Below are 288358 nucleotides of genomic sequence, written 5' to 3'. Positions count from 1 at the left end.
GCATTGTTTTTTCTTAAATGAAAGTGCTAGAATTTGGATAAATAAATATATTATAGATTCTGTAAAGATTCATGAACTTTAAATAGCAAAAAGAATTCTCAGCTAGGACTGATGGCTGTAATCCTGGCTAATTAGGAGGCTCAGGCTGAAGGATCACAAGTTTAAAGCCAATCTAGGTTACAGTGTGGGTTCAAAGTGACTCTAGGCAATGTGATGAGACTCGGCTTCAAAAATAAAAAAAAAAAAAATAAAGAGAGGGCTATGGATAAGGCTTTATGGTATAATACTTGCATATGACTCTATGTTCATCACAAGTTCTGTGAAAACTAATTAAAAAAACAGTAAAAAAGACATTTGACTGATGTCATAATAGAGTATTGACACAAGAATCATGAAATAGTGAAACTGAAAAATTTCATAGAAATGGTCAAACAATATATGGATGTTCAAAATATAACTATAGTTGAAACCGTATTTAAAACTATAAAGTAGTCAAGAAAGAAATTGGAGAAGATAATTGAAGATCGAAAGACTTTCTATGTTCATAGATAACCAAAATAAATATTGTTTAAAAGGCTATATTATTAAAAGTAATATAGCGGAGATGGAAAAATGGCTCAGTGGATAAAATCAGTGACTTCTCTTTCAGAGGACCTGGGTTAAATTCCCAGAATCCACATGATATGATCATTCACAACTGTGTGTAACTGCAGTTCCAGGGGACCCAGCATCATCTTCTGCTTTATGGGCACCAGGTATGCTCATGGTACACACACACACACACACGCACACACATATATATATACATATATATATATATGTATACATATATATATATGTATATATATATATATATTCAGGCAAAACATCTGTTCATATAAAATGTAAAATAAATGTTTTTAAAATGATACATAAATTTAATTAAATGCCCATCAAATTCCAGTGATATTCTTCATAGGAGTAGAAAGAACAACCATTAAATTATATGAAAACACAAAAGACTTTGAATGCCAAAGTAAGCCTAAGCAAGAAGATCAAGTGAAAGCATCACAATATTTAATTTCACCAGACTCCAGACCAATAGGAAAAGACAGCCCCATGTGGTACCAGCACATAGATTAATCATGTGCAGCAATGGAATAGTATAGAGGACCTAGAAATAAACTCATTCAATACAAATGTCGTATTCAATGAAGGTGAAGAGAGACAGTTTCCTTAATAAGTAGTGCTATGAAAAGTGGGTACTCCATGTAGAAGCCTAAAACTAGATCCTTATTTCTCACCCTCTACCAAAAAAAAAAAAAGAAAAGAAAAAAAAAAAACCTAAAATGGGTTGAAGAAGGCCTTAATGAAAGGTGCTGAAACTTGAAATCAATAGAAGAAAACAGGGGAAACACTGTTAGAAATAATACCTGATGGTTCATTTTCAGAGTACCCGAGACAGCTTAGGGCCAGCTACAAATGAACACAAAACACTAGGCCCCTATTACCATCTGCTAATGGAGCTATTCCTTTCCTACATCAAAGTAGATGTTCAGGGTAGAAAAGTACTGGTGCAAGGTCATGTCTATGATAAGTTTAAAACAATGTAAAATGTAGAGATGATCCCACACATGGGATTTTTTTTTGAGAAAACTTAAGATCTAGACGATATATGAGTATATCTTCCTGATTATCAAAAAAGGAGGTGAAGAGTCATGTGTCCAGTTTTTATATATTCTTCTCTGCACTCAATGAGACGTCTGCCAATCTAGGCTGACACTTAGATTTGCAGTGCTGTAAATAAAATTGCTTCATTTTCACTTCTCTTGGTCTCCAGTATTCTTATTAAAAGTGAGGACCATCAATTCTCCCTCTGAACATAGAAATTAATTTTCTCTAGAGGACTCTAAATAGCTCAGGGAATAAAAATAAGTTTTGATTAATGGGACTGGATCAAATTAAAAGGCTTAATTAGAGAAACAACAACCAACAGAGTGAAGAGACAGCCTACTAAATGGGAAAAAGTCTCTGCCAAATATTCATCTGACAAATGATTAGTATCTAGAATATATAAAGAATTCAAAAAGTTGAATAACAGAAACACACATTGCCCAGTCCAATCAACAATGGTCAGTGAAATGCAGACATTTCTTAAATGATGAAGTTTAAATGGCCAATAAGTAGTTGAAAATATGCTCACAATCTTTAGTCACCAGTGAAGCAGGAATGAAAATTACATCCTCTCATAGTAATAATGGCTTCCATCAGGAACAGAATCAACAAATCAACAAATCCAAAAATTATTTCAGAGGTGGTAGTAAGGACCCATTATGAAATACTTGAGCCACTTTGAAAGTCAGCATGGAAGTTCATTAAAAAATAAAAGTAGAAAATATGATCCAACTAGTCAAGTTCGATATAGATACCCCAAAGAATAAAAATCAGCTTACTATGGAGATATTTGCACATTTGTGTTCATTGTGAAACTAGTCACAATAGTCGATTTATGGGATCAGCCTGGGTGCCCACCCAGAGACGAATGGATAAAGAATAATGTGATATGTGCATGCATCAGTTATAAAAATTTCATAAGTTATATGATTTGTAGGAAAAATATGGCATTAGAGATAACCACTTTTCTTGAAGTAAGTCAGTCTCACAGGGACAAACATAGCATAATTTCTTTCATTGGTGGAAGTGAGAAGGGGAAAACGGCCTGAAATGAAAAGTGAAAGTAGTAAAAAGGGAGAAAGGAAGAGAAATTGAGATGAGGGAGGGGGTACAGAGAAAGAACAGCAGAAGTCAAGGGCAATGGCTCAAGTTTATAATCCTCTCACTCAGGTAGCAGAGGCAGGAGCATCAGGAGTTCAAAGTCATCCTTAGCTACATAGTTCAAAGACAGTATGAGCTACAGAAGATCTTGTCTCATCAAAGAGGAACTGAACATAATCAAAGTACATCATATGCATGTACAGAAGTATCATAATGAAATATCTTTGTAAAATTAATATACAGTGAGGCATAATATAGCATTGTGAAATTGACTATGTGTCTACCATTAGCCAATGATTATCCATTAGAAATATTAAAAAAGTTAACTTCCATGTAAGATGGTTCAAAAACGAGTTTAAATTTACAATGCTTTGTGTATATTAGAAGAAATATAATGAAGCATATTGCATTCACTAGGTAGAATAATAGGAGAACAATCGTGCAATGTGTTGTTTAAGAAATACAGTGTGGGAAATTGTAGTTTACAGTATTTTCAAATGAATGTTTCTAGGAGAAAAGTCAAGCAAGACTTACTGAAGGCTCTATGGAGAAGAATGGCATGGTCATCCCAGAGTACAAATGCATGCGTAGGGAGGATACACCTGGAAGGTGATAGAGACAAGACAGCAGAAGACATTGCTGCTGGCAGTGAGGATTAGCAAGTGGCCGGTGTGATGAACTCTGAGAGGCTTAGCGAAGTGTGAAGAAGGTCTTCATGTAAGAAATCAGATGACTGCATTAGAACATTGAAATTGATGACCAAAGAGCAGTTAGACCTAAAGATGAACATCAGATGCAGTGCTTCTTCTCTTGGTGATAGGGCCTTGAACACATTCAATTCTCAAGGCTCAGGGGTCTTCACCCAAGATGATGGGATCCATATTTCAGGACTCTGTAAGATTTAAATGAAATGATGTTTCTAGAATAAACACTGTAATGTGGTAGGTGCTCAAAAATTGTTTGTTTCTCTTAAAAATAATGTGAAACTTCAGGCACAGACAATTTGTGTATTTTCACATTTAATGTGTGTGTGTGTGTGTGTGTGTGTGTGTGTGTGTGTGTGTGTGTGTGTGTGTGTGTTCATATGGAGCTCATATGTCCTAAGGACAACTGACTCTTGGGAGTCAGTTCTCTCCTTCCATCATATGGGTCCTAAGGATTGAACTCAGGTCAACAGGCTTGGCAGCAAGCTTCTTTATTTCCCGAGCCATCTTGCCCGTCTGATTTATGTTTTAATAACATACAAAAACAAGTTATACTTTGGCATAACCATCAGTAATTTCCCTTCTCACTCCATTTTATTACACACACACACACACACACACACTCACTCACCTAAGTCTCGAGATGGCTAGTGAAAGCAATTTAAATCCTAATTCCAAGCAAGGACTGAATAAAAAATATGTGAATGATGAGCAAATGAAGCATTATAAAACTCAAGTTTGAATATAGTCATTCAGAACTTTATATTGCTTTTTCAAGTTTGAAAATGACAACTTTAATAGTTGAGAAACTTCAGACAAATTGTTTTGTGATTAAAATAATACCATATTTCAAGGTTTGATTGCTGTCTTAAACATAATAGTAACATTTGTTTTTTGCATTGGGTCATTTTCTGAAAAGTCTCAGAGTTTTAGTAAAATTTGTATTTGAGCAATTTGCAGAGACTTCCAATAAGAAAACAAATGAGTGTAACATTGTTTTAAGAAAAAAAAATGTAATACCTGACATGTTCTAGAGATAAGAAGTACTTCTACAACACTCACATTCTTAGTCTGTATCATTGTAACCCCACATATTACATCACTATGTAACAGCAGATACACCCTGTGTGGAAGAGTAGTCATGAGAAAGCACTGGTCTGTCTCTTTATTCATACCCACGGTCACTATTGGAAGAGGACAGGCCATAGCACACACAGCAGATGCTTCCTTGTAGTGATTTGTACCACCTGCCTTTTTTCTGCATTTGATTATCATCTAGTCTGTGAGGGCTTTGTTCATACTGAACATGTGACATACCCTACATGTGTTATACAAACTCTATATATGGAGTTCTCACAAGCAAACATGCCAGGTGGAGCCTGTGGCTCTTTTTGGCAAATATGAAATATTTGTCTGCACCGAATAAGGATTTGTGACAGGCATTTCTGTGGAGATTTATAGTCAGCTAAGCTCTAAAACTTCCTTTCTTTGTGTTCTAGGATGACAGGTACAGATTCTGGGCTTTTGGTAGCGAGCAGGCAGGGAATTCATAAATAGAGAATCTGCCATGAACCATCACCCATACATTTACCTCTATCGGCTGCATCTGTAAGTTGTTATGACCAATAGTCGTCAGATGGGACACTGAGAATTAGAGGCTTCAAAGTGAGCTGGGATTTGAGTTCAGGGTTAAAGACTCCAGACTTTATTCAATCCATTTCAATCAACTGCTTTGCACTACACTGGTGGAGTGGAAAGGATGAGGTGGCTGGAGCCAGCTCTGGGTCTATGCCTGGTCTGTGTAAGAGGATCTGCTTCTGAAAGGAACATTTACAATGCTGAGTGTACTTTGTGAGAATCATGTGAATTACCACAGTAAATAAAAAAATAGAGGGATGGTTGATATACAAATTGTAAATGTAATGCTACCAGTGCATTTTAGTGTGACTCAAGCAAACAATAGGGTGGCCATAGATAATGAACAATGTGGTGGTAATGTGTTCCCCAAAATATTGTGCACCCTAATAAACTTATCTGGGGTCAGAGAACAGAACAGCCACTAGATACAGAGGCTAGAAAATGGTGGCATTCATGCCTTTAATCTTAGCATTACAGAGGCAGAAAACCGTCTGGATCTCTGTGAGGTCAAGGCCACATTAGAAACAGCCAGGCATGGTGACACATGCCTTTAATCCCAAGAAGTGAGCCTTTAATCCTAGGGAGTGATGGCAGAAAGCAGAAAGGTATATAAGGCGTGAAAACTAGGAACTAGGCTGGTTAAGCATTCAGGCTTTTGAGAAGCAGGTCAGCTGAGACCCATTCAGATGAGGACACAGAGGCTTCTAGTCTGAGGAAACAGGATCAGCTGAGGAACTGGTGAGGTGAGGTACCTTTGGCTTGTTCTGCTTCTCTGATCTTCCAGCATTCACCCCAATAACTGGCCTCAGATTTTATTTTATTAATAAATACCTCTAAGATTCATGCTACAGAACAGTGTATTTTTTTAAAAAAATTAGATGAGGTTTGGGTATTTTACCATGAAGAAATAATAAAGAGTTTAAGAAATGTATGTTTGCCTTGATTTGAATGTTATGTATTGAATGAATATATTCTTTGTAATTGCATACTACTACCTGGATATCTACAGATTTGGGTTGCATATATCAGTTAAAGAATAAATTTAGCGAGAGACATAAGATAGAACCAAATGTGACTGGCATTAAAAAAATTAGTCAATGAAATGATTCCTAATGATATTATGCTATACTCATAGATTGTTGCCTGGCCCAATGCCATTAAAGAGGCTTCACCCAGCAACACATGGAAACAGATACAGACCCCCATAGCCAAACCTTAGATGGACCTTGGAGAATCCTGTGGAAGAGGAGGAAGAAGGATAAAAGCAGAGGGTCCAAGGATACCACAAGAAACCACAGAATCCACTAACCTGGGCTCATAGGGTCTCACAGAAACCAAACTGCCAACCAAAGAGCTTGAATGGGACTGACCTAGGCACTCTGCACATATGTCTGTGTGCAGTTTGCTCTTCTTGTGGGTCTCCTAACAGTGGAAGCAGGGGCTGTCTTTGACTCTGTTACCTGCTCTTGATAACCTTTCCTCCTACTGGGTTGCCTCATCCTGTCTCAATAGGAGAGGAGGTGCCTAGTCTTACTACAGTTTAATATATCATGGCTGGCTGCTGTTCATGAGATGCCTGCCCTTTTCTGAAGAGAAAGGAGGAGAAGTGGATTGGGTGGGTTGGGGAAGAGAGGACATTTGGGGGGGGGTGGGCTTGGAAGAGAGGAGGGAGGGAGGAGAAATTGTGATCAGGCTGGGAAAAAATTAATTAACTAAAAAAAATTTTAAAAAGAATAAATTTAAATAAAAATGTCATTGAGAAAAAAGTTTCTGTAAGCCCTTTAAAATTTATGAAGATGGGTGCTTAATGTGAATGATATTCCATGTGTTTCATCTAAAAATTATTCTAAAATTTAATTTCTAGTTACAGTTCTGCTAGTTGTCTGTAAAATAGGAAATTTATGTAATGACTGAGACTTAGAATGGTGGGCAGTGTGCCATATGAACTCTCACTGCTCAGGGATTTGAGTGGTCTAATGCTCATATTATCCACAACAACTGAATCTAGATTGACTTGAATGTCCACACAAATAACATGCTACTTGATTTCCTTTGTTTTTCAATTGTACAAGGAGACTGCAGCATCCATGTAGACATTTGGTCTTTACCATCTGAATCAGGGTTATGTAGTTATCATTGTCATGGCTACCTGTTACCAGGCAATAGAGACATAGAGGCCAGAATTAGAGGGGATTTGCAGTTGTCTCACTGGACCCACAGTTTTGATCATGACTCTATCCTGAGTGCCACCACAGTTTCAGGAGTGTCAGACTTTAGTCCAACTGTGTTTGAGTTTCTGACAGGTGAAACCACAGTTCCCAGAGTCCTGTCCCCTTTCAAATCTCACATTATAGGAAAGTTCAGAGGAGTTGGGTCAGGGCTGAAGAGACACCTCAGTGGTTAGGAGTCCTTACTGGTCTTGCAAAGAATCTGAGTTTAGTTCCCAGTACCCAGTCAGGTTGCTTAAGACTACCTGTAATTCTAGTTTTATGGGATTAGGCAACCTCTCTGACCTCCACAAGCCTCACATGCCTAACTCCATATACAAACACATAAAAACACAGACATACACACAAACAAATGAACACACACAAGCAAATGTGCATACATAAAAAAGACATATTTTAAAAACATGAATTGAATTTCCTTGGTTTTTTTCCCCCTTCACTTGAGGAGGCAAAGCATGTGTAAGCTAAAAGGCAAAACAAAACAAACCCCAAAACATGTTGTCCTCTTCACTACATGTCTGCATCTTTGCCATAGAGGACACGGGAACCAAGCTTGAGAAGAAATAGCTAGTATTTTGGACATTGGAGTCAGGCTGGAATTGGAATCACTTTATTTGGATGCTACTGAGGTATCTGCAGAGAATCATTTGCCTAGAACACAGTTGCATGGGTTTTGTTGCTGCTGTTCTTATTCTCCAGGTAAGAGCCATGGGATGTTGGACATAAACAGCCTGTATCTCTGTAAAAAGACAGGTATCAGGCCAAGGCCACCAAATCTGAGTCAAACTCACAGGCTCAGCTATGAGAGGTCCATGGGTTCACAGTGTAGTGTAGGAAATATAGGCTTTGTATCAACCAGTCCTTCCAGAACTGGCAAAGACTTTATAAATATACTCATGAAGAAGTTATTCTCTGTGCTCCTCACACCCTATTTATGCCACAAAAGCTCTTCCAGGTGTTGAGACTTCAGAACCAAGAGAAAGTTGCAGGAATGAAGATGGACAGGTAGCCATGGGAGAAGAGCATGGGGATGAGGAGGATGGAGCACATCTGTCATTTAGCTCCATCTCCCTTTCAGGTGTGTGGTAATGTTGTACTTGGCTTATATAGCCAGCCAAGATTAGGGGGTCTAATGGCATAGGGACGCCACCATTATTTGTCACTGTGTCCCTTTGAATGAAATGTAATCTTGCTAAAAGAAATTTATTTTAGTAGTGCCCATATGAGAAACAGGGAAAGGGACTGGGTAGAGATGGAAACAGGGCTGTAGCTGCCTCTCTGGGTCACTGGCTTGGGACAAGCCACTTGACTTTTCTAGGCTCTGGCTTCCTCATTTGAAGTGACATCTCTGAACAAAATGAGTCCCAAGGATCCATCCAGTCCTACTACCTATGAACCTGTGAATGTGAGCACTGAGGGTCCTCAGTGGTTTAGGGACTGTGAGTGCAGCTGAGGAGCAGTGATAAGAAGGTTTTCTTACAGGTTCCTTCAGATGATGAAACACCGTGAGATCCCAGCAGGCACAGTAGTATGTGGCCTCATCTGCTGTGATAACGTTGTTGATTATCAGGTAAAAGGTACCGTCATTCTTCTCATCTGTTTCCAAGCGGGAGTTGGGCTTGTCTTGCTTGTAAGCCTTGGCTGAGCCATAGAAGATTCGTTTCAGGGGCTCCCCTTCTTTCAGTTGGTACCAGTGCACGATGGTGTTCTGAAGGGGGACTCCAGAGAGCTTGCAGCTTATGTGCACCGTCTTGTTTGGTCTTCGGGTAAAGGACAGCTGATCCTGAGATATCCAGGAGTCTCCATCTGAAAAGTGATGGAGAGAAATCAGACATTTTCAAATCATTGTTATTCCCAGTTGGCTCAGCACACAAAAATAATAAAAGGGGAAAAGGAATGAAGTCAACTTACAAACCCAAGCGAAAAACAGAAGGAAAACCCAGGGGACTGGCATTTCCAGGGGCAGCTGGACTGGACACCAGAGACAGTGACTGGGACCTGAGCTACAGTGGATAAAGACACAGCCCTAGCTCTGTTGAAAAGGGCTGGGGGAGGAGGGCAAGGCTTGTTTCTGAGCTGATGAAGGTCCTGCCCAGTGAGCTGTGTCATTTTTCACGTTCCTGCTGCAAAGGATCTCTCAGGTACCAGAAGTCATCAGAACATCTGTTACAGCAGCAGTATTACATTTCCCATTGGGAACCATTCCCCCAAACTCCTCCCCTGTTGTCCTTAAGTATTATTCCAGTGACACCTCTCCTTGACATCTTTTTCACTCCCTAGGTTTTAAACTATTTTCCTTTTTTTTTTTTTGTAAATACTTTGGATAACTATGAATAATCTTGCGGGCATGGAAGAAAAGTAGTAGTGAACGAAATTCTCCAGTCTTACATGTATGCACAATTGATACACTAGTAGTCTGTTTTGACTTGATAACTTTATATTAACAAGCAGTGTAATGGAAAACAGCAAGCTGTGATCTTCTATTGTGAATGAAGTCCTCTGAAGGAAAAACAAATTTCTTTAACCCATTCATAATTAACCTTTCAGAATTTCAGCTCTGCCTTAATTTTGTTGGGAGAACAAGAAAGATGTGCTTTGCTGAGTTGGGGAATATTCTCACTTGAGCTGCAATAGCTCATTGAGGTGGTTGTGCTGTATTGTGAAAAGACTGAGATTGGATGATCACAATGCTGGAAAAGTTCACATGAGACTTCAGGAAGTCCTCAGTGTCCTGTGCTCTTATTGCTGTGGCTTTGAGTTGAGAAATGCCGCTTACTCTCCTCAGTGAGTGACTGAGTAGGAAGGGGAATCCAGGCCTCTCTCTTTCAAAAGGCTTTGGACTGTCCATCATTTATTCACTTGCTCCTTCTCAAAGTCCACAAGCTTTCTTGAGCACTGCACGTTGGCCTCCTTCCTGGGAAGCTTGCCTTAGGGAAGTAGAAACCATCACAGACACTGATGAAAGGTGGCTCAGGGATGGGATGAGAAGAGATTATGGGGTTCTAGTGAAGGAGACACTGCATTCCACCCTTGGGCTCGTGGTGATGAGATCAAACTCAGGACAACTGATGGAAGCAGATGCAGAGATCCACAGCCACGCACTGGGCTGAGCTCAGGGAGTCTGGTTGAAGAGAGGGAGGAGGGATTATATAAGTAAAGTGGGGTCAAGATCATGACAGGGAAATCCGCTGAGACAGACAATCCGAGTTCGTGGGAACTCAAGGACTCTAGACCGACAGCTAGGGAGCCTGCATGGGACAGACTTAGGCCCTCTGCATGTGGGTGACATGTGTGTAACTTGGTCTGTTTGTGGGGCCCTAACAGTGGGACCAGGATCTGTTCCTGGCGCATGAGCTGGCTCTTAGGAAACTATTCCCTATGATGGGATGCCTGTCTCAACCTTGATGCAGTGGGAGGAGCTTAGTCTTGCCTTATCTTGATAGGCCGTGCATTGTTGACACCCATGGGAGGCCTTACCCTTTCTGAGGAGTGGAGTCTGGGTGTAGAAAGGAGGGAGGGAACGGAACGAGAGGAGGGAGGGGAAACTGTGGTTGGTATGTAAAATAAGTTTTAAAAAATTAATTAAAAGAAAAAGTAAAAGGAATGCTCAGTAATCTTGGTCATATCTCTCTGGGAGTGGTGAGGAGGTAATTAAGTACACAGGTGGGATCAGCCTGGATGGCTTCTATTCAGTCACAGTGGTCTAGTCCCCGAGGGAGGTGCAAGGGGAGGCACGTGTGTCTATACAGATGAGCCTCCCTTGGAGGGTTTTTGTTTGTGAACATTGCAGCATATTGATAGAGTGTATCCCAGCATGCACAGTAATATGTCCCCGTGTCCTCTTCTGTCACTTGGTATATTCTGAGAATTGAAGACAACTCACTCTGCCATCTCTTTGCCTCATATCTTCCTGCACTAAACCCTTTGTCATAGACAACATTTTCTTCTGAAGAAATATATAGCATTCTTTTTAGAGGCTGGCCTGGCTTCTGTTGGTACCAGTGTATATATGTATTAGGTATCAAAATACTTGTTTTGATTTGGCATTCAAGAAGTGCTGTATTTCCTTTTTTCTTGATGATATATGACATCAGATGTGAAGTAGGAATGCTTCCTCCTGTATCTGAAAGATAACAAAAGCTAAAACTTTCAAAACTTTTCAAAATTGTGAATTTTGAATTTCCTTAAGATAATACACATTTGGTGTTCAAGTCCAATTCAAATCAGCATCTGGGTTTTGTGCTCCATCCCCCACCTCCCTCCCAATGTGTGCCTTGAGGGATTTAGGATCATTCAGGAATTTGTCAGTTTAATTTGAACAGCTATGTGAATGTCCTACTTGTGAATGTGGTGTGACCCAGCTGTCCCTGTTTTCTGTATCCTCCAGTCCCAAGAGTGGAGGATATCTTACTCACAAATTCCGAGGGAGGCCAGTGTGAAGATTAGCAGCGGGAGCCACATTCTGCAGCCTTTGTCCTGAAGGGGCACTGAACACTAAGGCTACACAGGCCCAGAACAAAAGAGACTGGTGCAGGAAGAGGAAGTGGCATTCTGGAGACTGAAAAGGGGGACTCGGTGTTTCATCAAGATTTCCTGTGGAAATTGGTTTACCGAACTTAGCTTATTAACAGACTTCTCAATTGTCCCTCTGAAAGATGTTTATCAAACTGTCAATTTAGAGAAACTATTTCTTGTCCTGTGAGCATGCCTCAATTGTACATATCAATGGAGTGTGGAAACACCACACATGCATGGTGTGCACTCTCTACCCTCTCAAGCCCTGAGAATCATGATTTCAGTTTGGGGTTGACACTTTTAACTTGCGCGTATGAGAGAGAACTTTTGGTTCTTTTTCTGGTCAGAAATGATTGTCTTGCTGAAAGATTAACCTTCTTTGTTAGGTTACTCCTAAGATACAGACGGACTTAGTGATGAGTGCAAGGGAGACAGACAAGGAGGAAAGAGAACAGAGAAGAAAGGGAGAAAGAAAGCAGAAACAGAAAAGGAGGAGGAGGTGGAGAACAGAGGGGAGGGGAGGAGGCGGGAGGGAAAAGGAGGGGAGGGGAGGGAAGGGAGAACTGCAGTCTCCTTCCAGTGTGCTTCCTGGGGAGCGTTCATTGCTCATTATCACCCTGCATCTGGCAGTTTTGAGTACAGGTCTCCTAGGTAACCTAGACAAAGGAAATGCCTTTCTAATTCTACTTTTGAATGTTTCCATTAAGTGGGCGTGTTAGAGCTGCTGTCTCCCTGGACTAAAGATAACCTTGAAGAAGGCCTATTATTCCCTGTTACAACGAGTACATGTTTGATAGTGATCATTTAAAAGCACAAAAAGAGAAGATAGTGTACTCCTCTGGGCAGCATAGTGACACAATCAGGTTCATATGCATAAGTCCAGAGACCGCCATGTAAAATTATCTAATCCTACCACTCCTCAGAAAAAAAAAATATGAAACCTGAGCAAGGGACCTGAGCTGGCTCTAACACATTTTCTGTCTGGAAATGTTAGGAGTTTGCCTTGTCAGGGAGTGTAGTTGTGGGTCCAGAGCTTCCTCCTAGGAAACTAGGGATGCAAGGAGGTGATGACAATAGAAATATCATTTCTACTCCCCCTTCCCTGATTCTTGCTGTTTTTTCATTAGCACTGTGAAGCTTAATTTAAGAGAACAAGCATTTTGTGCTCAAAGCAAAAATTAATCTTGTTTCTGCGTAACAAAGTAGCTACTGAAAATTTGCACTAATTTTCTAATGCATTTTATAAAGGAAGTGAAAAATGCATCTATGTGGGTAGCAAACTCCATTGTACATGCATTGGTTAGAAAGCTACTGTGCATTTGGCTACAGAGAAACCAAGTAGCAATCCACTATATCTATCAAGGAATCAGAGTCACCAGAGCGGCTCCTGGATACAAATGGAGTGAGATTCTAGTTATCCTGGGCTGTGGGTGCATCCCTTGAAGAGCCTGGCACCTAGACCTCAGTGGCTCAGATTGTAAGTATACCAAAGGGGCCCAGATTCTTGGGAAATGAGAGTCAGACTCAGTAACCCTAGACCAAAACTTGATTGTTATTTTGCAACCCCAACACAGTTCTTGGAATCACATGCTGCTGATGCCAATGGCTCGGGATATGAATCAAAATGATCACAATTACATTTTTTTGATATGCAATATCACCAACATGATCAGCTCCCATTAGTAGACAATAGGTACATTCAGACCTACATACTTGTAAAAATTTTGTGTATTATTTGAGACAATACTTGCAACAGGTTGTACGAGTTAATTTTATGATAATCCATTTGAAGTTAAGAGAATGGGTCAAAGACAGGTGAAGTAATTTAACCAAAGCTGAAAAACTGCTATGGGAAGGTTGGAAGTATAACAAAAGTTCACTACGGGAACAATGACAAACAGAGAAACATAAATTAAAATAACCATATGTGTCATCCATCAGTCATCACTCACTGTAGCAGGGGACAAATCTATTGTATCTATTTACTTATTTATTTCTAGACAGGCTTGATGCATTCAAAGTGCTGGGATTATAGGTTTGGAAGCCATCATGCCTGGTTTATGTAGTGCTGAGGGGGTGGGAATCCAGGGTCTTGCACAGGGTCTACTAACTGAGTTATAGACTCAGCTGGAGCAAATATATTTTAAAAATAGCCAAGTAATAACTACCTTGGGCTTTGTGAGCATCAGTTACAATTAGGCATCTTGGCTACTCACTGCAACTTCATCTTTAGCATATAAGTAAGTGGAAGCTGTATCTTAATCAACCTTTATAAGCACAGACACAGTCTATGGCTCTTCTGCAGTTCAGTGACTGTCATCCTATAATATTCGTATCATTTTACCCTGTTTTGGTTTTGTCCTTAGAACTATAGAGTAGTAACATGAATGAGTGTGAAAACATAAATAGAAAAAAAGCTCCATGCAAAAAAGTGTATCATGCATATGATTATAGTATATAAATAATTTATCATCAAATGCACATATCAACATGTTGAATCTATTATACATACCTAACAGTTTATGTAACATAAGCTTTCTCTTGGCCTGGGTAAAGTTTATGACAGCACCAGGAATGTTCTTAAATCATCTATTTTTTTTACAATCATTTTCTAAATTTGGGAAATTTCCTTTCTATTTAATCATTTTTGTTAATAAATATTTCCCTTTATCTCAAAGCTTATAATATAAATAGTCTCTGTAGCCAACATAGTCCTAGCAAATATGTCAGAGCCTTTTTAATTCAAGACACAAGACTCCAATGACTTTTCCTAGTAGGCCTCTAGACAAAAGCTGGGGAGCCCCTGATGTCACAAGGTTAAGACTTTTATGAATTTTTGGCATCTTTGTGTCCTATATCTAGCAGTATCCATTCTAACTGGGTGTTTTAAACTACTAGGCAGTGGTAGCTAGAATTGGGATAGAGGCAGAAAGAAGGGACTGCAAGAGAGATGTGGTCAGTCTGCCCTTTCACATGAGGCTAGCCTACGTGTATACACACGCTAGCCCAAGTGCTTGTTCCCTTTTTCCTTTCTCTTAACCCCCTGCGGTACCTTCCTTCTACTACACAATATAGTGAATGTTTTCCATTTTACTGACAATTCTTCGAAGACTGTGTTTGATGGTTACATGTTGTTTTGTCACTTTAGACCCACAGATAAGGTAATACTTTCTCTCTTCTGCATCACTTTAGCATCCATCAACTTTCCATCCCAGGAGTCTATTCAAAAGTTGAGGCTGTGAGACTTTCCACTGTTCTTTTGAGAATCAAGTGAAGCCATCTGTATCAAGGGCTTAACTCAGAGATTATCAGAAGCTTAATTGTGGGAGTCTGTTAGAATCTAGCTCTGATCTGTCGAAGGGTTCTTGGGTGGAGGAGAGAGGAGTGAGGAAATACTAGATAAAAAAGACAGAAGGAGACAATAAGAAAGACAGTATAGCTTCGGGAGGGCCCTGGATCAATACCCAGTTACCTCGAGGTTCATTCCAAAGGGCTTTTTGTACAATGCCAAAAGGCAAGACAAAAGACCTACCACCAAGATCAAAGCACAATATACAGCCAAGTGTAGCCCTTTCAAAACACCTGGTAAATACTCCCATGGTCTAATCATCCCATTGTACAGCCCTGCTGTGTAAAGCAAGCTCAGATTCTTTGGGCTCCTATACTAAATTTCACCCCTTTGTCCACTTATTTCTAGAAGGGTTCTTATTCTTAAACTGTTTGTCCTTTCCATAGTCTTACCATTGTGTCTGTGCACACATTAGACAAGAGGCAATACCTGCTGAGATTTGGGCACTCTGTTTGGTCCCATTGAAGACCAGCATGTTCAGAAGCCATCATGTACAGGGTTGGCACCAGGGTACTGAGTCTGTCCTTGGGAGGTACTGAGAGCACCCAAGTGTCCCCTCATTCAATTGTCAGTGACATCTTTACTTAATAGGCCAACCTGATCCTTAGAGGGGAGAAATGGATCACAGACATACTACAGGTATTCCAGAGACTGTAGGTAAACTGCATGAATGACTAGTGTACTGTGAGATACTATATTATTAAATTCATCAGTATATAAATATTCTACCCTGTCTCGAAAAACCAAAAAAAAAAAATTCTATAGGGAGATTTTTTTTCTCATTAGACTTTAAAAAGGTGGAATGGAAATTTTTATGTTTACATTTAATTTTGTATCACCATCTTTTAAATGTTCCCAATTATCAAACCAGAAGTGATAAAATAAACATGTAATAATTGTCAATAATTAATTTTTGCTTTTCCAATTTATGAGTGATTATTTATTCTCTGTTGGTGCAAGGAGCAGGGAATCTTTTCCTTTTGAAGTGAGTGAAGTTCTTATGTGGTGTCTTTATTATTTATTACAGAACTCTAAAGTATTGAGTTGAAGTGCTTTCCTGGAACAGATCTTGCTTTGTCCCAGCCTTGGTCCTGAGTTGCATTGAGCTGCATTGCACATCCAGGATTCTACTTTGTTGTCATATCTGGAAGTAGATGATTGTCTCTTATAGCCATAATGGTCACTAAATTTTTTCAGGAAGACCTTAGGATACTGACAGTGGGCATCCAATTATTACATTTGCCAGACTTTCCAACCTCTGAAAGCCTCTGATGCAGATGATTAAAATTGGGAAGCAACCATAACATGAAGTATCTTGAAATAGTTACACCCCTCTTTTGACACATAACTCTGCTTTGCTTTCCTTATAAACTCAGTTATAGGGAACTTCTGCACAGTTAAAAAAGAACTAAATTATGCAGTGAGCCTACCATCCCATATCGAATGGTTCCCAGATGTTCTCAGTTAGTAAGAATCAGTGTTCAGCCAGTCTTCGATTGCAATACAGTCCCTGGAACTTCACCTTGACAGGAGAATCCACACTGCTGCATGGAAAGCCGTGCAAGTACTGTGAGGAGGCAAGGCTCAGGTGGTGCTCCCAGCTGAACAGCAGGTGGCTGTCTATGCTGAAGAGGATGTGGGTTGGAACACATGGCAGGGGGATGGTTCTTGTGTAGACTATTTTGGAAGCTCAAATGCCGTGCTTTAGCCATAGGAACAGTAGTAGATAGCTTCGTCATCTTCCTCCAAGGAATATATTGTCAATGTTGATGTGGAAGCACTAGAATTTTTACTTGCCTCCATTTTCTTGTGCTTCTCATCTAAGAGAATATGGGTAGGAGTTGCGATGACGTATAATAGAAACTCTAAACCTTGATTTGGTTTCTGCCGGTACCAGTGTATGGCTACACTTTTAAAGCTGTTGATGGAAGCCTTGCAGGATATTTGGACACTCTTATCTGTTGTTCTGGAAATTGATATTTCTGGTTGCTCCAACTTCCCAAGTCCAACTGTAAGTAAAGAAGAAAAATTCCCATGAGTAACTGGCAAGTGAAGAAACAGCAATCCAGACGGACTTCATCCTCTACTGGGAAAGGGCAGTGGCAACTCACAAGTCAAGAGACATGAGAAAACGACTACTTTCAGGAATGGATTCCCATCTGCCAGGCCGGCTTCCCAGGGAAGGTGTAAAGGAAGGCAGACTTGTGAGCCAGAGTTCTTCATGGTCTGCTGTAGTTCTGAATGGCTCTGGGTTTCCTGGCCCACACAAGCTGGCCAGATTAGCATGTAAGTTGTAGCTGTTCTTCTAGGGGTGGGAGGCAGTGTGGGTGCAGCCTTCTTATCTGTTCCGTCTTCCATTGCTTACTGCAGAGATGTTGCTTGGAGCTACAAAGACATACTTGCTATGCTCTCTTTCCATGTTTACCTATCTGTGATTTGCCGTGCGTTCAGACCTGGGGGAAGAAAAAACATCAGAAAAAAAAAAAAAAACAACCTTACCTTATTTATCCAACAACAACAAATCAGGCTTTGAAATGTTTTACTGACTTTACTTAATAGGCCAAATGCATAAGCACTGGATACTTTATAGGTTCTTTTTAATCAACTGGATTTCACTAAACAAATTGTGAGCCAGCGAAATCGTTTTATTTATACTCTTGATCCCTTTAAGAATTAATCAGACAACAGTTATTGGGGAATATGAGACAAACCTGCTGTGAAAATTAGTTTCTGTACTCTCTGGGCAATGGAACTTTCCATGAGCAGATGTCAGGGGCAATAGTGTTTTTAAATCTGTCTTAAGTTAAATATGTGATGAGAACTTTAACAATTTAGTATCTAAGAGCCATTGCGGACTTGTTTTTTGTCTGTTTTCTTATATTATTAAAACAGCTTTTCTGATAGCCTTGCAAGGTTGGTGTTATGAGCATCTCTATTTGACAAATAAAATCATTCAAATAGTTTGAACTTCTTGTACTTATTTTGTATTCACTAACAGAAAAAAGGCTGCTGGGTATCACTGACATTTATGTATGTATGCACAATATTTTAAGTGGGATGTGCATAACTAACTTTAATTTCCCTCCCAATTTTCCCATTGTGTGTAATAGTTCCAGTCTTTATATCTATGTGAACATCATTTTTAAGAATCTATGGCAATTAAATGTCCTCCTATAGCGCACAACCTTGTAGAAAACTAGCTGAGGTAATTAAGCTTTCTGGATCATGACTTCTACCTGTTCACCTTGCCTACACATAGGTTTTTGAAATGGTAGAAAATTTATAAAATCGTGCTACACAAAGGCACTGAATTAAATGCTCAGATATGTATGCCCTGCTCATCCTAAGTCTTCACTGTTGTCATTAACTATTATCAAATAACAAAATAATAATATCTCATTTAAGAACAAGTAAAATTGAGAAATGTACACAGAAGAAATTAAAAAACCCATTTCTTTGTAAATAATTACTCTTAAAAAATTGGGAAATATATTTCCTTTTCTAAAATGTCAAGAAAAATTTTGTATTGTTCAGAGATTATTAATCACTGTATGAAAATTTCATTATATTCCATATTGTATTTTTAAATCTTACTAATGAATATACAGACATTCATTCCAAAGGCTGTATAATATTCTTTGCATGTAGATCCTAACTAGAGATAGAGGAAAAATAGATGAATCACATGTTTATTCTACTTCCTATGTTTGCCTACCTCAAAAATCCCTCTCTATTCCCTCAAATTAACCAGCAGATCATGGATCCTTGACAGAGTGAAGAGCAAGAATGAACATGTTGATGTAATTTTGAAGATTAATTAAGTTGAAAAATAGATACAGATGTTTTCTGTACCTTCTTGTTAGAATACCTTTATTTCTAGAAGATTACTACAAGTGCTATTGTTGAAAATAAAAAAAAATAAGGATACTGAAATGTTTTATATGAAAAAAAACTGAGAATTTATTGGCATATTACTTACTTGACAAAATCACATAATTACTTGTCCTGAGCATTGCTTCAACAAACAGTGATATGATTCATCAAGTAATGTTACATTGTGGTATGTCTCCTCTATGGAATGGAAATAATTAATTGATTCTTTTATGTCTCCTGAGATGAAACAACTTAGTAACATCCCAAAAGAGCCTTGTGAGCTGAGTATCTATCCTGATTTACCAGGGGCCCTTGCCTGGATAAATGCCTCAACCATTTAGTATTTCACTTGTTTTCTGAGCTGATACAGTTGGTGAGAAAAGAATAGTAGGTGTAGCTTAAAGGAAATAGTATATATGGTGATATATTGTGTACCCCAATATATTGTGTACCCTAATAAACTTATCTGGGGATCATAGGACAGAGCCAACCACTAGACATAGAGGCCAGACAGTGGTGTCACACACCCTTAATCCTATCACTTGGGAGGCAGAGATCTGTCTGGATCACTGTGAGTTCAAGGCCACACTGAGAGAGTCGGGCAGTGGTGGCACGTGCCTTTAATCCCAGCACTTGAGATCTCATGCCTTTGCTATGAAGTATTTGAGAAGTATTTGTGGCTTGCTCTGTTTCTCTGATCTTTCAGTTTTCACCCCAATATCTGGCTCCAAGTTTTTTATTAATAAGACCTTTTAAGATTCGTGTTACAAGTATATGCAAAGGATTGAGAGCACGCATAGAGAACTCACATATGAGATTAACTATTGTCTCACCAGCTCCCTCTTGTCCTTTACAAGCATCCAATGCTGTGGGCTCGTCTAATGGCCAAAGTGGGCCCAGTTGGTTTTTGATGTCAGCATCCTGAACATTTTCCCTGCCCCAGCTCCCAGTTAAGGATTCTTCTTCCATCTTAATGTACTGCAGATATCTCAGCACTCACTTTCAGAATGGCAATCCTTCCACCTCTTAGTGTGGACTCATGGTTTAGTTCAGAAAACAGAATTTCTTATCTTTGCTTATTCATTAGGCTTCAATTGCCTAAGCCTTAATTTCTTCAATGGTACAACAGACCAAAAGTAGTTATGCATCTCTAGGTGGTCTGACTATATCGATCTGTTGATTGAGTTGGATTCTAAGCAGATAGACTATGTGTTGTAAAATGTGACAGCTGGTGGGAGCTGAAAACATGTGCATTGCCCTATGTTCCTTCTCAGCACCTCCACTAGGAGCCAACATTTTCGGAAGCCCATGGCAACTGAAACACTGGACCTTGCTTTCTCCCTGAGATAGACAATTTTAAAACATTTAATGTCTAAACCAGGTCAACAGGAAACGATGCTGACCCAGAAAGTTGGGGCCACAGTTCCTGGCATCTGTGGGGCACAGTCGATAGCCATCAGACTCCTTTTCTGGTTTCCCCTGATAGAAGTGCTGCAGGTGGGGGCTGAGGGTGAGCAGGGCTCGGGGCTGGATTGGGTTGCTCCATGTTAGGAAGGAAGTGGTTGCAGACATGCTGAGGGTGTGTGTGCTCATTGCTATGACTCTAATCACGGCAGCTTCCCAGGGCCAGCATGTCATCATGTCTTGTTTTTCCATGAAATTTGTGTGAAGGACCAAAGAAGGGGGGAAGTGTTTTATATGCCTCACATTTGTTGCACTTTACCTGTAACTGACCTCAGATCATGTTTTTCCTCCTGAGGAGATATCAGATCCTCAAAAACCTCATTTGGAGTTTTTCAGTGCCCAAGTATATATGAAAATCTGTATGTGTATAACTGCAGAGGAAATATATGCCTCCTTTCTGCAGTGGAATACATTCACTTCGTTCACTTGTATTCAATTTCTACTTCAAACACAAGAACAACATTATGAGAAATACAAAAATTACAAAAACAATCAATATCACTTAAAAGTCTCCCTCAAACAGTCTCAGGAATAGAGGAACAACCTCACAGATTGAAGAGGAAGTGAATACTTGTAGCTGTAACATCCTACCTATCTGGGCTCGGTGTCTAAACCTTAGACTTACACTCCCTAAGGAGAAGCATGGGGAATCAAGGTTCTTGGAGCAGAGGGTGTCAAACCAGGATGAAGGACAGGAGTTGTATCCTGCAGTGTTTAGGAAGAAAACAGGCACACCTAGAGCAGCCAGTCCCAAGAATCAGGTTTGCCCAGTTCTGTATGACACCAAAACAATCATCCTATTTATTGAGACAAATGTCACAAAATTTGGTACCTTGTTGGCTCTCATCAACATTATTATTTTATTGATTTCAATGATTTCCAAACCTTTGGGACATGGCTTTCTTAGCCCAGAGTTTCTTGGCCTGGTACTATCAACATCTGGGGTGTGGTCATTGGTCCTGAGGTATGAGGAGAGAGCTGTGCTATGAACTACAGAATGTTCAGCTGAGTTGTAGCCTCTACCCAGCGGATGACAGAATGACTCCACCACGTTGTGACAACAAAATGTCTACAAACATTGTCAGTGTTTCCTAGAGTAGAAGACTTTGAGCTGAAAATCATTGTTTTAGCCACATGTTTAGGAAGAGGTACACGCTAACATAATTGTCATGAGATCTTAGCTGAGATGGGAACAAAATGACACTCCTAATGAACAACAAGCATGTAAATTTTCCCTGTCACCATCAGCATCCTTTAATCTTTCTACCACCTCTTTCTTTTAGAGGAGTTTGCACAATAACTCTCACTTAGCATATAGCACTGATGTTTGGGGAGCCTTAAAAACTAAAGTTCAGGAAAACTGAATGCATAATAAGTCTTTCTACAGTTCGATGTGACTTGGGAGAGTACATTAATTTTAATTTTTTTTTACCATACAATGAGTAAAAAAAAAAAAAAGAGCTGGGCGGGTGGTGGCACACGCCTTTAATCCCAGCACTCGGGAGGCAGAGGCAGGCGGATCTCTATGAGTTCTAGGCCAGCCTGGACTACAGAGGGAGATCCAGGAAAGGTGCAAAACTACACAGAGAAACCCTGTCTCGAGAAAAAAGAAAAAGAAAATACTCTATTTCAGCACAAAGTGTTTATAGTATAGAAGGATTTGAGGGTTAGTTTATTCATTCATGTTTCACTCTGCAATCAAAGCAATAAAGTTTTCAGTTTAAACTGGGCTCAAGTATCAGTTATCAAGTGGCATGAAAGTCTCAATCTGTTAATTCCAAAACATCTATAAAATTGAGACAATGAGAACAATAATGGATATCTTTTATTTTTAATAATATTTTAATTAGGATTAAAAGACAGAGTGCTCAGAGCCAAGGCTGACACCCAGCATCAGAAGACAGTAGCTATTATCACTGCATTCCTAGGTGGAGGTTTGTTGCATTCTTTCCTCCCCTAGAGAACTGATTCTCTTAAAAGAACACTGTTCATTCAATTTTGTGTGCCAAAATTCATTTTCAGGGCTGTCATAGAAATCTTCTTATTTTTAATTTTGCTTTGGTTAACTAAAATAAATAATAAGAATCAAGTCAACCCACAGGATGCAAATTTTGTTGCATCTCTTTTCAGAGTGTAGGTATGGATTTCTGGCAACTGCAACTTTTATATGCTAAAAACTGAAATCAATGAAACTTGAGTAGAATAGTAATCATCAGAATGCAAATCGAACAGTGAAAGAGTGGGTCCAAAATATCTAGAAGGTGCATTAATTCTAAAGGAGCAACGTCTCCCAAGGCAACAGTAGGTAAATGTAGCAGGCCCTGTTCTTGTGGTCAAGAGCTGGGTATTCTTCTACCATGCACTCACTTACTGTTGTAAAGAACATGAAGGGATGAGGTATAGCTCAGTGGTAGAGCACTTGTCTAGAGTGCATGAGCCCTGGGTTTGTCCCCCAGAACACACACACACACACACACACACACACACACACACACACACACACACACACCAAGAATGCAGCTTTGGGTTTCCATAGTATTGTTTCATGGAGCATTATAAATACTTAAACTTATATATCTTTAAAAAATATGGAACTTGCAAATTGGTCAGCAGTAAAAGACCTCGCTCTTAAGCCTAGCAACCAGTTTGGTGGAAGAAGAGAGCTGACTTCCCCAAGCTGTCCTCCAGCCTCCACAAGCACAACACGGCATGCACTCACCTTTCCCCATGAAACAAATTACCCAAAGCCTGTGATCCTGAGTGCTATAAGAAAGCAGAGTGAGAAGCTGGGTGGTGGTAGCACTGGTAGTACTCGCTTTAATCCCAACACCCAGGAGGCAGTGGCAAGTGGATCTCTGAGTTCAAGGTCAGCCCCATTTACAGAGTGAGTTCCAGGACAGCCAAGGCTGCACAGAGAAACCCTGTCTTTAAGGGAAAAAAAAAAAGCAGACTGAGTAAACTATGGAGAACAAACCAGTAAGCAGCAAAGCAGCAAAGCAGCGCACTTCCCTGTTTGAGTTCTTGCCCTGATTTCCTTTGATGGTAGACTATGATCTGACAGATGTAAACTAGAACAAACTCTTTCATTTGCAAGTTTCTTTTGGCCTTGCTATTTTATAACAGCAATAGAAACCCTAAAATAACCATATATGGAATACAATTAGTATTCCTAAGTGAACTGGGCAAGGGTGTTGGGTAGAGTACACATATGCTCATGCAATGACTGGCAGCTCTTTATACCAATAGTAAATGATACTTAAGACTATGAAATGAAAACCCATTTTGTTTAATAATCATGAAATCATCATCAGATTCCCAACAAATCTTGTAATCTCCTTAATTATATATTAATTAATTTTATATCCTTATGTATGACTTAGTGTGGCATCCATTCTCCTTTTCCTGTGTGTTTTTCAATTCAATTATGTACTATTCATTATGTGATCATTCAACTTGATCTTTAGTTTTATTTATTGAGGAAAAAACAGTAATTTGATGGGTATTACAGGTATTGGCTTGGTGTGTCAAAATGTAGGTTGGCTTTGAGAGGAGCTTTAGATTTATTTATTTAAAACAGAACAGATCTGTCTCTGGGATGAATTTCAGTTTGTGTGTCAAATAAAGTTTATGGGAGGCCATTGGGAGAGATTGAATTCTGGTTCCATGGGACCAACATGCTAACCTGAAATGAAGGTTCTGTGTCTCCAAAGCAAATCCAAGCTGTTTACTTTTCCAGGAACAAAGGAGAGAACTAGTAGCCAAAGAAATAAGCCAGCTTTCCAACAATCCCTAAAGATAATAACAGCAGCAAGGGAACCCACAAGAGAATTAGTCCACTTGAGATGCCCCAGAAACCAGCGTCCTCTACTTTAACCCAAGCAACAATGGTGGCCAGATGTTGACAGTCTTCTCTGAGAACTGTGCTGTCTACTGTAAAGCCCACTCTGCTATTCAAATGTCAACATCCATGTCCTCTCCAGCAGAGCTCCCAGCTGTTTTGTAGACTGGAAACTTTTGTTCCTGGGCCCCTAAAAGAAGCCAATTCTATCTTTGAAATTCAGTGTGTTCAAGTTGTGTTGAGTAGACAAAATAGTTGGAATATTTACATGTATTTTCCTGTACTATCATCCCACAAACAATATTATGGATGCTATGGTAATGGAAAAATCAGTTTGTTCAAAAGATAACAAATGTACATCAGCATGAAGTCTTCAGAAAGCCCAAAGTTGTTATTCTACCATTTTTCACAATATAGGGAATGAAAAGAATTTTGTTCTGTGTCACAATCACATATGCGGATCAACTTAAGTAGCATTCCCAAAATGCTCTCCTATGTAAATATGTTGTGACAAATATCAGTCCTAAGCAAACTTCTAAATCCTAGACTGCCAACTGGATGGGTCTCCAACAGTCCCTAAGAGAGCTGGAAGCATTATATTTTCAGTCAAGGGTTCTTGGTCAAAGATTAGAGATGGTAGTTTGGTCTGTAGAAATGTCCAATGGTACTGTTAGGGACCAGCGTAGAGCTGACCAGAGGGAAATGGGATGGATACAAGGTGAAGATAAGGCATGGCACCCCGAATTTCCTTTTCAGAGTAGAGAAGGTGAGAGGGGAGCTGGTCTGTCTTGTGCACTAGGAACAGCTGCAAGCTAATGTTTCAGTACAGATAAGGGCAAGGCTGAATCATTGTGCCAACCCAGCTGGCACAGTAATACACACCAGAATCGGATTCTTCCACATTCCGAAGTACAAATTTGTAAGTCTTGTCTGTGCCTTCATAAACATGGTACTTCTCTGAACTGAGTTCAGCATCTACCACAGTTTTGGAACTGACGAAGTTATAGTAGAGAAGGTACCGTGGGGCCTTCCCCTCCTGGAATTGGTACCAGTGGATATAATTGTTTGTTTTTTGAATATCACAAGTGATTATAACAGAGGATCCCATCGGCCTGGTGATTGACATTATTCTTTCTTCCAAGTTGGAGGATGTTTGTCCGCCTACAGTGATAACAGCGACAGAGTGAAAATAGGAAGTCACCAGCATGGCTTCCCACTAAAAAACCATGAAATCTCATAAACATCTATGCCATATACTTACCAACAGACAAGAAAGCTAGAAGTAGGGCCAGAACCCCCAGCATGCCTTCTGCTCTGTGGACTGGGAAAGGCTAGGTGCCACAAGAACCCCTCTTAGACACGGATCCCTAAAATTGCGATTCAAAGCTGGTCTTGCTGACTGAGTCACAAGAGCTCTTTCAGAATCAACCAGCTGTCCAATGAGAAGGGGTGGGTGTCTGCGAGCCGCTGTGCCTCTCTGCTCCTGTGTGTTCATTTAGCACCCTCTAGAGGTGACTGAGAGCAGGTACAATTCAAAGAAATTAGTAACATGGAGAGAAAAGAACCAGAGCAGGCTCAGTACAGACACATTGGGAGACAGATTTCTGGATGAAATTGCCTGCTCCACTGTGCAAAATTCCTGAAACTCAGACCCTCCATATGTGAATATTGCTGTGATCTTGTTCTGAGAAAAGTCATCTTTGTAACACACGAGTAGACTTTGAAGCAACCACGAACAGCAAATCTGATAAGGCTTGAATCTGGTATGTTAAAAAGAAACTAGAATCACTTATGATAGAAAGGTCCAGCATTGGCACAAGAAACCCCAAGACCAAGTCCTCAGCACAAAGATTTATTTACCCCAGAAGACAAAAGGCAGGAAATAAGAGACAAAGACAGGCCACAGAGGACAAAGGAGAAGGCGAAAGGAACCCTGGAGAGGGGGAAGGGATGTTTGTTCTGGAGGGCTGCCTCCTGATAGGGAGGAGACAGACATGGCCTACAGGCAAATGGCAGTTTATAGAGGTAAAAGTGGACACCCCATGTTAGGTTGAGGTGTTTAATTTTGATTGGACCGGTTAATTAGGGCAGTCGCAAGGGGACTTTTGATTGCTGGACTTGAATACTTTGATAGCTAGACCTTGGTAGTCAGTCTCTGGAGGAAAAGGTGGCCAAATAAGGGAATAGGCCACTATAGCTAGTTTAGGATATAATCTAACAGTTTTTTTGTTTTTTTGGTTGGTTTTTTGTTTGTTTGTTTGCTTGGTTTTTTTTGTTTGTTTTGTTTTGTTTTTTGAGACAAGAGTTTCTCCACATAGTTTTGGTGCCTGTCCTGGATCTGATGCTGTAGACCAGGCTGACCTTAACTCACAGAGATCCGCCTGGCTCTGCCTCCCAAGTGCTGGGATTAAAGGTGCACACCACTGCCGCCCGGCTAATCTAACAGTTTTCAGCAAGGCAGAGGGGATGGGGGAAAGGCAAGGCCTGCCAGAACCATGTTTGTCAGGCTCAGGCCTGCCAGAATCCCTTCAATGATGGCTACATCTGACCCTCTGTTAATCCCACTGATCGAAAAAAAGACCACTACCACAGTTTAAAGTCAAATTTGAAGCAAACTTTAATTAAATGCTAGCCACGTGGATGGGCTCTGGCCTGGTCCCTTCCAGGTTCCTAGGAAATGGCCCAGAATCAAGAATGGCAAGGGCTTAAGAAGGAAAACCCATAATTCATTGCATTTCCCATTAGGTGCATGTTATGCCCAGATCATGGGGACCCCCAAAAGACCACCACGGAGACCAAATCCCACATGTAAAAGCAAAGAGTCTGCATTTCAAGCTCTGAGCTTGGTCCCTCTGTCTAACACAGTGGTGAGAGCAGAGAGCCTTGAGCTCAGGCAGGGTAGGGTTTTTATCATGGCAGAGGTTGGGGGAAGGGGTTTCCAGAGCTCAGGACACTGATTGGCTGACAATTGTCTAGGAGTATCTGTAAAACAAAAAAATAGCCGTGTGCTAAACTCAAGGACATCTGGCCACTGAAAAGGAAAAATCAGTAGCCATCTTGAGAGATGCCCCCCCCCCGCCCCCGCCCCAAAGGTATTTGCTGACCAGCAGTTTTAGAAGTTGAACTTAAGGTTGGGACAATAAATCTAGGTATCCTGGACTTGGCAAAACAAGATGTGGGGAGTAATGGACTCAACTGACCAGAAGTTGAACTCAGAGGAAAGTAGGACTGGAACAATAAATCTGAATGTATATACCCTGGGTTCAACAAAAGCAGGACATAGGGAGTAAAAATGTATGTCTCTAAGATACCCTGAATCCTATTAGCCATCAGTAACCTCTTGCCTATAGTTCAGCCAGTAACTTCAAAGAACTACCTCACCCCTAGCCCCCTCATCCAATCCCAAGCTGCATGTAAACTTTTCCTATATAAACCCCTTAAAGTGAGTGCTCGGGTCGTTCTCCTCCACCCACTGTGTTGGATGTTGGATGGCAGATCAAGCTTGTTTTGTTAATAAAAACCTCTGTGTGCTTGCATGGGATAATGGCTCTGTGGTGGTCTTGCTTGGGGGTCTTGTGACCTGGGCACAACAACCACCTTATCTAAAGGTTGGAATGTTTGGGATGTTAGGTACTTCCTCATCCCTGGGTGGATCCCTTGGTGGTGTCAGCTTAAGGCTTTTCGTGGATCTAAGTGTTGCCTGCCAGTAAGCCTGTCACAGAAGCTGTGTCTGGGCCCCTAAGCCTGTCATGGCTGCTATGTGGTCATGCTGTTTTGGGGACCCTCCATGGTGCAATCAGGGGCAAACATATCTGGACTATTTCCTGCCTGTGAACGTCCCGCCCACATGTGATCAAGTACATCCGGTGCAGATGGGTCAAACAAATGTGTTTAGGGGAGTGAGAACATGTGGCTCTTATGCCCAGATTGTGGGGACCCCCAAAAGACGACCATGGAGACCGAATCCCGCATGTAAAAGCAAAGAGCCTTTATTCTCTTCAAGCTCTGAGCTTGGTCCCTCTGTCTGTCCGACACAGTGATGAGAGCAGAGAGCCCTGAGCTCAGGTGGGGCAGAGTTTTAAATCATAGCAGAGGTTGGGGGGAGGGGATTTCCAGGGCTCAGGACCCTGATTGACTGACAATTGTCTAGGGGTATCTGTAAAACAAAAACAGGTGTGTGCTAGACTCAGGGACATCTGGCCACCTTATCTAATGGTTGGGATGTTTGGGATGTCAGCTACTTCCTCATCCCTGGGTGGATCCCTGGGTGGTGTCAGCTTAAGGCTTTTCCTGGATCTGGGTGTTGCCTACCAGTAAGCCCGTCACAGAAGCTGTATCTAGACCCCTAAACCTGTCATGGCAGCTGTGTGGTCACGCTGTTTTGGGGCCCCTCCACATGGCTTGTTATCTCTCATAAACAATAACCTCCAGCACTTCATGAACTATCTGTCCTTGGGCAAGGGGTTTCCAGATCAGAGGCATTTTTGTTTTGTGGGCCTCTTAGGCATAGTAATTAAAACTTAAAATATAACTTTGGCTCTCACACCTTCCCAAAGGAATAGGGGTGTGTGTGTGTGTGTGTGTGTGTGTGTGTGTGTGTGTGTGTGTGTGTGTGTGTGCATAAATTAACTTGTTAAAAACCTTCATGCTGGGCATGATGGGTATGACAGTAATCCTACTTCCAAGAAGTCTGATACAGGTGTTTTGCAAGCTGGAAACCAGCTTGGGCTACATAATAAATTCAAGGTCAGTCTACGAAACCTCGCAAGACACTGTCTCAAAATAAAATGTGAAAGGACAGTTAGGGATATATCTCAGTGGTAGAGCATGTACCTGATATATATACAAGGCCCTGGAATTAAACACCAATACTGACAAAAATAAATAAACAAACCAACAAATAAATAAATAAACAAACAAATAAATAAAAGACTTACGGAGCCAGAGATATGGCTCAGTGGTTAAGAGCGCTTCCTACTCCTGCAGAAGAACCAGGCTCAATTTTCCACATCTACATCAATGCTCACAACTATTTATAACTCCAGTTACAGGGGATATCATGCAGGCTCTTGTACATATATGCTGCACATGTGCACACTCACACACACAAACATAAAATAAATAATTATTTTTGTCTAATGAATGACATTCTTTTTTTATATTAACATAACTTTTATTGATTCTTTGGGAATTTCACATCATACACCCCAATCCCACTCCTTTCCCAGTCCTCCCATGTCTGCCTTCCACCCTTGTAGCTCCCTCCAAAAAGAAAATTTAAAAAAAAAGAGAGAAAAATGATAAAAGAAAGAAAGAAAAAACATTTTGTTCCTCCTTTCCGGCCTCTCCATCACATATTCACTTGTCATAGTGGCCTTGGGAGCGCTATGTGTCACACAGGATTCTTTTGCCCAAAAGCTTTACTTGAAAGTGTTCGTTGTATAGTGTGCTGTTGGTCAGGTTCAGGGCTCCTGGCTCCTGGTATACCATCAATTCTGGACCCTCACTGAAACTTCTCTCTGGTATCTGTTGCCCTAAGTCATGGAGATCCTGCAGCTATGGTTCCACAGGATGAGTCCCTTCAGGTACTCTAGCAGGTCATAGATTGAGTAGATATTGGGGTGGGCCAATTCAAATCCCTGGATGTGGACCTGGGTGGTATCTGAGTTGGTCAGTCTTGGCCTGCACTGGGACAACCCTACCCCCACCCCCTCAGGTGAGGATCAGGCGCAGCTCTCCCTTGCCCATGCCACTGGGGCCAGTTCTTTTGCATGAATGACCAGGGGTGGGACCAGCTCTTCCACGTGCAGGGCCTGCTCTCCCATTGCAGTGGCCAGTGAGGGGGAGGGCAGTTTTCCCAGGGCCATCGATGATTGCCAGGCCAGCTCTCCTGTGCCCATGGCACTGGGGCCAATTCTCCCAGGGGGGACAGGACCAGCTTTCTAGTGCTCAGGACACTGGACCAGCTCTCCCATGGCCCCCAGTGGTAACATGGGCCACCGACATTATCACAGACCCTGTGGTAGGACCATGGACCCAGACATGGCCCTTGGCTGCAGCTCAGGCACAGATGTCACCATGGCAGCACAGGCCACTCAGATTAGTATGGCCCCAGTGGCAGCATGGCCCCTGGACATTAATGGTGGGGGCCCAGACCATGGGCATCCATATGGCCTCCAGTGGTATCGCAACCTCGGACAGGCCACGGATTCAGGCCCTCGGCAGTAGCAAGCCGGGACATCAATGCCCCCAGGTGGCAGTGTAGGACACCCATGTCAGCCTGTTCCTCACTGCCACCGCATCTTCAGTTCCTCTTCTCTCCAGGGCGCAGGAACTGCTCTGCTCCACCTTCTCTACCATTTCTCCACCACATACCTGCTCATTGTAGTGGTATCCACTCACAGGGCTGCTGGGCACTGGGCGGGCTGGTGATAAATGAATATTTTTAAAGGCTTGTGATTAAATGTAGGACAATGTCTATCCCGGTCACCTTTTGGCCTCTATTAAGTAATTCACTTTCCGGTATAATGAAAGCTAGGCAGACAGAAAGCTTGTGGTCAGTTGTTTTGTCTCTGGCCTTCACGTCCAAAGTGCAAGTATGTGAAGCTGCCTTAGAAGCTGTTCTGAAATCAGAGGCCTTGACTGGGGGTGGGAATGCATACATAGGATAACATTGCAGGTTCTCACAAGCTCTACTGTCCTGTAGGTTGGAAGGCCCTTACTAGGATAGAAGGCTCAGAATTAAAACTAAGGAAGAAGAAAATTGCTATCAACCAGAGTGGAAAGGATATTCTTTAAAAAAAAAAAAAAGTCAGAAAAGGAACTCATTCCACCAGAACCATACAAACAACAGCAATGGAGAAAGGGTAATACCAGAGAGTTATAATAGAAATATCCACAGAACACAATGGACAACCCATAAAGGTATTCACGTGTACATGTGGGGGTGGGGCATTCAGATCAGCAAGGAAAGGAACTACCGCTCATTCATTCACTGTTCTTTTGTGGAATATTGTATAAACATATACAAAAAATATTTAAGTGTAATAAAGTCAAAAGCAGAAAGCATTAGAATTTTGCATTGACAAGTTTCACATACGTTACAAAATAGGCCTTTTCTATTGCTAATATCAAAAACAAAATTCTCTGGTATATAGGATTCATAGAATAAATAAGTGAATAACTAAATAAAGGTCAGATGTCTAAAACAAAGAAAAAAGCAGAATTTGTAAAGAAGAATATTAGATTTTATTAAAAGTAATGTTATAATTTCTATCCAAGGGTGGTAAAAAGAATCATTAAAGGTAAGTCTTTAAACCCATTGATAAGGGATAGCTCTGAAATAAAGGATAAATACACAGACCAGTGAACCATGAACATACCACACAAGAACTGGAAAGGAATACAAAAAGTCAATTCAGTAGAGAAGAAATATGTGTGATCAACAAACTATTAAATAATGTTGGATGTCATCAGAGACACAAAACTTCCAAATGACCTAACAATTCTCACTTCATGTAGCATGCTAGACTCAAAATCAGAGACACTCCTGCCTCTGTCTCCCAAGTGCTGGGATTGAAGGTATTTGCTACCATACCTGGCTTCCTCAACAGGACTTTGTAGTGATTAAATGAATTAATATACAAGAAGTGTTCAGCACATTTACTACTAGAAGTCTCCATATTTGTCATTCATTATTGTGGTGATATTGTGTTCCCCAAAATATTGTGCACCCTAATAAACTTATCTGGGGTCAGAGACAGAACAGCCACTAGATACAAAGGCTGAAAAATGGTGGCACTCACACCTTTAATCCTAGCATTTCAGAGGTAGAAATCCCTCTGGATCTCTGTGAGTTCAAGGCCACTTTGGAAACAGCCAGACATGGTAACACACCCCTTTAATCCCAAGAAGTGAGCCTTTAATCCCAGGGAGTGATGGCAAAAACAGAAAGATATATAAGGCGTGAAGACCAGAAACTAGAAGTATTTGGCTAGTTAGTTAAGTGTTTGGCTGGTTAAACTTTTAGGCTTTTGAGCAGCAGTTCAGTTGAAACCCATTCTGGATGAGGACTGAGAGGCTTCCAGTCTGAGGAAACAGGATCAGCTGAGGAACTGGTGAGGTGTGGTGGCTGTGGCCTGTTTTGTCTCTCTGATCTTTCAGTGTTCACCCCAATACCTGACTCAGGTTTGATTTTATTAATAAGACCTTTTAAGATTCCTGATACACATTATTATTGCCACCACTGCTGTAGTTACCCTTATATAAAAACCTCAAATGTACCAGTAATTCAAACCTAAATACTAAATGAATATCCCCAAAAGAGAAAGATGACAGTTGACATCTGGAATAATGAAATTCGATTCTTCTCTCTCACTCTGCATAAAAATCAACTCCAAATAGATCAATGACCTCAATATAAAACCTGAAATATAGGAACTTAAGAGTTAAAAAGTAGAGAATACATTTCAAGATGTAGATGCAGGTAAAGACTTCTTGATGTTAATTGAGTGAAGAGATAACCTACACAATGGAGAAGTCATTTGCCAGCTACACGTCTGACAGAGGATTTACAACTAGAATATATGAAGAACTAAAAAAGTTCATGAAAAATGTGGAGTTATTAAGAAAGACATTGAATAGTAGTACCCAGCTTGGGTGGGTAATGCTGTTCTTAGAAGTTATATTCAATTCAACTGAGTGTTACAGGGTACAGTTGAAAATCCTTGAAAAGAGGTGTGTGATACCTCTCTGTGTGTTGTTGATCAGGAAGTCCACAAAAGCCCCCAGACAGTATAGGACACTGCCATTGTTCTTGCTTATTCACCATAGATAGATGGGGACATGCTATTTCTGAAGACATCACATACTTTGGTTGCAGAACATAGAGGAATCAATCTATAGCCAACCACAAAATCTTCGTCTCTGCTGGTTAGTTCGTATACAGTAGTGCCTGAATGATCCACATACATTGCTATGGAAGAATTGTCGTCAATGGTTGTATTTGTTACTTTTACACTGCTGTGATGAAACAGCACGACCAAGGCAGTTTACAGAATAAAGAGTTTATCTGGGCTTACTGTCCCAGCAGGGTGCCAATGATGGAATAATGAAACTCTGGAGCCTGAAGCTCAGAACTTCCCTCTTGAACCTCGAACAAGAAGCAGAGAGAATGGAAATGGCATGGAGCTTTGAACTTCAAAGCCTGCCACCAATGACGTACTTCCTTCAGCAAGTCTCACCTTTTAAACTTACTCAAACTGTTCTACCAACTGGAGACCAAATATTCAAATGCCTGGGACTATGAAGGATATCTCATTCAAATCCCTGCATTGCACTCCCTGACCCCCATAGTCCTGTGCCCATATATAATGCAAAATCCATTTACTGCAAATTCAAAAGTCCCCATAGCCTTTTACAATCTCAATACTGCTTAAAAGTTTAAAGTCCAAAGTCTCCTCTGAGACTAGAGGCAATCTTAACTACAATCCTCTTTAAAAACAACAACTATTACTACAACCAGCATACTTCCAACATACAGTGGCACCGAGTATACAATTTCCATTCCAAATGGAAGCAATATGGGCATAATGGGGAAATACTGTGTTGCTGAAGTTTTCCTGTGTCCCACTCAGTCCATAGCTGCTCAGATCCAAGTAAACACACAGAGGCTTATATTAATTAAAACTGCTCAGCCATTAGCTCAGGCTAACTACTGACTAGCTCTTACACTTAAACTCAGCCCATTTCTGTTAATCTATATGTTGCCACGTGTTCCATGGCTTTACCTGTGTGTCGTTACATGCTGCTTCCTGGACGGCAGGTTGGAGTCTCCTCCTCAGCCTTCCTCTTCCCAGCATTCTCCTTTTCTACTTATCCCACCAATACTTCCTGCCTGGCTACTGACCAATCAGCATTTTATTTATCAGCCTATCAGAGCAACATATTTTCCCAGCATACAGAAAGACATTCCCATCAATGCTGTATCAAAGTAACACATAAGGGCAAATACCAAATGATGTAATTTCATGTCATGTCAGAGGGCTTAAATGGTTCTGATTCTCTAGGTTTACTGCGTGCAATATACTCTCTCTAAAGCTGCTTCTATTCTCTGTATGCAGCTTGTCTTGGCAGATATCCCACAGCTCTGGCATGTCCAGCATCTTGGGGTCTCCAACACAATTCAGGCTTTTATTCCAAAGCTTCACACAATGACCTCTCAGACGCTCTGTGAAGGAACTCCCTTGCCATGTATTGCCTGACCTCAGCAGATCTCTGAAAACACAGGACCTTTTAACTCATGCATCCTTCATTCATGGATACTAGTGTGGTACAGATACTCACCCCCTTAAACCACATTTGCAGCAATTTTTGTTTATTGTTGCTTTTAGGAGCTGGAAAGTCTTTAGGCCTTTTCCTTTTACAAGTTGGAAACTTATCTGAGTGTGTCTTGCCCTGAGAGCACTCTTTTCTTTATTCCAGTACTGACTGGGTTTTCCTTAATGGCCCTAATCTCCTTAGCATTTGCAGCCTTTCTTGTATCATAAGCCTTGACTGAAACATTAATCTTGTCTCTGCAAACTGTACACTTTGTGTATTTCTTTCTGTTCCAGGTTCTCTTCTCATTGTAGACCCTCTTAAGAGTGATTGATAACATGTGCAGAGTCAATACTAAACTGTCTTGAAATATCCTCTGCAAAAGGAATTAGTCCATTACTTTTAAATTCAGACTCGGGTAAGTTCTTAGGACACGGGTTGAAAACAGTCATTTTTTTAAACCAAAATATTATACCAACATTTTCTAGCCCAGTAACTAATATTGTTCCCCTCTAAAATCTCTTGAGCTGGGTCTCCACAGTGCATATAACACTCAGCACTAATGTCTTCTAAATTCCGACTAAGATGGCCTGTAAACTCCATTTACAGGGTTCAAGTGCTTTTCTAGCCCAAAGTTCCAAAGTCTTCCACATTCCTCTAAATCAATTGCATGGTCAAGTTTGTCACAGCAATAGCCTACTCTCTGGTGCTAACTTATGCATTATTTACTTTTCTAATGACTACTGCAGTAGTACTGTAAACCTGGTCAAAAGTCCTGGGTTAGGGAGATCATAGGCCCTGGCAGGGAATTGCTAAATGGACATGGTGTCAAATTGTCATCCACGTACTTATATTTATATCCATAGATTAGTGCTACTCTCTGTTTGCAGTGGGTGATAATTAATACAGATGTAGAACTTATCAAAGTGATGAGAATAAATGCCATTTGAGTGCATAGACATAAACAGGATGTTGATATCACTCCTTCCAAGGCTTATAGAAGTGCTACAAGAGGAGGGTAAGAGTCAGGCAGGAGAGAGTACTGTGAAATGTGGTTTTCTGCACATGACATGATCGTTGCATTCATACATTCAAGACACTGTGATTTCCTGCCCAAGATCTATACTAGGTGGGCCCAGAACTACTCTATCTCAGTATGGTTAGGCAAGTAGCTCATGTGATCCATGACTCAGGAGTAGCTATTGGCATTTAGGTTAATGGGGGAGTACAGATCATGGTTGTTTTTTTTTTTTTTTTTTTTTTGGTTTTTCAAGACAGGGTTTCTCTGTGTAGCTTTGCATCTTTCCTGGAACTCACTTGGTAGCCCAGGCTGGCCTCGAACTCACAGAGATCCGCCTGCCTCTGCCTCCTGAGTGCTGGGATTAAAGGCATGCACCACCACCGCCCGGCCAGATCATGTTCTTAAATGACGTATGTAGCTAGAAGTTTTTCTGTGTCCCACCTGGTCCGTAGCTGCTCAGACCCAAGTAAACACACAGAGGCTTATATTAATTAAAACTGCTCAGCCATTAGCTCGGGCTTACTACTGACTGGCTCTTACACTTAAACTCAGCCTATTTCTATTAATCTATATGCTGCCAAGACTTCCATGGCTTACCTATGTTCCATTACAGATGTAACTATTGTTAAATTACCCATGTTCTAGTCAATAACCCTCAACTCACACTTATGCAAGAAGCCCTAGTGAAACTCATTGTGTCACAAACAAAACAAAAGGACAGAAATAGAAGGGAGACTTCTGAGATGAAGGAGGACTTGAGCGCCAATAGGAGCAGCTACAGGAAAGGGTGATGGGTTGGAAAAATGAGTTCATATATTATATACATGTATAAGACGTTTTAAAAACAGACTTTCTCAACAATGAGACATATCTGTACAGTTTACCACCAACTCTGGGTCTGGAGCCATGTGTACCATCAACTATCAGAAGCAGTTCTATCAAAGCAGTGTGTAGCCCAGAAAACTCTCTCTCTCTCTCTCTCTCTCTCTCTCTCTCTCTCTCTCTCTCTCTCTCTCTCTCTCTCTCTCTGTTAACTAGCAAAGGCTAAATCCGCCACCCAGCAGCATAATATGCTTCTTGTAGATGCCTTATTCCAGTCATACTGCTGGTCAAACGAACACGCCAGGAACCCGCCAACTTGAGAGAGACAACTAGGAAGCTGTTTTTAGTGGTGTTTTGAATTGTTTATTAAATATTCTCAGGTTTAAGGTGGAGACTTGAGCCATTGGGCACCATTTGTAGCTGGAGTTTTCTCTCCTAGTCCTGCCAAGCCCCAGCAGTCTGACAGCCCACTTATAAAATATACACACAGATGCTTATATTATTTAAACTGTTTGGCCTAATGGCTCAGGCTTCTTGTTAACTGTTCTTATATCTCAAATTAACCCATTTCTATTAATCTATACTTTACCACATGACTCATGGCTCATTGGTACCTTACATCTTCCTTGTCATGGCAGTGGCTGGCAGTGTCTCCCCCTGCGTTCCTGTTCTCTCAATTCTTCTCTCTGTTCGTCCCACCTATACTTCCTGCCTGGCCACTGGCCAATCAGTGTTTTATTTATCAATTAATCATCCACAGCACATGTCTGCTCCTGGCAGCACCTATTTACTTCAAAGAGGAAGATGGGCATCGAAGACACTCTTCTTCTTGGTAAAATAGTCATTTGGGCAAGAAACTGCTCTTGCCTGGACTGCTGATAATATGTTATATAAGCTGGACAAGCAGGACCACTGAACTTTGCAGGACAAAATGGTCCTGTAGGTTCCTGCTTTGGAGAAGAAACTGCCAGGCATTCTACAGGACACAGAGAGAAGTGATTGAGAAACTCTAGGCCTATAGACTGAAGAAGGATGCCCCACCATTGCAGAGGAACTTTGGATGACTGTTCAGGCAGGCAGCTGTCTCTGTCATTTCCAGAATTTTTGGAAGTTGCTTACATTTTAAATGCCATATCCTGTAGGTCCTTGAAGTGTTTGAGGATTACCTACCTAATTGAATTATATCTATGTATACCTAGAAAACTTAACGTGACTATAAGTTTGACTATCTATATCATATCCCCCTTTCTTCTTTTATTAATAGTTTGTAACTTACAACCTAAATAAAAGCAAACATCTATAATCCATTTTTGGGGAATGTGGGTGTAGTGTTCTAGGCTACTTCCTGCTGACAGGGGGCACTGGTAGTCTTATGGGGATCTTGAGAAAATTAAGAATAATGATCAAGTCCTGACTGGAGTAGTCTGAATGTACCAAGTTCTGCTGACTCCCCATGGGAGGCCTTACCTTGCCTGAGGAGAGAATGGGAGGTGGGTTGGGGGGCAGGAGAAGGGAAGAGAGGGGGATCTATGATTGGTATGTAAAATGAATAAAAAAATTCTTAATTAAATAATAAGTCTGTGTATATACATATAAATACATAGTTTAAATGAAATTCTCTCATCTAGGCTGACAGTGCTCCATCCAAAAGCTAAATACAATGTAAGGAAAACTTCAATACCAGATAGTCATCTTTGGAAATGTACATATAGGTAGCAATGTACAGATTGAGTACGTTACATTTAAAAATATATGTATATACATAACAATTAATGAAAAAAGAGGTGGAGAATTTGAAAGAGAAAAAGGTAGGGGCATATGGGAGGGTTTGGAAAGAGGAAATGGAAGGGAAAATAAATTAAAAATGCAAATATGAAATACAATGTTTAGTGAAAATATGTGAAATATAATTTAAATTAATTTTCTATTTTTATCTATCTACTCGGGTGAGGGAATAGAAAGCAATAACACTTCTTCAGTCATGTTCATTTCTAGCATTTACATTGCCATATTTAAAAATTATTTCTCAGTAAAACTCCTAGGGCAAAACCAGAAACAGGTGACCCCAAAAACTGGGACACCAGTATATAAGACAAAACTAGGGCATTTAGTCACCTGAAGTCGAAGAAGCCATCAGACCGTTGAGATCATGTCAAAGGCATGGATGCCAATTACATTGGCATATACTGTCCTTCTCATCAACTGCCTTCCTTATATCATCCAGAGTCTTCAGATTCAAGATTTATTCCAGGTTGGTGTAAAATGAATCATAGCTTGGGGCTGTGAATTTTAAATCATTACAACTAGGCTCAAGCACATCTTTATTAAAATAAGAACCATTACCATCAATGCATTTTTTCCAATGAGAAATGAAACAAATATGTTTATTCCTTTACTGTAAAACTCTGTCCTTTAGAACTGATAAACTTGTGGAAAACATTTCCTTCATCCTGCTGGTTATGGAAACCTTTTCTCTCCTCTCTCTTCCCCTGTTGCCAATGAATTGGAGGCTGTAAGTCTGGCCAGTTCCTCCTGATAGGTCCTAATTTGCCAAATAGATATACTTCTGCTTTTCCTAGTAATTTTACAGCTCACATATCAACAGACCTGAATCATTATCTTGATAGAATTGTAAAAGTAAACATTGCCTTGAAGAGCAGGTTATAGTAAACACATTAATTTTCCATTTCAGCCTCTATGCTACCTAGCAATGATATAGAAATTAGTCTATTTACTGTGAATTATTATACTTATTGCATTCCCGTGGTTTCATGACCTGTAAGTAGGTGTCTGATCTCCTTGCATTATATTTTGGGCACAGTGAGGTGGATCATTAATGTTTGTAGCTAGTTCCTGGGACCACATACATCAGGATTCAGAGTACTCATCACAAAGTCTAAAACATCACAGACATTTATTTAGTATTATGTTCAGTGGGAAGTCATCATAGTATAATTTTTTGGAGATTATCATAATCAGTGAAACTAAATTATGAATTATCTACAAGATTTAAAGAGAACTGACATTAACAGACCTTCCATATTGCCAGCCTGGGCTGGATCATGGGCAGGAACAGAGACTAACAAACCATTACTGACCTAAGAGACTGAATCAGGAGTTGATAGTGGAGGAGACAGAAGAGGAGGTAGACAGAGGGATCCTAGCTCATGTCTACACCTGTGTAGTTCTTAGTGCCTGCTGGTTCTCAGGCTGCAGTAGCAACTCCTGCCAGTGTGGGCAGTCTGGGCCAGACACCATGTCCAGGGAAGCTCAGTGTCTCCTGGAAACTTTAGCCAAAGCTCCACTTCCTGGGCACTGGATCCATATGTGCACAAGGATGTCAGGGAGCCATCAGTTCTGATCAAACACTGCCTCAGGCTACAAGGCTGTCACACTACACAGTCAGGCTGTGGGGCTCACCCGGAAAGGACAGCCAATAGTGTGATCCACATACAGTGCATGGGGGACAGGGACCTCTCAGGATGGAAAATCTGCAAGGACACTTTAGAGAGCTTAACTGAAAAGCTAAAACTCTTCGAACAGAGTTGCTTTGGAAAACACAGAATGACCAATCAAGTCCAGGCGCTGCCACTTAGAAGAGTGTGTCCTCAGGAAAGTCACCATCATGAGCGATAACTTTTCCCTTTTGCACACGATGTCCTGGGGACTGAGTCAGCTTATTGGTGTTAAAATAAATAGGTTAGTTTTAGGGACAATTTAAAATTTTACAACCTTTTAATCCTTATAATAATCCTTCAAGGGAGATTAAAAACTGCATTTGACAGATGGGAGAATTGGAATTTAGGAAGCCTTACCTGCTCAAGGTCACTTAAGACCCCAAAAGACTTGGACTAAATACAAGCCCAGCAAATTTCCAAGCAGAAGCCACTGTCATTTAACATATAAAGAATTTGGTATAGACAGAACTTCCACCCTGAACTAGACAGTATAAAGAAATAATGTGAAGACATTTTCAGAAATTAAAAAAAAATGCTCAGATGTCACTAAAGAACACAGGGTATTCTCAAATCATTTAGTCAATTTTAGAAGCTGATTAAAGTGGTGACATTCCCCCCAACATTTCAGTAGTTAATGGCATTTTTTGATGAACTAATTCTTGGTCCACTAAATGATAACAGACACTCTTCAGGACTTATCTACTATTTCCTAGCAAGATTAGAGTTGGTGTTACCTGCTGTAATTTTTCTGAAGTTCAGGCTTAGGGTGTTTAAGGAACTAACTCATTGATGCCATGTATCTCTCAAGGAGCACACGGAGAGTTTGAAAAGGGCGCTGGGGAGATGACTTGGGGGTAAAGCACTTGGCATACATGTGTGAGGACCTGAGTTTGAATCCCAGTACCCCAGTAATGCTGGGTGTAGCACATACTTTATCTGTAACCACAGTGTTAGCAGAGCAAGATGGAAGCAGAGGTAGAATCTCCAGAAACTCAGAGGTAAGCTAGCCTGGTAATTGTGGAGGAGAACGACAAAGGGACTTTGTTTCTAACAAAGTGGAAGGATCAACATCCAAGGTTGTCCACTAACTTGCCACACACTTGGGCAAGAGTTTGTCTACACCCCCCCACACACACACACAAACATGCACACACATACAAACATATCACATACATACCACACACACACAAACATGCACACATATACAAACACACATACATATCACACACACACACACCAAAACAAAATAAAAAATTAAAAATAATTAAAAAGAACTTGAAGGAGCCACTCAGTCTCCTGAGCCTGTTTCCTGAGTAAACTACTTGGTTGTTTATGATTCAGAATTAATTACCTTTGCCACATTTCAAAGTAAGAAAACATGGTAGTGATCTATTTTTTTCTAAGTTTTTGAATGTGTGCTTCCTGCTTAAAAGACAGTGTTTGATTGCTTTATTTATTTACACTGGTTTCTGGCACCCTCTCCTGGCCATAGTTGGTATAGCATTACACTGTGTTCCTATATTGAGGCTCCAGTAAAGGGTAAGTTCTAACAGCAGACAGGATCAATCTCTCCCCTGGTGCACACCATGGCTTAGTTCAGAGAACCTCCTTTGCATACTCTCTATTTTCCAAACTTCAAAGGTGAGAGAAGTGGCTGATGGTTTTTACTTCTAGCTTAAAATTTTGTGACTCTGGGTTGGATAGATGGTCCAATACTAAAATAGGTGTGATAAGATGAAAAAGGGAAGAGTTTATCATTTCAATTTTGATTCAACAATAATGTATATTGCTTTTATTCTCTTGACTAGACACTGAGTAGGATTGTTAAGAAAACCACATGGGCTTTCTCTCTCCTCCAATCCATCAAGATGCCCAAAGAAAAGAAGGCCAAGGGGAAGAAGATGACCCCGACCCTTGGCATTGTGAAAAAACAGGAGGCCACAAAGGTGATGAATCCTTTGCTTGAGAAAAAGCATAAGAAGTTGGGCATTGGGCAGGACATCCATCCCAAAAGAGATCTCACTCGCTTCCTCAAATGGCCCCACTATATCAGGCCGCAGGGGCAAAGGGTCATTCTCCATAAGTGGCTCAAAGCACCTCCTGCCATTAACCAGTTCCCCCAGCCCTGGACCTGCAAACAGCTACCCAACTGCTTAAGTTTGCCCACAGCTACAGGCCAGAGACAAAGCAGGAGCAGTAAGACCTGGGCCCATGCTGAGAAGAAAGCTGCTGGCAAAGGGGATGTCCCACCTAAGAGACCATCTGTCCTCCGAGCAGGGTCAATACAGCACCACCTTGGTGAGAAACAAGAAGGCTGAGCTGGTGGTGATTGCCCACGATATAGACCTCATTGAGCTGGTGGTCTTCCTGCCTGTCCTATGTCAAAGATGGGGTCCCCTACTGCATCGTCAAGGGAAAGGCCAGGCTGGGGCGGCTGGTCCACAGGAAGACATGCACCACTGTTGCCTTCACACAGGTTAACTTGGAAGACAAGGGTGCCCTAGCTAAGCTGGTGGAAGCTATTAGGACCAATTACAATGACAGATACAAGATTTGCCGCCCCTGGGGAGGCAATGTACTGAGTCCTAAATCTGCATTGCCAAGCTGGAAGAAGCGAAGACCAAAGAACTCTCCACTAAACCAAGTTAAATGTATATTGCTACATTTTCTGTGCATAAAAATAATTACAAAATTAAAACAAAAAGAAAAGCAAAGAAAACCACATAGGATATGTAGTGTCTGAATAGCTGGTGGTTTAGATACCTAGACTGGTCACTACTGAAGGTGAGCAACCCTAGCAGACTTGTTTTAGACTATTAGGATGGTGTGGTGATATATTGCATACCCTACTAAAGCTTGCCTTGAGGATCAGAGGGCAGAAATAGCCACTAGATCAGACATAGAGGCCAGACAGTGGTGGTACACATCCTTAATCCTATCATTCGGTAGCAGAGATCTGTCTGGATCTCTGTGAGTTCAAGGTCACACTGGAAACAGAGCCAGGCAGTGGTGGCACACACCTTTAATCCCAGTACTAGGAATCACACACGCCTTTAATCACAGGAAGTGATGTCTGGGCAGAGAAATGTATATAAGGTGTGAAGAAACAGGAACTCACTCGGTAGAGGTAAGAACTAGTGGCTGACTGTTCAGCTTTCACCTTGATATCTGACTCTGTTTTTTTTTTATTATTATTATTATAAGACCTTTTAAGATTCATGTTACAGGGTGGCAATGCTCAGAATCGCCCGGGAAAGGATGGGAATCTGAGTTATGCAGAGCTAACTCACATGCTTGTATACACACACTTGAACCCACACACCACACACATAGACAACTGAAGCACACAGCAGAAGGTGAGTTGTGCTGAATCTTACTGGTGTTTGGTTCTAGCCTGTCTAGAAACTGAAAAGAAGACCCCTCAGTCAAACAGTAGAACTGGCTTGGAATATTCAGAACAGGCCATTTGTTGGCATCATCCCATTTGGATTCAACCTTGTTTAACATTTTAAATGTTTTAATGTTTGAGTTCTAAGAACCAGCAAGACTGTCAACTGCAACTCACTGCAACCTGTAACTGGAGGACACAATGATCGTCTATGATAGGGATGCTAAAGACAGGCTCTTATCTTTTCTCTCATGTTCATGCGACTGAGCTACTAAAGACTCCAATCAGTGCCCAAATCCAGTGTCCTTTATTGTCCTCATTCCAGGACAATACTTCAGTCATCTCAGAAAAGAGGTGTGACAAATTCTCGAGATGAGTGTCCAGTGGTCAGAGCCACCTAAATGATCTTTGACAGCTAGTTATACAGCTTTTCCCAAAGAAAGGGGGGAAACTGCAACTGAAGACTATGGGTTATCTAAGTCTCAAGGCTTGATGACCAGGCATGATGGGGTATACCTGTAGGCCCGGCTACTTAGGAGGCTGAGGTATGAGGATGGCAAGTCCAAGATCTGCCTAGCGTCTATGCTGAGTCTTTCAGGAGCAACTTAAGATTCCCTCAAAATAAAAGTAATTTAAAATGTGGCTGGGATGTATCTCAGTGGTAGCGTGCTTGCCTCTCATGCCTGAGTCCAATTCCCATTATTGAAAAAGAATGAAAATTGTTTAAACATGAGTTTTTGAATGGGCTATCCAGAAATGAATAACATACCTTGTGGAGTTGCTGGTGCTGCTTTTGGCCTTAGACCTCCTGTTTTTCTTGCATTTCTGAATGGTGGCGTGTTGTCGTTACTGATCCATGCCAGTCTCGTGGCGTATTTTACGTCTCGGTTAGCCGTTGCGCTTGTCTTCTCTCCATTCCCATCTCTTCCTGTGCACCTCATCTAACACATTTGCTGCATGTTCCTGGAGTGGCCATTATCTGTGCAAATGGCCCAGCGCTTTGTAATTGTGCATTTTACCTACTTGTGTGGCACACTCTTCCCTCTTGAGTCAGGAGGTGCTCGTACTCCTGGTGTATACACCTCCTGGTTTGGTGCTCCGATCTGTTTCCCTTGCTCCACAGCTGGCTTCGCTGAGTACTATTCACGCAGCTTCCTAGGGCTAGGGTCTTTGCTGTCACTGCCCATGCTGTAACCTTCATGGGCCCCCTTTCTGGGAACTCAGTCCTAGGGTTGCTGGTCAAGGGGAACACACACATGCCCTTGTGCACACACGTGCACACACACACACACACACACACACACACACACACACACACACACACACTTTCACAAAGTACTGCCAGTGGGTGGTGGTAGAAATCTTTAATTTTTGCCAGTATGTACTAAGCAAGCTTTCCTTAGTTACCAGATGCTGATCTGATCATTAGGAAACTGGCATGTGCCCATCCAAGTCTCCTTCAAAATCCTGGCTATTCACATCCTTTATGTATAGCAAAAAGGAAGTGCCACAGCACAGGGTTAGAGTAGGAGGTAGTCCTCTGAGGTTACACATATCCGGGTGTTGCTGTTTACTGACTATGTGGCCTTGCTCAAAATTTCCTATTTATAATGAATGATATTAATGATTACATCATAGTTTTGAGAGGATCGAGTGATTTCAAACACAGAACGTTTAGAGAGCCTGGCAAAACAAAACATTATATTCAGTACTCATGCCAATTAATCAAAAATATATACATGAAGAAATATAAGCAAGAAGCCATTAATATAAATTATTCTAAGGGTAATTCTCAGAATTCCTTCTCGGATGCGTGGTTTGTGTGTTATCTGTCAACCCTTTGTGAGTCTCAGCTGTAACAAGTGTACCAAGCTGCTTTGCCATCTGGATCACTTCATTAAATGAAGCTTTCTAGTCAAACCCTTTCAGTTATTTTGACCATACACTTGGTAGGCTTTGGAGTTTTATCTAATATTGCTCTCCAGTGTGACAGAATTACTTTATATTTCTCTTATATTTAATTTCAGATATCCTAGAATGCTGCTCCTGGGATGTTTCTGTACTTTCCTGAACAAATTGATTGGCAATGCCTTCTGTTTACTCACTCAGCACACTCACATTTGAACACCGGGGGGGGGGGGGGGAGTGGAGAATATGAAGCTGCGGTAAACAGCATATCAGTCAGTGTGGGAGACAAAAGGCTGAAAATATTCATGCACATTCTCCACTCAGTAAGAAGTTTAAGTGGGCAAAAGCATAGGATTGAACAGGTGGAGAGAGAGCCCTTTACTTCAGAGTGAGACATGAGCTGTGTTCTGGGGTGTCAGGGAAAAGAGTTCAGGCAAACAGAAAAGGGGGCATTCCAGAGAGATTGCAACGTGGTGAGCAAAGGTGTAGCATGTATTGTTTTAGGGGATACAGGGTGAGGCAGTGAGGAGACTCATATGAGGGAAGCAGAGGGAAAATACTGGTGAGGATGGGGGTCTTTGAAGGCCAAGCAGTGACACTGAGATACCAATGTCACACAGTATCCAGAAGATACTCACTGCTGTCCCATGGGAATGAGAAGCAATGGTGGAGGGGGGTGCTAGTGTGCCGGCATTAGTTAGTGTTCTGTATATAAAGTGTGCCGGCATTAGTTAGTGTTCTGTATATAAAGTGTGCCGGCATTAGTTAGTGGTCTGTATATAAAGTGTGCCGGCATTAGTTAGTATTCTGCCTATAAAGCGAATTGAGAAGAGGGGCAAACTGGGAGGGCAGCAGGGACAAAATCACCTCTAGCTGTGAGGACATGACTACAGGATCAGGTAACAGAAAGTACAGGATGGCGTGACATTTGGGAGGGCAGAGATGACAGGATGTATGTGCTCTTGAGGAAATGAAGCACAGAGGAAGCTCCAAATTGTGAGAAAAGGTGGGAGTCTCATAGAGTAACTGTACAAAAGTTATAGACGGCAACTCAGGCTTAGAAGGAGCTTGACACCTGTTGAATGACCATGCAAATATGTGGAGTTAGAAGCAACAGCAGGACCCTCTCTCCAGAGGAAAGTCCTTAGACAGCAGGGCTACAAACTGAAGGGTATTGCTATCTCCCATTTAGGGCCCCATTCCCAGTCCCCTCAAAGAGAAGGTAAATAAGCACAGAAAACCAGAAAGGGAACATCAGAGAGAGGTAGGACAAGCGGAGTTTGTGTCCTGGACTCTTAGGGGGAGGGTGGAAATGTCTGATGGTATCCGATGCCACAGAAATCACATGGTGGTCAGAAATGGTGAAGATAAGGCAATGTGAGGGTTCTATAATATTTATTGATGGGGAGAGGGTACACTGGTATCATCCCTGTGGCAAAGTACTTACAGACAAGATGCTCCCACATTCAACTGAACTTACATAATTTTATGATGTACAAGGATATATTTCTCAAGAGCTAAATACAAACATATCCATAGATGCTGCAGGGAGGCAAAAATAAGCTCACAATTCCACTTGACGTTCAAGCATTGGACAACCTGAGTGTTTGACCTGAGATCGTAAGGGTCTGGGGGCTATTTGGGTTTTAGGAAACTAATACAGAGTTTAAGTTTCCTTTGTAAAAAGGTTTAGGATCATTCTCTCAGTTTGCATAGATTTACGAGTTGTGTCACAATTATCTTTTAATCCATAAAAGTCATTAAGCTATCTTGAAAAAGTATAACCAATGGCTCAAAATATTTGAGTAGACTATTTATTTTTTTTCATGCATTTGAATGTTTGATGCTTTTGAACTTGCTCAGCCCCTTGCTTTGTGCTAGGATAAAGAGAGTTGGTCTTAGTCAGATCCTTCTCAGGCTAATGTTGTTGGTTAAGAAAATCTCAAATCAAGGCTGAGTCAGGAAAAAGAGCGTCTCCGGGTTGAACAAAACCATACGGCTCTCAGTTGTCTAACTTTGCCAAGAGACTGTCATTGTCTTCTCCATGAAGCTATGAAATGTCTATTTACTTGAGGCCCAAAAAGAGGTAACAGTCTAGGAAGACAATAGTCACTACCACATGAGAAACAACCTGATATGCCCTCCTCCAAAGTCTGGCACGCAGCGCTTATGAGGATTTTCTTTTAGCTCTGAGTAAAAATCAGAAGGTAGGTTTCAGTTGAGATGCTCAGAAAACACTAGTCGAGTACTAGGACGGTCACTTTGATGACTGGTGTATCTCTAAATCATCACGGTACCCAGTCACATAGTCTGTGTGGAATAAAGGGCTGAACCTTAGGCATCATCAAATTCTTCATTTCATTCTCATGTGTTTGGAGTTTCCCCGAGGTGTTTTCTTTAATGGACCATCTGAACAGGGTGTGGAATCATGATGAGATTTTTCGAATGACCCAATCCAAGACTTCTGTGTGTTTTAATAGGGCATTCAGAACAACGAATCTTCACACTCTACCCAACAGATACCATCATCATGGTTTTCTTGTTGACTCAAAGCTTCCCTAGCTTTGACAGATAGAATCTTGTTGGTAGTGTTATAGCAGCACACAGGGCAGGGAGCTTTTCCTGTCCAGAGGAACAGTTTAACCTGAGATGCCATTGGAAGTTTAAAACAGCAAAGGATGTTGTAGTTATCCACACCACACAGGTTAATGGAGTAAAGTTCTAGCATGGAGCCAGGTTGGTATCCATGTCATGATAACCACAGGCTTTCTCTATCTGATTCTTTTTTTTTTTTTTTTTTTGGTTTTTCGAGACAGGGTTTCTCTGGGTAGCTTTGCGCCTTTCCTGGAGCTCACTTGGTAGCCCAGGCTGGCCTCGAACTCAGAGAGATCCGCCTGGCTCTGCCTCCCGAGTGCTGGGATTAAAGGCGTGAGCCACCACCGCCCGGCTCTCTATCTGATTCTTAAAGATGTGAAAATTTGCATGCCATTGGGTTTGAAAGAGGAGGTAAAAGATCAAGTTGCTCAGACATAGCTTCCTGCATCCTGGCCATGTGGGTGGGATAAGATATAGGTATAAACTCACCAATACATAATCAAATGATATGCACAGGATGGGTTCACCATAGTGGTAGACATGGAAGCTCCTGAAACTGCTACCAACTCCCTAGAAAGCTCACTAGGAACAAAGAATGTTCACTCTTTGTAAGAGCAGTTTCTGTAGCCTGGGACTAGTGCAATGTCTCCCACTCATCCCTTTTCAGGATGTTGGGAATTCTTAGATCTTGTCAGTTCCTGAAACAGTCTGAATACTTGCATTTAGTATTTCAAAAATAAAAAGTAATTTAAATAAGGATTAAACAATTAAAAGCATGTTGTTTTGGATGAGCATAGTAGGGTCACTTAGGAAGTTCAAGGCAAAATTTATCTGAGCCACATCCTGTTATGTTATGTCCTGTGTCAGATCACAGTGGAATTTCAGAGTAACTACTTCTAAGGATGTGGCAACCAGCTTTTCTCAGTTTAATACGCGCTATTATTAATGCTATCTGGAGAAATGGGGATGCAGATATATTGCCTAGCATTTGCAACGGTCAGAGTTTAACACCAAACACAGCAAACAACAACAAAACCAAAGCAAAGAATGCAACCCCCTGTTTGTCCCATCACTTTTCAACACCCCCTACGCTCTCATGTCAGAAGTGATTTCCTTTAGAAGGTTCATCTTGCTGCACTTTGCTTGACTAATTCCCTGAAAAGCTGCTGGTCAGTGGCATTTTACGTTCTTGCACCAGACTAGCATTCAAAATGACTAAGCCTCCTTGTAAAGGATCTCTTGAGAAAACAATGGGTCAATAGAAATTTCCCTATTAACACTTAAAAAAAAAAACCCAATAAAACCCAGTTATCTATCAGGAGAATTTGAAGCATAAAAAAAAGAAATACATTCATGCATATTCTTGATCAGTGTATATTGTATACAGAGCTCTATTAGTAGAAATTTCTCAAAATGAAATGTGTTTGTATGATGAATTCACTTCTAGCTACAATGGCTCCATGAGTTGACTTTTCTATTCCGTCTGATCTAGTTTTTTTATGTACTTACAAACATAAAAAATGCCAGAAAGAAAAGTGACCAAAAATGAAGCTGTCGTGAGGCTGATTATGAGTCATACGGTTGCCAGTGATTCACAGGCTGAGTGTCCACAGCCAGCGATAGAGGGGGTCTCCCCACAGCTGTTATTTGTGCTCTAGTAATTGCTGGTTCCCAGGAAGCACTGAGTGACCAGCAATGACTGGGATGGAGGGATGGTGAAGTAAGGCAGGACCATGGAGCACAACCCAGAGATGTGGAACAAGCACATGTCTGCACAAATAACAACTCCTATCCAAATTGTTTCAAGTAACATGTCCAACTGGAACAAGACTTCAGAAAGAAAAAACAGCCATGAAAAAGAATCAGTGTAACTTGGAGATTACCAAAGGTTTATTTGGAATGACACAGCACTGAGAACATAACTGTTACAGATGGTTTGTGATACAGCATACATCACCTCTTTCATTTTAGAATGATCTGTGAAGATGAGTTGCATAAATATAACGTGGAAGTATATAGGAGCTTTTGTAAATAGGTTCTTTTGCCCCCTCATCCAATCAATCGCATAAAGGCAGAAGTGAAGACTGCATAGTTGCTGGTCCAGGTCTAATTTTTATCTGGCCTCAGCAGCTGAGCAGCTACACAACCAGGCCCTGCTCTCTCCAAAGGGGCAGCAGCATGGACGTGCTATCTGTTAATATCATCCTGAAAACATCACACAACACACAGAGACACTGTCAGCTGTTTTGGCAATGGGATGAGTGGTTTTGCCTTGAGGCAAAACTGCAGCTGTAATGCCAGACGGAATAAGAGCAATGCGTGTATCAATGACACTTGAGAGGCGGAGAGCTACAGTGGAAGGGGGAGGAGTCAGCTATGCATATGTGGCCATCTGCATACACATAGGTCCAGCAGGCATGGGGATTAGCTTGTGGGACTGTATGTCCATACATATATGGAGAGCAGTGACTGGAAAAGACTGTTAAGAACGTTTGCAGCTGTTTAGTTTGAAACACAGTAAACTTGAAAGGGAAAGCGAGCAAGTGCTCACGTGGGGCAAGGGAGTAAGATGATGTCTCACTACAGGATAACTCATCACAACTGCAAGGCAGCCACTCGACATCACAACTTGATGCAAAGAAGTCAGAGTCTGGTCTGGAGAAAGCTACTTTAGACTTGGGGGAGGGGAATCAAGTACCAGTGTCCACAGTTAGACGAAGCACACATAGACCTCTATTGAACACAGGGAACAAAATAAGGACTTGTTCCTTAATTTGCTATTTCCCCCTCTTCTTACGGTTTTTGCATACATGCTCTATTGATCTGTCTTCCCAAGTCTCATCTGGCACCAGTCTGTCAATCATTATGAGGGTAGTAGCAAAAGTGAACTCCTCCGCATTTCATGAAGGTTTAAAACCCAGTCATGTGACTCTTTTGCAACATCTGCAGCCCTACTCCAGGCGCCTGGTGAAGTTCTCCGGAAAGAGGCCTTTGTAAGTGGCCAGGTCTCTGTACTGCAGCCAGTCTGACTCCTTCACCCCCACCAACCAGCCTGCGTCCTGCAAGACAAGAACAGGGTTTCAGAGAACAGAAAACTCCTGGGCACAGCCATAGTGCTGAGAACTTTCCTAACAACCCGTCCATGCAGCCACATGACACAACACTTCTATAAAACACTGTAAAATTTTGAAACTGACAAAAATAATGAATAAAAAAATTCAATTTAAGTTATGTATTATTGTACATAGTTCACTTAATGTTAATTTTAACATTATAATTTTAAGTTATAGGTTGTTAAGGAAAAGGAATTTCACATGAAAACACTGAGTACAAGGAACACAACCAATTGTCTTGTGTGGTTCACAGTGGACTAAGGATTGAGAAAATAATCCTTGGTGCCAAATAGAGTCAAACATTCTAAAGTTGTTAGGTTCAAATACAATGCTGACATGGCCATGACGTTGGGTGTTACATCCTGAGCCACTTCCTTACAGGGAAGAATAGCCCCACAGCTCACACCACGTAGCCCCAACAAAGCACCTGCACAGGGCTCATCACCACTGAGTGCTGACCTAGTACTGCCTGATACTGCTGTCACTGCTCTCGTTGTGCCTGGTGCTTCACGTTCGTGTGGATTGCAGGGAAATCGGATGCTGTGTTATTTCTGCTGGAGATACATGCTCTTTCTAAGTGAGCCTTGTTTCACTCCTAGGTGCTATCATGTAAATAAAGACATTTCGCTGGATAGCCACCTACAGAATGGGTGACAATTGCAACAACTGTGGATTGCAAGCGGCTCCCTGCCCTTGGCCTCCAGAGAGAAAGGAACATGGAAGGATCCATCTACACAGACAGCACTGGGAATCTTTATTATGTTAACCAAGGCAGGGAAGAGAGCCCACTTACAATGAGGAATGGCCAGATTTAATCTGAATCAATCCTCCATGAAGCTCAAGAACATCTGATAAGAAGAGGTCTCAAAAATTAAATAAACTGTTGGATATATTCCCTTTGATACCATCTGAGACTATAAATTGATGCTCCTATATAGACAAGAAATATAAGCACTTAGACAGGCCAATTTTTGAAGAGAGGAAAAAAAACCTACAAAAATAACAGAGGAAAAAAATTGCCCCAATAAACTGACTGATAATATTCTTGTTGATGAAGAAAGGTGCCCTCCTTAAAATTATGGTGTCACATATGTGAAGGACAAAGTTATACCTAAAGTAAGAGATGATAACTAAACGTTTTCAAGCCTCTAGTATGCACATGAAAGATCAGTTCCCCTCCCACATGTCCTTATTGGATTTTATTTACAGTGAGCCAAAACCTAATGAGGCCAAATAGAGCTAGGCATTTTTAAATTGTTTCAATAGAGAACAAAAAGATAAGAAGCAACATCCACAAAACCATAATGAAGATATATCAGAACACATTACTCTGAAATACAACTTTAACTGTAATGTGATGGATATTAGGCAGTATAAATCTTTAGCTGAGGAAAATTAGATTTTTAACTGCTGAAAATGCATGGTAGAGAAGAATTTCCAGTTTTGGTTATGGTGGACAGTTTGTGTTGGATAAGTGCTTTTGCATAGAGTAAGTACTCAGATAACTATGCATATGTGTGTGAATATATGGATCTATATATAGCCAACTGTTGTAAAGTATAATTATAAAATATAAGAAGTTTATATATAGTGAAGTGGCTATAGATCATGTGCAGAGCTAGCTGAAGGCACTAAGAGCGACAAAAAGCAAGCAGAGCATAGAGAATATTTAACCCTTGAATGTAGAGAATCGCTGGGGGTGAGAACAGGTTAATGCAGCCTTTTCCCAAGGACTGTCCTCAATCTGTGTGCTGCAGGGTGGTAGAATGTGAGGTCACAAGAGCAGCTTTATACTAATGGGCAGGGAAGCTCTTGGAAGAGGAAGTCCTCAAGGACCCAGAGACACTTTCCTTAAGTCCTAGGCTGCATCTCTAAATGGGAGGTCAAGAACTACGGGAAAAACAACAGCAAAATGGCTGAGAACTGCAGAGAGAGTTTTAGCACTGTCAGTAAAGGGGGAGTTTGGAGTCTAAATCCTGAGTGGGGCTGGAGAGTTGGCTCAGGAGTTAAGAGTGTGAACACTTGCAAGTGCCAGAGTTCAGTTCCAAGCACCCAAGTTTGGTTCTTAGAATTCACATCTCACCACTCAGAACCACCTGCAACTCCAACCTTGGGCATCTGACACCCAGACTTCCTAGGCACCTACCTCATGCGCACATATCCCCACACAATGACATATGCATACATAAAGTTCGAAATAAAAAGAAGTCCTGAGAAATAATGCTTACCAAGTTAGGAAAGTGAATAAGACACCACACTACAGGTTTTCTATAGATAGCTACCCTAAAAATGCCTTATGTTTGAGAGGTAGGAATACTGTCCTAGGGCTAAGAATTGATGAAAAGTTTATAGGTACACATTTGAAGAAAATACAAAACAGTCTTCAACACATTTAGGTTAATAAGTTGGTAATTTAAGTGCCTGTTGGAATGAAAATAAAACAGCCTCCAGATATAGAAAAAAGAATCCAGCTCTCTGCAATGTACTGTACACTTATTGTGTCTAGTGTCAATAAAAATGTTATCAGATGCAAGGACAAAATCAGTAAAATATGCCCCACAGACAAAAGGCAATGGATATGCTCTGGTGTCATACAACTTTTTAATTATCAGTTAAAAATACTAAATTGATGATTATAAATTTGTTCAAGTATCTAATTTTGAAGACAGTGATTATGAGACAATATGTGGGGAATTTTAACAAGAAAACAGAAACTAAATAAAAGGACCGGACAGAAATGGTAGAACTGTGTAGTGTGATGCTGGAATCGGGATAGCCACTACATAGACCTAACAAACACAGAGCAGCAAGAGAGATTCCTCTAAAGTCCCCAACCTGATCACCATAGTGAAATATAAATCGATTAAAAGAGAACAGACTGTTAGGTATCAGCCTTGAACATAATATAATTAGAAATTCAGAAACAGAGAAAAAAAAGGTTGGGGAAAAAAGTAAAGAAATAGTACCTGATAGTTTTCCCTATAAAATAAAATAAAATAAAATAAAATAAAATAAAATAAAATAAAATGCTATGAGTCAAATAAGCAAACTGAATCTCAAGTATGACAACACACAGACACACACACACACACAAACACACACACAGACACACAGACACACACACACACACACACACACACACACACAGCATATTATAGTCCAGCATATTATAGTCAAACTCATCAGTTTGACTAAGAATATCCAAAATTTTTCTGGAAAGTTAACATTGTTTATGGATAAGTCATACTAACCAAACAACAGCTGAGTTCTAATTATAAACAATGGAGACTAAAAAACAACATCTTGAAGAGCTGAGAGAGAAAAAAAGTCATCTCAGAGTTCTTTCCCTAGTGAGAAATCTTTTGAAATAAATAAAATGAAGACATGTTCACAGGATTTGCTGTTATCATATCAGCATTACAAGAACTGTTGAAGAAAGAAAAAATAACCAGAAAGAAATGAGGACACTCATATTTATAGAAAGAGTAAATATGCCTGTATTCTTACTTTTTAAAAAAGATAAATTACAGTTTGTGCAAAATGCATAAATTTATATAAAAGGTGTGAAGTATAATTTCAATTGTCAACTTGATGGGATTAATGCCCAGGGTATTAATATGACACACCACTGATTGTGCCCATGAGAACTGTTTTTTTCCAAAGATAAATGACTGAATGGAGAGTACCCACATTGAATATGAGTGGCACAATCCTATGGACTGGGCTTCTAGAGAAAAGAAAAAGAAGAGAAAACTGGATCAAGCTGGGATTATCCTCATTCTGCTTTTTGTTCTTATGAGCTATGAGGAGGTAAGAAAGCCCAGTTCCACGGGGTGGGGGTGGGGTGGTGGCACACGCCTTTAATCCCAGCATTCAGGAGGCACAGGCAGGTGGATATCTGTGAGTTCGAGGCCAGCCTGGGCTACCAAGTGAGTCCCAGGAAAGGCACAAAGCTACACAGAGAAACCCTGTCTCGAAAAACCAAAAAATAAATAAATAAATAAATAAATAAATAAAAAAAATAAACCAAAAAAAAAAAAAGAAAGAAAGAAAGAAAGAAAGGAAGGAAGAAAGCCTAGTTCCATATTCCCACCAAAAACAGAGCTGCCTGCCACCATGCCTTCTCTGCCACAATGGACACAGTCTCCCCAAACCATGACCCCAAATAAGCCATCCTCCCTTAAGATGTATGTTGTCTGATACTTGGTCATGGAGATGAGGAAACTAACATGGGAGATGAATGCCGTGGGGTGGGCTTCTGACTGTGGCTACCTGGCCATGTGGTTTGCAGGCATTTGGAACTGTTTTTTTGGGAGAACTGTAGAAGAATTTGGATCCTGGGCGAGAAAAGACCTCGAATGCTGTACACACAGCCTAATGGGCTAGTCTGGTGGGATTTTGGAAAATCAGAATGCTGACAGAGTACAGAAGGTGAAGAATGACTGTGCCCAAGAGGCTGGAGTAAGGAACAAGGACTCTACCAGAGGTCACTCGTGTTTTATTCTGCCAAAGAACAAGGCTGTTTGGCCTGTGCCCTGAAAGTCTGAGTGATATTGCACTAAAAACTACAAGTTAATGGCCTAAGCTGTTTGGCAGAGGACATTTCAAGGCAGCATAACATCCAGACTGGTGTATGGTAATAACCCAAGGTTAATGCATCAGCTTTGATTTACAGTGTAAAAGAACAAAAAGATGTAGAAAATGTGTAGTTTAAGGCAAAGAGCTTGAGCCAGTTATGGTTATAAACATAACTGATAAGGCAAAGTAACTATGGCTGTTAAAAAAGATTTGTACCACTAATGTAAAACTTAGAACTTTGTACTGGGAAAGTAGGAAAGCCATAAGACTCCAGCCACCAAAGAAGCCGGCTTGTAAACATGCAAACTTATTTGAATTTTTTCCATTTGAAATAGAATAATTGGATGAAGACATCATCCTGGGCATCCTGACTGAGTAGGACCACATAGTGAAGTGGTTTCCCAGGTTCAGCCTTGAAGGGACAAAGAAGTAAGAGTGGTTGTGGTCCAAGGAAGCCAAGTTAAATGAGCAGGAGAATTTTGCTTTTTCTATGGGGTACTAATTTTTTTCCCAAACATACAATATACAAATGTTACAGGGTCCTGGAGGTTTATGCCAAGGTTCCAAGAAGCCTCTGAGTCTAACCATGTGTAGCAGAGTCAATTTTCTGCCTGGATCTCTAAGAGAGCAGTGCACAAAGCTGTGAAGGTGAAGCCCAAGCTGCAATGCCCCATGAGAGACTGGAAAGGCCTAGACTGCCAAGAAAAGCTTCATTCACTTAGTGAAGCCGACCCAAGAGAGAGAGAGGACACAGTGTTGAAGAAAGCAGTGCTGCTGGAGGTGGGGAAGCCAAGCCTACTGGAGCACAGAAAAAATGCCACAGGCCCAGATGCTGCACATGGGCATTTGGGGTTGAGTCTGCTGGGATTCTGCCTGCCTTTCATCCAGTATTCCTTTGCTCTTCTCCCATTCCTTCCTTCTCGGGATATTTACACTGTGCCATTATATACTGGATGAATATAGTAGGGTGGTTTTCCTCCCTTCTTTCCTTTCCTTTCCTTTCCTTTCCTTTCCTTTCCTTTCCTTTCCTTTCCTTTCCTTTCCTTTCCTTTCCTTTCCTTTCCTTTCCTTTCCTTTCCTTTTTTCCCTCTTCCTCTTCTCCCTCCCCCTCTGCTCTGCTCCCCTTGCCTCCCCTCCCTCCATTCCTGCCTCTCTTTCTTTCTTTCTTTCTTTCTTTCTTTCTTTCTTTCTTTCTTTCTTTCTTTCTTTCTTTCTTTCTTCTCTCTCTCTTTCTTTTGTCCTGATTTTATAGGCCTCACAGTTAGAGACTGTCAAAGTCTCAGCTCAGACACTGAACTTAGACTTTTGAGCAATGTTAGAATGTTAAGACTTTGGAAATGTTGGAGATGGACTAAATGCATTTGCATTATGAGGTAAAGGGGGTCAAGAGTGAAATGTTATCTTTTGCAATAATGTGTTTGGTTATCAAGTTGACACCAGAAAGGCTTGTTATGGTTACTTTCCAGTGTTAACTTGATTAAATTAATAAATGCCTAGAGCATTTCATAAGGCATGCCTTGGGACTTTTCTATGAGTGCTTTACTAGTGAGGGTTAACTGAAAGGAGAAAACCTGACCCATATACATAAAGCCCTGCTCCAATGTGTCGTGATCTAAACTAAGCAAGAAGGAAAAGAGAAATCCAGCTAAGTTCTAGCATGCCCCTTTCTTTGCTCTTCAATTGTCAAAAGGTGAGGAGATAAGGAGGCCCATGTGTACATTCCACTACCATGGAGGCACATGCTGTCAGACTTTCTCCACCATCCATGGTGAACTTCAATTCTCAGTGATGGATTATCATGGATATTCTCTCACACTATAAGAGGCAACCACTTCTGAAAGGGATGTTTAGTTCATGCAATGTGTCAGCATTTCCTGAAACCTGATGTTACAAGTACAGCATCCCTAGCAAGAAATCTTGAGATAAGAAAAGGTCATCTCATCCAGTTGTACAGAAAGGAACAGTGAATGGCAACATAAATGGGTGTCCTGAAAATCTAGTTGATGGAGTGCCGAGCGTGCAAGTCCTTAAGGCCTTTTCAGAGTTGCTTTACAGCATCTTAGGAAACAGAGATGCTGCAGGAAATCACTTGTCCAACTGGCCCTCAAAAAAAAAAAAAAACAAAAACAAAAACAAAACAACAACAACAACAGTGTGGCCTGATGCACCTTCCAGTCTTATACATTACCTGGTCAGCTTCTGAGTCTGAGGGGACCACGAGCACCACATCACCCCTTTGCAGGTTAAGTTCATCAGAATTCGCTGCCTCGAAATCATGCAGGGTTTCCACCTGCAAAACAATTGAGACGATTGGTTAATTTTAGAAAGAAGCTGAGTGTGGTGGCTCTACCTGTAAGCCCAGCACCCAGGAGTCTGAGGCAGGACTATAGCCATGACTTTAAAGGCAGCCTGGGATACCCAGTGTGCTTGAGACCAGCAATGGCTATGGGTTACACAGTGAGACCATGCCACAAAGTAAAGAGAACGAGTAAAAGAAAAGAAAGGAAGGAAGGGAAGGGTAATGCCATATTTCCTGATAAGATTGTGCAGACACAGCTAGAAGCTTTCTCCAAGGACATCAAGGATGAAGATCCATATTGTAATCCTGCTATGGATGAGCTATGGTCTGCGGTAGAGGTTTATTTGTGTGTGGGGGAGACTTGGTCCCCGAAGGGTGGTGAGAGGCATGGGAAACAGTAAGATAGGGAATGTAGTAGGAGGCCACTAGGGTGATGCTCTCAAAGGAATTAGTGGATTTCTCATAGGATCCTGGTTATTCTGCAAGATTATGAGATGGTGAGAGTTTCCATGCTCTAGCTTCCTGTGTCATCATGTGATCTTTCTTCTCACATGATAGTGTCTGCCATGGAGCCAGGGCAGAGCCACTGCCACTGGTCACTGGTGTTCTTTGAACTTCCCATTGCGAGCTGAATAAACCATTTTTCTTCTGAAGACCTAGAATCCAGTGTTACTATAATAACATAAAACAGGCTAATACAAACCCAAAGGGAAAAAGAAAGCTTCAAAACATTTTTGGGAATACTACTTTCCATTTAATTAATACCCTTACTTCTCACTGACTTGTATGAGGCAATCATGTCTATTTTATTAATTCAATGTACTATGCAGTAGCTGAAAGTACTATATTAAATTTTAACTTGTTAATTTTTTTTAGATATTTTAGATTTTAATTTTGTTAGATTTGTTATGTTTTGTTAGATATTTAATCATACTTAATTATCATTTAGTGAGTTAGATCTTATCACTGATGATTGTTTAGGTTGAGCTAAATATGTCAAGCTAAAGAATTGTCTTGCAAAATAATGAAAATCCAGGCGAACTACTACTTGAGTGTTATATAAGAATTACTCTTTAATTAAACAAATGGCTTTTTTTTTTTTTTTTTTTGGTTTTTCGAGACAGGGTTTCTCTGTGTAGTTTTGCGCCTTTCCTGGAGCTCACTTGGTAGCCCAGGCTGGCCTCGAACTCACAGCGATCCGCCTGGCTCTGCCTCCCGAGTGCTGGGATTAAAGGCGTGCGCCACCACCGCCCGGCTAACAAATGGCTTTTTAAAAATAAATTTTTACCCATTTCTATCCAACCACCTTATGCCACAGCAGCCTGCTCTTCCTTTACACTTTTAAAAACATTTTTAAAATTTATATTATGGAAAAAGATAAAGTCTAACACATTGAATACCCATTTCTCAGCTTGAAGGATTATATAGTCCTGGCCAGTTTTATTTCTCCCATAGTGGTTCTTTATAAACACCTGCACACTCAAGATGAAACAGCCTGCCTTTAAAATAAGGATTTCATGTGTAAAACAAAAATTATTAGAGCTAGAACTGACTATTATCCAAAGATTAATTTCTGCAATGAGAACTGATGTCCAGAGAGGGACTGAGATGTTGGCTTTCGGTCACACTGTAGTGACTGGCTAAGCTAAAGATGGGTCACTTATGCCCCAGCCTTGCCTGGCACAAATTTCCTGGACTTTACATGCATTTCTTGAACAAATAACCAGGTTTCTAGCTGTAACTTTAACCCATATGTTCAATTATTTTGCCCCACATTAATCCATTCATAAATCTATTATACCTGTACCCATTTTAGTGGCAAGGTGGCAGTTTCCTTCTAAAAAAGGGACAGAGAGAATGGACAGAGATATTCAACCCCATTCTTATGAACACAAACAAATCACATATATATTTTTTTTTAAAAGAAAACAGGTACCCAGGCCTGGTGGTCTGCATCTATCACCCAGCTATCAGGGAAGCTAATGCAGAGGATCACAAGGTGAATCTTTCTATGGAACTTAGCAAGACCCTGTCTCAAAATGAAAAAGTACAAAGCAAGTAGCTCAGTGCTTGCTTGGCATGCACAAAGCTCCGAGTTTGCTCTCGGTATGAAAAACAAAGGGCCAGCCAAAAACAAGAGCTGCATTTTGAAATACAGTATCAAATTATACAATGCTTACGATTTCAATCAGATTCTTCTGGGGTCATTATCTGCACCAACACTCGGCTGTAAGTGGGGTTACTAGGCAATCACTGTTGTGTTGTTTGTTTGACTGGTAAGGAGCCTTTAGTTTATGATGGCTTCTGGCTGGAAAAATTTTCTTCCCAGGAATGGAGGCTTATTTGTCTCGTCCTTTTCACAGAAGGCCCTTAGTGACTTTAGACACTTGTTTTTGGACTATTGGTTGGCTCCTGGCTCTGGGCTTGGACTGAATGGCTCTGTTTCCTACCTGTTTGGCAGCTCCTTATGGAACATACTGGAGTACAGTTGACTTCAAAGGCCTGGTCTGAACCCTGCTGGACAGACTCAGCTCCCCTGGAGGAGGCCAGGAAGGTGTTATTATCTCACTCACTACCCCAGGGCAGGCCATGTGCACTTTAACTATTTTATTTTGAAATATGAGAGGCATTACTGTAGCTCTTGCCCAAAGTGTGGACATGCTGCCATTTTCCCAGGGGAGGTCAGGGTGAAAGGAAGCAGATCTGAGAAAGAAATACAATGCAAATAGCACACTGAAAAAACTAGAAAGTGGTGCAAAGGGGACTTGAAGAAAGACCCTGAAGTGACAATATAAAGACCTTGTAGAGAAAGCCAGGAGGCACTTCCTGAGCAGCATCCTCTGCAGACACTGAGGAATCCACAGCACCTGATGGTGCAGCCTGAGAATCCAGAGGCGTGGCCTCTGCAGCCTGTTCCTGTGGGGTGTTACCAGCCTCGGTGGCCTCTCTTGTTTCGGCACCTACAGTGATTTCATGGTGTTCTCCTTCCCCTTCATGATTGGAGGCTGGCTCGATGACAACAGAAGGGATGACCTTCTCCTGGTGGAGAGAAGTGAATAATGTCATGCCCTGGAAAACAACAGGCACATCTGCTTGAAGGCCAATGTCTTCTCCCAGCCACCCACACTTTCCCTATCCCACTAATCTGCAGTTCCAAGACCACTGAGTTTGCAGAATTTGGGCCCATGCCTTACATTTGTCCTGAGTTCCTCATTGTCTCTCCTGAGTACTAAAGCTTTAGTGGGATGCCTATATAGATCCTTAAACAGCCGCACTGCCTGGAAAATGGGGGACTTATATGAGCAATCCAGAGTGGTAAGAGGCTGAAAGGGGAGAGGGTCTGTCCTGAGGGGGCTGGAGGCTATCTCAAAAAGAAAATACAAGGGAAGGCTCGACGCTGCTCTCACACTTTGCAATGGCTGTTCATAATTGCCCAAGTCATGGGGCTTGGGATGTGTTGTGGTTGATCACTGCATTGGGGCAGAAAGAGCTAGGGCCAACTCTAACTCCTTGGGTGTGCTCATCTGACTCTTTCCTTAAAAAGTGGGCTTGGCTTTGGTGAAAGGAGCCTGGTGGGGAATCTGAGATACTCTAGTAATAGTAAACATGAAACACTGATGATTGTAACTCAACCTCCCGACTCATACTGAGTTCCTACCAAGCACTGGGCTAAGCCTTTGGGGGGCATCTCTCACTCGAACAGCCTTGTCATCTTCCCACACTCGTCCTTCCTCTCTCCACTGAGCTTTCTCATCATCTGTGCTTCATTTCTTCCCTCTCTCATGATTGCAGCTTCCTTTCCCCTTCCTGTGCTGTATCCATCAGGCATAGGAAGTCCATCCACACAGAGAGAGCTACCACCCAGGCCAGCAGACAAGAGCTCACTAGTCAGCCCTCTCCTCAGGAGTCCCTGGGGAAACCCTTACCTGAGGAGCAGCCCCTTCGGTCTCCGCTGGTGGAGGGCTCTCACTGCTGGCAACCTCAGCGCTTTCAGCGTCGATTTTGGCTCCCTCGAGACTTTCTCCTTCGGCAGCAGGGAGGGCCGCCTTCTCTGCCTCTGCTTCTTCCGCGGAGACTCCTTCGGTTGGCACTGTAGTTCCCACAGTCTCGTCGGCATCAGCTCCAGGAGGGATCTACAAGGTAGAGAGCAGTTACTATGCCTGTGTCTCCAGAGCCTCCACAAGGTCTGAGCACCACTCCATCGTTCTTCTCCAACTGCTAAGGCCATCCGCACTGAGTTGCTTTGCCATGGACAGAATCCCAGGAGTCAGGGGCCACAGAAGCTTTTGCTGTGATCAGAGCTCACTCTTCCCAGAGCATCCAGTGATATGGACTCTGCATCCCTTGGATTCCCCTTCAGTCAAGTATGGTGGATAGCACTGGAAGAGGTGACCTATGCCATTCTTTAGAGGCTATTGGTAGAGAGTGGGTGGATCTCTCTCTACAGGCTATTCTTTTTGTTTGATGAAAGCAGACATCAGAGAATTAAGCTTTAGGGAATACCTAAGTTGTAACACTGAAGGGACCTGGGTTCCTGTGAGACCTGGCTCATGGAGGAGGACCACAGGAGGATAGCATTCCATCTCACAGTGAGAATCAGAACGGCTGCTCTCCACATCTGTGTGAAGAAGGCTTCATGGCTGAGTCACATTCAGGGAAAAGGAGTGATGGTTGGGGTTTCCTCCAAAAAGAATGTTAAGAGGATGAGGGGAAATAGCTTTGAAATCCAATATGCATCAGCAATATGCAAATATCCATGGAGCCATCTGCTGGCTAAAAAAACATCACAATCAGACTTGGAGTCTTTACCAAGGGAAGCAAAATCCAGTGAAGTTTTCAGCAGTACCTAAAACATGAGATGATGAAATAAAGGAAGTAGCATCATAGGTTCTAAATTTGCACAAAGTGGTTTAGAGTCTAACCTTTTAATAGGATTCTAATAATCAGCATGGTACACCGGATTTGACAAAGTGGAATAAAGAAGACTATTGAGAAACAATGTTGAGATTGATGATATGTGGTATACCCAGGACACATTCCAAACACCGATGTTGCTTTCTAATGGGTTAGCATCAGCCGGTGCTCTCCTTTACTGGATTAGTTCTGTGCTGTTCTCTGGATTGTTAGGGAAGCCATACTCTGGCAAGCATTAGCTCTCCAACCCTGACTTCTGAAGTGGGCAATGGAGAGCAGCTCTCTGTGGGCATCACAAATGGCATATGGGAATGTGGCCTCATATAGACACTCAACATGGCATTCTCCAAGAACTCTCCTCTGCCTCAAAGTCATACCCACTGTATTACTTATAATAACCTCCTATGAAGGACATTTTCTAAATATCATAATTTTACTTTGGGGATAAAAGACAGCTGTATCATTTGATACATGATCAAATGTTACTCATATTCATAGAAATTTCTATGTCTGTGGTGATATATTGTGTAACCTAATAAACTTTGCCTGAAGATCAGAGAACAGAACAAGCCACTAGATTAAACATACAGGCAAGGCAGTGGTGGCACACACCTTTAATCTTAGCACTTGGGAGGCAGAGATCTGTCTGGATCTCTGTGAGTTCAAAGCCACCCTGAACTACATGAGATTGACTCAGTCTAGGAAAGAAACAAAGCCAGGCAGTGGTGGCACACATCTTTAATCCTAATACTTGGGAGTCACAAGCCTTTAATCCCAGCACTTGAGATCTTATACCTTTGCTTGGGAAACACACATGCCTTTAATCCCAGGAAGTGATGGCTGGGCAGAGAAAGGTATATAAGGTGACAGGAACTAGAGGGTTTTTCAGGCCGAGGAGTTGGTGAGGTAAGAGGTGGTGGCTGAGGCTTGTTGCATTGTCTCTCTGATCTTTAGGCAAAGTTTATTAGGGTACACAATATATCACCACATAGGTCTCATATGAGAATCTCCTATTATGAGAATTTGATTCTTCACAGAAAATGGACAATCGTGCAAATACAATTGCTTGTCTTTATTTCTTTTATTTTTACTCTGTCATTAAAGTACATGGATTCAGAAAAGTGATCCTCTTGTGTAAATTGTAGCCAATACTTAATTGAAATGAATTTTAAATGTTGGCGAATATTGAAATGAGTTAAAAGTTATATGGAGATTTGTGTTTTGGTGAATGACTGAAAATTCCAACAAAAATAAATTAAAAATTTAAGAGAATTGCATCTCTTGCTTTAAGTAAACAATGATCTTTTTGTAAATGTTATTGTCACTGTTGTCAAAAGAAGTATAATTAGCAATAACTTAGGAAGGCATCTTAATCCCCAGAACAATAACAAACAATTACTCGTTGATTTGTTGTTGGTAAAAATCATCAATTTTGGCTGGGATAGAGCTCAGGGGTATAGTGCTTCCAGCTGAGGCTCTAGTTTCAATGCCAGGTATTGTAATAAAAAGAAAAGAGGGGAGAGAGGAAATAGGCTTTCACTAGGGCACTAAAGACCTAGCAGGTTTTCTTCCATATTGGGAGTCATTGATAAAAATAATATGAATATAGTGACTCACAGGCTCAAATGCAGAAGGCAAACTGTTTAGTTATAATTTCACTATTTTTGCTTTCCATATATCTGGACAAAAGTCACACCTTGAACAACACAATGACTTCAATAGCTTTGAACAAGATGGACTCTATATACATGCAGACAGAATGGCAAATCAGCCTGCACACACACACACACACACACACACACACACACACACACACACACACACACTACAGTGCATATCATTAGGAATTGGTACTGCCTTAAGTGAATTAATTAATGTTACTTCCTTAGAAGAAAACATATTAATTTTCTATGGCATATTGATGGTATTACCAAGAGTAAATTTGTGTTGTTTTTTAAGCATTGTTTTATTTTGTTTTACTTATGTGTATGTGTAATTGTGTCTCCATGTGCACAAACATGCAGGTTTCTGTGGAGTTCAGAAGAGGGCATCAGGTATCCTGGAGCTGGAATTACAGGTGGTTAGAGATACCCAAGTGGGTGCTGGAAATGAAACTGGGGTCTTGTGGATAAACAGCAAGCACTCTTAACCACTTAGCCATCTCTCCAGCAACACCAAAGGTAATTTTAAAACTCAGTTGATGCAAACAGAATCATTAGCTTATAAACGATTGTTTTCTGTATGACTGTCTGCGGGCTCTATCATATTCTACTGTCACAAGGTAGACATGTCATAGTTTTTCTTTGGCTAAGTGATTTGAACAGGCATTGTTGACTGAGTCTGCTTGTTCAAACACTGCTGTGACAACAGCCGCCAGCAGGTGGAGACCAGGGACACGGTTTAACTGTTCTGTATTTCCTGATCCTCAGAGGCAAGCACCCAGCTTCAGGGCCTCAGCAATTCACATCATCTCTGCCACATGAAAGGAACCTAACAAGTAGGAAAGGGACGATAAGAATGATGGCAAAGAACTGTCACCCAAACATTGGAATGAACAATGCTGGGAAAGGATGCTAAGGAAACTAACATTTTGGTTCCCAAGGATAAAGACATTCAGAATGACCTACTTATTCATGTTTATATGATGCATGTAAGAGTCAGTTGCAACATATTTTCATACAGTTTTTTTCAGACTTCTTGTGGAGATGTCATATTGCTGTTTTTGATAATGTCTTTTGCCCTCTTCATAATGGTCAGTTACTGGCTGGGAGTACATGCTACAATGTGTGTGGAAGCTCTGTGCTCTTCTAGTGACTTCTGACCTTGTTTTGAGAAGAGTAAGTCTAAAGAAGGACTTGCTGGTATTTACTTGCAGAACTCTTAAAGCTTTGAATTAAAATTTTAACAATATATTTAGATGTTCTCGTCATTAGTTTTGCTCTTGTGTGATGTTTTATTAGTATAAATTCACTGTACATAGTGATGGGTTTCATAGACATTTCCATTCAGGTATATGATTACTTGGACCATATTTGCATATTTGCCTTCCTAGTCTCCTCCCATATCCTTGATTTCTCTTTCTTTTCCAAATAGTCATACTTCTTTATTGTATATCTACAAATGACTATATATATTGCACAAACAACCCCCCCACACACACACCCTTGAGAAAAAAAAATGCAGTCTATCTTCCTGATTGTGATTTTTTGTGATCTACCCCCAAAGATGACTTCAGTTATAAAACTTCAATCCAACATGCTATGCCTCCTGCTGAGTCTGTAAATTCCTGTCCGCCCCCTTCTTGAGGATCAGCAATGGTCCAGGAGTTGGATTATGCCTTTCGGCCTTCCAGTCTGTTACCTTTACTATGCTTTCCCTCTGTGCTGGGAGGCCCTTGGTACCTGCTTATCATTAACCACTTCTCTACACAGTTGTGCTTGGTCTTTCCTACTTGGTACCCAAATCTTGATTCCAGTATGGCATTTTCCTTACATTCTCACTCACTTTTCACCTGACTTACATTGACTCCTTTCCTCTCATCAATGGCATCTTGGAATTCACTGTGAGAAGACAGTTTAAAATTTTTCTCCCCATATTTTGAAGAATGTTTTTGCAATCTGCTCTCTAAAATGAAACTTTATCTCATAAGCAATCCTTTCCCTCCTCTGCACTGCTTTATGTGCCCTATGCTGCTTTCAAACTATTTCTGTCTTGTTTAGTTACTTCAAATTAGGGGATGGCTCAGTGGTTCTCATATGTTAGAAACATTTTCTTTGTTCCATTTTGCATGCCATCTGGGGACATTCAGATGCCGCTTTCCGGTCAACATCTGGGAGAGATTGTCTCAGATTGCTTTGTTTTGTCAACTTGACATCATCTAGTCTTACCTGGAAAGGAGGAACTGCAATTGTGAAAGTGTCTCCATCAGATTGGTTCATAGGCAAGCCTGTGAGGCAGTTTCTTGATTAATGACAGATTCAAGAGTGCCCAGCCCACTCTATGTTGTGGTTCCAGATTATATAAGAAATCAGGCTGAGCAAGTCATCGGAAGCAAGCCAGTAAACAGCACTCCTCTGTGGCCTCTATTTTATTTCCTGCTTCCAGGTTCCTGTCCTCATTGAGTTCCTGCCTTGGCTTCCCTCAGTGATGGACTGTGATTGGAATATGTAAGTCAAATGAACCCTTTCTTCCCCAGGTTGCTTTTTATGGTGTTTATCACAGCAGCAGTGATTTATCAAAGTAGTGATTTATCAAGCTGTTACACACGATCACCTACTTTGAATCTCCCAAATGTGTGTCAGAGGTTTGCAAGCATGACCCCACAGCACATTGCCAAGGCATGGGTACTGTAGAAAGGCACTGCCACACACAATCATCAGCTGCTTTGTGGGCTTAGCTGTGACTTCTATTCCCTCTATGCTTTCCTTTATAGAACAGCTTCCTAGTCTTAGCTGAAATTTCTAGAATGTAGCACTGTAGGGACTTTGATACTTTTTGTCAAAATTCTCTTATCTTTAGTACGGAGGATTGTGATAGAAGAACTGATAAAAAGCTAAATTTTTTTTGTAACTTTTTAGTGTTTTCAGTTTTCTCATTCCATCCTCACTTATGCTGTTAATTTATTTATGTTATTTCTGGCATAAATGACATTCACGATAAGTGAAGACTATAAGAAGAATATATTACAGATTTGGGCTAAATGACACATTTTAATAACTACAGGACAGTTTATATTGGAGTCAGAATATGGTAATAATATTTCTGAAGTTTGTTTTGTAAAGACAATTGACTGAAAGATCACTGTGCTCTAGGCTTTTCAGTTGCTCCTGATTCTAAAGAATAATAATTCTGATGCACAGATGGGCTGTTCCTGTCAAATTATTTTTATATGTCCATCCTGGGTAAGAAACTTGCGTTTACTGTGAATCCATCAGTATCCAGGTACCATCATAGAAGTTTTATATTTATTGCATATTATTCTCTCAACATCTCTATTATAGCTTATTTCCATTTCCTAGAAGTTAACTAAGATAAAGAGAGTGAAAGTAACCTGCTCAACCAGCAAACAAGATTTGGAATGGTCTGTCCAAAAATTTTTTTTTATCATACCAATCTGTATCCAAGAAGGCAAACATCTAAATTAGGGAGTTTCATAGCAATCCTGAGAACCTGAGCACCAACTACAGACACTGTGGTGCTAGCTCTCAAACCAGCCATATTTGAAGAGGATTCTAAGTATGCTTTCAAGTAGCTGATATGTATCCTTATGCTCTTGGAATTCCACTCTTTAAGTAACTTTTTCCTGCTTCCTCTGCTATTTTGGAACAAGCAAAGACATGGCACAGTGTCTCCTAATCAATAGCAAATTTTGTAACAAACAGAAATCAAGAAGAGGTTAGTTGATGTCCTAGTTAGTTTTAATATGTCAACTTGACACAACTTAGAGGAAAACCATACTTGAGGAATTGCCTAGATTCCTAGGCTGGCCTGTTGACAAGTCTGTGGAGGCGCTGTCTTGATTGTAGGAGGGATGAGTCTACTTTGAGCAGCACCATTCCCTAAACAGGTGTCCTAGACTGCAAAACAAAGGTAGCTAAGCATAAGGTTGAACAAGCAAGACAACAAGCAGTGTTCTATGGTGGTATTTTATTTGTACTGAAATGTGATTTTAATTGTATGTTAATAAATAAAGTTGCCCAGGGGTCAGAGCTATTAGCAAGCCATAGGAAAGCAGGGTGGTGGTGGCATACGTTTATCATCCCAGCACTTGGTAGGCAGAGCTCGGTAAGTCTCTGTGTGTTCAGGGATACAGCCAGCATTGGAGACATACGCCTTTAAGACCAGGAGGGCTGTACTTACAGGCAATGATGAGGCAGTCACGTGTTTGGGTTTACAACCAATGAGAAGGCAGAACAGAAAGACTATATAAAGACAAACACACAGGAAGTAGGTCTTTTTTTGGAGACGTCTCTTGGCTAGTGGCAGCAGGTGGCTAAGGCTCTTAGCTGTGATCTCTTTGCTTTCTTTTTTGCATTGGTTTTGTGTTTCTTATTTAATAAGATGGTTGGTTACATCTACAGTGTTCCTTCATGTTTTCTGCCTCAAGTTTCTGCCTTTAATTCCTATTCTGACTTCCCTCAATGAGAAACTGTGATATGGAAATACAAGTCAAATAAATCCTTTTCTTCCTTAAGTTGCTTTAGTTATGGTATTTGTCATAGCAGTAGAACAAAACTAGAACAGTTAGGTAGAACTTTTCTACATTGTTTTTGACAATTATCTTCTAGATTTCAGTGTTTGGAAAGTTATGTACAGAATGGGAAAGTACAAAAGGCCTATTACTCTTTGCCTGGATTTCTGCATTGCAGTAAAAACAGGAACGTTTAGGACTAGGGCACTAGTCACAGTTCCATTCACCAGCCAAGGACTAATGCCATTCAAAAGGTGAGAGGTCCCTGAAGCTCTGTTCTCACTTTCCAAATGAGGAAAGGAGATGGAGAGAAAGGAGTGCTGGAGACAGGGCTGGAGGTGGACTATTCATTCATTCCCGCTTGGAGCTGGCTGTGTAATATCACTGAGGAAAGTGGTAAAGCAACAGAAGGAATGGAAGCCCCAACCACAGACCATCACTGCCTTTTCCTGACTGTCCCTAAATGAGGCTCTAAACAGAGTTCATGATGTGCTGAAAATCCTGGTGCTTTTATGAATTTTTAAATTCATTTAAATTTGAAAGGATTAAAATTAAGAACTAAATATTTTCTTCAGGATCTATTTTAAAGAGAAAGTCAAGAGTCAGGTCTACAAGAGACCATGATAGCCCCATAGAGAAGATTCTGGTACTTTGATATAGGATGGCAGTTGGTACTCCTCTTCACATAAATGATGTCTAAAACACTGCCCACCACAGCATCCCTCTAGCTAGACCACAGGAGAATGCTGTCCTTGGAAGTCCACATCCTACGGGCATTTCTTTCAAAGTGGTACCTAGCACTGAAAATCTGACTCACACATTCATGCATTTACTTCCAAAGAGAGTTACAGGAGTCTGTCCCCTCACCCCTATTACCCCCTCCCCACCGCCCCATCTCTGTCTCAGCTCTCAGGCTGCTGTCCTAGTCTTTCTTGCAGCCCCATCAGAACCCTAAGCAGCTAGGTTCTAGTTCAACTCAGCCAATTGCAGCACTGTTGCCATGGCAAACAACTGTTAAAATTAGCTCCACATCTTTGAAAATCATCTTCTGCAGAGACGCCAAAATTAATGAATTTTTGTTGTTGTTAATTTGGCTCTAAGCGCAGGGCACAGTATCTTGTAAGGATACAGTTTGGCATTAAAAGTTTCAATTAGTGATTTATTTGCAAAATAACTAGAAAAAGGCATAGCTTTTGAAGCAATGTAAATATTGTATACTGTGCTTGTTCAGAAATGAGGACATGAGCAAGCAGTGAGTGGAAAGCAATCATAGCAGGTGCCAAGTTTGTAAGAGTTTTACTTAATTTTATTTAACAGTGTTTGGTACTGAATCCTAAGCTTCAGCCATGAAAAATAAAAGCTCCATAATACTCAGTCATAACTCCAGCCCTGAGATTGTTTTAAAATGATATCTTTTCAAATCAGGCATGGTGGCATGTGCCTGCAATCCCAGCATTTATGGGGTTGAGGCAGGAGTACAGCTCGAGCTACATAAGCAAGTGACAAGCCAACCTACACACCGAGACTCTGACGCTAAACATCCACAACCAAACAAGAGCTGCAGAATGCCTCCTGTGTGGGCCTTGGATCAGGTTGACAGAATTGGAGGAAAGGTGCCAGGCACAGCCGGAGACCAGATGAAGACTGGGCTGAAAATCACTTGAATAGTCTCATGGTCTACGGGCAAGTATCCCAGTCCCGACCATGTACATGTCTCAGAGTAGCCTGAGGCTTGACAGATGGCAGTGTGTGTGGCCTGAAACTGGAGGAGAAGGCAGCTGAGCATCACACTGGGAAGACGCGCAGGCAGCCCTCTAACCTCATGGCTTTGGAACAGCGGTGGCACCAACTGAGTGAACTGCTCTGTGTCGATCTGTCACCCCAACTGCCTAGTAAACACAGGCTAGAAATAGCCATAAACACGACTGCTTCACCACACTGCGGGGATTCGGAAGCCCTTACATTTTAAAGCGTTCAGCTGTAGATTTTTAAGTGCAGAAGAACTTTAAAATTTATCAGGTGCAACTCCTTGAGATGAGAAGCAGGCACAGAGGGCAGATTCACTTCCAACACCAGCTTCCTTTAGCCGAGGAGCTCATTCTGTGCAATCTCATTTTAGGGTATTGCTGCTACATCCCCTCTGACAACTGCTTTACAGCCAAAGTAGTGGAAAAGGACACACGCTGCCTTTGGGAAGCTCAAGACTGAGGCTGAACAAGAGCTGCTGTTTGATTTGATTTTTCAGCTAGACCCCAGGGACATCTCTCAAGTCTAAGAACTAATTGTGGCAAGTCCTGACATTAACAGAGATTTCAGCCTACCTGGACCCTAATGTCCTTCACTTTTCTTCACTAAAAAGAAAAAAAAAGTGGAGGCTATCACAGAAAGACACAAGCGGCAGGAAGACAATGCCAAAGCAGCCTCCTCCATAGACCAAGAACTACAGGTAATTAGTGGCAGCGGAGAGAGGGAGAAAGCCTCTCCCTGAGATGAGTCCTTTTCGTTACTCGATATAAAGCGGTCAGCTCATCAATACATTTGGGAGTGACAGGAAGTTCACACAAGCAACAGACACTTCTAGAAGGGGTTCAGCTAGCTAAACACACTTCTTTTTTTTTATAGTACATAGTCCCACTCCGAATCTTCAAATGGGCAATAAGAAAGTTATCTTAAATTGTTTTTAAATTTTTGTTTAAATATTTAATTAGTCTTAATTTATGTGTATGAGTATTTTGCCTGCATGCATGTGTGCCTGGTGCCTGTGGAAGCCAGAAAAGGGTGATAGAGTCCCTGGAACTAGCCACTATGTGTGTACCATGAACCGCACCCAGGTCCTCTGCAAGAATAGCAAATACTGCTGACCACTGAGCCTCCTCAGCCCCAGTTTTCTTAATTTAGTCTTAATTGGTATTATCTATTACTATCATACCCTACATTTGGTTTTTCGCTTTATTAATAAATTGTTGAGTTGATAGGTAACCTATGCTTTTCTCAGTAAAGTAACCATAGGAACTAATAACATTTACTATAACCTTCATTTATATAGTATGTAGTCCAGAAAATAGCATTATGGCAAGGAGGAAATTGATTTTCTATTTGTGTATGTTCTGTGAAGGCCATAGTAAACAATAAAATTCTTGCAAGACATTTCTCCAACCCTGTATACATTCATGGGCATTTTACTGTCTATGAGCTTGCTGAATATTGGCATTTATCCCTGTTTGCGATGTGGGTCTTCCTCATGGCTGTGTGCATCAGGGTGAGAACAAGTATCTAAGTAGTCAGGTGGATCTCCAACCCAGGACAAAGTGTATCCTTAAGGTCCCCCATAGAATCAAGACCTACACAGACTGGAGTTTGAAAAAGTATTTGTAAAGAAGTAATCTCTATAGTCTAAAGCAATCTTTATAGTCTAAACCCAAACCATAAATAACCAGTAAACATATGGCAGACAAGCATAGAAGATAGGTTAGTGACCACGGGCACCCAATTGATTTTGAGTTATGCAACCTCTCCCCCATCTGTAATAATGCACTTGACAGCCTAGTTCCCTCACCTGCACATACTCTGTATAATCATTTCTCTCCAAACAACGCACCAAAACTTCAGAACCTTCCTAACCTCCCAGATGCATGGGACAACAGGTGTTTCCATTTCTGAACAATGATCTAAGTTTCCTCACCCCCGGGAACAATCATATCATACAGTTACTATTCAAGTGAATTCCAAATATATCTGCGTATGAAGAGTAGAAGGGCCAATCCAGCTGGAACTAGTTTTGCTGCATATGTAGTAAGGCAACACTGTGTCCTCCTTTAGGGATCATCTTATGCCTATGCATACTTGGCCATGCATATGATTAAAATCAGATATACCATGGAAAAGGACAGGCATAGCAGAGAAATTATGACATAACCTAATTTATCAATCAGATTGAGAACCACTCAAATTATGCCCTTTAGTAGCCAGCTCCTCCTTCTCTTGTACTCTATAAGAAGAAGCATAATTGGGATCCTTGAGTATATTCCCTCATGTGGCCCGCTGTCAATCTAGTCAGTGTATCTTTCTTTAATCTGCATTATCACTTTGCCCCCAATAAATTTATCTTGTTTCTTTTGCAGGTCTGCACGAGACCTCATTTTCTACTCTTTTAGATAAGAGGCCAAGAACTTGGAAACGCTGTCTATACCCAACTTCTAGTAACATGCAGATATGACCAACAAAGTTATCCTTACATTTAATCTTGGGCAATTTGATCCCCAATTACAGCACATTTACAGCTGTCTTGGATAGAACATAGAAACAGGTCTGACCGTCTTCACATTTTGCAGTCTATTGACAGAAGGAGTGCATCAGAAAGAATTGAGGCACAGGTTTTTGGAGAGCCACACCTATGACTACATGGCACTTTCCTTCATCTATAAGTTCAGTTCTTTGGTATAATCTCAATAACAACAACAATAATAATAGTAATAATAATAATATTGTCAGGGAACTGAGTTTTTACTATGAAAGTAGAGAAGCATCTTTGATCTTGGGAACCATGGCAGACAAGGGGATCCTTTAGCCCAGCTGAAGCCTGGACAGGAAGTGGCACAGAGGATCATTGGAGAAGCTAGAAGGAAGCAGCAGAGGGATGGAGGGGACAGGGCATGGGCTCACCACTGCTTCCTCCTTTGGCTCCTCCATCTCCAGTCCAAGGTCCAGCCCGGCAGCAGGTGCAGCAGTGGCGGCAGGAGGCTCCTCTGCTTGGGGCTCCATGGATAGAGCCTGTTCAGTTTCAGCCTTCAGTCATTTGTGGGTAAGAAGGAAAGAGAAAGTTTCAACATGTGAATAGGCAACACTGCAGAATACTGGAGAATCCAGAGTCTCATCATCATTCAAAGCAGGCACTGGTTTTATTAAATCCATTCTAGAAAAATAAATTCTCTCATTTGGTGTTGTAGGTCTTGCAGAACTGAAGAATGGAAGAGTGGGATTGTGTTAAGCTTCTTTGGAACTGTTTCCTTTAAAGTCAGGCAAAGACCTACCACTATTCACCTGTGTGAATCGTTTCTTCATGTCTCTATGGCCTGGGTAAGAGAGCCTGAAATGATTCTTCTGTTGTGTGGAGAAGGAGAGACAGAGACAGAGACAGACACAGAGAGAATATCTCTAGAAGGTCCACCATTTGCCAGGTAGAAGGAGTCAAGAAGAGCCTACAGGGTCCATAGTTCTGTGATCTTTCAGTGTATGGGTATATATTACACTGAAAATGAAGGGATCGTTCCAGTATGCAAATGAAAAGGTATTTCTTTAACTTAGTGGATCACTTCCAAAGATGGGAGAGCAGGCTCAGCAACCTGGCTGTGCCGTAAACTACAGAACTTTTATTGTTTTGTCTGAGGTTCTGGTTCAGTCCCTTCTTTTGCTCTACCTCCAAAAAAATCTGTAGAAATCAATTTATTTCATATAACAAACTAATTCCTTAAAGAATAATAGGACAGCCTTCTCCATGGTCTCAATTAGACCCTTTAACCCAGTGGTTCCCAACCTTCGTAATGCTGCAACCCAGTTAATTCCTCATACTGTGGTGACATCCATAATTGTAATTTTGTTACTGTTAAGAATCGTCATGTAAATATCTGATATGCAGGATATCTGTTATGTGACTCCCAAAGGGGTCATGATCCACAGGTTGAGAAACCTTAAGTTGTGAGGGCAAAGTGAGATGCTGTTTTCTTCATGAGACTGCTACATATTATCATCCTCGAACACCTGTTGCATGCTGAATCAGGTTTCTGGCATTTCTTAACTCAAAACCTGCTTTTCCTGTATACTTAATTAATTTAGCACACACAATGAATTTTACAGAAAAGTACTGGAGAAACTGTTCTAAAACAATGATTCAGTGCTGGGGAAACAGCAAATTAATTTTCTTTTTTTAATATTAAAGTTCCTAAATCTTTTTTAAAGATGTATTTATTTTTATTATATGTGCATTGGTGTTTTGTATGCATGTATGTCTGTGCAAGGGAGTTGGATCCCCTGGAACTGGAGTTTCAGACAGTTCTGGGCTGCCATGTGAGTGCTGGGAATTGAACCTGGGTCCTCTGGAAGAGCAGCTAGTGCTCTTAACCACTGAGCAATCTCTCCAGCTCCCAGAAAAACTAATTTTCTTATGGTCTCCACCAAGTCACTCACTTTGACCACAACCTAGTATTTTAAAAGGGTATAATAAAGTTAAAAGACACTTTTGTAGATAAGTGTGCAAAGATTTAAAATTTTATAGGGTTTTACAACCTTTATGATGCTCTTCCCTGGCCAGCTGAGTCTGCTTTGGAGGAAGTCTGAAGCTGAAGAGGAGCCAAGAGATGGTTTGATACACAACTCATGTAAAAACACCAAGGATACTGTGCATTTAAAAAAATACAAAGATAACTGAAAATACACAACAATGTTTGGATCATTGGTTTGGATTTCTAGATGTCTGGAGAAATTCTGAAGCATTATTTAAATAACAACAATGAGAGTAGCCTTATACATGAGTCTAACTTTATATCCATATTAAAATAAAAAAGTACAACTATTGTATGGAATGAAACAGACATTAGATTAGCATTTTCCCACAAGCTACACATGTTCAAACTACTGAGTTCTAATAACTGTGTCTTTGACCTAAGTTCTCGGGGACAAATTCAACTCACTAGTAATGAGCAAGTATGAAACACACTCGCATATACTCACTACTTGAATTAGACTTATAGGTAGGTCACTCTTCTATTCCTCTGAAATATGAAATTATAAATATTTTCTTATAATATACCAAAGAAGCTCATTTGTGAGCAAAATCATGTGAAAAAAATCTGAAGCCCTATTATGTAAATTGGGCTCTATTTCCACTGTTTTTATTGTTGTTCCTACAAGGTAGCTGCCTTGACAGATGTTGTTAATGGACTGAAAACATGCTGTACCTATTTTTTGAGCACTAGAAAGGATTCTTTCTTCAGAATGAAGCTGGCTATGTAGTCTTGGAACACATATTCTGAAACCCTTCTCTGATGAGATTAGCCCAGGTCATTACAGAGGCAGAAATGGGCTGGGAGAGCCAAGAGTCTATTCAAAAGCCAATATGATATTTGCCTTCGAGTACTGTTCATTTCAGGCTTAGAAGAGCTATTTAATATGGACTGGAAAGGACTTGAGGGCAACTAAGAAACAAGGTCTGAAGACTCAAAATGGTTTTCACCTGGTACATAGTGGTGTTCTGTGGGCCATGAGACATGAACTAGGAGATAAACAGCTGAATGCCAGCTTCAAACCCTTTGCTCAGCGCAGTCAAAGAATTCAATGTTGGGGCTTCTGCAGCTCCTGAAATGCTTCATACTAACAACTTACTGATAGTTATAGATTACGGTTACTGTGCATGGTGTTGTCTACTGCCTTGTAGCAAGAATTTAGTAGCATTTGCAATTCTGAGCATGCCAAGTTGCATTCCTCAGCAGAGAAGAAGTGTGATGTCTGCTCACAAGAATGTATGTGGAGAGAATTGGAGGGAAATCCCAGCAGTCTTGGCACAACTAACAATGGAGTGTGTAGAGATAGTCAGGGTACTGAAAGGTCATGGTTCTGAGCTTGGACTTTGTGTATTGATACAGTGGCTATGAATTTAATCATGACCCAATAGTCTCTCCTTTATTTCTGCATTTCTGAGTTTTCCTAACTGTTCACAACTGAAAATTAAAAACCTCACCATCCAAGTTCTATCATCAAGGCTGAGAATGACCAATAAACATAAAGATTGAGTTTCTCTGTTTTTGTTATTAATACCACATACTTGAAGAAAACAAAACCCCAAAACTTTGTCTTCCACTTGGTTGTGCAAAAAGCACCAAGTTATGATGGTCCATTAATAAGATAGCAAACTATTACCAAAATTAACTTTTAGACAAGTTTCTAAGAATTCTATACTAAAAGCAAAAATACTATGCAAAGAAAAATTTATTTTATGTGAATTCAATTCCAAATTTCTAATGTGAAAGCTGGTAGCTAAGACAATTACAGAGTATTCCTATAGAAAAACCATAGCAATGTTAATAGCCTCTTCAGTCCTCAGCAGGGTAAACACACAGTGACATCTCTCAAGGTCATTTCAATCAGCTTGATTAGGAAGCTGCTGAATGGCTTCCCATGATAACTGCAACTTCCATCTTCTAAAAACCTCCTCTATTCCCCTGGGCAACTCTTTCTCTTTCCTACTCATTCCCATAGGTTGCTCTCATCATCAACTGGCCTATAAATGCTAGAACTTATAAAACGTAGAGATGAGATGAGAAATTAGTAGCTCTAAGTTCAAGGAAAAGGCAATGATCTATTAGTTGAAGCATAAATTCTTGGGACAAACTCATTTTCAATCCCATAGCTTAAGCTCTAGTCACATAGAGACCTGTGACTTTGATGGATTCACTGTGTTCCACTGAGGACCATTAAGTATCACAAGAAGCTGGTTTCTGCTTGTGTCGCTGTGCCAGCAGTAAACAAGTTCAAAGTCTGATTTTACAGATGATTTTCTTTCTGTTTTTCTGAAAAGAGGGAGCTGCAGAAATAATATTCTGTATATTAAAACTCCAGAGAAGCTAGTATGACCAACTAACTTTCAAATATCCCGTGATAACTATTAAGTTATCTATACAGTCACATCAACTTACCAAGCCACCTACCATATTCTGATCTGCCTGCATGGTGAATAAGGAAGTGTCCTGGGGCTAAAAAGAGGGAGAAAAATTTTAAAGGCTTTCTAAACAAATAACCATCAGTTGTATCAATAAATACATTTGAATGTTTTTGAAAGTCCCCCTTTAAGTCCTTTAAAATATACCAAATAAGTGTTAGCATGAGTTATTCTAAACACAAATCTGTGCTGGCAGAACACATCCAGGAATTATCACTTTCTTGGACAGAGTTGGAGTGTGGATCCTGATCTTCACATGGCTCTTCTGGAGAATCACTGAAGGTATGGCTGTATATGTTGTGGCTCACTATGACATTTTAGAAAGAGCTCTTAAAAATCATCGTCTCTAATATCCATCATCTTAGTAAAAATAATCTTACCTCATCTTTTCAAATAGCCAAGTCTAGAGGATCTTTCAGATTGGAATTACTTCCAATGATTAGTAGAAATATTGGTATAGCATTATGGAGCACTTAGCATGTGCTGGGTCTGGGGTTAAGGGCACTGCAGGCTGGCTCATTCCCTCACAACAATGCCACAATGCTGTCTCCAGTACTCAAGTTGTAAGTAGTGAGATCGAATTTTGTACTAATGCTCTTAATCATTTTGCGGGATTGGTTACACAAAACTCACACAGCGATGAGTTCATGTAAGGAAACAGATTCTCTTTACCTGGGTGAAGCCATTAAATGAACCTCCAGAAGCCTAAAGGAAATGGAAAACACGTGTGATTTTTTTCCCCAAAACTTTCACAGGACGAGTGAATACCCATTAGACAAGCTTGAGAGTAATGACTACCACACACAAATGTAAAAATAATACAACAGCTTGCTTTGCTTGAAAGTGCTTAGGAACTACAGAAAGCCATGCTGTATTATCATAAATAGGCTGACAAAAAAGTGAAAGATCAGCTTTACAATTGTCACTGGCACATGGTTAAGTGTTCGCCAACACTGACTTTCTCGATAATGAGAAAATGATTCTAGGCAAGAATCATCGAGTTAATATCTCTTTTAAGTCATTTATATGCATCATATTAATGAACAGCAACTAAGGTTCTATAATTTTAATGGGCCTGGATAGAAACATTTCATGTCTTTTCATGGGAGTGGAATCACTTTAGCAACATTAAGTAAGTCTATGTTGCTCATGATTTAGCACATTTTAGTGTCCAAGCAGTTAAAAAAAAAAAAAAAAGGAAAAAGAGAAAGGAAGAACAACTCAGAAAGTGGAATGGTAAGAAAGACTCCATTAATTCCCAGCACAATCATTATGTAGTTTTTGTTTGTTTGTTTGTTTTTTGTTGCTTTTTTGTCAACCTGTTTGTGTTTGGTTTATATAGGTTTCAAGAGGTACATCTGTCAAGGAGATCAATGATGGAGAATGAAGTTGGTGAGAGACATAAGGAAAAAGAGCACCTAAGGAAGTCTGGCTAGTCTAGGCTACATTCTAGGGCAAATACCTCATCCGTATCAGCCTCTATTTCTTGGTACAACAATCCATATCTCTGGTTAGCAATTTCATCTTCAGATAAATCTGAGTTGTTGATGTCATTGTCTCGGGGACTATCAGGACTCTCCATGATAGTGTTCCAGGAGGTTCCCTGAACCAGTGGTCTAGTAGTCTCCTGGCTTTGATCTAAGCCACTAGCCCTGGCATGTTTACCACATGTATCTGCTGGTAAGTCCACCTCCAGTCCTTTCTTACTTTCTACTAAATGTCCCCTGCATTTATGTAAACCTTCTATATCTCTGATAGGCCAGTGGCTATTAGGTTCCTGCCAGTTGGCAAATCCATTTCCTTGGCCATCTGGAATACCAGAGACTCCCACTATATCTGCATCATTTATTACTGAATTCAAGCTTGACTGCCAGATTTGACCTGGATCTGTTCCCCAAGAATCTGCCTTTATAGTTCTTGGCAATTTAATGGCATGACTACAGTTTTCAGGCACTGTACTTGCAGAACCCTCTGTTAATGAATCTTTTCCCTTATATGAACACTGCCCTTTTCTACTTGCAAGAGTTCCCAGAGAACAGTTAGGGTCAATTTTAGACTCAACTGCCACTGAATATTTGGTTGATAAAACAACAGACTGACTCTTATGTCCATCAGCTCCTTGAGCACTGACTGCAATGCTACATTGAATTTCTTCTATACCTGCACCTCCCTGTGCTGGATGGCACTTTGTAGAATGGTTGTGAGGGTCTGTTGAATGTTTCCCTCTCTCTTTTCTAGCTAACTCCCATTCCTCAATGCTCAAATCTTTAATAATAAACACAGGGTCTGTCTCGAGAGGTAGATTACAGATCCCTGCATGATTGGCAGGTATAGCTTCAAAACCTTCTATATTTTTATGATGATTGATTATTACTTGAATCTTATCAGACAACCCATGGGTTCTGTCACCAAGTTTATCTGCCACATATACTCTTTCCACGTCTTTTCCTAATAGAGCAGCTTTCTCAAAATAATTTTCATGGGTTTTTAGTCTTTCCTCACATCTCACTCTTAGATCTTTCCTACTTCCCTCTTCACACCTATTGAAGGTCTCCTGGCCTTGTTCTGCTGGTGTTTTGAGATGATGTAGTGTTCTGTTTCCTAGACTGTCACATACTTTTTCCTCAAATCCCTCAGTATCTTCTAGTGCCGTGGTATCAATAGCTTCAGTGTCTACCTTTTGATTTGTGTCCACACATTCCCACATAGGATCTTCTACCTTCTGTTTCTGCTTTATTTCTCCATCTGATATTTTAGCTTCTTCATGACCTTTTTTGAGCAGGTCAACTTTTCCCATGGCTGGCTTCTCTGAGTCAAGTACTGCATATGGCTGGTCCATCTCCATGCACGTAGTAATAGCAACTCCAGCCCAGGCCAAAGGCTCTGAGGACAGCTGATCATTTCTAGCTGGAGGGGCTGACCCCAGGGCATCCTCACCCTGTTCAGCTACAGTAGAACAGTCAGCAGAAGAAAGCATTTCAGCGCATAATCTCATGTCTTGCTCTGCTTCAGAGAGACAGACAATGTCTTCTCGAGACCCACTTGGGGTCATCTCCTGGCTCACACTGTCTGTCCTAGCATGAGGGCCCCAAGTAAATGCATCTATAGTTTCAGATCTTTGAATCTCTTCAGCCAACCCACTGTCAGGAGTTTCCTCTATGATGAGGTTACACATAGAAAGACTTTTTGAAGAGTCAGTCTTTAAAGTATGTAGAAAAGCAAAAGGGGGAAAAAGATGAAATAGACCATGAAATATTTGATGAGAAACATACAGCTCTTCAGTAGTGTAGTACCAGTTAAATAAAATCAGAAAGTATTTGAGTTAATTGGCTTAAAGTCAAGTCTAGGACTAGCAATGCCATGGAGAAAAGTCATTCTACTAAAACAAAATGCCATATGTATAATGATATTAGATATCTTTAAAATCTATAATATTATGAAAATCAACCTACCGGTTGTACCAAATCAGTGCTTGTCTGTAAGGGGGGAATGGGGGAAGAAAAAATAAAGAATGAGAAGCATTTTACTGGTTGAAGTCTCATACTATCCAAGGACAACATTCTTGTGAATGCTGTAGCTTTTACTGTACAAGAATGAAATTATACCACTTGTTTTGTTATAGGAATGATTTGGTTCTAAAATGTATTCAAGACAATCGTGGAAGAGGCACAAATGAAACAGAGAGCCTATGTCATTTTCTAGCATCAGTGAGAGTGTTTTGTGGCTAGTTCACAATTTCTACCTTATGGAACCATGAAAAGAAAATGCTTATCCAATGAATATGCAAGTCTGAGAACACCAGGATACTATCAAGAAGAGAGATCAAGAAATTACACCGCATCATATACCCTGTAAGAGCATCGGAACAAAATGTCAAACTCATTCTTCACTAGGGTCTATCTTTGAGGTATGTACTGGATGGAGAATGAATTCATATTAACCACATGACTACCATGTGTATTCTCTTGACAGTCTTCCCTCAACCTAGAAGCCATTTTCTGCCCACAAGAAAAATATCCTGTAAATTAGACCGGACTAAGAATTATGAGAAGTATGTCTAGAAAGCCACTATTTCATATATTTTTATTATGACTACTATTCCTAGCAAGTCTGTCCTTTGAAGCAATGAAAAGATCATTCTAGAAGGTACCTTTGTCCCACCACACTCCGTTTTAGAGAGGTAAGAAAATGTGTTATAGTTCTAATTAAAGTTATGAAATTTTAGGATAATCAAGATTAATATTATTTCCATAATCAACAATACAAGTAACACAAAGTTGAAGTTAGAAATCTAGTATCCTGTGTATCAACCCACCTCCCCCCTTTTGTAAGTACACAAGTAAAACTAATTCCATGTAAAAGGTACTGACTCGGTCATGTGTGGCTTCAATCAATGTTTTTAGCTGTGATCTTGGTCTCTTTCAAGGATCATAAAAAGGGGAATATGAACTCTAGGGAAGAGGATATTCATCCTTTTAATTTTAGGGAGCAAGTAGAAATATCACTTCTCAAGAGTGTGTCCATAAATAATAAACACATCTATTGAATGTGTCTGGTGCAGTTTACTAAAGTCAAGTAGAATTCTGAAGTAGAATACACACCAGAGTTTTACAGACTAAGACCCTGTTCTAAGGAACATCAAGCTTCACATCATCAATCTCCTAATTTTGCAATGCTGATAAACATCTCAAAGCTCTGGTCATCTTTCTCTCTCCTGAGTCTAAATTCTGAATACTCAACCTTGCACATCAGGTTTATAAAAATAACACCATAATAATGCCACCTTTTGCTTATGTCTATTACATACTGGGCTAAATATCATACACATATTTTTTTAAATCCTCTCACAACACTCTGAGGTAGGTATCATTACCTTTATTTTATAGACGACTAGCTGAGGCTTAGAGAATTTTAGAAATTGATGAAATTTACAAGATTATAAGTACTAGGGTCTGAACTCAAATTCATGCTTGTCTAGCTCAAATTTTCCAAATGTTTCAACCAAACTTAATTGAATATAATGATAAAAAATACCTCCCATCACCTCCCATTTTCTCATCCACACTCTGTGTTTTGATTCTATTTAAGAGTATCACATGTGCATGCCTTCCACTATGACAGCTCTTTCGGTCATAGGTACCCACAGGAAGGCACTAAGAGCACTATGCCATTGTCTTGATCACTACCAGTTCAGTAATGTGGACTACTGACACACATTTCTCTATTAGGTTCTTTGGGTGTGGGAAATGCTCAAAACTTTCAGGTATTTTTCTAGAGGAATACATTATCATTACGTGTATGGGTTTTCTTTTTCTCACAAGTGAAAAAGTATATTGAGGCTTCCAAATTTTTATAGGTCAAAGTATGTGAAATTAATTCTCAGATGCCTTACCGTCCATAAGTCCCAGGGCAATGTCTAAAAGCAAACAAAGAAAAACATTATGAGTAAAAGTCCATATAGTTAGTGATAAATATAATAAAGAGGCCAGGAAGAGTCGTGATGTCACAAACACTTGTAAGCATTTAGAGCAGCACTCTTCGCTAGCCCCATTTTTGATGATAGAAACATTCCATTTCTGTTACCTGTTTTGCTGGACACCTGTCACATGAGGCTATTGGGAACTTGAATTATGATAGTCTAACTGAACCAAAATTTAAATTTTATGTATCTTTCCTTAATTTTGAGTTTATCCACATATAGACACCCTGAGAACAGTGGTGATCTAATCAATCTGCCTTTGCTTTCATAGGAGCTTGCTTGGTACCGAAGGTTTATAATGAGCATGGTACTTCAATATACCCACATCATTAAAGCAAAAATGTTCCAACTTAAACTAAGGGTTATCATATTATTAAGGAAATGCAGACTTTAATCCTTAACTAATGTGCTTGCCTCTTCCTTCTATCTCAAGAATATATATTATGACCAGTTTGATGGCAACCAAGACCTTGAATATGCTCCAATACACTGGGTTAGAGAACACACAGATTAATTGGCAATCATGCACATTAGTAGGTACCCATTAAAACATATTAATGATATGCCTGATGTGCACTCACTACTGATGTTTTCATTATAAAGTCTGCTGATGGTGAAGGAATCCAGATGGTTAGAACCACTTGCACTGAGGGTGAGGACAGTGGGAGAGACCTTCCTTTCTTCCAAAGACTGAGAATTGCTAAAGCCACAGTGCTTATGCCTTTGTGACTTAGGCTGCATTCACCCACTTGTTTGGATGCACTAAAGGTACACAGAAAACTAGGAAGACATTTGTTTTAAATGAGTTTCCAGAGGCTACAGTTGCCTTATACAGATTCTGTGCCATAGAAAGTCAGGTCCTGTGGTGCTGACTAATGTTCCCTACACAGTCTGGCCCCATTCCAACTTCATCTCTGTGCAGCTTGGATAGTCTTTTGATTAGCCCTGATCAGAGAACAGTGAAGACAAGAGAGAAGGGCTCCTTTGAACACCGCACTTATTTGTATCTGTAGATGCCTTTATATCTGTTAGGCATTTCCTGACTATCCTGGTGGTTCCTCTCTTTGTAGCCCCTTGACAAAAACAGATAGTAAAAGCGATATAATACAAGTCTCTGCACAGTTCGGACAACAGCAGTGTTTTCTCCAAAGGAAGAAGCAATGCTAAACATTCTGTATATCACTCCTCCAGATCCTGAAAGGATATGCTAGCTTGTGTGAGCACTGCAGAGATCGGGAGACAAATTGTTCCTTGGCATCTAGAGTATCAGCTGACAACAGAGCCTCAATGGTAGGGGAAGGAGGTGACTTTGAGTGAAGGAAAAGGGCATCTCACAACCTTACAGCCTCTTGGTGTCTCCTTCAACCTGACATTCTCCTTAGAGGAGAGAGGCAAATGTACAGGCTGGGCGGGGGGGGGGGGGGCGCACTCCTTTAGGTGACTCCTGGGGACACCCAAAAGCCAGAATTGTTTCCTGCCTGGCAGGAAGGAAGGTCACAGGGACACAGAGCCTGCCCTTTTTGCAGTAATTTATGCACACTGTGAATGTCCTAGAAGACTTTAGAGACAGCCTCTAATAGAGGCTCTTTATTTACAAAGTACCTGAAGGCTAGTTGTATTTGTCTCATATAATTCCTTACCCCGTGGCACATTAGTGTATTACTTCTCCCATTTACAACAAACCGTCCTTCAGAAGCCAAGTCAGCTTAGCAAAGCAGAGATTAGCCAGAAGACTGTGTACACTGAGCATTTGCACTCCTCAGGAGTCAGCTATAATGATTCAAGTCATCACGACTAGCTAATTAAGTCAGTTCTTAATTCCCAATTGAATTTCATAATACATTTTAGTTTTAATTTGCAGTATATTCTAGAATCTTGGACTTTCTCGAAGTCAAATGTGAGTGCTCTCCTACCCCCGACACACACACTTAATGTCAGTAGTGCTGATTTGTGTTTGTTTTGAGACAGTGTAACCTAGACTGGCTTTGCAGTTTCAATCCTCCTATAGCATCCTCCCAAGGAGTGAGATGGCAGGTATGTACCACCACATTTCATTGTTTCATCAACTTTTGTGTTGACTTCCTTCCATAAGAGTTGACAATTATACACTAACCCCTCCAGAAGTATCATCAGTACATCTACAGGCACACATACCCAATGCCAGTATCTTTCTGACAGAGATTCTTATCACAATAACTACTGGAAGGGGAGAGATGAGGAAGTCATGGGCAAGAAGAAGCACAAGAAACAAGGCATTCCACATCTATCCATGATCAGGAACCAGGGCAGGGTTCTGAAAGATGGACATGAGTGCAGCTTCAAGTTCAGACTGCAAACACATTTCAGTGGAGGAGGGTCTGGTGGTTATTCAAATAAACTTTGACTTGCAAAGTATGAGAAAGGAAGTAGTGAAAATAGAAAACTGAAAGAGCGTTCTTAGGGAAGATACGAGGAGTATTATCCTCATATCAGAATCCACTCTTGTTTGAGAGAAGTGAGGCACTAATAACTACCCTGTGAGACATGATTCTGAGGCAAACAGCCCAGTGGCAAGAGAAGGCTAATGGCACAGAGAAATAGAAAACATTTGGTGCTAATAAAGTCATATTTCTATACCTTACAAATAGGAAATATTTTTTTCAGCAAAGAAAAATAGATAATGATCAGTTGAAAGACACAGGGATCACCAGTTAACTAGGCATAATTATTAAGGTTTATCATTCCTTAACATCCCACACTCACTTTATACCTGAGACATGGGTGAGTGGGTTGCTGTAGCAGAACCTGCAGGAGCCACATCAGGCTTGAAAGGGTCAAAGTCCAGATCCAGCAAAGTCTCCTCCTTCTTCACCTCCAGGACTTCATTCTGTTAAGACAGATGGATCAGAGTTCATGGAATGGGCCAGGTGGAATGTCTCACTGAGATGCCCCTAGCCATGTCAATGCTTCGTCCAATGCAGTGATAAAGTCTAGCCATGCATAACCCGTGTCTCTGGAACATGCCCCAGGCTCATTTTCCCATCAAGGGGAGATATCAGAATGCCACACAGGTAAAAGGAATATCCTTTTTGGTTATCTCAAACAATGCATGCAAATCAGAAAATTACACAGTTGGAAAAATTACAAATGACTATGAAAACAAAAAAATGTGCTGAGACTTGAACTCATGTAGTATAACTCATTGCTGTGGTATACCTCTATGATGCTAAAACAGAGGAGGGAACCGATGGATGCTGCTGAGCATCTCACCTCCCTCATCCCCGCTGAGGTTCCCATGTGTGGACTGAATATGAAATGTGCCCCAGATGCTCAAGTGTGTGAACTCTTGGTTCCCCTATGCTGACACTTTTTTGGGACAATTATGGGAACTTTATGTGGAAGTGTTAAAGAGGTTCTGAGGTTTTATAGCCTGCCCTCTTCCTTTCTCCCTCTCCTTCCTAACTGTGGACTCAATGTGACCAGCCGTCTTGTGTTCCTGCTGCCATCCCTCCCTATCACGACAGATTGTCTCTCAAACCATGAGCTGAAATGTACCCTTGACTTCTGTTGCTTCTCATCAGAAATTAATACCCCCTTCCCTAATTGAGTTATCACATGATCCATCCCACCGTGTGTGTGTGTGTGTGTGTGTGTGTGTGTGTGTGTGTGTGTGTGTAAGAATGGTAAAGGGGAGAGAAGACAGAGAGTGCTGTGCCAGACAGTATTTGCGACAAAATGACCCCTCCCCGCTGCATATTTTTTACTTGGAAGGCAAATAAGCAGCTAAGACACAGAACGAAAGTCCTACTGTCACACTCGAAGACTATATTAAGCATTGGCATCTTCATGGGTGGCAACCGGACAGAGGAAAATAGCATGGACTTGAAGTTGGGTAAACCTGGGCTCAAGCTACACAGTAAAGGGCAAAACTGAGACAAGGTCTCCATAACTATACCACAGTGACAGGAATTGGGGGCAGTTTCAGACAGCCAAATAACATGTTTTTGATATTTGGTATGTTTCATTTTTGAACATTTTGTTGTGTAGAAACTGAAAGGTCACATCAATGGGTAATATGTTACATAAAGTTGAAGTGTTTGTGAAAAGGTTTTGAAGAATGGGAATGGGAATCGTTTTCATTACTGGTCAAAGAAACAAACTTCAAAATTCAGAAATGCATGAACAGCTGGGAGGGTGTAATGATAATACTTTAACGTCCTACATTTGTGTACAGGAGAGCTGCTTGTATACCACTCTGTGGGCCCCTTTTTAAATGAATAATGCATTCTTATTATCTAGGTTAAAACTATATTTACTAAGCTATTTTTAATATTTAGGGATAGATTTTATCATATTATTGTATATTATTTTAAAATATATTTTCAGTTAAATAAAAACTTATTACATTTATTTACTTCAGCTATGTGTCCCTTTTGTTATGTTTTTTGGTGATGTCCATTCATTGTATGGAGTGAAGACTTTCAGAAACTTCTTTTGACTCAAGCATACTTTGACCATATTTACCCCACATGCCTTAATCTTTCTTCCCTCTCCTCCTAGTCCCTTTCTTTTCTTAGACAAATTTGCTTCTTTCATGTTATATAATATACGTATTATATAGCGTCCCTATTGCTTCTTTTCATGACATATAAATATATATGTCCAATATATATCTCATATGTATCATATATTTGTTCCAATATTGGTCTTTAGCTTTCTATTTTTTCAGTATGATTATTCTTCATATGCTTTTACAATTTCATAGACATTACTCTTTCCAAAACACTTCTTTTGTTAATAATTTAAATATTAAAACTGATTACCATGTCCTTTGGAAAGTGGGGACACGTAGTTGGAAGGGGGAAATGGTAGGTGGGGTCTGGGAGGAGTTGAAGATGGAATGTTGGAGATGGCTGTCATCAAAATATACTACATAAATGTATGAAGAGGAATAAATAATATATATTTTTTAATTCTAACAATGCCCCATATAGAATTTTGGATAGTATTTGCCTAAAAAAGTATACAGTTTCCAACACAGCAAATAAATTTTTAGAAAAAAAGAGGTAACACAAAGCAAGCTCTTTGCATCCACTGAACGCAAAGTTGTTAATCAAATCCAGAAACCAAGATAACGGGAGAGTTAGGCAGCATGTGGAAAGCAGCTCTGAATCATCATCATGGAGAGTTAAAGCAGGGAATGTCTGTCACTGCCTATTAAACCCAGAACTGTGTGAGAATGTGCTAACGCAGTGAATGAAAGACCCTTACTTAACTCTTAGATCTCTTCCTCCTCCTCCCCCTCGCCCGATTCTCTTCCTCCTAGTCATCCTCCCCTTTGTCCTCTTCCCATTCATCATCCTTCACTTTCTCATCTATTCTCATCACCTCTCCTTTTTCTCATCTTTATTTACAATGTTTTCCTGAACAGATTTTGGGATTTCAATCATACTTTATGGATTATAGAATTGAGGCTGCTGGGGAGGAAAAGTTATCAACAGTCACAAACTGTAAATCCTGTGAACTACAAAATGACAACAGTGATCTGGCAAGAGATGCTTAGTGGCATAATAGTAGCACTGCTATCTTGGGGTAACCAACAGCTGTTTGGTTGTACTAAGTCCCACTGAATAGTAGGGAAGCCGTGTGTAGGTACATGAAGCAAACCTAGCTAAGAATTCATAGCTAGAGAGGTCATAAACTCTAGAGGAGGACCTATTACTACCAATTTGTTAAATGTATCCAATTGCCTTCTAACTACTAGTCCTCATACCCATATATTAGTGCAACTCTTATCAAAGGATCTTATTTTGAGAGTGTGTAGGGTTATTTCAAAGAACCTCAATCGATTGAAATGCAAAGAGTAAGTAACTGCCAAGTGCCCAACCTCAAAGGTGACATCTATAACAGAACTCCTTCAGCAAAAGCTCAGGGAACATTCTAAAAGAGGGGACAGAAAGAGCACAGGGGCCAGAGAACTGGGAAGACTGCTACAAAGTAGTGCTTTCTGGACAGGGCAGGGATGCTGAACCCATGAACTCTCAACAGCTATGAATACTGCACAAGACTGTACCAGCCAACATTCCCTTGAAGGTGAGAAAGGGGCTCACAGGGTTTCATCCCTAGATGAAGAGCTCCAGGGAGTCAATAACTGCTGAGGAGGAGAGAGTCAGTTTTCTTCAGGCAGGAGCTCCCTGGGAGGTTGCCCCTGCCACAGGGCTTAGGCCTGTATCTGTGCACATAGAGGCAACACTACTTACGTATAACACAGAAGAAGAAGAAGAAGAAGAAGAAGAAGAAGAAGAAGAAGAAGAAGAAGAAGAGGAGGAGGAGGAGGAGGAGGAGGAGGAGGAGGAGGAGGAGGAGGAGGAGGAGGAGGAGGAGGAAGAAGAAGAAGAAGAAGAAGAAGAAGAAGAAGAAGAAGAAGAAGAAGAAGAAGAGAAGATGAATTTGAGTGGTGAATGGGGGAATGAATATGGGAGGAATTGTGCGGTTGGATCTGATCAATGTATGAAGTTCTCAAGAAGTGTGCTGGGCAGGTGATAGTCTAAGAAGTTGGCATGTGGCCATATTATACCATGTTAATGCACTTCAATGCAGTCTGTGACAATGGCATTATTGTGTCCTTTACAAGAGTGACTGTTCTCCAAACTGCATTTTACCTGCATCATTTAATATAATCCATATTTAAAAAGCTGAAAGAGAATGGCGTCATGTGCTTGCTTGGAGGTAAGAGAATTGATTGAACAAGGCCATTCATTGTTCTGGGTTTTCCAGGTGCACTGCAAATGAGAGGCAGGACTGTAGTCGCATCTCATTGACCCCAGTGCCTCTCCAGACAGCTGCTGGAACTCTGTATCATTCATGTCTTTCAAGCACAGACCACAAAGGTCCCCTGAGGAATTCCCAAGATTGCATTACAATATTGGACCACAGAACATGGACTTTATTTGACCCTTGAGCCTAATGAGTCACTTTAGAGAAGCTTGGATGAAAACAGAAAGATCAAAGATGAATTAATTCAGCTTCTTTGAACTTCATTTTTATTATGAATAAAATGGATGTAATATGACCTAGTAGAACTCTTGTGAGTAGCAAAGACAATAAATGGACTGTGTTTAATGTATAGAACATATGAACAATGGAAGCTGATATTATTACTATTAATGATATAGTATCTGTGACTACATAAAATCACTGTAATTATTCATAATAGGCATTTGACTACCTGCAAGTATGTCCTGTTTTTTCAGGCTCAAATTATATCAGTTTTACTGTTTTAATTCCAAAGGTCATTTCTGAAGGCACTCGCTTCATATAAGATTTTGATAGAACTATAAAAACAACATAACCAGATTGCCACCAGAATGCTGCTCATATTGGCATTTGAAGTATTCGAATTATTATGAAGAAACAGAGAACCTTATAAAACATAAAAATACTACTCTGTGAAATCTGCATTGAACAGCATGTGTAACAGTGAATTTTTACAAGCTTTTTGCCCTAGGACTAATACAAGCATGGCTGCTTTGTCATTTCCATTCAACATTATGATAGAAGCCAATGAAATAAAGCAAGATAAAGAAGGGCATGGTATCTAAGTTAGAAGGAAGGAAGAATTAAACTGTATTTATTCACAGAAAGCTATGGTGCATACAGAAAAGGCAGTGGAATTCATAAAACACTGCAGGAACTAGTAATTGAGTTTTCATGGCTGCAGGATATAGCATTAATATATAAAAATCAATTGGATTTACAATATAATATTAATAACCACAAAGTGAAATTTTAAAGTATGATTTATAATAGTACTAATGTATGAAATACTTAGGAATACATCAAGCAAAGAACGTCAATATCCGTATATTGCAAACTATAAAAGAAGGTATAGTGAAACCAGAAAAAAACCTTAAAGAGAAAATTTATGGGTTTAAAAAAAATCAGAATTTATAGGTGTCATTAACCTATACACTTAGTACCAACCAGTAACTATACTTAGGTTCAACAGTGTGACTCCAACACCTAAAATGTATGTCTAACTGACATTTGAGAGTATCACCTTCTTTGGCGTAGTGTACTGACAATCATACACGTGTACTCACTATATACATTTTATTGGAAGTTTCTTAGTGCATGTGTAGGCCAATACTCAGTAGCATGTACATTTTACATCTATGCACCATACTGTATGATAACACACAGTACACTCACCATAGAAAAGAACCACCAGGAGGGAAGGTTAGATTTGCCATAACACACCTTCATGTTTGCAGTCATCCTGCTGCTTATCAGGATGAGATCAAGTCAAACTGACATGAGATTATCTTGATATATTTGCAGTAAAATATTCAACAGATTACAAAAACAATAAAAAGCTGTAAAAATTTCAAAACTATATTTTATTTCACTATTTAAAGAGAAAAAAATGATATAGTAACAATTACTAAAAATATTACTTTTGGGAAACTGAATTATACTTTCTAATTTTTATCTTGTGCTTTGTTTTATTTTATAAATTTTTTATGTTAATTATATGTCTTTTTTAGCATATATAAGCCTTCAAAAATCATATGAGGTAATGGATAATGCAATTTATAGCTACAGCTACAGTGAATTTAGATATAAAGCAGATATTTCCAAACTAAACCCCATAACTTCACAGGTGCACACACATGCATATACACAATGTGGAGTCATAATGAATGACTTTTAGTAAGACATAACCAATGACTTTTTTAGTAAGACAGACCAATGAGGGCATTGGCATTACTTCTTCTAGAGATTGTTTCCTTCTTCTGTTCTTTCAACACATTCTAAGAATGTTTACTATATCCCAAGCATTGCTTGCCTCCAGAACTTCTTAATGAAGCAAGGAGCTCAAAAGGGAAGTTTAAGGCAGAGAAGAAAAAGTTTTTAGGAACAAGGCCAAATAAGAGTTCTTTTTCATAAAATATCAATACCTTTCACTTAACAAAACAATCGATAATTTCTAAAAATGAGCAAAGCTGTAGCATTCCATCAATGCATATGAGGAAGCAGTGGCTGAGGAAATCTAACTTCAAGACTGGAAATGTGTTAGGAGAATGTTGCAGATGTATAACAGTTAACTTGAACATTGGCATTAACTACAGTGTACTGACAGGATTGGAATAGTTTATATTCACAATATTAGAATGAAGCAAATTTCACTCATTGAAAATGATCTTGCCAAGTGCCTTCCCCACAACATTTATTACAGATTTAAAAGAATAATATAACTCAGGTCCTTCTTTTCCTAGAAACTGATGCACCATCCTCCTTCTATTACCACATTCCCTCACGTTCCTACACACACGTGCCCCACCACCACCCCCGTAATGTCCTAGGAAGTTGACCCAGAGTAAACTCAATATTCTAAAGAACTGATTGCCTAGTTATTTTGTTTTTGTTTTCTCAGAATGACTAGGAAGTCATTCTGAGCTCAGCACATCATGGTTTTTATGCAGTGCCTTCATCTGTGATGTCACTGAGTGTAAAAGCCAGCAGTGATTGAGGGGAAAAGGAAGATAGATGGCTTCTTTGCTTAGAGTGAGCTTCTGTTATGACGAGTGGATTGACAGAAAGCTATACTGGTTGTGTGAAGAGGCCTCAGTATGGGAACTGGTCCTATGTTAGGAAGGTGGCTGCTGAGTCAATTACCCCCTCTGACTAACATAACATTTAACTTATGGAGCCGGGCGGTGGTGGCGCACGCCTTTAATCCCAGCACTCGGGAGGCAGAAGCAGGCGGATCTCTGTGAGTTCGAGGCCAGCCTGGGCTACCAAGTGAGTTCCAGGAAAGGCGCAAAGCTACACAAGAGAAACCCTGTCTCGAAAAACCAAACAAAAACAAACAAACATTTAACTTATGGAATCCCATGAATCTTGACAATAGAATATTACTGACACATTTCAAGTAATTAAACACTGTATATGAAAAAAAATAATTGTCCTGAGTCAAGATCCTTAGGAAAGATCTGCTGGCAGATGAGGGTGGATTTAAAGTCAAGTCCCCAAGGTAAACTAGAAAGCAGTTTAAATCGTTTTCTGAAGATAAAGGAGAGAAAGAGAGGGCTAGAATCCTATTTCTCAAGAACAAGCTGGGGGACCATTAGAGAAGGTAGCATAAAAAAAGGCCAATTGGGGCTTTTGTTGTAGTACTTCTAAGAACCTTGTGCATGGAACTATAAAAAAAAGAGAAACTAGATGCAGATCCCTCTATTCTTTTTGTTTGTTTGTTTATTTTTTGTTTTTGAGACAGTGTTTCTCTGTGTCTTTTTTGGTGTTTGTACTGGATCTCACTCTGTAGACCAGGCTGGCCTTGAACTCACAGAGATCTGCCTGGCTCTGCCTCCTGAGAACTGGTATTAAAGGTATGCACCAGTGCTGCCTGGCAGCCTTCTAGTTTTATATGACCCCACCTGAGTCCTTCTTTTCATACCATGTGATGAGATTAGTGCTTCTCAAGAACACACATTGCCATTCTATTCATCATAGCCACAAATACTGGTACAATAGTGGCATGGCACACATATTATAGAAGCAACCAACCACTTTTTTGTTTTTATTGGACTTAAGGCCTGCTCCATGAGATGGAACTTGTCTTGATGCTGCTGAAGTGGCCAAGAATCTGAGACTAGTTCATGGGCCTTATGGGGGAAAGCTTACTACTATTATTCTGCTAACAAAATACAAAAATAAAATGACTACTAATGACATTTTGCTATATCCATTGATCAGTGTCTCACTTCATCATAGAATCTTTCTCCTGCAGTAGATGACAATTAACACAGACCCACAACTGGGTAATGAGCAGAGAATGAGAGACTTTGGAGCACTCAACCTTAAATAAGATGTCTTTATTAAACAACTCCTCAATTCTCAGGCATCTCTCTATGAGGAAGAGGATTGACAAAGCCAGATTGTAAAAGCCAGAGGTGGTCAGAGATGACTTCACAAAATCAGTATCTTCTGGACACAATGAGACTTATACACAACAACTCACAGAAACTGTGACAGCATACACAGGATGGTTTAAAACAGATAAAGTCTCAGCACTGAGAAGAGGATGAAGAGTCAAAATCATCTCTAACTAAGAAGCTATTTATATTTGATGCCTACTGGGAAAGGGAAAATGAGTTTTTCTAATGGAGTATCACTGGGTATATCAACAACTCTATTGCATGGCCCATGCTCATGAGTAGTTGACAATACAAAACAAATTCCATGTTTTGTATTTGGGTGTAGGGGTGAACAGTGGCTTTTTGTTTCTTTTTTTGTCTTATTGGTTTTTGTTTGTTTGTTTTGATTTTTGTTGAGATGTGTTACATGCTACAAGAGGAAAAAAGTAATCATCCATCCACCTAGCTGTGAACCCTGAAATCTGTAATAACAACCTGTCTGGCAAGATATGCCCACTGGTATAATAGTGGCATGAATATCTTGGGGGCAATTAATCATTTTCTGACTGGATTTAAGGCCTGCTCTGTAAGTTAAAAACCCATTCCTGGTGCCACTATTGGGCCAAGAGCCTCAGGACAGACAGGTTAGAGAGACTATGGGAAGATCTACTACTATTATTCCACTAAATGGATATAGATTAAACCAAATCCTAATGACCTATTGCTATATCCACAGATTAAGGCATCTTTCAGCCCTCATCAGAGATATTTCTTTTTGTAGTAGATGACAGTTAACATAGAGACCTACAACTGGTTAAAATACACAGAATTAGGAACTGACCATAGAATACTGAACTCTAAGTGATGCATCTATATCACCACTCGCCCCCACCCCTTTTTTCCAATGGGGATCATTGGGAAGAAGTGACCAGACAGATTATAGTAGTCAGAGATGATGGGTGACTACAAGGAAACTCTTTTCTGGACACAACAGGGCAATTTCACATACAAACTCACAATAGGTGTGACAGCATACAAAAGACCTGTACAAGCTCAAGCCAGACAAATTTCAGCACGGAGAGGGTATATGTGCATAAAGTCCCATGCCTGGTTGAGAAGCTACTAGTAATTGTTAGCTTCAGCTTCGGGTACAGGGAGAGTCAATTTTCTTTAAGGATGTGATATATGGGTAGATCGACCACACTTTAGTGGAAGGCCACACACCCAAGGATATATGAGCAGCACAAATTGGACCAGGAGGAGGAGGAGGAGGGGTAAGAGGAGGAGGAGAAGGAGGAAGAGGAGGAGGAGGAGGAAGAGGAGGAGGAGAAGGAAGAGGAGGAGGAAGAGGAGGAGAAGAAGAAGAAAAGAGGAGGAGGAGGAGGAGGAGGAGGAGGAGGAGGAAGGAGGAGGAGGAGGAGGAGGAGGAGGAGGAGGAGGAGGAGGAGGAGAAGAAGAAGAAGAAGAAGAAGAAGAAGAAGAAGAAGAAGAAGAAGAAGAAGAAGAAGTTGTCACAGAGTTGGGTGGGCAGGGAAGGGTGTGGTGTGGATCTGGGAGTAATTAGAAAAGGGGTGAATTATTTCCAAAATATATATTATGAAATCCTCAAAAAATTAATAAAAAAATTAAAACATAATAAAGGATTCACACACAGGATTGCTTTTTACTGTTTAAGTTCTTGGGAGGGAAGGTTAGGAAAGGATGAGCTGTCCTTTAGCAGTTTATTTTTGTGAGCAAAACAATTAGGAAAGCAGGAAAACATTTCAGTCTAACATTCCATAGTGTCCTTCTGAGTAAGGAAAAAGCCTTTCCCATAGAAAATTCTGAGCTATAGTTAAGGTTTAGGCCATTAGAGGGCTCTGCAGGCTTGGTGGATTTCTGTTCTCCATCCCAAGGACACAGTTGGGAAAGTATTGCTGCTGAGACAATTTTTTCCCATCAGACAGAATAGATTTTTGCTTCTTACATTTGCAGCATCTGGCCAGGATGAACACAAGTGTTTTTCTTTCCCATTAAGTGCATGATAAAAATAGCCATCTGCAGCCATAAACTATCTTCTAAATGTAGGATGACTCACTTAGCAAAAATCCAAAACAACACTGAAAAGAATCATTCTTTATTAATGTAGGGGGAAATCTTCTAAGATAATTTTCAGCTTTCTAGTTTTCAATACTTCAATTTTCATCAAGAATTGCTATCTCTCCTCTATTATTCATCCATCTGTGCACTACCAAAAACATTATTACCCAGATTATATAATCCATTAGCTTATAATATATGCCCTGATATACAGTCCCTTCAATGCATATCATATTGTAAGCTCATAACATGTACAAGTCCAAAAATCCAAATGGAACATTTGAAGACGGCCTGTTTTAAGTGGGGCAGTTATGAATGGGCAGTCATCACACAGCCTTGGCTTGGTGGACAGCTCCATGGACACAATCAGTTAATTCACTGCAGTAGTCAGCTCAGCATCACTGATTTGGACCTTGATGACCTCCAACTGATCAAAACAGCATCTCTCAGAGTGAGGTCCCAAGACTAGCAACTGCTGGTTGTGTTAAAGTGACCCATAATGCTGCTTTCAGCCACAGGAGGACAAGCAACTGAGGAAGCTGTTAAAACACTGCAGAAAAGGCAGTTTCTATTTGAAATAAAACTAGATTTTTTTTCCCCACCTAAAAACCCAAAATGACAAACCGAAATAAAATCCCATTTCACGTCCCTGCACATCTTGATGTGAAACCAGGGGCCATTTAGTGAAGGGAAACATTGGTTTTCATACTCTGTGATCCAGCTACTGGAGCCAGGGTGCCTCTCAGACAAAAGAAAACAAAAACAAAAACCAGAAGCCCTCTTCTTTCTCCCTCTTAAATTAAAAGAAAACAGGTTAAATAGAGTGTCTCCTACCCCTAAAAGACTGCCTTACTTCTCTGGTGGGTAGTAATTTCGAAATCAACTGAGGCTTCCATCCTGAAGGACTCCTTCTCCCTTCCCCCAACCAACCCTATTTCCCATCTCTTTCACTCAGCAATACTAGCAAGAGTTAATGCTTCCAGAAGTACTTAAGGACTCTCTGGGCATCTGTAATTTTCAAAAGTGCCTTGATTCTTCCTCTCCCCACCATGAGGGTCCTTGTCAAGGAGCCAGAAAACTTCAAATAAAAACACTTAAAAAGAAAGAACACTTCTGAACTCATCTTTACTTCTGAACTACTCTGTGTGTTACCTTCTTGCCATATAAGTAGCCTCATCTCCTAGACAGGGATGTCCTCAGCTAAGTACACAGGCTTCTAGAGGACTGAAGTCCCTACTTGTGATGGAATTGAGAGGATGCTATGGGTGGACACAGGGAAAAGCAATTGAGCAAGTACAAGTCACCCTAAAATATACGCAGTGCAATTGTTAATGTTGAAAAACAGAAAATGTCTCTGGCTAGTAGGAAATGTGTGGGCTGATGCAATCTGGAAATTAACATGTAGCTAAGAGTCAGAGATTGGTCCATCCAGCTGATAGGATAGTGAGGGTCAATGCTTTTGTAAAGACAATATTGTAACCAGTGAGCTGAAGTTGCAATGTTAGGGCTGCATAGCAACACAACCTGATTTTTTCAAATGTGAAACTGACCAATCCTCAAGGGAGTGAGGACTGAAAGAAAACAGGCCAGAGTGTGTGCATGGTTATGTCACAATGGTAGGATGACAGCAACTCTTCTTCATTTTATACCTTTCAATGTACCCTGCAATAAATAATATTCTACTCATTAACTGTTAGAAGATTCAAATTCTATACATTGTATATCTAATAATCCTTTGTTTACACAAAGCAATAAAGCAAACCCAAGTGACAAAACTTTATTAGTGGCTCAAATATCTGCTACTTTCTCTGCAACTGACCTGAAAGTCCCTCCCATCACAGTACTTTAATAGACATGGCAGCTGCCCTGAGCACTCACCTGGGAAGGTGTTGTCACATTGATTTCTGGAACAAAATTGTCTTCAAAGAAATTGATGATGTTCTCCTGCTGCAGTTCCTTTGTTGGGGTGACTTTAGGCAGAGGTGGGACAGGAGGCCCTTTCCTTGTCTAGGAAGCATCAAATGCAAACATGGTAGCCAAAGACATTGTCGGTAACATCTTTAAGCAAGGGTCACATGAGCATAGCTATGTGAGCAGACTGACTTCTGAATGAAACTGAGCTGTCCTTAGGTGTAAGCCTACTTGATTCAAGTCAAGAAAGCTGTGCTTGGGTGGCTCTCTGAACACTGATGAGCAATAGCCTAATTGGAAGAAGTCAGGTCATAAGAGTCCATGCATCCCAACTGGAACACTGCCCAGGGCACAGGACCTATGATGTCACACAGAGGCCATACATTCTCTCACCTCAACTACAAAGATTTCTCTTGTCAGCAGAAAATTGGAATTTGAAAACAAAAATTAAGCCAGTTGTTTTCTTTGCTTTTGCTTTGTTTTGTTTTGTTTTGTTTTGTTTTTTTTCCCAATTGAATCAACGAGACCAATCAGAGGCAGCTTCCATTTGGCTTTGCACTCCAGGATTTTGAGATGAGAACCTTGGAATCCATTATGCAAAGCTTATACTGGACTATGGACGTTAAATGTCCCTACAGATATACTTTTTTCACTCAAAGTAGGGAAATCAAAAGTGATATTTTTTCTCTTTAGTTCCCTTTGCCTGGTCCTCACAGGTTCTTTTAACTTGTTCCAGGCTTTTACTAAGGGGCCACACCCACGTGTAACAGCATATGGGTGATGAAATACCAAACATTACTGCAGTCCTGGGCAGTCCTTGACCCCAGTGTAGCCTCCGGCAATGAAAAGGAGGTTCAGGAAGAATGTAGAATGAATGGAACTAGGAAGTTGTGATTTTGTTTTTCAAGGCTAATAATTGAAATCAGGGCATGGAGCAAGCCAGGCAAGTGTTCCATCACTGAATAGATCCCCAGCCTCTGAAAGGCAGGATCTAAGAGAAAGTAAGATGAGTACATTCCTGCCCAAAAGGCTGGGGATGGGCAAGAAAGTCCAAAGGATCAAACTCTGAGTTTAGGGGGGAAAAAACCAAAAATCAAATAGAAAAACAGATTGATTCCATAGTGGTAGTAATAATGTCTACTGTCTCGTACCTTAGTCTTGCCACAGAAACCTTTTCTAAAGCCTGGTCACCATAGGATGATCCCAGAGAAAAATCACTTTCCCATGAGTTCTACCATGACCCCGGTATACACTTCCTACCTGTGACGGTGACCTGGGTCGCACTGGGGCAGGAGACGCAGGCGCTAGTGTGTGGTTGGGACTGGCTGTTGGACTGGGCAGGGGCGAAGGTTCCTCTGGGGGTGACGGTGTCTTTGCAATGCGAAGTGGACCTGAATCGCTGGACGGACACAGAGGGTTGAGCAAGAGGTCCTCTGAGAAGCAGGACTCCTGTGACCCAAGATTCTTTATCCCAGAGAAATCCTGAAGCTTAATATCACTGTTTTTTGATTCTCCATTTCCAGGCTAATTCTAGTTATGAGTTAGTAACAGATGCTGATAACTGACACCACTTATTGTTCCCTATGAACCAGAATCCAGCCATGTAGGATCTCTTTTCTTCACAGCAGCCATGCAATATTGACCCCACTTTAGATATGTAGGAGGTAGAGAGTAAGTTAAAATCAAACAAAGAAAGACACTCAGGGTTCTACTACATTTGCATTTAGATCTTAGTGCAAATGTCTTATTCTCTCCACATGCCAAACAAGCTTCAAAGATTTCCCAACATAAGATGTAGTAATAAAACCAACTTCACTTTTGACATACAGAAGAATCATGTCATGCCACATCCATAGAAAATTACCCAGAAAACTGTCACTTTCATTTTCAAAGGCATCTCAGGAGAGTGTTAATAAATCTTTTGTGGGAGAGCTTTCTGATTACATTTGAGGAAGACACCAATTCCTTCTTTCTATGCTTTATCAGACAATGACTAACTCAGACACTTTGCCAACAGACCACATGACAGGTGAGATTCCACAACTTCCCAAGAAGCCACCGTGTTCTAGGCACCTTGCCAGGTGCTTGGGAACAGCTTAACATGATGACTCAGATGGCAACCGGGACACATCCTACTCTCTAAGAACTTCTAAAGACAAAAGCCAGAAGGAACAGAGTCTGTGACCTAAATAAGAGTACAAATGCAGCAGCATGGTCTACACATTTAAGAGCTAAGGGAGCCAGGATCTTCAGAGAGGAGACACTACATCAGTGGTTCTCAACCTTCCTAATGCTGCGACCCTTTAATACAGTTCTTCACATTGTGGTGACCTCCAACCATAAAATTATTTCATTGCTACTTCATAACTGCAATTTTGTTACTGTCACGAATTGTAATGTAAATAGCTGATATGCAGGATATCTGATAGGTGACCCCCAAAGAGGTTGCACCCCACAGGTTGAGAACCGCTGCTCTACATGATTGGGCCTCTGGGCCAGCAATCATGACCTCTGACTGGAAACAGTCCCGGTCTATGCTCTAGTCTAGAGATTTCCCACAGAGCTAACTCACCACCTTGCTCTGCAGAGGAATGTAAAAAATAAAAAGAAAGTAAGAATAAGAAGAAAGAAGAACAAAAAAGAGGAAGAGACATTTGTTGAGTAGCCATGACCCTATTTCTTGCTTTAGCTGATTTGAAACTGGTATTTTCAAATGCATCTGTTGTTTTCATTTCCATGTGAGGAAGCCATTCTTACTTTCTTAATTTATTTTACTTTTACAATCCAAAAGTCATTTTGATACTCAAGCAATATTGGAGCCATAATTCTGTCCCTTTCCTGGCTTCTTCTAGGCCATGGTAACCATAGCAGGGGCTACAGTGATGGCCACTCTCGGGAGCAGTAAGTGATCAAAACAGCAGTCATCACACACTGACATATGGAGAAGTTAGGGCTGCATATGTCTATGAATGATTCTACAAGTACATTCCTATGAATGTTTACAATGACTGACATAAAAATCACAAGTGTAGAATCTTGGAACTGAACATGACCTAAGAAACCATTTCATTTCATAGCACCCCACTTCTTCTGTAGATATTTTTTAAATGAGCTCTTTAACGACAGAAGTCGCTGGGCTTCAACAAGGGAAACAAAGCAAATTAACCCCAGAGGCATATAACTGAAACCTAAAGGGCTTCTGGCTGCCAGTTCAAGATTTGCTAAGCACGGGTGGGATACAAGAGACTTCACAATCAAAAGAGAAAGTGGGCATGCAATCAAACCAAGGTAAACAGCTAAGATGTGCCACTGGGCCCTTAGTCTATGGCTGACATACTAACAGCAACATATAATGGAGTCATAACATAGCCAGTTTGTGTGGTAAATGCCAAAGCAGAGGTAGAGGGTGGAGAGGACTCTTCTACTTCTTTCCTTTCTTCAATGGATAAGAATCAGCATGAAGCTATGGAGTCTTTGAATTTTTTCTATTCTAGATAAAGTAACAAGTAGAAATGATCACTACCCCATACTATTGCTCTCAGGTCTCATGTAAATCAGAGAGGCAGCTACTTTCTATGTCTACTGTGACCAGTAGCATATTAAGGCAACTGAAGGCCAGAAGGAAGTATAAACCCCCAAATATAAGGTTGGAATCACTCTCCAGGTGGGAAGGCCCCCTTTAGACTTTTACAAGGTAAATGAAACAGTATAATGTGGTCTCCAGACTCCGGAAAAGCCAACACACAGCACATCACTGGCTCGTGGAACACAACGCGCTCTGAGGAACAGTGGCCTACCTGGGAGCTCCTTGAATGCTGAAGGCCTTGTCAGCGTGCTGATCACCAAGTTTCGTCATCACTTCATAGAGCTTGTGGCAAAGCTAAGGGAACAGAGGCCTATTAGCTACAGGACATGCGAGTGCCCACTCATACTATTCTCCCTAAGAAAGAAATTGTTTAATGAGAAGCTACAATTATTCTAAGAATTAGACTGGTCTCAGGGCACTTGAAATTCTGTATACCAAATTTAAAAGTTGCAGCTAAGCTGAAATAAACCAAACACTAAAACAATCAAATATGTATTCATTAGAATATAAAGCAGAAGAGGAAAACTGATTGTTTTAATTCTATTCGAAGTATTCCTATGACTGTCCTGATGAACAACAAAAATAATAGTAACCAACAGGGCTGATGCTTTTCTGAATATTTTGAGACTGATTTTTCATCAGTTTAGAACATCACTTGAAATTCCAGCTTCAACCAACAGAAGAGGAAAACAAGATGGTGAGGCGATGACAAATCCTTTGAAGGATGTAGAGAGCTGTGTGTTTACTGCTGACCAAAAGCAGGATGAATAGTTCAGAGCAGTAACAAAGCACTGCTCCAGGAGCCATGTAGGAGGGTGAATTAGTCAGTGATCTGGGCCATACCCTATGCTTTCCTTACATTGCCTTCCCTAAGGGAAACAGTCACCATTACTCACCACTGCGATTTCCTTGTGAAACTTGGCCTCAAGGCTGGAGACATTTTTAAAAGTATTGACATAAAAGCCGATTCGTCTGCCGTGGGGAAACAGAAATAAAGGAGAGACCAGTTAGCAAAAAATGGATTTTAATGGCAATGAAATATGTTAAGACTCTTTCCTATACATGATTTTGAACAACATTGGATTTAATAACATCTTAGAGTGAGCCTAAGTTTTTGTAGCTATTGAGCACACAAGCTGCCCATTGGCAACATCTCAAACACATTTGTAAAGGGAAGTTTTGGGAAGGGTGCTGGGACATGAGGCAAATCCCATCTGTCTTCATCTGAGTTCCCTAAGAGTAAGCGCAAAAGCCAAATGGAGATTTAGCCCGTCATCCCAGGATAAATTCCAAATGAAGAGTATCTGGACTCTATTTTGCTTAATTCTTTTTAACTCATCTGAGTAACAATAACTTTAATTTAATTCATTTTATTGTTTCAATGACATTCCCCCAAATAACTAGTGTCCCAAATGTTTAATTAGATCTGAACTCTCAATAAAACGGAAAACTAAGTAAAGATTTTGACAGACAAAAGGAAACTTAATGATCTTCTCTTGCTTAAGCTGAACCTTGCAGTGTGTAGGAATGGGAAGAAATGGAGAAACCATGAGGGTCGATGGAGCCAGGACCATTGAGGTGCTTTTATTTTTCCTTTACTTGATGCTTACAACAATCCCCTGGGATAGTTATTCTCATATATTAGAAAAAGTAAATGAAGATTAGTTGTTCAATGTCATGCAATTCACGGGAAAAGAAAATGAGTAGTAAAACCCCCAAAGAAGAAAATGTAATAGAAAATCATAGACTGTTTTATATTTTTTATAACAATAACTTGCTATTTCAGTATCAGCAAATTCTGCTTAAAATAGATGTTTTTGAATTTTAGCTAAAACAAAAACTTGGAGCCAAATTTAAGAACTCTGAAATGAAGTGATAAGTAAATAGTAAATCTGTACCATCATTGTACCTTAAATCCCTGCCACAGTATATTTATTTCCTATACCCACAGTTACCATGTGACCCCGACTTCACATATTTTTCTTGTAGCTGACTTCAAACCCCATATTTTACATATCCATGCATGCAGATGGTTCTTTGTATCCACGGTTCTGTATACTGTGGTTCAACCATCCATGGATCAAAACCATCAGAAAACAGAGGGCATCTGCCCTGAACTCAGACTGTATTCTTTCTCCGTTTCCTTTTCTGAACCATTTACGACAGCTATTTGCATAATGTTGTCGTGTTATTAAGTCTTATAAGTAATCTAGAGATGATTGCAAGTGCACAGGTGAATGTGAAAGCAGGTTATCCACAGATACTACACTATTTTATGTAAAAGGCTTCAGCAGCCATGGAGTTTTGCTTCCCCTGGGGATTCTGGGAACCAATTCTCCACAGATACAGGGGACAAATATATGTATTTGCACATGTCCATATACTTATACATATAGGAATATAGTAATAAAAACCCTGGTGTAGTGTGTTTAGGGAATAGTAAGGACTCAGATCAGAGACTAACAGTAAGAGGCAGATGGATGTCAAAGGCAGAGGCCCTTGCCAGGCTATGAGTCACAGTATTTACAGACCAGAAGAAGCATGTAGATGTACTTTGAGATAGGGGAGAGGACATACATAATTGGTACTTGAATTTGAGGAGACAAGGTCATATATAGTTATGAGGGAAAGGAGAGACAATGTGGGCTCCCTGACAATGTTCTACAGGGGAAACCACTCACTGTAGTGTTTTCAGAGAAATGTTTCTGGAAGATCAAAGGGGAATGTATAATCCCTTTTCTTAGACTGTAATCAATCCTTTCTTTGTTTAATTACTCAGCAAAACCTACCCAACTCTGGGTACATCCATAGTGGTGGGCACAAATGGTACTAAGGGTCTTAATTAGTGAGAATCTGCACCAATTATACTTAACTTATAAAAGCAAAGTATAAACCTACATGGGAATGGCAAGATGCCACAGTAGTTCATATGTGAATAAATATCAAAAACAAATTGATATGGGCACAAACAGCTAAAGGATCCCAGCTGCAAACATCTGCTTAAGCAAGGACACACATAAGCTGGACAGGAAGATGGGTAGTTACTTGTTTTCTGCTTTGATAGAACACCATGACCAGGACAACAATCTGTTAATTTGGACTTACAATTCGAGAGTAATAAGAATCCATAATGGTCAGGAGAGCATGGCAGCAGCAGTGGGAATCTGAGACCACATCTTAAGTAGCAATCATGAAGCAGAGAAACTGACTGTAAGGTGATGCCTTAAGCTCTCATAGGCCATCCCTGATGACACACGTCCTCTAGCAAGGCCTCACCACTTAAACCTCCACAAACAGCACCACCAACAGTGACCAAGTGCTCAAATGCTGAACACTATAGGGGGCATTTTTCATTCAAACCATGACAATGAATACTGTTTTGAGTCTCCTTTTTTTTTTTTGTAATGATTAAATTCCAAAGAAAATCAATAAAGGAAAGTTTATCCCTGGCTCACCATTTCCATGCATTTCATATATGCAAATTCTAGTGAAAAGTTTGGATAAGGAAGCTTTGATATTCCCGTGTCAAACTGTTTCTATTGGCTGAGCCATTTTCCTTCTTACCTTTGAATATCACCTTATATAACTTACATAAATTTAATAGTGAAAACATGGCATCCTTCAAGTTTAAATTTTTGAATAGTTAGAGACAAAATTTTTGGTCATGTACCTATTTGCCCATTGTTATCACCTATGCATATTTTGGGCATATTTCTTAGTGTGCTTTTACTATCCGTTGGTAAGGGCTGTTACATTTAATATATTAAATCACTAATCCAATTGCCATAAAAGAAAAGCTAATATGTACTTGTGATACTCAGTCTGAAATGTTCAACTTGACAGAGTTTAGAAGCAGTTGGGAGACAAGCCTCTGGGTATGATTGTGGGGTATTATCCAGATTGTGTTAAATGAGGTGAGAAGACCTGCCCACTGTGAGTGGCACCATTCCCTAAGCAGGAGATCATGAACTGTGTAAGAGTGGAGAGAATAAGCTGAGGACTAGCATGCATGCAGTTATTGCTGTCTTCTGTAGGATGTGGATGTGACCGGCTCCCTCAACTTCTGCTGCTGTGAATTCACTGCCACAGTGGGCTGTAATCTAGATCTGTGAGCCACATTAACCCTTTTCCCTTAAGTGGATGTTGTCATGGTACTTTATTATAGTAATAGGAACTAAGACACTACATGATTGTATTTAATTTTTATTTCTCTGTCATGGCATATGTTATATTAGTTTTTATACAGAGAAACAAATACAGGAAGAAATACTGTATTTTAAATAAATAAGCATGTAAACTTTTACAATACTTTGTTTGATTTTAGAATTTAGAAGTTAAGTAGCATGTGACAATTAGAAAATATGGTCACAGGGGTGGTGGTACAATTTATCATATGTAAGCTTTCGGCAATATATAAAATCAGAGACTGTTTCCAAAAGGGGCCTTGGACTTGGTCACAGTTGCAGTCTTGGCCCCTGGTATGGCACCTAGAGTGAGTGAACAACAAATGAATGAATGAATTAATGAATAGACAAATGGAAAAGCCATTGGAAGGGTACATTCTGACGCCTTGACTTATGAACAGCAGTGAAATACATATTTACATTTATGGAGCGTCAGACGCTGGGTGCTGATATTTTCTCTATTTTCTCGAAAGGCTCATTTCACAAGATTTTTATTAATAAGAGATCCTGAGATGTTACCAGTCCTCCCAAAAGGTCTGTTTTATGGTATCACCATGATGCTTTTGATTAGTTGTCAAAATCTTTTTTTTAATTCAGCCATCTTGATGACATCACTATCAACACAGCATCACAGAGATTTTTTTTCTCATAAATGATGGAAATATTTGGAAGCAGAGCAGATGGTGTGTGCAAGCCCATATACTGTTCCCTCTAAAATGCACCAAGAGAATTCTGCACGTCAGGTGGAGGATGCTACTGCTTCCCCTGTGCTTCTACCACCTCACCTGCCATGGAGAAGGGATGGAGCTAGGAGTCTTCCACATTTCCCCAGATGCTGAACCAAATCACACTCCTGCTGCTAAATATTTAGCCTCTTCACATCCAAGCTGCAACCCCATCCCGTCCACTCTGCATTAGGACAAGTCTCATGGTTACTACACCCATGGTACTATCTACCTAAAAAGCAAGTACACATAGCGTGGCCCAGACATCTTATTTATGCCATTTCTTCCACATCTATGCCAGATCCACAGTCTTGGCATCATTCTCATGGCTCCAGTTGTGAACTTGAGCAACCCAAGGTCTCACATCTAACCTATTTTTTTCCAGGCAAAAATCCCCCATTACATTTTCAAGCACCTGTGTCCCTATTTTTGAAACTTATGTAAGATTATTATCTCTCTCTAGTTTTTCATAAACTTTTTTATTCAATTTTTTTTCAAACGACCTATTTTGATCATGTTTTCTTCTTCCCCAGTGCCTCTGAGATCCTCTCCACCACCCTGCCTGCCCAACCTTAAATTATTTCTCACTCTTTCTAAAACAAACAAAAACAAAAGCAAAACACATGCATTTAAAACCCCCACAAAACAACAAAAACAGAAACCAAAATGAAACAAGCAAAAGACCAATAAGACAAAAACAAAAATGTCCAAATAAAACAAAAAGTCTACAAGAATACCATTGAGTTTGTTTTGTGTTTCCCAACTACTTCTGGGCCGAAGCCCTGCCTTTAAGTGTGATGTGTAACCAGCAAGAATCCCCTGGAGAAAACTAACTTTCTTTTTTGTCAGCAGGTATCAGTTACAGATAGCTTCTTGGTTAAGGGTGGGATCCTGTGTCCACTTTCCCTTCTTAGTGATGGGATTGTCTGTCTTGAGCCTGTGCAGGTCCTGCGCATGCTACCATAGTCTCTGTGAGTTTATATGTGCATCCGTCATGTTGTGTCTAGAAGATGCTCTTTCCTTGGAGTCATCCATTGTAGTAGGAATCTTAAAAGTTCTTATTAATAAAATCAAACCTGAGGCGAGTTATTGGGGTCCATGCTGGTAGATCAGAGAGACAGAACAAGCCACAGTTATCTCACCTTGCCGGATCCTCAGCTGGTCTTGTCTCCTCAGACTGGAGGCCTCTGAGTCCTCATCCGGAATGCATCTCAGCTGAATTACTGCTCAAAAGCCTGAAGCTTAACCAGGCCAAATGCTTAACCAGCCAAAATGCTTCTAGTTTCTGGTCCTCACGCCTTATATATATCTTTCTGCTTTCTACCACCACTCCCTGGGATTAAAGCCTGGCTTTCTGGGATTAAAGGTGTGTGTCACCATGCTTGGCTATTTCCAATGTGGCCTTGAACTCACAGAGATCCAGAGGGATTTCTATCTCTGGAATGCCAGGATTAAAGGTGTGGGTGCCACCATTTTCTAGCCTTTGTATTTAGTGGCTATCTGTTCTCTGACCCCAGATAAATTTATTAGAGTACACAATATTTTGGGGAACACAATACCACCACAATCCATCACTTCTGGCTTTTACAATATGTATGCCTCTTCTTCCACACAGATACTTGAGACTTAAGGGGAGGAAGACTTTGATGAAGATATTCCATTTATGACTGGGTACACCCTGCACATGAAATCACTGTTTCTTTATTCCAGGCAACAGAGTCCACTGGAGTCCAGCCCTTTTCAAGCCAGAACCATGTAAAACAGTCCCTAGCCCTGTCTGAATAGTCCTATCAACACCCCCATACAGTTCCTATCCGCCACTCACCCACACATTCTCAGGCCAGATATCCGCCTGTTGCCACTGGCACTGTGATCTTTTCAAAGTGACAAGAGTTAATTTTCAAACGTCTACCTTGTTCTATCAACTCTCTGTATTTGTTGCATGATTCCTCATGCTCATCCTAAAATCAAGATTTTTCAAACCAGAGATGTCTACTCTGCTGTTCCCTCATGTCTGATGGAGTCATCAGTGCCTGCCATGGAGCCTCTGAGCCCTCTCTGGAAGTTCGGCAAAGGTGAAATATTATTAGTCCTCCTGTACTTGATCTTCCTATTATAATGGGCATTGCTGGAACACATTCATCACTGGAGTGATCTCCATTCACAGTTTCTTGGGGTTCTACTTTCTTTCAGGGCCCTGATAGAGCTATGATTATTTCCTCTCACGTTTTCCTTCAGGGCTTCCTGATACTATGCATAGCTTCAAATTGCCCCTCAGGCATCTGGGCATATATCACCCATAGTGTTTCCTATCCTCCTTTTTGAGCCCCAGACACTGTTACCTTAATAGACTTCCTAATGATTCTTCAAACACAGCACACATAAGGTGGAACTCAGCGTGTTCCCAAACCTTCATTTTCATTATGTACTAAGTCTTTGAGAAAAGTCTTCCCTCATCTCTGAAGTTACACTGGTCAACCAGAATGTCAGTCTCTATTATGTTTTCTTTGTCTGACATTTTACTTTTTGTTTCCTTTTGTCCTTCAGTGCAGGCTGTAAGAAAATAAAACCTTCAGTATAAGATCTGTAACATCTCAAAGAAGCTAGACATCCAGTGGGTGGCTAATAAATATTTGATAAATAAGTGAATCTAACCTCTTAGCCTTTGTCCATAATTCCCTCCTTAGCATTCACCTTCCAATCAACCTCATGCCACATTAAATTAATTAAACTTTCAAGAACTGGAACTGGAGAGATGTCTTAGCAGTTAAGAGCAAAATTGCTCTTCCAGAGGATCTGAGTTTAGTTCCCAGCACTCAGATGGCAGCTGACAACCATCCTTAACTTTCCAGTTCCAGGGGACTTGACACCCTTGTCTGGCTTTCATGGCTACCAGACACATGTGTTACTTAGAAATACGTGTAAGCAAAATACCCATACACATAAAAAAAATCAAAATTAAAAGAATTTCCAAGAACTAAAAGTCTACAATATCCATGCCCTTATTTGTGCACTCATCAGCTTAGAATAGTTGTTCACCAAATACTGACTTTAAAAAATTCAGTTTGAGCATTCCCTACAGCGTCCTCCTTCATTATAGTGATACTTAATAATCATCTCCTATAAATCACAAGTTTGGTCAAAATATAAATATAGGTCAGGAGGTAGAATACTTGTGTAGTATGAATGAGACTCTAAATTTAACTTCCCCTGAATAAATAATAAATAATAAATAATACAATCTTTTACAACCTGTATGTTCCTCTATGTAGTAGATTATTTGTGGTGATATATTGTGTAACCTAATAAAATTTACCTGAAGATCAGAGAACAGAACAAGCCACTAGATAAACATACAGGCCAGATAGTGGTGACACAAACCTTTAATCCTAGCACTCGGGAGGCAGAGATCCGTCTGGATCTCCGTGAGTTCAAAACTACCCTGGAATGAGATTGACTCAGCCTAGGGGAAAAACAGAGCCATGCAGTAGTAGCACATACCTTTAATCCCAATAGTTGGGAGTCACATGACTTTAATCCCAGCACTTGGGAATTCATGCCTTTGCTCCCAGTACTTGGGAGGCACACACGCCTTTAATCCCAGCACTAAGAAGGAAGTAATATGGCTGGGCAGAGAAAGGTATATTAGGCGTGAGGAGACAGGAACTAGAACCTTTTTGGCTGAAGTTTTTCAGTTGGAGAGCTTTCAGCTGAGGACTCAGAGGTATTCAGTCAGAGGATTCGTGGAGTTGGTGAGGTGAGACATGGCAGTGGCTTGTTCTGTTGTCTCTCTGATCTTTTAGTATTTACCGTAATATCTAGCTCTGGGTTTTTATTAAAAGACTGTTTAGATTTCATGTTGCAATTATTTCTTTCAATGTATGCTGTGGATATCACTCTGTATAAATAAACACTGATTGGCCAGTAGCCAGACAGGAGGTATAAGCGGGACTAACAGAGAGGAGAATTGAGGGAACAGGAAGGCAGAGGGAGAGATTGCTGGAGCCGCCACCAGGACAAGGAAGATGTAAGTTACCGGTAAGCCACGAGCCACGTGACAAAGTATAGATTAATAGAAATGGGCTAAATATAAGAGTAAGAGCTAAACAATGATAGGCCTGAGCTAAAGGCCAAGCAGTTTAAATAATGTAAGAGTCTGTGTGTTTATTTTATAAGTGGGCTCCGGGACTGGCAGGACTTGGTGGGAGCTGGAGAGAAATTCTCTAGCTACAAATGTATGTGTATGTGTCTGTGTGCATGCATATGTATGCATATGTGTGCATTTGTGCATGTGTGTGTGTGTATGTGTGCATTTGTGCATGTGTATATGGTAACCAGAAGAGGACTCCTCACCTCACTTTTTCAAACAAGGTCTCTCACTGAACCTGCAGCTCACCAATTGACCTGATTGGTAGCTGGTGAGCTCCAGCGATCCATCTGTCTCTGGTCCTCATGCTGGGTTATAGTGCATGCCACTACACCCAGCTCTATTTGTCAGTAGGGGTCTGACACCAGATTCTCAAGCTTGCATGGCAAGCACTTCACTGATGGAGCCATCTCCCCAGGCCTCACTTCTCCTCTTTATTCATCCACATTTTGAAACAATTTCTTACATGGAAGCAATGGACAATAAAAGAACAAAAGAAGCGAAGAACAAACTAAAGACAGGCAGCGAGCTTAATACCATCTACCTTTTAGATCCAAAGATGCCAACAGAGTGAAGAGAAAGAATGGAAAAGGGTGGTGAGAAAGGTGCCATGGACAGATGGAGCAACAGAGGCTTGGAGCAGGTATCAGACAAACATTTATTAAGAGAAATTGCAGGGGACACTTTGTAGCTCCATGCGGTGGTGTACCCCTGCCATCTCCCCTGCAACCTCAGCACTTGGGAGGTGAAATCAAGAGGATCAGGAATTCAAGGTAACCCTTTGCTACAAATCAAGTTGAAAGCCAGCCTGGACTGCACGAGACCCTGTCTCAAAGCAAGCAAACAAAAACATAGGACGTTTTATAAGGATAATATCCTTCATAATATGCACATCCAAAAAAAGAGCAAAATATATTTTTTAAAAGCTGACAGAACTGAAGAAGATAATGGGCCTGAAAACAGTGGGTGTCAATAACTCAGCTTCAGTGATAAATAGAATAATTAGGCAGAAGACAGAGAAGAGAGGACCCAATGAACACCACAGCACAACTAGACACATTGGATAATTTCTGGATGCCTAAGATGAGTTTGATGCAAGAACTCAAGCATTTATCACTGAAGACATGTTCACTGCTGCATGGCCAATCCTGTGCATTTCCCCATAGGAGACACCGAAGATTAAAAGTCCTGACTTCAATTTCAGGGTTGAGCAATGTAAATGGGAAAAGAACTATGTACTTATAAAAAATCATGACGGTGTGCAATTTCAGTTAAAGAGAGCCTCGGATAAAAGCAGCGGGAAATTAAGCCTACATGTGTGTTTAATTTCTTCAGGGCCACCAGCTATTTGGAAGGTAAGGGAGGAGATTGACTAAAAGTAATACGGCATGACAAGCTGAGTTCTGTCTGAGGGGCTGGTGGCATGGAACTGCTGAGAACTGAGGAACGTAAGGTATCACTGCTTCTGGTACCTTTCTGATTCTAAGACTGAGTAGTAAATAAACCACATAAATCTCACTCGATGCCATGAGAATTGTTGAATGCCTGTAAATAAGAACAGCATTTGGTGTCTGAAATATGGATATAGCCCAGGTTAAAAGTTCAAAGAATCAGATGATGAGATGAAGTCCTAGAATAAGGGAAATCCAACCAAGAGCAGGAGGGGTCTTACTGTAAATCTTAAGATTAGGGGAATTCTCATAGTAAGAGTTTGAGTCTCCACTTGAGAAACATCAGGGTCTAAATAGCTGCCAGGCACATATGGCCATTAATTAAAATGAGATAGAACAAAATAAATATAAAATTCCATTTTTCAGTCTCCCCAACCATATCCCAAGTATTCAGCATCTATATGTGACAAGTGGCTTCCATATTGGAAAGCATAGGTACAGACCTTCTCCCAGACAGCACAGAAGCATTCCAGACAAGAAAGATGACATAGGGAAGCCACGCCTCTTGAACTGTTAAAGGGGGCATGTGCAAACTGGAGCAGAAGCATGTTTACCTTGACCATAATGATGGTAACTCTTCTTGTAAGTCAACGTTGAACTCTTCAAACACTTTCTGAGCTTTCTGAAACTCCTCTTCTGCCTAGAAATGATACACAAAGTGTTTACACACAAGGGAAGCCACTCCTATACACACAGCATCACTTGGTATCAAACAGGAATAGCCTTATGCTATCCTGAGAAGACTTTGAGGAGAGATGTTTGTTGAAATCCAAACTATTTTGTAATTAAATATGAAAAATGAAGATTCACAAGAAAGCCAATGGTATTCTCCCAACCTTGGTCTGATTTGTTGATTCTACAGAAACACCATAAAGCCTATAAAGATCTCTGTTGTGGATACTGCTCATGAATGCTCCTACAGAAAAGTCCAAGCCTCATGGAAGGTATAAATCATTACCAGATGTACTTTCAAAATAGACTTGCAATTTGCTATAGAACACACTACAGAGAAAATATTCCACCACTATATACAAAGGCAGTGATCCACAGGCTGGAATTCCATGGCATAACCTTGCCAGATTGCTTCAATTTGGGTATGTGGGAAAGAAAGGTAACATGATGAAGTACTCTATAAAGTCTAGCCTCTGTGAGGCCTTGCATGAAAGGTAGCTGCTATCACATGTGCTTGGGAACTGATGGGTAATTCATGCAGGATCTGCTCAGGGTGGATGTATAGAAGGAAAGGAGAGAGGAAAAGACTTGAAAGTTGGTAAGGGTATATAAGCAAGTTATTACCAAACTGTGGAGGTCTTATATGTCATGCTAGAGTGTTAGATCTTTTTTTTCTTTAATGGGAGCCACTAAGAGAGGTAACCAGTAGGAAACCCGATCTAGAGATGCCATGTTGGAAGATGATTTGGCAATGGTGTATGATAGAACAGACAAACCAAGACTGGAATCCAAGAGAATGGTGGAGAGCTGGCATCTGTAATGCTGATATACACGATTGTGGTGGCTGAAATGAGATGATCCCCATAGTCTTAGGCATTTGAATACTGGGTCCCCAGTTGGTAAAGATGTTTGAAAGGCTTGGGAGGTATACCCATGATGGAGGGAGCATGTCATTGGGGGCAGGTTTTGAGAGCTTAAAGACTTGCACAATTTTGACTTTGATCTCTCTGCTTTCTGCTTGTGATTTAAAGTGTGAGCTCCCAGATTCCTGATCTAATTGCCATGCCTGCCTACTGTCATACTTCCCTATTGTGATGTGATGGATGCATATCCCTCAGAAACCCAAACCCTAAATAAATCTTTCTTCTACAAGTTGCCTAGGCATGGTGTTTTATCACAGCATTAAAAAAAAGTAACAATAATAATGATAAGAGCTACTTAAATGAATCTTATCCAAGAAATTAATGTTATACAAAAGTAGTTCCTGTCTTTCTTTTCAAATGGGAGTTTTGTCTGAGAATTCCATGGTTGGCTTCCCACCTGATTCTATATTTTAGAAGTGTTCATGGACCATAACAAGCACAGAAATTCTCCTTTGTTTCTTTGATCTTGCAACACTACAAGGGGCTCAAATTTATTCTGGTCAAAAATGTGTCAGTAATTGTCACTCATGGATATTGCTTATAATCACGTGAAAAAAACTTATTTTAATTAAAGTGGCTTAGAAAAGTATGATGTAGTTGGAACCCTGTCCTGATTGCAGTCTTCCTTTAAAAAGGAAATATCTAACTTTTAAAAACAAGGCTGCTACATGCCTTAAGGTGTGGAGAGTGATGTCGCCTAATGGATCCATCCCTACCTTGGAGATCCGACTCTCATCCTTCCGTTTGGAACTCTGCAGAGCCTCCAAGTGATGGCGAGCACTGTCATAGTCCACGAGCTTCCTGCTGCGCTTAGCGATGCGATTCTGCCAACATGGAAAACACATGTACTGAAGGAGAGGTGGTCACAGAGTCTCTGACTGCCAAAAGTCAAAGGTCAAATGCTTTCTAAAGCCTCTAAAAACTTTAAAAGAACTGCTGCATTTACGTATGTATGTGCCTGAGTGAGTACAGTTAAGGAACAATCTACAGGAGTCTGTTCTCTCCTTCTACTGTGTGGCTTTCTGGGATTGAACTCAGGTGGGTCATCAGGCTTAGTGGCAAGTACCCCTACCTGCTGAGCCACCTCCTGGCATGGAAGGTGAGGGTTTTAACAGAAGATATGGGTGAGCGGGAATATGAGTAGGAAAAAAAGACCGCTAAAAATCAGAACGAAGTTTCTAGACCTTTGTGCGATAAAGGGTGTCCCTTCTAAAAATAATGAGGCCAACATGAGCAACTAAAGGCATATGTTTCTAACAAAGAGTAGGAGAATCCCAGAGTTGCCTTAGGGCAGCAGGCAAAGCTGGACTCTATTAGCGTCTACGCTCACAATATGCTTGCAGTCTGAAGACAGGAGAAAACTACCTTAGATTATGTTTTATGAGTGTAACAGCATACTAACTGCAGTTTCCTAAGACAGCTTTGCTTTCTCAGAAATATTTTTCCAGTCTATCACTGTCCTTTGAGTATTAGAATGTCTAGAGCTATCACTTTGGAAATGCTGGTGTCCAGTATACAGGGAAACTACTTGTGTGCTAGCTCATACCCATGGCCACCTCATTAAAGAATTTCCACAAGCTTGCTCCTGAAATCCTATGGAGTACAGCAACCTTGACAACACAAAAAAACTCCAGCCTCATGACCGAGTTTTTGATCAGGGCTGAACTTTGCTCAACCAGGGCCATCTTCATTTGCACCACCCCTACTTGCATAGGGATCATATAGCTAGAAATTGTGTGCACAATAACCCACATTAAGCTCCTGGTGTTGTATAGCAGCCACTGTGGACTCTTCTCCCTCATATGGAACAAGTTACTTTGCAGGAAGCTGCCCATAAAGAAACTCAACCTATGCGAAAGGGAATTTTCCAGGATGGAGACCTCCATTGCTCAAGGCCCTCTGCTTCAAGTTGAGCTCTGCTGACTTCCTAGCCTGCTGCCCTCTTACTGTGTTCTCTATGAACTAGTCTCCCTATTCTTGACTAATGAGTGAATTTAGTCATTGCTTGCTACTGTAACAGCCAGTCCACTATAATAAGTTATCCATGTTGAAACCTAAAGAGGTAAACAGAATTGAAAAAGAGAACTGGGACAGGGGCAATAGCTCAGTGCATTCCTAGCACCCATAGCTTATTTGGAGAAACCACACCCATCTTCAGAAATGTATAAAGAGAGACTCCTAATTCTGCTACATGGGCTTCAGATTCCTCTCTTCACATACCCTGCCATGTTGTCTGTTATTTCGTGTCTGGAGTCTCCTTAGAGCCCCACCATGCTGTTGTCTATTTGTCTTTCTATCCATGCTGTTAATAGCTCCTTTAGTAGTCCTTACTCGCTAAAAATGTCTGTGACCCTCTTGAACCCCATCTGAGACCTTTCAATAACTATTTGTGTGTGTGTATTGGTATGCACATGTATATATTTACATGTGCTCGCAGGTATGTGCAGGTGCACACATGTATGTGGAGGCCAGAGGTTAGAATCAGGTATCATCTTCCATTGTTCTCCACCTTAATTTTTGAGACAGGGTCTCTCACTGGATCTAGAGCTCACAGATTTAGTTGCTAGCCATCTAGGATTTCAGGTATCTGCTGCCTTATTCAGTTTCTTACTTGAGCATTGGGGATCCAAATTCAGACTCTCATGTTTGCACAACAAGACTTCACTGGTCCATCTTCCCAGCTGCTCAATCACTATTATCTCTAAAATTCTGTATGCAATGGAGATAACTATATTGTCTTGTAAGCTGCTAAATCTCTGATTTGTTTAGTGATTCTCTTTATAATTTTTTAGATGTCCATCGTAGTAATCTTGGTTGGATCTAGAATCAATTAAACTCGATTGGATCTGGGATCAATTAAAAAAATAAGCTTCTGGTCCTGCCTGTAAGAAAATTTTTTTTTTCATCAGGTTATTTAAAGTTACAAAACCCAGGCCAAACATGGCCTGCATCTTTTGGGGACAGCTCAGATAAAAGGAGGTGTTATGATATATGTACACGGGGGACCCCTCAGCTGGCCAGACCAGGGAGTCCCACGTGTGAGGGAAAACATGCTGGCATGTTGGGCAGATGCAGCAGCAGGCAGGCGAGACACACCATGCAGACATGGCATCCGCAGTGATGGTGGACATTCATTCATGGACATTCATACACAAACCCGGCACTGCATCCATGCAGAAAGAGTTTGTTATAATATAGAGATAAAGAAACAGAAAGACAAAAAGGAGAGAGAAGAAGAGAAGAGAGGAGGAGAGAAGTGGAGGTGTGTATATCTTATGGAGGGGAGGAAGGGAAGGGAGGAAGAGAGAGAGAGGAAGGGGAAGGTTTTTTATTTTATAATTTAATTGAATTTTACATATCAGCCACAGATTCCCCTGTTCCTCCCTCCTCGCGCCCTTCCCCCAGCCCACCCCCCATTCCCATCTCCTTCAAGGCAAGGACTCTCCTGGGAACTCAGCTCAGCCTGGTATATTCAGTTGAGGCAGGTCCAGTCCCCTCCTCCCTTAAACTGGACATGAGGGGAGGGTAATGAAGGGCAAGGGTTGAGGGAAAGAGAGCTCAGGGGAGTGGGAGATGTCAGCTGGATCAAGAACAGAGAGGGAGAACAAGGAAAAAGAGACCATGATAAATGGGGAAGGGTTTTAAATCCTTAAAATGAGGCTTTTATGTCAGGACTCAGGAAGGTGCCAAGTGGCGGAATTTCAAGGGGCCTGTCAGAATATTAACAGGAGGTACAAGGAGAAAAGTTTTGTTCTTTACCTGCTTACCTTCACATTGTGTTGGCATCTTCATCTACCCTGTTTATTTTCTGACCAGTTAGCCTACTCTGTTGCTGCAATCACTGCTGCCCTTTATTGCTAACATCAGAACTCAGTTTCTTTGGCCTTGGGACATAGACTGGGGACCAGTGGCTCCCTAGGAATTTCCCAGGCCTTCTGTGACAGACTGGGACTGCCCAGGCATCCAGATTTGTGGTATCTTAGCCTCTCCAGTATGAAGACAGCAGTTGGTAGAAAACCCAAAGCATGTCATGTACAGCAATCTAACCAATGCTCCATTAACATATATTTGTTCTCTCTGTTCTGCTTCTCTATAGAATTCTGACAAATACAATCTCCTCTGTTGATATTCTCGTACCAAAGGGGAGCAGACAATCTCACTTCTTTCAATTAGGAAGACTGTGTATTTAACAGGAACCTCAGAAGGCTTTACATAAAGGTGAACTTATAAGAGAGAAAGATACAGAAAAGCATCCACCCTAAAACCTGAGAGAAAAAACATAAATGACCTGGAGAAATGAGTTTCCAGCAAGAGCAAATCAACAGGGGCTGTGTCCATCTGAGATGCAGCAATAGACTCTAGCCTGAGACCTTTCTTCCCAGGCCTCTCATTACTTAAACTCGGTGCTATGTCCTGCCTGCCACTTCTCCATCATGAAATCAGATCATCCAGGAAAAGCCACAGTCCAGCAACAGGGACAACTAAAAACTGAGCTTCAAGATGTAAATTTACATTAACCTTATATTAGCTGAATATCCTCTAACTTTAGCTTTTTTGTTTATTTGTTTGTTTGCTTGCTTGCTTTGATTTTCCCAGAAAGGGTTTCTCTGTATACCCCTGGCTGTCCTAGAACTTGCTCTGTAGACTAGGTGGCCTTGAACTCAGAGATCTTCCTGTCTCTGCCTCTGCCTCTGCCTCTGCCTCTGCCTTCTGAGTGCTGGGATTAAAGGCATGCACTACCACCTAGCCCTAATTTTAGCTCTTATTTGTATTCCACCTAGGTATTTCTTTCAAGATTGAGTTGGGAGCAGAGAGAGAGGGAGAGGAAGACACACACACACACACACACACACACACACACACACACAGAGACAGAGACAGAGACAGAGACAGACAGACAGAGAGAGACAGAGACAGACAGACAGACATAGAGAGACAGAGAGATAGAATTCTCTGCTGAAGCTCTGGCAGGGAAAGTGATATCCTAAGACAGAGTCTGTGCCCCTCCCCTTCAGTTGTCAAACTATTGAGACAATGGACTCCAAAGAATAAAAATTTCCCCCAAATCCCATGCTTGAGGAGGGACAACTAAAGCCACAGGAGGAACTGGTTTTTGGGGAAGAGATTTCACACAGTTCCAGCATCTTACCCCACAGTTCAATGAGCTTAAATATACTTCCTGGGTTTTGTGTCACAAGGTTTTTACCACCACTTCAGAAAAGACTGAAGCCTGTCTACTTTTTACAGGGATGGCCAAACTGTACATGAATCCATTTTCTTTTGTCAATTTCAGCTGCTCCCTCGTTTGTTTTAAAACACAGGGAAACTGGGCATCAGGTTTATGAACCTAAGTGCTCAGTAACCAAAGTACAGATCTGAGAAACCTATAAGGGAAAAATACTGACCTGTGGACACCCAGGCCAGTCATTGTCAGACAATTTAAAATCAATAATAATGAAAAACATAGGCAGAGAAAAGTAACTGAACATGAACAAAACACAATAATGTATATGTATGAAAATGAGAGAATGGAACTCATTCTTTTGTATGCTAAGATAAAATGTAATTTAAAAACAGCGAAAGTATAATATGACTGTAAAAACTACAGCAAACTAAACTTTAGAAACCATACAAGTCACAAAATAGTAGACTAGATGTAAAGTACTTAAATTATGAAAAAGAAACCTCTCAAGTCAGACTATACCCAGTAAAAACAACTTCCGGAAATGAAGGTGGAGGAAAATCAATTTCAGACAAACCAAAATAGGGAGTTCATAATATAATAGCATATGTATTCAGCATAATACTTTTAACATCATAAACGGAACTGCATGATGCAGGGAGTCATATAAAGGGCAAACATCAAGGCAAATATATACAACTGCCTTTATTTTGAATTGTATGAAGGCATCACTACCCATTCAACCCAACAAAAACAACAGCAAAGCAGAAGCGATGTCTTATGGAGCTTATGACACATGCAGAGGGAAATACCAATAAATCATAGCACAAATGGAGAGGGCTGGAGTAGTACATCACGAGCCTTGAAGATGATGTGCTAAGTAGTATAAACTGTGTGGAGTTAAGGACAGTTGAAAGGTATATTTATAAATGTGCAATAATCACTAAAGTGTTTAGTTAAAGAGGTGGAACCAAAAGGCCTGTAAGGTAAAATACATGGGATTCTGAGATCCAGACTTAGATTCCGACTTAATTAGCCTGAGAGAAGATTTGGCAGTCATGCATTACAGGTCTCTGCAACTGTCTAGTTGTGCCCAGCTGGTCTAAAAATAAACACCATTTTATGGGAAGACATCTGAAAACCTTTGAAATTGGATATACTAACAAGAGGGGACACGATGTTAATAATATATTTAGGGTTTTACATAATACAGTAACCACTAAAGAATCAGTATGGATATGGTAAGGGTTATTTCCATTTCACTAATAGAGAATTTGGAGTTGCATGAGATTAACCTGTAACTTGCCTAGAACTATTCCTCATGTCTGAACCTAACAGGAATTAAATCAGAAATCCACTCTACCGCCCGACACCAGGAGTAGACGAGGCAAGAGAAGCAACACTCAAACAGGAAGCTGATTCTCAGGTGTGTGAGCGCAAGGTGAGCAGCTGCCGAAGACTGCCTTCTTCCAATTTGCACCTTCTGAGCTCTCTCCCGCCTGACTTCCTGTCAAGCCTACCCTGTTCCTGGGGCTCTGTTAATGCTTCTTCCAGTGTCTCCACAGACTCCACTAATTATTCCTGCCACTCAGCACAACTTCTCCACAGCCTGCCGACACTGGTGACAGGCAGGTTCAGAAGGTCATTCAAACTGAGCAGCTTCGGATCTTAATTTTCATTCCAATGATATTTTTCTGTTTTTACTGCTTCCAAATGGCAATGAAATGCTTCAAGACCCATACACAGTGGCTTTAAGATAGCCACTGAGCAGCCCAGGCATGGTAGAGTGAATCCCTTCTACAGGACCAATGGACCTCTTGGGCCAGAAAGGTGACGAAGCTCACCGTTTTTAACAAGCACTGACTCTTTCCTTCTTAGGGGCAGAAGCTTGGGTATCATTCAGCATCCCCAGAGCTCTTCCACACAGATGCGCCTCTGCCCTAGGGACATCTTTAATATCTTCCAAATAGCAAATATTGAGCTATTGAAGATTGAATTGGTCTTTGAAAAGAGCTGAAATGCAGTTACTACCATGCTTTGGAATGAGGTGGAAGAGTCCACTGGTAATTTGGTTTTGTTCAAAAACATAAGTGAAGTGAATCTTGTGAGACATTTCCCTGTGTGACTGACAAGGCTCTCACAGAGGGTAGCTTACTAGGGCAGAAGTGAATATTTTAAGATCTGTCACTCATTCGACACATACGGTTTTGTGCTGGAACAACAAATCAATCTAATTTCCTTTCCTGTATGACACTTTGGGAGTTTGAAGCAATAAATACATTAATTAATTAAAGAAAGCTTCATAAGAACAGAGTTACCTCAGATTAACTTTTTCATACAACACAATTCTAATTAGGTACCCAATAGGTACCTTAATTAAATAAGTCAATTTAATAGTAATAAATGTTAAGCAATAATAAATTTAATTAAAATTTCTCAAAATTCCTCACTGCCCTAAATTTCTGTAGTTTAGAAAATAACTTGTTACACTTTTAAAAATTCTCTAACAACCCCAATTTGGAATTCATTTTGGCACACTGAAGTCAATATATACTTAGTCGCTCATTCATGACTGCCAACTTAGAATCTAAACTACATTTTATAATAATTGTTCACAGCTGTAATCCTGCCTGGGTTGGTGACATGTGGGCTTTTATTATAATGTTGATTTTTAGATGCCAGCGCTACACAATGGGAACCATAACACAGAGTGCCCTGCCAGTCACAGCTCAAATGTCAAACATCATCCTCATGAATGGCACTTCACAGTTCTCTGTGATAGGCTCCAGTAAATGGGAATTTGCCTGAGGTTTTAAATGCACACGGCCTGTTGATTTCAATGGGAGTCAAGGAAGTCAGTTTTGTTCTGTGCTTTGGAACCTTTCCACTTAGTTAATCTTACTCATAGTGCTCCTTTCCATCAATAACCCCTTCATTACGTATTCACCAACCCTCATTTTATGACCTTAGGGAGTCTGCTCCTACTTCTAAGTTGCACTCATTGAGTATATGTAAAATTTAAATCCATTTTCACACACAGAAAAAAAAAACAATTAAATATACCTATTATCCCCACTCCAAATTATCTCTTTCCTGAGATATCCACGATATTCCCTTGATTATTTGTCATGCTGCACAGTTTTCCAATCCTCTGCCTTGGCTGATAATTGTGTCAATGTAGCTTGAGAGTTAAGGCTAAAGGGAGAAGAGACTGATTCAGCCTCTTTACATGACACATGTAACGTGCATTAAAGGGAGAAGAGACTGATTCAGCTTCTTTACATGACACATGTAAACCTTAACATGCATTTGGCTTCAGCGTAGTATGAAGAAGCTCTTAATCCTGCTATTCCCAAACCCCCACATATGCTGCAACTGAAGGATCACACTTGGGTGTGAATTCAATGATGAGCCTCAAGAAAGAGGCTCCTTAGGTAACAGTTCCACTGGATGTTATATCATGTTGATTTCAAATAAGGAAATGAGCAGCCAGTATAATCGATTGTGATTTTGTTTCAACCCTGTAATTCTGTGCATGTTTGTTTTGTAATTATATACTTTTAGGAAACATAGGCAATAAAATAACTGCCTCTGGGTAATATTGAACTTGATATTTTCCTTTTGAACGTCAGGTGCCTTTCAGTTGTCTACTTACCCAGTGAACCGCGGCCTTACTTAGTTAAGTCACACACTACAATAACACAATAGAACCGGAGAAGCTGCAAGCTGATTTAAGTTTTCAGGTAGGAGAATACTGTCTTCTTTATCCTCTTCTAACTTTCTAACTTTTAGATCCTGATTTCATGGAGATTAAACTATCAGGCAATAGAGGTAATATCAGAAGATGAAGGAATAAAACCTGGTTTCTGTTTCTTCCCTGGATACCCTGATTCAAACTACAAATCAATTCTCTGCTGGAAAACAGAAGTTAGTTGAAAAGCTTTTACCTACGCAGCAAGTTCAAAGAAAAGCCTTAGTTGAAAGATGCTCAACAAGTGTGTGGCCACTTGAAGTAGTTCCACAGCCTGGCACAGCCCAGGGTGTGTGGCTGCCATGCCTTCACCCCCAGCTCTTACCCGAGTAGAGAGTCTCAGAGCTCCTATGTGACAATGGACTTTTAAGTGGTATTCCTAGACTGGCCTTGTCTTGAAAAAGTATTGGGATACTAACTACTCAACACACTGAGGAGCCAGGTCGATCTTGGATGACACTTGAATCTTGAACAGAATTGGACACCATTGCTGTTTCTCTGAGTTCAATGCAAACAAAACTTCTTGAAAGTCCAGACTCCTTCTCCTTCAGAAGGAAAATGTTCAACAAGTGTGCAATGGTCTCACTTTCACAAAGACTGCCTATGGAACTGGCTTTGGTCTCAGCACTGATGGGACCCAGCTCTTTCTAGATAATTGGAGATTTCAAAGAGCAGATGGATTGGGTGGAAGATATTGTTCCATTGGAAGCTCCACCTCAGCCCCCCTTCTCCCTCTCCAAACTCTGCCCCTTTCAGAAAGCCCACCAATCGATGGCTCCTCCCCATGAGCTGCTCAAGACCATGCCTACAGGGTATTTAAGCTCCAGTCCATAGACCTGCCATGGGATTTCTCTTCCTTTCTTCCCCAGAGATCATCCAGGAATGGTCTGGTCTTATTAATTCAGCTTGATTTGGCTTATTGCATCAGTGGACAAACCTATTACTGGGGATTCAAAATACTTATCAGATATGTGCATAAAATGTATTCAGTATTGATAGTGTGAAATCTAATGTGGAGCTTCACAGCTTCCATTTAAAATGCCAGTTTTTATGTATTTAAGTACATGAAGTTGTATAGACTCTGGGTCTGGCTAATTTGGGTATGTAGTATTTTTATTTACTTGCAAGGGTTTTTATAATGTTTATTTTTAAAAGAACAGGAAGTGGGCTGTACTACAGAGAGACTGACTCAAAATCTGACTAAGATGACTATGAGGGTCTGGCCAAGAGGAAACCATCAACATGAGCACATCAAAAATCAAAGACAGAGTGGGGATAAGAAACTCTCTAGAACCAAGGATGACATGAAATAAAGTAGGCACATTAGTGTGTATAGTATAGTTCCCAGCATGCCTGAAAGCAACACCATTGAGCTTCTAACATTTCCCAGACCTCTGGTCATTGCCTTGCCTGGAGGTGCTATATTTCTCAATAAACATTGTGTGTCCCTCATCAAATCCCTTATTCTGAAACATAAGAACCAGGAAATTCTAGTCGCTGCCTTCTAGACTCCAATGGCTGCTGACAGGTGACTATGTCTAATTTGCAGAAACCAGCACCAAAACTCAAAGCAAATGAAAACATAGGGAAGAAATCACTGGTCATTATGTTAACATTGGGAATCTATCATTCAGATTTGTTTACTTGACACATAGCCACCCAGAAGAATATGATTGGAGAGATCCAATTAAGTTCTTGCCCAGTACTCCAGAAAGCCGCAACTGTTCTTTCCATTTTAGCCAGTTCTTATTCATACCCTGTGGGAGCAGAAAATCTAGCTCTTGACCTGCATTCTGTTTTAGTGAAGCTGCTTCATTTCACTGTGCAGACAAGGCCAGGGCATTTCTTACAGGAAGTTTTCTGATATTTGTTTACAACTATAGAGAAGGTTGGATCACAGTGGATTTGTGCAAGAAAATGCTCCAGAGGCCCACGGGTACTGGTTCATAGCCTCCTCACACTACTAGGAAGTCAACGTGCCCTGACTCCATCTTGAACACAGAAGCAAAAGGGCTAATGCTGCATGTCTGTTGCACATCCTAAGGCAAATACACCTAAAATACGGGAAAAAATACCCAGGTACACTGTCACCGTGTGTAAAATTAACAATAAATAGTGAGATATCAGATTTCTCTTCACATTTATAGTTAGTTAAGTTTCTCTATTCTCTGTGACCATTTATTCTAATGAAAATCACCCCACAAAGTTTGAATATCATTGGATTTTTTTGTACATTTGGCTTCTGATCTAAAGTATCTACAGGCTTGAAAAGACTTTAGCAAAGAAAGAAACACTGAAGCGTTCACTAAGAGAGACACTTTGATTTCTGTGGCTGGATTTTATTTCATGATAATAGGAATAGAATAAAAACCTACGCTTGACTAAAGGAAAAGTTACAAATGTCTTTCATTTCAGTTTGAGAACTTTTAATTCTCCTCTGTTGCCCTGGTTTCAAGAACTACATGAGACCATTCAATTATTTCCTTCACACACAGAGAGTGAAATACCTTTATGTCAGGAAATTGGCCCAGGTAGGTGTCCAGTGTCAGCAAGGACCCATCCACTAGTTTTTGATGGAAATCTTCCCACAGCACATCACATTTCTAAAAGAGAAATAGACTGTGACTCAGTAATCTCAGACACATTTCACTAAACTTCTAAAATATCTAAAACCACAAAACTTGGGAAGCAATACTTCCTGAGATATGAGAAGATGCAGTATGAGCTAATTAGGATGCCAATGTTCAGGCAGTCTGTTGTAGTTAACAACACAAGCTAAGAGCATGGCTTGTTTAAAATCCATATCTGATTCTGAATTACTAAAGAGTGGAGATGTTTTAACAGGTTCCCAGGTCCCAGTGGATGGACAGTGGAGCTAAAAGATTGAGAAGAACTCCTGTGAGACAGTGAATTTATCTGCAGCATTGATCAAATTAGATCCAACCCAGACAGAAAAAAAACAACAAAACATGGCTGAAACCTCATTTATAGAATGAAAAATCTGTCAAACTGGGATACTTTTTACCAGTTATGAGGTTTCCAGCGGATTGGAAAAAAAAAGAAAAAGAAAAAGATGTCTGGTATTTGTTAACCTAACATGCCATGTCTGAACTGTCACTTCCAAATTTATGTGAGCAGTAAATCTTTTTCTTTAAACTTTCTTTTTATTTATTCTTTGTGTCTTAAACATCATGCATTTTGATCCCATTCATTTACTTGTCCCTTTGCATCTGCCCTCTGCCCTTGCAACACCCTCCCCGAATAAAATAAAATTTAAGAGAAAAAAAGAAGAAAAATCTCATCATGGAAGCTGCAGTGTGACACAGTGAGTTATGCAGCAAACCCTTTTGTCCATACATCTTTCCTTCCAAGTGTACATTGCAAAGAGTCACTGGTCTGGTTCAATATTTCTTGTGAATATCAATGCCGGGCCCTCACTGGGACTCTTCTTGGATATCCTGCTGTTGCCCTGTGTCATGGAGATCCTGCAGCTTTAGGTCTACAGGACCAGACTGGTCCCTTCACATGCACCCTCAGATCACAGAAGGAGTGGATGTTGGGGTGGACCAACTCATAAACCTAGTTCTGAGCCTGAGTAGTTGCAGGGTTGGTCAGTCTCCCAGATCTCCCCTGTCCTCACCACCAGCGTTGCCCTGACTCGTTCACCCCTTGCAGCAATAAGCAAGGGACAGGGCCAGTTCTGCTTTCACACCCTCAAGGTTGGCTCTCACACACCTGGACCATCAGGGCCAGCTCTTCTGTGTTGCCCAGGCAAGGCACAGGGCCCACTTTCCTGAGTACTACAGCTGGTAAGGGGGCAGGTCCACCACAGGCGGCAGGGGTAGCGGAGGAGGGTACATTCCCCTCACCATCAATGAGTGGTAATTCTTGATCTTGTTAAAAAACAAATTTACAGCTGGATACAATGCTTCATACCTATAATCCTTGAACTTGGGAAATAGAGATGAGAAGATCAAGGCTAGCCTCAGCTGCACAGTAAGTTTGAATCCAGTTTAGGCTACATGAGATCATTTCCAAAACAAACAAATGAAGCTTGATTTGCATTTTGTTCCCTTTTTAGCACATCAAAAACTAATCCTAGTTATTATAATGCCCAACTGAAGAATCTTATGCAAATAAAGTAATTTAAATCCACTGAATGAAAAGGGCTCATCATTGGTGGTGAGTAGATACTCTGAACATGTGATGATCAGTTGCTCTGTTATCCAAAGGATGAGGTTTGCACATGGAACTGAGGGTCCAAATATCCTGGAATCCACAGGGACCCCTGTAGTATTGTAGCCATTTCATTAAAGAATCAGTGTCAATATTGGCATTGCCACAGACAAAATGGAATCATGTAATGTTTGAAGGATAAGAATACACTTGTCTCATCCACTTCTCCTTCACAGGGCCATCTATGTGTCCCTCCTAGGGTCTTTCCCTGTTAGCTAGCCTCTCTGGAGTTGTGGGTTGCAGTCTGACCATCCCTTCCCTCACATTTAGTATCCACTTATGAGTGAGTACATACTATGTTTGTCCTTCTGAGTCTGGGTAACCTCACTCAAGATGATATTTTCTAGTTCTATCCATTTGCCTGCAAAATTCATGATATCATTGTTTTTTACTGCTGAGTAGTACTCTATAGTGTATATGTGCCATATTTTCTTTGTACATTCTTCAGTTGAGGGGCATCTAGGTTGTTTCCAGGGTCTTGCTATTATGAATAATGCTGCTATGAACATAGTTTCATGAGTGGACTGGGTGTGGGGGGTGGCAGAGGGCAAGGAGTGAGGGATGAGAACATAGGGAAATCGGAGGGTCAAGCTGGAACAGAGAGAGAGTGGGAGGGCAGGGAGGAAGATACCATGATAGATGAGGACATCATGGGAATAAAAGAGGCAGGGTGCTGGGGAGGCTCTCAGGAATCCACAAGGTTGACCTCACCTTGGTCTGCTGGCAGTGGTCCAGAGGGTGCCCAGACCGGTCTACTCTGGTGACCAGCCTAGCAAATAACCTAGCTGTCATCATAGAGCCTTTGTCCAGTGACTGATGGAGGCAGATACAGAGATTCATGGTCAGGCACCAGGCTGAGCTCCAGGAATCCAATTGATGAGAGAGAGGAGAGATAGATACTGCAGGCAAGGGACGTCGAGATCATGATGGGAGGATATGCAGAGATGACCAGCCACACTAGTGGAAGCCCATGAACTGTGGACTGGTGGCTATGGAGCCCCCATGGGAGTGGACTAGGCCCTCTGGATATAGAAGATGACTGTTTGGCTCGAACTGTTTGGGGGGTACCCAGGCAGGGGGATCAGGATCTGTCTCTGGTCTATGGGCAGGCTTCTGGAATTCGGTGCCTGTGATGTGACACCTTGCACAGTCTTGGTGCAGTGGGAAGGGCCTTAGACCTGCCTAGGCTCAGTGTGCTGGGCTCTGCTGACTCCCCATGGGAGACCTCGATTTGGGGGAAGTAGGGATAGAGGGTGGCTTGGGAAAGAGGGCTGGGAGGGTGAGTGGAGGGAGGAGGGGGGAATCTGTGGATACTATGTGGAGTGATAGAAAATTTCTTAATAAAGAAAAATGAAAAAAAAAAACCAGCTAGCTCAAAGCCTAAGCCATTAGGCCAAACAGTTTTAAAAAAATACACTTTTCCATTATTCTTTGAATTTTCCGTGTTCACGATGAGTTTTGAGAATATATTATTAGTCATAAATGTACAAAGTGAGATAAGCATTTAACAACATGCTGTTGAAATATGGTGTTTTTATACTGAAAAAGTAAGATGATATAAACACTTGATAATTGCATTAGAAAATGGTGTGTGGGAAGAGTTTTGCCAAATCCACATCCTGAAAGATTTTAGAAGATGGAGTATATCCAACAGCATCATTTCTCATGGATAGATGCACTCTTATTTCAGTTCTAATGAGATCACAAAGGTCAACATCAGGGTGTCAGCACTGTCAGGCAGCAGGCGGAGACTCTCTGTGAATTGCTTTTCCAAGGCTGTAAAAATGTGCAGCTCATAGAATTGACTGTCCCCTGGGCTTTGGCTCTGTCATCTAACTTGGATCTCCTGTTCCTAGAGGAACTATATTGACTCATCTAAAGTGACAATAAGACAAACAATTGCTCTTCGTTTCAATAGAGAACTTGTAGGGAAGACAGTAGTCTGTCTTCAGTGACCACAATATCAGTGACCACAACATCAATGACCACAACATCAGCGACCACAACATCAGTGACCACAACATGCTCTGGACACTGACTAGGGTTCCTGAACACAAAGACTTCAAATGTGTTTTCAGTTAGTACAATTATTATTTCCATCTTGTACATGGGAATGAATCCCATGAAGACAAAGGAACTACCTGAGGTCACACAACCATTCTGGCTGGCCAACTTTCCACAGAGTAGTGACACCCACTTGCTCACTTCCTGCAGGCCAGGCAACCCAGAGCTATAGTCTTCAGGTATGAGGGTATTTCTAAGTCCAAAGATGCCATGATGTTCAGTTGATCTTAGTGAATGGACTAACAGTGCTATGGAGGATGGGCAGTCTTCTGAGCTTTTGCTTCTGCATTCCAAGAGGGTTGGTTAATAGGGAGACAGGAATGAAAGGGTGAACTACATCATAAAAACCACACCTATAAAAAGGCTCCCCCAAAAACATCGTTACAACCTATGTTATGTAATGGAAAAGTGCTGTGGATATCGCTCTATATAAATAAAACACTGATGGCCAGTGACCAGAAAGGAAGTATAGGCGGGACAAGGAGAGAGGAGAATTGGGGAAACAGGAAGAAGGGAGGAGAGACACTGCAGCCACCGCCAGGACAAGCAACATGTAAAGACGCCGGTAAGCCACAAGCGACGTGGCAAGGTATAGATTTATAAAAATGGGTTAATTTAAGATATAAGAACAGTTAGCAAGAAGCCTGCCATGGCCATACAGTTTATAAGTAATATAAGCATCTGAGTGATTATTTTATACGTGGATTGTGGGACTGTGGGGCTTGGTGGAACCTGGAGAGAAGCCCTCCAGCAACAGAAAAGAGCTATTGTTAGTTTGAAGAAAAGCAATCTTTAAGCCAAACCTTCTCAAAAGTTTTGGAATTGTTTTTGGAATCAGCTTCCCCTCACACTACAAGTGGGAGATGACTTAGGCAGTAGAACTCCAGGCTGCTTTCTGAGTATCTAGCCTTGCTTTGTGATTACTGCCCTGAAGTGGGGAAGGGAGGTGGGAGGAGCAGTGGAAGCCTTCTGGAAGCCACTCTAGGACTCCTGTGAGCTGCCACCCAGCTCTTACCTCACCAACCATCTTCACATCTTCCCGTCCATACCAGTCTGGCTCGTAGACTTCATGAAGTGACTCGGTGAGCTTCATTGAGGCCTCCTGCATGCCTGGCATTGGAGAGAAACAGTTCCTGTTACATGGAATGGGGAAGGCACTGCTCTCTTCTCCCCCGCTTTGACAAGTGACACAGAAACAGCGGTGAAGGCACACCACACCCCCTCTGTGCTCGAGAGTCTCTGGTTCTGTAGTCTTTCTCACAGGACACCTTTTCAGTTACTTACACCATGGTAGCAAAACACTGGGTCTCAGAAGAAGTCAACACTGTCATATTCTAAGAACTGCAACAACAATGTGCTCTAGTCACTTATTAAAGGGAGTCTAACAACAAATATCTAGAACACCAAAATAATAGACAAAGCTGCAAAATTCTAAAAGCAAAATTAAGCCTGAGTCACTGTGTAAAAAAATACTTTCAAAGCAAGTACAAACAATATAAATAGGACTTTAATATGTATCAGTTGAAAGTGGTTACTTGATTTAAACAGTAAAATTCTTGAAAGTCATTACAATTCAAGCAGTACTTAAGTTTAAAAAGACAAGTAAAAATGTGTTTTCGCAATATCTCTCAAAACTATATTCATAGTTTTTTTTTTTTTTTTTTTTTTTTTTTTTTTTTTGGTTTTTTCGAGACAGGGTTTCTCTGTGTAGCTTTGCGCCTTTCCTGGAACTCACTTGGTAGCCCAGGCTGGCCTCGAACTCACAAAGATCCGCCTGGCTCTGCCTCCCGAGTGCTGGGATTAAAGGCGTGCGCCACCACGCCCGGCTTTATATTCATAGTTTTGAATATTTGAATAAAACCTTTCAGAAAGCTTTGACTTCATGGGCCTATGGGTTTAAATTTTCTTTACATATCAGTAGGTTACAAACATGCACTTATTAATAATAGTAACAATGTGGAGTGTCTATGAGCAGTGAGGGTATAGAGCATCTCCAGGGCTTTGCAGTCACCACCCCCTTACTTCCTCCTGACACGGCCAGACCCAGCAAAGCATGGAGGATATGGTGCAAATGCTGGGTCCACATGGAGGTGGCTCATGAATGACCAGAATTATAGGCAAACAATTGCTGGAAGACCCCACCTGGCCAAGTTGGTGTCTAAGCTTTTGTCACTAAGGGGTTAACAAAGGAAAGCAGGGAAAACAATGCAGTGAAGCAAAAATTGAAACCATTTGCAAATTGAAAATAGCCACATGATTGCTGGACAGATGGTAATCAGTTCTGGGTTCACCAAGAAGCATAAAAGGACAAAATAAAAGAGGTCTGAGATGACAGTGTATATCCCAGAAAAGTGTGTGAAAGCCAGCACACAATTTGACATGTAAGCCTATGTTTTCTCTGTCTCCCTGACAATTATACATAGGCAATGGTCCTCACACCCTTGAGGTTTGGTGTGCCTCAAGCCACATGAGGTGAGAAAGCCTGTAAAGAAGAGTGCACTACTGAGCGTGGCTGGAGATGTCCTTGACAATGAGGTGCGAAGCCCATGTGGCTGAAGAGACTTGCACGAACATCTGGACCAAAGGCAGGGAGAGTTAGTGAAGACTGAATCCTCTGTGGAACCAGGTGAACCACAGTCATACAAGCATAGACAAGGCAGAGGTGACACAGAACCTGTGCCCACCCCTACATTCAAGCAAGTAAAGACATCAACCATGATAAGGTCACCACTGAGGTGACAACTATATCATATGTCATATTCACCCCAACCCAGATACACGCAAACTTGCACAAGAAACATGCTCCACCATTTCATGACAAACACTAGTTACTGGTTGTTGTGCTTCTATAATCCAAATGACAAATGCTTCTGGGAATTTCTTTAAATGTTTTTCTGAGTCTGAAGAAAATTATAAATAGCTATGGAAACAGGTTCTGGATAAGCTGGGGATGGCACTGCCAGCCAAATGACCTTTGTGGTGTAAAATGAAACTGACCTCACTCAAAACAAAGTTTTGTAAGGTTTTACTCATCTGCTAAAAGCACAATGTTACAGTAATGCTTCTATCAGACCAAAGTGACTGTCCATTAGTGTGCGTATACACAGGGAATTTGGAAGATGCCATTTTAACATAGAAATGGGTTCCAAGAAGTTGACTCCGTAGGAAGCAGGTGGACTGTAGTTGCAATTTTCTTTGGGCCACCAACCAGCTTCTCAAATAAAGACAACATATAAGACATTATTATGAATGTGCAGCCTTAGTTTAGGCTTGTCCTGCTAGCTCTTTTAACTTAATTTAACCTGTTTCTATTCATCTTCATTTCGCCTTGGGACCTTTTACCTTCATTCTGTATGTCCTACTTCCTGCTACCTCTGTGTCTGACTGGCTGGCCCCTGGCATTTCCCTGCCCTCTCCTTTTCTTTCTTCTTTCTGGAGCCTAAATCCCTCCTCTTACTTAATCCCCCTGCCCAGGAGTTCTGCCTATACTTCCTCCCTCCATTCAACTTTTTATTAGATCAATCAAGTGCCTTAGACAAGGTAAAACAGCAACACATCTTTACATAATTAAACAAATGTAACACATCTTTGCATAGTTAAATATTCCTCAACAATGGACTGAGACCCAAAATAACAAGGGTGAGCCTTCCTTTTGAGGGGCACAAAGACTTTCAGGCATTTTAACAACTGAGGGTTTTTCTATTTGAATTCGTCTCCCAAAGTTTACGTTTTAGAAATTTAGTCCCCGGTATAGCACTGTTGGGAGGTGGGGGCTTTAAGCAGGAATTGTCAGGAGGTTCTGTGCTCAAGAATGGATTGATGGTGCTATTGAACAAGTAGGCTCATTATCAAGAGGGTGGGGACTTCTAAAGGATGAGTTTGTCATTTCTCTCTCCCTTGCCCAGGGAATGCTTCTGCAGTGGTGTGGTGTGGCAGAGAAACTTTCCAGAGGTGGAATTTTGATCTTGAACTTCTCCGACTCCAGATGAGCCATTCAGTTTCTATTCATTATAAATTACCCAATAGCACAAAACGAAACTAAACCCAAGAACTCACTCTGATGGCAGAATATAATACAAGAAAAGAACAAACAGCTAAAATCTAGTTTCTTTACATGTAATTTGTTAACCTCAGAGCAGAGTTCATGCTGAAAGCTACTATTGGCAGTTAATATCTAATACATGATATTTTATAAGATTAGTAATGGACAAGTTTTTCTAGCAACTACAGACCACCACATATAGGGAGAATATTCAGTTCCTATTGGATAGGAGCCTCTATTCAAAATTTTGGACTTTCTCCAAAACATTTAATAAGATGGATTTCCATTTAATGACAACTTCATGATCTTGTTTTTATCCTCTAAGAGTAGAAGTAGAGCGCACACCTTTAATCTCAGCACTCAGGAGGTAGAGCCAGGTGGATCTCTGTGAGTTTGAGGCAAGCCTGGTCTACACAGTGAGATCCAGGACAGACACCAAAACTACACGGATAAACACTGTCTCAAAAACACCCCCCCCCCCAAAAAAAAAAAGACTAGCAGTAGAGATTGCACTCCAGTGAGTACTCTTTGCTTTCATAGCCTCAGGGTATAAATTTTAGTTAAAAATAATATAGCCAACCACTCCAACAAGCCTGTAAAATATTGTCAATGGAGTCACACTATGTGGGGTGACAGTGCTCCCTGAAAGAGCCACAGATCACCTAATAGAAACCCTAATTCCAGGCAAAGAAACCTCCCTTCTTATTGTTGGTCAGGGGTACTCAAGACTCTCAAAACAATGTAGGCTGTTGCCATGATCCTCGTTGCCTCCCGGAACTTGAAGGTAAAATCCTATTTCTGAAGACATACCACACATATCAGACATGGGACTTGGAAGAATAGAGCTGGAACTAACCTGGAAGCCTCCTTCCAGAGGATTAGCTCTCATAGTATTAGAAACACCAAGCAAGCTGTCAAGGCAGAAAAGAAACCAATAGTCTCCCCAAATGGAAAGCCTACAAACCACAGCAATGATAAGCATGAGAAGATTGTTCCAAGGGTACGATAGTAGCACTTTCATCTGAGGGGTTACCAACTGCTATCTCGTCAGACTCAAGGCTGTTCAACTGGAGGGAATTCATGCTTGGTACTATAAACCTAGCAAATTACTGCTGGTTCGAGGAGTAATGGACTCTAGAGGAGAGATTACCTACTATTGCCAATTTTCTAAATCAGTATAGTTTCTAACTATATTCTAAAGACTTAGCCTTACAACCATGATGAAGCGTAGCTTTTATCCCTCATCAAAGAAGCTAATTTTAGGTAGTAGACAGAGCACCACAGATGGCCAAAATGCAGAGAATAAATAGCCACAGTGAATCAAACTCCAATTGGCATATCTACAACACAACTTCTATGCCTAAGGTTCAATGAATATCACAGGAGAGAGGCAGAAAGATTATATGAGTCAGAGTCAGGGCTCTAGTTTTGAGACAGTGCCTGTGAATGCAGACAGTGGCTCAATGCTTCTCCTAAAATTGCTGCAGCTTCCAGAATCCCCTGGGGCTAAATCTCGTTCCTTTGTGTTGTTGTTATGATCTTATGTGCATTGCAGTACTATCAATTATCCAATGTATTCTGTGAAAACAGAAATTGGCCTCTAGTGAAATGTTCCACAATGTGGAACTTCAACGCATAGTGAAATGTCTTCACAATGCCAATTATGATCTACTTAATGCCTGCACACTCTTTGTGTTTAAGTGTGTTTCCCAACCCAAAATGTATTCCAAGGAACATGACTTATTCATCATGACACTGAGAAGAAAAGCCATCTGGGATATACTGCTTACATCACAGCAGCTCTGAAGAACACAGTACCAGAATGCAGCTCCAAGAAGCACTCTGAGAAGCTCACTAGGCATCTGCATAAACATTTATCCTAACTTTCTTTGGCCAAAGTAATTTCAACACAGAACACTCTTTGTGGAATATAACTAGCTAATACCAACCAATCATCAGGAACCAAGGAGGAGCAAGCTCATATTATCCCTTCTCCTTCAGAGAGATGTGCTCACCAGAAGCAGCAGGCAGGTGCTGCTTTCCTGCACCACCCAGTTTCTCACTGGAACTAATGCCTCACTTAAGGGGGTCCCTTCCTAGATCATATTAAAGAAAAGAATTACGACAGTCTTTTCCTGCAGCATCCTCTATACTAATGAGGTAAAAGAGACCAACTTACATAGAACCATATAGAACAGTGGCTCTCAACATATGGTTTATGACCCCTTTGGGGTCTAAAGATTCTTTCACGGGGGTCACCTAAGACCATCAGAAAACACAGTTATTCACATTAAGATTCATAATAGTAGCAAAACTACAGCTATGAAGTAGTGATGAAAAAAGTTTTATGGTTGGGAGTCACCACAACATGAGGAACTGTATTAAAAGGTTGCAGCATGAGGGAGCTTGAGAACCACTGGTATAGAAGGAAAGCTTATTCATTCAACAGATATATCCACACCAAAATGTTAGTTCACATGGAGAAAAGCTCCAATCTTGGAATAACATGACTTTCTGTGTTCATATCTTAAGTTGATCACGATAATAAATATCTAGAGAAATTTATATTTTCTGATGGAATTGTTGCAAACAGTACTTGAAGTTAATTTCGAAGCAGTTTTTTGATGAGCTTTATGAATCTGCAGGACTAAACTCCTGGCATTACATGTTGGAAAATGTAAAATAGAGTTAATGGCATTTATCAAATATCTGTTGGAAGACAATAAACAAGTAAGATGCCTAGGGTGTAGAGCACATAGTGCAGCGCACAGAAAGTGCTCTCGAAGAAGTAAGAGTAGGAGGGTCAGAGACATGACTCATCGGGGAAAGACTCTTGCCACCAACCTAATGGCCTTAGGTTGATCCCTGGAACCCACATGGTAGAAGGAGAGAACCAACTCCACCAAGTTTTCCTCTGATTTACACACACACACACACACACACACACACACACACACACACACACACGTGAAAGTTTGGCATAGATGATCTAAAAACCAGTGAAACTGATGCTCAGTGTTAGTCATGAAGTTCAACAGCCCTGTCAGAAAGCAGATAAAACCAAAGGCTTAGAGAACATAAAACCAGACAGGGTACCATGTAGGTGGTCTACTAAGCATGGTCCTGGGACTAAACTCAGGTGTTTCATTTATGTCATTGACAAAATACATACAGTGAGAGGGCTTAAGCGAGTCGAGTCTATGAGTATTGTACCTTGGGACCTCACTCTCCCAGAAGGGAAGCCAGCTACAGCTCTGCTTCAGTGAAGTCTCCCATTCACTCTGTCTAACAAGCCTTCCTAGAAACCCCTGGCGTGTGGGTGGCATCTATTTTTAGTTTGCGGCAGAAGGGCAGATGTATATTTGTCCTTGCATATTCTGATTATCATTTCAGTGGAAATTGGAAGTGGGTGGAACGACACACCTGTGTTCAAGTATGCTGCTTGCCAGAAAGCCAAGTGGTGCTCTCATTAACACTCACTTCCCGTCTCTTACAAATTCCAAGAACAACCTGTGCTTAGAAACAGGCAGTAAACAACACACATACACATTACCTTTGATTGCTGCTAAATATCCTCGGAGTTCTCGCTGAAGTCTGGTACCCTCTGCCTGAAAAACACACAAGTACAGAGATTCTAAACATCTTGTCTATATTTTGCATGCAAATATGAAGAAGTGATAAGATTCAGTTATCATTGCCAGAACTTGTTACTGAAAAAATATATATGTGTAAGCACACTCTGAACAAGTTGATATGCCCATTAGCCTCAATTTTTATACAGGTGTTATCCAGAGTTAAAAAAGACAAAAAAGATTTTGCTAACAGTAAAAAGTTGGGCCCAGCAGACAGACCCCCTATGTACTTAAGAATCATCAGTAAATGACTACTATATACTCTCTGTTTCTTTTAATTTTGACACCTGGGAATAGCAATATAACTTTTATCTTTTCTATTCAGAATAGTAGCTGGCTTTGGTAAATCAGTCTAGTACCCTGTGAAAAGGCAAGTGCTGATGCAAAATATAGATTTGGGATATTTTATTATTGCTGATCTATCATAATTCTTTTAATAAGAGCAGTACTTCCAGCTTTAATAACATCAGAATTGGCTATAGGAATGTGAGAGGAAGTGCCATGCACTACTAAGCTGGAAGTCATCATACAGCCTTGACCTGTCTTTCCTTTGCCTTGTGTCCCACAGTGTTCCAGATGGAGGCTGCCTGTTTGTCCTGGATCCCAGGGTGACAGAAACATACAATACAGCTCATTTTTGCATTTCCAAAAGTAAAAACCATTTCTGTAGAAAGCCATGGAGATTGTGTGACCTCAGTGGAATGTAGGCCAAACTGCCCAATTAAATGAGTCGGTAAACACTGAGAATGCTGACCAGTAGCGAAGGCAAAAATACAACAAAAGATCCAATGGAGTTTCTGAGTGGATAAGCATTATTGGAATTTGCAGTAACATTCAGAAAAGAAAACAAACTGGAAATGTTAAGGACAAAGCAGATGGTTAGAAGATAATAGAAACTTGAACAATGGAAAGAGATGGGATGTGCTGTGAGGGAAATCAGGTTTCACATCAGAGATTAGGAGATGTAGAGGGAATCAAATCTGAATTGAGACATTTGATGTTCCTGGACTGATTTGAACCCAAAGCAGCCTGAAGCTGAAAGTTCTAAAAGGTACAGTTTAGGATGATTTGGGTTCCTCAGTGTCACACTTCTCAAACCAAGTAAGTGGAGAATCCGGGCTGCATCAGTGGCTTCTGTAGGGCACATATGGAAGAATGGCACACACAGCCATTAGGCCAGAACCTCACAGATGTCTCAGGCTTTCAGATGCCAGCTCTGCTGTTGGTGGTGGTTCTTTGGAACAGCCCAGGATCATAGAGATGAGGGCACCCTCACTTCACACCAAGACAGATACTTTACCCTCAGCATCTCATGCAAACAGCATGCAGAGCCCACTGTAAGAATGGCGGCCATGAGTCACCAGGATTGTTCAGAGTATCTGGAAATAGCAAAAGAGCAGCAGGAAAGAGCATTCATCTCTCGAACACTCATGAAACAGAGTATGTCAGATGAGTCCACAATTAAGCCACTGCCTTTGCTTTCAAAACAAGAAAAAAATTTAAATTATTCATGCTCCTCTCCATACACTGGATTTATCTTCCCAACAGGAAACAATAATGTTATTTTTTAATGAAATGAGATTCTCAGAAGAGATTTGTTTTTAATGTAACAGTGAGGAAAAGTTCAGGCTGTACAACACTAGCTTAAATAGATGAGTTTAATTTAAGCAGAAAATCGAGGCTAATTTAAATTACTTTCTTCTTTCTCAGTTATTAACATGTTTAATTTTCCCCATAAGGTCATGTAAATCTTTCAGTAACAACCACATAGAGCTCCATCTAAAATTCCGCCGGATAAAAGGCTTTGCAGAAAAATTCTTCATCTACTACATGCTATGGAGTAGGTTCTTCTGCATGTTGAAATCTCCCTACATCGTTACTGCAGGTGAACCATAGATAATTACAATTAATAGATTCCTCATCCATATGCATCCATCCTCATTTTATATTCATCTATAATATATGCCAAGATACCTGTAGGTGTGTGGTCTATCAGAATTATTTAATGTTTCTAAAACCTGGCTGTTAGCGGCTTCTAAATGGAAAAGCATAGAGTCATAGCCCCTCTCCTGGGATCCTGTCCTGTTCTGTAATGGTCTAGCTGGTGGCTGTCCTTCCCCGCTCCCTTTGTCTGTCTACTGTTCTCCTTTAACACAGTGACACCTTTGCAGCACTGACATGCTGCTCTTCTGGAAAATGCTTTCCCTTGGTTTGTTTCCAATGACCCTGTTTTTCTGGTTTTTGTTTTCTCCATTCATTTCTAATGATTTCTTCACTTTCTCTAATGCCCCGCCCCCTGCCCGCTTCTCCACAGAGCCCAGATCTCAACACAAGTTCTCTTTGATTTAAGTTGAAAAACTCTTATCCCACTGCTCAGAATCTGAAGCCATTCTAAATTCCTCTGAGGACTACCATTTCAATAACTCAACTATGAATTTTGTATTTATTCTCTGTATGTAGAAACTACATTTAAATCACCACATCTGTAGGACTACATGCCTATACTTTTCTCGACTATTTTTTTAATGTAATTCTCCACAAAATGGTATTAAGATTCTTTTCACAGTCTCTCTAGGGCTCATGGCAACAGTAGAGCAAAGGAATCTATTACAATTAAGTCATCTGAATTTCTTGGGAATGCTCTTCTTTGGACAAGACCCAAGAAAGATCTGCCACCTACAAACTCCCTTGTTCTGCCAAACATGTTAGTATTGCAACATAGCTCCAATGTTGGTCAGAAATTTTGTTGTTTTTTTTTAATTGAATCATTTTTAGTTTGTCAGGAACTGCCTGATATTTCTCAAGCTCGGCTGCACACACACCCCCCCTCCCAGATTGCACTTTCCCACACACAGTCTAAGGGAGTTATACCCCTTTTTCTTCCATATTTAAGTTCTCTCACTCATTCTCCCCATGGAGTTTCACACTCTTCCAGCACAGGGAAGAAGAAGGCACCCTCTCACGTTGCCTACTTCTCAGAAAATAGAAAATCTCCTAGACAACATGCGAAGGTTTCATCATGATGGTTTCAATAATTAGCAGGCACACACAAAGTTCATATGGATTAAAAGCTCTCTGCACAGGTTTGAGAATCTATGCCTGATCCTTTCTCCTGTGTGCAGATCTCATCAACACACCCTCTAAGGGTCAGATTTAAGTTAGAAATCAAATTGTCAGAGAAACACTGCAGTCAACACACCAGCAATGACTATTTCAAATACCTTTGTTAGTACAAGGAAGTCACATTTCACGCTTAATTCAATGTGTTTCAAGTTGCTTTTCACCATGTTGGCTCAGAGTAATAAAAGTTCATTAATTATTTGCATATCTGTCAGGGAGTGCAGCACAGTGTGGAGTGAGTGTGGTACCCAAACAACCAAGGCTTCAAAACAACTCCATTCGCAAGAGTCTTCAGAACCTTGGACAGCTGCCACTGTCCAGGAAGTACCTAACAAGCAAGGAAAAATGCCACTGAATTAAATGTCATTCTATACTCTGGTAGTGACAGGCGGGCTTTCTATGAAGTGAGAGGATGATAGGAGGTGCCATGACCTTTGTCAGACTTCTAGGTCTTTGACTTCAGAACCAGGTCTCCATTAAGGTGTAATAAATAGCATTTGAAAAGTAACATTGAAGAATTAAAAATACATGAAGGATTAACCATAGTAAATACTTATACCCCAAGCTGCAAGAGTCAATAAAGAACAATTTTACTAGCTGATTTTCATTTAAATTATTTCTTTTCAGAAAAAGAAGACACGATTTAGGTATTAAGTTGATAAGATTATGAACAAAAATGCAAAGAATTATGATTCCTTAGGATGTCAGTTAGTCCTAGATCATTTTGGGAACTATTTTTATATAACATCCTGTGCATGATACCCTGGTCAGGGGATGTGAATCATTTATCCCTTTCTGACCTAAGAAAACTAGACCCAACAGATGTTATTAATAAGGGTATTCAGGTCTGAAAATTACCTTAGGTGACAGGGCTTTAATATCTATTTAAAAATACTAACTGTTGAATCATCTTAGTAAATATGGCAAATGCAATAACTGACTTAAATTGTCAGGTAACTTTTGCTACAAAAACACCTCTTTCTAAGCAGATACTCCATAAGGACAAGGCCATGTTCCACTGGAACACCAAGAATGTGAAGTCCAAGAGCAAGAAACTGGATGAGCATGAGTTGGGTATCTCTCAGGCCCTGCACAAGATAAAAATGAACTCAGATCTCAAGGTGTAGCTCTGAGAACTCAATCTGACCTTGGCTGAGGAAAATGAAGTTTGTGGTGGTTGGAAAAGTTATCATAATATTTGTACCTGTTCTTCAGCAGAAATCATTCCAGAAAGTTTAAGTATAGCTAGTGTGTGAACTGGGGAAAAAAATAATTGGGAAGCATGTGGTCTTCATCGTTCAGAGGAGGATTTTGCCTAAGCCAGCTCAAGAAAGCCATGCAAAAAGGAAACCAAAGCCCCCCTGAATCATCCCCTGGGCTGTAGTGCTTGGTGCCATCCTTGAGGACTTGGTTTGTGCAAGCAAAATTGTGGGTGGGAGTATCCGAGTGAAACTGGAGGGCAGCTGGCTCTAAAGGCTCATTTGGACAGAGTGACTGAAACACTGTGGAGCACAAGGTCAAATCAGTTCGTGGCATGTACAAGAAGCTCATTAGCAAGTGTGTTAATTTTGAATTCCCAGAATTTCAGTTGTGAAGAAATGACTAAATAAAATGTCATTCATAGTACTATATGTGATATATAACGTGTGTATACATGTAATATATCACATATATTTATATTACACATATAGAAAATAGTTTCCATTAAGCCACCTCTCTAATTAAGAAGTTGTGAACTGACACTTAGAAAAAGGCCTTTGTATGAAGCCCACAGTAATAACAGATACATGAAACTTGAACCTGAGAAGACAGAACTTCACAACGTGATTTCAGAAAATTAAACCCTACCATCTCATCCATGAGAATAGGCCTACATGAATTCTCATCATTAACCTTATTATTTTTGCCCTTTGCTGGCATTTCTCTTTTGGTTAAAAGTCATACATCAAAATTAGAATTGGCTAAGATTTATAAGAGTTCGGGAAAGTTAATTCAATCATAAAAGCAATGTTAATAAAATGTGCTTACCCTTTTTTTAGACTTAAATGAAATTACATAATCAAGGAATTGAGACTTAATGAGTCCTTAATCAGTACCAAGACTATTAGAAAGTTAATGAGTAATGATAGATGAATCCACGTGTGATCAAATACTCTAGGCTACTGAATACTATAAGCACCCACAGGGAGCTAGGACAAGTTTGAGTGCGGCTAAATTGTAAGGCAGTATTTTAAAGGTAAAAGAGGTGGTGCATCTCTGACACATTGCTCTCATATCACGTTGAGCATTATATGGCAACACGCCATCATAAAGAACTATAGTCTAGAGGGTGTAGAGATGGCTCAGTGCTTAAGAGTACTAGCTGCTCTTCCAGAGGACCCAGGTTCAATTCCCAGCACCCACATGGCAGTTCACAACTCTCTGTAAGTGCAGTTCCAGGAGATCTGACACCCTTTTCTGGCCTCTGCAGGCACCAGGCACTCACGCGATACACAGACAATCATACAGGCAAAACATCCACGCATATAAAACAAAAATAAATTTTAAAAAATCATGCCCAATATGTGGTCATGGATGCTGAGAGAGGGAGAATCAGTTTCCTTCAGGGACATGCTCCCACATAGGTTGTCATATCCCAAGTGCTCATCCCTGTACGCATATACATGAGCAATGTTAAAATGACTCAGTGTTGGCATACATATACATCCACACATGCTTATATGGGTAACAGTAATAATTAGAGAAGAGATATGAATTTGGGAGGAAACTCAACAGGACCCTCACCCTAACAATAGCTCTCCTGATATCTTCTTGTTCTGTGTCCTTTCTGTCCATGTGGGAGACAGCTCTACCTACCATATTCTTCCATGAATAAATTGAACAGACTTGAAAGCTGTATAAAAACAACGGCTGTGTCAAGGTAAGGAATGCATTAATGAGGGGGAAGAATGTACCTTGTCTGTCATTACTCCAGTCACAACAGAACATCTAAAATGCTCCTGAAGCTGCCACTTACAGTCTAAATTGTAAGCTATCTTCCCAGGGTTTCTATTAAAAAAAATCATAGCATGGGGCCCCAACCAACAGAAATGTAGTTCCTCACAGGTCACCAGATCTGGATGCCGGAAGCTGAAGCTATCACAAGTTTTGTTTCTCTTTGGCTTAGAAGGAGCCCCCCTCAGTGCATCCTCACAATGTACATGTACTCTGGCAGCCTCTGCCTCTTCTCATAATAGCACTGGCCATATTGGGATAGGACTCACCTACATGCCCTCATTTAATCTAATCTATAACTATAAAGATATTAACCCCAAATACAGGCACATTCCTAGGTCCTGATGATTTGCACTCAACATAGGGATTTGAGGAAACCAAACCAGTTCTTGACTGAACAATGTCCTCAATGGATGCCATTAAAATGGAAATGTAATTACAAAGTCTGACATTGCTGGGTCCTTCCTTTATTACAGGAACTGTCCCAAATGTCACAGCTTTGCTATTTCCCAACAACTCCATGAGTCTGCCATGCAGTGTTAGAGTCCTAGAAATGGAGGTTTTTTTTTTTCCTTTTAGAAATGGGAAACTGGGCAGAGAAGCAGCAAACTTGCCCCAAATACCATCTATCTAGTAGTCAGAAATTCATTGTATGACTTGAGGTGGACTGGGCTATTCAAGCCCCATGTGTGCCCGAGTGCTGAGCTGTAGCTCTCTCTCAGTTCTGTACTACAGGTTGTGAAGAAATGGGTGATGGCAATGAAGGATGAGACCACCCAGGAAGAGTCCGTGGTTGATCAATGAGGAAAATGCTAACCAAGGCCACCATTCCTTGTGTTCTCATATAACCCTCCATTATAACTCAAGATGCCAAAATTGATTACGTGTTTTTGTCAAAAGCTCATACTTCCACAGAGTTTACTTGATGTAATTTGTACAGCATCATGACAAGGTGCTTTGATTGCATTGCCTGGCTTTAAGATGTGAGCTCTGGTCCACAGGTTTCACAGCTGGCTAGGACTGTCAGCTGCCTCCCTGCTTTGGAAATTTGCACAGTGCGTTTGGGAACCATGAATGCTAGTCCTCATAGGGAAGACATTCAGGTCCAGTTTCAGTTCAGTGGTAAACCAGCATCCTCCCCCCAAACAATCTGGACATTTGTTTTTGAACCCACAGATAAAAGTACCCTTCACCCTCAATAAGGAGACTTCTCTTTTCAACAGATGGAGACCACTACATTAAACAATAACCAATCAAAGTGCAGAGTTGTGGAGACCCTTCCCAATGGATACATCTATGAAACAATCCCACACCTAAGGCTCAGGGAACATTTCTTATGGAGGGAGGAGGGGGACGAGAGATTACAAGAGCCAAAAGATTAGGGAGTTCGCAGTAAGATTGTGCCTTCTAGTAAGGTCAGGAGCTTCACACACAAAGTCCCAACAATATGGCTGCCCAAATGTGAGCCGAACAAGCACAATACCAAAGGAAATGCCAAAGTAGATGGAGAAAAGCTCTGGAAGTTTCAACTTTACACGAAGAACTACAGCAACCAAGGAAGACTGAGAGTGGGAGAAATAGTCTTCTCCAGGGAAGAGAACTCCCACCACTTATCCAATACCAAATGGACAGGCCTGAAGACAAACATGCAAGCAACATTATACAGACTGAGCAGGCTATATCTATGGGTATATATATATATATATATATATATATATATATATATATATATATATATATATAGTGTGTGTGTGTGTGTGTGTGCAATAACGGTTGTAAAAGAGGCTATAAACTTGAAAAAGATTAAGGAGGAGTATATGGGAAGGTGTGGAGGGAGGAATGGAAGGGAGAAATATTGTAATTATATTATAATTTTAAACATTTTTAAAGTATAAATACATAAATAAATGATTTCTGTCCTTCTAGTCATACAACCTTGAGCAAGTCACTTAGGCTGTTTAATTCTATCCTGCAAAATGCAGGTATCACAGGACTTACTTCCTTGAGCAACAACAAAGGCTATGCAGTGAGGTCCACAAAAGTCTCAGCAGAATGTGCTGGGCATGTTTAATGAGCTCAGTGTGCGCTATATGTCCCGATGACTACTCTAGTCAGTACTTTTCAAATGCTCAACTATTCCAAGAGTGAATGCTTCATAAATGCTGAATGGAATTAAAATGGTTCAGTGGGTAACAGTATGAATCCAGCAAGCCTGCCAACCCAAGTTTGACCCCTGGAATCTAAGTAGACACAGTGGCACACATCCAGAATCCCAGCACTCCTATGTTGAGATTGGAGGGCAGGATGGGAGAATTACCTGGAAGCTTGCACGCCAAATACCCCAAAGTTCAAAGCTTAGCAACAGACCTAGTCTCAGCAACATGGAAGGCAAAAAAACAAATTTTAAGTTGTCCTCTGACTGCCATACACATGTTGTAGCCATGGACCTCCCTTCCATAATTAATAAGTAAATGAACTAAATTCTGTTCCATGCCATGATGCAGAAGGATACCTTCACAAAGAACATCCCAAACTTCCCAAACAACCTCCTTGGGAATTTATCAAGCATCCTGGTTTTTCATTTGTACTTCTAAGTATCAAAAACACAGACAAGTTATTCAGAAAGTTTTTTATGGTTTTAAATATTGCAGTAATAAAGAATAAAGGGGCACACAGGAGCAATTTATGCAGGTGTGCAGGAAACGTATAACAATAGATATGGGAGACATTAAGCTGATCTGAAAATTTACTGACTGAGGAAACTAGAAAGCATGAATATTAACAGCAGAAAAATAATTAACCTAATTCCCAAAATGCAAGTTTTATAACATATCTTTCATTTCCTCACATATACAGCAAAATGATAATTGTAGGTCACTATGTAAATCAAGTAGATATTGTACTTACAGTTTATAATTGGCAAAGCTCTTCTTGAAGAACATTTCAAAAACAAACACCTTCATCTTTTGTTTGTGGTAGTCCAGTGGGGCTTGGAAACTTAAAAATCACAAGCTTCCTTCGAAGACTCATAATCAGGTATGGGTTCAGCATATTCAGATATGTATTCAATTAAGGAGACATTCTATCTCCTGTTTCTGTGGAAAATCAGACTATGATTCCATCACAGGATGGCTCTGCTCTTTAGGAGCACAAGTCAAATGTGTGACTCAATTTAGAAGCCAGAGTAGAATGTGATTAACATTTTTTAAAGACCCCTACCTGATGCTCGTTGGGAACTTCATGAACTCTTCATTGTATCTATTGCATATAGGAACTTATGTTGACTAGCATCTAGTACGCAGCCCTACACTTAAACACACGCCAGGCTCCAGGTTTCAGACAATTGCCATAAGAGATTCCTGGCAAGGCATCTCTTATTTAGAATGTTACTTCAATGGCACGGTCAACAATGGGATTACAGGATGACTTCAGTCCAAATGAAACAATGGAATAGCTGTTAATCTGAAACCAACTACAGCTTATTTATGTAGATTTACAACCATCTCAGATGGTTGTTCCCCAGGAATCCATGAGAAACATGCCTAATTCTCTGCAGGCCACACCAGCATGACACAATCCCTAGGCTGGGATCATTTAGAAAAAAAGCTTCCCAACTAGGTAATTGGACGTTTCTCTCAGGTGGAAGTGTAATCAGTCTCCTAATGGATATTGAAGAATGAGAAACCAAACCTTCTTCACATGCCATGGTTGATATGGGTAGGTAAAAGATAATCAAAGATAAGTAACAGACAAAAGAAGTCTTTAGAGAATAACACAAAGCACCTCTTCCAGGAACAATCTCTTTAACTGGGAACAAGCACCACAGGAAATAGTACCAGCAATGATGTTAGAAATGTCTTTAGTCTCACAGACTGAAATTCATTTTAGTTCATTTTAAAGCCTTTGATTTATATAGGATGGAATGTGGTGGGGGCATACGGTTGCTAATAAGAGTAGACACATATAAGTAAGGAGGTTGAAGATGGTCAGGTTATCTAACAAATATGACCAGCTTCTTTCCTCATATGGCACCATAGACAGCAACTGTAGCATGGGTATGAAGTAGGCCAAATCACCCATTTCTATACATTTCCATTCTCTGCTCCCTCTCATAGGAGCCAATGTTGTTGACAACCTTGATGAGTTACAACTTTTTAAGGACTTTAAATAAAGATGATATAAACAAAATACACATACACATTATAAAACAAACCACTGTGTCCTGCTAGGGAACTCATGTCCCACCTGCCTCTCCAAGCCCTTTCCAACACTTCTTCAGACCTGGAGCCCAACTCAAGCCACTAAGTCCATCCACCCCTGAAGAGACAGTGTTCACTCAGAACTCAATGAGCAATTTATTTTGCTATGACTATTAATTATATAATAAACACATCTCAAACAATTAAACAAAGATTCACAGAAAGTATCTCATGGCATTTAGTGTATTATTTGTCCTTTCAGTAATATCTCATATTCTCACTGAGCTTAGAAACACCAGCTGGGAATTACTGCTATCAAAAGAAGGTACAGAAATCATTTATTTTCCTAAGAATATTAATTATGGTTAGAGTTTCTTCAGCAAACTGAAGAAACTATAAGGGAAAAATTGTATCACGAGGGAGGAAGCGAGTAACATTGTTTAAAGACTCTGTTTCTTCTGATTTTTGCTTTAAATATGTCAAAAGAAAGATTTCTGTAAACTAAAGCAAAGCTTAACCAAAGCAAGAGTAATAGCAGGTGGCCCAGTGCCTTATGCTCTGAAGACTCGATGATTATGTGCTCTCAGGTGTGAATGCATTTGATGGGCATTTACCTACATGGAAGTTATTCTCTACCTACTACCTGAGATGAGCTGTACAGCTCCTCCTCAAGCCAATTACCATACCTATGTATGCCAGCCCACCCTCTCCTCCCACCTGGGTGCAGAACTGCTGATCTTCCTTATGATGAATCAACCCACTCTTCTTTGGGAATACATGCATTCTGTTATCATCTGTGTTTGTCATCTTAAACAATATTTTCTTTGCTCTACTTTATTCCTCTGCTGTAGTCTTACCTTGTAGACTATAGTTCTGCTAAGAAACAGAACTTGAGAACTGATCTCTTCAAGCCTCCCAGCACCGTGCACACTGCTAGATCTGTTCCTCACTCACTTGCATTTCCATAGCTCTTGAATTTTTCAAGCAGACAACATAATTTACGTATTTATTGCATTCTGATATGTTGTGAGATGTAAAGATCTTTAATAGCAGTGACTTTATCTGTTTTCTTCTTAAAGTTTCCTAATGGCCTAGCTCAGCTCCTGGTACATAAAAGCAGCCAATAAATAGCAAATGGATGCTTCAGTACTTGCCCACGCCTGTTCTAAATATGCTTCCACATAATATCACCTCTCAAACAACCTACAAATGACCTTGGCAGTTGACATTAGAGTAAATTGGCTAAAATGTTGTAACCTTTTGTGGACTAAGTTGTTGCTCAATACTATAGAGTTTCTACTGAAACTATAGTGAAGCATCCTGCAGGAACCTTCCAGAGGTGCAGACAGATGCTGGTCTACTTACAGCAGAACATATTACAACTGAGTTTTTACTTTAATAGACATCAAGTATAAATTCAGGCAACAGCATTCACAATTGTCTCAGAAGTAATTTGCTGATATCAATTAAGCATGCAGATACTTCATAATAAAGTGTTTTTCTTTCAGAAACAAATAGGCTTCCTCTGGAACACAAAGTATGCTTTCATTAATAATTTTATTTATCTTGAGAATTTCATATATATATATGAATATATATTGAAATGTGATCATATCTACATGTCATTTATTTCTTCTTTTTAACATCCCCCATGACCTCCAACACTTTTCTCTCAAAACTACATTATCTTCTTCTTTTATTTTTGTTGATAATCCATGAAGTCAAAAAAAAAAAAAAGTTACCAATATGTTCATGTGGCATTGGTATATATGTGGGAGGGTATCAGCCAGAGTACAGGAAACCTACCAGTTGCTACATACTCAAAAAGGAATAATTCACAATCCCTCAGCCAATTACCAACTGCCACCAGCTGCTCAGTAAGGAGGGGGCCCTGGAGAGTACTTCAGCCATTTATGCTAGAATTGGGGCTGGTTTTATCTTGTGTAAGCAACCACAGCTGACATGAGGCTCATGAGTTCCATAGTTATGGTCTGACACTGAGACAGCATCTCACACACAGTGCTCCTCCCCATCTTACGTTCTATCTCATTTACCACATGTTTCCTGAGTGGTGGTATTGAGGGTGATTAATGCTAATAGCTAATTTTCAGCTGAACATTCAGTCTTTCATTTTCAACACTGACACAAATTATGTATCTCTGCATTAACCACTGCCTACCCAATGCATTTTTTGTTTTGTTTTGTTTGTTTGTTTGAGACAAGGTTTCTCTGTGTAACATTCTTGCTGTCTTGGAACTCACTTTGTAGACCAGGCTGGCCTTGAACTCACTGAGATCTGCCTCCTTCTGCCTCCCAAGTGTTGGGTTTAAAGGCTTCTGCCACCACTGTCTGGCACATTTTTTTTCTTTAATGCTAGAAAGTAAAGGATGAAACTGGAACTCAAAGATAAGAGAAACATTCTGCTGCATAAGTAAAATGATTTACACCATGTATATAAAAGTATGTAAGACTCCCAAAGAGAGAAAACAGTATGTGCCAGCAGATCTTTATGGCAGCCCTGGATGTAAAGTAGCTCAGGTCACAGCTGAGCCCAAACCATGTAGGCATCCCTCAATGGGTATTTTGCTGCCAAAAATGAGGATGAAGGAAGAAAAAAGTTAGTTACAATAAAGAGAGGAACTGATGGCGATTGGGAGAGGAGGGACATAATGTGGAAAGCAAGAAACACGCGCTCCAAGGAGGCAAGTAAAAAAGGGAATCCCTTATTAAACACCTGGCATGTTACAGCGGCCACCGAGTTGTTCTTTAAATGACTAAGGCAGGAAGTCTTTCTTTAGTTATATGGCCACCTAGCAGACATCAATACACAGAAAAATAGCTGCCACTCAAGAAAGTGGAAAACATAATGTATTAGTGAAGTAAACAGAAGATCACACACTGAACGGACTGGGAAACATCAGGTCAACTGTAGCTTAAGAACAGACCTTTTTTTAAAAAGTAGGATTTCAATGTGAACATGGAGGGTCAGGCAAGAACGGGTAGTCACAAGGGATCAGGTGCACTGAAGGATGTAAAAAGAACTCGGAGGCAAGTGCTCTAGTCTCCAAGGGACCCCTCCAGACACACTGACCACAAACTATTCACCTCTCCAACTTTCCTCACTTAATTACAGTAGAATGACTTGACTCAAATATGCCTCCTTATCCTGATCCCGAAAGAAAAAAGGCATTTGCTTGGCTGGTAGGCTGCTGAGTTCTGCCAAGTATTAGAAGCAGAAACAGGATTAAATCTCTGGGCTTGGCCAAAGAAAGGTTTAGTGTTCTGAATATAAGAGGAAGCCCAAATTTAATTCTAATGACAATTAATTTCTGTCTAACAGAGCAGGAGTCTAAATGAAGACAAGACCAAACAAGTAAGATTTGTTCCAAGTCACATAGGTGGACACACAGAGGAAAAGTCAGGGGAACAACACAAGACAAGAGGTTAGATATTTTCTGTTTCAAATGTATGCAGGTAATAAGGCATATTTTTTAAATACAGAGAAATTTCTGGTAGAGAGGTTTGTGAGAAAGTGCAAAGTGAGTAGAACACATTCTTGCACATGTCAATCCTTTCCCACATGTCCTTAGAGGAAAGGAAACGCCATCACCCCCCAGAGTTTCACATCATTTTCTGGAACCACAGACTACTTGTTCTCTGCGGGAGATGCTCCATGGCCATAACTTTCTGAAGAAGCTTTTCTTATATATTCTTTGCAGAAATGTCACCATAGTCAGCGCACTGTTAGAAACCCTGGTGGGTCTTTGTCTTGCAATCAACCTTCCTTTCCTTCCACTTAAAACAGCCTTCCCAGTTGCACAAAGGGCACAAAGATAAGACTGATCCAGTATAAACCCGTGAGTTGCTAAAGGTTGTCAACCAAGGGGTTGAAACCTAGACATCAATGTCTTTTGTCATATGCTTGTAGCTTCCTGCTAAGTAAACATCATGGATTTGGTGGCATGCCCTTTCAAATCTGTTGACTACTGTGATTTGACAGAGCTCTGCTATACAATATTTACACAACTTAGATATTTTATTTTCTGCATCCCATGGCGTAAGCAAATGATTTCTTTTTCTCAATATGACCTGGAATAATGCTTACTGAGGTAATGTACTCCAAGTAGACAACAGAAGAAAAATCATGTTCTATAAATAAATACCCTGTAATTTGAGGCCTGAGTGAGCCCTCATCCCAGCACTGAGGATGCTACTCTGATTTCTCTCACTGGTCATGATGGAACAGGGGTAATTAGAGTCAACTCCTGCATGCTGTGGAATCTAGTGCTTCATTTCTCTTGACAATTTTCTACAAAAAAAACAAAAACAAAAAAGAGCGTGACTGGTTATAAATGAGCTGCCTTGGATCTTTAGGGTCACTGTATGAGGCAGACACAAAGACATCTCAAGCAGAGATCTCACTCCTAAAAACCAAGAACAACATTTCATCCTGTTAGGCAGTGGTTCTCAACATGTGGGTCATGACCTCCCTGACAAACTTCCATCTCCAAAAATATTTACAATACAGTTCATAACACTAGCAAAATTACAATTATGGAGCAGCAACAAAAATAATTTTATAGTTGGAGGTCACCACAACATGAGGATTGTATTAAAGGGTCATAGCATTAGGAAGATTAAGAACCACTGCAGGATAAATAGAAACAAACCGTGCATTTACACTAATTGTCTAACTCTTAAAGTATAAAAGTAGACTACCCTCATCACAGTAGTTCAAGGACATGTCACCAAATCCATGATGTTCATCTAATAGCATACCACAAGTGTGTGAAGAAGTGAATTATGACCTTCATGCTCAGTTCATACCAGATTAACTGACTTTTTAAGATATTAATAATATTTATAATTCAATATAACTGCATATATAATAGGGCTTTTAAGTTCAATATAGTGTAGCCATGGGTCAACTTCATACCACAGGTACTTTTTAATAATCTTCATTATAAAATTCAATAATTTGATATTAATAGCCAAGGTATTTCCCTGATTTAAAGCCAGCATTAGCAGAATGAAGACACTGTACCAGGCAAGGGGGACTCTCAGCTGGTGAGTTCATTAGCTAGGGGTTTATGGCCAGTAGTTCTTGAAAGTGGTAGGAAAGAAAAGGAACAATGATATGAGTCAGCCCCCAGCTAGATCATGGGGTACTACTCTCCATTCCCACACAGGGGAAGGAGAGATGTAACTTGTGTCAGGAAAACTATTACAAAAAGAAAGTTGTACAAATAAATATTTGTGTAGGAATTACTGAGTAACAAGTGTCTCAACGCCACACAAATATGGGAGGGAAGAAGGCTCAAATGTATCAAGAGATACTGGATTGTATCACAGTTTCAGATTGAGCTAAAGTGTTCCCTCTTGTTTTCTACCAGTTTATAAAACTGATATTAATTCTACTTTAAGTATCTTGAGTCTCCAGCAAAACAACATGGGCTTGGAAATTTCCTTATCAAACTTTAAATCACAAATTCACTTTCTCTAATGTTTATATTCGATTGCTTATCCCATCTTAGTAGTTTATAGCTGTGGAGGAATTGGTCCACTGTGGTTGTTAAATGATTAAATACAGAGTTGATTGCAATATCCCCTTGCTATATTTTAACTGGCTACAGTTTAAAATGAGACCATTTCATTTCTCAGACTGGTGATTTGTGTCTTTTGTTGTTACTCTTGCCTAGAGTTTATCAATTCTATTGATTTTTGTTTCAAAGAACCAGCTTTTTTGTTTCATATATCTTCTCACTGCTTTCTTATTTTCAGGATCATCGATTTATGTTCTTAGTCTTGCTTGCTCAGGTTTATTTTGCACTTCTTCTAATTTCTTGAGGTAAGAACTAGATTAATGATTTGTGATCATTTCTTGCTTCTAGTGTGTGCATTTAATCTTCTAAGTTTTCCTTCTAGCGGGTTCCAGCTACTTTCAGAGAAAATGCTTTCATCTTTAAGGTTTTACAATGTATCAGATTCCCCCAAACACTTCATTTTACTCCAATAACCTAAATCTAGAGTACTAATGCTAACTAAAATTTCCCTTTCTAAACCATAGAACCTATAAAGACCTTCATGCAATTCATTCCCACTAAAATGTAAGCACAAGTACATCCTACTTTAGCAGGATATGCAGCTTCTGCTGTCATGGCAACCTCAAGGCCTTGAGAGCACTATCTCAGCACTTGGTGTCATGTGCATTACAGACAAGTCCTTTCTGCTCGTTAGATCCTATGTATACACAGATCAGCCAAAGCATGATCAACAAACTCGTCCCATATGTCAAGATGCTAAAGCTAGTCACTGCCCATAGTGTTAGAAGGGTGAGGGACTAACCAGAGAAGGCAGCAGAAAACACTGTATGAGTAATGCATCAGTTGTGTGAATGTATAGGTCCTGCATGTACTGTCCCTGGACCAGTATCATTGACGTTACTTAGGAGCATGTCAGAAATGCAGACTCTTAAGGCTGGCCCCAGACTTATGAAAACTGAAACTCTGGGATTCAGCCAAGAGATCTATGTTATGTTAAAACCTTCCAGGTGGTTCTGAAGAAGCTAAATTCTGACTGACACTGCTCTGGTAAGCATACAGCTCAACAAATGAGACGCTTATTCCAACTCCAGAAGGTTTCATGACCAGAAAGGAAGATTTGTTGTCTAACTGTGATTCACAAGGCTGTGATTTAGAACCAGATCATTATGCAGAACAGACCAGATGGGCTCTTGTTTAATCAAGGGAGTGGCTAGTTCAGAAAAAAAGTCATTGTTCATATTCAATGAAAGGTGAATGAATGCACAAACATGTATACATTATGGTTGCTTATTGTTAGAAAACTCCTCCAAAGGTATGTGCTAAGCCTACCTATTTAGCCAAACTTCCAGCATTTCAGAACAAAAGTGCAATTTACCCTAATAAAATGGTAAGTTTCAATTCATATGTCAGCACAGAGGGCAATATACTTTTTATTTATGTGCTTTTAAAATATACTTTCTAATTTTGGGGGGTGGGGAGTGAGACAGGGTTTCTCTGTGTAGCTCTCACTGTTCCAGAACTAGCTTTATAGACCAGGCTGGCCTCAAATTCCCAGAGGTCTGCCTGCTTCTGCCTCCCAAGTACTGGGATTAGAAGCATGTACCACCACCACCTGACTATATATGATGGTAATTTTTTTATTAAATCATTGATATACACCCAAGTTTCTTGAATACATCATAAAAGTGTCTTCAATGATACGCATAATAAACATCTCTTTCATCTCTGAACTGAAAACATACCCCATTCAGGAGGTTTCCCTTCTACTTAATCTCTTAAGAAATAGCCTCACAAACAGGTTTGCTCTCCTAATCTAGGTGTTTACCAATACAGTCAAGTATCAGCAAGCATGTGTTCATTCAGAGCAAGACTTCAGGTCCTGTGGAGGTCAAAGGGTGAGTGGTGAAGCAGGGAAGCCAGAAGCTGCCAGGGTAGCCTAGTAAACGGAGTCTCTGGATATGCAATTGCAGCAGAAAAGGATGGCAAGGTCCTAGGATATTTTCTTCTTCTTGGTGTGTACAGGTTGAGCATTTCGAATCAGAACATTTAAAATCCGAAAGACTCTGAAATGGAAACCTTTATAAAGTTTTGAATTTAGAAGTATTTCAGACTTTGGAATTTCAGATAAATGATTTTAAACAAGTAAAATCTATACAGATATTCCCACATTTATGAGTCTCCAAGATCTGAAACACATCTGATCCTAAGCATTTGCACCAAAAGCAGGCACCCTGAAGAGTGTCTGAGAAGGAAGCAGGAACCACCCCTGCTGTGGCCCTTCACAGAGGCAATGGAGATAGTGAATCAGAGTTCTCTCTTTCAGGGTTTGAAACACTGCTGTTGGATCTGACCTGGATAAGTGTGCTCACATCAGCTATTACCAAGATGTGATCCTGATAGGTGCTGACGTGGGTCCAGCCAGCCCACCAGTTCCTTCATTATCCTAGCAAACTTGCCAAAGGTGAGCTTATTAGCAGGAAGGGTGAGTTTATTAGGCAGGAAAAAGAAAAGGCATGGTCCCTCCTCCCACCAAGGATTTTTTGCCACTTAGTAAGGGGTCCACCAGCAGGCAGCTAGGTTAGCTGAAAATAATTGGTGCTCACACAAATTAATTTTGCTACTTGTTAGAAACGCTAATAAAAGAGAAAAGTCAGGAAAAGGGAAACAACCTCTGGTGAGGGAGGATTAACATGAGATTGTGTTGCTTCCTGCTGGATTAGTTCTCATCATGGAAAATTCCCAATTCTTCTTAGAGTTCATTGATTCCATTTGCTCTTCTACCCTCATTTCTCCATTCCTCTTTAGCCTAATTAAGCAGTTTGGAATCTGGGCCACAAAAACTGTACTTGGAGTCCAACAGACCAATGGGCCCATGCATACAGATCTTTCAGGGAGTCTGTCTCAAACAAATCATCTTTCAGAAAAAGAGACGAGATTAAAGCAAAAAAAAAAAAATGTGGGGCTGGAATAAATTAAATCTAAGCTCCAAACCAGGGACAAAGGACAGACCTCATACAACCTTTATTCCAACAAAGACTAGCAGGGCACATGCCAGCAACTATGAGGATGCTTATTTTACAAAATAAAATTTTAAAACATTTATTGTCACATGACTATTATATACAAATAAAAATTTAGTTCATTGTATACTGTCAATCACATCATTAGTGATTGAAAAACACATATTTGTTCGAAAAGCACGAACTCTCAGTTGTCTAATTTTAGACAGACATTCATCTGCTGTGGATATGGTTCTCTATAAATAAAACACTGATTGGCCAGTGGCCAGGCAGGAAGTAGGCGGGACAAGGAGAGGAGAATTCTGGGAAGTGGAAGGCTGAGTGAAGGAGACAATGCCAGCCATCGCCATGACAAGCAGCATGTGAAGATGCCGGTAAGCCACGGGCCATGTGGCAAGGTATAGATTTATAGAAATGGATTAATATAAGATATAAGAATAGTTAGCAAGATGCCTGCTATGGCCATATAGTTTGTAAATAATATAAGCGTCTATGTGTTTATTTTATAATTGGTCTGTCGGACTGCCGGGGCTTGGCGGGACCAGGAGAGAAGCTCTCCAGCTACATTCATCTGAGATTCTGTCTTTGGATAACAAGTCACCATGCTACAACATTAAGAATACTAGACTTTGTAGAGGTAACTGTTGTCTTGGTGGGTCATTATTATTATGTTAGTATTTGTTCAGGAATACCACACCTTTTCCAGCACATGCATCAGATGTGAACTGGTCACTCTGTTAGTCAGATTTTCTTTTCTTTCTTTCTGTTTTTTTTTTTTTTTTTTTTTTTAACCACTGTGATAATGCTTGAGAGGGAAAAGAAATTAAATAAGGATTTAGGCTCACTGTTTCAATGGTTTCAGTACATAGTGCCTGGCTCTAGCATTTCTAGACCATGGTGAGGCAGAATGGCAAAGCAGAAGCAGGCAGAGAAACAAAGTTGCTTACTTCATGGAGACCGGAAAACAGAGAAGAGTGACAGAACAATAAAGGCTTACTTCTCTCTTTATTCACTTTAGGCCTCCTGTCTATTTGCTAGTATCACTCCATTCAGGAGGTTTCCCTTCTACTTAATCTCTTAAGAAATAGCCTCACAAACAGGTTTGCTCTCCTAATCTAGGTGTTTACCAATCCAGTCAAGTTTACAATTAAGATTGACCATTGCAATTACCAATACAGTTTAAAGGTAAAAAGGATCTTGTTCTCTATAAAATCTTGTTGTCTTTAAAGCAAAATTTCTTCAGTCTTCAACTATGGTTCTTAATGTGGAGCATTTTTTCTGTTGAAAATAACTATGGGGCCTGACAGACGGCTCAGTGGTTAAGAGCACTGGCTGCTCTTCCAAAGGACCTGGTTTCAATTCCCCGCACATACATGGCAGCTTACAAGTGTCTGTAACTCCAAGATCTGACACTTTCATACAGACATATATGCATGCAAAACACCAATGCACATAAAATAAAAATAAACTTTTTTTTTTTAAAAAGAAAATAACTAACCACCTCTCTTTACCCCTCTCTCTTGTCCTTCTTAGTCTCTGCCTCTAACACACAGGGACCCTCTGCCTCCATTCTGTGATAAAGGCTGTAAACCAAGTTTTTCTGATTCCAATGGGAAACTTTAAGAAAAACATGTAGAAACATAATGTTTTGGTGTAAAAATGTTTTCAAAATGAAACCGAATGGGATTCTCAAAGACTTAAGAAACTAAATGTCCCCTGTCAAGCCTCCATGCTTCATTGTTATAAAGTAGAATTCCTTCTTCCCATTTTACCAACTTTTTGAGTTTTATCCAGATTTTTCAATCCGTAATTATTATCAGGAGAGCCAATGTACAAGCCTTCAAGGGTGGCTGTCAGCCAGTTGCCCACCACATTTAAAAGAGTATTCAGTGACAAGAACTGCAGTAGAACAGGGCAGTGGTGGCACATGCCTTTAAGCTCAGCACTTGGGAGGTAGAGGCAGGCAGATCTCTGAGTTCAAGGCTAGCCTGGTTTACAGAGTGAGTCCCAGGACAGCCAGGGTCGCACAGAGAAGCCCTGTCTTGAAAATCAAAAACAAAGACAAAAACAAATAAACAAAAGAGAATGGAAGTAGAATACCCTGAAGCGATCCCGAGACTTTTCTCCAAGGGCACCGACCATATATCTGATGTAACTGGTAATGTAACAAAGTACACTTTTCTCTAGTACTTTAGATAGAAAAAAAACAACCAAAAACCATTTCTGACCTGGTCCAGTTTAAAGACAAAAGAGTCCACAAGATGGACAATTTTAATTATAGTTGGAAAATGCAGAGTGCCACTTAGACATGAATGCATTATAGTCCAGGACAGTTTCTCAGCTAGGATTCTGGGAAACTTAAAAATGCCACAAAAGTGATAGACAGAAAATCCAATGCAAACAGCTAATCGGATCCACAGTGAGTCAATAGACAAGAAGATTGGGTTTAGTCCTCAAGAAGGGAAAGCTCTAAGATAGAGTCACTTCTTCAGTCTAAATCCAGTCTCCAAAAGCAGACAGAGGGTTGTCTGGAAGAGTAACAGCAGGGGAATTGGCTGCTTTCCTTGTGGAGTGCAGTCCAAGCTCAGGAGATGTGGGAGAATGGTGCAAAGGAAAAACAGATGTTGATACATAGAATCTGCTGTCCTGGGACACAATAGGCACAATTTATCCAGTAGGCCCAGACCTACCATATCTGTTAGAATCTCTTTTCTATGTTTATTAATCCCATTCATGTTAATAGTCAGCAATGTGTAAATATACCTTTCCTCCTACTACTTCTGTTCTTCTCTATGATAACTAATCTTGGTTGTCAACTTGACTGCATCTGGAATCAACTGAAACACAGTCTACTGGGCATTCCTGTGAGGGATTTTCTTGATCAAACTCAGCCTCAACATGGCTCATATCATATGGTGGCAGCCCAAGTCGAAGGACATGGAAGAAGGAAGCTTTGTTTTTTCCTGCTTGTCCTCTCACAGTCATGGTCATCTATCCCTGTGCTGGGACAGTTCTTCAGTGATATGAAAGCCAACTTCTTTGGGATGTATACTAAAGACCATCAGCTCTCTGACCAATATTCTCAGATCTGGAAGAGTCCAGGTCTTCTGTGTCATATTGGGACTGGTGAGACAACCAGCCTGCCAGACTGAACAACTGCTAGATTCCCAACCTCTCCAGTGTGAGACAGGCATTGTTAGACCACCCACACTGTATCCTGTGAGCCCATCTAACAAATCTCCTCTTCTATTAGTTCTCTTCCTTTAGAGAACCCTGACTAACATGTTCTCCAACTTCCTCCTCTTTCTTACTTCTTAAATAGAACAAGATCCTCATGGTTTATGTAAGTTGAGTTCCTATCTGCACACACCAATACTTAGTTCTGGAATATAATTGCCAACATTCAGGAATATATTTTAATGAAGATTAGTCTACATGGCTCTATGGCTGTTGAGTTTTATAACCTGTCTTAGCAAGTAAAAGAAAGAGTATGTCTCATGTAGAAGAGAAACAATAGAAACCCTCATGTAACTGGGAATAAAGAACCTCTAGGACCAGGGATCTTTATATAGGACAAAGCTGACCAAATAACTTGCAATGATCTTCCATTGTTGATTATCACTCCCTGGTTTAAGATTGCCTGTGGACACAGTTTCTCTACAGACATGCTCATCTGGACCTTGGCCCCATGTACAAGCCAATTTTCCATTTGTCTACTGTCTTCGTCTTCTTCCCATCTCCTCTCTACTATCAGAACAATATTTGAGCCAGTTATTCAAGCCTTGTGGAATAGAACAGGCCTTTGAAAAAGTAGTTTATTTATTTACTTATGTGTCTGTTAAACAACAAATGTCCACTACAGGAACAAATATCACACACTGTTATTGACCTAACTTTTTACATTATCTCCTATGAAGAGTCTTACTAGACACTGTTTCTTTAATTATACACTCTATGAAATTTTAGTGGCATAGATATGTCATGTATTCATGAATGTAATACATGTCTATTTGTGCTTTAGGCATTAAGAGTTAGGTTCTCTTTTACCCACTAGGACTAAATTTTAACCTTTTGGAAAGATGTAATATCTGTCAAAAATGCATGATCTTTTCTTGGTGTTTGGGAAGGGTCGCGTACACCTGTGTGTGTGGTGTGTGGTGTGGTGGTGGTGGTGGTGGTGGTGGTGGTGGTGGTGGTGGTGTGTGTGTGTGTGTGTGTGTAGACAGAGGGCAACCTAAGGTATCATCCTCAGAAATACCATTGCATTCTCTGAGACAGGTCTCTCTTTGACCTAAAGCTCACCATAGACTGGGCAGACAACAAACCCCAGGGATTCTCATGTCCATGTCTCCCTTACCCTGGGATTATATGTGTGCACCATCATGCATTTTTATATGTGTGATAAAAATAAGACTCCCATCCTCTTGCTTGTGAGGTAAGCACTTAGCTGATTGAGCCATCTCCCCAGCCCAAGAATGCATGGTCTTAGAGTATGAACTAACTGAAATCATTTGATTGACATCTGTAATACCTTTCTAGGATTCTGTGGAATACCAAAATACCATCTTTCCATTAGCTTAGTCATTTCATTGCAAAGGCCCAGAGTAGCGAAACATAATATCCTGAAGCTATACTCCAAACTTGCTTCCACAAAATATAGAAATATCGAGTATCATCCTCAAGCTGTGTTAGTCCACTTTCTATTGCAAGCAACCCAGGATAACAGACTAAGCACAGTGTAAAGACCTGAGATGTATTTTAGCTTGTAGTTCTTGGGTAGACTGGTAATGACAGGCTTACTGGCAGAGATCTGAGGCAGCTCGGAGTCACATGGCAAGAATCAGAACACATGTATCTCTGGTCTCTATTCCTCTTCCTATAAAGCCAACCAGAAAGCTTTTTCCTAATCCTAACCACTTCTGAAAGGCCTTGCCTCTAAACGTCATAGTAGATTAAATTGGGACCTTAAGACTTCATGGTAGGGATTAACTTCCAACACATGAGCTTTGAGAGTGATCCAAACCATACTAAACATGAAAACACAAACAGTTCTCCCTGCTGCAGAAACGTAAGAGTTGGACTCACCTCTTGCCTTTTGAAGTTCTGGACATATTCTTCAAACTGCTCATCTTTTGTTTCATCAGCTTTTCCCAGCTTCTGGAGGACCTAGTTTGTGAATGAAACAAAATGATTTGATTTAATGGTGTTTCTAGAGTAGGACCACACACTTGTTCAACAGGAACTACTGCCATTCTCTAAGGGGTCTGAACAGACTCCACCCTCAACACTGCTAGCTTTTCTACTCTGGAAGTGTTGTGCTTGGTGAGTTTGGAGCTGAATAGACTTGAAATTTAATCACAGATCCATCGCCCACAGGCTGTGTGATTTTGAGCAAGGACCATGCGCTATTGCATTTGTTTGCTTACATATGAATGAATTCCTCTAGAAGTCTACGCATAACATTAAGGCTGAAGCTAAGCTCTACTTGTCATTTTGTCCCCAGAAGCTGGCAAAATGCATGATGCATAATGGGTGCCCAGCTATGTATTAATGAAGCAAAGCTATATGACTGAAGTGTGCATTCTAGGAACGGCATTCACCTCTCCTGACCCTGTTCTAATATCCCCCTCAATTCAATAAACATTCAAAGTGGTCATGGGTATACAATTATTGTACAATCCCATGCTAATCATTGGCTACACAGAAATATAAAACAAATAAATCAGGTTGCAGCATTTATCCTAAAAACATCTGATATTCTGGTAGAATATGTGAGGTAGGTTAACAAAAACAAAGCAGAGTCAATGTATTATAAGCAATACAAGGATGTTATAGAGTATTATAATAATATCCTTTGGAGCTGAAGGCTTCAGAGACTACTCTGTGAAGGTCGTTTTTAACCTGTTGTTAGGAATTCCAACTGACAGGAATTCATTGTCCTTAGATCTTAGGATTTTCGAACACTGACTTGTTCAAGAACATGGAAACTCTATGAGCATTGTCATCTAGAAATTCACCTTGTGACTGCCTGTGGCATTATCAAACATCACTAAAAAACTCTACTACAGAGATCCACATCCATCAAAACATGCAGAATCAATGACTGTAAAGGAGCTCAGCTTCAGTTGAGAGTCTTACTACTGTGTGTTTGTTATTATTATTTCAGAGAAAGAGAAAAGCAACAGAAGTCACACTTGCAATAGAAGCAAACTTGAATAACTAAGGAATCCTCAGACTGTCATCTTCCCCTGTATTTTCTTTCTAAATTTCATAGTTTTAAGACAGAAGATTTTGGCTTTACAGTTGCTTTATTCATTTTTGTCTCATCATTAAAAAAATATTTTAGAGAAAATTCTACCAAATTATCTATGGCTACTCAGACACAGACACAGACACACACACACACACAGACACACACACACACACACAGAGAGAGAGAGAGAGAGAGAGAGAGAGAGAGAGAGAGAGAGAGAGAGAGAGATGTACAGACATGCACACACCTAAAGGTGACTAGGGAAGGCAGCTGGCACGTACCACACAGCTTTCCCCTAGCTCTAAAAGTCCGTAGACCCAACCCTTTTCAGACACTCTGTATCAGAGGACTTGCTAGGTTCAGTTAACTCCTCAGATGTTGACAGCAGCATGCAGATGCTACTAGTCCCTTCTGAGCAAGAGGAGCTGTCACATTCTCAGTTCTACAACCTGCTAGAGCAGAGAATAGGTACTTCTGTCCTGAGTGTAAAAAAAGAACACTAAAAATATGCATTACACACCTCTGTGAACCTGAAATTGCAGAAGGTAATTGACCTTTACTCTCATACTCAAGATAATCTTATGTGGCACCTATTTTATCCATATGACATTGGATGAACTAGGACCACATAGCTAGGTAAGTGGCCTCCTGGAAACTTTTAGGAAGACCATCTTTCTACAGTCCAGTATTCTGTCACCCCCTGTATGGTCTTTTCCTTCTCAAATATCAAATATCAAATCTAATATTCTTCTTTTCATGGACAAAATATATTAAGGCCTCTGGACTCTAAAAAACATATGTCTTATGAGCTACATGACCACAATAGTGGGAAGATCATGGATGGAATCCTACTTGAAGCTCTTCACTGAAATTTTAAATCATGGCTCCTTGTATTTCATGTTTTAAGAATAATATGATATAAATGAGATGAGGTCAGAAAACAACCATGAAACAGCTCCTACATGTAAAAAGCACTTTCAACTTGACAGTGTCATTGAGAAAAACAGTACCCAGAACTCTGAGCTGCAGTGGTCCTGTATCTTAGTGCTGGCTACCTTTGGTAGCAGCATCCACAGAGGAGAGCAAGGAAGAGTGGCAGGGAAGCTAACCTTTACCAGGAACGTTTCACCTAATGGTCACATTGGGACCTGGTGCATTCTATTTCAATTGACCCTGGAAACAGCCTAGTCATCCTTGAGCTGAAGACGAGTAGACTGAGACTTACAGAAAACGATGCCTGTGCAAAATCACTTCCTTTGTAAGTGGCATATCCCATTCCCTATGGTGCCTTTCCCACAAAGATAGTATCACCCCAAGGCTTTGACATTGTAAAATGGAGACTTAGAATACCAATCCTGAAATATCAATGCCAAACTTCAGATTTAATGTGCTCCCAAGAAGTGGTCTCCATAGCAGGTGTTGAATTATTTGCCTTTTTTTTAATGCCTCTCAGTAGAACCCCCCCCATAGATCCCTAATTCATCATGAACCAAATCCGAGTTTCTTGTGATGGGTGGCAAAGATGCAATGCCCCCTGACATTGTGGACAGAAGAAGGAATGTTCAACAGGATGCCATGTTGCAATGACTCAGAAATCCTGACTTTCTGCCACATTGGGACTTATGAATCTACATGTGACCTTAGAACAGTTAGTAAATTCATAATTTGGGCACAAACAGAAATACATTTGCCATCTATAATGTTTTTCTTTTATTGAAAGTAGTTTATTTTCTCATACAGTATATCTGGAGAGAGGTTTCTTCTGGCTCTACTCTTCCCAGTTCCCTCCTCCTTCCCCCTTCCATCCAGATCTACCGTACCCTTTCTGTCTCTCATTAAAAAACAAGCTGGCTTCTAACATATCAGAATAGGACAATACAAACATATAGAAGTAAAAGAACCCAAGAAAAGGCACAAGAAACAGATATAGATGCAGAGACCCACTCATTCCCACTCATTTGCATACTCACAAATATCAATAAAGAAAAACTGGAAGCCCTAATATATACATAAATTGCATAAAGGGATGGATATATATATATATATATATATATATATATATATATATATATATATAAATAAAAAAATTTAAAACCCTGATACAACATTATGTGGCAAGGAGCCTCCAAAGATGCTGTTGAGTTCATTTTCACTGGCCATCTACTGCTGGGCATGCTGTCAACCCTTATGAGTAGTTTTTTTCCTCAGTGAGAGTCCCCTGGAGAAAACTAAATGTTCATTTGCAGGTACTTATCAATTGAAGATAACTTCTGGGTTAGGGTTGGAGTCATATGCCATATATAATTTAAGATCTAGCTGTAATTTTATATCTCCAAAGTTTCTTTAATCAACACTTCATTCCCACATTGACACTTTCCAGCACCTTCAATCTACAAAATTCTCTTTCCTATCTTATAATCATGAAGCTTCCTAAATCCTCCATGATGCTTTCCTAGTTCCAGTGGGATTATGACCATTAACTCTTTCCCCCTTACCATAGTAACAAAAGTGCACTATGGGCTTCTGGTTATTTCCATAACAACTAATCATTTAATTAAGCTTTACTGTGTTTCAGGCTGTTTTCCAAAGACTTAAATGGGTTAACCCATTTAATGTTAATGACAAGTTTGTAGGTGAGGAGACTGAACAATGAGAAGGCACAAAACCAGCCATTGTAGGAGTAGGTTCTTATTTAAGAGAATACTCTCATGCTATTGACCCTTGCTCTGAAAGTGTTCATTCACTGGATTTCATTTTCATGTTCTACCCATGTTCTACGTTCTGCTTGGCTTATTTTTCCAAGATCAGGTCTTTTTTTCTTTTGGTTTTATGAGACAGGGTTTCTCTGTGTAGCTTTGCGCCTTTCCTGGAACTCACTTGGTAGCCCAGGCTGGCCTCAAACTCGCAAAGATCCACCTGCCTCTGCCTCCTGAGTGCTGGGATTAAAGAATCAAGTCTTAATGGCCCATGTGCTATTAAGTGCTCCACAGACTTCTCAATGGTAGTGTGTCACTAAGACAATCACGAAAAATGCAGTAATTAATAACCAATTTTCATTATGTAGTTTAGTTCTGTGTCTGTCCTGATTGGTTTTTGTCAACTTGACACAAACCTAGACATATTTGGGAAGAGAGAATTTTAATTGAGAAGATGTGTCCAGAAGGTTGGCCTATAGTAAGTCTATTACAGGCACTTTCTTAATTAGTGATTTATGTGGAAGGGCCAAACTCACTGTAGTTGATATTATCCTTGGGCTGTTGTTTCTGGTTATACAAGAACATTTGCATTTAGAACTTTAACTTCATCCCTATTGACACTTTACTATTTGAAACATAGAATTTTAATTGTTAATCTTTGCTGTTGTTTTTGAAATGGCAAATAACAGCTGCAAAGTTCAGCATGTACTTTCTTTCAGTGAGATCCTGCATCATTCCCCCAGGGATGCTCTCATTCTCCCTGGCTCACTAAGCCCAGAAGTTCCAATTTTAAAAGAAGAAATAAAACGTCAAATGGAGAAGCAGAGCAAGAACATGGTAAGTTAGAGTGTCTCATGGTAAGCCCTCTTTCCAGGTCCTCTCCAGCAGTGATCTCCTGGGACTGAGCTGCAAACATTGTCCCAATGGCAGGGTTCCTGTGTTCTTTACTAGAGAAATTATTTCTGCCTAAAGTGGCCAAGCACATTACCTGAGGATTTAGAACTCTGGTTTAAATGCTTTCTTCATAGCATAAAGAGAAATTCTAATCAAGTTTTATATTCCCAAAGTGGAAGGCAAATTCACTACTGGCTGTAGCTGTGGTTGGGGAATAGCAGCTCTGTTTAATATTTTAAATTAGAAATGGGGCAATAAGTTGGCAGCTCACAGGGAAAAAAAAACAACGTGGCATTTGAAGTCAGAGAGAAAAAAAATCACACTCTTCCTTTTACCATGGAAATGGCTTCTGCTAATTAAGGGAAAAGATCAAAATCAAAGCAAGGTTCAGTTATGCTGATGTCTGACCCCCAAGCAGCAACACCAGTCTTGTGATTCAGAAGTGGAGAAATTGATAAGGGCAAACGATGCGGACTGCAAAGAAGTTCAAAAGGAAGGCCGTGGGGGGATGTCAAGTACATGTGTTTGTGCCTGGCTTGATACTATGACCAGAACTATGTATTCTTAAAAAGAACTTGGAAGAATTGACCCCTGGGACACCTTAGAGAAATGTGTACAGTGGATGAGGATGAAGACTAGACAAACTTCCTATCCTGGTGACCCATGCTTCCTTTTCAGTAGACTCTAAATGTCAATGGGAGAAACTACACAATTACATTATTGTTCTTTGAATGATATACCTTCTCTTTGCACTTTGAATCTTCACCAAAAAAGTGCATAGTATTATGTCAACATTATCTACTGTTGAGATAGCCAAAGCTTGTTCAGCACAGGACACAGAGTAATGGGGTAATGGGCTTCCCACATTGCCCTACACCAGATGACTCACTAATTACTCTATCCATAGCTGCATCAGCCATTTCCTCACTTATAGTGCATGGAAGTGTTCACTCAAATAGTACAATATACAAAGGTAATAGCATCCCCACCGCTTCTCCCATCTCTTTCTGTTGGGCACGTGCTGTGCTGTTTCTCAGAGTTCAGAGTGCTGTTCCTTTTACCACTTTCTAGATGTATTTTGGGACCTGGACAGTAGCCTTAGTACAATGATCCTCCAGCTTCTTTCAAGTATTTAAATCAATCCTTGTGATGTTTCCCCAGAGAAGAATGAGAAAGATCACTGAAAATACATCTTTAGTATGGTTCATGTTCCCTCGAAGGTCCCCATATGCCTTCAGGCTCATATTCTTGGGGAGAACAGTTTTGTACAATTACAGCATCCATTCTTTGCTCAGGTGTAGTTCAATGGTATGATAATCACCACATCATCAAAACTCCTCCACCTGGTATGACCCTTCCTAATAATTCTGGGAGACACCTTTGGAAATAGTTAAGACAAGGAATGTTCTCAGCAATCTGTCTCACTTTAGTAGCCTTCAAATGTAAAAGTCTGAGAAAAATATGTATTAGAACTTACAAGTCTAGCATGAATAGGCTAATACTCACAGAGCAAAGGAAAATAAAATGAGAAATAGAGAAGAGAGAAACTCAGGGGCCTAAAAGGGAAGCAGAGGTAAGTGACTGGAAGTTGTAGAAATCATACGTGGCAGGGTAAGCACCAGCCAATGTAGCTTTCCAACCATGGCTTTCTAATCAGGTATCAAATTCAGAATTTTGCTCTCATCTATCCTGAGTCCTTTGAAGTTTAGAATATCTAGTTTCCTGACATAACAGAGGAAAGGAAAATACCTTAGTGGAAAAAGATAGCTTGATACTGATCTTGAAAAGATGCCTGGATTTTAAGCCTATCCTCTTCCTGTAGCCCAGTTACTTTTCTGTTGCTGTAATAAAATACCATGACCAAAAACAACTTAGAAGGAAGAGTTTATTTTGGCTTACAGTGCCAGACAGATAAGAGTCCATCATGGTGGGGAGGCATGGCAGCAGGCAGGAACAGTGGCCGGAGCAGGAAGCTGAGAGATCACACCTTCAACCACAAACTGGAGGTGCAGAAAACAAACTAGAAGTGAAATGAGGCTCTATGCTTTGAAAGTGACCCTAGTGCCTTGCACCTCCTAGACCTCCCCAAACAGCCATGGATAGGACCAGGAATTTGGATGCCTAAGCCCATGGGGGCATTTTTCATTCGAACCACCACACCCTTGGCTGAGTTTTTTTTTTTTTTCTTAGAAACTACTTTTCTATGAAACTTGATACTTCCAAGTATCAATGCAAGGGTGTAATGTATAACAGTCTACAGTGAAAGTTTGCGAATCATCTCCTGAGGCTGAGAGAAGCATCACATCTTCCTTGATTAGCAGACCTCTTCAACAGCACTGTCATGTGTCAAGTCTATACAGGATAACCCAATGGCCCTAAATGAACCTTCACGTTATTTCGCCAGGGGAAACAATTCTTCCATGTACCATTAGCCAGATGTCAGAGATGTCTTATGTCTACTGAACTTGTAGCAATGTTCTCTGTAGCAAAGCTGCTGGTAAAAAGAACATATCCAGCCCTGAAATCCAGGATGGCTCCCCACTTGGCAATGCAACACAGAGGAGCTCTGTGCCTGGTTGCATCTTACAGATGCACTGGGTCAGTTCTATGGTGTCAGTTACCTTCCTCACCCAGACAGATCATCAGTATGAAAACCCTGACCTGCTTCACATGTTTGAGGGAAGGCAGGACAGAAAGTCCAGACAAGCCTTTCGAAGGCATCAGCTGTGAGCAGTAAGTTGTCTGCGTGAGAGAGGGCTGCTCATTCTGTGAGTAGGAAACAGATGGAAGAAGCCTCTGGAAAAGGGAGAACATGTTCTTGCTATCTTCCTCTTGTGAAAGTGCTCCATTGACTTCACTACTCTAATGTATTAGTTATCATATATGGAAACCTTAACTGTTTCAGAGTTCTGAATGCCTTAGTTTGAACAGTCACTTAATCCTCCCCATAGTCTAGTGAGTTGGGTTACTTTGACTGGCCCCTTTTATTGATAAGGCCATTGGAGTGTATTACAGCTCTGGGGAGACTGGAAACACTGAGAAAGTGACAGCCATGCAGCTAATGTGTAATAGCCTAGATTCAAAATAGACAGTTTAATGACATAGTCAGCTCCTGACCACTAGGCACTAACACTCTGAAGGCTGCAGCAGAGAAGGAAACACAGGCTGCTAGTCATACTTCTTCTGGCAATTCAGTATTTTCCCTCTACTTTATATTCCACCCACATCCATAATGCTCATATAACAATGTTTAATCCATAGTCTTCTTAAATGGAAGTCATTTCATATCAGCTCCATCCAAATAGATTATTATTTTAGCCCAGATATACTATGGGAAGGGAAGCAAGTTAAACAAAAAATATATTCTCTTCATTCTTACTTGGAGATAACTTCCAATTAGCCCCTGTTAGTAACAGGATGTGCTGGTTGGTTTTATGTTAACTTGACACAAACTAGAGTCATTTTGGAATAAAGAACCACAATTGAGAAAATGTCTCTACTGGGTTGGCCTGTGGGCAAGCATTTTCTTGATTGAAGATTAATGTCAAAGATCCCTCATTGTGGGTGGTGCCACCCCTGGGGAGGTGGTCCTAAGTACTATAAGAAAGCAGGCTGAACAAGCCATTGAGAGCAAGTCGGTAAGTAGCACCCCTCCATGGCCTCTGCAACAGCTTCTGCCACCAGGTTCCTGCTCTGTTTGGGGTCCTGTTCTGACTCCCCTCAGTGACTGACTGTGATGTGAAACTGTGAGTTGAGAATAAACCCTTCCCTCCCCAAGGTGCTTTTGCTCATGGTGCTTTATCACAGCAGCAGCAGAAACACTAAGTAAGACACAGGCCCAGGAAGACATCACTTCCTTGTGCCAACATTATAGATCAGGACACAAAGGGTAACTTATGAGTGCAGCAGAAAGTGTTCCTGGAGAAACACTAAAGACAACTTTACGTCATACGTGCTATCAAATCAAGACAAAACCCACCCCACTAGGGCAATCTAGTTTTTACTAGATTACAAAGCTGTAATCTCCCAGGAGCATGATGCAAAGCTTTGGCTCACCAAGCCACCAGGATGCCCACAGGCAGAGCCTTCTCATTACACCTGACCCACCTGTTCTGGCAGACAGAACCAAAGAACCCTGCTTGCTATGACACATTTGTGAGCTCCTTACACCCTAAAATCTTTGCCTCAGACCATATTTTCAGTGAAGAATTCCCCTTTCCTCTCATCGCGCTAGAAGGTTTATGCAGTCAAAAGTTTGCACTATTTAGAAATCATAGGGAAGATTTCTGGAAGTTTTATATCTTTGGGGGAGGTTATTTGGTTTTGTTTGCATAGTGGAGCTTTTTGTATTTGTTTATTGTGTGTGTGGGGGGGGTGAGAGGTGTTTGTGTCTCACTCTGTAACTAAAGCTAGCTTGCAACTCACTGAATAGCACAGGCTGGCCTTAGAATTCATGGCAATCTCCCTGCTTCAGTGTCCTGAGTTCTGGGATTCCAGGTCAGAGCTATCATGCCTGTCTTCGCATTTACCAAGAGTCTTATTTTGCTGTCTAAGAGGGGAATTAAAAGGCTATGGTGAACAAAGTCAGGGAAGACTGGAATCAATCAGCTATTTTAGAGTTTTACAATGATATTTTAAACTAAAATTTACTAATAGGTTACAGTGAATATCCTCTTTTGACTCTAGGATGATTTCTCTTCTTCTGTGTGCCCACAGCAGCCAGGAGCACAGGAGAGCAGGACTACTTGCCCTCTCTGCATCTCAAGGGTGTTGTACGTTGTTATGTTGTATATTATGTAAGGCTGGGATGTGCTGTGCAGCATTGCTTCTGAGTTACTGGGTTCTTTCTGGAACAGGGTTTCTTATAGTGTTTCATGAAATATAAAGGAATCTGCATTAAAACATTTTTCCAGGGGAAGGTATCAAGAAGCATAAAATATTATATGTTCTTTTGTGGAAACAAAAAGATACTGCAAAAAGTTTTCAGAAGAGAGATTCAAAATGCTTATAAAATTTTTAAATGAACATGTGTCAGTAAAATTTTTTTTTCACTGATTAATGAGAGAAATGAAGAATTTGCAATTGATTTCTAGACATTAAAGAACCCACATCTGTAAGCGATAGGGAATGATGAAGTAAATTTACACAGATGGGGAATAAGCATGGATGTAATTAATTGTCTCCTACCTGACATAATTCATAAGCCTTTCATAATGCTGCCTGTACCACAAGCATGGAGGCTGCATGATGCCCTGTTGTAAGCCAGCTTGTCTAGCATGATGAACATCTTACAAGGTTCTAATCCTACAGAGCACAATTTCTTCTATCTATATAGCCCATAAACTCTTATCTCCCCTAAAAGAGCCAGTGCAGAACTTTCCTGATGCCAGAACCTCCAAATAGCTTATAAAGTTATTCTTTACATTCACATTAGCTTTCATCAAAGAAAATAATCACATTTTTAAAATAAAAGAATTAAAGCTGAATCAGAGAAGCAGGTTGGGGTTGAGTAACTCAGGTCTACACTATGTGAGCATGTGAACTCTGATTGTGAAGATTTTTTTTTTTTAAAGAGAAAAATCGACATTTTATTTCCAGATTGCTGAAACAGCCAATGTCTCCCATGGGAATGGATGCATGACACAAGGCACCATATCAGACTGTCAGAGCGCACTGGTCACAGTCGCACAATGCACATCCCAGACCAGATGGACAAGGCTCTTCATCTTTCTATAGAGATTTTCTTTTCTTTTTCTTTTTTCACCTGTGATTAGGTATAATAATACTGAGAGTGGACATCTGAAGATCAAATGCTGAAACACATGGGAAAAATTTATTTCAGTACTTAACAATCAGTACTCCAAAACATGGGTTATTAGAATTATTGACACTCTAACAGAGAGAATCCTAAACAATGCTATTTGGTGAAGACAGACGTAAAAGAGCAAGCACATCCACACAGTTTGGTGTGGACAGTTTGACTCCAGAAGGAGGAGTGGAAATGTGGCCTGAGTGGGCATCCTATCTGGGGACTGCTTTTAGGAGACACAGTCTTCAGGAGACAGGGTAGCGCTGCAGCAGAGTGTGGGCCTTTACCTGATAAGTTTATTTTAATTGTGTGTGTGTGTGTGTGTGTGTGTGTGTGTGTGTGTGTGTGTATCCACCTAGTTCAAAATAGGGTGTTGGATGCCCTAGAGCTAGAGTTGTTGTTGGTCGTGAGCTGTCTGACAGAGGTGCTAAGAACTGAACTTGGGTCCTTTGCATGAGTATTTTCTGCTTTTAACCATGGAGTCATCCCTCCAGCCCTTTATATGGATTTCTAGAATTAGAAGTCCATATGCCTACATTTAGCTTGGATTTAAGAAAGGAAAACAAATCAAACAAACAGAAGCTATAACACAAAACCTGCCAGTATTCTTGAGACAACAAACTATATTATATTCTGTAGACTCTGGGTGTCGGCCCCTACAACCGTTGTCTGTGGTAATCTTGGAAGGAACGTCCACTGGCTGTCACATCCTATGTAGACTCTAGCAGGTACTTCTGTGGCATGTTATCTCCACTTCCTGCTCCAGATACATATTCGTTATCACTAGGAAGCCAAGTTCTAAGGACTGAACCCTTCCCTGGACTTCTACTTTCTGACTGAGTCAACAATTGGAAGGGGCATGCAAGAGAATGAAGGAAGGAGGGAAATGTGGTTGGTTCTCCTGGCTCACTCCCAGCTAGTAACAACACCTGAAGGTTCACATTTCTTCCTTCCAGGCATCCCAACACTCCCCTCTGCTCCCTCCAAGCTTTGTGAATGGTACCGTCCTTACTAAGTGACCTCCATTATAGATGGCTTCAGCATTCTTTACTAATTTCCCTTAATCACCAAATCCACAGCAAACTCTGGAATAGAACTTGATCCTCCTGATCCTAGTTTAAGATTGTACACTGTGCCTGCCAACTCTGAGGAAAAGGGGTCAAAACAGCTCAATATACTTCTAAAGGTTAGAGAGGAGGACAGTAGTCATACTGACTAGCAAGGGGTGGGGGGATGATGAAAAGCTGGATAAGGTGCCCCAAATACAATAGCTAGGAAGAACTATTTCAGTGTTCTGTAGCACTGTGAGGAAATGAATAAGTAATCATATACTTCTAAATAATTAGAAATGTCCGAACATTCCTAACACATATAAATGACAAAGCCTTAAAGGGAAGGAAATGTTAATTACCCCAAATTTAATCATTATATAATGTAAACATGTATGGAATTACCCCACTAATATATAAAAAAAAAGTTAAGAATAAAAGCACCATTGTTATGTCACAGCATAGAAGTGATCTTAAAAGAAGGCAGCACAATCCACCAAGCCAGAAAACATTGTGCACACTAAGCAAGTCTGAGCATTCTAATACCTGCCAGCTGAGACACTTTGCAGGACTATAAACTCTGAGGCTGATAATAGATGCTTATGACTAAAGACCATTTAATGTGATGTTCCCACCCTCCAATTCAGGGCAGAGATGATGCTTCCTCTTGTGATGCCTTCAAAACTTACATCACAGTTTACACAAAGGTTTCATTGACATTGTTCAGATGTTGATTTCTCTTTTTTGATAATTCAGGGCAATCAGAACAATAATACCACCACATTCTTGTAAAGAATCTAATAAGTTCACTCTAAAATATATGTCCAAAGGTAAAAAATACAGACTATCCAAAGCTATTTTTTAAAAAGAAACAGAATGAAGAAAGATGCTACATCCTATTCCCAAGCCATTGGAAGTCAAGAATACAGAATAGAAATCATAAAGGATGATCCTATCAGAAAAGTGATGTCATTCAGAACCTTTTAACACCTTGCAAGTCCCAAGCACAGGAAATCACAACAAAGAACAAAGTTCAGCAACCCGATTGCACGTCCATGGGGAAATCAAAGTGCACAAACAGGTCATTGCTAAGAGCAGAGGATAGATGATAGAAATCAAAAGAGAAAACTTAAGGGCTTGACCATATTTCTGGGACAAAGTATCTCCCCAGATGGTATTCTCCAGAGATGGTGGCTCAGAGTCACCAAATACACTGACTCCACACCTCATGGGATGAAATAACAAAGTACTACTTCTTTGCCTTTGGTTTAGACAAACTTGTTGTTTAAAGTATTGGTTCTTTTTCTCAAAATTCATGCATTTCTGTTAAAACCATAACTTACAATAACTAACTTCTGATTAGTCAGAAAATTGAGAATATTGAAATCTCATTCGTGTAACATCAGGGTGAACGCAAAGAAGCAAGCCTTTCAAATCTTATCACCTAGTAGGATGCCTAACTGTCAAGCTGTCAAAATCCATAATCACTTTGGAAATAGCTCTGGATGTGCCCATGGGGCAAGATCTTCATTAAGTTCATTGATGTGGGAAGCTCCATCTTAACTGGAGTGGAACCCTTATCTGGCTCATATCCCAGACTGAGTGGAGAAAGGGAGATGAACATCAGCACAGTGTACCTTCATTCTTCTCTGTTCCTGATTGTGCATGGCATGTTTGGTCAGCTGCTTCAAGTTTCCGCAACCTTGACTTATCCACTTTGATTGACAACTTGAACTGTGAGCCAAAACAAACTTTCTCTGCTTAGCTTGCTTTTGGCAGGCATTTTATCTTATCAGTATGGAAAAAAACAAAAACAACAACAACAACAACAACAAAAAAAAACACCACACAGCTTTTCCATTAATGGATTAGTCTTCTTGGTGAATGTGTTACTGCATTTTTTATTTGATGAGTCCTTTCATCCTTTTATCTTTTCTCCTCTAATGCCACTCACACAAACCAATAGCATCTGCTGCTCTCGACAGCTCACTGTAAATGAATAATCTAGTACCATTCATCCCAAGTGGATTTTTTTATTAAGAAAAAATTTTATTTATTTTACACACCAATCAAAGATCCCCCTCTTCCCTCTTCTCACCCCTCCAACCTCCCCCTCCCAACCCAGCCCCCATTCCCTCCTGCAAGAAGGTAAGACCTCCCATGGGGAGGTATATTTAGTAGAGGCAGGTCCAAGCTCCTCCCCCTGCCTCAAGGTTCTGCAAGGTGTCCCATCATAGGTGGTGGGCTCCAAAAATCCTGCTAATGCACCAGGGATGGATTCTGATCCTACTGCCAGGGGGCCCCTTAAGCAGATCAAGCTACACAACTGTCTCACTATACAGAGGGCCTTAATATGTAAATACAGGCTGAAGCTTCAAAAGTGAGATGCAGAATGTATTGTTTTGGTCTATTTTAGAGCATCTTGGAAGACTGGTGACTGGCAAATGCACTTGGTGGACGTCCTGTGCCACAGACTCAGACCTGGACCCAGAGAATCCTTGTAATTCTGAAGCAGAACTTCTAGGCAGGCTGCCACCAAGATTCACAGGCAGCTTTCAGGTACAGTGTATATTTATAGATCATTTTGATGAGGTCAAAGATTGCTCCCATTTGTCAGATATGGGCATAAATGTATTCCCAAGTAGTCATTGTCTTAATTAAAATGGCCAGTTTGAACCACATCCTCAGGCAAGAGGAGCTAATAATTAGATGTCTTGCTTTGGCCAGGTACCATCTTTCTCTCTTAGGGTAAGTCACGAAGGCCCATTGAGTCTGCTATCCTTATCTGCTTGCCAGTCCATATCTCATGCAGGGTCTTGATACTCACCTGCTCCTATGTTCCTGCCCCATGCTATGTCCCCTATTATTCCTTCCAGGTGAAGTTCAAATAACTGGAATTCATACATCGGCATCATTAACTTCTGTATGTGAATAATTCAGCGTAAACCAGATTCAGATAAGGGGGTGAGAACTTTAGAGAAGCTTTAGATCCCAGCTCTTCCCAGAGTAACAGGTTTCTCACCTCTTTCACTGTTCTTTTACCATAAAGGTGACAATGAAATAATTTAATAAGACCAACTGAGTAGAATGGGTACACTGAGAGCTTGGAAGGAAAAAGATCTAACCCTCTACCAGGCTCCAATCCCCTCTGTCCTGTCACTATGTCCTGGAGGCTAATTCAGTGCCGTTTTCCCTCCCGAGACATGGTTTTAACTTCTGCTAGGCCAGTGGAGACAGGCAGATACTGAATGACTCAGCCATCTCCAGCCCTTCACAACTGTCTAGAGACACCTCCTTTGCTCTGATAAAGTACTATACCATCTCAGTCCCTATTTCTGTGCCCCATTGTGAGCCTAAGCTTAGTGTAGAACATATAATTTCAGTTTTAAAATGTATATGCAAATACATTTTATATATTTGAAGAATATGGTTTTTCAGAGAAGGTTGGAGAGGTTCTAGCATGCCACTCAAATACACACTGAGTAGTGTGCAGCTTAAGTGCATATTTAATTGTCTACAAGTTCTGAAGCTCCAGTTGAAAAACAAGCTTGCCATCCAGGAAGGGCAAAAAACTCTCAACTCAGTCTAAAGTCCTTAAAACTGTCTTCTTGGCCTTTCAGAAAAGCTGACAGGGTCTTTGGTGCTTCCAGCCTTTGATTTCTATAAGATTCCCAAATTTGAGCTGATTTAAATATGAGCATGGTGATGTTTACAGAAAGACACTCTGGGAGGAATGTGAGCCACATGCTCAAAGACTCTTCCTTCAGCTCCACAAACTGGAACAGTATTTAAAAGCTGGACCACAGTTGAGAGTGTTGAGCATCATAACAAGATTATAATCAGATAGCTTTTGTCCTTCAAGCACCACTAACCTCTGCCTCCAAAAGGACTCTTTATAACATGCTGGAGGCTTCAGTAACCTTCAGATCTAGCCTGAGCTCTTTTTTTTTTTTTTTTTTGATGTATCACAATCCATTATCTATATCTTTAATTCACCCACCTGGCTGGAATTGGCTTCCTGAGAGAAGGAGATGCACAAACTGCATGCCAAACATTGTCATCCACCACATTTAAGCCCTAGACTTGTGTTAACAATGACTTCTGATGGCCTCCAATATTCAGTAAATAACAGAGTAAATCTGAGACTGCAGTAGTTCCAAGGGCATCCTAGGCTTTCATGTGTCTCAATGTACAAGTCTCATGGGAATTCACAGTCACTGTGTATAAAAACTTAAAAATAAATAAATGGACATTGATGTGAGTGCATAATTTGAGTCCGTCTTTCTGGGGTAAGATTTGGAAGCATCACTCAAAATGCTTAAAAATGTCTACATTCATTGTCCCAGCAGTTTTACCTCTATGAATACATTCAGAAATTAATCAAAGATATCTTTACAAGAATGCTTATTTTAATTTATGTATGGAGACAAACTAAATACTCTAAAATGGGGATTGCTGACATTTCTATTTAACTCATGGTAAGGGAGAAATAAAAAAACACTTGCATCCTAAATTTTCAAAAAAAATATAATTAGCATTATTTTCAAGAAAATGTGGCAAGAAAGTTGGGAATTACAGGCCAATGAGAATGGTATGAAAAGCTCTACCTGAAGGACAGCTTTCTCTGTTTGGAAAGCTGGCTTGAAAGAGCTGACCATAGATAAGGCTAACCCAGGCTGGAGAGCACCCTAGAATACCCATAGTCTCTTTTCTCCATCCTAACCTAAGGCTGGCATTCTAGAGAATTACATTTTCAGAGTCGTGATGAATGAAAACATTATCTGTTCTCAGAAGGCAAGCACAAGAAAAATTGCCCCTTTTGACCTTGCTCCTGGGGAAACAGAATGAAACCCATTCCTGGAAGTAGAAAACAGTCTGGCTTCACTGTATGTAATGTGATTGCACTGCCCTACCATCTGTGTGGTCAACAGGCAAGCCTCAAGCTAAGCACTTCATTTTACGCAATGCTGAGGGATGGTGCCTCAGGTCCTGGACTTAGCAAACACATATCAGTAATCTTCTAAAACGGGGAGGCATTCATTTGTATTTCATTGTAGGGAAAAGTTATAACTCTAAGAAAATTATAAAGATATAGAAAAGATAGGTGATAGATGGTAAGTATTTAGATGGATGATGGGTTAGATAGATAACAGACAGATAGACAGACAAATCGATCTTTGGACCTGAAGCCTGTGAAGCAAATATATTACCAAAAGCTCTAAACAGCAGGAATGAATTACAGGATTTCCCATTGTTCTCACAATTTTAGTATTTTCCAAATGCTCTAAAATGTATATATGCTTTAGAAATTATGCAAGAAGTTATTAGACAAAACTTAACCTTTAAAAATATGCCTGGTCTATAGGAAAACATTTTTTGTAATTCCTGGCATGGTTTGGCTCCCATAATGTAAATACTAACAGAAGCACAGATGTGAGCTTTGCATAGCTTTTACTTCTATTATTGTTAGATGCCTGTTGGGTACCAGAACCCATAAGGCAGAAGTACAATTACAGATGAATACAAACCAGTCTTGATCTCAGGAATGCATAGCTTGGGCAAGGATCCCAAAACATAGCAAGTGCAAAGCCCACCTCTGACTGTTGGGTTCACACCAGGCATAGGGCAACACCTGAGGGAGTACCTCACCCAGCCTTGGCTAACAGTCAAGGAAGGACTTCTGCACGGAATGAGTCAGAGCCTTTTTGTGAAAGCATAGGAGTGACTTGGAGGCAGGGGGGATGAAAAAGAGTACTTCAGGTAAAGGAGAAGCACCTTGCCCCCATCTGCATACAGTCCTTCATTCTCTATTCTTTCCTGTGTCAACACAATATTATCAATGCAGTGGTTTCCTCAGTTACCGTGTCTTGATTTTATTAAAAATTTGGTTAACTAGACAGCTTCGTGCTAGTAAACAATCAGTGCTCACATATTTACGGAGTAAAGGAATGAAAGACAAAGAGACAAGAAATAGAAGCATTAGCTCAGAAGACTTGTTTCCTGAGTGCTGGTCACCAGATGAGATGGGAAGGAGATACAGATTAAGAATAGAATACCCAAACAATGAACACCCCTTGAAGAGAGGTTACACTCAGTATGGAAAAGCAGCATAAAGGGATGTGATACAAGAAAGATGGGGAGACTGAGATAGCAGGCAAGGGAGAGAAAGACAGGCTGAATCTGTCAAGAAGACATACCATGCCTGACAGCATACATGTTAAGATCGATTAGCCTGAGATATTTCTAAAATTTCCTGCCACTACTCACAATAGGCAACAAAGTCAGTTTCTGTATACTTTCACAAATAAATGACTAGTGGTAGTGTAGAAGGACCTACACAATGAGCTTTAATCAGTTGTGAAGAAGAAAAAAATTGTGACACTGGCAGGGAAAAGGGTGAACTATGATATCCTCATGCTGTGTCATATAATACCATGTACTTACTCTCAAATGTATGATCACTCTATAAGAAAAAAAAAAGATAGGCTGAATCAAGATGCACAAACAGGCCCATCCTTTTATGCTACAACTTCTTAACTCACCTGCAATTCTGCAAAGAAACACAGCTGTAGTAGGTATTACTGTAGCTGTACTTGATATGCTAAGCTCTGCTTTAAGATCCTGCAGAGAGCTCAAGGCTCGAAAGGAATCCAAGGCGTCAATACATACTAAGACTTTTCTATCTGCAGGGGTTATGGAAAAGACACTCACACACTCTCTTGATGGTTTCCTTCTTTATTATCCTATTCTTCTCTTTTCTTCTACAGCTTATATACCCCATCAAAATCTTTCAGGCAATACAGGAATCAGAATGTGGTTACATTTCATTTTTCAAGTGAATGATTACAATGAACACTCATAAAAAATATCTTTCTTATCTCCCTTTGATTAAACATTTTACATATTACAAATGAAAAACAAATTATCCCAAGAGCCCACATACATTCACATCAGCTAGCAACAATTGGGCTGCTTTGTATTTTTGACCCTACCCTAATGAATGTATAACTCAGCTTGTCCTTGTAAACTTTAGATTGCTTTCTGAGAGTTTTCATCTTAAAACTATTATCAAAACATATGATCTAATCTGAAGTTATTTTAAGGCTTTGTTTCACCTATGATGCACACCTAAAACTGTGACAGCATCGTTCAGCATTAAGATTAAAGGAATTTGAGCCAGCCTGGCTCCTGGGGACTCAATTGTTTTCTTTAATCATTAACTTGATCTGTGATCTAATGCAGCTCCTTAGGTGAAACTCATAGGCCTTAGCTATGTAACATCTCCTTGAATTTATTTTTATTCATAAAAACTCTGCATAAACCATTATTATTATTATTATTATTATTATTAATTAATTAAGCAGTACAGCTTAGGGAGAAATTATCTTCATGACAATCCACATATAAAAATGTCTAGGAGAATGGGATGTTTCCATGAGATAAACGCACTAAATTTCAGGTAGTGGGGATCTCCCCACACCCGTTCATACCATGTCAGATACCAGATTACATGAGGTGAGGTGAATATTGATGAAGAACAAAAATGTAAATCTAATTTTTAGGTTAGAGAACAAGATACCGGCTTCTGCAGAGTTCACACTCTTTCCCTAATGGAATGGTGAGCCAGGGATCTAGGCAATGAGCTCAGTCAGCTTTCACTGACAATAGACTCACACACCCAGTTAGGTTCCAGATTGTGTCATACAGAAACTCATGGAGTCCACTATATTTTGCTAACAAATGAGGGTCTCCAGTTTCAACAATTATACTTACTGAAATTTAAAATATGATTTGTTTCACTTAAGTCACACAGACAATCAAGAAGCTAGGTACCATCACACCCAGTTCACAGATGAGGAAGCAAAGGCATATGGGTGTTGGTAAATAGGAAGTAGAGCTCAATCTGGAAACCCATGTCCATGCTCTTAGCAATTTCCTGCTCTGTGGTATTGAGCTTATGGATTACTCAGGTCAGCACTGGGACACCTGTGGCACCTGCAACACAGAATGTTGGCTAGGGGAATTTAACACCACCCTGCCTAAGTTACTGTGAGTCTGTTTGAAGTACAAGGACAATAAGACAAAGGGTGTAACCAAAGATATCTTTGTTTCACCTAGAATTCTGTAAGCCAGAATCTTGTGAATACAAAATAAAAACGACTACAAAAATTCTTCTTGTCCTGTATGCATAGTGCTTTTCTATGTGACCATGAAAATGTGAAGTTCCTCCCTTGAAGAGTTGAAGACTATTTCTGTATCCTTTCAATTTGAATTTTTGCCCTGTGATTTGCTGCATTTGGAGCATGTAGGAAGTGACAGGAAAAATAAGATTTGAAAAGGCCTTACTCAAAAGCATGTTTTCTTTAACTTGAGAATCTAACTCCCCACCCAGACAAACTTAAGATAGTCTGCTGGGTGATGCAACACTTACAGCAAAGTCACTTCCCTGCTTTAGGTGACACAAATCAACCACTGGTCTAGTCAATGTGGCCATCCCACAGCAACCTTCCCTAACAGAAGCACCTCAGATCCCAAGAATTCCTCAGTTGACCTATGGAATTGAGAAATGAAAAATGTTCATTGTTTTCAGCCCCTAAGTTTTAGGGTGGGTCTTTATACCACAAGCTAACTGGCACAGAATTCAGAGAGCATTACCTGACACCTTTGAAGTGCTATCAATAGTGTGACATGACTGTGTCCACCTCAATCCCAGCCACACATCTCTGTAGCATGTCCTCTTTATGAGAACCTGCCATGCCTGGAAGCAGAGGCCTGGAATTGCAGCTCTTGTGCATAAGACAGGAGGATCACAGATCCAAGGCATGCCTGGGCTGCAAAGTGAGTTCAAGGCTGACCTAGACAACTTAGTGAGCCCCTGTTTCAAATAAAAAGCCAAGAGAAATAGGGATATATTTCAGAGGTTGAACACCTGTATAGCATGCATCATGCTGTAGGTTCAATCCCCAGTATTGGAAATGGGTGGCAGGGGCAGTTAAAAAGAGAGAGAATATGATTTTTTAACCAATCATGCATAAAGAAATAGAAAGACAAACCTACAGAGTTGTGTGACTGGCGTGCGGGTCACAAAAAGGAAGAGTAGATTTCCTTCTGACTAAGATGAAGGGAGGCACTAAGCATTGGATGTGTGTATCCCTCCAAAATTCCAAGTTGAAACCTAATCCTCAGTTCTGTGGCATTAGGAGGTGGAGAGAGAAAACTAGGTTTAGATGAAGTCCTGCTGGTGGAGATTCCACAGCAAAATCAGCTCCCTATAGGAAAGGGACAGTAGAGCATCTACCCTATGCCATATAAGGACAGAGCAAGGAGGCAGCCACATGCAAACCAGGAGAAGCCTCCACACCAGACTTAGAATCTACCAGGGCCTTATCCCGGATGCACAAGAAATAAATATTTGTTGTTTTACCACACCTTCTGGATTAAAACAACAAATTGGAATTTTGTTTTATCTGTTCAAGCTAAGACAGAAAGTTCCCCCCAAGAGGTAGGCTTTGTGGTGAGAAGCCAGTAGAAATAAGAGAGGTGAGTGAGGTGGATGATGCTGAGGTGAGAAAAGAAAGGAGGGAGGGAGGGTCATCTCATGGTGGGGAAGGTGGGTGTAGACAGAGAAGTGAAGGAAATCATGAAGACAACCATGGAGCAATCTCTCTGGGCAGAAGAGAAGAGCTCGCCTGTTTAATCCTCTTAAGCAGGAGAATGTGGAAATGTTTTCAATCCTTTCCAAGAAGCCCCGGTGTTCAAAGAGAAAGTCATTACAGATTGTCAGGCTGTGCCAGTCAACTGCTTGATGAGTAAGGTTGCGCTAATTGCTCTGTGGTTTCTTTTCCCAATTAAAGTAATTAATTTTAAAGCAGATCTTAAATTGGGTGACATCAATTATAATAATATAATAGCATCAAGATGGAACCCCGAGTTCATGCATAAACTTGATCACCTACTGGCAGGGCAGAGATGGGAGAGGGACCAACTGGTCTCTAACATCGTGAAACTAGCAGACGCAAGGCAAGAGACAAGCACTCCTAACCAGTGAGGTGATGTTAAGACTCTGAACTGCTGAGACAACATTGGGGTGACTATAAGAGAGGGAGGAGAAGAGGAAAGTGGATGGAAGAAAACAGGAGTAGCATCAGTCATCTATGATGTCCAAAGACAAGAATTCTGCAGTCAAAGGATGAACTAAGAAGCCAAACGTGCAATGGAGCATGCCTCCAAACTTCTAAGGGAGCAGGTTTAGATTGACACAGAATTTAGATGCATTAGTCTCGGTTCCCTTTACTTTACCCTTATGAATGAATGAATGAATGAATGAATGAATGAATGAATGAATGAATGAATGAATGAATGGTGGAAGAATGATTAAAGTACATGGCTCACCAGGAACACACATCAATATTCTAAAAGAACCAGCCAATCTCTGCTTAGGGGTAGTATCTTTCTAAATCAATACTTTTCATTCATTTATTTCAATCATTGTTCTCAAGGAGCATTTGAATGACATACATATTTTTAATTGGAAAACTATTTGAAAATAATTTAATAATTTAATACTTTCTATATTGGTCTCAGAGGCACCTAGAGATCCCAAAACAACACAGGCTATTGCCACTGTCCTTGCTTGCCCACCATAACTAGATGACGTTATCACTCCCTTGCTGACAAACTATTAGGTGTGGTTGCCAATACTTTACAATGATAAAATAATGCTCCAGGAATATTCCTCATAGCAATTTTGTGGTAGCTTTTGTATATTGTAATAAATTTCCATCATTTAAATGTCAGCATGCAATGGAGGCAAAATATCACCCAAAGTTATTAAGTGTGAAATCAGAAGCATTGAGCAGAGCTCAAAGGCTTTCTAGCTCATACCTATTCTACCATCTGCATCTCTGGGGTATCACTGGGGATTAAGGAATGGAACCCCTATAATTCCTTGGGGACCATATAGACTGTGGCCTAACACCCAGGAGAAAAAGCTTTTGTATCCTTTATTCGATACTCTTGGCAGCAGAAATACTTTGATTTCAATTGCTTTTTCCATTGTAAAATATTTGCATATGCACAATATGATGTCTTGAGGCTAATACCTAAATATGACAATAAAATTTACTTATGTTTCGTATATAATTGATGCACACAGCACAAAAGTGATTTGTATATTTTTCATAATTTTGTGCACAGAACATATTATAGAATTTTCCACTTCTTGTGCCATATATTAGCTCAAAAACATTTGAATTAGTAATATTTCATACTTAAGAGTTTTGGAGTAAGGGGGGTTCAATCTATAAACTAGGAAAAGCAAAGCTATGAACGAAAAGCAACTGTGAAGCCTGGAGTATCTGAAAGTTGAGTCACATGGACTCAGATGGGAACAGACCCCAGGTGAGAAGGGTTTGGAGTGTGTAGACTAGATTACAGGTCTTCAGACCTGAAAATGATGAGGGATTGGCCAGACCTCGGTGCCATCGTTAATAATTGAGAGCATCACAAAGCTGGCAGGCCCTTTCAGAAGCTAGGAGAATGGAAACTTGGTTACCTAATAGAAGCTGACACTGAGCCTCCCTCTCCATGGGAGCTGTCTCCTTTCCAATACTCACTATGTCGCCTGCCAAGTCACCCCCTCTGAAGTGAGGATGGTTATTTGAGAGTAGGGATGATAAAGAAACCCTAACACCCTAAGAACATAAGTTTTAACCATAAGAGTATATTATGGGCGATAAGCCTTTTCTCCCTGTGATGAATTTGTTCTGGTAAATGATGGTTTGAAAACACCATTTAGTTGATTTACCATGATTTTATTTAGAGCTTCAATCCATGTTAGCCTTTTGTTCATGGGCTGTGCCCTTTAGCCTGGGAAACAAGAGCATTATGTTGTTAGAGTCATCACACCAAAGCACTTCAGCTTGGGTTAACAGGCAGAAACTCATTTTCTATCAGCCTTGCTGGTTAAAGTGCAGGTCCAGGTACTGCCAGATTTTCTCTTCAGGGTTCTCTCTCATTGGCTTCCAGGTAGCTCCTCCTTGTTGCCTCTTCACACACCTTTGTGTGTGTTTCTGTGTCCTAATCTCTTCTTGTAAGGTCATCAGTCAGAATGGATGAGGACACTCCCCAGTGGCCATGTTTGTTTTCTCTTTTAAAACTCACTCCATTTTTTTTTTATTGTTTGAGAATTCCATACGCGCGTTGAATGTGTTTTGATCAAATCCATTCCACTTTCTTTCTCCTGCATTGCTTCCCTTCCCCTCTCCCATGACTTTTTCTTTCCAAGTTCATGTGCTCATTTTTGTTGTTTAAGTCCACTAAATCCACTTGGTGCTGCCTGAATGTTGCATGGGCAGCCTCTCAGTGGCTACATCCCTGAAGGAAATTGACTCTCCTTTCCACAGTATTCCTCAGTTATCAACAGCTCTTCAGGCAGGGAAGGGGACTTTGTGAGGTTCTCCTCCATTGATTCTGGGATTTTGGCTGGCTTGATCTTGGGCAGGTCTTACATGGGTGGTCATAACCACTGAGAGTTCATGTGTTCAAGTGGTGCTATCATGTCCAGAAAACAGTGCTGCTACAAAGATTCACCACTTCTGTCTCTAATAACCTTTCTGCCCCCTGTTCTGAGAAGATTCCTGAGCCTTAGTGGAGAGGGAATATGATATAGATGTCTTATTTAGAGCTGAGCACTCCATGGCCTCAGACTCAAAGATCTGCCTGCCTCTGCCTTCCAAGTGCTGGGATCAAAGGTGTGTGCTGCTGCCGCGGCTGCTGCCACCACCATGCCACCAGCAAGGCCCAAACTTTAAGAAAACAATATTGAAGAAAAATTAAAAAATTTTTAATTAAAAATTAAAAAATATACTGTCAGTTAAAAAATATACTGTCTTTCTGTATTTGGGGATACTTGTTGGCTTTTAAAAATGTCTAACTGGGGACCAGCTAGGTGACTTGGCAGGGCAAGGCACTGCTGCAGGAGACTGACCACCTGGGGTCAGTCACAGGACCCCATGAAAGGTGGAAGGAGAGAGCCAAAGCTCCAAAGTTGTCCTCTGACTGCTACATGCACACTGTGGCATGCACATGGTCTTATTCTCTGTGTCTTGACTTGTGGAGCATCTCTGTATTAATTGCCATCTGCTATAAAAAGAAGTTTCTCTATTGAGGGTTAACAGACACAATAATGTATACATATAAAGATAAGACCTTAGCAGGGAGTTCATTACCAGGCCAATTTAGCAGAATAAGAGTAGAAGTTTCTCCCCTAAGGGTCTACGACCTCATTAGAGGTCCTGATTTTTGATCCAGTCAACAATGCCAAGCACGGGTCCCATTTTGTGGAGATGATTTTAACTCAACTTAGGAAGTGGTTGGTTACACCATAACATTTGTGCCACTCTTGCACGAGTGGGCAAATCTCCCTGGGCCAGTTTTATGGTAGTTAGTGGGGTTCGCCACTAAGTAATATTATTGTTTTTTTCCTCCTCCGGTATCATTGCACATACCTGAAATATCCAAGGGGCAGGGAATCTATGGATGTCACTGACAAACAGCTCTGAGAGAGGTAAATCATACTTGGCACTGGGGTCTTATTGGATAGCCTATGGTATCTGGGAAAGGCATTTTTGTCTCCTGCCATCCCCCTGATATAGGATAATTTCATTTAAACTTCTTTTATATATGCATATGTGTATGTTTTAAGAAGCTTCTACAGTAGTAGGTCATGCCAAACATAGGATTTTCAAAGGTTTTGAGTATGAGTTATTTTTTCCCATACTCCCTCTTCTACCCTACCCTCTCATCTCACACCCCATTTAACTTTTTACGTTCCATTATTCCCCTGTCCCTGCTCATACCACCTGAGTTCTACCCCCTTCTCTTGAAATCTACCATATGGTCTCTTAATAGGTTTACAATTTCTATAGGTACTGTAATTTAGAGGCATATGTCTAAAATACAGATCAGGGTCTACCCTTGTGGCCATATTTGTTTTCTCTTTAAATTTTTTTACTCTCATACACAGTATTGGGTTTCATTGCATTATTTTCAAATAAAATTTGGTTTTGTTGATTATCTCCCTTACCCTTCTCCCTGATCTTCCTGATCCCAACCCACCTTGTACCCTCCCACCTTCTCCCCATAACTTCCTTGCTTTGTCCTCTTCGCCTTTCTCAACATGTCTGCCCCTCCTTTCTCATTTCAGAGTCTGTATCCGCACTCATTCTATAGCTGTATTTTAACTATCCCCACCTCTGTAACGAATCCTGCTACATTCTGAGGCACTGGGGACTAGGGACTCAGCATATGAATTTTGGAGACACAATTTAGCCTGTAGTGGAGATAGGGATGGAACCAAAGGAGGCAGAGAGTTGAGAGTTTGAAGTCCTTCTTTCCTACAGCACATCTTTCTTTTCCAACAATCCACTATCTGTGTTCATTTCCCCATCTCTATCAGTTTATTCAAAAAAATTGTTTATAAAACAAAATGCTAATAGGCCCAAAACTGTGAAACACAAGGTCAAAGCAACATTTATGAAATTACCACTTTCTATTTTAAAGTCTTACATGGAAGCATTTGAGTCCCAGGGTTCACATGAGCACATCAGCACGAACAAGACCCATCTCCTTTCACAGAAAATGTTTTTATCTAAGCTCTCTTCCTACATTTCCCCCATTTCTCTCTGCTTGTCTTTTGTGGGCATTGCTGTTGCCACTGCTTGCCTGAGCTCTAAATCTTGCTTGCTTGCTTGCTTGCTTGCTTGCTTGCTTGCTTGCTTATTATTTGATTCTGGATCTTGTTGGCTTTTGTAGCACGTTCTTGTTACAAAATAAAATTTTACATTTACTATATTTAAAAATTAAAACAAACAAACAAAAAAAGAAAACCCTGATTCTGTTGTGAAAAGCACAATGAGACAAACTAAAATGCTGCCCAGCTAGGAAGGGGATCAACCCTCTTTGAAGCTCATTAGCTTTTTAAAATGTATACAAATAGAATTATTATAGCAATGCATTGTTATTTGTAAGCCTTCATACCCTCCAAGGGCATCTTCTGACACAGAAACAGTGGTTCTCAGATAAGTGACACTAACAGAGCTGCCAACTGCCAGAAATAGGTACATGCTGTATGCAGTGTACTATACTGTTATCTCAAATCGGCAATAATTGGAGTGTTTTATAAAGAAAGAAATGGAATCTTGTGTTCCCACCATCCTGGATTTTAGTGGACCAAAGCTGGAAGTGGCCTACACTTTATTCTGTAAGCAAGTCTTTAATTCATCCTTCTTGCCTTCACATTCCTCTGTGTGCCCTTCTGCATATCCTAGAGTCCATTCTTTCTCTCCGACTTCCCTCCTGGGCGTGGAGTCTTCCTCAGACTTCTGAGTTTACTGTCATAGCCGTTGTTCTTACCTGCTCTCAATATTAATGCTGTAAACATTGTAGGAGAAATGAAGCTTTTTGTGTTTGCCTGGTAATGCCCTCTGTGCTTTTCAATATTATCTTATATTACTACCAAAACTGTAATTGTTAAATAAGGATGTGATTAAGATATGTAATTTTAGATTTTCAGGTAAGTATATTAACTTGAGTTAAAATTAGTATTGTTGTATTTCTAAAATATATCATTTAATGTATAATCAATATAGGAATTATTGGTGAAACATTTACATTCTTTTTGATATTCAGTTTTCCAAGCCCAGTGTATATTTATATTTATATTTATAGCACATCTTGATTCAACTAACCATACTCCGTGTGTTCAATAGACACACAGAGCTAGTGGTTGCCACTCTGAAAACGCAGCTCTAGACATTAGGTGCTAAAGATGCTGTCATGAAGTTAGACAAAACTTCTACTTAGGAGGTCCCAAGGTTACACAACAGAGACGTAATGAGGCTCAAATCCAGATATACAAAGTTTAAGTATTCAGCTAGTATATTGTCATTCTTTTTGATAAATTAATTAATTTTTATGTGTATATGTGTGCTTGCATAAAATTAGGTGAACCACTTATGCAAAAGAGGACAGAAGATGGCATCAGATCCCCTGTAATAGATGTTTGTGAAATATCATGTGGGTACTAGAAACTGAACTAATACTCTGTAAGAGCAGTAAGTGCTCTTAATCACTGGACCATCTCTCCAGCCTACTTAGAGATACATCTTTTAGCATTTCACATCATTTAAAAACCCAAGGTTTATCTATTTTGACTTAGCTATAATCTGCATAATATTAACATCAGAAAATAACTTGTGCTACCTAAGATAATAATCTAAAAAACAAAGTGACTGTGGATGAGGTTCTTACCATCATGCTTTCAAAGATGGGTTCCTAAAACCAGTGAACTGGTAACTGAAGCATGAAGAATATCTGGTCATTTATACACAGATAAGATATTTATTTAAAGTTGCATGCTCTTCAGGAATTAGCAGTGTTGGCTAATAGTTCCATGTAAGTGCTGTATATGTACCATGCATATTACATTCATGAGATTATCCATTTCTAACTAAAGAAAAATAAATACCACCTCACACTATTTATATAAAGGATGAAACCATTTGATGAAAGATCTTGCCATCAGTCCAGGAAAAAATAGTCAGTAACATACAAGCAAATGTGCCTGGAGCAGAACTGTTTCCATTTGCTAATAAATCAGTACAGCTTATAAAAAATATGGCAAATTTGAGAAACTATATTTGTGAAGGGTTTAGAATCAGAAAATAAAAACAAAACAAAAAACTGAGTTCAAGGCTTTGTCAGATAGGGAAGGACAGAGCAATGGCTAAAGACTCTGAGCAGCACTCTGGGGAGGCTGATCAGGCACAGATGGGAATAGGGAATTCGCACAGCTAGATCTTTTGAAGTATTATTTATATGTTCTCTGTTTATTAATTCAGAGATGGGAGCAATTTTCATGAACAAGAAAACCAAAATGTTCCAATTATGTCAAATTTGTCAGGTCACAAGTTTCTTGGAAATAAATTACTGAAACAAATGAATTAGGTTTCTTCAATCTAAATGGTAATTCTCCATGACAGCACAGATTTACATCTGCTGCTCAACGCAAGAGGACATTCAAGCAGCCAGCCTGGAATTTGCCATATGAATGCTGAAAATTAGAGGCCTGAGACTCCAAGCCTATAGCTGGGCTCAATTTCAATTCCTAAGCAATCCTCTGGGAAGAAAGAATGCCCCCAAATACAACAGAAACTGCAACTTTAAAGTGTTGGATCCTGCACTGCCATCTGAAGGCATGCCAACCTTCAAGCGGCACCTTCATTTCATCTTGTTAAGTTATAAGATGATACATTGCCATCAAGAATCCAGATGGAACAGCATGGTGATATTTTATTTGTGCTGAAATGTGATTTTATTTGTATGTTAATAAATAAAGTTTGCCTGGAGATCAGAGGTCATAGTGAGCCATAAACAGAAGTCAGGCAGTGGTAGCCCATGCCCTTAATCTGATCACATGGCAGGCAGAGTCTCTGTGTGGTCAAGGACACAGCCAAGCGTGGTGACACAAACCTTTAATCCCAGTTCCAACCATAGAGACCTGGAGGTTTGTATAGACAGGTAGTGACAAGGAAGTCATGTGCTGGGGTTTAGAGCCAATGAGAAGGCAGAACAGAAAGGCAATAAAAAGACAAGTCAGACAGGAAGAAACTCTCTCTCAGGGGAACTACTGCTGGTGGTAAGCTAAGCTACTGCTGGTGGCTCTTACTCTGGTCTCTGGCTTTAACTCTGTATTTGGCTCTGTGTTTCTTATTTAATAAGACTGTTTAGAAATTCCTCTACAGATCAGGGAAAAGAAACAGAACCATTGTGAAAGTGTACAGCATAGGTGTTGGAGAGGTCTAGAAGCAACCGGAAATAGTGAGAAATGCCAAAGATTCACAAACATGGAAAACAAGCTCCTCTATGACTGGATGGAGTGAAAGTCAGGATCCCTGGTCAGTTGACAGAAGATGGAGCCCAAAGAAAGATGCCCATGGGAAACTGCTCTGCAAACAGCCACCCAAAGAGAAGCACCCTTGTTTCTCCCTTCCACCCACCCTGCAGGCTCCTAGGGGTCCCCTCTTGTTAGCTAATCCCAGCTGAAGACAACGGACACAGTCTGGGATATGAAGTTGCAAAGTCTAGGTCCTCGTTCAACATATAGGGCAGAGAAGAATAAAGGCAGTGGTTGAGGACAAGAAGGCGCAGGATGAACACCACAGCACCTGTCTTCACTCCAAGAACTCACTTCCTGGCAGCTTGCTTTGGTGTGATGCTAACAACCCAGACCAAGAGAATGAAATGCATCATGCTTAGCTTTATAGACAAAGTGGCATCAAAATGTTCCTCATTAGACAGACTATTCCCTTGTTTGGTGGGAGATGGTGCTGGAGACTGAACCTAGGGCCTTGCATATACTGGGAAACTGCTCTACCATGAAGCTGCATATTTCCAGATCTCTCCCTTTTTACTTTTTATTTTCAGACAAAGTCTTACTACATTGCCCAAGCTGGCCCCGAACTTGCTCTGTAGCTCAAGCTGGTCTCAATTTTATAATCCTGATTGGCTTTAATTACAGGATTTGCAACTAGGTTTACCAGGTTATACCTTTCTTTGGAGACTTAGAAAATTTTCTTCTGTTCAAAGTACAGAAACTCTTTGTCATCCCTTATATAGGAGGAATACATAACTGCTTTGATCAGTGGATTGTGCAATCACTTTGGCTTGCCACATTCCATGCTCAAACATAGCTGGACTATACCTCAGCTATGGCCCTCTATTTCTTATTTGCTGGTATGCCCTTTGCATCACTTAAACCTGACTTAACTAGTTCTTGGAATACCTATGTAAGAAATACATACATATATACACACACCTATACACTATCACAAGTAGTATGCATGTATCAGTTTGAGTAGAGGCTAATAACAACTATAAAATAACATAAATTCAACACATGAGTTTTACTATCATATAAAGTTAGTTCAAAGTCTAATAACTCTACATGTGTCAGATAGGTTACAGCTATTTATTGTTTTCGATTTATTTTGTAATATTATAAATATTTATACTTTGTCTTACTGACTTACACAAAGTAGACTTTTAATGTTTATGTAATCAAATTGGTAAGTCTTTTATGATTTCGTGCACTGATTTCATATGCAGGGCGAGTTGGCCACTCTGAAGAGCAAATAAATAATAATTTATATTTCTTCATAATATTTTATGGTTTCACCAAATTAAAAAATAAATACTTCAAGGTACAACAATACTAACAGCAAATAGCCATAAGGAACTTGCTTTGTACCAGTTACTCTCTTAAATAAGTTCTAAATAGTAACTAATACAATAACTCATTCACCTGTCACAAGTATCCAAGGTAGCAGCCACAAATGCTATCTCCATTTTATACAAAAGAAAATAAAGCCCTGCAGAGACTAATAAACTCAATCAAACCACAGAGCTAGCAAGCAGCAGAAATGGCATTTGAATCTGGTGTTTGGATTCTTCATGTTCAAACAGCCCCAAACCTTACCTTGATTGGATTTTGATTGTAAATTAAAGCAAAAAGCCGAAGTGTTAATTTGTGAGTCGTGAACAAACTAGTTAACAACCTTACTGACTCATCCTTATTTCACACAGTCAATGATTTGACCTTTATTGCTTGCATGTCTTATTTTTCCTGGCATCTCATAGGTGTGAGATGACAAAGACGAAGTAGAGCTGTGATATCCCCATCACACACTGCAAATACAGTAACTGAGAAAACCAGGATGGTGAAGCAAAATCCCAAACAGGAGGCTTTGGGCCTGTGCCATCTGGATGGGGGCCCAAGAAGTAGCCTCTCCTCTGTCCCACTGAAGCACAGGACCCTCAACACAGATGAACACTCACAAGAACACTGACATTTCAGCTATATTATTCCTCTCCTTGAGATTTCCCAAATTACAAGATTAAGGAAACTGAGCTGTGATTCACAACTGCAGCTGATTCTCACATAGTCTTTGCCACTTGGGATTTAAAAAGCAGCTGGACTGGCAGCGACGGCATAACCCCACTCTGAAGCACTTACAGGATAAAAGAAATAGTCAAAATGGGTTCCAAGGTTACCTTCATGCTATGGGTCTCTGGGTGAGCTTCTTTATTCTATTTTTGTTATGCTTTCCAAATGTGTCACTTGTTATTACACAAGTAAGAATCGGGATTAAAATAGTTAACAGAACAGAACACATAAATGTTCTTAAATTCCTGTTCCCTGTTCACATCCTTTATCTGTGACAATACATTCAACCTCGTTCCTGGTAGAACCTCTACTGGCCACTGAGGCTGAAGGAGTGAGAGATGTTTAGTCTTAGCTATGAAGCCCGACTTTTCATTTAAACAGAAAATACATAGTCATGGGCATTTGTGTAGCCAGACATTGAGTTCTAATGTGATTAGAACTGTTCAAAATGGAAACTGGACATATAATGCCAATGTTAGGATTTAAAGGGCAGTCTTCAAAGGCCAACCAGATGCTGCCAATCTTGCCTGTATCTGGTCCACTTCTCTGTTCTAATAAGGCACTCACATTGCATGAAAGCTCACCAAAAGAACTGGTTGCTCTGCCAATTCCCCAAAATTACATGAGAATACTTTGTCAACAGTATCCCTTGGTCCCTTCCAACTCAACATTGTGGCTTTGATTGTCATCCCTAATTAACCCTCTTAAAAGTCACTTTCCCTATTAACACATACTGTAAGTGTCTAGGCTAGATTGCTACTTGGGTTTCTGGACCTGTAGAATGGTGGTGTTGTGTAAGAACAGGAGTAAAATTAGGAGCTAAAACCTACCTTCACAACAAGCTTTTCAACTGGCCATCTAGTGCTAGAGAACCCCAATATTCTGAAGGAAAAATCTAACAAAAATCATTAACAACCATCAAACAATAAAGCTCCCTAATATTGAGCTCTGCAACTCACATCTGTAATTTCTCTTTATTGGATCCTTTAATTCATCTCCCCAGAGAAGAACTAATTCCTTCTTCGCATGACAGCCCTTCAAATGTTCAATTTAATATCCTCAGATATTGAATTATGGCAATTTTCCTTATAATGTTTTGCTGTTCTGCCTTTGTAACTTTTTCCTGTTTTCATACTTATCCACCTGAGAATAGCTAGAGCAAACCATTTGAGGCCTTCCAGGAAGCCATTCAGAGTGCAAATCAGATGCCCAGACAGCTGTCTACTTTATCAAGTTGATAAAGTCAGGGTACTAAAGACAAAAGTAGAGAGGGTGGAGAGTTGTGAATTATTCTTTTCCACTTTTAATTCTTTAAAACAAAGCCTAAGAAAATAGAACACAACCCTCAGGTCCAGTACTCTTTATCTTATCTAACACAAGGAATATGTATGCTGAACATACGGGTACAAGTGTAGACTCTGCCCTGAAACTGTTGTATGCCTTTGGGCGTGACATTTCTTAGCATTGCCTTATGTCTGAAAGATATAATTATAGTGGATATAATTATGCTATGTACCTGGCAGTTTTATTTTAAGAAATGTGATGCATCAACACATCTAAGGCCTTGGTATAGTCCAGGAAATAGCAGTGGTTACTCTTATTCCTTAAAGAACACTTATGTGGAATCCAGCCATATACCTCATTTTTGTTTCCTATAATACAGAACAGCTCTCATTCCATATACTACAGATCAACGCTACAGAATGGGAGAGAACTTTAAACACATATGTGGTGTATATATAGGTGGGGCCTTCTGCTTTCAGCATAAAATATTATAAAATGTTAATGTTTTAAAATGTTATTAATGAATTCACAATCAAAACTAATTTTATAAACTCAAAAGTAATAAGGAAAATAAGCCACACATGCATGCCATAGCAGGTCAAGACCTGTAGGTTTCCAAACTGCATACATAGTAAGCAAATCCTCTCTCTCTCTCTCTCTCTCTCTCTCTCTCTCTCTCTCTCTCTCTCTCTCTCTCTCTCTCTCTCTCTCTCTCTCTTCTCTCCCCGGCTTTCCTCTCCTGTCCAGGTCTGGCCCTGTCAGGTCCAGGATTTCATAGCACTCTACTCTCCTCCACATGTAGATGCTGAGAAATTAAATACACAGGAAATAATAATCCCCTATGTGCAAAGTAACACATTTACCTTCTAATTATATGCTTCATTCTATTATAAACTTAATTAGAATAACTCAACCCCAAAGAATTCTGGGATATTAAGTTCCCTTATGGCAAGAATATCACTTTTTAAATTTGAGAGCCAGTACTTAACACAACAGTCACACATGAGGAAAGGAGGTGGGGGGGGGGAAGGGGGAAGAAAGAAAGGAAAGCAAGAAGAAGAAAGGAAGGGAAACTGAGAGAAGGGAAAAATGGATGGATGGATGAAAGATAATGCCAGTGCAGCCTCTTGAGAACCAGCCCTTTAGTCTTTGCTTGGCAAATGCCAAGTTCTTAACATTGAAGAGAAGCACAACTATGTTTGTTATGAGTGACAACAGACACAACTACATTGTCTTTGGCATAGATGGATGAAGATCAGTTGTGGGCACTGCTGCTTGGAACTCTAGAGGCCCCACATCCTCTCAGGAGATGCCTTTCAGGTAGTCCTCAACTCCTTCAAGGAGAGAAACATACATAGCAACCACAAGACCGAAGAAGAGCAGGTAGAACCCAAGCTGCCCTTAGTCATTAAAGCATGCTGAGCTGGCTGCCAATAAAGAAAGCAAGAGGAGCTTGTTTCTCCACCCGCTTCCTAAAAGGCAGGCACTCAGGCACATGTGAGGATGAGTAGATAGGACCGCCAGGTTCACCAAGTAATAATTCATGCAATATGTGGGGGCATTTATGTGAACACACATTCAAAGAATTTTAGTTCATGTAAGTTTGATATTTACATTATTAGATTCTGAGTGAAAATGCATTTAAATATTTATTAAATAACTTTAAAATTAAAACATCTACATGTCATCACACGATTAATACTTTATGATAGTTTGTGGCTTTGAGCTTTTACATTTAAAATCTCTTTGCTGCTGGGATTCTTAGAAGACAGATGGGATGTCTACTTTCTGTGTTCAATCTGTTGAGACATCTTGTGTGCAGACTATAGAGAACCACACTGTACACTTGTAGGAGGAGGATGAGTGTAACAAAGCGAATAACATCCTACTATCATCACGCCGCCCTCTCAAAGCCCCAGAAATGGCCTGTGAGTTCCTGGAGCAGATTTGAGAGCAGTGCTCTACATCAATTAAGGGACAAGTGAAATGACCAGGGAAAACCTAGCCAATGTGAAAGGTATATTCGTATTCTCAGTTTCTTTCCACCATCAACCCAGCATCATTCCCCATGGTGATGTTTCACAGGGTGCAGAACACACAGCATTGGGAATACAGAAGCACCCACACTTAGACACAGCTTGGGGCTGCATCGAGATATCTTTCTATTAGAAGGTGGACTCTTGGCCAGGCAGTGGTGGCACACAGCTTTAATGCCAGCCCTTGGAAGGCAGAGGCAGGCAGATCTCTGAGTTCAAAGCCAGTCTGGTCTACAGAGTGAGTTTTAGCACAGCCAGAGCTACACAGAAACTCTTGTCTTGAAAAACCTAAAAAAAAGGAGGAAGCTAATCTAACAAACATGGCTTGACTCTATACTTGTTCTCTTTTATTTACTTCCTGTTCCTAGAGAATGGTATTCTTCAATCTCAAATTGAGTTTGGGAGACAATTAATTCCATAATCCTATGTTGCAACCTAATATGAGATCATGAAGTACAGTTTATCTCCTAAGTGATGGCGACAATTGCTGGACTGTACTGAGTTGGCTCCTGAGTAATAATGTGTTGGTTTTAGTGAATTTTTAAAGGATAATTGTCTTGAGATATAAGAAACTAAAGAAAAAATGTCTTAAAATAGAAGTGTCTGGTTAAGAACTCTGCTTACAAAAAAAATACTAATTGTAAGTCATGATAGCTCTCCAGATGAGAACGGGATAATCAAAACTGATAAGTTTTTCATCTGAGGCCAACAAAGCAATGACTCACTCCCTAGACCTGGTAGATGAGCTTCTCTGTCACCAAATCTGTTTTGGAGAGAGCAGATGCAATGTGAGATCGGTCCTTCACTCGCAAAGAAACAATTATGTAAAAATCTCCATGCTTTTGAATCTCCACGATGCCAAGTTGAGTCCTGCTGCTCTGGTTCCTTCACAGACTGATGGCAGCATGTCTCCAGCTCCAAGCAAGAAATACCCATTCTTCCTGGTTTGGGAAATGTGATTAATATTACAAGACTTTTCTACTTTGCTAAACCTTTCTCTCTTTTTTCTTTTTTCTAGAGTAGGAGGCCAGGAAATAATGGTTAAAATATTTGGCAGATATGAATAGTAAAGGCTCATATTCTCAAATTCCCATAGTGAGATGGTACAAGACTAAAATGCTCTGTTTCTACAAGTGTATGAAATCCTATATTCTGTATCTCCTCCTTAGAGTATTCCAGTGTACAACAACAAAAGACCATGGGAAAGCAGAAACTGGATCACTTCCTGAGTAATTTTTCTCTTCAACTTCATTCATGTTTCCCTAACATCTACTAATACTGTGAGATTCTACCATTCATACTGTATGTCCTCTAATATCAATTCTGTAGTCACCAAACAGTGAATAATAGACATAATACCCTAGATCAGTGGGCCAAATCTATAACTGGGGCTCCTTTCCCCTCTACCAGTGGCCTAAAGAATCAAGGATCTATCTGATAAAGACGTTTCTTTGATGTGCCTAATATATTCTCAACCTAAAGACCTAAAATAACTCACTTGCATTCATTTAGTCATTCAATGACTATTTACTCAGGGATCAGGCTATGCCAGGCACACCCAAAAATATGAAGACCAATAGGCTAAGAAGTTGAAGGAAGAAGGAAGAAAAAATAGTTCCCTTGAAGAGTTGTCCATCTATGGCTAGACAACAGACAGAAAACAACATTTTTTTATAATAAGGAAAACAGCCTATTAGATGATTTAAAGGGTGCACTGAAGAAATAGAAAGCAAGAAAGGTGGGGAGTAGTGTTGAGCAAGCTATGATCTTAAAGAAGAGACTGAGAGATAGTTTCATTTGCCAAGATGGCCACTGATAATGATTTAAGGTTTGTAGCATTGAACACCACATAAATAGAATTGATCACTGGAGGGGAATGATACTATAAGTGCAAAAGGCCAGAGGAACTACCGGGTGGCAGTGTAGAACTTGTCTGAAGAAAAGGTAGAAGAAGGGGGCCGGAGAGAAGACTCAGTGATGTACATACTCTGCATTTGCAGAGGACTAAGTTTGGTTTACAGTACCCATGTCACATAGTTCATAACTGCCTGTAGCTTCAACTCTAGGGTATCTATCCAATACCTCCGACCTCTGTGGGCACTTGCATTCACATACCCAGACACAAGCACACATATACCTAAATAAAAATCATGTTTAATCTCTTACAAAAAGACAGATAAACAAAGGAAGGAACAAGCCAGGTAGAGTTTAGAAGGCCATTTGAAAGCTCTGTTTTGGAGATTGTATGTATAAGATGAAAACTTGATGAAGGATTTGGAGATTGACTCCCCTTTTCAAGATAAACTATCTGATCACTGTTTGAAGAATACATTTATACTGGGACTGATTAAAGAGATGGAGAGATGAGCCTTTCACACCTTGAGTTGGGAATACTAATGGACACCCATGGGAAGAAGTCAGGTAGGCGGTTAATTTACAGATCCAGAGTTCAGGAGGAAGGTGAAGGTTGGAAATACACTTTGTGGAGTATCCACATGTAAATGGTACTTTTAAAAGTTGAGATTGGATTATGTTCACACCAACTGACTTATGAAATAGAAAAAAGAAAAGAGGTCCAAGGACTGTTAGATACCAGGGACAGGTAGAAAACTAAGTAGGCAAAGTCAATAAACAATGAGAGAAACTAAAAATGTGTGTATTTACACGCTCATGTAGGACAATATTTTTGTACACTATGAATATATATTATTCTCATTGTTAATGATAAAGCTGATTGACTGGTAGCCAGGCAGAAATTATGGGTGGGAAAACCAAACTAAGGAAGGGAAGGGTAGAGAAGAGTCAGAAGACGCTGCAAGCCACCCAAGAAGCAGGCTGCTGGAGGATCTGTAAGCCACGGGCCACATGGAAATAAATAGATTAATAGAAATGGGTTAATTTAAGTGTAAGAGCTAGTTAGTAATAAGCCTGAGCTACTGGTCAACCATTTATAATTAATACAAGCCCCTGAGTGATTATTTGGAAGTGGCTGCAGGATAGGGTAGAATAGAGAAAAGCCTTCATTTATACTCAAGTATGTGTGTGTATGTGTGTACATGTAAGCATGTGCAATCATCAAAATGTGGTTCAGGCACCCTTGGAGAACAGACAATACCTTTGCATAATCCCACAGTTTCAAGTTATCTGTACCCTCTTTTCTGGGGTGTATATAGTGCACTTTTCCAAAAATTCCACAGTGTGTGATGATATCCTGTACTAACATCTACAGGTACATGTGTCTGCAGATTCTTATATGTGAAATGTTTCTCTTTTGATATCTAACATGGGGGGAGATAATAATAAAAATATTGGCCAAAATTCTCTGAGACATTCCTTATCTTTAAGAATATAATGGGATCCCAAAAGAAAAATATTTGAAAACTATGTACTATTTATTTTTTGGTCTACTTTACATATATTAGAGTCTTTTGGGAAGAGGACATTTTATTGAGGAAGTCTGTGAGAGAATTTTCTTCTTCTTTCCTTGATTTGTTTCCTATTTTTTTTTGTTTAAGCTTTTCATACAATGTTTTCCCTTACTCCAACTCTTCTCAGATCACCTCAGCTCCATATTCATCCAAATTCATAATTTTCTCTCTCTCAATTAGTGATTGATGGTAGAGGTGTGCAGCTCACAATGGGAAGTGTCACCTCTGAGCAGGTGGTCCTGGGTTGTATAAGAAAGCATTCTGAGCAAGCCATTCAAGAAAGCCAATAAGCAGCATTCCTTCATGGTCTCTGCATCAGTTCCTGCATTGAATTCCTGCCCTGGCTTCCCTGATGATAGACTTTAAGTCAAATAAACTCTTTCCTTTCCAAGTTGCTTTTGATCACAGTATTTTATCAAAGTAATAGTAACCTATCTAAGACAAACAGATAGATAGATAGATAGATAGATAGATAGATAGATAGATAGATAGATAGATAGATGGATAAATAGATGATAGACAGACAAACTGATAGATGATCAATAATAGATAGTAGGTAGATAATGTTACATTCATAAGGCACTGAATGCAAGAATAGATATCCTGCTTCTTCCTCCAAGTAGTGTTTCCCTTGATGATTCTTCTCCCAGGTCTACTGCCTGGAGTACTAAGTCACTCACATGCATTTCTTATACTATTAGTCAACTATGTGCTTTAGATAGCACAGTAGACCCAAGAGTTGGCATATTCTCCCAGGAATATATAGATAATATGCTAGGCCTGATTCAAAAGTAGGTTCCCTGCAGTGACCTTGTGAATTTGAAAGTCCGTGTTCTGAAAGAATCCCATTTACACAGGACTGGGTTTTTAAATGCACCTGACTACCCAATGCTCAAGCATTATTAGATCTACAGATTCAAATTCTTATTGTTTTCACTGAAATTTTGTCTAAGGGGAAATTTAGCCTAGGAAGATTCTCTATACATGGCAGCAAACAATGTATTGAAAATTACATGCTTTATTGCTGGTGGGAATAGAGAATTCTTGTAATAAAAAATGTCCCAGCTAAAAGAATCACCACCGTCTTATTTATTCAGTCTCAAGATGATAATCCTCCCAATTTTCTTTTACCCAAAACATTTAGTATGCCCAAAATTACATTTCTATGTCCCAATAAAGTAAAGAGAACATCAACTTTGGAGTTTGCCTGACCTGGACCTGACCATTTTCTAGCTGAATTAATTTCACAAAGCTAAAACATCTCTGAGAATTAATTCTCCAACCCGTAAAATGGGGGTTTCATAGGTTTATGAGTCAAATAAAATAAGTTAAACTCTCCAAAAAAACTAACGTAAAGCTTAGAAAAAATGGTAGAAATTACATAAATGGTAGACATCTTTTTTTTAGTATTTTAGAAATTGAGTATAAACCACACACTTTTAAATAGTTATAGTTATAAGCACTAATAGTAAGACATTCATAGCTGTACAGAATAGCAAAAAACTGTGATTCTAGCATCTGGAGATGGGGCAGGAGGATTGCTACAAGTTCAAGGTCAGTCTGGAATAGGGCTGCCAGAATTATAAAGACAACAACAACTAAGTCACTCATAATAAGCAGGCGACACAATGAAGGACCTATGGGGTACCATGTAGACAGTGACTTCCTGCATTCGCGTCACGACCCTTTCTTACACTATCAGGCACTTGTCCAGTTCTCATTTATTGAGTACTACAGTGTGCCAGGTGCATTAGCAGACAATGGGAATACTCAAAGAATGCTCTGGAATGCTCAGAACCCTAAATTAAGCTGCAGTGCAGAGGAATTAAAGCATTAGGGCTCCTTACTGAGCACCATAGAGGTGGGAACACCCATCAAGTCTGGCTGTCTTCTTTAAAGTGAGAAACAACCCAGGAGAGCTGCCCTTAAAGAAATCCACCCCACCATCCCTGGTCTCATGTCCTCTGGCTGAGTCCTGCTCTGTAATGACAGGAAGAGGGGAGACTGCTGATGTGTTCAGGTATGAAGGATTTCATCACCATCCACCTTAACACATGAAAAATATTTGACTGCAACAAATTTATTCACATGTATATTACATTTTAAAAAATATAACGTCACTGAGAGAACATTAGTTTTTACATTTTTGGTATGTGTGACTCCACTGTAGTCACTGTCTTTCTGATGCTAGTATTGTGGCATCTCAGACGATTGTAGTCCTTTCACGTTGACAACTCTGTCTTTTTCAGATGACCCCAGGTAGTCTTTGATAGGTTCCTTGTTTAGGGAAAACATGATATTCAATCTTATCTTACACATTTTCTTCTACACATGAGGTGAGCTATTTCTCGGAAGGGCCCTGACATTAAAACATTTTTAGCAGAAAATGATTCCTTTTCGTAGGGAATGAACATTGTTGTACAGTTATCATTGCCTCTGGACTCTAATAGACTGGAGTCATTTTATAGATGGCTATAGTCATAAAATTTCTCTGTAGACCCCTTAGTGATTTATTTCTACTTAGCATCTTCCCTGGAATCTTCCATTTAACAATACCATCCCTAAGAGAATGTCTCCAGAATCAGTTACTCAGAAAAATTTACAGCTCCCAACTGGGCACACTGCTCCTTCTCTGGTGGATAATTCTTGCAGGAAACCTTGAGTCAGAGCATGGGGTGGGAGAGAGGAAAAGGTCCTCTTCTAGTCTGGAAGGCTGGTTTCTGAGGAGGGAACTGAGAAATCAACATTCAGCCTTTCTGGAAACTTGCCCTGTGTGATACTCTCTTGGGCATACATCCCTATTCCATCACTGCTTCAGCAGAACCCTGAGCAGATGGAGCTGCTTTCTCACGACTTCTACCTAAATAAAACAGCCATTATGTAAAGATATGGATTTGACTCCAATGTGCAAGGGCACCCATACATTTTGGCCAAATAGCCGCCAGATCTGTTTTCTCCAAGCCCTTCATGTTTTAGACTGAGTTTTCTAGTCCCTTCCAAGTGAGAATTACAAAGTATCCTTTTCTGAATTCTCCATAACAGCCAAGGAAAACAGCAGTCTCTAACTTGAAGAGGTAGCATCCAAATCCCCAGGCATCAAGGTCAATGATACCCAACGATAAGAATAATAATACACAGTAATTATTACTATAACCATGTCAGTTCAATGGATAATCATGTTTCATCTTCCCTTGTAGCAACTCTATGGTAGACAACAACCTTATTCTTATGATAAGAATTCTGAGAGGTTGTGAAGCTGTGTTCCATATAGCATTAATAGGCAATTTGTGCCTGGGCCCACCTGACTCTAGGTATGAAACATTCACTTAAAGGAAACAGCAAGCACAAACCCTTTGTCCAGGTGGAATAACACAGGGTAGGACATCTAACTTGGCCACTAGCTTTCAGTGTCAGTGGGAGGGCTTATGTATCAAATTTTGTTAACTTTAGCAGGATCCTCATACGGACGGATTCTTGCAAAGTGAAGGATTCAGGTGCCTTGATGGCAAATGCCAAGGTCACCAGTGTAGAAGATCCTGATGACATGCTCTTAGCTTCAGTATATCACACACATGGATCTTTGGAGAAACAACACAGCAAAAGCTCTTTATGCTGGGTTCTGCAATTATTTTACGCATCACACACCAAACATTAGCCTAAGCCCTTAATGCATGGGTCTATTAGCCTCACAGTCTGCTGTGCCAGGGAAATCTTCCTGCCTCATAAGCTATTTAAATGCAGCAAGGCCTATTTTTGAAACATCTTTCATCATTCTTCAAGTGCAGTATATTGTAGGGTTTCTAGCCCTCAGTAATGTTTCAGCCCTGATTACTTCTCCTGATGGGAATATTAAATGTAAATGTACATATAGTTTTGGTGACAAGATGATTCAACTTACATAATCCTTAAACCAGAGGACAATGAGTTGCTGCTTTACTGAGACTTTTTTTCCACGCATCTTGTCCTTGCAATGAGATAGTTTCCTCACATGGCTCGTGAATGTAAGTTTCATCTGTTTTACTATTTCATATAATCTCTAATATAAATCATAGACTACATAAAATATTATATGACCTATGATAAGACATGATACATTAAATAACACACAAATGACAGCTTCATGAAGTTATGTAGGAGCTAAAACATGCTTTGTATTTTTAAATATTTTAAAAGCTTGCTAGCATCCCCAAATTGTTTAAATTGTCCAGCATTTACATAAGTAGAAAGAGCAGTAGAACACACACTCACTACTAACTTCCAGATTCCCAACCTTTCACCATTCTTGCATCACACATTCTCTTATTCTCCTCCACACTACTAGTTTTCTATTTATATTCCTTTTTGAGACAGAATAGATTAGGCTGACCCTGAACTTGCAAACTACATGCCTCAGCTTTTAGGATTCCAGGATGACAGGAATGTAATACCACACTTGGCCTCATCATACTGTGAAGGACATTTTCTGAGCTGAGTCATGTTAGAAGTTCAGTGGTGTCTGAAATTTTATATTTTAAGAGCAGAATATGAAGTGGCAATGGTTTTTCAGATGCTTCCATCATTGAGAATCTCAAATCATGAGCATCTGCTCCAATTTCAAAACTACTCTAGATAGTAACTCTTGTTTGCCACAAACTAGGACATGGACATGCCAATTGCTAGTGAATCAGCTCTAAGCAGCATGAACTAATCTTTGCTCTTACATGTACCACGTTTTTGTGAAAATACAAAGTAGAGGTGAGAGGAGACATCTGAAGCTAAAGCAGTGAACAAAAGGGAAGCAGGAGGTGCCAGCGAGGAACAGAAATAGATGCACACAGTCCACATCCTACTACACCAGAGACTACAAGCACCGGCCCTCGTTCTGTTTTTTTATCCTATTTTCTGCTGACCCACTGTTAGAGATTCCGTGCTAAACATTTCATACATCTTCTCTTCTTGACAAGCTCTAGTCCCAAGTAACACAGACTAAAGAATTAACACACACACACACACACACACACACACACACACACACACACACACACACTACTTCTTCTGACTCTCTTGAGTAATGGAATAATCACTGGATGTGTGATATCTGGCTAAACTCTGGCTTTTCACACAGAGCAAATAGCTAAAGTCATGCCAGTCCATATGCCAACTTCACATCTTGTACTGCAGGCCCAGCCAACTTTGAACGCCAGTGTTTCCCAAGGCAGGTGAGAGAGAAGGTCCAGCCATTGTGACTGTCTAATGCCAACAGATACAATTCTTGACATCTAACTAGAAATGCTCCAGAGACTGTCAGCCTAAATTTCCTGAATTTTCAATGGTGTTTAAGTCTGGGTAAGAAAATCCTTCTGATATTTAAATAACACTTTGTGCTAAAATCAACTGACAGGGGATTTGGAGAGATTTTGACAGTTAACTAATGAAAGCTTGCAAATGAGAAAGCACTACATTATAACCTTAAATATCTGCTGGAGGCTGAGAAATGCAAAACGAGGTCCTCTGAACTTGATTCTTAGAAGAAAAATATTTAATTAGCAGATGCCTGAAATGATGAAACAGACGTTCAAATAGGATAAAATAGTCCTCCATGAATGACCCAGCTTTGGTGAACCAAGCATCTGCCATGTGTGTGAACAGCTTTCTAAAAGAAAACCTTTGTAGTTGCTGTGACAGCCACCTGGGCATATCTTCTGAGCACTACAATACTCACTGTAATAGTAAGGTCTCTGTAGGTGGATAATCAGTTAAGATTCTCAGATTTAAATCTGTGAATCACAAAATAAATAGTCCTCCCCCTGCCTCTAACTTTAATTATGAGGTTCCCCATCATTTCAAATCTTCTTTTAAACATGTATTTCATATATAACAAGCTGAAGAGGCCCAGGTGTATGCACGCTTACTCATTACTTGGTGTTTTCTCTCTGAATGAACTGATCTAAGGCAATAAAAGGGACAGTGACTTTTCTTAATGTCAATGCTGAGAGACATGTTAGCAGCAAAACAGCAAAGCAAACCTGCCAAGATACAAACCCTTTTCCTTACAGTGTGTCCCACTCACATCCTTGACTGTGATCTGTGTCCCAGATCTCATGTACATGGAGGCTGAGATGAGAGATTTTTTTTTTACACTTAGCTTCGAGGAGAGCCCCCCCCCACAAACGATTATGGAAAAAAAGAGGTTTTTCAGAAAACCTGCTTCCCACCATAACTGTAAGATTCCAGTGATGCTAACATACATCAGTTAACACATTAGGGATAACTTGAATGGGGCACAAAGATGATGTGTCCATATCACATTAAGCAAATGAGGGCAGAAACTTCTTCTTGGATTAGTGTAGCCAAGAGAAAGCTCAACTTTGAATTTTCCACTTCTCTCCCAATATCTTCCATCCTTTGGTAGTCTGTGGCTACTGGCCTAACAGTTGTCTATGTGTTATGTGCTTCTGATCTATCTGTCCTTATTGCCTGTCTATTCTCTGTCTGTGCCTACCCCTAACAAAGGGCTTTGCTCTCTATTGAACAGTCCAGAAGACACGAGGATAAAGAAATGAAGAATCCTTTACAGAGATCTTTAATGGAATTTTAGAGGGAAGAAGTTACTTTGTAGACCCAAAACAGCACTCAGAACTTCAAGCAGAAGTTATCAACCTACATCCACATGTGGCTTCCAACATTGATGATAGATATTTGTTTTACTTAAGGTTCCTTTCGACTTGTTGGGATTTTCAGCACATGGTCACTGCAACATGCATACATATACATGAACATTATTCCATGTCAGGGGACATAGAAGGGAACATAACTTTTGATTACAGCCACACATTAGTTTAGATTGTAAATGATGATTACATGGAAAATCGAAGGAGAGTACGATTGGCTATATTATTCTCTTAAAGCCAAACCAACCTTAAATAGGCTAAGTACACAGTAGGACAACAGGTTAAGTACACTGTCTTATATTATCTCAAGGCACATTATCAAGGTGGTAGCAGTCTCTGGAAGAGTTCATTCTCTTTGAAGGCAAGTGACATTTTCATTAAACATTTCAGCACACTAACACTAACATATTTTGCAGAGATTGTGGCTATCATAGTTAAAATTCAACTGTTAATTTTAAGCATTGGGAGTTCAAACATCCCTCTCTGAACTCCTTCTACTCCCCAAACCACCACTGTTTAATTAAATTAATTAAATAAGATTAATAAGGAATAACCTAATAACCAATTATAAGAATAGTCATAAGTATACTCATTCTTTAGAATAGAAAGCACTATAATTTTTGCTATTATTCAAACTCTAATTTCAATGAATAAATATATTAATTAGTATAACAGTTTTCCTAGAAAACATTAAAGGAAAATGAGATTCAAGTCATACAGTATGCACGTGAGATGACTGCTGTCTCTCTCTGGAATAAATACAGTCAGGACATCTCTTGGTTAGATGTGATTTAGCTGCCTTAATTCCCTCCAAATGTCTGAGTCCCTCCAAATTCCTTACTCATCTCATCTCTCATGGCAACTTTCCCCTAATCCTTATCTCAAGGTTTTATATATATATATATATATAACATGTATTTATTTATTTTACATGTAGGCCATTAAACACAGGCTCTCACACCTGCTAACTATCTAGGCACTAGGTTACACCTAAGTTCCTAAAATAGCATGATTTGAAATGACTGCTGCACAACTACACACAGTACTTAGTAATTTTTTAAATAACAGAATGTCCGTGGCTTGCCTTTAGATTATGACTAAGTCAACATCTTACATCATCATCATTGCTACATCCAAATCAGAGTGGCCATGCCAAATGTCATGTATTCTCATCATCACTGAAGATCTTATTTTGAATAATCTTATTTCTGTTCAACTTGAAGAGGAATTTTGGTTAAGTGAAAACATCTCTTTAAGACTACAGATCTGGCTGGGCTGTGATGGTGCACGCCTTTAGTTCCAGCACTCAGGAGGCAGAGGCTGGTGGATCTCTGAATTTGAAGCCAGCCTGATCTCCAGAGTGAGCTCCAGAACAACTAGGGCTAACACAGAGACCCTGTCTCAGAAGAAAAAAAAGAGGGATAGACAACAGGTCTGTACTTCATTATTTACATAATACTCCATACTGTATTAACTAAAAAGGAAGAAGTCACTTTCCCGTAGACACAAAAAAAAAACCCACACATAATCTTGGTCAGTGTCAGTGTTGTTGTTGAGAGAGGCACCAGAACACATGATCTCAAAGGTTGGACCTTTGCTCGGCAGAGATTTTGGAGAACACTTCAAACCATTCTGCTCTGGAAATCATAAACAAGCACAGTCAAAAGAGGGGAAGGTTGTAAATTGTACTAGAAGTTTCTTGTTGCTGGGATCTGAATTTAAAGTCTGAAGAAGGACTTTGGGACAATGGTAAGAGTGACAAGATGCCCTGGGAAACAAGCTGGGTAACTTTAAAGGGAACTCTACTAAAAATAATGGCATCAAGATGAAAAATCCATATAAAATATTTTTTTTCTTTTCATAAAGTGGAAGAATAGAGAAGTTACAGCTCCAAGTAAGATAAGATTTATAGACAAAATTTATATGTTAAAAACTAATACATAAATATTGCAAATTGACATTCATATATTTCAACAACTGTAAAAAGGTCAAGACACTTCCAAAAGTAAGTCATATTTCACAGAGGCCTAAGCCCAGGACTTCTTGGCCTTGGGCTATGTTGTAGCATGAATCTTAACAGGTCTTATTAATAAAATCAAACCCAGGGCCTGGTATTGGGGTGAATGCTGGAAGATCAGAGAAACAGAACAAGCCATAGCTTCCTCACCTTGCCAGTTCCTCAGCTGGTCCTGTTTCCTCAAACCGGAAGCCTCTGAGTCCTCATCCAGAATGAATCTCAGCTAAACTGCTGCTAGAAGCCTGAAAGCTTAACCAGCCAAATGCTTGTAGTTTCTGGTTCTCACGCCTTATATATCTTTCTGCTATCTGCCATCACTCCCTGTGATTAAAGGCGTGAGTCACCATGCCTGGCTGTTTCCAATGTGGCCTTGAACTCATAGAAATCCAGAGGGATCTCTTCTTCTGGAATGCTAGAATTAAAGGCGTGTGCTACCACTGCCTATCCTCTATGTTTAATGTTGTGCCTGTTCTGTTGTCTGACCCCAGATAAGTTTATTAGGGTGCACAATACCACTACATTGTCTTTAGACTCCTCTGATTCCTGCCTCGAGCTCCTCAGTTCCTAAAGTTAAGGAAATTTTCAAGTAAAAATGATCTCACCCAAAAGAGAGTAATTCACAAAGTTGAGGAATTCCGTGCCCTCTTCTGCAAACCTGCTCAGGAACCCATTATCTCCTTTCTACAGACATGCTCAGCAATCCATGGTGCCACTCTGTAAAGCTGACTCACCTAACTTGAAAAAGTTCCCCAAAGTGGGGAGATTCTGGAACATTTCATAAAATCTCACCATCCCCTTACTACTAGTAAAAACAAATTCACAAACTCGTGTACTCAGAACCTCCATTCTACTGCTTATTCCATGACACTTGTCACAAAGAACCAGCTGTCTACCTGTTGATAATGACTTTTTCTGAAGTCTCTCACCACAGGTAGAATCTTGCCCTCCTAGTGACTACCATGGCACTGCTTTGCCCTTGTTGGAGTGGCAAGAGGAGTGACTTTGAAATGGCTGTAGAATCAAATGATCTTGGGGCATAATGACCTTGGCAGCCCAATGACCGCAGTTAAAATCTAATTTCCTTGCTGTGCCTATGTGATCTTGAACAGGGTCTCCATGACATTTCAGTTCACTGATCAATAAAGAGGTCACAGCAGCACCTACCTCACAGCACATTAGATGAGGGTGTGAGCTCTGACAAGTTAATGACAGCATCCGACACATTCAAGACACTAGTGGCTGTTGAAGCTTGTGCTTTGTCTTGTTGTTGTTGTTTTTAATTTGTTTTTAAGTGTGCTGAAAATCTTCTCTTGTAGTTCTTGTGAACTTCATCAAATACAATGTGTATCTTCTGCTTCAATGTGTATCTTAAAAATTATTTGGTGGATAGTAGGGACAAAATGAGTAGACTGGGTAAATGACAGCAATGACGAGCATCTCAAGCAATGAAATCATAAATTATCTTTGCAGCAAGAAAACATTAATAATTGTGTGCCTATTAATAACTCTAGCCAGGTGTGGTGGCGACAGCTATAATCCCAGCAGTTGGGGGGCTCAGGGAGCAGGGTGAGAGCTCAGGGTCAGCCTTGAGCACTTAGGGAGACCTACTCTTGAAAAAACAAACCAAGCAAGCAGACAAACAAATCTGCCTCATTCTAGAAAACAGAAATTATTACTTCAATATAAGAACATTTCCACTTCTTGCCTTCACATTCTTCCAAAGAAAGAGGGAGCAAAGGAAAAAAGGGGGAGGGGAAAGAGCAAAATATGGAGGATCTCCCAGTGTACCTTAACAAATGTGTACTTTAAAAAAATAAACACTCTTTAGTTAAACAGAGCTCCACCCAGAGAACCAAGGGATCACAAGCCATGCCCCGAGAGGCTCTTACATTTAATCAAATGAAAATACTAAAGAACCTATAACTTCCCATGACTGCTCTCAGTCCTAGCACAGGAGCTAACTGCCTCTTATAAAAATAGCAACTGCTAATTTGCTGCCTTATTCCACAGCTCTGACTTGGCAAAAAGAATGCTACCTGAAGTCATGCTTGGTGGCATGCTTTAATTAGCTTCACTCCTGCATCAACAAACACTTACTGCATGCTGTTCTGTGCACTGAGGACACAGTATGGAACACAGTCAAAAATCCTTGTCCAGTGACTAAAGTGTATGGTGTCTTCAGCAACAGGATCATGTTATCCAGTTTTGAACAACGGCGATTTCTTGTATTACTTTGAGGGTCTTCAGGACATCCTTGGCCAACAATTTGAGGGAGGTATTCCCCACCTGGCACCGAATTTTTTATTTGGCAGCTTATGGCTTCTGGGAGGAGCATTACTCTTATAGGATAATGCTAATGCACACACACACACACACACACACACACACACACACACACACACACACATGTTTTGGTCACAGGACATGGAGAAACCAAGCTAGTGCTGACCATTTTGTAGTACCAAAAGGTACTATGCCGGTTGCTGTGGAAGAAAAGTCACCAATAGTCTCATGTAGCTGTAAACCCTGCAAGTAACAACAATGATCAGCCTGGCAGGATATGCCCATGGGTGCAATCATGGATGTTGTAGGCTAACCAATTTTCTTTCTATTGGACTTAAGCCCTGCTCCACAGAAGGAATGCATGCCTAGTATTATAAATCTGACTAAGAACTCATGGCTGGGGAGCTCAAAGGTCCTAGGTGAACATACTACTATATTTTACTAAACAGACACAGTCTCAAACTGACCTGTGATATGTCTTGTAACACAAATTGATAAATGGTCTTACTAATAAAAATCCCAGAGCCAGATATTAGGGTGAAAGCTGAAAGATCAGAGGAATAGAACAGGCCGGCCACAAGTTTTTACTACTGGAAAATCCTCAGTCCAAGAGAGCTACTTCCTGTATACTCACGCCTTATATGCCTTTCTGTGCCCTGCCATCTTACTTCCTCTCTCTGCCCAGCTACATCACTTCCTCTTTCCACCCAGCTCTACCACTTCCTGTCTGTCTGTACAGATCTCCAGACCTCTATGGTTAACTTGTGCTGGGATTAATGGTGTGTGCCACCACACCTGGCTCTGTTTCCAGTATGGCCTTGAACTCACAGAGATCTACATGAATCTCTGCCTCCCGGATGCTAGGTAGCATATGCTACCACTGCCTGACCTCTATGTTTAATATAGTGGCTGACTTTGTTCTCTGATCCCCAGGCAAGCTTTATTTGTTAGAGCACAAATAAAATATTACCACAGTGTCTCTTTGCCACTACCTTAGTGCAAAGAACTTGGTGAGAAGGAATTCTTAGTCCTTCTCAAAGAAACTTCTTCATGCAGTGGGTGGTGGCTACTGTGAAAACTCAGCACCGGTCAAATGCAGAGAATAAGTGTCTAGGGAATGCTCACCCACACCTGAGTCATCTATACTACACCTCTTCCCTGAAGGCTCAGGGAACATCACAGAAGAGGAGGCAGAAAGACAGTGAAAGACAGACATCAAGGAGGACTGGGACAAAGTAATGTCTTCTGTACGTGACAGGACAAAGTCTTTGAGGAACTCAGAGCTTGTAGTTGCCTCCCCATTCAACCTGCACGAGTCCAAGCCAAGTAACACTTCCAAATAGATCATAGATAAAGGAGGGGACAGAAGCCCCATCCCCAACCTGGGGTGCTACTGACAGCTGACTAGGAACAGCTATTAGGTTTCCTTTAGAGATGTGGTCTGTATGAGGTCAACCATGCTCTAGTGTATGGCCTCATCCATGTTTATTTGGGCAGCACAAATTGGACTCAGCAGGCTATGAAAAAAAGAAGACAAGAAGTTGGGAGGGGTGGAGGGATCTGGGAGTAGTTAGGGGGAGGAGTTGGGAGGTAAACATGATCAAAATACATTGCATTATGCATTAAGTTATCAAATAATTTAAAGTACTATGTTATAAAAAGAATACTTTCCAAGAGCATGTATGCAACTGAGGAGAAATATAATAAGACAAGTAAGTAAATGAGTAGTGTTTTGGTAGTAAACCTGGAGACATCATGGGGAAGGCCGACAGGAGAGAAGCTGAGCAGGAGAACATGAAGTAGTAGTAGGAAATAAGGCCAGACAGGGCAGGAGGGTCAAGATGATAAGGGCATGAGACATGGTAAGAACAGCAGCCTTACACCAGAAATATGAAGAGCCACTGGAGTGATCTGAGAGGAGGCCTGGTGCGCTTAGGATCTTGTATGCTGGTAGATGTGTAGAGGAAGTCAAGATGGAAGCAGGAAGCCACGCTGGGGGACTACTTCCATAAGCAAGGGAGAGAGGTATTAGTGATCTCGAGTCACAATGTGAGGATCAGTCAAATTCCAGGCACCCTGTGGAAAGCAGAACTCTGATGGTTTATTGATGACTAGATGTAGGGCAGGAAAGAGAGGAGTCTAAGGTGTCCAGGTTTCTGCCAGGATGAAGTAAAATGTACATGATCCCAGTGGATCCCAAGGTGCTGCCAAATACCATTCTGAGAGCCCCAAATCACTTTCCCCAAGCACACCAACTCCTCTCTTTCTATACACTAGCCATTTGGGGACAGCATCCCATTACTGTCTGTCCAGCTCATATCGGACAGTGTATTTGATACTTTAAGGCTCATGACCCACATTAGAAACTTTTGGGGTACTGAGTATTATCCTGTTTTTTTTTATAGAGAAGCAGCTTGGGACTCAGCAGAGGTTGATAATGCACTGAGGGAAAGCCAGGACACTATAGTCACACAGCACATTGATACAGAGAAATTAGAAATCCTGATTATTACATGAACTTCCTAGAATTTAAATCTGTAATTAGAAAAAAGCAAATATAGTATGGGCCAAACAAACAAATCTGCATTCCCACTCATCCCTTAAGGGCAGCTCATCATCCCAGCAAGGCAGAAATGTTAGTTCTTCATTCTTTCTAAGCTTTTTTCTTACAAGCAATTGTTTTTTTTTTTTTCAAATGATCATCTTAGGTGATGGAGAGGTAAAACTCTTGAAGGCAAGAGAAGAGAGAAAATACATAAAGAATATGAAACCTCCACTCTGATTTTATCTGTTGCAGGCTAGAGGTACCAGAGAGAAATAAATTACCCAATGGCCTCTGCTCTATAGTAGAAAAGGCTGCCATGAGCACCTGGGGAAGAGGCCTGCTGATAGCCAGTGCTCAGAGACCCATGAGTACTGTGTGACTCGGGCATCTGACCTCCCATCACACCTTAGACATACTGACTTACAAGCTATTTGAAACCAGTCTGCACCCAGGGCTCCTCTCCTCTACCTGCCTCTCTATCTTCAGGCATCACCATTGGCTGCCCATTTTGCCTTCACAGTAGGCAGAGTGAGGTCCAAGCATATGGTTTGGAGTTAGTGTCTGATTAGGAGGTACTATGGGAAACAAAAGACATGCTTTAAGAAGAAAGAAAGAAAGAAAGAAAGAAAGAAAGAAAGAAAGAAAGAAAGAAAGAAAGAAAGAAAGGAAGGAAGGAAGGAAGGAAGGAAGGAAGGAAGGAAAGAAAGAAAGAAAGAAAGAAAGAAAGAAAGAAAGAAAGAAAGAAAGAAAGAAAGAAAGAAAGAGGAGAGAGAGGAGAGGAAGGAAGGAAGGAGGGAGGGAGGGAAGGAGGGAGGGAGGGAAGGAGGGAGGAAGGAAGGAAGGAAGGAAGGAAGGAAGGAAGGAAGGAAAGAAGGAAGGAAGGAAGGAAAAAGGAAGTGTCTGAAGTCTGGGCTGGGAGACACCACAGCCAATACAATAGTCCCTGACATGCCTGGCCCTTGTAGACACTAAGTCCCCTGTAGACAGAAGGGGATGTAAGAGTGGCCAAGAGAAGTTCAAATACAAAATGGAAGCTGCAAAATAAGTAAATAAATAAGAACAAGAATTCCTACATAGGAATTTAGGTCAGACATAAATCAGGGTGTCCAGAAAAAAAACAACAACTTTAGCTTAGATATGAGTAAGTGCTAGAGAGCAGCTACATCAGTGTAAGACTTAAAAACAGCTGAGGAGGAGGGATTTATTGCCCTTTTGGAGAGAACAGATGAGTCCACAGATGGACAGAGCTTGGTCACAATCAGCTTCCAGGAGGTATCGGCAGGGACCCTCCAGCCTCCCCAGTCAGTTACAGGCCCAAGTGGGTCACATGGTACCCAGCCTTTAGCTAGGACTGAAGAACTCAGAGAAGGCCAAAGCCTTGGACCATTTAGGAAAAGAGGCCACAGATGAGATACATGGGCAGTAGGGGGTTAAAATTCTCCGTTTTACGTGGAGATGGTAGGACACAATAAGAAGAGGGCATTGCCCATGACAGTGTTAATAGCTTTTATTGATGTTACAAAATAACTGAGAAATTATTTAAAGGGGGGAAAGAAACTTGTTAACAGATTTATGTGGTGGGGGGACTCCATTCCTTTTAGATTATGGACAACACAGAAACATCATGGTGTCAGAAAGTTTAAGCTCTTGGTGGCCCAAAAGCAGGGAAAGACTGACCCAGAAGCATCTAGTGGTGAGTGTATCCTTCAAAGACACAAAGTAAGTGAAGCACAGCTTCCACATACATCCAGCTCCTTAATGCCCCTTTTGTACTGTTTTGTTTTTGAGACAAAAATCTTACTATGTAATCCAGGCTGGCCACAGACTAGCAACTCAGCCTCCCCAGTGCAGGGAACGCATGTGTACACCACAATTTCCAGATACTATGCCCCAACTCCTAACAGCCTATTCAACTACAAACTCATCAATGGGTTTAATCCACTGTTGAAAGTTGCACCTTCATGATCCAATCACCTCTCAACAGTGGCCCCAAGCAGGACTAATCCTTCAATACCTGAGACTTCATATCCAAACCGTAACAAACTCCAGATCTCACATTTGGACCACACATCACACACTTGCTCAGCATTGTGTGTTCATGCTGTAGCCTTAGAATGCCATACTTGTGTGATGCAGTCGAACATGAACAAACACACCCGAAACTGCTCACTGAAGTGGAAAGGAGCATGGATGTCATCCTCCTCCTTTATTCAGTTTTCAAACCTGAAACTCAATGCTGCCTTCAGCCAGCATTCTCACCCACTCCCTATACCACCTCCTGACTAGTCTACCTCCCAAAGACTGCTGAACTCTGGGTCAGTTCCAGTCAATTCACCCACACATTCATCTCTAATTGAGTCCTACTCCCTTTTCCAACTTACTCCCCACACCAGAGGCAAAGCGGTTCCCAGACACCCAGATCTTCTCACAACCTTGTTGTCTCAGCACTTTCCACAGACTGCAGGACAAAGCCCGGTGCTTCCCAGCCCACAACAACAACAACAAAAGCAATGTATCATTTAGATCATCTCTATGTATTCTACTCTACTCTGAATTTTAAAATATCAATTCTGAGCTGAGCCCAAGCAGAATGCTTGTCAACCATGGAAAAAGGGGAAACATGCATCTAGCTCATCTTGCCATTTGTTGTTACTTTAAGCAGACTGGATATGAGGATGATTACTTAGTATGATTTGGTGGAGTGTAGAACTCAGCATTGGAAGCACTTGTCCACGGGGCCATGATTAGGGATATATTTGACCCCACAGCCATTGGCGTTGGCTACCCTTCTCAAATACCATGCCTTCAGATTCATGGGCTTTAACCTTGGTGATGCTTCATTTCTTTGAAATGTGGATCTGCTAACAGCTAGGGGCCATAAACTTAGCTCTTCATAGGTCTTCAGTTTCATGTTCCTTATTATGAAGCTTGGTGTGGATAAGCGTCATGACTTGGCCACATGAACTCTAGCTACTGTGCCCTGGGGATTCTCCAAAGCATCCTGCATACCGGTCTGAAGCCTATCATCTCCAGCATGGGACAACATCTTGTGGGTGAGTGTTACCTGGAAAGAGTGACCTTCACTTGAACATGAAAGTCATTTTTGCCACAATTCTTTACCATACAATTGCTGGCACGAATACGGGTAGAAGCCAGGGCTTCAGAGGGGAGTTCCTCATGCTAGTCTGACAGTGTGGGGCCACAGAGAGGAAATTCATCAACTTGCCTTCTCTCCCTAGTCAAAGATGTGGAGTGTGGTGTCAGGGACATCTTGGCAGACATTGAGACTTTGGCTTGTCCTTATAACATCAGTAGCACCAGGTGGCGTGGCAGCCAATGAGGATAAGGGGACCATTAGTGGTGCACTGGAGGGAAATAGGTTAGTCTCCAGTTTAGTACAATAAGCCCTACAAGCTTCAGACACTGGGGCTAGGCAAAAAGCTCAGGCAGTAAAACGCCCATACACAACATGAGAACTTGATCCTTAGTGCTTATATCAAAGGCCAGGAGCGGTGACCTGGGCTTTTAATCCCGGTGCTGAGAAGACTTGCTAGCCAGTATCCAAAATAAGCAGTGAGTCCCAGGTCACAGGGAGTGACCCTGTCTCAAATATCAAAATGAATAGCTCCCAAGAAAACCACCCAAGGGTGACCTCTGGCCCTTACACACATGTGAACACACACACACGCACACACACACCATCATCATCATCACCAGCAGCAGCAGCATCACCACCACCACTACCCCCCCCCAAAAAAAAACCCTTCCTTTCTATCATCTTAGTACTTCCTGTGGAATTATAACTAATCAGGGCACACACACCACAGGAGTCATGCCGATATGTCATCACATTTCCATTTAGTAGTGTTTCAGCATGACAATTGGCTAAATAATTAACATCTATCAAATATTTCTCCCAGAAGACAAAAGGAAATCAGCTCTTATGAATCCCTAGCTTCAGGAGGTTGTGTACTTGAGAAGGCTCTGACTCAGCTCAACCAGTTCAAGGAAAAGCGCAAGTGTTTTTTATGTAATCAGTTATGAATACTTTGATTCAAAAGGTGTTTCAGACCGGGCAGCGACAGCGCACGCCTTTAATCCCAGCGCTCGGGAGGCAAGGCCAGGCTAATCTCTGTGAGTTTGAGGCCAGCCTGGTCTACATCCAGGACAGGCACCAAAACTACATGCAGAAACCCTGTCTCAAAAAATCAACAACAACAACAAAAAGATGTTTTGATGCAATTCTTTAGCTGAGATTTCTTAAACAGAACTAGATATATTTGCTCATGTTTAGATGAATTCTCTTTTTATTCTCCACGATGAAAGTCATTTTTTATCACACAAGATTTAGAAACTGCTCCTACCAAATACTGAAAATATGCATAGAAAGCAACATTGTTTCCAATGAGCTGAAACAGCCTTAAAAGCACCTACCCTGAAGGGGTTAAAAAGAAAAAGAAGGTACGTTCTTTTGTGTTTGGGAGGAATGTACTACAGCTGTCTGTTAAGCCCATTTGAGTCACATCTGTTAGTTCCCTTATTTCTCTATTGAGTTTCTGTCTGGCAGACCTGTCCATTGGTGAGAGTGGGGTGTTGAAGTCTCCCACTGTTAGTGTGTGGAGTTTGATGTGAAATTTAAGCTTTAGTAATGTTTCTTTTACATATGTGGGTGCTCTCGTATTTGGGGCATAAATGTTCAGAATTGAGACTTCATCTTGATGGATTTTTCCTGTGATGAATATGGAAAGTCCTTCTCCATCTCGTTTGATTAATATTAGTTTGAAGTCTATTTTTTTTTTTAGATATTAGGATAGCTACACCAGCTTGCTTCTTCATGGGACTAAACTAGGCCCTCTGCATGTGGGAGACAGTGTATAGCTTGGTCTGTTTGAGGGGCCCCTGACAGTGGGATCAGGATCTATCCCTGGTACATGAGCTGGCATTTTGGAGCTTATTCCCTATTGTGGGATGCCTTACTCAGCCTTGAGGCAGAGGGGAGGGGCTTGGTCCTGCCTCAACTGAATGTACCAGGTTTTGTTGACTCCCCATGGGAGGCCTTTAGCACAAATCTTAACAGGTTATTAATAAAATCAAACCTGAAGCCAGGTATTGGGGTGAATGCTGGAAGATCAGAGAAGCAGAACAAGCCACAGCTTCCTCACCTCTCCAATTCCTCAGCTGATCCTGTTTCCTCAGACTGGAATCTTCTGAGTCCTCATACAAATGGATCTCAGCTGAACTGTTGCTCAAAAGCCTAAAAGCTTAACCAGCCCTAGTTCCTGGTTTTCACGGCTTATATACCTTTCTGCTATCTGCCATCACTTCCTGGGATTAAAGGCATGAGTCACCATGCCTGGCTGTTTCCAGTGTGGCTTTGAACTCACAGAGTTCTGGATGGATCTCTGTCTCCTGAAGGCTAGGATTAAAGGTGTGAGTGCCACCATTTTCTGGCCTCTACGGCTGTCTAGTGGCCGTTCTGTTCTCTGACCCCGGATAAATTTATTAGGGTGCACCATATGTTGGGGAGTACAATATCACCACAGAGGCCTTACCCTTTTGGAGGAGTAAATGGGGAGTGGGGGGGGGGCGGCAGGGAGGGGAGCTGGAGAAGGGATGGGAGGGGAACTGTGGTGGGTATGTAATATGAATCATTTAAAAAAAAAAAAAACTTTAAAAAAAGGCAGGGGGAGGCGAAGTGGGTACCTTTTGGCAGGCCCTGCCAAGGGATGCCACTAAGCAAATACATCTCACAAAAGAGCTAATGTGAGAGGCTTACTGAGGAAGGGGACAGGAGGAGAGGGAAAGAGCAAAAGGCTGTGTCAGAATGGGCACATGAGAGAGGCAGGTAGACAGACAAAGAGAACAGAGGGACGGACAGAACAGAGACAGAGACGCGAGAGAAGCCACAGAGTGTGCTGTGCCTGGTGGGCACTTTTTAGGGGTGCATGTGTCGCACAGTTGATGGGGAAAAGGCAGCTGGCAACAGATGATGACATGACCTCCTTGGTGGCAGAAGCAGGCTGCTGCTCCAGCAAGTCCCTGTAGAACCCAGGGCTGCCACAGGCTGCGAGTCATCTCACAGTGAGGGAGCACCCTTGTCCTTTAGACTTGTCTACAACAAATGTATTCTTTTTTTTAGGATTTATGGAGTGACAGTTGTCAGTCTTTAGAAATCAAACGTCTTCAGTACTTGGCTCAAAAGATTCCCAGACCCTCATTTCCCACAGGTGTCCACCTCTTCATCCTCGCTACTGATGGTACATAACATAAAGCTGCCATTTTTTTCTGAATGATAGGTTGTTAAACCAACACACCTTTGGCTTTCTGTTTCAATCTCCCATAATTTCCCACTGACCTGAGTCTTTAGGTTTGTAATGTTTTGACACCTGACGAGATGAGCAAATTCATTCCTTCATGAAGCTTTCCTTTGGTATGATACATTGTGCTTACAGTGTTTTAACACCCACTAAGGCAGCATTTGCTTTCTTTAACCAAAATTACTCAAAGTAAGTTTGTGCTTGAATTTATACTTTGGTCATCCTCAGTCTCACTCCTTACATCCTGATGTGTGGTCCAGGGCTTGCTCTCTGCCTGTCATCCCACAATAACATTTACTCGATGAGTCTTTTCAAAGAACTCTTTCAATTTCATTGTACTATTTGGTCTGATCCCTCAATTTGTGCTTTCACCTTGATTATTCCTTTCTCCTTTGCCGTTTTATTATACTTTGCTAGCTTCTTGTGGAGACTCCCCATCCTCCAGAAGCACAAAATCATCTAAAGTGAAAGCTGCTCCTCTGCATATAGCATATTCACATTCCATTGTTTTCAGTGTTGGATGTGGCTGGAGTGCATTTCCACATCATGTGCACATGCACTTTCAATTTATTTTCCTTAAAATAAAGTCCTTAATAGAATTCCTTATAAGTTTTCAAGGAGTTGAGTCGTGGTAAACCTTGTGAACTGCGAGTTGTGAAGAAACTATGACCTGTGTGATTTCTGCTTTTACAGATGTAGTGAGATATTCCTTATAGCTTAATGTAGTATTTTCCATGTGAATACTCTTGAAGCACTGGGAAAAGCATATATTCTCAGTTTACATGATAAAATAAATCACTCATGGTTTATAACATATCAAAATAAAACAGCCATATTCTCCAGTTAATATATGAATATGTCTATGTATTGTATCTGATGATTGATATGTTCAAATGCATAAAATTATAGAGCAAGTACTTATATAATATTTAGCATTAGTATCCAAGGAATTTGAAATATTTTAAATGTTTGTTTAACTTTTAAGTTTGTAAATATTACTTAATAGTAGCATCATTAATAGATTTAACATAAATAAATTAGGAGTTTCTATTTTTAATGCCATTTATTCCAGCTTCTACTATTATAAATTTCTTTCATTAAAAAAAAAGCATTATGAAGTTGGAAGCTGAGGCAAGAGACCCACCACTGCACAGAGCGTCTGTCCTATAGATTCAAGGGCAGACTTGGAAACATAGTGAGACCCTGTCTCAAAGTAAAAGCAAAAGGAGACTGAACACAAAGCACAGTGGTAGAGACCTTGTCTGGTATTTTAAGAGCCTTGATGCAAATTTCATCTGGCCATGGAGAAAAAAAAGCATTATGATCTAAAAATATCCTTCTTTCCTTGTACTATCTTGTTGAGGATGAAATTATTGAGCTAAAAGTTACAAGTATTTTGAAGGGCAATATCTTCCCCAAGAGGTAACAAGCTGCTTTATGCTTCTTTTTTTCAATAGTTTAAGGAAGCCAAACAACAACAACAACAACAAAACCCTCCAAATGTAGATTAACTTCTTCCAATACAAATCAATCGAAAATTTTTCATGCCTTATAAATAATTTGTATTCTTTTAAAAGACATATAAGCCATTTAGGAACTATCATTGATCCACTTCCCTGCTAAAACACAAATACTTCATTGACTTTTCAGTCAGTTAAGGACCTTTGGATGTAATAGGGAAATTAGTCAGCTGTACTGGCAAAACATGTACAGTGCTTATTTTTCAATAGATCTCTACAAACTTGATATGAAGCTTTATGTAATATACACTAGACCATTATTTTGTTGTCTTTGTGCTTATTGAGGTCATTATCATAAATGTAACCATCATTTATTTTTCATTTTCATGTCTTACCTGATTTGACTTCGTGTGTCTGTGTAGAGCTAGGGATTGAACCCAGCCAGGGCTCTATACAGGTTATATGAGGAGACAAATGCTATGACCCCAAGTCTCCCCACATCATTGCATACTTGATCTGTGTGGAAGGTATTCTGGTTTATGTAGTAAAGACCTAAAACATCTTCTTATTTGTCCCAATGAAGTGCTTTCCTTGTGACTAACTGTTGATAGATATTTTCACGTTTTCCTTTGTCATGGAAGTATTTTTTGCAATGAGTCTTTTATTTTTCCTGGATTTAATATTCAAATATAAAGTGACAGTGGACTTCTGGACTACCTCACCATCGTTTTAATCATGTACCTTGTACTTTATTCAGTAAAAAAAAGAAAAGCTATCTGATAGCATACAAGTATCCAAAATGCACGTTCTTTCACTTCTGTCATTCTTCTACTAAATGTTTTAGATTGAGATTGAGCTGGGAAATGTCTTAAAATATCCAGTCAGTTTTCTCTGAAAGGACAGTACATCTCTCTGCATATTCCAATATTTTTATAGTATCACTTGCTTAAAGCAATGGTTCCTCATATGTAATATTTTATGATGCCCAGCATTGACTAAAGTCTATATTTTATTATTATTATTATCATTGCAGGTGGCGTATATTTCATCATCTTCTTAATATTAGCTATATAAGAATCTGTAACTTGTGATTCCTGGGAAGGCGGCTCAGCCAGTGAAATACCTACCTCAGAAGCTGAGACCCCTAGTTCAAGCCACAATTCCCATTTAAAACTAAAGTCAATGGTGTGCACCTATAATGTCAGTGCAGGGGAGACAGCAACAGGGGACCTCTGGGACCTGCTGACCAGCCAGTCTAGCTGAATCAGTGAGCTCCAGGTTCAGTGAGAGACCCTTTCATAAAAACAAAGGTGTGTGAGGAGGGGGTGATTGAGAATGATACCTAACTTTGACCTCTGCCCTCCACATGCATGTGGAGGCACACACACACACACACACACACACACACACACACACACACACACACACACATATCAAACACATTTTAAAAATACAGTTACTAAAAAAAAAAAAAAAAAAAAAAAATGCCGGGCGGTGGTGGCGCACGCCTTTAATCCCAGCACTCGGGAGGCAGAGCCAGGCGGATCTCTGTGAGTTCGAGGCCAACCTGGGCTACCAAGTGAGTTCCAGGAAAGGCGCAAAGCTACACAGAGAAACCCTGTCTCGAAAACCCCCCAAAAAAAAAAAATACAGTTACTTTGGGTCTTTTATGTTAAGTTTATTTTTTTGTTTTTTATGTGTATGATATCTCCATATATATATATATGTTTGTGTGTAGATAAGAATACAACGTATGATGGTGGCTAGCAGCAGACTGTGTCATAACAAGGAAGATGGGCAAATCTAGCACTCTCTGTCTCTGTCCCTCTGTTTCTCTCTGTCTCTGTCTCTCTCTCTCTCTCTCAACTCTTCTTCACAGCCTCTTAGAAGCTCAACTTTGTAAGTTTCCTACTGCTACTGGAACTAAGTATATACAGTAGCTAAAACAGCATATATATACTATCTGTTCAGAGGCTCAGAGGCCTCAAGTGGATCTTAGCAGACTAGCATCAAGCTATGGGCAGGGTTGCACCCTATCTAGTAGCTCTGGAGTACTTGTTCATTGCTTTTTCTGGTTTATAGACACTGTTCACATGCTAGAGTCATCGCAGCACCCCACCTCAAATTCTACTTCTGCTGCCACAACTCTTTTTTGACTCCTGCCTCCCACCTGCCATCATAAGGATTCCTGTGAGTCCAATGAGGCCACCAGAACGTCCAGATCATCACCCTGTCTCAAGATCCTTAATCGCACTGCCAAGTCATTCCAGCCAGTTAGATTGACAGTTAGGATGCAGATATCTTGGGCAATGCTTTTCTGCTTCCCACAGTCTCCAAGTCCTTGACAGGATGCATTGACTGCAAGGCCCTGCCCAAGTCATCTTCTGAACCACAGAACCATGAGAAAACAGGCATGCCAAACTGAGGGATACTCAGTGAAATCACTAGCTTTCAAGAATGTTGCTACCCTAAGCTAAAAGGCTCAAGTTGACTGATATAAAAAGAAGCTAACAGGATATAATGGTTCCTGAATTGGCTCCACAGACAGATAATGACATCATGTAAATTCTTGACTTTTTAAAGACTGTACTTTTCTATATTCCCCAAATTAGTACAAAACAAAAAGCCAATACAACATAAGGCAAAAAATGCATCATAGAAATCACACTAAAAGACAGAATTCCGAAGCAAATGCTCTTGTGGTATGATTGAACATTTCTTGGGTATATGCCCAAGAGTGGTATAGCTGGATCTTGGGGGAGATTGACTCCCAAGAGGCCCAGAGAAATCCACAAAGATACCTCCACAATAGACTGCTGGCAATGGTCGAGAGACAGCCGGAACTGACCTACTCTGGTGATGGGATGGCCAAACACCCTAATAGTCGTGCCAGAAACCCCATCCAAGGACTGAGGAATCTGGATGCAGAGATCCACGGCTAGGCCCCAGGTGGAGCTCCGGGAGTCTAATTATCGAGAAAGAGGAGGGTTTATATGAGTAAGAATTGTTGAAACCAAGGTTGGATAAAGCACAGGGACAAATAGCCAAACGAATGGAAACACATGAACTATGATCCAAAGGCTGAGGGCCCCCCGACTGGATCAGGCCCTCTGAATAGGTGAGACAGTTGATTGGCTTGATCTGTTTGGGAGGCATCTAGGCAGTGGTGCCGGATCCTGTGCTCATTGCATGAGTTGGCTGTTTGAAACCTGGGACTTATGCAGGGATGCTTGACTCAGTCTGGGAGGAGGGCACCGGACCTGCCTGGACTGACTCTACCAGGTCTATCTCAGTCCTCAGGAGAGGCTTTGCCCTGGAGGAGGTGGGAATGGGGGGGTGGGCTGGGGGGAAGGGGATTGGGCAGGAGGGGGGAGAACAAGGGAATCCGTGGCTGATATGTAGAACTGAATGGTATTGTAAAATAAAATAAAATAAGGAAAAAAAAACATATTTTCAAAACAAAAAAAAATTCTGAAGCAAAGAAGAAAGGTACTATAAGCAGTTTTGAAATTCTTTTCTATTTTTCCAACCTTATTTGGAATAGTTTCTTCCTGCTGCCTAAATACATAGTTAACTAGGCATGAGTTACAGCTATATAAGAGTCATACATACTTCAGCACTAAGCCTAGACAGTGCACATGGGTAGCCTGTAACCACCTGAAAAGCAAGACTTCCACAGAGGCCCGATAGCCAGAACGCCACAAAGTTTGTCAAATCACCACTGAAGCTAGGCATTACCTAGCACCAACTCTTCCTGCCCATGCTCCTGGCACTTATGTGACACCTTCCCAATTCTGAGTCTATTACTCAACCCCATAGAGAAGAGTGCTGTCAAATACCACTGATGTGTATCAAGGCCCTCCTCTCACTCTGGAAGCAAACATATGGGGAGATACAGGTTTTGACAAACCTAACAAAATTAGGGAGTGTGTGACTGGCGACATCCTTCATGTCACCAATGGAACAGGACAGAGCAGAAAGGATTTAGATCATCTGTCAGGAAAGAGTAGCTCAGTGTAGCTCAGTGGGAGAATTATTTCTGTGTTGACAAAGATGTTGAGGGAATTTCTGAAATGATGAGGGCTGGCTGATCAACTGAGGTTCTCCCTGAGCACCTGATATACAGAAGACAAACAGAAAAAAAAAAAAAAAAAACCAGGAATATGCTTGCATTGCTGGTAATGGCCTGGGGCCAGGGCCTTAGAGGAGCTGTGGCTTCAGATCCTAAGAACCCAACTTTCCCACCCCTAGGAGTTGCGGTTATCAGTCCCAAGGCCACTGTGTGCTTGTTCTGTAATGCTCTTGAGATACCCTGTGTTCCCCTTGTGCAACATTGTTTGATTGGCTTCCTGCTAGCTTAGTCTCATTGTATGATGGTTTCTGCTGACTCTGTCCCATTTCATCCCTGGAAATTGCATATAAAGTGTTGGATTTCTTAAACTTGCTTGGCATAAGATAGAGCTTGTGAAAGACCTCCCAATCCCAAACTTTCTTATCTTCTATCCTGTGGTGATATTTTATTTGTGCTTTAATAAATAAAGCTTGCCTGGAGATCAGAGGAATAGGAACAGCCATTATAAGTAAACAAAGAAGTCAGGCAATGGTAGCACACACCTTTAATCCTATCACTTGCCAGGCAGGAATCTGTCTGGATCCTCTGTGAGTTCAAGGCCACACTGGAAACAGCCAGGTGTGGTGGCACATTCCTAAATTCCAACACTAGTTAACCATGGAGGTCCAGAGGTCTGTACAGACAGACAGGAAGTGACAGAGCTGGGCAGGAACAGAAAGTGATGTAGCTGGACAGAGTGAGCAAATCAGATGGCAGAACAGTAAAGCATCTAGGCGTGGGTAGAAAAGAAGTAACTCAAATTTAGAAGCTATGGAGTTGGTGAGGTAAGGTTCACTGTGGCTTTTCCCTATTTCCCTGATCTCTCTCAGGCTTTCACCCCTATATCTGGCTCAGTGTTTTGTTTTGTTTTTATTTAATAGTACCATTTAGAAATTCATCTACACTAAGCTCTTTATTTTCTGATCTCCTGGTCCTCTCTCTCAGGATCCTGTCACTGAAGAATAACTTGCTGGTACAAGTCACCAGAAATGAACAATGGCCAAATAAGTATGGCTGTCATTCAGAGAGGGCCCAACATAGCCACATGCAGGGGCCACTACTAGGGAGGATAATTGGGAATTGTTCACTTGTGCACAGAATCCTGCTGAATAAAAAAGGAGATATTCTACAAGTCTCCCAAAAAGCACACCTAAAAACTAAATAAGTCAATAAACAAATGTATATAGCAAGAAAACCTACAAAGCTAAGAACAGTCTCAAATCTAGAGGCAACTAAATTTTAGCTATCAAATGATGATGAGACAGACATTATGACAGGACTCAAGATAGAGTTTGTTGCGACTCATGAAGAGGACCCAGGTTCAGTTCCCAGCATCCACATACAGGGTCACAACCATCTTGTAATTTGAGTTGTAGAGTCTCCAACTACCTCTTATGTCCCCCACAGGCACCAGGCATGCATGTGGTGCACACACATATATGTAAGCAAACATTCATACACAGAGAAAAATAAAATCTTTCTTTAAAAAATATGATAAAAATAAGAATGAAGGAAAGAACAGGGTGGCTTTCAGTCCTGTAACGTCTACACCTTCAGAGTCAGTGGGCTGAGCTGGGCTTAGGATCTCACTTTTGGAGAAAGGAGGCATGTAGGACACAGAAGAGCCAGTGATTATCCATTCTCCTTGCCTGGGGCAGAGCTGCTGAGCATGGGCTCTGAGCCAGCGGGCCTGCCTAGAATCCTGGCTCAGCCGAATCTGGCTCATTGGAGCTGAGCAGACTCCTGGACAGTTGGTTCCCTCAGGAAGTTCCTCCTAAAGGTCATTCCTAGGGATCTTACCTGTAGTGTGTGACTTTTCAACCCTGGGAATCCTACCCATGGTGAGTGACCCTTGAACAACACTCCTCACCCCGCCCTCAGCATCCTCTGGAGAAAGACTACTAATTCAAGCAACTGAGATCCCTTCAAAGTTCTCTCTCTCCCTTTTCTTCTCACACTTCTCAAAGGAACAGCACTGCCTCCTCTTCTCTCGTACCTCTTCTTGTGTAAAGGGGAAAGGTCATTAGTCAAACCAGCCTGGCAATGTATTTCTCATTCTTCTGAAAACTGACAAAGGAGCAGCGGGCTTTGTCTGAAGCTGTTGAAGGGTATTTCCCACATACACACAAATTTGCTATGACACAGACAAGGCAGTTAGCTTGTCTTCTCTGGCATGTGATGGGGTGAGGGTGCCTCTCTGGCTAATGGGCACTACTTCAAATAGAACTCTAAACCAAGGTCAAGCTGACATGCAGGGCAAAGTAGGGATCTACTCGGTGCAGAAATGCTGATGGAAGAAACCAAAGAGGAACACAGATTAAAGCCTGGGCAGGAAAGAAGGTTTCTGAGGGGTCAAGTTGCCATGATGGATCTGCTTAATATTTCTTCTCATTTTGGAATCTTAATTCAATAATCATTTAGTGCTCACAGTGATATCCCAAATATCCACAGCCTAAATTGAGAGGAGACCAATTTTATCAGTCTGGCACCATTCCTTACAGGCACAATCTCAATCCTCACAAGGAGGTAGTATAGGAAACCATATTCTTACTTCACACACAAACACGAAAGAAACTCAGGGAGATAAAGTAACTGTGCTGTGCAGCCTTGCACAACAAATAAATGAGAAACCAGACAATAGTCTAGGCCACTCTGCTCTAGCCTCTATTTTTTTGTTATTTTTTTTATTTTGGAGATTATAATATAATTACACCATTTCCCCGTTCCCTTTACTCAACCTAAACCCTCCCATAGCCTTCCTTGTTCTTCCTCCTCCCTAGGGAAAACTATTTCTCCCATTCTCAGCATTCCTTAGCTGCCTATAGTTCTTTTTGTATAGCCTCTATATTTTGAGTCTGAAAGAAATTGTTTTGTTTTGTTTTATTTTGGGGTGGGTTTTTTTGTTTTTGTGGCAGGGTTTTATGTATCCATACTGGCCTTGGACTCTCTATATAGCCAGAGATGGCCTTGACCTTCTGATCCTCCTGTTTCTGATTTCCAAATGCTGGCATTACCTGGGCACACCACCATGTCTAGCTTATGCAATCCTGTGAAATCTAGGGCCTCGGATATGCAAGGCAAGAACTTTATCAACTAATCTACAGCCTCAGCCCTTTGGAGGAGTTTTGGTTCTAATTTTTTTTTGTTTTGCTTTGCTTTTTCTTAGAATTGTAATGTAAGTCAATGTAAAACTCACCCTTCTGAGGTTCAATCTAATGACACTCAGTGCATTCCCTTTTTGTGGTCTTCACCACTTTCTACATCCAGAGCATTTCTAACCCCAAAAGAGCCCTCTATTCATCAGGAAGCAAATCTCTATTCCTCCCTCCCATAAATGCCCAATAACCCTTAATCTGCCATCTCTCTCTGTGGCTTTTCCATTTACAATATTTCCTAGAAGTAGAGTTATATAATCTATGTCTTTCATATCTGAATCCTTTCACTTCCATGATCTTCCCAGTTTCACTTAGCATAATGTTCTCAGTTTGTTCATGCTACTGTGTCACATTATCATTTATTTTTAAGGCCAAATAAAATGTTTTGTTATATGATAACCACGGTAATTACTCATTCTTCAGTGTCTAGACTTCAGGCTACTTCCACTTTTGAGGATGATGAACAACACTCTTGTGAACACTCAAGTGAAGTTATCACTTGACACACACGGAGCACACTCATAGGATCCCACGGTATCAATATCAAAATACGTGGATGTACAGTGTCCCCTGTGAGATGACACAGTGTCTACATATAAGCTGCACATATATCCCTCCTGTATACTCCAAGCCATCTCTGTATGGGTTATAACAGTGCAGTGCAGGTGCCATGCAAGCTTCTGTCTAGGGAGCAATGGTATGCCTGTGTGCATCTTAGCTGAACCCACAGGGGTGTAACCTCTAGACAGAAAGGGAAGATGGTACAGTTTTTGTTACATACCTATTTTCAATTTCTTCAAAATTGCCCACACTAGTAATCAGTTCTTCAAAAGAACTGATTTCTGTGACAACCATCAATCTTCCAGGAATCCAAAAAGGCCCAGAAAGCATGTTTATGGAGATAGTAACTGAGAAGTTGTCTAAATTATGCGAACTGAAGCTCTTTCAACTTCATCATCGATTTCTGACGGTGCGTGTGTTTGTTTAAATGAGAAATGTCCTCCACAGACTCATGTCTTTGATCAATAGGTCTCCAGTTGGTTGCACTGTTAGGGACCATTGTGAAACCTTTAGGACATGGAGCTTTGCTAGAGAGTAAGTCCCTAGGTTTGTTAGGGAGGGCTTTGAGCTTGAGCTTTGAAGCTTGGCCTCATTTCTTGTTCTCGATCCTTGTTTCCTGTGTATCGATGACAATGTGAACAGCCAGCTTCCTGCTCCTGCTCCCGTACAGTCCCTACCTGTTACCCTTCCACATCATGATGGACTGTCTCTCCTCAGAAACTGTAAGCCAAATAAACCCTGTCTTCCTTAAGTTGCTTTCTTGTCAGGCATTCTATCACAGCAACAGACATGGAACTTATACAAACCCTAAAACTTATATTACACCCAATTTCAAGACATTTAGCCAACGTGTAAGGACACCTCAATTTCTAAATCGTAAAATACCTTTTAACTAAATTTCCAAAACAGAATATGCAAGTGCTAATGACACATTCTAATTTTTGAGTGCAAAATTTTAAACTTGAGGTGTCCAGCTTCCATGAAAGAGGCTACCGCAGCTAGAGGAGAATGAGAAGCCCTCCAGAAACATGGTGGAGCCACAGAAAGGTGGAGGATGTGGGTGATGGAGAGAAACCTGGAGAGATTTGTTTCTATTATTGGAGAGGAGCCTACTATCTGCAAAGTTATCTGTTTTATGAGAACACAATAAAATGAAAGTAAAGAGAGTCTAGACAGTACTGAGATGAACACCAGGAATTTCGTACAACTTTCCTAGTAATGGATTTTTTTAGAACTGCAAGATCACCGAAGGCACTAAAAATGGAATCTAAGATTTCTAGCACCCAGGCTTTTCCAGGTGAATTTTAGTGTTATATACATGAAGCCTATTGCAAATCTCCATATATCAAGCTTTAGAAAAGTAGTTATAAGATAGAACATTTTTTCTCTCTCCCTTGGTGGACCTAAGGTACCACTTAGGTGACCTGAATTTGTATAAGACTTTTTTAACGCTCTCCTAAAGTGTTTTGTGGGAGCTGCTGAGGGTGCCTGTGCATACAGCATGAGCCTAGGAGTTCTGCTCCGTGGACAGCTGTCCCAGGTACTGCCTCACCATCACTCCCAGCTAGCTGTTGTGACTAATCCCCCCCCCCCAATCGATTTACCTGTGCCTGGTGTCCTCTAGCAGAAGAAGCAGCAAGAACAATGTCACCTGTCTGTTACTTAGATAAAATAACCAATCTCCTGGCAAGGGATCCCCCTTACCTTCTTTAGCTATGTCTCCTCACTGGTAGCTCCTTGCTTTTCTGATACAGAACTTTGACCTTCTACATCAGTTTTGTAGCACATTTTATTATCCCGACCATCCTCCCCCCACACCTCCCAAACTTGAAAGAAGAAAGGATTATTATTTTGCATGTCCATATGTATCAGTTTTCTATCAATGTGATAAAACACCGTGACCAAGGAAATTTATAGAAGAAAGAGTTTCATTGGGCTTACAGTTCCGGGGTTAGGTTAGCATTTTTGAAGGCAGAGTAAGGGCATGGCCACAGGAAGCCAGAGCAGGAACTGACAAATTACATCTTAATCTATAAGCATAGATATTTGAGCACACTGGGAATGACACAAGTGTTTTGAAATCTTAAAGCCTGCCCCCAGGGACACGCCTCCTCCAGCAAGGCCACACCTCTTAATCCTTCCCAAACAATTCCACCAACTGGGGACCAAACATCAGAACATATGAGGCCCTAGGGGCCATGCTCATTCAAAACACTACATCATATATGTTTCCCATCCCCCAGTATACTGATATCACTGTCACTGTCACTACTGACACTACTTATCAATCTTGACATCCCACAGAAGGAAAATAAGTGAGGATTCAAATAAAAAGGGGTGAAGGGGGAAAGGGCCTGGTCACAGCCTGTGTGTGACATGGAACCTTCCATGCACAATACAAATTCCTAAGCAGCTCATCCCTTTAAACCACATGACCAGACTGCACCAGCAACTGGATACAGGTCATGGCCACAACAATAATTTTCAATTTGTCCATTTCCATTGTGAAATTAACACTTAAGATGATTTGTTTCTATAGAAATGACAAAGGACATATGTGCTTTCTAAGCAAAACCAACAATTTCAATGAACTACTGGCTTTTTTGTTTTGTTTGTTTCATTACTGTATTAATTGCTTTACTTGGGCAATAGGAGCAAAGTGTGTTACTTGAAGACAAAGCAAGGATTTAAGGCTTAAAAACAAATGCGCTCTTGGACCTTCTCCCACTGGCTAGGAAAGTAAGATGTTGGTGAGAAGACATAGAGCATTACATTGCAAGACTGAGGGAGGGGCAGATTGCTAAAATAAGCTCAACTCTCTGATTTCAGGGTTGTCTCAAATAGCAACTATTCTCAGTACCAGTCAATAGTATCAGAGGCAGAATCATATATACACCACTCACAAGGGCTCACACACAATTGATTTGGTATAGGAAAGGCCTTCATCATCTATAGAGGTATTCTTTTACTTCTATTTTACTAGAATTCCAGAAAATCTCCTTGAGGCACCTTGAGGGGCGTGTGTTGGGCCTCCTCTAACATTCTGCTTGCCGCTTGACCTAGAAATCCTCCTGCCTAACTCAGCCACAGTGTCCACTAGCTCAGAAAGTTTCTGGAAAGTTGTCTGTGCAGCACTGTGAGGTACCTGAGGGCATCCCTGGCACTCTATGAGAACAGTGGATGAGGGATCTGCTTCCAACTATGATCCATCCTCAACTACCCCTCAAACCTATGTTCTCTAGGCACACCAAACCAAAAAAAAGATGCCAAACAAAAGCTGTGAGTCTAAAGCTGATCTCAACTTTAAAAAAATTAAAAATCTATTTTAAGAAAATTATGATAACACACACACACACACACACACACACACACACACACACACACGTACATTTCAAGGTTAGACCGTAGATGTGTTTTATCATGGTTGTGGGTTACATTCATATTCTTTAAAATCCATTTCTAAAAATAAAAATTTAGTTTTAGTTCACATCAAAAATAGCTCAATAATCATCAGTTCATCCATTTCACAAGCATCTCCTAAAACTTACTCTATTCAAATGTAGTGAAAGGAATAATAAACATCAAATAAAAGAAATCCAGAGACTCACAGAAAAAGACAAGTGCATAGAAAGGCACCAAAAGCAGAAGGACAATTCAGTTGAAATACTATTCAAAAAATATAATATGACAGAATTATGTGATTTTGAAAACAGTCCCTCTCGTACACTGAGTGCTTATTATAAGTTACAGGCATGGCACTAGAAATTTGACTTTCATTGTATGCTAACATTTCCAACATTCTCTGAAGCTAAGTGTTTTCTAAAACTCACAAGTGAGCACTCATTCCAGGAATCTAAGCAACTTTCCAATAGACAGTGAATTCAAATATCTAAAACTCAATGATCCTCTAGTAAGACTGCTTTTTGTTTTCTTTAACACCACCACTGTGAAAAAGGCAACTAGAGTTTTGAAGAGGCCTTTGGAGCTTGAATACGGGGCAGAGCTGACATGTTATAAGCTGTGTCCACAGGCCCAAGTCCTTCCCTGCAGTCTCAACAGTTTTTTCTCAGAAGTGCTTATATATACAGAACTTCCAGAGTAAGGGGAGCAGGTGCTGTCTTTCTAATTTAGCATTCCCTAGAGCTGGATCTTTCCAGGACAGTGAATCATTGGTTTTCAGAAGATTCTCTGGGTTTTCTTCCTCATGCGGAGGCAAAGGTCCACACACCTGTCTAAGGTTGCAGAGCGCTGCTGCAGATGCTGTCAGGTGGTCAGCCTTTACCAGGAGGGTTGGCAGCTCCTTAGCACACCTGAGTGTGACTGAAGTAAAATACGTGATGCGTGCTGGGCGTTCTCATTTCCAACAAGGTGCCTCCCCGATTGGCCCAAATAGATGTGTGCAGAATATACTTACAACTTCCTTTTGCCATCTATTCTAAAGGAAGGTTTAAGATATGTAAGCCACTCATTCTTTAGTTTAGTCACTCTAAATAAACCCCTGACATTTTAAGCTCCTCCCATTGGCATCAGACCCAATTCACATCACAATTCAAATAGAAATACAGCCCAGAGGTCAGTCAGATCTCATTGACAAGACTGCTGCCGCCAAATAAAACCACCTTCCTTCTAAATATAGGGAAGTATTACCTAGAAAATCTGTATTCATTACCTTTCTATTGCTGTGATAAAGGACCGCCACCAAGGCAACTCATAGAAGGAAGCGTTTATTGGGGCTATGTTTCCAGAAGGACAAGAGTTCGTCACCATAATGATGAGGAAGCATGGCCGTAGGCAGCCATGGTGACTAGAGCAGCAAGCTGAGAGTTCCTGCCTTAACCCATATGCAGGAAACAAAGAGCACACTGGGAATTGTGGGAAGCTTTTGAAACCTCAAGCCTGCCTCCACTAACATTCTTCCTCCAGCAAGGCCACACATTCTAAACCCTCCCAAACAACTCACCCAGGAAGGCTAAGTATTCAAACACCTGAGTCTATGGGTAGTTTATTCAAACTACCACAGAGGAATTCTAAGTATTTAATTGTCTGCTCCTTGTCTCCTATTCAGAACTGAGGATATCTTCACTGTTCCCGAGTCATTTTTGAACCCTTCTTGAAACATTCCATTTCCACAGTACAGTATCAGGTAGTAGATTGTAAAATTCAATTAAAAAATAAATAAGTATGCATATTTATTTTGAACTGTATGAAATTGATGATATTTTAAAAGTTATTGACACCAAAATATATCAATTTTGAAAGCTTCATACTAAATCTTCGGGACAGATGTTTAGCTTCAGAAAGAAAAACTAAAAAGAATCTAGTAGCTTCTGTTGAGAGAGTCTCTTTCTCTCTCAAATCACTGTGCCAGTTAAGCAGCCCAAGTTGGCAGGAGAACCAGACTCCTCTGATGTCATTGTCCTGTTATAATTAATGTGTGAGATGGCATGAGTCCATCATGCAGCATAAAGAGCATCCCCACCTCCGGTCATACAACACAAACCAACCAAAATTGTCATAACAGTTTGCCTTGCTTTAGGAAAATCCAGTATATTAGAAAAGAAGACTTCTGTAAAGTAGAAGGAATGTGACTGAGAGGCCTTAAGCATTTATATGTGTGTGTGTGTGTGTGTGTGTGTGTGTGTGTGTGTGTGTGTGTGTGTAGACCAGTGATAAACATATAAAGGAGTTGAGGAGAGAGTGACTTCATCAGAATGAAGAGTAGAAGCAACAGAATTTTATCCACTCTTCATCCCCAGAAGAAAATAACAACCATCTAATGACAAGATTCCCATCCCGGAAGGTTAGTGGTGTAGTTTATTACCAGCCTAGGATAGGGACGGTCTTAAGCACAACCCCAACATTCAAGGAAAAAATAAATCACCACTTGGAATATTCTAAAATAACCGAAACATTTTTAACACTTGAAAGTTTTCAGTGTTTGGGTTTTTTCAGTGTTTCAGTGTTGCTTTCTTTCTTTTTTTTTTCATTGTTTTTCTTTTTTTTTAATAAATATTTTTATTTTATAACTAATTTAATTTTACATATCAGCCACAGCATCCCCTGTCCTCCCTCCTCCCACCCCCCAGCCTTTCCCTCCAATCTACCCCCCCATTCCCACCTCCTCCAAGGCAAGGTCTCCCCTGGGGAGTCAGCCCAGCCTGGTTTTCAATTTGACACAAGCCAGAGTTATCTGGGAAGAGGAACCTCAATTGAGAAAATGTTTCTATTAGATTGACCTGCAGGAAAGTCTGTAGTACATTCTCTTGATTGATGGTTACTGGGGAGAGCCCAACACACAGGGGTTGGTGCCATCCTTGAATGGGTGGTCCTGAGTTGTGTAAGAACGCAGGTTGAGCAAGACACAGAGAGAAATTCAGTAAGCAGCCTTTTTTTAGACAATCCCTCAGTTGATACTCCCACTTCCCAGATGACCATGGCTTGTGTCAACTTGACAAAAATCTAACCAGCACCCTGGAGTATCACCTTTGGAAAATAGTGATATAGTTCTTATAGAACTGTGGTTAGTTCCCAAGACAGTAGATTTATAATTGGAACAAAAGAATAAAATACTTAGAAATACATTTAACAAGTACAAGGTTTGTACACAAAAGGCTATAGACCATTGCCATGAGAAAATATAAAAGAAGTAAGTGAAGAAAGTCTATGTTTGTAGAGTGAAAGCCCAGATACTATTAGCATAGTAAATCTTCTTTATTTCTTATATTCATGCAAAGTAGTCTTTAATTAAAAATCCCATCTGATTTTCTTGAAGCAATTGTCAACTTGTTCCTAATAATGTCTGCCATGCAAAGCACCTAAGAGATAAGAGCCCACAGAGGTGTGTGTGTATGTGTGTGTGTGTGTGTGTGTGTGTGTGTGTGTGTGTGTGTATATATATCAATTTATTAAGGGGTGCAATGGAGAAACAGGCTCACTAACACAAAGCAAGGTAGACATGCTACAGATCTGCTGCTGATCCAGCTTCCATTCTCCTCAAGGCCAATAGGGACCAACTGCAAGCCACTTTCCACCGCCTGACCTGGTCTCCACACCCAAAGAGAGAGCACAACCATCTCTCTCTATCCTCTTAAGTGGTCACTTAGGCAGACAAGAAGCCTTACTCCAAGGCTTGTACCCCAAAGCTATTGGTGGAAAGAATTCCCACAACAAAAAGAGCCAATACAGTTGAAAAAGAACAAGGTTGGAGGAACTAATTATGCGGTTTCAAAGTTTACTGTTACATCATGAGGTAGCATGATATTGTTGTAAGAAAAGGATGGATACCAGGACTGAACCGATATTTACCCATTTACCCATCACACACACACACACACACACACACACACACACACACACACACACACACATATATATATATATATATATGTATATAGCCAATTGATTTTTGATAAAGGTGCTTATACAATATGTGGGAGAACTGACAGTTTCTACAACAAATGATGCTGTGGAAATTAGAAATATGTGTGCCTCAAGATCCAACCAACCAATCAACAATACACATACACATACACATACAAAATAATAATGATCAGACTCTTCACACTAGGCTCCAAACTTAATCCATAGTGCATCATACACCTAATATGAAGGCTAAAACTCAAGTCATATCAAAGAACAGTTTTGTGACCTTGGATTAGGCAAAGACTTTTTAGACAAGACACTAATGGCACAAATCACAAATGGAAGAAAAAATTGACAATATTAAGACATAAAACTTGGCACTTCAAAAAGACACTAAAAAAATGAAAAGACAAGATCTGTAAGTCAAATACCTTCTAAAGGAATTGTATGGAAAATTTATATATAATTTTTGATACTAGGAGCCCAGGCTGGCCTCTGACAAGCTCTGTAGATGAAAGTGATCTGAATTCTTGGTCTTTTGCCTCTTTCCCTCTGTTCTAGCACTGGCAGGCACCGGCAAGCCTGGCTTATGCATGAGTCTCACACTGAGACATGTCAGTTATTAGTCAGACAAATAGTACTATATGATTCCATCTATTTAAAATAACTAGAATAGGCAAAATTCAGAGACAAAGTAAAGTAGAGGTCACAAACATTCTGAATAGACTTTATCCATATAAAGAAATGTTAATAGTAATCAAGGTTTCCTACAAATACAAAACCCAGACCTAGATTGGATCACTAGTGAATCTCCCAATATTTGTAAAATAAAATCAACATAAATCCTTTGAACACTTATAAAAATACAAAAGATGAGAGAACACATCTCTATTCTCTCAAGCCTTTACTACCTAGATCCAAAGTCAAAGACATCATTAAAAAAAAACCACAAAGCAGTGTCTGTTATAAATAGTTGCACATATGCCTTCAAGAAAACAATAAAAAGGATTCCTGGAAAATTGAGCTTCTTTCTTAGTAGACACAAATCTTCCTCTGAGTTTTGATCACTTCTTACCATCACTTTAACCAACTTAATTATTTATTAGACCATAATAAAACGGACATGAGCAGAGTAATTATAAATATTCCTCAAATACACTCATCAGCTGTTACCTACAAAAAAACAAGCAACAGTTTGTTAGCTGATATTCATCTTCCCGTGTCTGCTGAGATTGCTACATCGACCAGCACTGCTATAAATAAAGATTGTTCTCTGTAGAATCAGATTACATAGAATACATAATGCTATGCAAGTGGCCATGCCATGTACTTCATTCCCAACAAGGAAGCCATTTTTGTCTTTGACATACTTCCAATTTTGCTTCAAAAAAATGGAATGGTGTCTTTGGCATTTAGGTAGGCTTTTTGAAGAAGAAGCATATTCTAAAGCATCCTACAGGGCAGTTTACCCCACTTCTCTTTCCTATGTTGGAAGCAAGCTTACTTACTACCCATGTTAGAACACTACAAGCTTATAAAAGAAAAAGCCAAAAACAAAAACTCAGCCCAAAAGCACTGTCCTTTGCAGCATTCATCATGCCTTAAATCCATCAGAGGAACTTATTTAAATAGAGATGCTCCAGTCTTCTGTAAGAGATTCTGATTTGGGAAATGGCTATCTGGGTCTGGGAATCTGCATTTTAACACACCCCAATGAGCACATCTGGCCACACTACCTGGAAATGGTTGATGTCTATGGTCTTCTTTTATTTTTAAGGAGTATTGATGGTCCCTGTGGATACCCAAGAGGGCCCTGATATGTAGGTCATAGGTTTTATCTCACAGTTCAAGAACACTAACTATTCCAATGAACATAAACATTTTGTGAAGGATAAAAGGTAAATCTAGAATCTTTTTCCTACAGGTACTTAGAAAGGAGCTCATTGAACAGAGACAATAGGCAGGAAGTAGACCTTGTACTATACCACCCGTAGGTTAGGGAACCAAGGTCCATAGCCATGACTAAATACTGAGGAGCTTTAGAGTTGTAGGCATCACCATGTTCTGCAACCTTCTAGACCATGATACCACAAGTTTAGAGAACATTCAAGGCTTAGCATATCTGTGCTATTTATGAGCTTGCAATCATAATTCAATAAAGAGGAAAAGACTCCCTGAAACTAAAGATTGTCCTCCCAATCGGTAAATTGTTTTGGAATAGAATATTTAACTATGTAAAGATGTGTTGCATTTGTTTGTGTTGCAGAATAATTGTTTAACTGTGTAAAGATGTGTTGCTGTTTCCACCTTTCCTGACTAAGGCACAAGATTGGTCTAATAAAAAGCTGAATTGCTAATAGCTAGGCACTAGAGGGATAGGCAGGGCTGGTGGGCAGAAAGAATAAGTAGGACAAGGAATCTAGGCTGGAGAGAGAATGAGGGAGAAAAAAAGGGAGACACCTGTACCAGAAAGTTGGTATTGTCAGGCAACCAGACACAAAGGAAGCAGGAGAGTAGGACATACAGAATGAAAGAAAGGTAAAAAGCTCCGAGGCAAAAATGTAGATAAGAGAAACAGGTTAAATTAAGTCATAAGAACTAGTGGGACATTTCTAAGATAAGGCTGAGCATTCATAACTAATAGTAAGTCTCCGTGTCATGATTTGGGGGCTGGCGGTCCAAGAAAGCCAGCTACAGTAAATCATCTCATACTTATTATTCATAGATCCAGGACCATTGCCTACAAAACAAGCAAAGCAATGTCCACCAGAAACAAGTTGGCACCGGCCTTGACGGTGTTTATCTCCTCCTCCTCCTCCTCCTTCTCTTCTACATGAATGTGCCGAAATAATTGCATATACACACATACACAAACAACTAATTAAATGTGAGGATTTCTAATGTGATCAAACCTTTTAGAGACAAAATAATCTTGTTATATGTGTGACATCTGAGAATTTTATGATTCACTTTTATTTTGAGTTTCTGATAGTTCAAGATAATAACCCCTACTCTGAAAACATCCATGAAAGCTAGCTGAGTTGGAGTGTACTGCTTGGCACAAAGGAGTTTTGTATGGGTACTAAATTAGAGGGTGAGTCAGCTCTAATCCAGTGTCTTGACTGGGTGCCAAGGGGCCACATATGCCCCTGAAGAGCCCTTCAATATATGAGCTGAAATCTGATTTCACTAAAGAGAAACTGTTTCTAAAATTGGAACATGTTAATTGGAATCTCCTTTGCATAGTTAAATATCTAAATGGTGGAAGATGTCATTACAAGGCCAATATTTACAGTTGATTCTATACTCTATATTACAGTTCTTATTTATGCTCAATGAATATAGGCAAAGAGCAAGAGGCATTGTGGTGGTTTGAAAAAAAAAATAGCCACAAAAAAGTGGCACCATTAAGAGGTGTGGCTTTTTTGGAGTAGGTATGGCCTTGTTGGAGGAAGTGGATCACTGTGTGGGTGGGCTTTGATGTCTCATATATGTTCAAGCCACTTCCAGTGTCTTAGACCACTTCCTGTTGCCTGTGACATAAGATGTAGGACATTCAGCTTCTTTTCTAGTATCATGTCTGCATACATGCCACCATGCTCCCCAGCATGATGATTATGGACTAAACCTCTGAAACTGTAAACTACCACCTCAACTAAATGCTTTTCCTTTATAACAGTTGCTGTGGTCATGGTGTCTCTTTACAGTAATAGAAACCCTAAGATAGGCATGGCATATATGCTGAATCCTATGTTTACCTCATTCCTACTCACACTCTATATGCCCAAAGCCTTCAGTCGAAGATCTTAGCTTAATATCAACCTTCTTTTTTTTTTTTTTTGGTTTTTTCGAGACAGGGTTTCTCAGTGTAGCTTTGCGCCTTTCCTGGAGCTCACTTGGTAGCCCAGGCTGGCCTCGAACTCACAGAGATCCGCCTGGCTCTGCCGCCCGAGTGCTGGGATTAAAGGCGTGCGCCACCACGCCCGGCTCAATATCAACCTTCTTAACCCAAGGATTCCCAACACTCTTCCTCTAGGTTAGTTCCCTATACACCAAACTGTTTTACCTTGCAGAAATTTTTATTAAGATTTTCATAAATAATTATGGACTTCCTTATATGTGCAAAGATTTAGCTTTTTTCCATCTCCTGCTATTCTGTATGTATGAGGACAATTTGTTGACTGCTTTGTTTCAAATACAGGCATAACCTGCAGAAAGTCCAGGTCCAGATGCAAACCACACACGAAATAATTGTCACAATAAGGCAAGTGACATAAGATTTTCATTTTTCAATGCATACAAAAATTATGTTCACATAGTATGTTATTATTATGTATAAAAATTAATATCTATACCATAACTTACATTTTCTTCATTTATTAAAATACAACAAACTCATCTGTCGTCTTAATGCAATTACCACAAACATTTAATTTAATAATAATAATTATGATGATGATGATGATAAGATGTATCTGTTTCTAGCAAGTGCCTTTCAAATATTAGATTCTTAACAAACACCTCCAACTTGAGTAAAGGATTTTGCCTGATTGATTGATTGCATAAACATAACATCCTGTACTGGAAAGGAATTAAATACCATCACAAGATTCATTTATTCAAGGGCAATGAGCATTTCATTAAATTAAAGATAGGAAAAACACATATATGTTTATTAATACATCTCATTCTCTTATATTCAAGCTTCTCCACTCATTAAATAGGTGCTCAACTAAATAATTGTATCAGAATAAGATAAAAATGACTAAGATGGTGAGTTTCTGAATTTTAAGTGTTTTAAGTAATGTTGAGGTAATCAAAACAGATAGATGCTTATGGAGTAACAATTATTTCAAAACTAAGAGCTTATTCATGGCTTCACACAGCTTTCCAAATCAGAGATGTTTTTCAAATGTGTTCAGGAAGTAAAACTCCAGCTAAGGAGAATACTTAAATTTAGACTGTGAATCAATAAGAATGCAGGTTCGGCATTTTCCTGTTAAAAGGCAGCCCACCAATGGCAGGCTCCTAAGTGGCGATTATTAGCACTTTAATTCTGCATGGTACCATATATGTGGATATGTTATATGTACAGCCATTATAATCTTTTACAAGTGGGTTTCTTGAACCCTGTGATGCCTGCATTTTTATCCTGTGATGTTAAACATTATTAAGAATGTTGAGAAAGCTGTACTTATGCCATAGGAAGTTTTATAACTTCATTCCCTACACAGAAACCTTTCAGCCCACCTACTTTCTTCAAAGTTCTTTCTACTCAAATGGTTCCTATTATAAGTGTCTAGAAATTTCAAAATTGCATTTGAATAATTACATAGAAATTTCCACTTTAAGAAGTGAGAAAAATACATAAATTTTAAAAATATATGTTCCCATACCTAGCCTTTCCTTTTCAAGGTACTTTAAAATATTATTTTATGTAAAACTTAATGACATGTATATATATATATATACATGTGTATGTATATAGTCATATACATGCTTGCTTTGCATATAAACATACACAGCTCCCAAAGTTGGTCATGTTACAAAGCATAATGGTCACATTCACTATTGTTTAAACTTAACTTCCTGTAGTCTTAATTCTCAACTCTACTTATTCAGGAAAAAGAAAGATGCATGGGCATATGACTTTGTGTGAAAAAAAATCAAAAGACACCTTACTCAAACAAAGATGTCCTTTTAAATGTTATTTTTCATTTTTATAATTTTGAATTCTATCAGAGTGTAGGAAATTGTCTTAAGAGAGGATGTCCTGGTCTGGTTTGTGAGTCTATAATAGAATACCTAAAGATATATAATTTATTAATGCACAGAGATTTCTCTAACACGGTTCCAAATTTTAAGATGTTTAGGCAGAGGAGCCAGCACATGACCATAGCCTTCATCCCCTATAATCTTGCAGCAGAAGGATGATGTTCAAGAAAGAACAAGAGATCACTCAGCAGCCACAAGCCCTAGTAGATTATCGTTCATCCATCCCTGAGACTTATGTCTCTCATGACCTAAGCTCCTCCCCAGACCCCTCCTCACGATTCTCTTATCTAAGGATTAAGTTTCTAATACATGCTTTTTGGTGGACAGTCAATTCTCTGAAGGAGGTAAAAACCTGTAACACATGAAGTAAGCAAGAACAAAGCCTTGGGGAAATTTTAAAGGGAAATCATGGTATGTCTCAGAAACTGAGTCTTTTTAGTGCCCTAAACATAACCACAGCCATACTAGCTATTCTTCTTCAGACAAGACTCTTAGACTCACAGAAAGAATATTCTAGGCAAACAAGTACACACATACATGTGCACACATGCACATAAAAACTATTCTTATGTCTAATAATAAACCTAAATGTTACCACCAACAAAGGAAGAATTCCCAGAAAGCTCACATGCCACATTCCTAGGCATGTGCTAGGAGACAACATTCCTTTTCTTCTTTCATTCAGTTGACATTAGGAGCCTGTCTGGCTGACTTATAAAATGGAAACTCCACACAGTTCAACCCAATAATTACAAAGTTTCCATCATAGAAGGGACATATAAGAATTATTATAGATTGAATGATACCTTCATAGAAGAGCAAAGGAAACAATCAGCAAAATCCTTAGGGTAATTTAAAAAAATCAGAACAAGCATGGTGTTTAAGTCTCCTTTAGGGTGATATATTTACTGCTTGGCATGGTGGCATATGTAGGGGAGAAAATAATCACAAAATATGACAACAGGTTAATATATTTATATACAAAGAGATTTCATAAAACAAGAAAAATACAAGCCATGCAACGAAAAGACAAGTAACAGACTTCAAGAAACAAGTCCCTAAAGGAAATAAACAAAATTGCCAATAAGTAATTGGCAACTGAGGAATAGGCCCTCTTAGCAGAATCAACACCGAGGGAATTAGAAACCTTGAGCACAAAAGGACAAAGAACTAGAAAAACAAGAGGACGGATCAGTGTCTAGAATGACATAAACCACTCAGCAACTTGATCTGGAGGCACCGTGCAGATATCCATACGCAGATACTCACCAACTGAGTTTGTTACCATTTTTGTTATAGCATGTGATGGGGAAGGGGGAATAAGGAGATGAGTGCAAATGACTTGAGTCCTTATCTATCACTATCAAATATGTATGGGTGGTTAAGCCCATATTGAGCTGTAGAAACATAATTTTAAGAAATCTTGTCATTAGTATAAATTGCTTCTATGAAGCAAAGCTAGAGATTGAGGAGGACAGGACAGACACAGCTAAGTACTTCTTACTAATATTTATTTTGCTAAAGCAATAAATACATTAATTTGATGAGAATTTTAAATATTAAATGGTTAGTGATTAAATATGTGGTTATTTACATAACCCTAAGAAGGAAAAGGTCCCTTAGGGATCCTTCAGTGACAGCTTTTATTCTGATAGCCTAGCACCTTCTGCTCTAAACTTCCTTCTTCCACTTTGGGTCCACATAGTTCAAGGAGCCTCTCAATCCCCCAGTTATTTTAGCAATGGTGTATGACTCGGGCCCAATCCAACTATGATATTGGTCTTTAAGTTAATAGGAAGTTTTCTCTTTTAGAGATAGATCCACTGAGGCCAGTGAGTACTACTCCCCACCCCACCCCACCCCCCAAAAAAACTGTATGGCAATTCTTAAGGAAAAGCATGTGCTTTTCTGGAGCCACCAAGAGAAGTAAGTAGAAAGACACTTGAGCCCTGATTCCATGGAGGCCTCAAGTTTGTCTGGTCCTAATCGAAGTAGGCAGTACCATGGAGCACAATGGGCAAGCACTGGACTGCTCAGGTGCAAATCAGATTTGCAATGAGTTAATTGCATCATCAACCTTTTCGTCATCTACAAAATTGGACTAGTAAAGGTCCCTGAGTTAATTAAATAATTTAATATGTATAATGCACATAGACATATACATGCATTTATGTATGTACAAGAATGCATAGGCATATAGCTTAATACTTACATGTTAATATGGTAAAATCATTTAAATATCTATGTGTAAGATTCAAATGAAGTTATTATCTAGTTTTATTGTAAGTTATTAAATTCCTTTTTTCTTTAAGCTGGTTTGAGTTTTCTGATAGTTGACAGAATCCTGACTTATTCACTCAAAAGAAAAGCCATGCAACCCAACTGATAAATGTATGCATCTTAACATAAACACAAAGACTATCATTATCATAAAAATAACTTTTTAAAAGTAAACAGAAAAGCCTTAAAATTAGTAGCATTGTTACCCCTACATATAACAAAATGGAGACACTGTAGTTAAGGAGTAAAAACAGGAATTTTCATAAATTGAAAATAAATGGGTATGTAACAGTTCTGTTTTCAAAGAATAAACAAGTGACATTAATAATAAACTACTTTTCCCCATGATACAGCTAAATTTATTACTTAGAGTTGGCTAGTGTCCGATTGACTGCTGGAAAGGAAAAAAAAGGTATAAATAGTCAGGAAGCAATTCAGCCATAATAAAAATATGCGTAATTATTTTTAGAAATTGACCTAAGGTCATAATTAAAATTGTGGGCAAATATTCTTCCTAGTATTACTGGCTTGCATTTATGTAAAGAAACACTGAGAAATGAATATCCAAAAGCAGAATTCATTCGTCTGTATGCTCCAATATTATATTCAGTCATTTTATGTGCTGATGTAGAATATGAACATGGATAGAAGTCATTTCACCATTATTAAGTGAAATAAATAGGTTAGCCAGCTGTCCAGTGTAACCCTGTTCCGTTGTATAAATGTAGGCACCTGTATGTGGAAAGTCTAGCAGACTACATATCAGATGATAGTAAAATCTCTGCACTCCATCTTAGCCACAAGGCAGAGAAATGAAGATAGTAAAATCTCTAGAGGGCAGAACTGAGATTCCTAACCTGTTGGGTTTAGTTCTTGTTTACATGTCTATTTAATTCTTCCTTCAGTGAACTTTGACTGACTTTCAGTAAGAAAAATATCATATTTTTTTAAATTTGTAGAAATCTGTAAGTCTCCTCTAAGGGTAATTTCAGTTAGGCATTTGCAGCCAAATTGTGCTCAAGCCACTAGAAGCCGAGCTGAGAAGAAAATCAACCTTTTTAAAATACAATCTGCTTTATCCAAGGGTCTGATGAACATGTGTGTTAGGCAGTTGGTGAAATGGAGAGTCTGCATTGGGAAGGAAGAGACCAAGGAAGCAGAAAGAGGGGACCAACTGGAAAATTTCAACCAGCACCGTTGCCAGCTAGGCTTTGCTGGGCGCCTGCTGCCCCTTGTGCCAACCACACTCCAGTGCTGCCCAGGTTCAAAGGCAGGACAGAACCCTCCTCTCAGCCTCTTGGTATCTGAATTCCCTGCACTAGGACAGCAAGTACAGTGCATAAGCAATGGTCTCAGGGAAGAAAATAAGAGAACTAAAGCCCAGTGAAAGGACCCTTGAACTCCCAGTTATAGAGGAGTGGACCCTATCAACAACTGCCAGCATACCATGCATTTAGCCTTAAACATGAAGAAATGCATTTTCAACAGTTCATACTGGTTAGGATGCTCTGTCATAAAAGATTGCAATCTCCTTCATTCATTTGGAACATATTAACAGCTGGTGACCTAGATTAATATGTGAAAAGGCAGACCATATCACAAAATTACTTCACAGATGGAAAGCCGACTCAGTGAAAGGCCTCAGACGAAAGATTCAAGTGATTATTTTAGGGGAGGGGTAACTACAAGTGGGTGAAATGAAATGGGGAAAAATGATGACAACGTCTTGTCCAAATCTCGAGGATGGCAAACATCTGACATCTGGCTATTTTCTGGACACACACCGAGGGGGTGGAAGGGGACAAGTCGTCTGGCTAATTCAGCTTCTGAGGGAGTGGCAGGAGGATCCTGGAGTTCAGGGTGAGCTTCAGTAGATATTAAAAGCAATACAATCCTCTTATAGCACCGGGAGGGTGCATGTGTGCAGGGTTGGGGGGGGGGCGGGGGAGAAGGAGGGACTATAAGCAACCACTGAGCCTGGGGACCAACAGAGTTCAGTGCTTCCCGGCTGAGCTCTGGGGATAGCTCGAACTGGGGGCAGCTTGAACTTGGGTAAGTGCTATCAAAGTCAGAAACATGGAAAATCTGATTTCCAGAAAGACAGGAAACACCAGATACCCTCATCCCAGGAACAGAAATTAATGTCATGTGAAGCAAATGCAGTTCGATTGACCCCAGGATCACCAGCCCAGGTTCATGCTCAAATACTACGTTCAAGATCCAATATAAAATGCCTTTCGCTCAGGACAAGTGAAGACCTCAAAGGGGTCAGATATAGCAATCAGGGAAGCTGAGGAGCCCAGTGCCTGTAAAATACGACCCCCCGCGCCCCGCCCACTGCCCAGAACTGGACTTGCTATGGATCTGGGTTGAGTTTGTGCACATCCCTTGGGAAAAGCCATAATTTACAATGGCTAATTTACTCCGGAGCTTGCAAAATAACTGCGATCCCAGCCCCTCTGATAGGAGTGGGTTTTGTTTTGCTTCTTCTTAAGCAGAGAAACAAGTATTTTGTGCAGAGATGTGCAAAGCAGAACTCTGAGGTTGGGGTTATTTATTTTTGACCTTCCAGAGGGCATTGGCTTCAAAAAGGACACGGATTCATAGGGGAAAGTGTGCATTCTCTGGAACTCCAGTTGAGCACTGTACGAAGGTGTTGGTTGTTTATTATCCGTCCCATTGGTCCATGCACATCTGGATATCTTCTCTGCTTAAGTCGTTCGTTTCGACCTCACTCAAATAGCCACAACACCCCCACCCAGGAAGATGGGATGCGACAATCTCCCTCTCGCATCTGCAGCCACGGACGCCTGAACTGCGTGCGGGAGAGCCTGAGCTCGGGAGGTGCGGGCACGGAGAGATGGAGGAGCCAAGGGATGCAGTCCTCTCGGGGTGCAGCCAAAGAGCAGCTGCACCTGCCACCCCTAGTCCCCGGAGGCGTGCCCAGGATAGTGGTCACCCTGAGCGGGCTCCCGTGGTCTGGCGCACTCCCTGCCTAGGGGGCCGGGAGTCTGCGGGTCGCTGGCGTACCCACTGCACGGCCATGCCCACGCTGTCTGAATGGATGCTGCCCAGCTGCAATCACCGGGCGCAGAGACAGGGACTCCTCCACCCTACTCCCGCCCGGGCTCCGCAGCTCGCCGCACCTGGACCCGCGGCCCTGCAGCGCGCAGCCTGCTGGAGGCCAGCACCGCCATCGGCGCCAGCACTGCCTCTCGCCACCTGCCCCGCAGCCCGCCGCCCTCTGCTGACCTTTTCCTGCGCGCGGTTGAGCCGCTTCTGCACGTTCTTGGCGAAGATGCCGGTCTTGATGTCGGCCATGGCTGCTGCGGTCCGCGGAGCTGGAAGAGCAGAGCGCGCAGCGGGCAGGCAGCGGCGCGGAGGAGCCTAGGAAGAGGAGGAGGAGGAGCGGGAGGAGGAGCAGCAGAGGCGTGAGGAGCAGAGGAGGCAACGGGTGAGGGAGGGGCGCGGCGGCGGGACCGGCTTAAAGAGATAGAGAGGAGGTGCGGCCACTAGGGGTGACACAGCCAGGAGTGAGGTGCAGTGAAAGAGAGATAGGAAGCCAAAACGCCAAGCGTCCACTGTGATGGAGGAGAAGGTCTAGAGATCTAGAGGTGATAAAAAACGAAAGACTTATCGCAGTCCCGGGGCCTGGAGACAGCTTGGGAGGCGGAGGGGGTAGGAGTAGGGGTACCTCTAACAGGTTTGCATCAAGGAGAGTCAAAAGGCCTTGCTTCTGTCTCCCAATTAAGGAACGTGAGGGGTGGGGGTCCGCAAGGGGGCTGACTGGAAAGTCCCTGCAAGACAGAAGAGGTAGAAGAAGGATCACTGTAACATTTAAAATTGAATACAAGGGTTGGGAGTGGGGAGCCCAGAAGAGAAGGGTCAACTCTTACACACAGGTGCGGCCCCTTGTCAGCGCTCAAATTCCTGCACGGCAGACACTCTGGCACAAAAGTTTTCCCAAGAAATAGTGCAGTGAGAAGAGCAGACAGGACTTTTGGGTCTCCAGGTCAACCGAGGCCTCCTTAAAAACCTTCTGACAGTTTTGCTTGTTTTGTTGGTTTTGAATCAAGGTCTCTCCGTCATCATGCCAACTACTGCCAACTGCCTCGAGCAAGAAGGTAGACATGTGTAGTTGGTTATAACAAAAGTTATATTTTATTATGCTGATGATCATCACACAAGGTTCACACTCTAAATTCCTAACTACTGTCCTGAGCCTATCTCCCCAATACACCTGATCACCTATACACCGTATCTTAGCTGAAGGTCAGGTCCAGTCTCTAACAGAAGTCTCTGATTCGAGTGTCAGGATCCCAGGGCGGGGAATCTCCAGGGCAAATCAAGGTGGTATCTCTCCAGATGTGCAGAGCAGAGTAATGCTCTTGGTCATAGCTTACACACTGTTCAGTGGGCATCATGGGGTTGTGGGCATCATGGAGTTCTAGGCCTGTATGTATCTGGTTATATTGAGTGAGTGATGTCACAGGGTCACAGGGTTCTGGTTATCTGGGTACAGTGGGGTTCCTGACTAAGCTGTTTTTACATGCCTAAAAGGCTTTTTTTTTTTTTTTTTTTTTTTTTTTTTTTTTTTTTTTTACTATGCTCATTACACTGGTTGTCCTGGAACTTGCTCTGTAGACCACGCTGAATTCAAACTCACAGAGATCTGCCTTCCTCTGCCTCCTGAGTGGTGGGATTAAAGATGGTCCTTTTTGACACTCTTTACAGGAAGATGTGGTCCTCGGTGAGCCTGGCAACAGCTAGGCAAAAGGAGAGCTCAGAAGGCTCTGATGAAGGACAAACTATTCATTTTCAGGCTTCATTTAGAGTTGGAGTAGAGAAAGGTAGGTGGCAGCCAACCATCGCAAGTCAGAGGTTGGCCAAAACACGTGAGTATCCTGCTCCTCCTCTGGAGCTGTAGGTGTCCCCTCCCTCAAACCAATTCCTAATGTTACTCTTCTGTGGGCTATAGCTCCAGTCTCTTGATTTTGGGATGATGCTATTGCTACTTTAATGCATAAGATGTGGCCTAAGGCCAGGGTGACAGCTGAAGGACTCAGCTTTGAAAAGGTAGATAGGCTCTACACTCTGCAGAACCCTCTACGGCCAAATATGAAACTCAACTACACCGATATTAAAATTAAATAAAAACAAACAATGACTGTGGAGGGACCACATGGGAAGGGAGGGGTTTTGAGTACATTGGCGAAGGAAAACACAGATATCCCAATTTTCCAACCAATCCCCTGGCTGAATATAGCCACACAGACACATTACCACACCCTGCAGAAGAGCTGTCCACTGGATCCTAGTCCAGAATACAGAATTGTAAATAAACACCATTGTTTCATAAACAGTAAGCACCTTGGAAAACTAATCTGTTCTAATAGCTCTCCCTAGGATTGTCTGTCCAATTTGCCTGGTAATAAATGGATTCCCAGGATGTAAGGCTCTTGGTGCTAAAACTGGGAGGTGTTGGATAAAGCAAGATGAGTTGGCCAACCTGTTTCGGGTATCCCACATAAACAGAAGTTTACCTTACAGAGAAATGAGGAGAAAGCTGATTCTTGCCCCTGGTCAATATTCAGTGAAAAAGACAATTCAAAACCTAGAAATTTCAGTCAGTTTTCTCTAGTGAAGGAAAAGAGATTCAGAACCTCAGCTCTGCCCTGAGCTTTTGACTGTGAGAATGCAAGCTTAAGAATGGTAGAGTAGATCAGAATGTACTGGAGTTTATTAGTTCATGATCAGTCTTACAGAAACAATGCCTGGACCCCCTCTGCTCTGATAATGAGTAAGCTTCAATGCCCTCTGGTAGACACCAATGTCCTTTCCTTATAAACATGGGAGAGGCATCCTATTTGGGAGATTTCCTTTTTCCCAAGCTGTTAGCCTGCAACAGAACCACCCTTTGTCTCTCTTGCAGTTATCTCCCAACCATAATTTTGGAACTCAGCTTACATCTCCTGAAATAAAATTGCAAGTGATTATCATTTCTTACTATTTGGGTGCCCGATTCTAGTTCTGTAGCAGAAGTCTTGTCAGTTCTTGGTAATTCCATCTGAAAGGCATGCTAGGCATGTCAAACAGTTGTTAGGTGCAAACTTATCACAATTTACCACTTGAGAGGTAAATGGGTACCTATTTGCAAGTTGCCATAGGGCTCATTCTAGGCAGTCTAGAATGCTGACCAAGCACTTTAGATGGTACTTAATAGGTGTTTTGTAAAGAGTTGTTAAAAATCCCACTAGACTGGATCGTGAGTATCTATGAAGTCAGGCATTGTGGCAGGGGTCAGAGACACTCTTTCAGAACCCTAAGCCTGAGATTCTGGAATTGTTTCCCAGTTTCTCATTAAAAAACCTTTACATCTGATCCTGCCCCTCTGTCACTCTCTGTTGGTTTGATGTTCCTGTCTGTGGCAGAACAATTCTGGAATGATATTGGGGACATGCCTTGCTTTAGGAGGTACCTGTCAGTGGGACTGGAGCTTTGATAGATTTCTTGCCCTTCAGTAGTCATTTTCCCAAAAGATATCACAACTGCAGATGCTCAGACCATTGGTGGCACAGATTCAGGGCCTTGGCCAGGGCAATTTGCAATGGTGGCACTTGCCTCCAAGTTGGGAAGACAGATAGCTTTGATGCTTTTGCGAGCTCATCTCTGGGACTTTCTCCTGTCTCTCTGGCCTTTTTCTTCTATGGTTGCATTTACATTTAAGCATCACATCTGGTCCATTGGGGGCTTTGTGGTTCCTCTGCAAGATGATTGGGTCCTCAGAAGCAGGGTGTAAAATAAGGAAGGTGGGCATGTCAATGTCATTGGCTCTCCCTCGGTTCTGAGACCCCTGACAGCTCTGTCTGTGTAATGTTGTAGTGTGACTGGGGAGGGTGCACCAGCTCTTTTTGATGTGCAACTATTTATGTAGACTTTGAAATGGGAGTTTATAGGGAAAGCATAGTAGTTAGACTCCTCTATTAGAAATATAAGAAGCAAGCCTGGTAATTCATTCCTCTTGAGTACAGCACTAACAGCATGAGCCTGACTCCATGAGGATGTCTACATTGTTTGTTGGGTTTCAGGCATTGTTTCTGCTATTTTTCCTAAGTATCTATTTTTCCCTCTCCTTTCCTCTTATTCCGTCTCTGCTTCTCTCTCTCTCTCTCTCTCTCTCTCTCTCTCTCTCTCTCTCTCTCTCTCTCTCTCTCTTCTTTTTCCACTCTGCACTTCTGACATCACATCTATATGGCTGAAAAGGTAATGTAGTCCCTTTTACAGCTGTGTGTCCTATAAATAGATACTGTACAGGATGCCATGTGTTTTTGGGATAAGTCCTATATTTTAATACTGTTCCTAACATTTCATTTTACACCTTTGATTTTATTTCTTGTAAATTTGGATAGTAGATTATAGTTGAACCATTATTGACATTTTTTTTTAGAAATGGGATATAATTTTTTTCTTTTCTTTTTTTAGATCTTTTAATCTGATATTTTATTTTTTATTGATTCCTTGGGAATTTCACATCATGCACCCCAATCTCATCCATCCCCCAGTCTCTCCCCACCACACCTCACCACTGCAATGTCTCCTCAAAGGAAAACTAACAAAGAAATAGTAAACATAAGATAAAAATAAAAAGGAGAAAAATAATTTAAAAAACAGATAAATACAAATACAAATAAGAATATTAATTTCAATTAAAAACAAACAAAATAAACAACCCCCCCCCCAAAAAAAACCCACTTCGCTCCTCAGCCTTTGCCTCTCCATTGCCTCTTTATCGGTCCTAGTAGCATTGGGAGCTACTCTGTACCACACTGTACACCTTTTTTTCCAAACAGCTTTCCTTGGAAATGTTCATTGTGTAATATGTTGTTGGTCAGGTTTAAGACCTCTGGCCTCTGGCATACCATAGACACTGGACCCCCACAGAAACTCCCTGGACATCCCTTTGCTGCCCCAAGTCATGTAGACCATTCAGGCAAGGCTCTGCAGGACCAGTCCCTTCACACACTCCAGTAGGTCATTGATGGGGTAGATGTTAGGATGTGCCAGCTTAAAACCCTGGATGTGTGCCTGGGTGGCTGCTGAGTTGGTCATACTGGGCTCTGGGACCACTTTCCTCAGGTGAGAGGTGGGACCAGCTCTTCTATGCCCATGGTAAGGGATGGGGCCATCTTTGCCAAGTGTGGGTGTTGAACTCTCCTATCAGGGGCAAGGCCAGATTTTCCATGCTGGGGTCACTGGGGTCTGTTATCCCAGGGTCTATGGGGGGAGAGAGACAGCTCTCCAGTGAAGGGGGTTGGATTTCCCCGGGCCTGTGAGGGGCAGGGCCAAGTCAGCGAGGCTCTTGTACTTCAACACATGGTTCACATAGGACCTTGTGGTAACATGGACAATGAACATCAACGTAGACCCCAGCTGTGGCAGGACCATGAACCCAGACATGGCCCTCAGCCACAGCTCAAGCCCAGACAGCTCCATGGCCCTGGGTGGCAGCCCAGGCCACTCATATTGGGATGGCTCCTGCAGTGTAGCCACATATGGTAACCCAAACTCCAGGCATCTTGAGGGCCTTTGGTAGTAACAGGAGCCATGGACATCAACAGAGACCATGGCCACAGCAGGGCCACAGACATGGCCCTTGGCAACAGCTGGGGACCGGACATCACCATGGATGGCCCCAGATGGCAAGCAGGCATCCCATATCAGCCTGTTCCTCACCTCCTTTACCTCTACGGATCCGGCTCTCTCCACAGGACACAGGATCTGCCTCTCTCTCCCTTCCATACCCCTCTATACATTTGTTCACCAAAATGGCACCTGACCCTCTTCCCCCTAGCTTCTTCCTGCCTGCCCATGGCAAACTACCTTGGGCAGCATGTATGGGCCCATCTCTGCTACTAGGTCCTAGAGGCACCAAGCACAGCCTTGGCCTCTCCCCAACCCCCAACCCAGGGCAAACTACTCAGGAGTGGATTGTGTGAGTCCCTGCTCTGCTACTCGCTGGGATAAATTTTCTTACACAGCTGATTTTTAAGTATGAGACAAGTTCCAGCCTTCATGGCTATTCTCTGCTTTACAGGTACTAGTTTTCTAGCTTAGACAACTGAGAAAAACTATGGGGGGAGCCTATGCAGGGAGAGGAGAGGCAGTTTCCTAGGTCATAAGCCCAGTTGGGCTCTGACAGGCAACAAACTTGCAGGTACAGATCTGACAGATGAGATATTGTGCATGAAAATATTACTTGGTCTCAAAAGTTAAAGGACTTTAGTACAACAAATAAAAGTCAATTTCTGTAAAATAAAACAAAACAATAAAAACTTTAAACCTGGTATACAAGAGGTACATAGAGTTTAACAGGTAGGTGAATCTGTTTTACCAAATACTATAATGCAGGCAAAAGCAACTTTAAAAATATGTACAAAGGTACAGTATGGTAGATCGTCCCATAATACTATTGGAACATAGAAGAGCAGGTTGGTCAACTATCATGTCTTCGAGAATTTTATGATTTGTAGTGGTACCTTTTATTTCATAATCTTAAGACTTACGTATTTTAATGACATGGGCATCTTGTAGAGTATGTTAGATGCCCAGAACCAGCCATGAGGCCACCCTTTTACCCCCCACAGATACTCCCAGTGTCTTCCTCAGAGCCACAGGGAACTCCCACAGCAGATGGAAGGCAATGGTACAAGAGGGATTTGGTGGTTTCATCTACTATTCAAGTGATAAGATTGTGTTTTTATGCATACTCTCTTCATTTTCACTGGGCATGCCCACAATTTCCGAACTACTTAATACTTTTCCTCATATTGGCTAACCATTTTCCATCTCAGTCAGTCAAGGAAAACTATGACCTACCCAATCCATTATATTTTAGTGTTTATGAAAAGTTAACCACAAATCTTTCGAATTTCTGAAGTAAACCTACATGTATAGTTATCTTAATATCAAACTATCTTGTAATTTGAGAATATAAAATAGTTTTTAACATTTATACAAAGTTAAATGTTATAACATTTATACAAAGTTAAATGGTGTTAAAAGATATAACAACTTCAACTCCATAGAAGACAAAATTCCATAACCAATCTTTATTTTTGATATACGTTTCTCCCTTCTACATTGGTGGATGACTCAAACTGTAGATTATGATAGGTTTTGATAATGGCTGAAATAGGCCCAGAATTACAGTTGCCATAACTCATTTCACCTATGTTCTAATATCTTGGAAATTTGTCTGCTCCTGTTTTTATGTTTCATCAGTTCAACCAAGACCTTTAGGGAAAGAAATTCCTAGATGTGCTTTACATACATCTGGCTGTTTGGCAATACACATAGGTGTTATAATGCTGTATATAATTGTGACTTGATTAGTTACTTCTAATTACTGAATTCTTCGTGTCCCTTTACAGGTAGTTAAAATAATATTCTACCTAGTCCTCCAGACAAGCATAATGGGAATTTTGATCTCATTCAAGTTATGCTGATCTCTTATACTAGCTAGCTTCCTTGTTTGAAAGATTAAATGAAATCTAATTTTCTGCCATGAATATTAAATGAAAATGGAAGGAAATTTAAGATGTCCTGAAAAAATATTTTTATTGATTATTCTGCACATTCCAGTTATAAGTAATCAAGCATAGACTCATATTAGTCTTCAAATTAGGCCAACTACCTACAATTTAGTCCCATGTAATATTCAAACTAAATTTTGCCTGCTTCACTACATTTTTCCTTTTCTAATTTTACTAGGTCTCAAAATCACTTCTTAGCTACATTGATAATTCATCACTTATGAACGACAAGTAAAAAGCAAGAGCCAAGATTTGCATTTTACAGATAGCCATTGGCCACAAAAGGAAACACTATTAAACTGCCTGATAACTTTAATGTACTTCAGAACTGTGCTTGATGCGCTTATGCAAAGCAAATGCAAAAAACTCCTCTACCTCAGACAAATTACTTGAATATCACTTAATATCTTATAAGCCAAATGAGAGGTCAGGGAGTAAAATGAAATCAAAATTCTAATTAGCCCAACTCTTTCTGAGGGAAGATGAGCTCTTGTAAGTTTTTTATGCTGCTTTCTATCCACAAAAAAGCTATAAAAATCCCATGTACAATGTGGGAATCAGCATATTTGTGCTACTGAGAGCCCCTTCTTATTTGTTTTGATAGTTGACTATTATCAGGAATCGTTTTCTAGCTTGAGCAAGTCTTAGCTTTCTAACAGTGATCTATTTAAACATCTTTAAAATGTTTACTTTTCCATACACAGATGCTCCTCAACTTAGACTGGAGTTACATAGTAATAAACTCAAAGTTAAATATATCACAAGTTAGGATGCATTTCATACAGCTAACCTACCAAACACCACAGCTTAGTGCCACAGTAACTGTAGAGGGTTGGTTCTTTCCCCTCAAAGGGACCGAATGGGAGCCAACTCACTGCCAATACCCATATCTCCAGAGAGACTCATACCATGTATCATTAGTCTGGGAAAAGATCCAAATTCCAAATCTGAACTACAGTTTCTACTTAATGCGTATTTCACACCATCTTTAAGTCAAAACTCACTCGTTAAGTCAAAACTTTGTAAATCAGGTTCTATCCATTTTGCCAAAGACTTTGATTTGGGAAACTATTTTTGATTAAACTTACCCATGTCTGTATTTTTGGAGGAATATAGCCAACATGCACCCATCTTTGACTTCATGATTGCCCCTAACCTGCTCACTTCTGCCATCCACTCCCTTTTCCAACACCAGGACCCTTCCAAAGCCACCCATGGAGCTCTTGGAGCTGTGGCTAGTGGTATAGCAGAAGCCTTGCCTTTCATCACAAGGTCCCACACACAGTGTCCCTTCTGAGCTCTCTCTTCAGCCCAAGCTGATGAGTCCATGTCACTGCTGACTCAGATCTAATCACTGTTTTCTTGTCCTTTACTATCAAAAAGACATGCTTTCTTTCTTTTTGGAATGCCGCTTCCTGTTCCAGAGGCCACATTATGTACCAGCTTCTCCCACATATTCATAACTCATTCCCTTCTCTTGAAGCCCCAGGACTTGCTGTGGCTTGGTGTTAGCACCATAGCAGTCAATGGAATTGGGTGGGGAAGAGAGGAATCCATCCTGTTGATGCTATTCATTTTTGTTGATGGCCCAGCCTTTAAGTTCAGCCTTCCAGAGCCTTTGGGGGGTCTATCTAAGACAGAATCTGTTGTAAATAGATTCATGTTTCCTAAACAGGAAAAAATAAGTCTTTACTCATGACACTTGGGCAAGCAAAATTATTTGAAAATACAATCCTTACACACATAAGTAAGATATAAATTTAAATGAGTTCATGGTAGAGGAAGGTGACCCTCCAACCAATGTGACTGATGTCCATATAAGAAAAGCTATGTAGATAGGCACACACTGAGGAGATAGGCAGAGTGGAAAAGGGCGGAAGACAGAGCTGGATTTGGACTGCTTCCTGAAGAACTCTATGGATTGTCAGTCACCACAGAGGCTGAGTGTCACTAGCCTTGCTGACAAGTCAGTGTTGCATGTCTAACCTACAGAACTGTGGGAGAACCAGATTTGATTTTTAAACCCACCCAGTATGTGGTATTTTGATATGGCAGCCTCAAAAAACCTATACATCATGCAAGTATTTTCCTGAAAACAGCAGATCTGAAAATTTACCTTCAGTCCAAAAAACTGTTATCGGATTTCTAGAATAAGATCACCAGTAGAGAGGAGAATTTATGTTCCTCTGTTGCTTTCTTTTGAAACAGTGTATTTTTTTGAAGTGTGTCATTTGACCTTATTGTCCTTAACTAAATGGAAAAAAAACAGTAGCTCTGGAGAGAGGCAGTTGCCAAGTAGGTTCTCTGGAAGAGTCTGAGGTGGACTTTCAGGACATGCTTATGAGAGAGCAGTGAGTCAGTGAAAGGAAAGGCAGAGTATTTATTGAGTAGAGCGAATGGAGGAGGTAGGCTGGTGAGCCAAAGGGAGCCTTGTCTAGCACTGCCCATATGTAACAGTGGAATCCAGAAGCACTTGGCCCTCTGCTGAGTACTCACAAAGTTCGGGTAACTGCCAGAGACCAGCTCTGGAGGGATTCAGGTCCCAAAGAGGATGTGTGGAGTCGGAGGAGGGGGGCTACCTGACACCATCTGAGGGTGAATCGGGATGGCTGCCTTCACATTTATTGGAAAAAGAATAGATCTTTGATATTCCTATACTCTATAGTTGCACATAGGATTAAATGGGAGAAAGGGGCAAGTGAGTTGGGATGTGGCTTGAGATGGGGGGTTGAGGAAGCTATCATTGACCTTGACAAGTTAATAGGCACCAGTCCTTTGTTAATGGAAGGGCCACAAGTTCCTCTTGCTAGAGATAATGACTCCCTTTTTAGCAAGCAGGACCTTTCTTCAAGCTCCTGAGGGAATGGGGACTTTTGTCTAAATGTCTGACTTTGAGAAAAGGACATTTTGTGGGGAGCAGACATTCCATTATAGAATATTGCAGTTTCTTGAATGGCTTAGTTTATCCAAATAGCTAAAGCTTAAAAATGAGCAAAGATGAAGCTAGACAAATACTACTGTGAATCTGAGTAGACCTTAGGAATTTATAAATCTTTGTTATCAAATATACCTTATTTATCAAGCATATGTTACTCATCTAAATTTTCTAGCAGCTTGGTGTTAACTTGTGTGGGAGTAGGCAGAGTTATCATGCTATGTGGTTCCATGGTGGTGGGGATTTTTTTCCAAAGAATTATTTTGTTTTAAAAGACTGCCATTTTACACATTTTCATCCTTCAAAGTCCTCACAACATTTTCTAAAGGGAAAGGCAAAACAGTGAGAATCATTAAAAACGGAAGCAAAAGGATTCTGGAGAATTGTGATCCACAAAGTCAAAATGGTGGACCTTTGTCAAGCAGCAATGGTCACTATGGGGTCCACACCAGGTAACTATGTACTGCAGAGATGTTCAGTGCTCAGGGTGAGGACAAGAGGAGGAGGAGGAGGAGGAGGAGGAGGAGGAGGAGGAGGAGGAGGAGGAGGACTGGTGCCCCCTTCTCTATACAGCGAAGATGTAGTGCTCATAGCAAGTAGGAGGCATGTGCTTTACAGTTATCTCCAAAATACTATCTGCTGTCTCTTCCTCATGACATATTTTCATGTGTTCTACCCACGCCAAGATGTGTCTGAAAGTACCTTAATCCTGACTTGGTCATACTCTGAGTGTCCAGGCTTTTTACATCTGAACATGGACCATTTCTTTGTTCCTGCCCTATGAGAGTTATTAGGGAGTGTGCCCCCAAAACTCTACTATGTAGGATTACCCATTTATAAGAAATCTTTAGAAATATACTTTCTAAATATATTTCTTGTCTAACACTCCGTACACCAATCAAGCAAGTAAAATGTTTTAATGACACCCACTTTTCACCATAAGGGTGATTTTCTAATCTCTTAATGCTGTGATATTAATAGTCAGTATTCTACTATATGAAATGTTTCCCCTTCTTATTTATTTAGCGTATTATCTCCTTATTGTCCACACAGAGTCTTGGATTCTTACTTTTTAATCTATTAATTTTTTTGTTTACCTTGATGCTCAAATTATTCCCCATATCGCCAATGAGAATGATTTTTAAATTTTAAAGATACATATCCTCACTTTTTCTTTTGATTTTTTCCTTTTTGTTCTAAAAGAACAAGGTACTCCAGCCTCATCTTGCCTTTCCCCTAACTGTGTCCTGGAATTCTTCATAGGTCCCTGATTTCTTCTGATGTAGAATAACATTATTATCAAAAAAACGTATTGGTGAAATTATTAAGGCCACTCCACGTAGTTAAAAGAGAGGTTTATTTAGTGGTGTAACTTACAAATGAAGGGATAGGTAGGTTGCAGGTCTGGGGAAGACGTAACACAGTCTGGCAGTGTTCTCTGAAGAACTCTGCTCCGTCTACCTCTAGCGCCCAGGGTCCAGGAACCAAGTGAGGTGGCGCATCTGGATCTCGGGTCTTCAGGGTCCTCTCTTGGCCCCACCTTGTAGGCGTGACAGTTACCGAAGCCTCAATGGGGGTTGGAACTTCCAGATCAAAGCTGGAATGGCTACCCACTACAAAAACATGATAGGTCTATAGCTCTAGGTCTGTTTACTACCATTGAATGTCATTGCCTAGAGGCTGTCAAGTAGATGGAATATATGTGTATGTGTATGTTGAATAGTAAATTTGTACTGAGATTTCTAGTTCAAATCCATTCAATTTTCTTGCTGGCCTTCCTATTCAATACTTAAATGTTCTGTCAGCTGTATTCCATGAGTGGAACAATCTCACTAACGTCACTCATTTTTCTCAGTTCCACAATACCCACAAAATAGGTTCAGAATATTTATATCACTACAACCCAAAAGCCTACCAAGAAGAGCTCTGGATTGGGCTGCACTTTTATTTTAGACTGAAATCAAAGAAGTACTTCCAAACCTTACTTGGAGTTCTGGAATAAAGACATATATATAAAGCAATGGAACAGAAAAAAGAGCCCCAAAATAAACACTCAACAATGTGATCAATTGATCTTCAACAAAAAAAGCCAAGGCTATTCAGCATTAAAAGGACAAATAGTGCTGGGAAAACTAGATACTCACATGAAAGTGAAATGGGTTGGGCTCTTACCCTGTAAAACACATAAAAGTTAAACAAAAGTGAATTGGAGATTATTAAGACGTAAGACCTAAAACCGTTAAGCACTTAGAAAAAAAAAACATAAGTGGAGAGCTTTGTGGTGCTGGGTTCTGCAAAGAAAGGTAATTAGAGTTTTATTAAATTTGAAATGATTGGTGCAGCAAAGAATTTTATCAGCATAATTAAAAGGAACTGAATCTGAGATGTATTTGCTTATTGTATAAGAAAAGAATTATTGTATGATAAAAGAATAATAATATATTATATAGAAAATTCTTACAACTCAACAACAAAATAACCCAATTAAAACTCCAAAAAGGGTGCCCTCAGAAGAGCTTTGTGGGGTCAGAGACCTCATACCCACTTGCCTCCTGCTCTCACCACTCAGAATTCCCTCAAAATACCTCCATAAGATCAAAGTTGCTTGTCTATCCTGCCCTGATCACCACAGCTTCACATACCCTTAGGACACAACCATGAGATCAGAGACAATGGCAGACCTGGCAGAGCCAGAATCACTTCAGGTACCCTACCTACGAACCAGCACTGATTGTCTCTACCACAGTTCACACAGCACGTACCCAAGCAAAGGCCCAGTAGGCTGCGGAATGCTACAGATACAAATGCTTACTCAGCTCAGAAGTGCCAGAACCTCATTGAAAAGATGAGAGCCACTTGTTGGTGCCAGAGCCAAAGTCCAAAATAGGGCCTGATCTGAAGCCAAAGTAGCACCCACCACCATCAGATTCAGAGCCAGAGCCTGAGCAAGAGTCAGGTCCTGAGCTGGATGCAGCCAGAGCCAGAGCCAAACCCAGACACTGTGTGAGAGCCAAAGTTACATTTTAAGTTGTAATTATTATGCCTTAAAGATCCATGAAACAAAAATGCCTCTGATCTGCAAGCCCTTTACCCAAGCTCAGATAGTTCCTGAAATGCTGGAGGCTATTGTTTATGGGAGATAACAAGCCACATGTTCTCACTCCCTAAACAAGTTTGTTTGACCCATCTGCACTGGGTGTGCTTAATCACATGTGGGTGGGAGAAATATGTCAGGAGGTATGATTGTCCCTGGTTGAACCTGATGGGAAATGCAATGACTTGTGGATTTTCCTTCTTAATCCCTTACCATACTTGACTCTGGGCCATTTCCCAGGAATCTGGGTATGGACCTGGGTAGAGCTCATCCACCTGGTTTGGTGGATTGATAGCTGTAAGAGAGAAACACCAAGATCATCAACAAGCCAAACAGAATACCAGCATACTACTTAGCAGAAACTTAGTGCAAGAGGCATTGGATGATGTATGTCAATTTCTGAAAGACCACAACTGTCAACTTCAACTACTATATCCATCAAAAATATATATCATGATAGAGAGAACAAAAAACATTCCACAATATATCAGAGAAGCAACAAATAAAATAACTTAGTGACACACCTTAAAGATTTGGTATATAAGAAAAAAAATTCCCCAAATCAGGAGCCAAAAAGAAATAGTAAGACTATGCCAGAAGTTAATTGAATAGAAACAAACAAAAAACACAATATTGAATGAAACTATACAATGTTGGTTGTTTTGAAAAAATAAATACTACCATTAAATCCATAGCCAAACTAAAGATCGAAGCCAAAAGAAAAAGACTCAAATTGATAAAGTTGGAGATGAAAGTGGATCCATTATAACAGACACCAGTGAAATCATGAAATTCTAAGAGTGCTGTAAAATATTTACTCAACTAAATTAGAAAATCTAAAATAAATGGATGAAATGATATATTTTAGATTTATATGAAATATCAAGGAAAGATGAAATAAGTAACTTAAACAGATCTGTAGCAAAAAGTGAATTGGAAACAGTAATAGAAAAAAAATTTTCCTATAAAGAAACATTCAGACCCAAATGGAATCACTAGTAAATGTAAACAAACATTCACAGAAGTAACACCAATGCTTCCCAAACTATCCTAAGAGACAGGAAAAGAAATAATAGTATCAAAATAGTTGAGGAAGCTAAGATTACTCCAATGCTAAAACTAGAAACACAAAAACAAAAACCGTAGAGCAATCTCCCTAGTAAATATATGTGTAAATATTCTCAACAAAATCTTACAAACACAGAAACATATCAAGATCATTTAGAATAATCAAATTGTCCTGATTCCACAGATGTAGAAAAAATTCAACATATGAAAATGAGTAAGTGTAACATATCACATAAATTTACCCAAAGACATGATCATCTCAATAAGTGCAGAAAAATATCTTGATAAAATGCAACATCCTTTCATGATAAAAGTCCTAAAGGAACAGATACCCCAAGGAACATTTATCAACATAATAAATGTACAGATAGCAAGCATATAGCCAACTGTACACAAAGTACAGGAAAACTCAAAGGATTTTCACTAAAATTTGGAACAAGACAAGGTGTTCCCTTGTCTTATTCAATCTAGTTCTAGAAGTCTTAACTAGAGCAGCAAAACAGTAGAAGCCAAAAAAAAAAAAAAGCAATAAACAGGAAAGGAAGACATCAAAGCATCCTTATTTGTTCATGATATGACCTATAGATAAGAGATGATAATGTCTCCAAGAGAATATTGTCAGAGCTCACTAACACTTTCAGGAAAGTAACACAATACAAGCAACATTTAAACTCAATAACCTTCCTAAATATCAGTAACAAACAAACTGAAGAAATAAGGGGGGAAATACTTGAAATAAACCTAATAATGGAAGTGAAAGACCTCTACAATAAAAAACTTTGAAAGACTTGAGAGAAAATTTGAAGTAGATAAAGAAAGATGGAAAGGCCTCCCAATGCTAATAGTTTGAAATATTCAATGTTATAAAAAAAATAGCTATCTTATCAAAAGTAATCTACAGAGTAAATTTACTCTTAATCAAAATTCCAATGATATTCTTCACAGAATTTAAAATAACATAAGTTGATCTGGAAGCACAAAAGACCTTGTACAGGAAAAGCAATCTTGAGCCAAATATAATAATGATGATGATGATGATGATGATGTTCAATATTTAATAATATTTACATACAATATTATTATTTTAAAGCTCAATTTAAAAAAAAAAAAAAAACCATGATACCAAATCAAGATGTTGATCCTTAGCAGCAGAAACAGCAATTCATTGGCGTGAAAACAGACATGTAGGTAAGTTTAACTGAAAGAATATCTGTATATAAACCATGCAGCTACAGCCACTTGATGTTTGAGGAAAACACCAAAGATACTTATTGGAGAAAATTCAACCTCCTTCATAAATTATATTGGGATAACTGAAAATCTGCATGTAGAAGAATAAACTTAGATATGTGTCTTTCATCCTGTCAAAAATAAATAAGTAAGTAAATAAACTACTGGGCCTAAGGAGATGGCTCAGTTTAAGAGTTCTTGCTGCCCCTCACCACCTGCAGCAGGTGAGAGAGCTGATCCTGCCCCTCACCACCTGCAGCAGGTGAGAGAGCTGATCCTGCCCCTCACCACCTGCAGCAGGTGAGAGAGCTGATCCTGCCCCTCACCACCTGCAGCAGGTGAGAGAGCTGATCCTGCCCCTCACCAGCTGCAGGGGGTTGAGAGAGCTGATCCTGCCCCTCACCAGCTGCAGGGGGTGAGAGAGCTGATCCTGCCCCTCACCAGCTGTAGGGGGTGAGAGAGCTGATCCTGCCCCTCACCAGCTGCAGCACTGGGGAAAGCTGGCCCTGCACGTTGCTTGGGCAACACAGTAAAGCTGACCCTTTTGATTGATGGGGCATTCAGGTGAGCCAACCCTGAGAACATGAGCGTGGGAGATGGGGCCACACCCTTGATCTGCCATAAAGTGGCATGGGCAAAGGAGAGATCCCCTACCCCCACCCCTCACCACCTATGGCAGGTGGGAGAGCTGGCCCTGAGGTCATGAGAGTGAGAGAGCTGGCCCTGCTGCTCACCAAGTGCAGCACTTGGGAGAATGCCCCCTGCACCTCGCCTGGGCAACACAGTGGAGCTGGCCCTGGTGCTGTAGGTGTGGATGAATAGGACTGGAGAGTGTGAGAGCAGGAGAACTGGTCCAGCCACTTGCTGCTTACTGCATAGGGTGAGCTAGCTGGGGCAGTCCTGGAGAGCCATCCAGATGGTGAAGATGGGGAAGAGCTAGTGGGCTGTCCAGCCCTGGAATCGCCCAGGCCCAGAAACAAGCCCAAGAGTTAGCCCACCCCAACATCCACCCCATCTGTGATCTGCTGGAGCACATGAAGGGGCCAGTCCTGCAGATCCAAAGTTGCAGAATCTCCACGACACAGGGCAGCAACAGGATCTAAGAGGAGTTCCAATAAAGGTCCAGCATCAATAGTGTAGCAGAAACTAGAGGCCTGAAACAAAACCAGTGACTCACTGCAATGAACACTTGCAAGTAAAGATATGTGGACTAAAGGGTACACTGTGGGACTCACTGTGGCACACTATAGCTTCCCTGATGAGATTTTTCTTTTTCCTTTCTCTTAAATTATTTGTGTCTGTGGGAGGGGGGGGTTGCAAGGGTAGAAGACAGACATGAATGGACAAGGAGATGAATGGCATGGGATCAAGACGCGTGATGTGAAAACTACAAAGAATCAATAAAAAGTAAAAAAGAAAGGAAGGTAGAAAGGAAGGAAGGAAGATAGAAAAAGAAAAAGGAAGGGAGGGAGGGAGGGAAGGAGGGAGGAAGAAAGAGAGTACTTGCTGCAAAATCATGAGGATCAGAGTTCAAGTCTCAGCATTGAAATAGCAGGCTGGTCATCCCTTGCATGTCAATTGTCCCATCTCAAAGAGAAATGAAGACAGGAGGGTCACTGGGGTTTGCTAGTTTCCATTCTTTCCAAAAAAAAAAAAAAAAAAATCCTATCCCCAGGTTCAGGAAGTTATCCTCACTCAAAGGAATAGGAAGCATGACAGAGGATAGAGGACATTTGATGCCCTCTTCTGGCCTCTGTGTGCATCCACACACCTATGTGATACACTCACACAGACCCTTACAAACACATGCAATGAAAATAAATCCTTAAAAAAATCAGCTCCAAATGGATCAAATACCTTAATGTAAACCTAGAAAGTGAAACTTCCAGAGAAATGCAGAAACAATACTTTAAGATACAGTCATAGGTAGAGACTTTCTGAATAGGACTCTGGTTGTAATAAGGAGAATAAAAAGTGGGACTTGATAAAATTAACTATTTTTGTATCAAATGGAGACAAAAGTGAAGAGGCTTCCTACACAACAGGAGAAAATATTTGCCAGCCACACATCAGACAGAGGACTAACATCTAGAATGTACAACAATTCAAAGATAAAACATCAGGAAAACAAAGCAATTTTTTAAAAAAATGGGCTGTGGAACTAAATAGAATATTTTCAAAAGAAGGACTATAAATGTACAATAGACATTTAATATTGTTAATATCCTTAGCTATAAAGAAAATCAGAATCAGCCGGGCGGTGGTAGCGCACGCCTTTAATCCCAGCACTCGGGAGGCAGAGGCAGGCGGATCTTTGTGAGTTCGAGGCCAGCCTGGGCTACCAAGTGAGTTCCAGGAAAGGCGCAAAGCTACACAGAGAAACCCTGTCTCGAAAAACCAAAAAAAAAAAAAAAGAAAAGAAAAGAAAGAAAAGGAAAGAAAATCAGAATCAAAAGTAGTAAAGAACTTTTGAAAAAAGTCATATGGAAACCTACTCTTGTAGAAACTTCCATACACAGATACAGAAGAGAGAGAGAGAGAGAGAGAGAGAGAGAGAGAGAGAGAGAGAGAGAGAGAGAGAGAGAGAGAGAGTTAAAATGGAGTTACTTTACTAGACACATAGGATAAGAAGTAAAAAGCCTAGTGCCAGGACTAGGTTGCCTCTTTTGTAGTTGTTACCCAGTGGGGTCTATGAGACTCCCAAGACATTACAGTCTACTGCCAATACTCTTGATTACCTTCCAGAAACCTCAAACTTCATTCATAGAACATGGAAAATGAAGCTGTTATTGACCTTGAAGCTTAATTCCTACTTGCTAACTTCATTGTTCTTGGAGGTACTATGCATACCATCGGAGGAGAAAAGCATTCTTCAATCTTACCCACCTGTGAACTCTGGTAGCTACAATAATGACTAGCCTGGAAATAAATTCCCACTAGTGCAATATGGTGAAATTTTATTTGTGCTGAAATGTGATTTTATTTGAATATTAATAAATAAAGTTTGCCTGGAGATCAGAGGTCATAGCAAGTCAGGGACAGCAGTCAGGCGGTGGTAGCCCATGTCCTTAATCTGATCACATGGCAGGCAGAGTCTCTGTGTGGTCAAGGACACAGCCAAGCGTGGTGACCTGAGCCTTTAATCCCAGTACCAACCATAGAGACCTGGAGGTCTGTATAGGCAGGCAGTGACGAGGAAGTCATGTGGCTGACCTTAGGGCCAATGAGAAGGCAGAACAGGAAAGCAATAAATCACAAGTCACACTGGAAGAAGGTCTCTCTCTCTGAGGAAGCGATGGCTGAGAGGTGATAAGACAAGGTAGTCGTGACTCTCTGATCTCTTGGGCTATTTACCTCTGTATTTGGCTCTTTGTTTCTTATTTTCTAAGACTGTTTAGAATTTTGTCTACAATGCAATAGTGGCATGAACATTGTAAGAATAACCAACAACTTTCCGAATGGATTATATAGTCACATTCTACCAGATGAAACCATATCTGGCACCATCACCATTCCCAAAACTTATGGATAGACAGGTTATTGGTTCTAGGAGAAAACCTGCTACTGTTATTCTACTAAATAGATACAGTATTGAGCTGATTCTTAATGACTTATTGTTATACATGTGGATCAATACATCTCTCAATACTCATACAAGAAGTTTCTATTTCCAGTAGATGGTAATTAACACAGATACCCACAACTCACCAAGGTGCAGAGAAAAAGAGACTGCTGAATGCTCAGCCTTTAATGGACATCTATACCACATCCCCTCCTCTCAAAGCTCGGGGGTCATTGCAGAAGAGGAAGCAGATAGAGTATAATAGTTGATGATTGATTACAAGGAAACTGTGTCATCTGAACACAACAGGGTACCTGCAATATGAACTCACAGGTTGTGGCAACTTGCATAAGATCAGTGCAAACTCAAGCCAGACTAAATCCCAACATACATAGGCCAGTTAGGAATGAGGTACCAGCCCTAGCTGAGGAGCTTCTAGCCATTAATAGTTACTGGGAGGGAGAAAGTCAATTTTCTTCAAGAGTTGAGATTTTGTGAACCCAACCACACTTCAATGGAAGACCACACTTTCAAGAATAACTGGGCCACACAAGTTGGACTTGATGGGTTATGAAGATACTACATTGGGTAGGTAGGGAAGAGGGGATCTGGGAGGATTTCGGGGAAGAGGATGAAAATGATCAAAATGTGCAAAATTCTCAGGGAACTAATAAAAAATGAAAGTATTTTGAAATTCAATTTCACATCAGCCAGAATAACTAGCATCAACAAAATATAGCAAATACTGATAATGTTGTTGGGAAGGGAGTTCTTACTAACTGCTATAGAGAATGTAAACTAGGGTAGACAATACAAAAATTACTGGGGCTCAAAATTCTAAAGCTAAAACTAGCACACCTATACTAGCACAGCTATACCACTTCTGGGTCTATAACAAAAAGACTCAATATCCTACCACACTGATACTCACACATATATGTTTGTGCTGCTCTATTTACAACAGCTAGAAAAGTAGAATCAGTTACATCACCATCAGTTGATGAGTGGATAGTGAAAATGTTCGTATACCAATGGAATTTTATTCAGCTATAGAGAAAAATGAAATCTGTAGGAATATAGGTGAAACTGGACAACTTTGTACTGAGCGAGGTGACCCAAACTCAGAAAGAAAAACGCTGTTCTTTGTCGCAGCTTTGAATTTTTATATTTGTATGCTTAAGTTGAGTGAGTGTGTGTAAAGCCTGCTGCGCACCTAGAAAGGAGATGTAGGAAGGAGAACACATGTGAGGTGAAAGTAGAGCAAGTCCTGGAGTGGGAAGCTTTGATGGAGAGAATGATGTGGGAAGAGGGATAACCAGAACCAAGGATATAGGCAAAAGGCATGTGGAAACCTACTACTTTGTAAGCTAATCAAAAAACATAAAAGAAAAAAGTTTGGGGATATAAAGATGGCTCATTCCTTTAAAGCACTGGCTGCTCTTCCAGGGGACCCAGGTTCAATTTCCCAGCACTCACATGGTGCTACACAAGCATCTGAAACTCCGGTAGCATGGGATTCAGTACTCTCTTCTGGATGCCTTGGACACCAGGCATGTATGTGGTGCACAGATATACATGGAGGCCAAACACTTCTACACATAAAATCTTGTTGCTTTTTTTTTTAAAGAATTTAGAGGGAAGTAACCTGCATAGGTGGGTAATGCTGTGTGCAGAAGCCATAGCTTATTTAACAAAAAAAAAATCAGTGTCAGCTGTGGTCTACCTCCCTATGGTCAGAGACCCCACAGGTGCTCAGAGCAATACTGGCTATTGCCATTGCTCTCAAATGCCTGACAGAGCTAAATGGCAAGGCTCCGTTGCTGAAGACATCACACATGCTGAGTGTAAGTCGAATAGAGTCATTCTGGGAGCTTCTTCCCCTTTAGTTAGATTTGGTAGTGCTGGAAGGTGCTAGGAAGTCTGTGGAAGGGTGGGGAAAGCCAGCAACACTCTGACCCAGATTTGACCCTGTATGTTATAATACTGACCTGTCAGGCAAGATGTGCCTATTGGTATGATAGATGCATGACTGCTAAGGGAGTAACCAACTGCTTTTTGGTTGGGTTTGAGGTCGGGTACACAAGTACAAAAATGTGCTTTGCCACCCTAAGCCTGTTCTAAAGCCTATGCCTGGAAATATTGAGTGTGTCCACTGTGGTTTTTTAAAACAAATTTCTGCACACGACGGTAATGAATCTAGTGAGTCACCTGTTAATCAGCCTCCTGAGCTGCAGGCCACACTCCTGTGAACTTCTGTCCCTATCCCTGGCACAGAGGGAGGACTCACTGATGCTTTGATCTGGTTTTCCCTGGCTGCTAAAACACCTGAAGGATTTTGTTCCCGAGACTGTTTGGTTTTGCACTTCTGTCACTGCCTGTTTATAACTCTGTCCATTTTTCCATTGAGCCGTATGCTTTGGGCATAGTCATATAGTTCTCTGTACGTAATATGCTCTTCAACTATTATACCCATTGCAGTTGTTTGTTGTTCCACATTTTACACATATTTATAAGCCATATTTTGCTTCTTAAAATGCCTTAATATTTATAACATTAGTTTTGGCTATAGTCTGTAATGGTTCACAGAGTTCCTGCCTCACTGACCTCTGATGTACAATGTGGTATACCACATTTTCTTTTAAGATTTTATATTCTTTTCTCTTACATGTAAGTAGTTAACATATCTGAAGGACCTTTGAATACAAAAGGCAGAAGCCAAGCCCGTTTTTTCCCAATGTAGAACAATATTTTTCCAGTACCATAATGACCAAACACTGATTAGTTAAAATATCTTGTCCACATGTCAAGTTCCCACGGACAGAGAATCTGTGTTGGTCACCCTATGTTACAGAGTTCCACTTGATTCTTCCAGTTCTTATGAGATGAGAACACCATGTCTATCTTATTACAGATACTATTTATTTTAATATCTCACAGGGTCTTTGTTATCACAATTCACTCTTGAGCATTTATTCTTTTGTATAAACTTAAGCTCCTTTACTACAATTTAAACATATGTGCTAGGCTTCTAATTTGAATTACCTTCAATGTCAACAGTAATAGGGAAATTCATATTTGCATGGTATTGATTTTCTCATTCAGCAATGTAGTACGTCCTCCTGATTTTCATACTTCCTACTTTGTGGTGATTCAGAGTGGTCCGGGCAGGTCTAATGGAGCTCAGTTGCTCTTTGACAGGGGGTATCTTGGAGGACATTTCCCACCTGCCACACCTTGTCCATAGTCATGCTTTCATTAAGTCTTGGGTCTAATGTCCTTTCTTCAAAGATATTTAACTATTTGTATCTTTCATCATTCCTTTGGGCATGTTGCACCTACTCTTACTTCCCCAAACTCATTGATGTCCCTTTTTCTCCTTGCCATAAAATCTACCCCATACAGCACCCTCTACTGTAGACTGTAAGACCTGCAGTTGCTTTCATAGACAATCTTCTCTCCTAGAGGAGGGAACCAGCTATGTTAGGGAGTTTCTTCCAAGATCCGTAGAGAAGCTTGCAAGTAAGGTGACTATGGCTGCAGAGTTCTGGAGGAACTTGCCTGTATCCTTTCCTGGGGTTCTCTGGTGTTCTCATGTGAGAGATTTTTTTATCTCCTAAACTCCGATAACTGAGTGGTCACAGGAACCCTGCCACTGTACAGCTCCAGGGATTTGAAGTTGTCTCCAATCTTTCTAGCTTTAATTCATCTTCTTAGTGTAAGTCTGGTATCACTACCAGTCATAATTTTGTCTTTTCTTACACTGTTCCAATTTTAGCCTCTCTGCTACTTGGGAAGTTAATCAAGTGAAGCAAAGAGCCCTCACTCTCTCTGCAAAGAGAAGATGAATCTTCTATAATACCGTGTGCATGGACACACACCTAGATGATGACCCAAATGGCCCTTGTATTCAAAGAAAATGGTAAATATTCACATTTGTAGACTCTGAGGACCTGTGGTCATAATCACTTATGCTTCCATGTCCTACCTACTCTAATGTGTTAAGACTAAAATTTCTCAGTTCCATAACAATCCATCTAATCCATTTTTGAGTATTTTCTTTATGCATTTATCAAGAAGATATCTGTATAAAAGATTCTGCAAAATGGTAAGGCATAACAGATGGATGGATGGATGGATGGATGGATGGATGGATGGATGGATGGATGGTGTTGTGAATAAGGTTCTGTATAAATAAAACACTGATTGGCCAGTGGCCAGGCAGGAAGTATAGGTGGGACTAACAGAGAGGAGAAAAGAAAGAACAGGGAGGCAGAAGGAGTCACTGCCAGCCTCCACCATGGCAAGCAGCATGTGAAGACTCCAGTAAGCCATGAGCCACGTGGCAAGATTTATAGAAATGGATTATTTTAAGACATAAGAACAGTTAGCAAGAAGCCTGCCATGGCCATACAGTTTGTAAGCAATATAAGTCTGTGTTTACTTGGTTGGGTCTGAGCGACTGTGGGACTGGTGGGTGACAGAGATTTGTCCTGACTGTGGGTCAGACAGGAAAACTCTAGTTACAAATGGCGCCCAGTGTGTTGGCAAGAGTTTCCACCTAAAACTGAGAAAAAAGATTCTAAAACGGAGCTAAAAACAGTTCCTAGTGGTTTCTCTCAAGTTAGTGGCAGCCTGCGTGTTTGAGCTACTATGGCGGGTTTCTGGAGTGTGCGCTCGACCTGCAGTTTGGAGGGAATGAGGCCTCTGCATGTGGCACATTAAGCTGCATGGTGAATTTAGCCTTTGCTAGTACAAAACAAAAAGAGGTTTCTGGGCTACACACCCAGACAAGTCCATAAAGTAATTAAGAAAGGGCAGCCGAGAGTAGAAGGAACACCAAATGCAAGGTGTGTGCTAAGAACTGTAGGCACCCACAGATTTGGACTCAGCTCCTGCACTGGGACCAGTGAGCAATCCAATATGGAGTTCAGTCACAATATCTGAGCTTTGGTTTCAACAGGAGAACCTGGAGCCAGTTAATGAACTAGGCTGTAGCCCACTGTCTATTGGGTGACTAGGCTGTGGCCAGTTAAGTGGCTTTTCTATGCCTGCCTTTTGTGTGAATTCATTGGAGCAGTCTGTAGAGCCTGCTTTGGTCCTGGGAATGCCGTATTCTCAAATCAGCTTTTCTTTGCTCTAATAAACTATGCTAACTGTATTTGGCCTAAGGAATTTTTCTTTTAACTGTTGTGGAATAGTCACCAGGACCTGAAGCAAAGCTTAGCCATGTGCCCAGGAACAGAAAAAAAAAAAAAAAAAAAAAAAAAAAAAAAAAAAAAAGCATGATGGTCTCAAAATCACAGGTTCAATTGCCTACTTCCCTAGGGAAAGCACATCAATTGGTCATTCAATGCTTATTGGTCTGCTGTTGAACATATGCATGTCAGTAACATTATACAGGCAGCAGGTTGTGTTTGTGTTTAACAACACACACACACACACACACACACACACACACACACACACACACACAATTAATGAAAAAGAGGCCATGAATTTGAAACAAAGCAATGAGAAGCAATTATGTAATTATAATCTCAAAAAGAAAAATAAATTTTAAAGTTTAAAAAAGTGATGTTTGCAGGTGTTAGGCCTTCATGCTAAGCTTGAATCTTTATGTAACTGAAAGCATCATTGACGCACAGTGGCTAACTTTAGTAACAACCTTAGCACAATAGTGTGTTCAAATTGTTCACTGCCTTTGTGAAAGTGAATTCGTAAAAATTTTTAGACACTTGTCCTTACTCCTGGTTTCCTTTGCTTCTTTTGGAGTGGTAGATTGCTTATGAGGTGATAGAGAAGCTGTCTAAGAGTTTGCTAACACTTCTTTTTTTCATAAGGACAAGTACAGCGGTTATTGTAGACTCAACTACAAAGAATTAATAAACAAGCTATTTGGCCGAAATTGACAGAATCTTATGCAGCCCATCCTCATTTTTCACTAATTACTTTGGTTATGGGGAACCTGGCTGAGGAGCTTACTCCAAACACTTGGTGTCATCCTTCCAGTTGTCATAAAGCAGTGTCCTTAGTGTGCAGTCATCTGCTGAAGACTGAATGGTTCTTTTCCAAATTCAAGAACATGAGGGCTCTAATGGATGGCTAACATGTTAAGACCAAACACTGAGGATTATGGTAACTACAGGTGGTGCTAATCCCTCAAGTGTTCACTACACTCATGCAGGGGATACTTTGATCAAAAGACACAAATGTTAAAACAGTTAGAAGAGACCACTTATTTGGATTAGACTCCTGCACTGAGCCCAATGGACCAAACCTATATACAGTTTAATTCCAATGACTGAGCTGCACAGCCAATTAGCAAGTTGCAAGAGACTAAGTTGTAGTCAATTAACTAAGTAGTAATTGACTAGTAGTAGTCAATTAAATTGTTGGCTGAGCCTCACTTCCTTTCACTTAGTTATCAATGCTGTTTGAACATACTGTTGCTGGAGTTTGAGGAAGTTGTGCTGGTTCTAATAGCCTCATTTGTTAATTTGGTTAGATTTTGCTTTGTTCAAGTGAACTCTACTGAACACAATAGGTCTAAGGAATATTCATTAACCAGAATGGGTGGAAGCTGGAAGCACACACTGAGTTCACTATCACAGATGAATTGAGTGATAAAACAAAGTGTGAAGAGCGTCAAGTGTATTTGAGTACAGGGAGATGACTGTGGGCATGGTCCAATGTGGTTCAGAAGAGTAACTAGTGAGTGCCAAGCTAGGCCAGCCAACCAGAAATAGGTGGAAGAGAGGTTGGAAAATATTGATTCATAGGGATTTGGGGAATTTTTCTGTTTCTTCAAAAACAGCCATTTACCAGTGACTAATGGGAAATGATATTGAATCTATAGATCACTTTGAGTATCATGGTCAAATTGTCAATAGTAATTCTTTTAGTTCATGAACACAAGATATCATCCTAGGCTTTCTCTCTTTCTTCAATAATATTTGATACTATTAATTGTAAAACCCACCCAATTCCTTCCTTAAAGCTATTCCTAGATAATTTTTATAACTATTAGGAATGAAGTTGCTTTCTTTTTCTCAGATTATCTTCTTTATTTTTTATTGCTGTTTTGTCCTTTTACTTTCATTTTAAGTTAGAATACAATATAATAATTACTATGCATTATTGAGCAAAGTGTATATTAACTGATTCTCCTCCCCACCCCACTCATCACCTCCATTTCTGTTTGCTTTTATATCAGAGGTGTCACCTCTGATATATAAAGCTTCTCTCTTTTTATCCTCTCTTGACCTCTTTTATAGGTATTTAAGCATTGGCCACACTATATTGTATTATATAGATACATGCATACATTACAAACTAAGATACACTTATGAGGGGAAACATGGTTTTTGTCTTTCTAGGTTTGGGTCAACTTGCTTGATATTTTTCTATCCAGATTCATCCGTTTTCCTGCTAATTTTATTTTTTCTTTATGGCTGAATGAAATTTAATTATGGCTATGTGCATTTTTGTTATCCATTTGTGTACTAATGAACATATAAACTGTTTCCAAGACCTTGCCATCACAATAGAGCAGCACTGAGAATGGATGCCCAGGTATCTCTATGAAAGGAAATAGAATCCTTTGGGTGTATGCCCAGGAGTTGTAAAGCTGGGTCATGGGGTAATACTTATTTTTAATTCTTTTAGAAACCTTCATACTGATTTCTACAGTACCTGTAGAAATTGTTGGCACTACCACCAGCAATGAATGAGGGTACCACTTTCCCCACATCCTCACCAGCATATTGTCAGATTTCTCATGACTGGGGTGAGGTGGTATCTCAAAGTAGTTTTAATTTGCACCTCCCCAATGAATAGAGATGTTGAAAACTTGTTAAAACATGTATTGGCTATTTGTATTTCTTATTTTGAGAAATGTCTATCAATTCCATTTGCCCACTTGTTAATTGGTAGTTTAATTACACACATTACTGTGTTTGTGTGGCACATGTATTTAGGTGTTCATTAGAGGAAACACAAAGAAGAGGATGCTGTATCTCCTGGAGCTGGAGTTGTGATTGTGAGCTGCCTGACATGGATTTTTTTAGCTGAGCTCTTGAAGAACTGCAAGCACTCTTACCCACTGAAACAACTCTCCAGCCCCCATTTAGGTTTTAAATTAAGATCTCTAATCCACTTTAGGTTGTTTTTGTAAGGGTGAAAGGTATGGTTTAGTTTCAGTCTTCTTCGAGCTGATATATGGTTTAGCCAGTGCAATTAGTTGAATAAGCTTGCGTTCACTTCATGTTTTTGACACCTTTATTGAAAATCAGAAAGCAATAGCTATGGTTTATTTCTGGATCTTCTGTTTTGCCCCTTTGGTGTACCTGTCTGTTTTTATGCTAGTACCAGGCTGTCTTTGTCACTATACTTAGTGACAAGTGGCTTTTAAGGTCAGATACTGTGGTATCTCCAGCTGTGTTATTTCTCCCTAGGATTTCTTTGGCTATTTATGGTCTTTTGTGCTTCCTTATGAAATTTTGAGTAATTTTTTTTAGTTCTGTAAAGAATAACATTTCAATTTTGATGACAATTGCATTGAATCTGTAAATTGCTTTTGGTAATGGAGCAATTTTCATATTAATCCTGCTAATAGAATATCCTTCCACAGTCCAGTATCTTCTTTGGTTTCCCTTTTCATTGTCTTGAAGTTTTTATTATGGAGGTCTTTCACTTCCTTCTTAGGTTTATTCCTACAGATATCATTGTTTGGGATGTGTTATGGATGGGATATTGTTCTTAACTTCTTCCTCTGTGAGTTCATTGTTGGCATATTTGAAAGCTACTTATTTTTGTATATTACTTTCATACTGTGTAACTTTATTGTAAGTGCTTATTAGATATTAAAGTATTCTGGTGGAGTCTACATGGTTTTTTAAGTATTAAAATCATGTCATCTGCAAATAGGAAGTTTGACTCCCATTTTGATACCTTTTATGTCTTTCAGTTGTCTTACTGCTCTAAGACTTTGAGTACTATATTAAATATAGAAGTGGAAGTGGCCACCTTAGCCATTCCTGATCTTAAGAAAATGATCTGCACCCCCTTTAGCATAACACTGACTATAGGTTTATTGTATAAGGCCTTTATTTGTAGTGGTATTTGCTCCACCCATGACCTTGGGCTATAGGGCCTGAAGGAGGCGGTGCTTCCTGCTATTGTATGTGGCCTCTTAAAAGGAGAGGGAGAAGGGTCACATGCCCCTTCTCCCTGCTCCTGCCTGGGAGGAGGATTTGTTCCTGGTCAGATGAAAGGATGACTTTCGGCTGTCTATCCATTCTGTATTTGTGAGTGTATTTCCTCGATTTATATCTTAATAATCCCTATTACCCATTAAATAGACTCACATGGGTTGATCATAATATTTATTATTTTGAAATGTGTTCCAAATACTAAAAATGTCTCAAGAACTTCTATCACAAAGGTATCAGAACATAGTCCAGGAATGGGGTTATTTGAGGAGAATTCTGAGTGCTTGTGAGAACACTCTGAGAAAAGACAAGAGTCTTGTGACCTCAGTTTTGTCAAAACGTGGAATTGTACTTGGAATTTCTTTGTGTTCCTCCCAGGTATAGCAGATATGAATGAGTTTACTTCATGTTACCCATTATTGCTTGCTGCTGTTATTAAATTAAAAGTTTAAACTATCCTTTGTATGCCTCTATGAAAAACATGATTTTGCCATGTGCATCTTGTCCTTGTGATTGTATACAGCTTAAACTCATGAGAACTTTACTCGTGTGTCCTTTCTTAACCCTCAGATTATAAACTGTCTGAGACTCTGAATAAAGTTGGCTATTGCACGAAACTTTAGTCCATTTCATTTATTGACTTCATTCTCCCATGTCCCACCACATCTAGAGCAGTGACATGAAGCCATGTTGAACTTGGTCAAATGCCTTTTCTGCATCTATTGACACATTGTGAATTCTTATTCCTCCCTGTACAATATTACTTTAAGTTTTTCTGCAGTTTTGGCTTGGTTGTTATGAATTGCTTTAATTTGTGTTCCTCTTGAAATATCCTTATACCACGATCAATTTTGAAAGGTAACATTGTTGGGTATAGTATTCTTGGTTGCCAGTTACTTACTTTTAGAGCTTGAAATATACTGCCTCATGCTGTCCTGGTATTTAGTCTTGCTTTGAAAGGTATGAAGTTATTCATCTATCCATACCTTTGTGAGTTGGAATTTTCCTCATAACACTTACTCTGTGTGTGTATGTGTGTATGTGTGTGTGTGTGTGTGTGTGTGTTTACTTTGTATGTTTGATATCTTGTCTGTGAAGTGTCATTGAAAGGTTCTTCTCTAGACACATCTATTTGAAATTCTAAATGTCTCTTGTGTTTGGATGCTACTTCTTTCTCTAGGTTTTAGAAGTTTCTGGTACTGTTTAAATAAAGTCTACCTATTCCTTTCAACTTTATTTCAGCTTATTCTAATGCATGAGTTCTGAGGTTTGACCTCTCCAATGCATCCTAGATTTTTTTTGTGTCCTATTTTTCTTTTCTGTTGCTGTGATAAAACCAAACAACATAAGGAGTAAAGTGTTTATTTGGTTTATGCTTCCAAGTAACAGTCCATATCTGAAGGAAATTGGAGCAGAAACTCAAGGCAAGAACCCAGAGCAAAAATCCATGGAGGGACATTGCTTAATGGCTTGACGCTGTCTCACTGCTTACACAGCTCTTTGTCCAGCTTAGATCCACCCCAAATCCGAGACTCCTTCAGCTGACTCTGGGCTATGTCAAGTTGGTAATGGAAGCCAACAAGAACATCTTAGAAACACTAATCATGTTCATTATTTTTTCCTTACATATTCCTGAGTGTATAATTGTCTCATCTCTGTCTTCCATCCATACCTGAAATTTATCCTTCTGCATAATCTTATACGCTACTGATGCCTTCTGATGTAGATTTTATTTGATTGACCATTCCTGGTATTTCTGTTTGATTATTTTTCAATGTATAAATTACCCTGCTGAGTTTTTGCTACACATTTTAGGCTTTCATCTCCAGTTTACTGTTTTGTTCACTGAGGAGACTGTCATGTTGGTGTCTTGAATTCATTGTCTTAGTTTGTGCTTCTGATTGTTTGAGTTTCCTATATACTTGTAAATCATCTTAAAAAGCAAGACTGAATTATTTCTTGGCCTTTTTAAAAATTATAAATGGGTTAAATACATCAGTCCAAAAGCAAACAAATGAATTAATAGGAAAAAATGACATAACTAGCTAACTAGATAAAATATCAAGGTTCACATATATTTTGCCATGGGAAACTCATTTCACTCATAAAGACACAGACTCGTGGGTGATAGTTTGTTTAGTCAGTAAAATGGTTATCATACGATCATGAGGACATGAATTTTATCCCCAGAACATGTGTAAAAAAGATGGAAATGGTGGTGCACTCATCTAATTCCAGGGCTGGAAAGAGATAGGCAGTAGAGATAGACATATTCTAGAGCATTCTGCCAAGCCAGCCTAGCCTAACTAATGCACCCCAGAACAATGAGAGGGCCTCTTTCAAAAACCAAGGTAACATGGCTTATGAAGAACCTTACCAGACCTCTGAGCTCTGCATGGATATGCACACATGTGCATATCCTATATATACATGTACACTCATATGAGTATGGACACCTCCAAAGACATATGGACATGCATAGACACAAAAGATATAGACTGAATGTGAAGAGTTGGGAAAAGATGTGTCATGAAATTAGGCCAAAGTAGCTGCCATACCTAGATCACATAAAACTATCACTAACAAGAACAAAAAAAAAATCCAGAGACAAGGCCATTGTATTACTGATAAAAAGATCAATTCAACAAGAACATATAAGAATTGAATATGTATATGCAACTCATCTCACTTTGGAACTATCCAAATGTATAAAGCAATATTGTTAGATTTAAAGGGAAATATAGATAATATTGACATAAGGATGGTTAGTGACTTTGACATTCCACTTTCTCTAGGAGCAAAATATCCAGGCAACTATTCTGAGTTGTACCATATAATAGAGTAAGTGAATCTAACAAATGTTCACATATTTTATTCAACAGCATCAAAATACATGTTTCTAATCAACATATAGAACACTTTCCAACATTCTCTCACATGTTAGGTCATAAAACAAATATCAATAAATTTTTAAAAATTGAAGCCATATAATCTCAAAAAACAAAAGAAATAAATAAAAAATATAATGAATTCTCATACCACAGTAGGATAAAGCCAGAAATAACCAAAGTAGTACAAAGAAAACAAAATAACCAATACTCCAAAATAACCAATGAATCTAATTAAAAAGGAATTTTAAAACGTCTTAGAAACAATTGAAAATTACAGCACAATGTGTCAAAAACCTGTGGCATACAACAACAACTAAAAAAGAATCAGAGAGAGGGACATTTATAGCATTAAATGCATTCATAAAAGGAGAGAGCTAAAATGAACAGCCTAAATATATACCTGAGAACTTGAAAAAAAACTAAACTGAAAATTATTAAAAGGGAAAAATCCAAAGCATAAATTATATCCCCACTACAGATAACACAGATAATTGCTTAAACAAAACACTGGTTTTCTGAAAATCTAAACAAAAATGATAAACTTTTACTTAGCCTAACAAAGAAAAAAAAAAGAATAATATATAAAGGAATAAAAGTCAAGAGGAAATGAGAGATACTCAGATGGATACCATAGGAACATAAAAGACTACAAGAAAGTACTATGAACAATGATGTATGAAAAACAAACTGCTGAGCCTGACCTAGATGAAATAAATCCTCCAAAATATACAACTTACCAAAATCTGATCAAAAAGAGCTGGAAAGTAGACCAGTTATAAGTAACTACATTGAAGCAGTAACAAAATCAGCCCCCACCCCCCAAATACCCTTGCTTGATTGCTGTTGTTTGTTTTTACTCTTTTGGGGGGCCCTCCGTCCAGTTCTCAAATAAATCACACACAGAAGCTTATTCTTAATTATAAACGCCCAGCCTTAGCTTGGCTTGTTTCTTGCCAGCTTTTCTTAGCTTAAATTATCCTGTCTACATTTTGTCTTTGGGCTTTTACCTTTCTCTATTTCTGTATATCTTTCATTATTTCTTACTCCATGGCTTGCTGTGTAGATGGGTGGCTGGGCCCTGATGTCCTCCTCCTTCTCTGGCTACTTCTTTCTTTATTCCCAGATTTTTCCTTTAATTTATCCTCTCTGCCTGTCAGCCCTGCCTATCCTTTCTCCTGCCTTGCTATTGGCCATTCAGTTCTTTATTAGACCACCAGGTGTTTTAGACAGGCGCAGTAACACAGCTTCACAGGGTTAAATGAATGCAATATAAACAAAAGTAACACACCTTAAAATAATATTCTCTAACACTTGATAGTTTATTGTTGAATTCTAGAAAATATTAAAAAGATAATTCTAATTCATTTTCTCTAAGTCTTAATACTCAAAATAAAAAAAAAACACAAATAGAATGAGTTCTGCCAATCTCTTTATGAAGCTCCTAATACCATAATATGAAAATCATATGGATTAACACAATGAAAATGGAATCTCTGTACAGAACAGGAATTCTATAAGATACAACTTCCCTTCATGATAAAAATTCTCAACAAACTCAATACAGAGGGCACATACTTCAAAATATCAAGGGCTGCCACATGAATAATCTACAGCCAATATCACATGCAATGGGAGAATTTTGAAAGTGTTTCAAAAATTGAGACTATGACAAAGATATATTTTTCATCGCTTTTATTTAATATAATAATGGTAGTCTCAGCAAGATCAATTAAGCAAACGAAAAACATAAAAGAAACACAAATTAGAAAACAATATGTTGGGGCTAGAGAGATGCCCCCAAAGTTAAAAGTGTTTGCTGCTCTTTGAGAGGACTAGAGTTTGGTTCTCAGAACCCATGTCAGATAACTCACGAACCCTGTAACTTCAGGTCCTGGAGTATATAGTACACCTGTCTGAAGGGTGGTGGCCCTCAGATCTTGATGATGCTTAGAGCTAGTGGTAGGAATCTATGTTCCCTGGCTAGAGATGGGGTGACAAGGATGCTCAGTGGGGGTAAATGAGGTTAATGATCAAAGTCTGGGGTCCCTACCTGAAGAGGGCGTGCTGGAAGTGGGGCAGAATGGGACACGTCAGTGGTACTCTTCGTGGGAGGTTAAGAGGTGCAGCCTCGCTGAAGGTAGTGCATCACTAGGGACAGGCCTTGGTATTAAAAGTCTTGCCTGTTTCCACTTTGTTTTCTTGGCTCCCCACTGTTGTTCATGATGTCATCTCTCAGCTGCCTATTCCTGCTGTCATGCCCGCCTCTTGCTGCCATGCTGTCCCTGTCATTATTGACTCTGAATCTCTGGAACTGTAAGCCAAAATAAAGGCTTTATTTTATGAGCTGCCTTGGGCATGATTTTATTTTATCACAATAACAGAAATGTAACTAATATAAACGTTGGCAAGTGGCACCAAAAAAAAAAAAAGTTGCTCTTAAAAAAAAAACCTAACCATGTTGTATTTTTAGATGAATATAGAGCAATTTAGCTCTTTGTACTAGGAAAGTGGTTGAATGCTTAATGGGTCAGGAGCATACAGAATTCTAGCCATGAGAGAAAAGTGGAATGTGAATGTCCAAATCAGGAGGTTTCAGAGGGGAACAACATTACTAACTAGAAAGCCATTCCCATGGTATTTTGGTTTAAAAAAAATAAATAAATAAAAGGCTGATTTCTGCCCTTGTCCTGAGAACTTTCCTCAGGCTAAACTTAAAGACAATGGTCTAATTTTCTGCTGGAGGCAATTTCAAGCGATCACCATATTTATTCTGTACCATGGTTAATGATAATGACTGCTACACGGGCTAACAATGAAAAAGGACAAGTAGGGCAGAAAGAATTTAAAAAGTGCAGTTTGAAAAGAAAAACAGTACCACTCAACTTTATGATATAACCAAGGCCTGTGCTGGAAACAATAAGGAGATTGGTGCCATTGCCATTGGTGAGACCTCCTGCTCTGGGCTGGAATACAGGGAAAGGTCCCACCCAGCTAAGCTTCCAACCTGTGAAAGGAAAAGGCCTAAAGATTTTTCTACTCTTAGGAAGCAACAGCAAACAAAAGCTGAGGCTAACATGGTTCAAGCAGAGAAGGGTCCATTCCAAGCTGACAGCAGAACTTGGCAATGTCTTCCATGTGGCATTAGTTTAGAAGAATGAAGGATATAATAATTAAAGGGTTATGGATTCTTCCTCCATGGTTTCAAAGAACTGCTAAGACCAGTATGTGGCAAATGACTACCAGTATGAAGGCTTTGAGAGGCCAAAAGGCTGTGAAAAGCCACTGCATGAAGCTACGAAAGTGAATCCTAGTTAAATGGGATACTTCACAATGTTAGAGATAGCAGATCCTTGAGAAATATTTGTCAAGGAGAGCTTTGAGGTGAAATCTTACAGTTTGCTCTCTCTGTTTCCTGTTTCCTGTTCAAGGTATGAGCTCACAGTATATTACTTCTGTTGACATGCCTTCCATGCACTGCCACACTTCCTCAGATGCTAGGAACTCTAAACCTCTGGAACCAGAAGCCAAAATGAAATCTTTTTTTCTTTTTTTTAAAATTTTATTTTATAATTAATTTAATTTTACATATCAGCCATGGATTCCTCTGTCCTCCCTCCTCCCACCCCCAGCCCGCCCTTCCAATCCACCACCCATTCCCACCTCCTCCAAGGCAAGGTGTCCTCTGGGGATTCAGCTCAGCCTACAAAATCTTTGTTTCTATTAGTTGCCTTAGACATGGTGTTGTAACACAGCAAAGGAAATGTAACTAATATAGGCAGGTTGCGGTGTGGGGAGGGGATGGGTTAAAACACTTACAAATTTTTTTAGATAGTGATAGCTCAAATTTCTAAATGAAGGTAGCCACCAGTAGCTTCTAATTCCTAGCAGTCTTTCTGACTAAATTGCATGGCTTACCAGCTATGTTTTGAATAGTGTCTACAAATATTTATTGTAGCAATTTCTTTCTCAAGTAGCTGAGTCTTCTATATTTAGTTGTTTTCTTAACTTAAATGTGTACAGAACAAAAGCCAGTATCATAAGCCCAGCTGCTATATACACAGACGAAGAATGGTTGCTAAACATTTTCCAGCTTCTGTGAAATAAAATGACTCTGTGGTAGGTTACATGACTGGGCGGAGCACAAACAGGTGAGAAGCACATGTCTTTGTTTTCAGAGTCCTTCACAAGGAAGAAGGTGGTCAGGCAACTTCTGAAAGCTATCCTACTGAATGGGCTAAGGAAGGGAGCTATCAAGATCCTCTGCCTTAATGCTTCCTCCTCAAGCTGCACAATGAGTTGGAATCAGTAAAGACTGGCAGGGGCATGGAAGGGCACCTGGCGTTGAGAAATGAAAAGAATGGAGTCTCTGAAACCAAAACCTGTGTCTTGAAATATGGAAAGGTCACTCTCCTGAGAGCTGTGGTGTCTTCATCATAGAAAGGGAATGAACAGCAGTGTCTTGTTGGAGCTGGTTATAATTCCTAATAAGGTGAGATACTGTATCCTGGCAAGCAGAAACCAATCATCCACAACTTTACATCGGGCTAACATCACACTGTCATCATGGAGCAGCAAGCATGATTCTCCCTCAGCTCTTGTTTTTCTGAGCAATTTTGTTCAGAAACTCCTTCTGAGACATTGCCCATGTGTTCTATGATGGATTTTTTTTTTCACTTCTGGAAATGTAAACACACATTTGGGCCCGTCACTGTGTTACCATTGCTCTACTGTTTACCTTTTCTTAAACTTGAATACAAGCTGTGAGTTTCAATGCTCATCTGGTCTAGTTGGCTGAGATGATGACATTCATGCCGCTTAGGAATGGTTGACATTTAAATTTTAACAGTAACTGTTGGAATGCCTCTGTCTTAGAAAAATAATTTAAATATAAGTCTTTCCTTTTTACTCTTTGAAAAGGATAGTAAGTAACAATGGTGGTAACTTTGGATGGCAGGGACAAGGAAGGCAAGGAGGCGGGACATGCAGCCTCTACAGGCACGACCACACATCCTGGTATCCTCACCTTATGTAATTCCATGCTCTCCTGCATCAGCTGGAGTCACTGATTTGCCTCACTAAAAGTGATGGATACCACTTCCAAGATTCAGTTCTGGAGGACTGTTGCTTTTTCCTCGGATGTTTTCTCTTGCCTTCCCTTCCATCTGCTCACACAGAAGGAAGTTATTTGCTATGTTGTGGGTTGCCTTTTGTGAAGGCCCAAGTGGCAAGGAATCCAGGAAGTCTGTGAGAAACTAAATCATGCTAACAAGGGAGTGAAGTCGAAAGAACCTCCTCCTACAGATGGGTGTTAAGGGGAGACTGAAGTGAGAGAACAGCTTGTCTGAAGGAGACAGAGTCAGAGACAATCTGTGACTGCATAAATGCTTGTCATGTTAAGTCACTGTCTGGGGGTGGGGGAATTTGTTACACAGCAACAGGTAACTAATACAAGAAGAGAAAATGAAAGAGCGTTATCTAGCAGACTTTAATCCATTACCTCTTCTATACCATGTGGATGTTTATGATTTTGTACATGTGTTGTAATTACTCTTTCCAATGCTGTCAACAGGTGTTATTTAGGCTGGTTGATTATAGCAAGTACTACAGATTGGTACCCTCCACACAAATTCTAACAGCTTCTATTTTCTTTTTGTTCTATAGAAGTTAGAAATCTAAAAAGCAAACAAACAAATAAAACAACAAAATTACCCTGTGTTTCCCAGACTCTTGCAGTTCAGAACCTGCATGTGAACTGATTTTCCCATACAGTTGCAGCAAAACTCAGAAGAAGAAAATTAGCAAGTGAAGACCATGGCATGCTCTGGAAGATCTTCATGTGGAGATCTTTGTTATTCTGCAGTAGCTTTGGCAGGGGTTCTATGACCTAAGTATAGATTAAACTCTAATTCTCCACTTCAGAAGTGCCCAACATTAGGGTGGAGTCGCTGAAGGGTTTCCACAGAAATCATTCATTCCACAGGGAAGCTGCATAGCGCTTTCTTCCAATACCTGAGAATTACATTTTATGTCCAAGCATCCCAAACAGCCTCCCCTTTCAGGTAGAGAGTCTTTCATCTCCTAGAGCTCTGGACATCAGCCTGGACAGAGTTTCTTTCTTAAATCCTCAGACCTTGGGGACTGAGATCCATTACCCAGCCTGTAACTGACTCTTGTGTGATTTTCTAACTCACCTAATCCTTCTCTGTTACCAGAACTTCCCCATCCAGCTCTAGGGACCAGCATCACCAGTCTGAAGAAATGTTAACACAAAGGCTTGAAATGAGCACACATGTCCCTGTTACCACATGACAGTGTAAGGCGGTGAGTTGGCGCCTAAGAAAAAGCACCAATTATCAGCTCAGGATTCATTTCTAGAAGTGGGGGAGATTCAGTTATGAAGTGCACTCTTTGTTTACTCCTCTCCAAGCAGTGGCAGAAAAATAAAGGTCCAGGAGCTACCATGTCTCATGTGGCTTGGTCCTAGAAAGTTGACTGGGACAGGGAGGAGAAAGGGCAGACACACATGCAGAAAAGCAGAGGTCTGGTGGGCTGTATGCATTCTGATAGAGCTGCATCAACTAGGCAACACTTTACATGTTTATTATGTACAGCACAGAGAGAAGATCTAGCCAGTCTTGGCAGGTTTCTGTAGTGGAGCTGCCTAAGGCTGTATACATTTGGGAGGAAGAAGCTGCACTTGCTGGTTTTTGCACACACTGCCAACATTCACACTTGGACCAGGGGAAGACTTTGCCATCTGTTTGAGTATGACCCAGGGGAAACTCTGCCAACATTCTATGGGTCTACGTCTTTAACATGGATGTCCACAATGTGTCCTCTTTCTTGGTAAATGCAAAGACTGTAAGAATGGCAAGCATGTAAGACAATGGAAAATGATTTATTATTTGCAGCAGGTAAATATCAAATACCCACTAGATTATTCTATAAGCAGTGTCCTCAAAGGATGCATGAATATTTTTTAATTCAAGAAACCATGCACATTCATTTGCACATTAGGGATGGGTATATTTGTGAACATGTTCAGTTTAAGATGTACATTACTTAGCATCAAGTTCAAGAAGGAAAGGTGATACATCTGGGGGAAATGCTTACATCAAATCATTGAGTACATTTTCAGAAGGTTATGATTTTCAATTCTTCAATATACATAGTGTGTGTGTGTGTGTGTGTGTGTGTGTGTGTGTGTGTGTGTGTGTGTTTCTGATATAGTTTTCCCTGCTTTCATTTAAAATATAGCTGCTTTTATGGACAAAGGGAGTTTTCAAACTTTTATAAAGAAATAAAAAGAGACAGCATTAAGTAGAAAAGAGAGAAATAAAAGTTACAGAGATATAAAATGTTTTTGAATAAAATTGGCTAAAAAAAGAGCAATACTTTAAAGTAGGAATGGTGTTGTGTGGACAGTTGGTCCAGGGTAAATGATTCTTCCAAAATGGAAAAAGTCAAACAAAACTAGAAGGTTAAAGTATGTTGTAATAGAGTTCATGACAATTAAAATGTGAAAAAAGATAACACAGTCTCTAAACTAAGTTTAGCTATAATTATTATTAAAATTACTAAGGTCAAAATCCAATACCCTGAGATAAAATCAATGCCTGATTTTCTGTCAATATAAATGTTTTTAAAATATTGATCTGCTCTTAGTAGCACTTAGAGACAACTGGATTAGAAGCAAGAGGTTTTATCTTTAGCCTTTTAGTAAATGGACTATGTAGCTACCCAATTTGACTCTTTGTTGTACTTTCTCTCATGCGTATAATTGGCTTCTTTGTCAAAAATCAGATGGCTGCTGCAGTGTCAGCTTATATTTGGGTCCTCAATTCTATTCTATTGATCAATGAGTCCATTTTAATGCTGGTATCATGCTGGTTTTATTACTATAGTATAAATACGATAGTATAGCTTTATACTTCAGTATAAACTGAGATCTGGGATGGTGACATTTTGGAGGATCCTTGTTCTTTAGGATTGTTTTCTCTATCAGTCTTCTGTATTTCAACATTAAATTAAAGATTGGCTTTTAAAAAATATCTGCTTAGAATAGCATTAGAATTTTGACTGTAATTGCATTAACTCTGTACATTACTCTGGGTAGGATGGACATTTTTACAATATTAATCCTACCAATCCAGGAGCTTAGAAGTCTTTCCATCTTCTAGTATCTTCTTTCATTTCTTTTTTTCACTGTCTTAAAAGGCTTCATTGTATGAATCTTCACTCTCTTGATTAGATTTATCCAAGATTTTTTGAGGTGGTTGTAAACAGTATTGTTTCCCTTTCTTTTCTAAAGCTGTGTTCTCCTGTGTTTGGTTCACATATGTTCAGGATTGTAATTCCTGTTGTATTTTTCCTTTAATGTGTGTGATTGTTTGGGTTTGAAGTCTATTTGTTAGATATTAGAACAGGTATACCTGTTGTTTCTTCGTTTCATTTGCCTTATCCATCTTTTGTTTATCCTTTCACACTAACATGGTATCTATCATTGGTCACAGGTACATTTCCTGTAGGCATCAAAAAGACATATCCTATTTTCTAATCTAATCTGCTAATTTTTGTTTCTTTATTAGGGAGTTGAGACAAAAAATAAATATGAGTTATTGAAAAATGTGCACTGATTCTTGTCATTTTGTTACTTTTGTGGTGTTCTATCAGGGCCTATTCTGACTCAGTGTTCTGGAATCATTCATTTGTCCCTGTATCTTCTTGGGTGTGCTTAGTCCTCTCTTCAGACCTAAGTATTCCTTCCAGTATCTTCTATAAAATTGACTTAGTACCCATAAATTTGTTTTTATCATGGAAAGTTTTTCTTTCTCCTTTTATTATGACTGGCAGCTTTGCTGGTTATAGTGGTCTGGCTTGATATCTTTCACAATTTATAGAACACAGGTCTAATCTGTTCTTGTGTTCATGGTCTCCATTAACTAATCAGCTAGCATTCTGATGAGCCTTCCTTTGTCTGTGACTTGACCTTTCTTTTAATATCCTTTCTTCATTCTGTATATGTAGTGTTTTGACTATTATGTGACATGGGAGTTTCTTTTCGAGCCTTGTTTATTTGGTGCTCTGTATTCTTCTTGGACCTTGATTGGCCTCTCTTTTCTTAAGGTTAGGGATGTTTTCTTCTATGATGTTGTTGAAAATACTTTATGTGACTTTCATCTGGTCTCAATAGTATACCTATTATTCATATGTTTAAGCTTTTATAGAGTCCCAGAGTTTCTGCACATTCTATCCAGAAGTGGCTTTTTGTATTTTACATTTTCTTTGACTAAGTGATCTAATTCCTCCACCTCATCTTCAAGACCTGATATTCTCTCTTCTCCTTCATTTAATCTGTTGGTGAGGCTCTCCTCTGAAATTTTTGTTTCAATTCCTGACTTTTTCATTTTAAGTTTTATTTCATTTTTGCTTTTCTTCAGAGATTCTATCTCTTTGTTAAATTGTATTTCCATATTTTGAATGATTTTCATTATTTAATTCAACATTTGTGTTTTCATGGTCTTTAGTCTATCATATATTCATATCCAAAAAACCCCACAAATAGTTGAATGAAATAATGAAACTTATCCAAAATATGATGCCTGCTATGGCAAAGGTACTGACACCTGATTAACTCATCATAAAATAACAACATCCTACACCCCTCCATCAAAAACAAGCAAAACTGTTTGGAGGTAGCGGAGAGCAGTACAAGCAGTTAGGACTGTTGTAGATAACAGAGTCCATCAGGATTGGAGAGCAACCCAGTTTCACTAGACTATTGCAGGCTATAGGAGAAGCTGCAGATTTTGTCAAAGACCATGAAGAAAAGAAATAGAAAAGAAAGGAATACAGGAAGACCCCCCCCCCAATACAACTGAGAAACATGGCTAACTGCAACCTCTGCAGCAAAGTGTCATAGAAGACAGCAAGTACTACAGACATCTAAATTATAAGATTAGAAGCAATTATAAAAATAAAGAAAAATGTGAATGAAGCAACTAATCTTACAAAAATACAAGAGTAATTGACAAACTAGAGAAGCATTACTGGTTTCGAGGTAGAATTATAATGGTACCCATCCTTCATACATGAATCTGCATATATAATTCCATTTGAAATCACAAAGGACTATTGATGAAACTGAATAAAAATGAATTTTAAAATTAATATTAGAGTCTATTTTCAACAAGAAGTTTGCAAGAGAAATTAATATGTAAGAATAAACTTGTGAAGAAAAACATGAATAAACTGTAAGATTAAGATGGTGTTTAACAATAATGAGGTGAACTT

General features: G+C 40.3%; 1 protein-coding gene and 2 pseudogenes across 3 annotated transcripts; 2 read left to right on the top strand and 1 right to left on the bottom strand.

The window, feature by feature from the left end:
* The first annotated feature begins 41814 nt into the window (after positions 1-41814).
* On the top strand, positions 41815-42630 carry LOC102926240 (large ribosomal subunit protein eL8 pseudogene; annotated as a pseudogene).
* Positions 42631-49744: 7114 nt separating this feature from the next.
* On the bottom strand, positions 49745-246892 carry Amph (amphiphysin). 3 transcript variants are annotated; one of them, XM_076572966.1, is made up of 22 exons: positions 246737-246892; positions 160600-160680; positions 136560-136614; positions 129980-130074; positions 125172-125267; positions 114448-114555; positions 112691-112776; positions 102526-102601; positions 101841-101923; positions 99304-99442; positions 98011-98139; positions 85905-86021; positions 83069-83092; positions 81129-81152; positions 80372-80875; positions 78349-78381; positions 77654-77710; positions 73629-73751; positions 61789-61995; positions 60662-60901; positions 57752-57853; positions 49745-50931 (listed from the first exon to the last, which is right to left on the bottom strand). In XM_076572966.1, exons 1-22 carry the CDS (start codon positions 246803-246805, stop codon positions 50824-50826), a joined length of 2556 nt encoding a protein of 851 aa, XP_076429081.1. In that variant the 5' UTR covers positions 246806-246892; the 3' UTR covers positions 49745-50823. The 3 variants fall into 3 exon arrangements, with proteins under 3 accessions (XP_076429081.1, XP_006988966.1, XP_006988968.1); XM_006988904.4 differs by lacking the exon at positions 80372-80875 and having other exon boundaries at positions 246737-246891; XM_006988906.4 differs by lacking the exon at positions 80372-80875 and having other exon boundaries at positions 77666-77710; positions 246737-246891.
* On the top strand, positions 140769-141352 carry LOC121829555 (small ribosomal subunit protein eS7 pseudogene; annotated as a pseudogene).
* Positions 246893-288358: the final 41466 nt, after the last annotated feature.

The sequence above is a fragment of the Peromyscus maniculatus genome, chromosome 5 (genome assembly GCF_049852395.1).
Source record: "Peromyscus maniculatus bairdii isolate BWxNUB_F1_BW_parent chromosome 5, HU_Pman_BW_mat_3.1, whole genome shotgun sequence".
Lineage (NCBI taxonomy): Eukaryota > Metazoa > Chordata > Mammalia > Rodentia > Cricetidae > Peromyscus > Peromyscus maniculatus.
Note: the sequence above shows the minus strand (reverse complement) of the source record. Positions and strands in the feature narration are given on the sequence as shown.

What these genes read in the sequence shown, in the direction of transcription:
- Amph (XM_076572966.1), bottom strand. Translation starts at nt 246,805, where the DNA reads ATGGCCGACATCAAGACCGGCATCTTCGCCAAGAACGTGCAGAAGCGG. An exon ending in CATTTAATGGCTTCACCCAG is followed by an intron (nt 77,711 to 78,348) that starts GTAAAGAGAATC and finishes CCCTCTTTTTAG; the next exon opens with CCCCAGGACACTTCCTTATT. An exon ending in CCGAAGGGGCTGCTCCTCAG is followed by an intron (nt 60,902 to 61,788) that starts GTAAGGGTTTCC and finishes TCTCTCCACCAG; the next exon opens with GAGAAGGTCATCCCTTCTGT.